This window comes from Genypterus blacodes, unplaced genomic scaffold (genome assembly GCF_046128005.1).
Source record: "Genypterus blacodes isolate CSIRO-AG114 ecotype Tasmania unplaced genomic scaffold, CSIRO-AGI_Gbla_v1 ptg000037l_1, whole genome shotgun sequence".
In the NCBI taxonomy this organism is placed as follows: Eukaryota; Metazoa; Chordata; class Actinopteri; order Ophidiiformes; family Ophidiidae; genus Genypterus; species Genypterus blacodes.
Window position 1 is genome coordinate 2,629,221 of NW_027466850.1, and position 288,358 is coordinate 2,917,578.

At 42.5% G+C, this 288,358-nt stretch overlaps 15 protein-coding genes, 1 long non-coding RNA gene and 1 other non-coding gene across 46 annotated transcripts in view; 10 read left to right on the top strand and 7 right to left on the bottom strand.

Moving 5' to 3' along the window:
- Positions 1-592: 592 nt before the first annotated feature.
- Positions 593-112,844, bottom strand: ephb2b (eph receptor B2b). 2 transcript variants are annotated; one of them, XM_076147379.1, is made up of 16 exons: positions 112,709-112,844; positions 70,921-71,000; positions 60,685-61,369; positions 35,651-35,806; positions 33,140-33,475; positions 18,776-18,900; positions 17,314-17,476; positions 15,951-16,059; positions 15,251-15,318; positions 13,391-13,513; positions 12,994-13,241; positions 10,015-10,230; positions 9,420-9,569; positions 7,963-8,156; positions 6,959-7,114; positions 593-5,092 (listed from the first exon to the last, which is right to left on the bottom strand). In XM_076147379.1, the coding sequence occupies exons 1-16, from the start codon at positions 112,761-112,763 to the stop codon at positions 4,984-4,986; spliced, it is 2,973 nt and encodes a 990-aa protein (XP_076003494.1). In that variant the 5' UTR covers positions 112,764-112,844; the 3' UTR covers positions 593-4,983. The 2 variants fall into 2 exon arrangements, with proteins under 2 accessions (XP_076003494.1, XP_076003495.1); XM_076147380.1 differs by lacking the exon at positions 112,709-112,844 and adding an exon at positions 62,830-62,838 and having other exon boundaries at positions 70,945-70,992.
- A 28,464-nt stretch (positions 112,845-141,308) lies between these two features.
- Positions 141,309-147,302, top strand: lactbl1b (lactamase, beta-like 1b). 2 transcript variants are annotated; one of them, XM_076147453.1, is made up of 6 exons: positions 141,309-141,432; positions 143,736-143,842; positions 143,977-144,134; positions 145,639-145,886; positions 146,054-146,159; positions 146,324-147,302. In XM_076147453.1, exons 1-6 carry the CDS (start codon positions 141,309-141,311, stop codon positions 147,300-147,302), a joined length of 1,722 nt encoding a protein of 573 aa, XP_076003568.1. The 2 variants fall into 2 exon arrangements, with proteins under 2 accessions (XP_076003568.1, XP_076003569.1); XM_076147454.1 differs by having other exon boundaries at positions 141,309-141,414; positions 143,739-143,842.
- A 1,749-nt stretch (positions 147,303-149,051) lies between these two features.
- Positions 149,052-151,431, bottom strand: nmur3 (neuromedin U receptor 3). The gene is made up of 2 exons (XM_076147094.1): positions 150,615-151,431; positions 149,052-149,476 (listed from the first exon to the last, which is right to left on the bottom strand). Exons 1-2 carry the CDS (start codon positions 151,429-151,431, stop codon positions 149,052-149,054), a joined length of 1,242 nt encoding a protein of 413 aa, XP_076003209.1.
- Positions 151,432-161,222: 9,791 nt separating this feature from the next.
- On the top strand, positions 161,223-161,859 carry LOC142996396 (guanylin-like). The gene is made up of 3 exons (XM_076147374.1): positions 161,223-161,297; positions 161,489-161,681; positions 161,801-161,859. Exons 1-3 carry the CDS (start codon positions 161,223-161,225, stop codon positions 161,857-161,859), a joined length of 327 nt encoding a protein of 108 aa, XP_076003489.1.
- Positions 161,860-164,958: 3,099 nt separating this feature from the next.
- On the top strand, positions 164,959-166,263 carry LOC142996381 (guanylin-like). Its single transcript, XM_076147359.1, has 3 exons — positions 164,959-165,094; positions 165,410-165,605; positions 165,985-166,263. The coding sequence occupies exons 1-3, from the start codon at positions 165,017-165,019 to the stop codon at positions 166,053-166,055; spliced, it is 345 nt and encodes a 114-aa protein (XP_076003474.1). The 5' UTR covers positions 164,959-165,016; the 3' UTR covers positions 166,056-166,263.
- A 447-nt stretch (positions 166,264-166,710) lies between these two features.
- Positions 166,711-166,782, top strand: trnap-agg (transfer RNA proline (anticodon AGG)). The gene has a single exon. It is a non-coding gene; the product is annotated as a tRNA-Pro (tRNA).
- A 7,622-nt stretch (positions 166,783-174,404) lies between these two features.
- Positions 174,405-183,682, bottom strand: alpl (alkaline phosphatase, biomineralization associated). 2 transcript variants are annotated; one of them, XM_076147215.1, is made up of 12 exons: positions 183,382-183,682; positions 180,914-181,070; positions 180,337-180,456; positions 179,360-179,475; positions 179,005-179,179; positions 178,171-178,346; positions 177,889-178,029; positions 177,707-177,776; positions 177,440-177,574; positions 176,321-176,512; positions 176,068-176,187; positions 174,405-175,400 (listed from the first exon to the last, which is right to left on the bottom strand). In XM_076147215.1, exons 2-12 carry the CDS (start codon positions 180,984-180,986, stop codon positions 175,135-175,137), a joined length of 1,584 nt encoding a protein of 527 aa, XP_076003330.1. In that variant the 5' UTR covers positions 180,987-181,070; positions 183,382-183,682; the 3' UTR covers positions 174,405-175,134. The 2 variants fall into 2 exon arrangements, with proteins under 2 accessions (XP_076003330.1, XP_076003332.1); XM_076147217.1 differs by lacking the exon at positions 183,382-183,682 and adding an exon at positions 182,130-182,457.
- A 9,119-nt stretch (positions 183,683-192,801) lies between these two features.
- LOC142996425 (uncharacterized) lies at positions 192,802-193,472 on the bottom strand. Of its 2 annotated transcripts, XR_012961758.1 has the most exons (3): positions 193,145-193,472; positions 192,963-193,062; positions 192,802-192,854 (listed from the first exon to the last, which is right to left on the bottom strand). It is a non-coding gene; the product is annotated as an uncharacterized LOC142996425 (long non-coding RNA). The 2 variants fall into 2 exon arrangements; XR_012961757.1 differs by lacking the exon at positions 192,802-192,854 and having other exon boundaries at positions 192,897-193,062.
- Positions 193,473-194,164: 692 nt separating this feature from the next.
- ece1 (endothelin converting enzyme 1) lies at positions 194,165-209,677 on the top strand. 8 transcript variants are annotated; one of them, XM_076147188.1, is made up of 19 exons: positions 194,165-194,275; positions 199,823-199,909; positions 201,009-201,150; positions 201,965-202,177; positions 202,268-202,392; positions 202,503-202,649; positions 203,318-203,383; positions 203,629-203,817; positions 204,009-204,151; positions 204,464-204,578; positions 206,249-206,359; positions 206,455-206,553; positions 206,709-206,786; positions 206,916-207,019; positions 207,315-207,425; positions 207,558-207,625; positions 207,713-207,903; positions 208,354-208,449; positions 208,704-209,677. In XM_076147188.1, the coding sequence occupies exons 2-19, from the start codon at positions 199,823-199,825 to the stop codon at positions 208,878-208,880; spliced, it is 2,262 nt and encodes a 753-aa protein (XP_076003303.1). In that variant the 5' UTR covers positions 194,165-194,275; the 3' UTR covers positions 208,881-209,677. The 8 variants fall into 8 exon arrangements, with proteins under 8 accessions (XP_076003303.1, XP_076003305.1, XP_076003304.1 ...); XM_076147190.1 differs by having other exon boundaries at positions 194,169-194,275; positions 201,012-201,150; XM_076147189.1 differs by lacking the exon at positions 194,165-194,275 and adding an exon at positions 199,329-199,505.
- A 1,349-nt stretch (positions 209,678-211,026) lies between these two features.
- On the top strand, positions 211,027-246,454 carry eif4g3a (eukaryotic translation initiation factor 4 gamma, 3a). 14 transcript variants are annotated; one of them, XM_076147048.1, is made up of 37 exons: positions 211,027-211,157; positions 211,483-211,641; positions 218,887-218,959; positions 221,051-221,218; positions 222,028-222,120; positions 222,711-222,743; positions 226,262-226,282; positions 226,832-226,885; positions 228,318-228,497; positions 228,699-228,840; positions 228,983-229,143; positions 229,271-229,405; positions 231,344-231,710; positions 232,162-232,938; positions 234,042-234,130; positions 234,737-235,025; positions 235,722-235,846; positions 236,970-237,089; positions 237,306-237,497; positions 237,655-237,852; positions 238,236-238,382; positions 238,472-238,708; positions 239,451-239,555; positions 240,929-241,067; positions 241,393-241,496; positions 242,266-242,356; positions 242,597-242,720; positions 243,070-243,290; positions 243,402-243,514; positions 243,617-243,789; positions 243,929-244,054; positions 244,229-244,310; positions 244,429-244,527; positions 244,682-244,828; positions 244,936-245,017; positions 245,132-245,278; positions 245,453-246,454. In XM_076147048.1, the coding sequence occupies exons 1-37, from the start codon at positions 211,126-211,128 to the stop codon at positions 245,632-245,634; spliced, it is 5,727 nt and encodes a 1,908-aa protein (XP_076003163.1). In that variant the 5' UTR covers positions 211,027-211,125; the 3' UTR covers positions 245,635-246,454. The 14 variants fall into 14 exon arrangements, with proteins under 14 accessions (XP_076003163.1, XP_076003168.1, XP_076003162.1 ...); XM_076147053.1 differs by having other exon boundaries at positions 228,699-228,810; positions 231,341-231,710; XM_076147047.1 differs by having other exon boundaries at positions 211,028-211,157; positions 231,341-231,710.
- Positions 246,455-247,265: 811 nt separating this feature from the next.
- On the top strand, positions 247,266-256,840 carry LOC142996195 (eukaryotic translation initiation factor 4 gamma 3-like). Its single transcript, XM_076147096.1, has 19 exons — positions 247,266-247,395; positions 248,360-248,488; positions 250,486-250,610; positions 251,013-251,132; positions 251,475-251,636; positions 251,736-251,933; positions 252,383-252,529; positions 252,616-252,852; positions 253,209-253,313; positions 253,640-253,778; positions 254,090-254,193; positions 254,802-254,892; positions 255,084-255,201; positions 255,288-255,508; positions 255,622-255,734; positions 255,836-256,008; positions 256,173-256,298; positions 256,471-256,552; positions 256,715-256,840. The coding sequence occupies exons 1-19, from the start codon at positions 247,266-247,268 to the stop codon at positions 256,838-256,840; spliced, it is 2,646 nt and encodes an 881-aa protein (XP_076003211.1).
- A 1,097-nt stretch (positions 256,841-257,937) lies between these two features.
- hp1bp3 (heterochromatin protein 1, binding protein 3) lies at positions 257,938-264,334 on the top strand. Of its 2 annotated transcripts, XM_076147201.1 has the most exons (13): positions 257,938-258,029; positions 258,472-258,561; positions 259,100-259,289; positions 259,571-259,633; positions 260,451-260,607; positions 260,714-260,854; positions 260,946-261,002; positions 261,117-261,265; positions 261,502-261,592; positions 261,822-261,981; positions 262,106-262,217; positions 262,536-262,694; positions 262,800-264,334. In XM_076147201.1, the coding sequence occupies exons 2-13, from the start codon at positions 258,486-258,488 to the stop codon at positions 263,332-263,334; spliced, it is 1,890 nt and encodes a 629-aa protein (XP_076003316.1). In that variant the 5' UTR covers positions 257,938-258,029; positions 258,472-258,485; the 3' UTR covers positions 263,335-264,334. The 2 variants fall into 2 exon arrangements, with proteins under 2 accessions (XP_076003316.1, XP_076003317.1); XM_076147202.1 differs by lacking the exon at positions 259,571-259,633.
- A 598-nt stretch (positions 264,335-264,932) lies between these two features.
- Positions 264,933-269,017, top strand: sh2d5 (SH2 domain containing 5). Of its 2 annotated transcripts, none has more exons than XM_076147204.1 (10): positions 264,933-265,240; positions 265,759-265,822; positions 265,907-265,987; positions 266,077-266,151; positions 266,234-266,380; positions 266,467-266,667; positions 266,850-267,024; positions 267,453-267,558; positions 267,635-267,794; positions 268,099-269,017. In XM_076147204.1, the coding sequence occupies exons 2-10, from the start codon at positions 265,772-265,774 to the stop codon at positions 268,297-268,299; spliced, it is 1,197 nt and encodes a 398-aa protein (XP_076003319.1). In that variant the 5' UTR covers positions 264,933-265,240; positions 265,759-265,771; the 3' UTR covers positions 268,300-269,017. The 2 variants fall into 2 exon arrangements, with proteins under 2 accessions (XP_076003319.1, XP_076003318.1); XM_076147203.1 differs by having other exon boundaries at positions 264,938-265,240; positions 266,847-267,024.
- A 796-nt stretch (positions 269,018-269,813) lies between these two features.
- On the top strand, positions 269,814-274,907 carry kif17 (kinesin family member 17). Its single transcript, XM_076147317.1, is given in 14 exon segments — positions 269,814-270,044; positions 270,303-270,449; positions 270,615-270,716; positions 270,905-271,094; positions 271,189-271,641; positions 271,981-272,075; positions 272,171-272,384; positions 272,525-272,620; positions 272,731-272,872; positions 273,094-273,325; positions 273,436-273,697; positions 273,795-273,871; positions 273,943-274,063; positions 274,366-274,907. Coding segments are annotated over 14 exon segments (2,553 nt in total). The 3' UTR covers positions 274,557-274,907.
- Positions 274,908-276,137: 1,230 nt separating this feature from the next.
- LOC142996341 (specifically androgen-regulated gene protein) lies at positions 276,138-280,062 on the bottom strand. Of its 2 annotated transcripts, none has more exons than XM_076147309.1 (4): positions 280,001-280,062; positions 278,273-278,423; positions 277,919-278,114; positions 276,138-277,816 (listed from the first exon to the last, which is right to left on the bottom strand). In XM_076147309.1, the coding sequence occupies exons 2-4, from the start codon at positions 278,375-278,377 to the stop codon at positions 276,663-276,665; spliced, it is 1,455 nt and encodes a 484-aa protein (XP_076003424.1). In that variant the 5' UTR covers positions 278,378-278,423; positions 280,001-280,062; the 3' UTR covers positions 276,138-276,662. The 2 variants fall into 2 exon arrangements, with proteins under 2 accessions (XP_076003424.1, XP_076003423.1); XM_076147308.1 differs by having other exon boundaries at positions 279,947-280,031.
- Positions 280,063-280,502: 440 nt separating this feature from the next.
- yod1 (YOD1 deubiquitinase) lies at positions 280,503-285,110 on the bottom strand. The gene is made up of 3 exons (XM_076147372.1): positions 285,036-285,110; positions 284,012-284,220; positions 280,503-283,879 (listed from the first exon to the last, which is right to left on the bottom strand). Exons 2-3 carry the CDS (start codon positions 284,217-284,219, stop codon positions 283,182-283,184), a joined length of 906 nt encoding a protein of 301 aa, XP_076003487.1. The 5' UTR covers position 284,220; positions 285,036-285,110; the 3' UTR covers positions 280,503-283,181.
- A 1,735-nt stretch (positions 285,111-286,845) lies between these two features.
- The window catches only part of pfkfb2b (6-phosphofructo-2-kinase/fructose-2,6-biphosphatase 2b), an 8,100-nt gene continuing 6,587 nt past the window's right edge, over positions 286,846-288,358 (bottom strand). For all 3 annotated transcript variants that reach the window (XM_076147426.1, XM_076147425.1, XM_076147424.1), the window contains one exon: positions 286,846-287,855. In XM_076147426.1, coding sequence (XP_076003541.1) covers positions 287,790-287,855 — 66 coding nt within the window. In that variant the 3' untranslated portion in view covers positions 286,846-287,789. The remainder of the gene's footprint in view (positions 287,856-288,358) is intronic.

Here is a 288,358-nt window from a genome sequence, read left to right on the forward strand (position 1 = left end):
TTCAGTGAGGCCCTCTCCATTCTGGTTAACACACACACAGCACAGGCGTGCTCAGGTCCTGCGATTAGAGCTTGTAATTATGTTTCCATTGCAGGACTCACCGAATGGCTGAATGAAGATCTAATCAGCGGGGGCAAGGTTCTTGGTGGATTACACGGAAATTATTCTCTGATTAAATTCAACAGAATCTGGGTCTACTCTTTGGTCCACACAGCATCCTTCATGTCCAACCCCAAAATGGAACACTAGACATCCCACAAAGCTACACATTTACAAATCCTGTTTCCATTTCAATTTTGGAACTTATTTCTTTATCAACCCACAGCAAAATCCATATCAAGCAAGAATAAAAATAATTTTGCTTTATTTTAGGGTTTCTTTTATTCAACTATACTCTATACGCACAATCATCGTTTCAACAATAACCAACATTTTTCTACCTGACCACAACCTTTAATATACTCAAATCAATCATTTCTGAATAATTCAGTTGTTGAATCTTAATCATACAAATTGAGAATGCTCAACAATAAACCAACTACTAAAAACGACTCAACACTGTGATAACAGATCTTATTTTTTTATTGGGGAGAGTAAAGTTGGGCTTTCCATTTTTAGAAAATAAACCAATGACAATATTACAAATAATGAAATTGTTACATCATTCACAGGGTTACAGTCAATATACATTTATACAGAAATCCAGGATGTCCCACATGAGTCACAGTGGTCTGAACCGGTACTGGTCTGTTGTGTGGGGCTTCAACGAGCCTGGGGAACACATGGCAACCCCCCGCCTGTGCTAACCAACAGCCAGAGTGGTGGTGGGGGGGTGACATAGGGGAGCACTGAGTCATAGTAGAACGTGGGCGGAAGGTGTTACTAATGTTTGTCCAACAGTGGGAGAGAGACAAGCTTGATGTGAGCAGCAGGTGGCGTTTGTCCATCAACGGCCTGCTGAAGCGTCCTGGAGGGCGGCAGGAGCTCCGCCCGCTGCCACGTTCAGTCTCTGAGGACCCGTCGCGTCAATACCCAAAAATGTAAATCCAACACTGGGAAACTACATCTGACCACCACAGCAGTAGAGGGCGCTCTGGTGCTTCACGACTCAGCCGTTAACAGGATCCATTTTCTGTGCGTGCTGCCTGTCATGAAAGAAGGCAGACCTCTGCTCTGACCGTGCTGCACTTGGGCGGCATTCAAAAGCAACCCAGTGGGTAAAAACCTGGCACGGCTCATGTTTTCGCACACGATCGTGTAACTGGAACACTGAGACTTAACAGTTTTCCTCCTTCCTTCAAAAATTGGCACACAGTGAGGGTTGGGTTGTCTGCGCTCTAAGTGCACAGAATGGTTTTGCATTGCTCCACCAATGTAAGGAGAGAGAGAGTATGTTTCGCCGATCATTCCAGTAGGCATACATTGTGTGAAACCATACTCATGACCACTTCCACTTATAGAGGAAAAACTTATCTCAGAAGTTTTGGAACCGCATATCTTGGAATTTGTGTGCATGGCATATTTTTCCTGTTGAAATACAATACGTACGTTTCTGCCAATACACTGAAATCAATAATACCACAGATGCAGAGATAAATAAAAACCAGTCGTCTCAGGGAAGGGAAACGAAACCGGTCTGAAAAATGTGGAACTGATTTAAAGTAAAGTGGATCAAAGTTTTTGTTACATACAAATCCTGAATTTATCATAGAGGTTTCCCCGACGATCCAATAGAAGAAATAAGAAATTCAGTGAGCTTTAACTTAGGCAATATAGGAACAATCACCACTGACAAATATTAATTCAGTAATAAAAGCTCGGGCTTTGGTGTATGAACCGATACTTATCCATACATTTTGACAGATTTTTAGATCAAAAGATGCATAAAGATGCGGCGCTCCACATTCAAGCAAAAGGGTTTTTCAGCGGAAGTCTTTGAGATTATAACTGGGGGAAGAAGGAAGTATTGCAACATAAAATCAACTGCATCACCAATATCTATAAGTCAGTACGTCGGTCCACCTTTGACTCACAGTTCAAGGATAATTGCTTGATTAATAAGTCTTGGTTGCTTCCAAAGACATCTGAATGGCGTGTAAAGGGAGAGCAAAGACATTACAGTGTCGAGCACAAACACCCACCATGCATTGACATCAGCGTGATTTCTTCAGCAAAATGAAGTGCTTTTCCTGACTCAATGGAATATTTGTTGCACCATCTGAAGACGCACAGTCTCAGTCTTATTAAATAAGAGTGATGATGCTGTAAATGCAAAGGAAGACAGTCTCAGCACTGCTAAAAACAAACTGTGTGCTGGCATCAGTGGCATTTAGGTCACAGCATCACTTCTCACTCTCTTCTCAGCTGTGACTAACAGCTCACAATCCTCCTGCTGGAGTCTCATATGTTATAAAGCCTCCACTGAAATATTCATTCTGACATGTCGTGCTGCAGATGAAAATAACTAAGCAGAAAAGGGCCTTTCTAGAAGAGAGAGATTAAAAATGCCTGCACCCCTGTTATGTGGACAGCCAGTGATATTAAAAGTTGGATGCTAGAGGGACGCTCACATAATTCACAGTTTCTCTCTAAGCCTTTCTGTAATGACACAGCAAAAAAATCAGGTTAGAACCTGCAGAATCAAATGTAAATGAAAGTGGAAGCATTCTGTTTTGAGGAACGATTCCTCACAGTCAGCAGCATGCAGCATCATCACACACACACACACATACAGGAAAATCAGACACAACTGCTCCGTCGATGGTGTCAGTTCGCCAACCACTGTTGATGCTTCAGAACTGCTAAGACAACTGCTGAAAGCTGACTGTGGAGATCAGTGGGAGCGGCGGACATGAGGCTGACAGGCGTGTGATCAAGGAGGGAGAGAGAAGAGAATAAGTGCCTGGGCCTGAGCCACTGTGATCAGGGTGTGGCACCCCCACTGTGACTGGACACATCTGACCGATGGATCACAGCTGGACACATGTCTGGCTGTCAAAAGCCCGGGAGGACTCTGATATTATTTACTGGCTGAATCCATGAACTCCTGATTTGCTATCTCAAGAGACTAACTGAGCTAAAGGAGTTTGCTTTCACCGCACGACCTCCATCTTTCTCTCAAACACCCTCACACCAGCTTACTGTTGAAGACACAGACAATGGCGGACAGCTCTGTACTCGGCAGACAGTATTTTCACAAGATACCCTACAATAAATGCATATACTGCCCAGAAAATTAAATTTAAAAACCCATCACAGGGAAATGCATTGTGGTCTGTTTATGTACATTGTTTTGTGCACCAACATAGCTCATGTTTCAGAAAGTACAGATGGAAGATCCAGAGTGACATCAGACTCAGTGCTGAAAAAAGCATAAAAGCAATAATAATAATAATTCAACAATATCAATAACTGCAATAATATAATACATTGCATTTTCAGTTTGGAGTCCAAAAATGCCTGATTGTAAAGTTTGTAAAATAACTGTGTGTATGGTATCAAAACTTTTCAACAGGAAACTTGGAAGAAAAACAGTGAATATAATGCAACCACATTATACTCTGTGAAATGTGTCAAATGCAAACAGAGTTGTAGAAACGGCAGCAAATCAAAGCACTGTGAAATGAATCACTCACACAGCATGCTATCAAACACCAATCCTAGTTCTTTAGGAGCGACCACTGTGTGCACGTCATATGCTTGTGCAACATACTGTATGCATGCATGTGCATACCCACACACACACACACACACACACAGACACTGCAGAGAAAAAACATGAGGAAGAATGTTACAATGTGACACATGTGCACTCTGAAGACGAGATGTAAAACCTGTTTCTTTTTGTTTGAATCTTTTAAGGAAGTACTTTTTACTGTTTTTTTTAAACACTCACAACCAGCTTTCGCACAATATGAAAGGAAATTGATGATGACAACTTAAGTCCTTCATGTAGTTCACCCAGTCGTCAATTAATCTATTTCTGCAACTGATCAGCGTCATCGTGCTGCGTCGTGTCGAGTGCATGTGATATGTACAGGATCACGGCTGGGTTGCAAAGAGGAAAGAGTTCCATTTGGCAGGTTGTGAATATTTCACAGTGGGAAAACACTTTTTCATGTTGACTGTAGTGAGAGGAAGCATGGTGAGAGGGAATCTTTGTCACAAAATTTCACACAATATAGAAAATTACTTGCTATGAGAAAAAAAAAAAGTGTTTTTTTTTTTAATTGTTTTGATTTGACTGTGTAAATCTTCAGTCTGAAAGTATTTCTGACATCAGTTTATGCCAAACGTCCATTTCATGGTTTTTTCTTTTCTTTTCTCTTCAGGGGCAACAGTTCGGAGTGCAAATCAGGTCCCTCAGTCTCCTCTGCACTTTGCCTTTCACGAGGCAACAGCGAACCCTGTTTCATTGCGATATCCGACGACGACAAAGGCGATCCATCCACACGGTGTTGAGGACGGCCTCGTCTCCTCGGCTTCTCCTTGTTTTCTTTTTTTGCCCTTTTAAAGGGTAGCTTGCCTACTCAGTTCATCTAGTGTACAACCTTAGTCTATAAATTTAGATTTACCTTTTCTCTGTTTTTTCTTCCTTTAAAAAAATTCTTTACAAAATTTCCAAAACAAACAAAACCGAAAAATAAATGTTCAACATCAAATGAAAATTGGTGGAAGATTGACTCGTGTGTTGCTGGTCACTTCTAAGCTCCCCTGCTCTCGGCTCCAGAGGTGAGTCGGCTGTGTGTCCTCTGACACCTCATTACATGGACTTGTTTTCGGCAGCTCTCCAGAGCTGATCCCAACAATGAAGGGCTAGCCAGGGTGAGGGGAGAGAGGGGGAGAGAGACATCGAGAGGGGGAACAGGGGATGAATGGTAGCCTGGTGGGAAGACCAGACACACTGTCACACAAAAAAAACACCCACTCCATCCTCGGCACCCAGAGCCCTGCATCCCAACCGCATTTTCCCTCTGCTCCGGGTCAAACCTCTACCGACTGGATCTGGTTCATCTGCGCCCGCATCATCTGGACGCTGTTGAGGATCTTCTTTTGATGGCCTGCTAACGTCACACCCACCCTCAGGATGTCCCTGTGATAAGACACAGAAGCAAACTGTCATGCTGAGGTTACCGCAAAAACAACCACGCTCAGAGTTTTCAAGGTTTCTCCCTCGGTGTCTGTCTGCTTGTCTGTCTAACCACGCCTGTCCAATGAGGAAAAACACATGATGGCCTGGCAAAATGCGTGGAATTTGGGATGAGTATGTTTTTTCTTTTTTTAGTGTTGCATTATTATGTAGCATATCTTATCCGCTCTCTGTTGTGTTGGAACTTTGGGTGCAAATTAGCTCAATTAGATGATGCCGGCACATTAACAGTCACACAAATGTCAGTGAGGATGTTTGCAGACACACTTTTACAATATTTGTCTGTACAAAAATTAAAGCACAAGAGTAAACCACAATTATGGATGTAAGTCATCTATTGTGTGAGTTTGTTGCCTAATCAATTTACTCTTGTGATGAGGCTAAAAGAGGAAAAGCGTGAGTTGAATGCTTCTGCCTGTTGTAAGTCAGTAAACAGTGTTTGCATGCTTGAGTAAATTTATGCAATTTTCAATCAAATAAGGTGTTGACATGACATTTGAGAAACTTTACTTATCGCCTTTACCGGAGGAAAATCACAGCATTAACATTCATACAAGTGTGTGTTAATGTTTTTACTGTCAACAAAGGACAGAAGGGAACACCTGGGGTCCAGTACCAGGATTAATAAATTGTGCTGATAGATAATATAAATAAAACTTTTAAATATTTCTTAGTTGAGGATGGTGAGGATCTCTTGCCCTGCTGGAGTGCAGAAGTCCTCTCATCCAATCAGAAACTTACAGATCAAGGTTTCGATATTCCCTCCTCTAAAAACACGGGTGCGAGCAGTTATCCTGGATAATTGGATCTAGCTTTTCTAATCAAGTTCTCACATGCAGTTGAAGAACCAAAATCCATCTGGATGTCAGCCCGATTAGGAGATCTAGCTTAACTCAATTGATCTCGTATTTGTTAAGCAACATACAGAGACAACCCCCCAGGGTGTTCAAAGCTCACAGCACAGCAAGTCACACTTTCTCCAACAACGACTCAAGTAGGATTTGAAACGTAAAGGAAACAATGAGGCATCCCTGACAAAGAAGTTATTGTAGCCATTTTGCAGAGAAACAGCTGTGTGTTTGTCTTTCTTTGGGGATAGAAGTTGGATATCAGTGCGCATTTCAGTGTCAACTCCCTGACAATTGTGGCAAAGCCTTCCCATCTCTTACTCTGACAAGAAATGAATAAGAAAGGAGGATTACTCATCCACAACAGCTCTGATCCAAGTCTTATTGATATAACATTCATCGCACAAGTTGTGCTGATACATGCAGCTTGCCAGAATAAATAAGTTCCAGGGTATTTTCAGGCCAAAGCAGCAATGAGTGTCAGAGTCAGGTCCAGACTTTGCCACATCCAGAAGACAGCTAAATGTTTTCTTTGTTTTATTCCAAGGCTTTAAACTCTCTGTGGATTAATCTCTTACTGTTTCTTAAGTCTTATATTTGATTGCGTAGGTGGGCGCACGTTTCCTGACTTTTCTCTCTGAATGTGGCAAAGCCCAACACATGTTTGAATCCTTAAACTGAAGTTAAAGGGGGAAACCTGGTACACACATGCTGCACAATAAAGAGCCTTGTAACGGCTTTAAACTATTATGCCCACAGCTCAGCCTTGCCACTGCTACATTACGATCTGCTAATTGCATGCAGCGCAGGCAGAGTCAGGTTTACGACGGGCCAGAGGTGGAGTCTGGAGCTCATACAGGTTTTAGGGATATATGACGCTCCTCCGCACCATCAAACCCGTCTCCCGTCTCTTTCCCTCGTGCTTATCAGACCCAGAGCGGCAGGAATCATCGGCACTTACTCCATGGTCATCTGAGACACCACATCAAAGGTGGTGAAGTCGGCATTGGCAAAGTTGTCTTTGTACTGGCCCATCTTGATAGCATCCAGCCACTCGTCCACGGTACTGAAGCTGGAGAAGTCTGGGATGCTGCGGTCCAAGAGAGGGAGATGAACCCTGGAAAAGAAAAACACACTAAAGTCATCCACTGTGCATGCTGCTAATAAAAAAGTGGCAAGTTTAACATCATAGCCAGTCCAGACCACCTGTGTATGATTCAAATAGAACTTATTACATTACGAGACAGAACTTTGAGAATCCCACTAGCCTTATCCATGAACCAATACTTTCCAAACTGATCTCTCATAAAGTGTACTTTCCAAATGAAGTGATAGGCTTCAGGGAGCCAATATATCCCCTCAGTGTCTGTGGAAAATCTGGCCCCGGGCTCTGCACTCCACCACAAATGAAAGTACAGACTGGGCTAATGGAAATCAGTAAACCCTGTCTCTCAGAGGAAACTAACACCCAGAGCAGAAATGCTTCAAAATGTTTTGTTTTGAGAATTGCACAACTCCTTTATAATCCAGGATTCGCCTAAAGCATTCATGGGAAGGATTTGATCTATCAAACCAACAGGCTTTCATTTACATAACCGCTCGGCGCCAGGAGAAACAAGAGACACTGTGTTCGGCAAAAGTCAACTGTACCATGGAAGTGGCACTATACCAAGGACCGTGAGTTTCCTGTTGGAGAGGGGACAGCTTTACATCCAGGGAAAATCACACGCGTTATATTGTTCAAGATGTTATCCACATCAATGTGAAATCACGGAGAAACCTGAGGCAAGTCTTGTGGGATCCCTACTCAGACGATTGGTGAGATCCACCACACAGCGGTGAAACACACACATTAACGCTTATACAGGGGACGATAGACAGAAAGGGATTGAAGAGGTTTGGTTTTTACATGATATTTCATTACACTGACAAAGCCCATAAATCACAGTGATCAAAGCCACTCACCCTGAAGATAACGGGGTCATGGCCTTCAGGGTGTTGGGATTGCGGATCATCTTGTCAAGGTTGTTGACGATCTGGCTGAACTTGGGCCGGTTGTTGCGTTCTTTCTGCCAGCAGTCCAACATGAGCTGGTGCAGAGCGCTGGGGCAATCCATGGGTGGGGGCAACCGATAGTCCTGCTCTATGGCGTTGATGACCTGCAGAGGGAGACACAGATCTCTTAGGGGCTGCTGTGAGGCGACAAGGAGGAAAGCAGAGAGGGCAGCTCATCCTCCCAGGTTGTATAAGCGGGGAATAAAAAGGAGATTTTGAATAATACCTTCATTCAAATGATACCGACGAGAGCGACTTTAGACTCGAAGCAAATACTGGGACTGATTTGGACTTTATGTGTTTCTTTTTATGTCTGTTTTAACAACTGCTCCCTTGTCTGTTGAATACATAACAGAGCATCTGCTGCTCACCATGTGGCGATGCAACTGCTCTAGGCATTACTGCGCTTCCCTGCCCAAGTGAAAAATACAGTCAAAGCAGTTAAATGATGTTTATTGCTGAAAAATAAATACTAAAATTATTGAAGATGTAAAGTTGTGCACAAATCACTGCATTACACCCGTATGGAAAAAAGACTTCCATGACAAAATAATAACCGGACCTGGCATTGGTGCACACTCACCGCTTGATTCATTAAAGTCTTATTCCAGTAGCTTCACATCTCCACTTACACTGTGCCAGCGGTGACCTCATGTCTGGCCTTTGCAAAGTATTTAATGCTCCCTCCATAAAACCATCCTTAAGATATGCTGACTTGGGCCAGCGAGTGCCCAGTGATGTTGTTGGAGGAGGAAGACACAGAGGTGGTGCATGGTTACCAGCGTGGAACAACCCAGAGGACACTTGTGACGAGGACACACAATTCCCTGCTCATTATCGGGGCCATTAAAGAAACTCCATTCAGACCCAGATTAATCTCATTCATGAGACCTCCAGACGAGGACCCCGATGAGCAGAAACACTATCTGGAGCTACTAATAAGATAACCGGTGAGGTCCTGAGTCCCTCTTAGCACATTAGTGTTCTCACTTTCAATTTGAAACTATTTTCATTATCTCTCTCCCCATAATTTGCTCTCTCCTCCACTACCCAGAGGGAGCTAGGAAATGGAGGCTCCAGTCAAGAGCAGAAATTGTCCGCTGAGCACCGCCATGCATTTCAAATGATCTGATTATATCTCTGTGGTAATCATGGGGAGATTTTCATATCAAACCCATGTGTGAAAGCCTCTGTTTAGCTGAGGGAATGCAAATACAATGACACAATATGGCTCTGAGACGTTTGAGGCTGTAATGAAATTCAGAAGGGAAATATAATAAGACTTTGTTTCTAAAGTAAGTTGTGTGAGGGCAAACGGGATACAAACAAAACTAGTTAGAAAATGACTCAAACGTTTAAATACATACATCTTGATTTGTCATGTCCCAGTAAGGCCTCTCTCCATAAGACATGACTTCCCACATGACGATTCCGTAGCTCCACACATCACTCGCAGAGGTGAACTTCCTGTACTGGATAGCCTCGGGTGCCGTCCATCGGATAGGGATCTTCCCTCCCTGCGAAACACAAAGGCCACAACCTCAGCGATGGAAGCGAGTCTGAAACCCGACCGTCACAGTGTCCTGGCTCCGGAGAGAGACGTCGTTCATAGCAACAATACTGATAGTAATCCAAACTGGGAGGTGGATATAACAAAACCCCTGGGAGTCAAATGTGGTACATGAAATACTGGACAAAATGAGGTGGAGGAAGAAGGGAAGAACAGGTGAAGGGGGTTGATATGTGGCTTGATAGGGAGAGTCATGCAAGAGTGCCCAGCAGTGTATACATCAGACCTGGGTTCATACAACGCTCTGTTCTCAACAAGCACCCAATGAAACCATTCACCGGTGTCTCAACCAGGGCAGTTCACCCAACCGCTGTTTGATCCATATGTTTGCCGACTGTCTGTGTGTGTCTGATCGTATGTCACGGGGAATACAAGAGTTCAAAGCTTCTTACCAGAGCGCTGGTGTAGGTAGGATCTGATGTATCATCCTCCAGGAAGCGTGAAAGGCCGAAGTCTGACACCTTGCACACCAGGTTGCTGTTCACCAGGATGTTTCGGGCAGCGAGGTCGCGGTGCACGTAGTTCATGTCGGCGAGGTATTTCATTCCTGAGGCGATGCCGCGGAGCATTCCGACCAGCTGGATGACCGTAAACTGCCCGTCGTTTTGCTGTGAAGAAGACGTATTGTGTTACGATCCCTAAGGGTGTCGTTATTCCCAAACACAGGGTGCTCACATATACTCTGGGTGCCCTGACAATATGTGACTCTGAGCAACAATTCAATAATCTAATTTCAGTCAAATGTCCACAAAACACAATGAAGTCAAGCAGTTTTAAGTGTGTTAATTTGGCATTGCCTCGACCCATAAATCTTCATCACAATACTCCTTTGTGCTGTGAGTTGTCAACATGTACAGTTCTAATTAAAATGCTCCAATATTTAGAAACTGGTGTAATTCTCTGCAGCAAAATGTAAGACTACAATTAATTAGTCAGAGTTTAGGCAAACCAAATTTTTAAAAAATATATTAAAAAGAAAAACAAACAGAACCAGAGGCGCTGTCTGTTTATAACACAGTGAACATGAACAAAGTATTCAATTAAACCATTTGTATTCACACTGGACTCATTTCAGTTGATATATTATTAAATTAAACTGTGATTGGCCTTGTTAAGAATCCAAACCAGATGAGGCTAAAGTAAACTAAAATTACTTTGAAGTATTATTCCCTCTCCTTACTCCCTACAGGAACCCTCGTGGAGAGCCTGGGGTTTGGCTCAACTGGGCCTGGTTAAGCTGAGTCTGACTCTCTGTCTACAGCTGTTCCCCTCCACTGTTTGGTGAGGGCTTTACCCCATGCCCGGGGAGTGTCTGGAGAAGCTTTGCAGCTGTGCGTCCAACTGTGCACACCTGCACTTTCACCACCACCCACCACGACGCCGAGAGAACACAGAAGATTCCAGAGAGGGTGTGTGTGTGTGTGTGAGTGTACAGACAAAAAGAGGGGGAATGGGAGGGGCAGGCGAGCAGGGCCTGATAGTGGTTGTACTATCCATACGTAGCCATCCGCTATATTAGCATGCTGGAGGAGCAGCCATGCGGAATGTTTCCCTTCCACTTTGCTCCTTATTAGCAAACGCGATGCCTCTCACGTCAAGCCTCTGCTCCTGCTGTACCACAGCAATTAAGCAGAATGCATTATCCATGAGGCTAAAGCCTTTCTCACGGATACACACTGCAGCTAATCTGTGTATATTTTAAACACAGCGTCTGCAAAAGTCTTTGGATTCAGGCTTGCAGGGAGAGGAATCTTTGCTGGCGTACTGTTGTATGTAAATGTGCTTCTGATATACTTATAAGAAAGCCTTAATTCACTTTACTTTCCATGCTTATGGTTGGTTCCGGATACCACTATGGCTGCGATCGATCTAACCGTCCTAACCCCCCGCTTTCCCCCTGTAGGTTTTCTCTGCAGGAGCAGCAGGGGAGCCGATTTCAGCAGGAGGCTCACCGCAGACTGCACTGACCATTTTAAATAAGCAACCACCTCAGAGAAGACGCGAGCCTCCGAGGGCTTAGACAATGTCAGCAACTGTTGTAACAAGCTGTCACTGGAAGGTGCCGCAGAGGCTCCTCGCTGTTTTGAATACAACATGCTGTCAAATATGTTTAGTAAACACCTACATATAGACAAACCACCATCACCGAGGAATCCAATTCAAAAAGCGCTGATGCTTGGTGTTGCTGAGGTCGAGTGCAGGATGTAAATAACGACGCTGAACCCAAAGCAGCGGAACAACGTTCTGACAGGAGCTTACATATTTTCCACCTTGAGGACGGCTTTGATCTATCACACGTTCACAGCCACACACTTTTACTGTTAGTTAGTATTAAACTCGTAAACAAAAACACAATTCTTGAGGCAGAGACTGTTTTAACACAGTAACGCTGATTGTGTTCTCCACACTGTTATTGCTGTTATTACTGAATAAACAATTTACTGTGACCACTAAAAAGATGCATCCCCAAGGCTAAACACTGCAATGCAATAATAGTAAATAATATAAACCTTCTTCCCATTTTTATTGAACTGTAAACTCTTCATCTAAAGCATCAGTCAAAGATGAGTTTTTAATAGTAACGGCTATAAACACAACATTAAAACATGCTGACATTTTCTATTATGATTATTTAAAAAACATGCAAAATGCAGATTTTCACATGAGTCGTCAGCTAATTATAAATGTCAGAATACTTCCAAATTATATGGTCACATAATTATAGATTGGGCACTAAAGGGACATACTGTATGTGTATATGCTGTATAATTATGTATTGTATATCTCCTATTTAAATAAATCCAGTCCAGTCTGCTTTTGCTCATTTAAAAAATGCTAAGAGAGCAATTAGAGAGGAAGAACACTAAAAAAGCTGTCATATCAAGCAAAACATGTTTTTATTCTGCTGACATCCAATGACAGACGGTGTGAGAATGTGCGAGGGCGACATAACCTCATCTTTAAACATCTTGACGTCTCATTTTAAGTCTAGCAAAGTATGTGAATTATTAATGTGGGTTGTAAATGGAGGACTGTAATGATTGGCTCCCTGTAATTTCCTTTCCTTCTGTGGTTAGATTATAAAAATTAAAATCCCATGAACTTGGGAACGCTGCATATTTGTGTCAGGCGCCCTGGGAAAATTGCCGCGTGATAATCAGTAGCAGATTCACGTCGAGGTGTGTGAAGAACATTTCCACAGCAAACATCAAAGTGCATCGTAACTCCTGGGCTCAGCGTCTCTCTGGTGACCCTGGTTAGTCTTTAATCCATCACAGTGATCAAGAGATTGCGTGAGTAAATGTGCATACGTACTTTTGTTGTAGTAAACAGACAGAACACAGACAACACAAAAATGTAGAGCTTCTTACTCTGAGGAAGGAATCCAGAGATCCGTTCTCCATGAATTCAGTGACGATCATAACAGGGCTGCTCTTGGTAACCACGCCCTCCAGGTGAATGACGTTAGGATGGTCAAACTGGCCCATGATGCTGGCCTCACTGAGGAAGTCCCGCCTTTGCTTCTCTGTGTATCCAGACTTGAGGGTTTTTATGGCCACAAACATCTCTCTTTTGCCTGGGAGCTTTAGGTTCCCGCTGCACACTTCTCCAAACTCTCCTGCAAAGTGAGTCAAATGGAAAAACCAACAGTTCAGTGGGTAAAAGTCACCAGTTTTGCCGCATCCATCTGTATTTAGAGATCAAGTAACAAAAAGCTATTCTACAGTCCTCTCTTCCATTCATATTTCAGTCTGATTTTCCCATTACCTGCACCAATGACCTGCTCAATCTTCACACAGGATATATCAATCTCCTTGGCAAACTCTCTCACAGCCTCGTTGGGGTCCTCATATGTGAAGGGATCAATATAAATCTTCATTCCTGGAGTCACTTGGAAAAGGGAAAGAGCAGCTATAATATTTGATTCTTATTGTCGTGCCTGCACTCCTTCAGGCTTGACAATCAAAAGCATTCAGATAAATTAATAATACCCCCCCCCCCTGCTGCATTAACATATAATGGCAATTTATAATTTATATTTTATGACATTTGAGCATCCAATGAAGGTTAAAGTAGAACATGAAGGCGGTAGAATAGTTTCAATGGTGGTTATAACTTCTGGCTTCAGTGTGAGCTATTCAGTGAGCAGGGACATGGGACTTTCACTCCTCTTAGCTGTGATAACACGTATATATATATATATATATATATATATATATACAGTATATATCATCTCCTGTAAGTCATAGGGCCATTAACACTCTGGAGAAAACCTGGGCTCTATATCAGAGTTGCTCAGCTCCCCTCCAAGAAATAAATTGGCTCTCCTAAGCCCTTACGCCAGGTAAATTGGCTTAAGGTGGCCTTAAAGTGTTCAGGGACTTAAGTGTCCTGAGTTTGAAATCCGATTACCCGTCTCTCACTTCCACATCAGGCCTGAGGCTATTTGAATCGATACTGCACCCATGCCTGGGTCGCTGCAGAGCTCGGGGTGCATGCACAGGGCTTTAAAACCTGGCATACTAAGCTGAAGTAGTGTGTGGTAGAGATGAACAGATGGAAAGGATCTTGCCAGGCAACCATCCATTAATAAAAACCCCACAATCTCTTCCCAAACTGAAGCAGTGAAAAGACCACCCTCCACTAATGGCAAAGACCACCGAAAACAAGGGCAGAAACCTGAACTGTGACTGGTGCGAGGACAGAATGCACACAGGACACGTTGGCTGCACTTGTTAATAGCTGTGAAATGCCCTCGCCTCCCTCTGGCACGCGGTTCACTCAATCAGCGCCACAAAGAAACGACTCCTTTGTACGGCTTAAACCATGATTTGGTCGTATTGAGGAAGCTGTTGCATTCGGAGTGCGATTAACATAAAAAGGGTGAAGCGGTGCAATAATTAAGCAATCAAATAAACAAATTATGATGGAGTCACAACTTAAGATGGAAAGAGATGATTGCTTTTCCACCGAGGCAGCAGCCGGGATTAGCTGCAGCGTTTCAGAAAGAGATTCGGTGAAATTACTTCTCACCTCGTACTCTCAAATTTATCTCTGCGTTATTGTCGTTTAAACCGTACGCCACCGAGACGTAGTGCGGAAAACGATTGAGAAATCCAGTTTATCCAACAGGCCTTTTGAATTATTAACAATGGCAAATGACTCATACTGCATTAGCATGCTAATGGCTTTAGCGTGAGTGAGGCCTGACCTATTTCCACAACAATGGATTTAGTTGACTATGTAATGTGATGATGCACAGAACACACATCAGAACACTGTGTATGATGTGGTAAACCCAAGCTCCAAGTGAGCAGAGTCAAACAACAGACAAGATTAGTGGGGGATGGGCCGACGAATCGAAGCGGCGCTGTGCTGGGCTGTAGCCAAGGACACCAGCATGCAAGGTGGTAGCCATGGAGACAGGTGTGTGAGGCAGCGGAGGGTTGAACGATAGCCATAGAGATGACTCTGGGAGCTGGTAGTTATGGAGACAGGTGTGTGTCTGTGTGTGTGTGTGTGTGTGTGTGTGTGTGTGTGTGTGTGTGTGTGTGTGTGTGTGTGTGTGTGTGTGTGTGTGGTACAATCAGGATGATACACACAAGCTGGGATGGCTGGTTTACTCACTGTGGCCGCTGGTGTAATGCTGCAGCTTGTCTGTGTACTCTGTATCAGCCCTGTCAAAGCCACGCCTCCTGGGGGAAAGACAAAGAACTGTAGCTCTGGTTCAAAGAGTGTGTGTGTGTGTGTGTGTGTGTGGAGGGGGGATCAAACAGCCCAACTCTGCCTACAACAGACAGACTAGAACATCAGACATCAGGTGACAAGGTGTTGCTTGTCTGTCTTGTGTACGACTTTCACACCGTCTGCATATTTCTTGTTCAACTGAGCGCATTCTGCCAGTCAGCATCGTATATAATACATCCTTTTGTTGTTGTTTGTTGCCACTCAGTGGGCAGTCTAGGTTACGGTCCAGTGGTTACATTTCTTTTGTGAGAAGCTTCCAGGTGGCAGCTCTGTCCTAACCAAACCTAATTCTTGATCTTCATATCATCGGAGCAAAACCGCTCATCGGGGTAAAATCTCACAAACTAAGGAGCAGACAAGATGCTTTGTTGGATAAAAAAGCCAGTTTGGCAGGACATTACAAATAAGTATATCCATTAAGTAGAAACACACACATCACAGGGTATCACATGTAATACTCTCTGACAATAAAACAATTATCATGCTGTGGGAAAACCACAGTGACTAAACAGATGTGCAAACGTTTTATTGAAAAGATGCTCAGAGGAAGTTTAAAAGGACGGGGAAAGGACTGACTCACCGGTTACACACGATAATTATGACCACCACAGCAATGAGGAAGACCAGGCCGGCTGCTGCTGAGCCGATGATGAGAGGTAACTTCTCCTGGATGCTGGTATTGTACTCCTCTGTAAGGGAAATACACACACACACACACACACATACATACATAGAGCATGTTAACCCCGTGCCATGTGTGTGCGTCACAAACATATGGGTGGACATCTGAGCCGATACATATGGAGGGAGCAAAGGGTGACAGACAGACATACGGCTGGATGAACCAATGAGCATCTTGGCATGTTGGATGGCTGCGTGGAGCATTTTCCATAGCCATAGTCATCTGGCAGGAAGTGTGTGAAGTGAGGGCGGATCATGTTTGGGTGAGACGCAGCCTGATTGAGTGGGAATCCAGTTACTGAACAGATCAAGATATGTCACTTTAGCCCTGCAACTGAGCCAGAATTCTAGCCAGACTTGTTATATAATGTCTGTTTAAGGCGTATCTAAGAGATGATTTGTGCTTTGGAATATTTTACGGGTTATTCATTTATTTAGATACGATTTTGTGGCGTATTTATTGACAGGCCTGATGGATGGACTCACCTTCAAGTCATTACTGAGCTCACTTTCACAAATAACTCTGAGGTCTGAGGAGTTGTTGGTACAGAACGTTCCCATAAGTTTGTAATGCCTTTTGCAGCAGGTCAGGCGTGGGTTTGTTTGAGGCACCGTGGGCAAACTAACTTCTAAACAGCTCAAATATCCTCATTTCACTCAGTATTTACAAGATCCAGTCAGTTCGATATATCTTTAGCAGTGGGATTTGTGCGTCTGGCAGCATCAAGGATGTTTGTATGGGAGTACAGGCTAATGATGGCCCTGGGCACTGGAGGCTGAAGGAAATGAGATGTTCAGAGGGGAAAACCCAGGCCTTGGCTCCAACATTAACCTACATGACTGATGTTTACTGAATTCTCCCTCTCCTGCCAGTAAAGTCCTGGTATAAAGATAAGATAACTTTAACCTCATCCTTTACTTCAAAGAGTTATGGTGACAAGTTACAAACTGTGAACATCTCTCTGGTCTTGCAGGGCATTTTTGTAAGATAAACAAGAAGCTAACTTTAAGTATTTAAATGTTAAAAGGTTAAATAATAGAGTTATAATGCGGGAGATGAACCCTCACACTGGAAATGACATTTCAAGCGACTCTAATTCACTATGGTTATACATTGTGTGGTTTTGGAAACTTACGACACGGCTCCCTCTCATTCTCAAGACCGTCTTTATCTATGTAACGGTACACGTTGTCTTCATCGGCCATGCATGAGAGGTGATAACAGCTCTGTGTGCTTTTGTGCATATTGGCAGAGTTCTCACCCTCGGTCATGGTCTGGAAGTACAGCTTGCCACTGTAGCGTCCAAACCCGGCAACGGTGCGGGCTCGGACCTGGAAGACGTAGATGCTCCCCGGCTTGAGGCCACGGATGACCACTGTGTTGGTCTGGCTCCTGATGGTGGTGGAGTTATATTCCGATTGGTCCTGGGAGAAGAGAATCATTTTAAATTTGCGCACATTAGTAATTACAGTCCAATTGCAGAGACTAACAATTATGAACTGCCGTGTGACTAAAATACACGTTAGATCCAACTGTACATTTACTGAGATTAGATTTGTTTTTCATTTCTTTAGGGAAAAGATCTTAAAGCGAGAGAACACAATCAAATGCTACTTAGGTTTATAAAAAGGGAAATATCTCATCTGGATCACAAACAACAGTATTGCTTTACATGCTGAGTCTAAATCTAGCTGTGAATGTTGAATGAAGCAGCACAAATGGAACATAAACGTAGTTATAGCGGAGCTGGGAGCTGCCTCTGCATTTATTTTACACTGTAAGTATATTAGCATAACAAAGTCCACAGTAGCTACAATAAAGCAAGTCTGGAAAAGGTGGTAACACAAAAGAATGAAGAAGAAGGTTTGGTACAGCTTCAGGGTTGAAAGAGGAAGGAAACATTCCAGCAAGGCTTTTTAAGAAGGTAGAGTTAATGGCAGTTTTAGGTCAGGCAGCTTTTGTGAGCCGTGTCTTCTGACGATCAGAGCTGCGTTTCATCGCCAGACTGACGGGGGAGAGACTCTTTTAGACGCTCCTTCAACCCAGCGCTCGGCGTACACTTCTGAGCCGTAGCAGGGGTCGAGACAATTGTTTTGACAGTTCTCTGCAGCGGTGTCACAGGCGGGATTTAAACTCAAAAGTAGAATGACACAGCATGGAGACGAGAGCTCGGCAAACACTTTGAATATGTCTGTGTGTACGTGGGCATGCGTGGCGATGCGTGTCAGCGTGTCTAAATGCATGTAAGTGTTCGGTGTGAGGAGGAATCTATCTGTCTTTTGTGACTGGTAGCGTTCTTGTGAGAAAGTATGCTGATTCGGAAGAGTTTTGCCCCTTGAATACTATTTTTACAGCAGTCAGCTCACCATTGTTTCAACCACAAATCTCGGCGCATCAATCCCCAGCGACTCAAGTGCAGGGCTGAACGCGGTTTCCTTTCCTTGTGACTGACCGTGATTGTAATTGAAACAGAATGAGCAGAAGTTCTAAGCAATGTTCAGAAGCTGGATCTACATGCCTCAGAGGGTTTGTTGTTATGCAAACGACCGTGAGGAGAATTGCTGAATATAAATGCACAACAACAAAAGCCGTCGCTTCTCGCTCTTTGCATACACCTTATTTAGACGGACAGGGGAGAGAGACCGCAGTGGCGTTTATCTTTGTGTGGATCAGCCAGCGGAAAGAGCTGCGAAGGGGAGAATGTGTTAGTGTGTCGGCGGTACCTTTTCGTAGTACTGCAGCTCATAGTCCAGGATGACCCCGTTAGGCTGGTCAGGCTGGGACCAGGAGAGGGTGATGCTGTCCACAGTGCGGCTGACCTGGTGCATTATAGACACGGTGGATGGAGCTGCAGACAGGAAGAAGAGGAAGACATGTTAAAGTGTGAGGCAAAATAATCAGTCACAACTACAAAGTCACGCGCAGAGATTTTTACAGCATCTTTAAAACGCCGAGCTGTGCGAAGGTGTGATACGCAAAGCCATAAAATCTAGGTAATATACTGCACTGTCCTTTAGAGACTCTCAAGACCAGACATGCAGAGGAAGTTGGCAAGTCGCAGCACTTTTTTAAACCGCAAGAGCAGCCTCCTGGGACTTTCCAGTATCAACTCTGATTCTGCCGTGCTGGATTTATGCTCGTCACAGTGTTGACAGGAGACCACCTCCTTCAGATAAATCATTCCAAAGTCACCAGAGCTGGGAGCATCTCTCCCTGGGAATGCCCGAGTAAGGCCACTTTGTTGGCAGCATAAACAAAGTAAAAACGGCATAATTAAGCGAGCCGCAAGTATGCAACATATCATTGTTTGTCTACAGCAGTTTTCAGTCCCTCACATTCTAATTTGGTCAATGTTTATGCACGTTGCCTTGTGGACGACAGCTTGAAGGAGCGTACTGCTAGTTTTGCATGCTACGGACTGTGTGTACTTTACATTACGGCATTCAAGGATGAACCAAGCTTCCGAGCCTTAAGATGACACCGAGCAGACAGAAGCTGACAGATTCAAACGGTCACTGTATCCTTCAACTTTTACCTTTAGACAAATTCACTTATGAATGCAATGCAGTGTTCTTGAGCAGACCTGACAGTTGAGCTCCAGCTTCATGAAATATAATAATATAATAAAATACATAATTAGTTTTACTCATTTGAAAAGGCAAAATATTGTCAGACATTACATTTACAGATCATAAATTGGGAACAAATTAAATGATTCCACCCTGTTTTTTTAATTTGTCTCGTCTGATTTATTTGTTTTTTTTGTCTTTTCTATTTAACTTTTTACACTGAATAGTAGATAAAGTGATTTGTTGCAGCATGGGTGGGCTACTTTAGTCTAGCATAAAGCAGTTACTGACAACTTTCTCTTTATTACTACTAAAAGGTCAGAGGGGTGTGATCACCAAGTTCTACACCCGTTAAGATTAGTTCAGGGTGCTGTGGGTCGGTGTAAAGCTAAGAGAGGCTAAAGATTTAAAAGAAAACTCAGACTGGGGGGCCTGGCAAGTCCTACAAGGCCGGCTCCATGTCTCTATATGTGTGAGAGTGTGTGAAGGGGCAGGGTGGTGAGGGGTGGGAGGTGCTGAGCAAGATTTATGGACAGCAAGCCCTGCACTCATCCCCTACAGCCACACACACACACACACACACATACACACACACAAGGCAGCGCAGAGGCTCCCCGGAGTCCCTGCAATAAAGACAGAAGCTTCTCTGTTGGCAAGCATTCTCTGCCGAAAATCCACCGACTTTTCAAAACGACGACAACCACGCCTGTTATCATCAAACACTCTGAAGCTGCATGTGTGCTGCAAAAAGAGGAATTCAAGGAAGAACATTTTTTATTTTTAGGCAATCTTATTTTTTTCTTTTCTGAGGAGAGAAACAAGCAGCATATGTACTTGTTTATGCTTTTATTTTAGAGGTAACTGGTTTGGAATCTTTTTAGTTTCTTCTTTTGTGGGAATCAGAATTCTTACAAATGTGAATTACAAATGTGTGTCAGTATCTTCATACAAAACACAATAAGGCAGACCGCATAAAAAAAATGACACTTTGTTCTGAAATGTTCTTCCATAACTCATGTGTCATGAGGCCTTTTTGGTTTGAGTCCATCACACTTGATGATGCAAGAGGCTTTCAAAAATGGCAAGACTGTAAATGAACATCTAATTTCAAACATTTTAAGTTAAAAGTTCTACCGGGTATGTGAAGTTAAACTGCATTTCAATGAATTCACTGATTTTAAGCTTAGCTAGTGTTTTATATTGAACAATAAGATTATAATGCTACTTTTACTGTAGTTTTGCCTAAGACATTTATTTATTTTTATAACTTCACACAAGAAATCAAGTTAATTTTAAAGTAAATTGTTTTGATCAGATTGTTTATAATAACCTGTTCAACTAATTTAAGTTGCCGTGCATGTAAAGATGTGTTTCCACCTCTGAGTCAGGATGTAAATGTGTTCCATTAGAAGGTGAGTATAAATGTGTGTATCAACAACCCTTTTCACACCGAGCCACACATGAAGCGTCCCTTTTATGCCCTTATTCATTCTCAGCAGATAATCAGTCATGCCTTATACCCTGACCACCACAGAAGCGTCTGTCTCAGGCCACAAATCACAATGTCCCATATCAACAGTGATATGATCAAGAGACTAAGCATGTCCTCATGTGCTTCTGCCCTGACATATAAAAATGACAACAGATGATAAATTGAGGCTCTGTGTTTAATCTCGCCAAAGCACTTACAGTACAACATGATGGCCAGCGGTTGTGAGATTGTACAGTGAACGTACATCATGTCTCTTTCCTGGAGCTGGATGTACAATAATGTATACAGCGTTCAGTCAGGACGGACGTCTGAGGAATCTCCTCCACCTCAGTGTGCCCGCAGTTTGTTTGCAGTCACAAGATGACAGCCTAATAAGGCAAACAGTTACTCTAAGGGGAACTCACGAGTATCCCCTTACGGATGTACATATATTCAAGACTGCCACATGGCCTTTGCCTGCATAGCTTTTCCATTAAACACACAGCGCAGCCATGCCTGGTAACCTGATACGGGTGTATAGAAACAAAGGCGGCTCATGTATTCATGTACAGAGGATGGACACATGCCAACATGAAAAGCTGTTGTAGGAGAACACTGTGGTTTGAGGACTTGATTCCAGACAGCAGGGTGGTAGTTGCCACGTCTGAGCTGAAGGAACTGATAAGAGGTGATGGAACTCAGCTGGAATTAAAGAGCAACAAGTTTTGGAACATTCCCGTTACAGAGAAAATAGTAATCCAATTATATTGTGTGTTATGAGTCAATTCAGTACACACATTTCAACAGAGCTGACTTTCAACCAATTGTCTACGGAATGTAGCGGTACGCCAAGTCAACATTTCATTGTTTTGCACAAAGGCCTACAGCACTGATCCACATATGAAAGTCATTTTCATACATCTAATTCATCCCCTCCAAGTCCACAAGTATACCTACAATTCGTTTTTCCCCAACTTAATCTATCATTTAAAGAGTTGAGTACATACTTGGTTTTCATTGTGTCAACATTGCTCGCCGCGTTATGTCACTAAAAACCATTTTTATTTGTTGAAGGCAATTCTCTTTGTTGTTACAATGATCATTTTTAAATAAGGTGGATTGCATGTTATTAGAGACGGTTAGAATTAAAGATTTGGGAACTTTTCCTAATCGTCTCAGACTGATGCTGGCCTCTAAGCCAAATCGTCAAAAACTACGTCAAGGCTGATCAATTTCTTTGAAGTGAGGGAGCTCCATTTTCACTAAATTGTTTATTTATAAGTTTCCCCTATGAACGCGCGATTCATCTGCTTAAAACGAATGAAGCACTTATAATGATAAAGGCTTCGGTTGTTAGGTTTGTATAAATAAATCAGACCGTTGATTCTCTCTAGATGAATATTGTGAGTTCCCTTTGCCCAGACAAGCAGTGAGACAGATGACAGAGGAGATTCCCGGGCATGATAATCACTGTAACTTTATCAAAAAGGAAATAAGATCATTTATGTCCAAATCAGAGGTTGGATGCATTCATGATTTATCTGAAACACCAGCTGCTCTATTCTCCCTTGTAGAGAATTTGCTCTAGACTATCACAATGATCCGTGTAGGAGTGCTTTCACAACAATCTCATTGGAAACAGATCATGCAAATATTTCCCCCGCCTCAGAGGTGATTAGAGAGTCAGATAAATTACAGTATAAATAGTAAATAATGCTGAGCTCTGGGGGTTCATTTGAAACTTGTAAGGTTGTACACTGCACTGTCTAAATGTGAGAGAATGGACGACCCAGCTGTTGCCAGAGAATTAGGTTTCAGACCCCACATTATTACTCAGCCTGGGAGCTGATATGAAACACGGCGCTTTGGAGTCCAGGCTAGCGCAACGCTCTGGCCTTGGCCCAGCAGAATCATAATAAAGGCTCTGTTTTGCTCCACAACTTTAATAGAAGTTTTAGTGTTATGTCAGAACACCTACTGACTTCCTAAATCAATTAAAGGTGAAGTTTACAGGTTTATTTCTCTTCAATCTTAAAACCAAGCCAATTTAATGGGGCATGCGTCTACATGCAGGCGCGAGGCTCTCATCCATCCAGGGTCACGTTGCCTTGCCAGTAAATATAGAAGTTTCTGTTGTTTACTTTTCTTCTTCTTCATTATTTCACTCTGCCATCTCTGCAATTCCCCTTTCCCAGAAACGATCGCCTCCTTTCAGGCCAACACACTGATTTGTCTCAGAACACAATGGTTATCTTCATTATGTAGGGGAGCAAGAGTGACAGCGTTGTGGTCTTAGGCAGCTGACAGCATTGATGGGTGCCCATGGCTGCAACGCCCTCGTTGGACAGACCTCCAGGACTACAAGGCTCCTGTGGAGCGCCAGGCCTTTGGAGACAAAATGACGACAACATCAAGCGGATCAAAGGAATACTTTTGATTTTACTGACAACAACAGACAGTCCCATTGTTTAAGCGTCTCATGTCTTTATAAACAAAGCAGCATGGGGAGAAACTGAGACGTATAAATCTCATACATTCGCTGACACAAACTGTATTACATGCGGAGAGGAAATATGTTTTCTCTGCATCTTTCTTCCATTCCAATGTGCTCTGCGTCTGTGACCACGTGGCTCTCATTTGATTAAGCATTACACTGCAGAGAGCAAAGCTATGATTTTGGGAATACGGGGGAGGTAGCGAGAACAGGTCATGCCTTGTAAATCCCTTTTCCTTTTCCTTGTAAAAAACGAGTTTCCCCTCAGCACAACTTCTCCCAAAGGACCAAAACCAGCTGGTGTTCTACCATGCAGCCTCCCAAACGGGCTGTCACTGCTCCACTCTTACCGACTGTCGTCCTTTTACAAGCATCAAATCGAGCAGTCTTAAAGGGAGAGGCCCATATTTGCATGTACTTTTAGCACACTGGCAACTTGCCCTGTTTCTCCAGCTGCAATGGATTGTGGGTTTTACGCCTCTGAAGATTTTCCAGCGCAGTAAAGCTACAAAAGTGAGATTTTAGTTCATCAAGCTTTAAACCATCTGCGCTGGAAAAGATTGGGGGGCCTTAATACACTCATATACACACCATAGGCTAATTTAGAATAGGCACTCAAGGGGCTTGAAGAGTTTTCAGATGACTGCAGGGTTTAGCGTTTAAATCTAAGCCCACCCAGTAAACCTGGAGACTGAGGAGATTCAATCCAGATAAAGATGAGCGGAGACGATACTGTGAAGGAAATAAGGGGCCGTAGGTTTAGCAGCCGCTGCACTAACCCTCATACTGTAAACACAATCAATCATCTGTCAGCATATCTACATGCGCATTAAAACATCTAATGCAATTAAGGCGATAAATCAATCTTATTGCGGTGTCATGGAAATGCCAGGATCAGATTAAAATGGGCATAGTTCAGCGTCGGTGTTCTGTGAGTAACGGACCTGGATTGTGAGTCACGCAAGCGAAAAAATGTTGCCTAAGCATTCCACGCGTGTGTTCTCTCACCTTGCATACTTCCTGTCATGAGCCAATTCATCACTGAGTCATTTATACTTAGCAAATGGCAGAATTCTATTTATTCCATCCATGTTCTTTCTTTTGCTGTAATTGCAGTGTGAGTGCGTGTAAACATTGGGAGCGCTGAGTATTTTATTTGAGCCTAACAATGGTGCTGACTGACTTCCAATAATGAACCCAAACCAAATGTCTTCTCAGTGGCTTGACTGACTGGAACAAGATCACGCACAATACGGGAGACACATGGCATCTATGACACATCATAACAAGGCACAGACATTCAGGGACCCACAGCAGTTTATCCAATAGTCCATCTATCAAAGTAATCGTCTTTTTTCTGACTTGCAAGATCAACAAGATCAATCATTGTTTTGGCTCTATTTTGTTTGTTTGTTTCTGTTTTCCTTTTTTCCTTCCACTCTCTATATAAAACAATCTATAAAATGTCTCATAACAGAATGCTCATTGTTATGTCAGACGCTTTCTTCAATAAAACATTCATCGAAACAAAACACAAGATCAACCAAATGCCTTACAAACATGTAATGGCCCGTGGTTTACCTACGACAATGAAACCTCCAGATCTTGTGTTTTTTTTCACATTATCAGATCCCAAAGCAAGAGTTTCATAGTGGAGTGCTTTGTCTGGCTTGAAGCTGTATGTGAGGCTGCTTCAGGCAATCTGTGGGACACCACTTTATCACACAGTTATGAGTGCAGCAAACACTAGCACAATGAGTTGCAGATGTCTGCCGATGACTTTGATGTTTGTTTTTTTGTGAATAACGAGCAGAATTATCCAACTTTTCCCTCATGCAGTCGGTCGGCTCTGTCTGGATGTGAACTCTAAGGTGACCTGTGTGTGTGCATGCTTCATCACCTACATGTCCTCATACGTGTACACAACAAAGTAAATGGCTGTACACAAAGATACAATCATCAAAATGTAGTTCCTAGTTTAAGAAAGGGGCCCAGCTCTCCCCTGTTTATTTATTTAGTATTATTTTATGACTGGATTTATTGTATCCCACTTTACATTCACTGCTTCTACAGTAGTTTTTCATTTTCACAATAGGCAATATGATTGTGGGCCGGGCCAAAGTGGCCATCAGCTCTATGGTGACTGTGTAATGTGATGCCAAATCACAACAAAGAGCCGTATGGTTCTTTAAAATCTTCTTTTCATGCAGCTGACTTTAAACAAAACGCTTTATATCGGTGAAACGTCGTGTCCCCTGTTTCCCCACAGCATCTCTCCCACAGGGACCAAACCCTGCCAATACATCCATTTTGTTCAACACTGAACCTTTTTAAAGAGAGTCTAACAAAACAGATCTATTGTGGCCCGTTAGTTACTTATGGTTGATTTGGACTGCACACACAGCAGTTTTAGCTGTCGGCCACAGGGACGAGGCGTCGGGATGGTGACTCACACAGCTGGGGTGGAAACTGGACTCTGTTTGATCGGCATGCTGCAATTCTGCATTTAACCAACATCCGAGCTGACATCTGTTTGGAGGAAACGGCCGCAAAGCAGAGTGCATGTCAACATGGTACAGATTTGGAAAGGCCAGTGCGGCCTCTAACCTTCCGCTCTGGTTTGGTCAGTGGCATGAAAGTGAATTTATTTTGTTTTATCCAGTTAATTACTTCCTTACTACATGTAGAAATTAGAACGTGGACATGACCAGAACAGGGTCGTATGTCACTGTGGAATGAGACAGGAGACCACAGAAGTCTAAAATGTCAAATCTGGAGAATGTTGTGACACTACATGACCACTGCACCAGTATTTATCCACAGATATGTCACTCCACTCTGCCCTGCACATTCACATGTATCCGTTGACCCTGTACATCCGTTTTATACTATACTCTAAACATAGATGCATGTGTTCTAGTGCTTAATGTTGAAACACTGCTTATCTGCACAGCGTGAGCTTGCTGCAACGAACGCCACACAATAGCAAGGATTATAAAAGATCAGCTGTGCTTATAAAGTTCCTGACCCCAATTTACACATAAAACCTTCCAGAGGATCATGAAGCAGAAGCAGATCGCATGATCCGCCAGATCTCGGAATCCAGGCTACATTAAAAATGACGTATTAGTGACACGTGAATGAGAGGGAGGAAGCAGTGTGTCCTGTTCAAACCAGAAACTCCAGACAGTGGCAGGGCAGTCGCTCAGATAATAACAGCTCAATTCTGCAGCAGCCTCAAAAAGGATTCTTCATTTATGTGTCAACACAAGAATCGTAGAGCCAACTTCAGATGGTTTGGCAGGCGGAAGACAACAAAAGGGAGCGCGGAGGTCCGGCGTGTTTGTGTGTCATCCATGCATATCACTGATTTCAGCATGAAGGGATGTTTCAAAAATGATGGAGCAATTTCCAAACATGTTCAGACATCATAAATAAAGGAAAAGAAATGGAAGTAATATAACAAATGCACATTTTACAGCATCTTACTGCTATGTTATAAATAAATACTGCGTCTATCCTGAGTTCATAGGGTTCATCAAGCAGCGGATAAACGCTTGGCCGAGAGCACACACACACACACACTCCCTCACTATCTGTCTCTAACTATCATGACACATAGACAAGCTTTGAATAATTACATTAATTTAAGATTTCTAAATCAAAGGCTGATTATTGTGACCTATTCCCAAATCAAAGTTTATTCATATGAAGTTCAAACCTCATTTTATTTGAATAAATTCAAAAGTACAGTGGTGATTTGGTCATGACCTTTTTTTTTTTATAATCATTGTCACCGTGATCTGAGCTGTGACAAAAGCACAATAAATGACTGCATTAACACACACTTATTTATTCACCAACTGTAAGCTTAATGCACTGGCAAATTAATAGAATATTCAAATCAGATTCCTCTTTGCAGCCCGCGAGGCCACAGGGTCCCGGTGTTTGAACCCAGATTTAAATGCATTCATGCATGTGAAGCCTTTACTGGTCTTTCCTCTGGCTCAGACTCAAACCTGCAGCTCACATCCTAAAGGAATAAAGCCATATATCTTAAACGAAGTAAATGAATGGCCAATGAATGATTTATGAACAGGATCATCAATTACTTAACTAATTTTGACAACCCCATGTGCTAATTCTCATCTGGGAAGTCTTAATTAAATTCATATCGCATGCATAGGTTATTTAAAGTCATCTGATGAACCTGACTGTCACCCCTGCAGGCGACGTACTGCACACACTCCTGCTCGGTGAGTCTCCCTCTCCACAGTAGCGCCTCCTCTGAATCCCTCTTTGTTAACATGCCGCTCGGTATCGCCAGCATCATGAACATCCTGTATGTATGGCGAGCTGGCTGTCGACCAAGGAGTCTTATCTTGAGGCCGTGTCAGTGTTGAGCTCCAGGTGCATCCAGAGGCCTCGTGTCTGTCTGCCTGGCTAGCTGACCTGCACTGACACACACCATATGCGCCCTGCTCAACACCTTCTGTCACTGTCACACTGTAAGGCCACATATGCTGAAGGTCCCCGTCCGACTCCTCTGCATCTATGCCTCTCTCCCTGAAGTGTTTGAAAAGCGGAAATAGATTTTAAATGCTGAACAATTGCCTGAAATATTAAAGCCTGAAGGCCTGAAGGAGGACAAATATTCCAATGTGTCCATGTATGTACTATTTTTGAAATGTCTAATTTGTGCCTCCACTCTACCAAGACGCAACACACACACACACACACACACACACACACACACACACACACACACACACACACACACACACACACACACACACACACACACACACACACACACACACACACACACACACACACACACACACACACACACAGTTGAAACTCCAGTATTAATAAATTACTACAATAATTTAAAGGTGATTCAAATGATTTTTCCGTCTATTGATAGCTGGAGTCTACAGTTTAGTTCGCCTGTACATATTATAATATGCTGTGTTTCCAGATGAAATGAAGGCAGCAGGAAAGGAACAAGCTGACCTCTCATCAGATAAGATTGCTGATAAATAAGTTAGTTATCTAGATGTCATTGTTGTGAATTAAGCTGCATGGAAGCTTTCTCAACTGGTTACACTGGACTCAAGTCAACAATGTTGTAGCCACATTGGGCTGGCTGGTGCATGGACACATTCTGGCAGTCGTCTCTGGCTGAGCACCAGTGCGTTTCACACCATGGCCCAGTGGAGCAGCAAAATCTCTGGTAGCCTGGTTACAGTGGGCCTGGGCAATTTGGACAATAATTAAGCCATAAATCTTACCCAGACCATATGAAAGTGCTGCACCTGATTATACCGACCCCCTCTGAGTAATGCGGTTCACTTCCACAGTCAGCCACTTCACCTGATAAGAAACCAATTCAGTCCCCCTGCTTCTGGATAACATTAGCAACAGAGTCACCGGCTCACCTTGAGTTAATGAAATGCATAAACAAATATGTCCTCTAGAATCTAATATGGGAAACCTCTATAAAAATGCACCATGGCGTACACGCCGGGTATAAGGAGCTCTGATTTATCTGCTGTGCAATACTGGGATTCTCCTGCGGAATACTAATAGTTTGCATTCACGTCGGGGATAATCTCCCTTGTGTACGGAAAAACTGATGATACCACAGCTCTACAGTATAATTCTGACAAATAACTGGAGGTCACGCTCTTTGTTGGCTATTACTTGCGTATCTCCCCATAATTTAAAGTAACGATTGAGTCTGTGTAAGGTATGTGCACATCAATTATTTTGTGAGACAGAAACAGTCATTGATTGTCGGCCATAAAAGACTCAATTGTCTCTAGGCTAGCATGAGTGACGTATCGCTGACTGCAAATTCCGCCCTAAGCATCCTTAATCAGAACCATGCTGTTCAAATGTCCTCTTATTGATAGCTTCAACACAGGCTTGGAAGTGCTGACCTGAAATCAAGCACCCACTGACATGTGTGCTCAGGATGTGAGATACTGTGTGTGTGTGTGTGTGTGTGTGTGTGTGTGTGTGTTATGGCTATACACCCATGCTCTTTGGCGCAACTGGGAAGCCGAGTTCACAAACCCTCTCTCAGCTGTCATCGGGTCCTGATGAAACTCAATGGCAGGGCTGTGGTGTCTGCAATAGATTTCAGTTCATTTATTATGGAAAGTTGGTCCTTTGAGGTGAAGGATGGATATTGGGCATAAAAGCAGAAGGGCAGAGAGGGAATTGGTGTGAGAGTCTAAATGTGTGTCTTGAGATGATGAGCCACACAAGCCATGATGGATCGAACCCTACAAACAAAAACCAAAATAACCTTATCTCCTGCTGCTGCTGTTATCGGCCTGAGCTTTGCTACAATTAGGGCAAGGAGACGAATATCAAGGAGAGCAGATTGCCTCCTTCACAAATGTGCAAAGGCAGTGAATGATTGCCTGTCATCAATCACTATGGGGAGATAAAAGGATGAGGAGAAAAGGCTTGCATTGTGTTTTCACCCATTGTCTCCCCTATAGACCCTCGTAGCCTTCTGTCCACACATTTTACTTCTTTAAGACCGAAGCATCGGTAAAGGACCGCTTTGTTCAATAAGCCGCGTTAACAGTAGACCTCATAGGATAAACAAGGTGTGTAAATAACTCCTGTTTGGTATTGGCACTTCTTTGGCATTGTGAGAAGCCACCTCTGCATGGGTTTCTTCAATATGAGGGCTCGGCTCAAGCTGTGATTATGAAACGTGTCATGAATACCTGGAGAACAGTGGAAACCTATAATTCAGGTTTTTTATAATTCCTATAATTCCCCTTTTTCTCCCTTTCTCACAGTAAGGAGAGTATTATGTGCACATAAATGTAATTTCTACAATTGAGACTGACGCATTGGCTGTCTCACTTCTTACTTCAGTAGAAGTAGTCAAAGAAACAAACTCCCAATAAAAGTTTTATATTTAAATAATACCGGGATAGTGACAGTCAAAGATAGTTTCAGTTAAATTTACTCTGCTGTTATCGTAAAGCAGTCATGGTGAAATACTGAATGTAAACAAGAAAGCACTCCAGATAGCAGTGTAGTAAAAGTATATTTCCCTCTGAAACATAATGAGCTGAGTTTATTCCAGATATAAATAAGTATATATGTGTGTGTGTGTGTGTGTGTGTGTGAGAACGCTGTCTCACACTTGTAAGATCCACTTAAATCACTCACACAGAGCAGCACTTTCATTTCCTCCCTTTCTCACTTCCTCCAATAATTAAATGACACTCAAATCCGAGCATTTTATAGGGGCAGCAAAGCCACAATAGATGACTTACTTGTGTGACACATTGTTAGAAAAAAGAACTGGATGTGCATTTCAAGGCAACTGCATATTCCACACAATAAAGAGGTTTGGAGAATTAGTCGTAATGCCTATAAAAGAGGCTCAAATTCCGCTCCTTTGTGTGGCATTACAGTATTTAATCAACCGCAGCAATTTGCAGGGCAATCACAGCCTTTATCACAGAGAAACTGTCGCCAACCACCTACAGAGTGGGAGGATAAGCCCTGTGGGTAATAGTGTGGTGGGTCCTGGATTTGGGTTGCGGAAAGTGAGAGGTTTTCCTCACATCTCGCCCCGCTCGCATCCCCTGCCCCCCCCACCCTTCACATCAACAAGTCGTGGCGAAGGACGGCAGGCGTCCGCACAGGAACAGAGAGATACTTTCACGCCAGTCACTTTCAATTTACTTATTTCTAGCTTGCATGAAACACTGCAACATTCAGCCCCCTGCCAGCTTCCTCAGGGACTGATTATTGCACACAAACACACGCAAAATTTCATATATGCTCTTCTTTGTGCTTCCCCCCCTCGTGGTCTCTCTTATTCTCAGTGGAAGAGGGAGGCACAGACCTGCTTGGGGTAATTCGGGGCGACATGATGTTTATGTAACCTCCAAGCCTCACAAACCAGATGCAATTATGGACTCCTGGTCTCTGTGACCCCCCCACCCCCGCATCCCTGGAGTCCAACATTGCAGAACTGCATTCCTGTATCCCAGGGGTGAGCTTGGTCTTGAGGGGTGATGGGGGAAGGTGGGAGGGCGGAGTGCAGTGAGCAAGAGTTGAGTTCTTTTCACAGCTCCCTCTGACAGGAGCTCTCCCTGCCTAATCCAAAGTGACATGCACTTCAGTGGAGAGGACGCAGAACCCCCCCCCCCCCATTTCCGCCAGGACCCCTCAGCAGCAGAAGCAGAGGCAGCAAAGGTTGGGGGGGGCAGACTTATTGTGGCCCAGTGAGAAAGAGTGGGGCAGGGGCCTCATTACAACGCTTAACTGCACTCAGCGGCCCTCATTAACCCACCACACCAGTGACTCAAATCAAAACAGACAATAAAAAGAGGTCGCTGTTTCAATAAAGGCCCCCATTTTAGTCTGACTGAGAGTTTCAGCGTAGTAACTTTACTTTTATGACGCTTTCCTACAGACTTCCTTCAACACTGAAATCTGCAGCAACGGGTCAATTTAAGTGAAGGAACCCCCTCTTATATTTGCACACGTTTCCTGTTTAATGGCAAACCTGCAGACGTCTGAACATCTGGGAATTTCACGTGAAAATAATGAGAGGGAGAGTAAAGAGTTAAAGAACGAATACGTCCTATTTAATAAAAGCTATGACACATTGCTCATGGAGGACTGCAGAGACGGATGATGAGAGATGACAGGCATGGACGAATAGTGCCAATGGGATGCAAAGCCAGCGCAACGATAAAGCCCAGTCTGAACCCCCCCACCCCCACCCTCGCCCCCACCCCCGCCCCCGCACTCCTCAGTACTTAGGGGAGCAAAGCTTGGCACGCCAAATGATGCGTTTCATAGAGACAATTAAAGAGCAAATCAGTGCTCCCGAGTCTGTGACATAATTATAGACACAGCCGACTTCAACCGCAATCACACAGTGGAAAACATGCAAGGGTCCAACAGTTGGAGAAAGTGATTGAAGGAGATTTTGAGGTAAAATTTTTTGAAGATCCTAAAGATTAAAAAGTTACCGTAATCACCGAAGGGCACCTGTTTTTAATTTGGCCTCATAACAGACTGGAAAAATACCAGCCTTTTGCTAATCTTTAAATAAGTAGAAGGTATAGAAATATCTAATGTGGTTTTACAAGCTTAGATGTAAGAAATATAGCCAAGTGGGTGGATAAGAATAGAACTTGATACATTAGGGCAGTAATCACTGAACGGTAGATGAAGTGGAGACAGCAGGAGGTGGGGGGACGGGGGGGGGGGGGGACCCTAGTCCTAGTCTGAAAAACATGGTGATGAGGTCATTGGGAAGGCCATCATATTCTGTCTGTCACATCATCAACGGTACTCTCGCTCCCTTTTTAGAACCCTTCATCTGCATACATCACCATACAAGAGCGCACAGAAGCTGACTTAGTGAATGTCTCCCCACTGTGCATTATGTTCTGATGGAGAGGAGGGGAGAGGAGAGGAGAGGAGAGGAGAGGAGAGGAGAGGAGAGGAGAGGAGGGAATATACAGTGTCGGAAAAGACAGATGGGCTCACTTACCAGCCTGGTTAGTGGTAATGTTGACCGATGAGTACTGAGGGGAGTAGGGGCTCTGATCTGACACCCCGTTGACAGCCTGCACCTCAAACGTGTACTGCGTGTGGGCCAACAGGTCGCTGATGTAGACCCGGGGTTCTGTCAGACCCAGCTGACGGGGCACAAACTGTACGTTGTCCCCGCAGCGGGTGCAGCCTCCCCGGCCGCCGCCGCAGCTCTTGCAGATGATGTTGAAGACTACATCCTCACGGCCTCCAGAATCCCTTGGAGACATCCACTCCAGCATCACGGAGGTCTCATTCACGCTTGAGATAACATTCTGTGGGGCTGAAGGGACCGCTGGGGAAACACATGGGAAATATAAGTGATTGATAAAAGATTTACAGATTTCATTTTGGAAAAAGGCGTCCTGATAAAGTCGCTGAATGTGTGCCCACATATTTTTTTGCCCACATTGTGGACAAACATAATTGTTCAGTGGCTCTATCTTGGATTTCCTAAGTCTACCTGCGTCAATCAATGTTGGCTCCACCCAAAGGACTAGACTAGATTTTCTGCCATTTAGAAACAGTTTTGTAATCTCTCCCTACAATTTTGGGTCATCTGGTCAACGCCAGACAAAAGATTTACCTTTGATCTTTGATACTCTTACTGTTTTGCTGCAGTATAATTGGTTGGCAAAGTTGATTGGACAGGACTCATTCTTCCAAAGTGCTATACATCATGTCTGCATCGGTATCTTGTAAACACACTTGGGGGTTTTATCAGCAGCGGACAGGCATCACAGGTCATCATGCTCTTTGTAATATCCTGTTTAATGTCATCACTGACAGGCGGAACCCAGTTGCGGTTGATCAATAAAGGACACACATGCTGTTTCCACCCTCCTCAGAAGGAATTGATTGGTTGTATATGGCTGAAAAGCGGTGCGTGTCATTTGTAATATTTCAACAAATGTGGATCTTCATCAAAAATGCTTTCAGTGTAAGATATGTGGCTGAAATGTGGAGCGGAGTGTGTGTAATGTGGTTTATTAAGCTGGGTAATTGTTTCGTCTCAGTGTGGTCAGTAAGTGGGACTCAGCCTGAGACGAAAAGTCTGGTAGTGTAGGAAGCCCATTTTCACACACACACACTCATTTTACATGGCCTTTGTCCGCTTTGCTATGTCCTCTTTCTCCTGGTGTGTGTCATATAGAGTTACTACAGCGGGGAGAGAAACATACTGTGTCTCCTATTGAGCCGGTCTTAGCAGCTAGGCATTATGGGGTGGAAACTTTCCACATGTTGGAGTGACAGTCCAAACAAACAAACAATGAGAACTGTTTATCTTTTACCACCATGTGTCCTTAATTACGGAAGACGTCCCCTCTAGGACTAATGAGATAAACAAGAAAATTCCACTCCGCCCACAACCTCCTAAATCTAAATCGATCATTTCGTATTTAAGCTTCTTTTTAATTGGTGGCAATTAACAGATCTCCGGGTCTGGAAGGAGGCCCATTGAAGTGCCCTTCTGGGTCTCTCTCATACACGGAAACATAACTCCTCCTTGGCAACTCCTTCCTGGGGAGGAGGACTAATATCCCCCCCATTAGCTGGCGGGCGGCTCTGCTGGGCCCGTTCCCCCGCTTTAATCAGGCCGGGGCCCGCTGCGCTTAATACTGGTGACGTGACGCTGCTGCTCTCTCATTCACAACAGCTGCTCGACTCCCAGAGCCAGGCTTATGCAAATCTCCTTTGTTGGAGACCATCAAATCTTTTTGCTCCTCTCTTCCTTTCAGCAGGCAGTGTGTGAGAGAGAGGGCGAGGAAAAACACTACAAAACGATGAAAGGCCCTCACTTTTTTTTTCCCTCTCTCACCCCCTGAGTTTTGTTTTAGTTCGACCACACTCTCTGCACTGATTCTATTTCTCATACACACAGACACACTCTGCCTCTCTCTCCCTTCCCATCTCCCAGTTCATTTCTTTCTATAGTGTCATTTCCCTCACACTTCACCCCTCCCTTCCTCAGTTTTCTCTTTCTTTGCTCTTTCTCTCTCTCTCTCTCTCTCTCTCAACCTCAGTGTCAGCCTCAAATTCAAATTCAAATCTAAACAGCTTCATTGGCATGACAAGGGAGAGTCTCGCCTGCTCTCTTTCTCCGTGCCTGCCCCTCCACAAAGCTATGCGACCTGGCCCAGTAACCTCTGGTCCAGCCTGGAGTAAGAGCTGTGTGATGTTGAGCAGGGGCAGCTAAGTCCTGTGTGTTGGGTCAGATCTGTGGACAGCCACACTATGGGCATGTCAGCGTCGTGCTCATGTGAGAGACAGCTCTGACAGGGTTTCCCTGTTTGGATTTACACAGACTACCACTGTCCTTTGATCCTGAGGCTCTTCACCCTGAGAGTGTGAAATATGTGTGTGCGTGTGTGTGTCAAAGAGTTGTCAGGGATGTTTCCGTGAAAGCACAAATGCGTGCGAGACGCTGAAAAGATCAGACTTATCAACAATAGTATCATAATGTACATACTTGTGCAGGGCATCTGGAGGGGATCCGAGTCGGTGCGATAGTATCCGTTACGGCAGACACAGTTAATGGCGCCTTCACTGGTTGTGCGGCTGTTGATTGGACACTGTATGCAGGCCTCATCGCCTTGGGTCGGCTTGAAGAAGGCCGACGGACAAGCTGAAAAGAAGAGGAGAGTAAAGATGAGAATCACAACTATTAAATTCACACAGAGAATTAAAGCTGACACGTTACATTATGTTGGTAGGACTTCAGAAAGAGAAGTGAATGGTTTTAATTAATTATTTGATTTAATTTATATTAGATTAGAAGAAGGACTACATGGTCAGGATGAAAAAAGTGAGTTTCCAGTAATAAAGGGCAACACAATCATCCTCCAGATTTAGAAAAGTCTTAGAAAATAACTGTCTAACATTCTGGACATAATATCAACATCTTATATTGTATCACATATATCACATATGGCCATGCAGGTGGTAAAGGGTCGGTGGTAAACACAGGCAGTGCAGTTTAAATGCTGTATTCTGTATACCTACACTTAACATTCATTATCAATTTAAAAGGAAGAAAATGTTTGCGATTGTGGACCTTTCTATACTTCAATGTTACATGTTGCATTGAAAAACCATGACTCTATCAATTATCAAGTGACCAGATATCAAAAACACAAACCACAAGTCAAACATACAGAATAGCTACACAACAGGGAAACACAACATATAAACACGCTGCACAATCCGGCTCAGCCTCGCATGTGAGGCGACGCTCAGCAAATACGGCAACATGGTAATAAGTCATAAGTTTGATCTGAATTATTCACTGAGCTCCAGCTCCGGTTGCCAGAACATCTCCAAAGTGCCCTGGTTTCTGTTAAGAGCCCTTTTAAGGCCCCCGCTCGGAAAAAACCTGGGCGGAAGCTTCCATCCACGACAGGCCGAGCCGAACACACACTAAAGCTGCCGTGAAAGTGTGTTTGTTCTTCTGCGTGTGTGTGTGTGTGTGTGTGTGTGTGTGTGTGTGGAGGGGGGAAATCTATTTGTACACTGGCATACGCATCAGTCATTAAGGTGTTAAACTTAGCTGTCTGTGAAATCCCCTTATCTTCCCTAGAGTCACATTCCAGCTGAACCATCTTGACTATGAAATCACCTCTTTTCCAGCATCTGTGCCATGTCAAGACTGTTCTTTTTTTTCTTTTTTTTTTTACTTATACACAGCTGAGTTTAGTTTGGCTTCAGGTAATCAGCATCCAGCTCTCACTTCCCCCCACTGATGAAGGAGGAACAGAGTGTTGTGGAGGCTGGTGTACGAACGGGAGCACGAAGAATTCACACTCGAGAGGCACCGCATTTCCAAACAGTGTCCTGTGTGTGTGTGTGTGTGTGTGTGTGTGTGTGTGTGTGTGAGACCCCTCGGCTCCATCCGTGTTGTGTTTCTTTACTTGCATAGTAAGAAGCTAAACATCCTGGTTCTTTTACTTATATTTCTCACATTTGTCACAACGCTGACAAGATTATTTTTTGCAATTGCCGCCGTGGCCTTGTGATTCCAATGTGTGCCCATGTTTGCTGCTGTGCTTTCAATTTCCCTCAATGTCAGGAACATGTTTTCACATTTCCTATCTATTCTTAACAGCTTTCTATGTACAGTAATCCCTGCAATTTCCTACATTGTCAAGTAAGAAAAATACATCCAGTTTTGGCATTCGGGGTTTTCTATGAACAATTTCAGCCGGACTGTGGCATCTGGAATATGGAAACGTCTGCATCTGCTACTCTTGTTCAAATGAGGTCAGCTCAGAAGGCAGAATGAGCGCAGGTCCGCACAGACACATCTCTGTACTCACGGACCCTTCCAGCCATGGATGAATGTTCTTTTCCTCCTTTGCTACTGAAAGCAGACTGGGTTCTGTATTGATTATACTCCATCACACTGCATAATATCACAACAATATTGTAAATATTGTGCATTCTGTGTATATGGAGTACATTCATAGAGCATTAAGAAACATGACCTAGCACCAGCACAGAGTATTTACACCTCCTATGAATAGAATATTGCACCTGTGTACAATATATATATATTCGGAGGATGGCACTAGTTTCCTCAATTAATTTAGTTTCTGGCCTTATTTTTTCCATCTTATAGTTGCTCCTGGGTTATGTATTTACTTGAGTGTCCTTATCTGACTTTTGCTAGTTTTGCGGCTGTTGTAACAAAGCAGCTTTCCACTTGAATGAATGAAGAACACATTTAGAGGAACTGCGAGAAACACCAAAGAGGTTGTTTTCAGTAAATGCTTGTGAAATGTAAATACAAAAAGGATGGATTGGATTTTTGTGCACATGTGTGCTGGGAAATGGGAAACAGTTTTCACAGTTGCTTCTATTTAAACACAACACAAATGTATACCTAACCAGTTTGTAACGCAAACATCAGCAGTGGGAAGTGTTATTCTAATATGAAACTGCAGGAAATCTAAAGAGCTCCTCACTAAATATTAGCCTTGACATGTTTTTCTTTACACATGATTGATGGGGGAAAAGGTTCTGGGTACAGGGGCGAAACATGAGGCCTGGACATTCACGCTGCCAGTCAACACAGCCTGTGAATGAGGCCCAGGCAACAGCGATGTGGGCAATTGGGACCAAAGCTCACTCGCATCACAGTGAAGTCTATGGGAGCACAACGCTCCGAGGAGGAGCACCAAAGGAAGCAACATAAAGGAGCAGTGAAGGGGGGAAGGAGAGAGGAGTCGTGAAGAGATGGAAACAAAGAGAGTGGAGGGGAGGGGCTTATGATGAAGAGGAATGGCTGTGAGGTTTGGAGCCAAGGCATACATGTGTGAATGAATGTGCCGTAACAGTACGCAGACTGGGCATCACAATCACCGCACTAATTTAAAATTTTGTGGAATAAAATGAGAGAATAAAACTGATCAGCGTGCGATGATGTCTCGCTGCCACTGTAGCTGGAGGTTGGCTGTACGTTGGCACACTGGTGGGTGAGGAGCCTGAACTGGACTGAGCCACCAAGCGTCCACAGACACTGTTTACTGGCTAAATCTGTCCCATCTGTTAAGTTTATTTAGCCAAAACAATGAATTGTGAAAATACAGTATATGTTCAGTGCATCTGTTATGGTACAAGGATAGATAATGTTTTAGTCCATATCTCAGAAACCTAAGATGTAAACTCAAATTTACCTTGTTCAACTTATACTTATATAAATAAATCCTTAAATGCCTAAAAGGTTTTTATTATTAACACTTCAGTTTAGAAATGACTGAAATCATCAATTCCTAAAATTATTTAAAGGGTAATTTAGTGAATATCCACTGAGCCAAACACAAAGCTGGGTGTTTGATTCCTAGGTAAAGGACACAACATGTTTACAGCCGCCTGTCGACACACCTGTTACACATAAAAACAAATGACTGGGTTAGTGTTTGTTTGGACGACACCTGTTGTTTCACCGTCTATGCTGTTGACATCTCAGGCCTGATTTTCCCTGCCAATTCAAATGGAGTGGGCTTTTTGGTCGGGGGTCTTATAAACACACAATGAATTGTCCAATTTTCATTAAGTGTGCACAGCAGTGCTGTGCTACAGCAAGCCGGCAGTCGATCAGTGTTTTTTGCTCATGAAAGCAGTGCTGAGGTTTAAAAATGGAAATCCAAACAGGAAAACACACAGAAATCTGTCAAATATGCAAAAAGACTGACGCATTGCTGCTTAGCAAAGTCGACTCAGCTGGTATCTAGGCAGGCTAAATCAGCACACGCACATGAATCCGTGAAAACTGTTCTGGCATGATTGCGTTCTCTACCATGGTTATTATTTTGAGGAAATATTTGGGGAATTTCCACTTTATACCCGGACAGCAGATTTTAAGAGTTGCAAACTTGTCAGATGTCAGAAGTAGACATGCAGGGAAGGAGAGAACATTGATTAAAAATCTGTTCAGAGCTTTGATTCCTCTCTTCCTGCCATATCGCTGCTGTTGAGCTGTTTGATCATCATCCTGACAGTACTGCTCAACATGCAAGAGCTAAAATCTGTTATTTCATCTTCTTTTCCAACGTCAGATAGGTGTCTGCCAAGAAGAGTAAAATACGGCGGGAATAGTTCCTGATAAGGTTTTTTCTATTCTACTGTGCTGGGTGATATAATCAGCTCACTGTCAGATGTTTGGGGATCTGGAACATGAATCCTGGACGTGGGACAAACAATGAAGCGATACGTGTTGAAAAGATAAAGTACACAGAAAAGTTTTAAGGGATTTTACAAACACCTTAGTCTAACGGTGTCAGAAGGGACAGATCACCTCAAACTGGTTCCAGGCACTCCACATGCCTATTTGGTCATTTTGGTTCCAAACCAGCCTGAATGTTGTAAAGACCAAGTACTTGAAAACTTAAATATCTAAGTCCTAAATCTCAATTGGGATAAAATGTCGCTCACGCCGACATTCCAAACCCTCAGCCCTTGTCTGTGTTTATGACATTTAATAGCCTACAGTGACATTCAGGTTTTAATTAAGGGTCTTTGGTAGACTCACTGAATAAAAACAGTCCTGTGAGAGGAGTGTGTAAGGGTGCTAGTCAGGTTTTACAGCAGGTAATTTGCTGGTTGTTTCAAAGGTTTCCTGAATATTATAGCTGGAGAGATTTATAGCCCAGAAGAGAGGAGACCTGCAGCTAAAACCGTCTGAATCCACCAAAATGTATGTGTGTGTGTGTGTGTGTGTGTGTGCGTGCAAGGGTGTGTGTATGCAATATGTCTACAAGAAAGAAAGAGAGAAAGGAACAAAGAGATGGGGAAAGTGGGCGTTGTGTGCAGACTCAATGATGATGTGGCCGTCCACATTTCTTGAAACACTGAACAGCTTTTAAACCTGGTTCCTCAGGTCAAGTCACATACACACACACACAAACAGACACAAACACACACACACACGGAGGCCACACAAAGACTGGCATGGGCGATGAGGTGTGCAATCGCAACCACACAATCAAATTGATGACAGGTAATCCAGCTGAAGGCCCACCTACAGACGATAAGGGGGAAAAACACCCATCTAGTCTCCCTCACACCCACCTCCTCCCTTCCTCAGCACCCAACAGACAGGCTCTTTGTCCAACTGTCTGGGTCATCACAGCCCCACCTTCCCCGTTTTCTCCTCTCCCTCTTTTCAGGATCAAATCCACCCTCCAAAACTGCATTTAATGAATCCACCATTGAAGAAGAGACAGGCGAGAGAGAGAGAAAGAGAGAGAGAGAGAGAGAGAGAGAGAGAGAGAGAGAGAGAGAGAGAGAGAAAGAGACAGGCGAGGTGTTTATTTGATGTCCACGGTGTGAAAAAAAACAAAACAAAAAAAACAGAGGGGTAAAAAAACAATCTGAGGTGCTACGTTTTGTGAGCACAGCTGGAAAAAGTGCTGAAAGCGGTAAAAACGGCCAGTCAGAGGGATTCTGTGTGTGAGTGGCTGAGGGCATCCCATTGTTACCAGAGGCCACCATAGAGTGAGTGTGCGTGTAGGACAAGCTCACTTTTGCTCTGCTGCCAAACGCAAAACATCTTCAATTAATCACTGCATGGACAGATGAGCTCGAATCCATTAATAAGGGCTTTTCATAAAGATGTTTACAAGATTACCACAGCTCCCCGGAGAGGACGAAACAAGATTAGGAAAACCTGTTTGCTTATTTCTACGGTCCTGCGACCACAACTACACACGGACACCACAAGCCTCTGAACTGATCGCATCTGAGTGGAGTGTAATGTTGTGAAAAGACAGTGACGGCCTCAAATTAACCAGAGGAGAGCAGCCGTGAGCGAGGACACACCAGCTTGTCCCCCCCCCTCTGTCTTAACTCTTCCACGGGGAACACTAGCTCGCTCTGTTTGCAACACAAGGTCTGCGCAATTCAATTAGGAACGTAGTCCTCCTCGCTGTCTAATTCAATCAGGCTCGTGTGAAAGCTATTAGACAACTGGCATTTGCTTCACCCCACACACACACGGGCACACAAATGAGATATTCATTTCTCCCTCTAGGTTTCCATGTCTGGTGCAATTAACAGGTCTGGGACTGTGTGTGGCTCGTCACACTGTAAGGCGGGACGGTGCCAGTGTGTGAGGGTGACCACTGATGACCTACATGACGCAGATCAGACCACCATCATGCTGAGGGACAGCACAGGGACTCTTCACTGGGTTCAGTTCTAAAGAAACTCCACTCTGAAGTTCAATCAATTGCCATTAACCCCACTTTTCCTCATGTATTTTTGTGAGAGCCAGTTGTTCCACATGTGGTATTCATGCATCTTCTGCCTTCAGACTGACTCAGCTCTGTGTCTCTGCTAAACGGGCTGCACCTGTTGTTTATAAACAATCGACAGCCTCAAAGGATTTTAACTTTAGCTGTCACTCAAACTGCTTGTAACTTCAGAAAGGCCTTCACACTTCAATCTTTCATGCACGTCTTGAGGATTCGGCAAAACAGCACATTTTTTTTAGAAAATGCATTTGTAGTTTTTTTTCAGTTTGTTGCAGTGTGGGTTTTGTTTATGCTGACCAGGCAGCAAATCATGAAGTTGTGTCGGCATTATGACTTCCTCAAACCATTACGTAGTGTAAATATGAGGGTTGATTGATATATTTTGAACCCAGCAGTCAGAGTTGTTATTTAATATTTAAAATCTCATTCCAACACATTTCTGCCAACAAAGCAGTAAAGACCATGCAAACAAAGATCATTATTTTTTGCAGAAATATTGAAGCCCTTGCTCACGTAGTTATGTATTATCCTTCCAATCAACCTTAATACAAGCAGAATTAACAATTTTCCTGTATGGTGGCAGCACTACACACAGATCTCCCAGAAATCATTTATCTCTAATGGTCTTGTGTGTTTCTGAATGGCATAAAGGAAGATATGGGTGTGATTAAGACGAGACACTCTGTCCTCCTTCTTGCTCTATACTACATCTCCTCTGCAGTTGTCAGAGACCCCAGATCCCCAATCCTCCCAGCAGGCTCCTATGAGACAGATTAGGGGCCAAAGTGAGAAGCAGATTAGCTGGAAATGTGGGACACCTGGGAAATGAGCTGTGAAGGCACAGGATCTTCAAAAGGATCCCAGTAAGGCACACACACAAACAGATACACAATCTACACACACACGGGAAACACAGATGCACCTTGCACACGTGCAGGCACAGAGCACACACTGCAAACATGCATAGCACATTTGATCTAAACCTCACACACACGCACACACACCTCGGTTAACTCCACCTCCTCTTCGTACACATACTGTACATCCACACGTAAATAAGCAGAGCCCATAATGAGGGAAGCTGCAAATAACACAATCTGGTCACTGCCCAGAGGACATCGTCAGCTCAGAAGGCTTTAACTATGGTATGTATTGTATATGTGGCACATACACGCGGCTCAACATCTCAGGGTTCAGCATGTACAAGGACAAAGCATGATGTGCAGCACTGTAGGAGCAGCTACAAATATTCCTCAAGGGAAATATTAATAGACATGTAAGAAGTGGTGTAAATTAATTTCCCTCAACTGACCTCTGCTCCTCTTATTGCCTAATGATAGTAAAAATAGCACCAAAGCACAGATACCCTGAAAGATTTACTCTTTTTAATCTTCTATGACTTACTTTTTACTCTCTGGTTTACTCTTACTGCTCTCTTTGGTGATAAAATTGTTTAATTTCTGTTCATATCTGTTTTTTGTATTTTACAAATCTTTAATAACCACATTTCAGGGATCCTCGCCAAAGACGTGTTCATGTCAAAACACAACATTGGCTGATCTTCTTATCTAACTTGAACACACTCAAATATCAGTATTGGCCCCGCAGGCAAACATGATCACCGTACACAATCAGGCTACACTCTACTGGGAAGAGGAATAATCCTGATATTGTAAATAATTCAATTAATAAACAATTCAAATTATGCAGCGGCAGCACATACTATATTTTTGAAAAGCAAACTACTGTAAAGCTTGCCTTTATTTATTACACACACAGTATATGGCACTTCAGCAGCGGTGTTGTGGCGCACATGCGGGCACCATCCTACACACTCCTCCAACACTGTGTGTGGAGATCGTGCGTCACTCCCATGTGGCAAACGTTATTCTCCTGATTCAAACAACACTCCCACAGCGCTCCTCTGTTCACAACCACAAAGCTCTCATGTTGATCATCAGGTCATAAATACCAAAGGGGAAAAAAAAAAATCAGTGAAAACTATCTTAACCACAGTATTTCCATACTGTCTGATAACTACCATCTGTCAATAGAGGAAGAAACAGAGATGAAAGGGGAGAATGACTGGAGCCACGCAGGCAGCACAGTAATGTCTGGAATTTTCACTGCACGCCGTTTTTTTCTTCTCCTTTCCCGCTTTTTCAGGATAAGGAATAAATATGGAGTGGAGAAATTACAGGCATCTGAGCCAACACACATACACGCAGGGTAAGAATATGGGGGGGGGGGGAATAAGGCGGAAAGGGTCATTTCATGCAGGCAGATCACTTGACAGCTTGCTCTCCAGAGGATGTAGAGGTCCAATCAGGTTGCTGGTGGAGCCCATCGGCACACAGGGCTGCAGATGGCTGGGGTGTGGCATTAGGCAGGCCCCCGTGTAGGCATTAATCTCCATTTAACATCACTTGTCAACGTTTTGAATCCACATCCCATTAGAACTACCTACATGGTGTTCCATTATTATTTCATGGTTGCCAGATCTGGAACAATGTCACTAGATTTGTGTGGTCCTCCACATCAGACGAGCGGAGGGAGGGATAATTATTTACAGTGAAATTATGTGGAAATTTGGGAGTTACAGGAATAGGATAATCAGATTTTGGAGGCGTTTCAACACTTCACATTCGTTTTGCTCCATTATCCAGTACAATTCAGAATTTGTTTCATTGTGGCTTTAATGGAGGAAGCCTGGGTTAGGGTCTGGGTTAACAGGGTTGGGTAACAACCTGAACTATCTAATGGATAACCTCCCACAGCCACCCAGCACTGACCCTCACCCAAACACAGAGACCTCCTTTCTTTGTGAGAGTTCATACTGTTGCCGAAAGTGTCCCAAAGAAAGACGCTCTGGCCTTAGTTAACATTGCATGCAACCTCAAACCGGGCACCCAAAACTTTCACTGTCATCTGATAGCAAGCCTCAGTTACTGTGCTGCTAGTGTTACAGTCGTCCCGATGGTGGGAAAAAAAGAGAAACCTTTCCCTTCTTGTAGCGCTGGCTTGAATGGGTGTAGACTGTTTAGAATTTGAGACACAAGAACCAGGTAGGAAATGAAGAGGCTTAGGAGAGATCGGATGTCAGAATGTTAAGCTATCATTGTTGAGGCAAACAAAAGGATGTGAACAGCCTCCACCCACCTTCACCGTCATCCTCATGAGAACAGGTCACCTGCTGTACCACAGGATGCACCCAATAACACGCCGTGCCTTGCGGGGCCCACACCCACCCATTGGTTTTGTGTAGTGCAGTAGGTAGAATGGAGAATTGCTGCCTTGTAAAACGTCAAGACTTTCTTCCTGGGAACATGTAGACTTCTGCAACATCCTGTACACCACAGCTCTCTGACCTACAGTATGAGTCATAGGTTTATTTTTTGTAGACATTTGCCGCTCTACTGTGTTCAGAGTATGTACTCTTCTAGACACACGATCGATGTGTCTGAACTCTATGAGTTTTGATTGGGACCGTCAGAGCTCTGGCCTCCTAAACACCCAAATGTGCCCTTTTCTCAAGGACAGCTAGTTGCTACGGCAACAGGATCCATTGCCATGTAAGGCAGCCTCCCAGCTCTGTTCCGCAGGCTGCACCCAGACCTTACAGCCCAGATCACCACCTCAGACTGCTGATGGCAGTGGAAGGAGGTGGAGGTAGAGGGAATAAATGGAGGCGGAGAAGGTGAAGAAAGCAGGGAAGCGGGACAAATGGCTGATAAATGACCCCAATGACCCCCTGGAGACAAACAGCATGTTCATAGAGAATCCACATGATTGTCTTGGCAGAGATAAAGAACACTACAGATTACACTGCCCAGGCTGTGAAACAAACAAGCTGATGTTCTGGAGCCTTCAGGTATTCGTAGAGTATTATCATTTTTATGCTGCTTTCAATCCTCCCTATCTGCCGCTGTGCCTTCTACACCACACAATAGCCTGGGTAGCTGGCATCATGGCCGACATAGGTGCGAGGCATGTAGGGAGAGGAGGGGTGATAGTGACGGCAGCGCTGGGGTCTTTTGTGCCTCCAGGCAGATGTAGGAAATAGCTGACAGAGGCAATCACTATTCTGTGTGTCTGTGTTTGTAAATGACAGCACAGAGAGAGAAAGAGGGGCGAGAGGGGAAGGAGGGGCTTCACCAGAATTCAAACAAAGGCAGCGAACAGCAAGCAGCAGCGCCGAGCGCAGTGACAGAGGCTCCCTAAGGTGCAGTCGAGCTGACGGACAGGTGGCATAAAGGGGCTGCGTGTTGTCCAGTCAGTGGGGACAAGGGGGGGTGTCACAGGGGAAGGGAGAGATGGAAGGAAGGAGGGGGGGGTGCAAGGAGCAGCTGAATCCTGTCACTGTCCCAGTGTAACCCGCCAATGGACACACACACACACACAAATACACACGGACACCTCAAACAAAAGAAAAAAGATATAAACATTCGCCTGAGCTGGACTGTGGGTATCGTGTTCTGAGGCTGAATTTTATACTCCAACCATCGTTCCCTTGAGTCTATTTATTAGAGATTATATCAATTCTTCTGACCACAAGCATTTAATGAGGCAACAGGGAGTCTGAGTGAATTCTATTCCATCTAATCAGCAACAGATAAAGAAAAAAAGCAACAACAGCTGTCTCTTTCCTAGTTTGCACGCATGTGTGCATCCAGACAGACACACACACATGCACAAACACATATGACAGAGGTTTACCACTAAAACTGTCATGCTTTGATACGCATCACATACACGCCATTAAAATGAAAAAGGCTCATTCAACAGCCCGTTTTATAACGTCATGCTCGCGGCGCGGCCAAGTAGAGAAAATATCTTAATAATCTATCCTGACACACTTTGGCTTTTTGTGAAAATAATCAAATAGGAATTTATTTCATTGCATTATCTGTTTGAAATGTGGGTAAACTGCTCTGAGTACAGTGTGGAGGCAGCGGTACATTCCCCAATCATGCTTGCTTGTAAATAAAAAGCTTGTAAACATCCACGCCCAAGATTTAAACCACCAAAACCGGATTTCACCTGATATCAAGACTCAAATAACACTGTGACTCAAACACAAACACATGTGCACACACGCACACACAACACACCCAAAACCACTTCCCTTACTCCAATACACCTGCGTCTGAAAAGGCTGGTATTGTTGGGAGGAAATTCATTTGAAGGCTTTAATGGGCCCTATTTAGAGGTGGAATACATTAAATACCCCAATCATGGCCGCTGAGTGAGGTGGTGGCCTCAGCAAATTTACACTGAGTGAAAGGATCGACTAATTAGCCTTTAAATATGTCATTGATTCATCTACAACAAGGGAACCCTGAGCTACGCATCCGCTCTCTCTGCGTCTTCCCCTATATGACTACATCCTTAACCCTGATAAAGGAGGGACTTGGCTGGCTGGTCTCCCTTCCATTTGTCCTAATCAATGGAAGCTGTTCAGCCCAGACCCAGGGGGTCAGTGAAATTAAGTACCCAGCACACACAGAGTGGGATTGGGCCTGTGCTGGGGCAGGGGGGAGATAGGCAAGTCCTGCGTTACCTTGGTAACTCCACCGCTGCTGTTTCCCCAGCATGGGCCTTCTTGTCCTACTATTCTTTCCCTGTTTGGATGGTTTGCCCCAAAAGTTCTGCTAGTAGGGCAGCTCCAAAACAAAACATTAAGGAAAGTAAAAACATTTGTGCTATGTGATGGTGAAGATTATAGCAGCACCACATGTTTAGAACCTGCAGAGACTGTGTGGCTTGCCTCTTCTCCTAACATACTGTATGTAATTCGATTTAAAGTAAGATATGTATTTGTTTTTATATGCACAGCAATAATGTAAATATGTATATCACTGCACTCAAACATTTAAACAAACTGCACCTGCATTCCAATTAATGGTCTTGCCATACACAGCATGGAGACATTTGAGGAAATGTTTTCCTTTTCTACCATCTCTTGTCTTTCAAAAGGAACAAGAGATAGCTTGTGTTTAAAAATATTCTTTCACCAAGATGTGTCAGAAAAGAAACATTTCCATAGAGTGAAGGTGAGAGGTTGTCAGTAAATGACAGGAAGGTATCCAAAGATGTCTCTATCCCCCCATTATTTGGCATGGTCTATATATCAACCCTCCACAGCTAGACAGGATTAGTTGTATGACTAAAATGCACATGAGTCACACATGTCAAGCCCACAGGCATACAGGTTATAATGCAACCCACCGAGCCTCAAGGCAAAGTCATTCCCTTGGCACCGCTCGGCACATTCCAATCTTACATATCTGACATATACATACATGCAGGCACATATCTCTTCCCTGACATGTATGCTTAGGTGCTGAAAAGTCATTGTAGAAATATAATGTGAAGAGAAGATTCAATTCCCTGGGAGTTGGTCACTGTTTTCCCTTGTCAATGTTGTAGGGGAAGGAGCGGCTATGCAGAAGTGAACCATGGTACCCTCAACAGACACATATACTGTATTTACCTACACACATGGAATCACTTCTAAAACAGGGTCCGTGTCCAAAAATGGTGACCAAATCTGAATGAAGTTGTTAAGCGATCCAGGCAGCTTGGAATGATTGAGGTCCTGCCACAAGAGCAGGGGGAGATTAGTCTTGGGTTCGTGGAGTCAGCAGGATTACCACAAGAAGTCTACTGGGAGTCACAACAGACTAAATCCCAATCCAGCGCAGATCTGGGTGAAATGCCTCCCTGCATGTGCGTGATTTGTAATCAATTTAAGGAGCTACCATTCAGTAAAATTATAGCCAGAGTGCCTGCTACTCCAAAAAAATACAATCAACTATTGACAAATTGTATTTCAATGAGGTCTGACTCAGTTTGGGAGTTTAAAGAAGGGTCACAAATACTTCAAGGCAGTTTGGATGAGGGAAAGTGAAAGGCATCCATCCAAGACCAGCAATTTGTGGACTTCTGCCAACCACCTTCACATTAAACATAAGCAGTTGAGTCAAGAATAAGGAAATTGCTACTTGCACTCCGGAGTGGTGATTTTTATGAGCTCTTTCTTTAGACTGCATTAACAGTCTTTATTGAGTGTGGCAAACTTAAGACTGTAAAAGTCCATTTTCGTTGCATGATAAGAAGAATCTGCTCCCTCACTGCTTGTACTGCTCTGCTTCACATCCACCGTCGGCATGACTGTAGGTGAGATTAACATCTTACACCATCTAAATGTTATGCAGACCAGATATTTGATTAGAGGCAATAACATATTAAGTTCAGATAAAGATATTTTCTTCTGCTCTACCCTTGGGTCGCTTTTCACTTGAGGGAACCACCAGGGGCCTCCTAAGAGGTCAAATACCTTCTTATCAGCACACTAACAGGTTCTGGCTCGACAAGCTCAATTAGCCAGCGCTTAGTGCGATGTATGAGGAGCCCACGTTCACAGCACGAGGCCCATATCAACAGAACCAGGCAGATGACAGACAAGCTGCGCCCACAAAGGCCTGATTGTGGTAGTCAGTGAAAGGTCGGTGAATGGGTAAAGAGGAAGGAAAGACTCGTTCTCAGGGGTATTGTGATATGGATGATAGTAATCTACTGGCCAAATGAGAATGCCACTGTAGAAAGTCTTTTAGAATAAATTACCGCCATTGAGGTCAAAATCCTGGAATGAGCATAATGGACGCCAGTGTAGATTAAATGAGTTTTAAATGAAAGATGGTTTTATTGAAATTAATGAGGATATCCTGTAACATGATACGCATGTTGGCTTTGTTTAAAAAAATATTTATGTTCAAACACTTGCAACAAGGCACAGACTGCACCTTAATATTAATTGACAAAGCCAAACAGCTTGTGGCAGCCCTTTGACAGGCAGCTGTGTTTTTAGAAGAGCAAAATGACATCTAGTGCAATGTTTAGGCACACAACTCTCTACTGTGTTCACACAGCAGCGACAACACGCCTGGTTCTCGGCTGTCTAGAATAGCAAAAACACATCTTGTTGATGCCCCTGCAAGACTATACTGACAGATAACGAAGTGTGTTGGAGCCATGATTTCAATCATGGCCATTCATTCAGTAATGGGAAGCATGCCTGCTGGCATGCTGTAGAGACAGACGGAATTTGAACCATCCTTTGCCAAGCTTTCATTGGCCTTTTTCCTCATTCCTACCATTTATTATCATTGAAGTACAACACTGTGAATGATCCATACTCAATCATAGTGGTTGCAGTTCCAGTTGATTCTGGTAATCTCACAAATTTGCACTGTGTTGAGATAAAACATCTCCTGAGTGTCTTGAGAGCACACACAATCAATGCAGAGATAAAATTTTCATAAAATGCAGGCTTAATATGCACTCAGAGAAGAATACATGTGCAGTCATGTTGCCAAGAGACCATCACGTATTCATTAAAGGAATTAGATGCTAGCTGCAAACAGCCTGTGCGACAGAACCAAGGTATGTTTTGTCTCCCCCTGCTCAGAATATGTAGCACTGTCTACTTCCTGCCATTGCCTGAAGACAAAGAGCGCACAAGAAACGACTTCACTCCACGCAATCTGTTGAAATAGGTCATTATGGTACAGGCATGCTGTGAATGTACCATGTCCCCAAATCAATGCGTGAATGATATATTTAGTAAGAAGGTCATGAGGAGGAGTTATTAATGCTGTACTAGGAATGACTGACATCAATGTATCGGTGGAGTGCTGGAGTTGAGCCTGCTTAGCTGAGATGAAGATGACTCCAAAATGTTTTCGCTGGTGAGAGTTCGTCTCCCTCCAGGCAGCTGGAAATGTCACATTCTGTTCAGTGTCAATGTCACAGGATTGCCCTACACGGTGCAACACTTGGACTTTCCTTATGAAATATTTGTGCAAGTCAATAACAGTCCAGTGGATTCATACTGTATATGAGCCTAGACCCAGTGTCAGTGTATGGACAGGGGAGAGAAACATTAGGTGGGTAAGACCATGTAAAGCTTTGGATGTTGTGAGTACAAGATTGTATGACAGGTATGTCATAGGTAGTTGAGTCCAAGGTCTGAGGATGAGTCTAATGTGGGATGGGTGTTTGTTATGTGTGAGGACTCGAGAGCTGAACCCTGAATATGTTGCATGTTTTTGGAGTTAGTTTATGACAGGGACAACAGAGAAGTGGACAAAAGCCATCAAGCAGTTCCATCATAGCTGCTGGTGTCTGGTGCTAGTCTGATCCAGATCTGCCTCAAACTAATTCTTCTCTTGAGGGACCCTGCTAACAAATAGACAATAAACACTAAACAAGCACTACCACAGAAATTGCTTCAACAAAAATACACCTGGGTTATTTTAAAAATCCATAATTTAGGTAACAAAGAACATTTATTAGGCTAAACCAATCCATTTCATAGCTCAATGTAAGAGAAACATAGTCCCTCGCCAAGGACATCACATCATATAGCATGGTTAAGAGAGACTCCACCACAGGCCCCTTCTGTATCATGTTCTCCTCCTCCAAACTCTTCCTCTCCCTCCTGTCTCACTTGTTTTCTGTCTCTTGTTTGAACTGTATGTGTCTCCACTGAGCTGACAAGTCCTGTCTTTTTGGTTTAGCCAAAGCCCTTAGCATCGTCATGACTTTAAAAAGCTGAGACAAGGGGAGGGAGAATCAAACCAACCTCATTAATAACTGTGACTAATGTATTCCAGACTGTTCTTTAAGCCTGTTACTTCACAGAATAGACATGCCCGTCCTGTGAGGGAAGGCAGCGGTGGCCCTGGAGTGTCGAGACGGTGTCATACAGAGTCCGTTGGCAGGGTGGAATGAAAACACCCCGCACGTGAAAATGCGCCGATTTCTCCCCTACCTTCACTGCACAAACAACTCCACAGAGACCACACAGCCTTGAGATGACCACAATAAACTAGAACACTGGTCCCAGCGAGGAGCCAGCATTTCCCAGGCATCTATATGCTGCGAGGCCAATCCAGGCTTTGTAGTAAACACTGGAGGGTGGTTAATGTTCTGGCCTAGAGGAGTTCTGTACGTGGTTTTCTGTATAGCCTAAGCTGGTTGTGTCTCACTATTGCATTTCCTGTACTCCTAGAAGACTTTAATGCTTTGAGGTTCTTGCAGGGCAGAGAGCGTTTGCTGAATGGTTCAACTAAATAGAAAATCACATGCTTATGTGTTATGGTCAGTGCACTTCTCTACTCTCAAAGCAGCAGAAATCAATCTTAACACTACATTACTACAAAAGAGAACACGCTACATAGGCTTTTGAAAATCCCTTATCTCTGTCGGGTTGGCTTTAAGTATTGAAATAAAGCAAGAAAAGCAAGATGGCACTTTGAGATATCAGCCTTTCTATTTCTGCGAGTGAACCGTCTAAATGAACATAAAATACACATTGTAAATCTCATAACAGTACAAATCACCCAGTACTTGTAGGCTCTAAACTTACACAGAATTAAGAGCCGGTGCTTCAGTCTAATAAATAATATCAAGCAGTAATTACTGTCTAATTATTTTTTAAGGTGGTCACATTAAAACATTACAATCTCCCCACGCTGTACTTTAAGTCACGCTGTGAGGTGCACAGGAAGCAATTGGGATTTTTTTCCACACAAGGCAAAACAGAACCTTCTTCTCATTAGCTCTATATTTCTCTCTCACCTCCTTCTTTCACATATGAATTCCGTATAAACAGAGAATCCCTAAAGGCTTCACAATATAAACTGTGGAAAAACAGCACTAATCACAACTCAAAGGCCTACACAGAGCTGAGGAGGGACGACGAGGAGGATCGAGGGAACACGAGGAGATTATTCTACACCACAGGTACAGAGTGTGCTGTTGGATATATGCTAAATGGCTAAATAAGGATTAACCTGCTGGATTATTCGCCGCCTTTCATCTTTCAAAGTGGTTAAAAAAACATGTATCCTTTAGATGAACCCAGTTCTTTACATGCGTTGTATGAATAAAAAAAAGAAAGCATGTCGAACTGTAACTTTCAGCCTAAAGCTCAAGATTTCCACAGGGAAGAGGAACAGCTCATTACATTGAGTAATTTATTTGCTTAGTAGCAGCCCAAGGGGATGTAAAAAAAAAAGTTTTAACATCCAGAAAATTCTGTAACTAGTCCACTTACAAAGCCAAGCTGTCCCCTGCAGCAATGGAAACCCCCCCCCCCCGACCAGCCTTCAACAATTAAATCAGGCCACTAGAGCCAAGATTGTCTTCCTGCCCAGCATCAAGTACACTCATCCTCAACAATTACAGAATTAATTGAGTGCTGCAATAAACAAGAAGTGTTAAGAAGTGAGAATATTAAATACTCCAAACAATACGACGGGAAACTGAGAGAGGCAGAGAAATATGTATCTGTTTTTATATTGTTGAATATTAGTGCACGACTCAGTGTGTATACTTTCATTAATTTGATAAGTAATGATCTTCTATGATCAGGCTGAAACCATTTAATGATGGAATGTCTCATATTATACAACATAGGTGGGACAAAGTTTTTGTTTCAGTTATAAAGCTTTTGACTTGAAAAGACTTAAATCCAAGGTGTCAAAGTGGAAGCTGAGTCTTTGTTGAAAGAGTCAAGTTGAATTTCAAGTCAGCAAATTCAAGTCCAAGTAATGCAACTTGAACCCACACCGCTGCTATAATCAATACCATGTAAGTCATACATCTGTTAAACAAAATATTATTTACCTATAGTCACTCATCAGTGAGGAACACACAGGCAGTAACCTGGCAAAGCAAACAGCAGTGGCTCTCTCCAGAGATAGAGGAGTGCTTAGGTTTGCACTGAGGGAGCTTTACAGGCATGTGTTCCATTTCAAACTCAAACACCACTCGGAAACCTCCTGGGGAGGATGATGACAGAAACCTTTGCTATGCCAGTCCAACGTTTCGGTTGACATTAGCCTGTGATTTTTCTAAACATTTCAGAATTAAATCCCAATGAAAATAAACCTTAATATAAACTGCTTGATTTGGTTGTTGTTTTTTGTTCCAACACTGTGGAGGCCCCAGTGGGTAGATAAGCCTGTGCTGACAGGATCACCTCATAGGGATTCACCGAGGTTAGCAGGGAAGCTGCCCTTCAATCCAAGGATACTTTGGGTTTGTTTTTCCTGCTTTGGTCTCTAGACATCAGAATTAACTGTTGTTGAAGTCGCTACTTGAGTTTGTCTTTGAAAAGCTGAATATGTTTTCAGAATCTAAATCACTTTGATTACCAAATAATTGAGTTTGTCTCAGTGACACTGACAGAGGGTTTAACAATGGACTGAAATGCACGGTATCTTCTCAATGACAATGTAAAATGATAAGTTTGCACAGCCATATATTCCACTCACCCCAGAGGAGATCCTGCAGTATATATCCATATAATGATGTCACCCAATTTTCACTCAAACTGTATTTCCCCATGCATCAAAACATTGTATCCTGATCTGAGAGGACACTATTCGCCATGGCTTGAAACTGTTCATTATGCGCGTGAGTTCCTCAAAGGAAGTCCAAATTCAGCGGGGCTCTTCATGTGTCCTTCTTAATATCTCTCTGTCCCACAGCCTTTCTATTTTGATACATCTCTACCCTCCCATCAACCTCACCCACACAGCCGTTTAATCTGCAAGCATCTGAAGTTTAACAAGGGAGCCATCTTTGTTGGACGGTGATGTTACTTATTTTAGATCCATTATTGAACTGGAGCATATTCTCCATACGGGATGAAATGCATATCCTCTTCTTCACCAAGGCACTAAGTCAAAGTGAAGGCCATGGGAGACTGCAGTCATAAGCTATTGCATAAACTGCTTTCATCAGAATTCTTCTCAAAAAACTAACTGTCAAACAATTCAAATTGAACAGGAAGACCATGAACAGCGAGGCCTTTATATAAGCGCCGCAGATCTTTGCCATCTCTACTCTTTTAGATATTGTTCATGGACAAATGTACAGGTTGTACACGTGCAACATCTCTAAGCACCTTTATGAAAGTAGTAACTATATCCTCCATTGCAATACTATGTTGCTCCATGAGATTGGATGACAATTCTGCGTGAAAGACAATACAACTTCTACCCTTGAGGTATTTAGTGAAAGACCAAAGGGGTCAACTGTGTGGGAACAACTGTGCTGTTCTGACACAGCCCACCAATGTCAAAACGGATAAGCTTACTCTCGGCTATCGCTTTTAGAATAGCTTTAATGTAGGTCAACACCGTACAAAATAATACAGCACAATATTCTTTCAATGTTGACCGAGTTCTAATACATCAGTGGAAAACAAGGTCGCTGATACTCAGGGGGGATTGTTGTCTTTAAGAGTGCGTCCACCTGTTTCTCATCTCTAATCTGGACATATGCTTGATCCATCAGTGTCTCCTGCTCTTAGCTGGGAAAGTAACTTGAATTATCTAACAGGACACAAGTGGAGGATATCTGAGAGAGAGTGCACGCAGAAGCAGGCATGTTTTGACATCGACTTGGCCTGGTTCCTGATTGCAAAAAAATAAAACTGGCATATGGAACGCTCTCTATAGTCTACACAACGTTGTGATTTCTTTACTGCTGGGATGGATTGTCCAAGGCGAACGTGTCAGATGTGTCAGATCGTATGTTAGTCACTGAGCAAAAGCACCACAAAACTGTCTGTGGCCATTTTGCTCTTTGCTGTAGCTGGGTAGGCATCACAACAAAGAACCAGGCCCTCCTGCAGAATCTTCACAATGATGACCAATAAAGTGAAGAAATAAAGGCTGAAGTTATCAGAGGGGATACTATTTGAATTTGAGGTTCCATAGATGATGAGCAGACTGACGGGCTCTGGACTTGGACCATGTAGAGAAGAAAAGGACGTGCATATGGAAAAGATTTACAAGCTTAACTGGCCGTGATCTTTGAGTTCAGTGAGATCCGCAGGCATCTCAGGTCCTGTTATCACATCCGCATGTGATGGATTTGCTGTGAAGATGACAAAGTGCATGTGTGTGGGTGTATAATGCTCACACGCGTGTGCATGACTGCATATGGTTGCATATGGTCGTACTCGTACATATACTGTATTCAACATGTGATCTTGTGCTTTCACCATAAAGCAACACATATAAATGCTGAGTTTAATTTGTAGCTTTCACTGACATCAGACTCTTCCTCCCCTCATATCAGGCTCTTCCCCTTCCCTCTCCCTTTCACCCTCACTCTCTAATTTCAGCTTTCTCCTTCTGTCCTGCTGCTTGCATGTGTGCAGCGTGCAGGAACTGACACAGACGGAGAGAAAGAGACAGCCAGACAGAAAGGAAAGCACCTGGCCACGCTGAACTCCCGTCACAGCAGGGAGGAGGGAATAAAAGCTCCTGAGTGTCCCCCTGGGCCTCTGTGGACAGGCTGACGTGTCTTAAAGATCCTGTTCACCTCCTGCTGGCACCGCCTGTGTTTAGCACAGATCAACAAGGCTGCTTTTATCAAACACTACACAACCTTTATTGAGTCTGGATGTAGAAATGAAGTCGCTTAGCCCATGATACCATCCGACAGGCAAATGTTAGAGAAACAAACGTCTGTTGAGGTGGTAATTTGTATTCCTTAAGCTTAACGGGTGGCTTTTCTTTTGACTCCATATTAGGTGGATATATATTGTGTAGGGCATCTTTTGGTCTTTCGTTTCCTCTCTCTCCCTTTCTCTCTCTGTTACTGCAGTACGGTGCAAACCTTTGCGTCTCTTTGTTTGCACATGCAATGCTGCAAAAGCCTTAAGGCAGAGTGTTTGTTTTGTTTTGCTTTGTGTCTTGTGCCAGCGCGGAGAACAGTCATTCAGCCATCAGCCTGGCTGTTCCCCCACGTGCACTGTTAGTCAATTAGAGCTGCCATTAAAGACAGAGGCACCCAGGGAAATAAAGGGAGCAGGGTGGATTTGTCTTCGCTATGCTGATTTCCACCCTTAAACCCTCTCCAGATGAAGAGACTGCAATAATTGGGATTCTGACAGTGGGTTAGGGGGGGGGGACTCATTTCCTGGCTTCACCTCCTCCCCTTCCCATGTAATCATGTCTACCCAATCATGTCTTCCCAACACCTACACCTTTGCACTCCATCCCCACTAACTCTCTTTATGTACAACTACCTTTGGCTGAGGAATAACTGAAGCTCCCCTGCTTAATCTAATTGCTCCGGGCATGCAATTCCAGGAGCATTGCTTCCAAACAGCTCCACGCTCCACTGATGCAGACCTCACCATGAGAATGATACACGCTAACACAAGCACTGTGTTCTCAATTCTCTACCATGTGACCTAAAAAAAGAGTGTATGGTTCACGTGATTCACAGTATACAGTGGAGCCGGTTGTGCACATGTAACGGTATGTCATGTCAAATATCAATGACAAATTCTGGGGAAATGGGCGATTCTCTCTGTTGTGTGGTTCTGTTGATGCGGTTGAAATTACTTTTGCAAGGTCGCTGCAAATCTATACAAAGTTATTCCGTTTCTATAATCATACCCTCATCCATAGGGAGGAAGAGTCGCTGAATGGTTTGAGTGTGAAAATGATGGAAATCAATGCAATGGAATTTGTAGTCATTAGATCTCAAGATGGACAATTATGAGGGAGAGATTTTCCTCGTGCTTGATGATTCTCTTTGCATTAATTGATATCACTAAGTATGTGAATTAGATCAATACCTTAGAATAGCACGCCTGCCTACAAGTACATTGTATGCATGTGTGAGATTGTGTTCATCTTAAGATTCCAATGAAGGAGTTATGGGTTGGATTTTAATGAGAAATTGTAAAACTGTAACAAAACAGGCAGGGAATGACCAAATACTGGAACCGTACCAACATTGGATTGATTTATTTCCCATTGGAATGTGTCTATCAGTGGGGAAACTTCTCTATGCAGGATTCTCAAGTTCTGTTGTCTCACAGGTGACACTATAATTGCTTTCACTGTCTCATTTTCACACCCTGATTTCCCCTGCACATGGAGCGGAAGGGCGTATAGAAAATGTAACGGTTCCACTTCTTTATCCACTGCCATGTGTAATACGCAGACTCCTCTCCCTGTAAACGAGAGCCGCGGGGTGATCCAAACTATGTTGCTTACTTTACGACGCCTGTCTTTCCACCTTAAATACAGCCATTAACCAAAACAAGCCCGATACATAAATCAAACTTACTATCAACCTAACAGATTGTCTCCATCTGAATCTTTAACGCCGCACAATACGAGCCACACTCCCACAGTTGGGATGCTTCACCTCACAAAAGTTTTGGGTTAGATGATCAGATTACAGTGAAAAAACACACATGGGCATTGTTAAGGGAGTTTGCATTTCCACCCATGAACATGGCTTTCATTGTGCCCCGCTGAAGAGAATGCTTTTCATTCTGGAGAGAACGGCAAGGGCAAACAGGACCCCATGTGTCTCTGTGGTGCACCATCTCCTCAAGGCTCTGAAGAGAAATCAGATCTCTCTCTTTAGGGCCGTCTCCACTCAAAGGCCCCGGTGTGGTTCCTTCACTCCCAGCACTTCTTAGAGAGGAAACTTAATCTCGCTTGTAAGACAATCGCATGGAGAGAAGCCTCGGCAATTTGATGTAAGCGACCCCCTTCAACCGTCAATATTTTGACAGATTTCATGTTAGCATAATAATTTGCGGGATCCTTGCCAAGGATTTAATTGTTACATGGATAATTACACGTTTAGTTGCAGAGATGTTGGAACAAAGCGTTGCGTTATTAATATTACGGCACAAATAGTCTCTTTCATCTTGGCTGCTTTGTGCCGTCTCTGCGGCTCCATAATCCCGCTATGAAAGTAGATATCTTACAAACCCCTCAACAGGGACCTCTAGCAAATCAATTCATTACTCCATAATATCGGCAGGCCAAGGCGCATCTTTTATAGATCAATTCATTATCCAACTTCTGGCAGTAGAAGAGAGACTGACCACAGTTGTGAGCCCTGATATCAACTGTCACTATTTAGTGAAGACAACTTAAGTGCAGACCCTCTGGTGGCAGACTTCCATCATAAAGGGCTTCTGAACAATGCACAAACCACAGAACCTTAACCGTTTTATATGTAATGGTTTTATTTCCTTTATTGGTAAGATAGATATTTCCCTGTTTTGTTTGCAGTGTTTCTCATAATTATTGCATGGTGCCATAAAATCCCTCCGTCTCCATAGCGTTCTGTGGCCGCAGCAGCTTCACTCTCAGATAATGCATCCTCCTCATAAAGGATTAATAGTCCACTTACTGTGTCTATGTGATCACAGAAGACTTAGTGACACAGCTGGCGTGCATGTGTGTGTGTGTGTGAGCGAGCCTCAGCAGCGCACTGCCTTTACTAAACCAGCAGGGGTGATGCAGAGTTGCTTCTTCTCCAGGTGGACTAACAAGGTTAGAACAAATGAATGGGCCATTAACAGAATGTGAACTGTTGCATTTTTAATATGTGAAACACTCATCTCCAGCACTGGGACAAATGTATCCACATGTTTTCCTTGTTGAGTGGACAGTATTTCATTGTTTAATCCTGCTTAACACAATGCGTGCAGCAAATGACGTGTAGGTCAAAACACAAGCCCATGTGTGTAATTATAGGAGGCTGTCGATTCAGATTGCTGAATCATCAGCATCATTTTGGCCTGCATCCCTTCTGAAGAAACCACTGCCTGTTCTCATTAGCAGTCATTGAACAGGCCTGACAATTTTTTGCCCGACCATCCCTTGTTTACCCTCACAGCACAGACACAGTGAGATATGTGGTAATTACAGGCGGGTATAGGAGATGCAGCAACGCGTCGATACCAAGCACAGGTGGGTGTTTTGTTGTGCTGGGCTGAAACAGCACGGTTCCAGTCTGCAGGCTACGCGCCAACACGCTGTGTGCACTGATCAGAATCTCTAAGCACGTTGACCAAATACCACCTGCCAGAGCGCGGATAGGGCATGGCACAGGTAAATGTTGGGTACATTGATGTTCCGTGCAGCCAAATCGATTTGGCTATGTGGGATTTCATTTGAGGCAAATCAAAGGACAGGAAACGCAATTCTGAAAACATCCTCTTTGTCCTCCTGGCTGGAAGAATACATTCTACTGACAAACTATTGGCTTTGAAATTGTTCTTATTATCTGTGCATTTCTGTCAAGCATCAGTGTACATGATCATGCATGGAGCTGAGCTGTTTTGCAGAGAAACTGGAATGTTTTGAAAGGTAACGTTTCCATATTTCATTTCATATTAAAATAAGGAAAAGGTAAAATGACTGAATACCAAACACATATTTTACTCCAAAAGTGCATTGAATGGAAATCCTTTAGTGTGTATTCTTTGTGTGAAAGCATTGAAGTGTGATGCTACATGTGCTACACTGACCTATGACAGATGAGCAATAAACAATGTGAACAAGCCTCTGTGATTTGTGACCAAACACCTGGGATGAGACACTTCCATCATTTTTTATGGCGGCTTATAGAAAATAAACATCGAGGAGTGACAGAGAGTACGGTGATGGCTTCAGCTGGATGATCTATATGCAGAACACATGTGCCATCATCATGCTTAAAGACCACCATACATCAACCTCTTAGCTGTCAGTTCAGTGGGTTTAAAAGGATCCTTGAAAGAGCCTGGAGTGCAGAGTGCTGCCACACACGTAAAGGTAGGATGGGTTAGTATTTGAATTACTCCATTACTACTAAATCCTTAGGCTTCACACTTAGACAAAGACGTGACAAAAACCGAACATACCTCTACAGACGGTTCCATTTTCCACAGCCTCGTTCCCAGCCTTGCACATGCAGCGGCCGATGGGTACCATCCACTCTCCGTCCCCGTTGCAGTAGAGCTTGATGGGCACGTCCACCTCCTCTGCGTTAGGGATGCAGACGCCCCTGGCCGCCACCAGGGAGGTGCTCTCTGCTCCCGACAGCGTCTCCTGGAACAGCGCCCCGTTGGTGATGATACGAGGGCACTTCCGGTAGAAGACCCTCACAGCTATGAGGGACATGCAGCCGCCGTAGTCCTGGAAGGCCAGGTAGAAGCCGTTTCGTGACACGGGTCCGAAGCTCCGAACCTCAGTGTTGATTTTCATCACTCGGCCCCCCAAGTCCACCTGGGAGAAGCTCTCGTCCGCAGCGATGGTATCCACCTTGATCCAGGGGTTCTCCATCCAGGGTGGTGACGTTCTGGTGGCCGTGTCAGAATCGGACTCGTAGTAATACAGGTTAAACGTCTCTTTACAGGAGCCCGGCACATTGGGGATGCTACTGCAGTCCCTCACTGAGAACTTCATCTCCACGTGGATCCTCTGCGCGCCGCGACGCCGGATGTATTTTGTCCGTACCCAGTTGTTCTGATTGTTGTCGAACACATTGCAGACCTGGTAGGTGCGGATGGTGTTCATGTTCTCATCGTAACCGCTCACCTCCTCCCACTGTTGGCGAAGAACAGACACAAACAGGGAGTCAACATCATTTTCAATTTCTTTTCATAAATGAATACTTTGACATCTTTTTGACAAGGAGTTTAGACAACATCCTCCAAAAAACGTTTGGTAAATTGGGCCAAGTTGCTTGATTCCTCCAGTTAATCACATTTCAGCTGTAATGCAGTAAGAAGTCTGGCTGCTTCCTATAAATATAACACCCCTCCTAATACTCATTTTAAAGCATTAATACGTATGTTTTCATGCACACCAATACTATGATTAGCGGAAATAATCAGCTTAATGCAATATTTTGATTAGATTGATTACGTGGCTCAAAGAAATATGATTTCTCTAATAACCCACTTTAAATGGATGCATGCGGCTGGTGTGAGGAACAAATGAGATCTTCCCGTCCCAGCATGTTCCCCCTCTTTCTTGTGGTAATACTGGTGTGGTATTCGTGTTATGCTACTCTGAAACTCACTCCAATTAAAATAATAACATGCCAGTGTTGGTGCAATTTCAATAGTCTTAAATATAAACTTAAATCGTGTTCATAAAAGAATGTTCGGCGAGCGGACTCACAGATGTGGGAGAACTCTTGTCAACTGTAAAATGCATTTAACCGTGAATAGCAATAAAAGGGCTTTATTCAAAATAGACATAAATCTTTCGAAAACACAGTATTTTCATGTTGGGATGTTGAAGAAATATAAACCTGCTTTGCCCAGCAGGACACCTTTGATGTTCTGCCTCTCCTATTTCCTGTCCTCTCATTTAGGAAATCGTTAACATGCTGTAATGCTTTAAGAGAAACTGGAGCTGTGACGTTAAGTCCCTTAAACGGAGCGGCTCTGGTTTATGTGATAGTGTGTCCTACTTTTTATAGGACACATTCATAGCACAAAGTGTGATTGGTTATTGACGTGGTAGTGACAGGTCCTTTCACTACTGTGAGGGAGGTGGATACAGTAGAACACTGATTAGGGAACATTCATGTCATGATCACACACCAATGAAACTGATTATCCTATTCCACCAAACAGAAAGGACACATTTTCACTTTAGGTTCTCCGGTTACTTCTTTTTTCTACTTCAAAGTTTGACTACTGCACGAAAACTCAATTAATCTCTCTTTCAGGCTTCAGCTGCGACATCTGTGCTTTTCCTGTCCACTTGGTTGCGGATTTTAAAATACCATCCGCTCAAACCACCAAGGCTCAGAACCTTGACCTCGACATTTCAACCCAAGAAAGTTCAGTTCTCAGCCCCAGGAGCGGTGCAGTGTGAGGGGCATCAGCTGCACCCTGCGCCGCCTCAACCCCTCTACCTCCTCGCTTCACTCTCCACTTCACAGCTGATATAATTTCCCAAATTAGTGCCCACTTAGTGAGGATTTTGACAGATTTTGACGGGTTGGGAGAAGAAAGTCACCCCTCTCGTTACAGGCCGGCAATCTATCAAACACTTTCTGACTAATTAGAACAGCTTTAGTTGGTAATTCCCATGTCCCCATTAATCAGTACTTGTGATGCTTGAGTTGACCAACACCCAACACAAAGCTTAGGGAGAGCCAAACCAAAAACAGTGCTCCACACAGAGAAGGACCTGATGTTCAACTACAAAGAACATAAAGAATGTGAAGTGTTGTAAAAATCTCAAATCTAACCCTGTTTATCTGAATCACACATATTACTATTGTGTAAATGAACCCGCTGTCACAGAAAACATGTGACAGCGGGTTTGGCGCTCCTAGTTGGACATGGTGATGCCAGGTCATGAGCAACGATTGACCTTCCCACCTCGTGCAGAGCAGCGGGGGGGCCGTGGGCCGGCTGAAGAGCAGAATGGATTGTGACGTCCCTTGTAGAGCACACAGAGCATTGCTCAATCAAACTATAATCACATGAATGTGCAGACAGGTGGGGGTTGTTGCTAATGAGGGATGCAGGCAGGGGAAACTGCAGGGGAAAGTGTGAGGCAAAGCTTTCGGGGGAGGGATGGTCGAGTTAGGCTAAAATGGGCCTCAAACAAAATGTGTTTTGATGGAGGGCCCCTTTTTGTCCTGTCATGGCCTCTTTGCCCCACTTTCATCACAACCAGTGGAGGGAAGCAAATGGGGCATAATAAGAGCCTAACGATCAAGTGCAGAGTGTGAAATTAGAAGAAACGTCTTCATTTTCACAGCTTTCCCCCGCTGGCTTTTCCCTGAGGGTGCTGTGGAAAGGTGGTCATGTGTTTTCAGTGCAGAAGGTGAAGATAACACTGGTGCTGAAGGTCAACAGGGATTAGTGGGATGTCATGATTCAACCTGAGATGAGGAGGGAAAAATAAAAGCTGTAGCTTCAGAGATCTTGCTACGTTAAGCAAAATGTTTATGGATATGGGAGTCAAGAGAAAGTGTATAAAGAGCTACTTTACCACACCGCCACAAAAAAAGCATAATGTGGTAATAAGGTAAACGAGCATTTAATAAGACCAAAATGATCAAAAGCAAGTTCCCTAAGGCACAGCAAATAAATCAGGTTCTTATTTGAATTCATTAAATATTTTGAGGTAATATATCAGAGTTAAAAGACACAAACAGCACCGCAAGGTGAGCAAAAGCAAAGAGGTTTTCTTGAAACACTGGATATCTTTCCTTCTAGAAAGAAACGCCACAAACGCCAAGAAAGTGAAACCAAGTGCGACGCTTTGGGGCTGTAAATAATGTTAGGCAACCAGCTGGAAGTTCCAAACAGACTAAACCAACACAATGAATCAACCCCATGTATGACTCCATCACCTCAAGTATGCAAATGACTTCCAATTATCCAAATAGATCACAAATGTGTTATGTGATGGCACCAAAAACTTAAGAGTTGGATAATGATTCCCACGTAGTTGCACTTCTGATCAGAACAGTGAGTCTGTGTTGGTACGGCTGCACGCCAGCTGTTTAGATAAAGTTAAATACTTTCAGATCAAACATAATGCGCAACTGCCTCCTCACTGTTGCCAACACCACTTTCTGTACTTCTATTTCAAGATAAAACAGATTCATCATGATTCTAACTGTTGTGTCGCCAATTTAGACTTTCCTAATAAGACACCTGCCTGGTATCCAGTAATTGCGTGCTATAGATCTTATAGTTTGCCTGTGCAGTGAACCTAAAGTTAGTATAGATTGTAGTGGTCAAACTCTAGCAAGGGGCAGTGGAGGCTACTATATGTCAACTGCTCCTCTTTCTTCTGGAGTTATACGAGGTGTTACAGTTCAGTGACGCTCTCTGGGAATGAGCTTCAGAATCAATAACTCACTCCCACTGCAGGAGAGAGAAAAGTTCAGCTGACCTGCAGTCCATACATCTCCCCGACACTCCGTCTCTGCTGTGTGTGAAGAGCCAAGCATGACGCACTGTCAGGCCTGAATTATAGACCAGAGTTACCACCAACATCTGAGACAATTCACCAAAGTCAGCCTTTGGAGCGATTCACCGATCAAGACGATTACATTCTGGCCTTAAGTTACCTATTTCATATTTACAACTTGTGCTTTTGAGTTGACACTTTGGCCTCCGGACGCGTACTTGAGCTTATCCAAGTTCCTTGTAGATCTCTGGGACTTTCTTGATGCAGTTAAAAAAAAAAAGCCACAGCATCAAGATGTTGCAAGTTTTGAAGAAAAGGGAAAACCATGTGAACAGAACTGAAACCCTCCATTGCTTCTGTCGTTGTTTTTATGTGTGGCGGTGAAGTTTTTCAAATGATGTGGCTCTTACACTTGATTTAAATGATCTTCACGGTTCTTGAAGCGTGGTGGGAAGACGAGCGAGGAGCTTGTTGAAGGAAGAATATAGTTATAACTATGGATTGTTCCAAGGAAAATAGTTCAGCCTCAGAACGCAGCTACTGAGTGAGAATGCACGGGTTCAGTCATCTCAAGTCATCTCAAGTGTATTGTTCAAACCAAAATTACAGTTGCAGTCCCATAGAACTAAACCACACCCACACTGAGTCAAATTAAAGCAAGCATTAAAACAACAACATAAATCGTGGAACTGCAGTGACAACAACAACTCCCACAGAAAAAAGAGAGAGAAGGATAGAGAATACAGCAACATTTGCCAGAAATGTGCACATGGGCCTTGACCTCACAGTGCTCTGAAGGTGTGTTCAGACAGAAAACAAACACTCCCAAAGTAAATGGAAAAATGCAACTACATGCAAAGTGGAGTTGAAACAATAGTGCAACTCAAGAGAAAATGTTTTTCTCATCTCAAACAGACTCACCTCACACAGACAGACACATACTGCAAACACTAGAAGGAACTTGTTTGTAAGACTGCAAAAACGGGCCAGAAGTGAAGTGTGCAGGAATAAAGCCGGGCATGAATTGGCTTCAGTCTAAACGCACCTTTACAAAGCAGCCACTCACAAAGGCTGCGAAGCAACAGAACCCATCTGAAGATGGTCAACAAGTGCCTGGGCTGTGAAATGTTGAGCACAACTCAACTCTTCATGGTCCCTCTTCATCAGCAGCTCCTCAGAGTTTTAATAAACAGAACAAAATCTCTGCCAGGCACTTTCAATTCTTTGATTGCTACTAACAGGACTGTAGCTACTAAACTGAGCAATAATGAGCAGCTCAAAGACTTAATGGCATTTTTGTAGATCAAAAACTTCCATAATGCAGTTTTGGATATTTACCATTGTTAATGTTTGTTAAAGCTTTATTGCAGCCCAACCATTTAATTATTCATACAAGCAGGTGATTTTATTGAAGGCAGCGGCACAGCAGTGGGAAACCTGCATATTCATTGTCAAAGCTACACAAGATAACTACATATAAGTACCATACACAAAGGGTCAGAATAGTGACCTAGCAATCACGGTCAAACTGTCCAAACCTTCAACGCTTCATCGCTTTGACATAACATGAACTATGCATTCATCACATGTTGTCATTACAGCGTGGGCAAATTAACTGGAGCTGGCTTTACATTCCATATTGCCATTCTATCACTGACAAAAGTAAATAAATTATTCACACAAAAGCAGCGAGAGAGCCCAGTGGAAAACTCCCGGGGCACAGTTGTCCCATTTGCAGTTGTGGGAAATCTGTCAGAGCAAGAGTGCCGTCCCTGGAGGGACAGCGGACAAATGACACCTACTCTCTGCATTCAATTACCAAGAGCGAGGCAAAGGGAGCCAAATCCTACAGCTCCGGCTTCACAGAGACCAGAGACGCACATACACAGACATAAGTAGAACTGTCTGTGGCAGTCAACTTCAATTACCATTGTCCACTCCTAATACATAACATGTGAAACTAGACAAACAAGCTTCCTATTGCCTCTTTACCCCAATTCCACAAATCTACATGTGGATTATGTTTGCATTTTTCCTTCTATAACTCCTAAGATATAATTTCACAGACTTTAATTGTGAATCATAGCAAATTAGTGGTCACTTCAATCTCACTGTACAATGAAATATGTCGAACAAATTGTTGGAAAAAAGCTAAAAGACTATATGAAAAAGTCTTCCATCTCGGTCAGCCACAGATGCCCACAATTACACATAAACAACCTCAATCTTATTCCGTAGGAATTCAAAAACAATGCAGGATCTTTGTGAAATCAGAAGGAACTCATTTCTTTCCCAAACTTCTTGCGAACTGCTCTGCACATGTCTTCCTGCAGCTCAGATCTGCGGCGTGTCCCTAAGTGAAACTACTTCCATACCGGAGCAGCACATTACAACACATCCACAGTGAGATCCTGAGCCTCCGCGCTCTCCGCCTATGCTGCAGGCCTCACTTAGCCACTGTGGGTGCGTGTGCTCCTTGGGCCATAGGTCAACTAGGAAATGATAGTTGTTGTCAGTGAGTTGTCATAGCAATGAGCAGGTCAGGAGGTCTGACCTGACGTTCACCATTCTCTCAGCTCCACTTATAAAGAGCACACTGACCACTTCACCCACTCTGCCGGCTGCCTGTACCTAACTCTGTGCTACTCAACACATTCACAAGAACCTGGAGTAAATTAACCTGAAGCTCTTTGAGCAGAAGAACACCTACTCTGTTTGAAGAACACGCAAAGTGAATCAAAACTGTATAGAAACTTGCCTTTGTGTACACACCATCTGTAGTTACACATCATCTTCACCATAATGTGCTTTTCGTTTTAATGCTTATGTAAACTACCTTCTCACCTTGTGACGGTTCTAGAGACAGAATGGAGGCATTAACCTTCTCCTGGCTAATGTCATTTGTTTTGTCTGGTATTTTTCAATGAACATATCTTTCACTGGCCGCCTCCAACGACAGGTTTGCACACATTAATGTACTAAGACGAAAAAAAAGGGAGGTGAGCCAAGAACGTTTGTCTGAAATGTGAGAGCAGAGGAGGTTAGAGCAGTCACACAGAAGCTTCTCCCTTATATTAACCTCTGCTCTCGCACTGATAAATACATGAACTACTGATTACTAATTACCAGGGTGGGAAATGGTCAAATCAGGGTAAAATAATAAATAATAATATTCTGAAATCCCCTGTGTAACTGACTGTAATGTAATACACATTTATGAATGAACTCATTGTTTTAATGAAGGACTAATGATGAACACTTGATACTCTGATATAAGGGTTGTTTTGAGTTATGACTCTGTCGTTACCTAGCTATGTGTTTTCTGGCTCCGATCATGACAACATGAATCATTCATTCCTGAGTGAAACAGACAGATGTCATGAGTCAGACAGTACAGAATATCAGCCAAGTCTATGTTGACAGGCCCCTGAGGTGTTTTTTAAAAAAATAACGCCTTTATTCAATTTAAAAACAAGTGTCTCGCTATATTTTGGATTGGAATGTTTCTATTTGAATTCTTTCACAAATTTTAGATCAGCGAGTTCAAAAGGTTCTTCCATGACTGATACATGAACTGATTTCCTGGCAGGCAATCATCTATTGACTGCTCATATTTCTACATAGTTCTACAAAATTTTAAAATTAGGACATCAAAATTGAAATGTGCCATTTGTAAATTGTATTGCCACATTGGTCTTTTCAGAGACAAAGCCCAAAAAGGAATCAGCAAGAAAATGATGACTTTTACAAAAATGTCTCAAGACACATTTTCTCCTCACGCAGTTAACCATAAACCAGACTCATTTATTGTTTCCAGGTTTGGCTTAATAAAAGTAAAACATCACAAAAATGTCTTTGGATTATTTGATGTCTTAATAACTGGCTTGTTATTGAGTTGTCCAGAGACATGTTGTGTCTGTGCGATAGTGTGATTACATGTCCTGACAGCAGCAGCGTCTCTGTGTGGGTGAGGCTTTTGTTTTACCACCAGGATCTCAGAGCACAATGTATTCCCAAAATCTGCCCCAGGACAAATTCAAGTTTAGTAAATATGACACTGGGTTCTCAATGTTCTAGACGTCTCTTCCAAGCATAATGAAGACGTCTCTCTTCTATGGCATAGGAACAACATAGCTTTGGCTGACATTTTACAGAATTAAAAGAGAAAACAGCCTGACTATACACAGAGTGGATGTTAAAGTTGATTTATACATGTTGAACTATGATATTGTTCCACACAAATGACTTAGTTACTCACTGTAGTGGGCTGATTTTCAACAGCGTTTCAAGGAATTTCTTAAAATAATAATTTGACAGGTGATGTTCAAATGTTCCATGAAACCGAAGACAGATGACATCACCTACCATAAAATCTTTTGACTAAACATCGTGCCGTTGCTTGTTTGCGTTTCCATTGTATGGCAAAGTATTACATGACAAGTTAGGATATATTTCATGAAGCTCTAAGGTGCAGCCAAAGCCAACTGCTGGTGCGGCGCTGCGCTGAATGTCACTGATCCAGCCGGCTAAGTCGTGAAGCCGTGCATATGTGCGTGTAAGACAATAGCTTCTGTAAAGCACCTCTCGCTGTGATATAGAGAGCGAGAGTGAGCTCTGTTTCTACACCTGTTGCCCTGGGCCATGAGGGACCAGCTATCTCCATCTCTCTCGCTCTTCTGTTTCCAACGGCCAGTGCCTTTGACGAGCTCTGCCGTATCATAAAAAACTGTGGTGCCCGCGTCGATAAGGCCAAACCGGTACCTGACTAAATCCAGGGGGGCTTAAGAACTTGTTGGCATTTCAGAGAGAGACGCGACAGAAATCCTAATGGGGGTTTTTCACAAAGCGCTGGCTGAAATGTCCTCATAGGTAAACCCCTCAGTCAAAACAAACGTGACGATATTTACAAGAGAAAAGCAACTGCCGAAATAAGCTGCACACCATATGTTAACAGAGGTGATTCTCCATGATGATGATTATTATGATGATGATGATGAGGGTCTTGGTAGTTATTATTCAGAGACTGAACAGCCGAGTCTGCGCTTTATTTTCTCTTTCATCCGTGACCTTTTCATTCTGTATGCCTGATACATACTGATCATGAAATATGACTTGTGCGCATGTTTTGCTGGATCTAAGATTTTGTAGTGATGAAATGAAGATGTGACGTAAGCTGCCTGGTGTGTGTGTGTATGTGTGTGCAGACTGAATGCAGAGCTGGGGAAGAGAGAGGAGGAAACCGAGCGACTTTGTGCTTTGGTATTGATTGTCGGAGTAAGCAGGGAGGAGACAACATGCCCTCAGGTTGGAGAGGCGAAGTTGTCGTAAATTACTGCTGAGCAACTTTGAAGTTGTATCGTGGCACTTTTGAATTCCAAATCTCTGACTTTTTTTGGTGTCTTTTTTACGAACTGGAGTATAATTCAAACCATCTTCAATACAAACCACAGAAGCATAAATAATTGAATAAAATCTGGGGCGGTTTTTTGAAACGCACCAGCAAATAAGTCTACAACATTTTTTCTCTCTTTGGGACCCGTTCTAAGAAGTCTAGATCTTGTGGTGGGGAGAGAAGTGAAGGAGACTGAGACTCTGGTTTTGGCCGGCTTACAGTGGGCCTGGCTCGCATGTGGCCGAGAGGAACCAATGCACTGGCAAACCATGTGGAAACACTGTGCATCAAACATTGCCGGAGCCCCATCGCTCACACGGCGTCATGTCTTACATATGAACACGTTTACCTTTATGACGAGCTTTCATGTGCTAAATGCCTGCTATCAATCAATAGGTTAACAAGAGGTTAAAATGTAAAGTGCTAGGATCACTTTTGGAGGTAAGGTCCAAGAAAAAATGACTCATGACTGCACGTTCTCCTTCAAACATCTGCTACTGGAGAGGTTTAGAGCCAAAAATGTCACATAGTTAAGTTAAATGCATTTCTGTGTGGCTTTGCAGGTTGAGTTTTTCTTTCTTTCTTTGTCGGCGGAAAAGATTTGGCTCTCTCTGGGGAGCAGGCGGACCCATGAGTTGACCTCTGACCTTAGAGTGAGAAACCAAAACACCAAAGAGGAATAAATCTATCACAGAACACTGAGCTAATTTACACATTAGCTCCACTTTAAAGCTGACCTAAGGGGCGGACCACACGTGTTATATAATGATCAATTATTTAACGACACGTTCGTTGTCGGAAGGGGAGCACTTACACTGTTGTCGCTCGTCCCCGACACAGGGTAGACGGTCCAGCCCAGTTCCGCTGTGGCTGTGGTGGAGTCCATGAGCGTCTCTGTGGAAAGAAACAGGGGAAAAAAAGGTGGTCAGATATTATCCAGACAACAGGAGAATGTCGCTGCTGTCGGATGGAAACCACCAAACTACCACAGAAGTATTTTGAGGATGAAGGGTTGCTTATATTCTCAATGATGCCTGCATATTCGGCATGATACTGAGGGTTGTTATAATAGAGGAAAAGCGGAATTTTCTACAGCCTGGTAACAATATATTATCTTACCCATCAACTCGTTTGCTACATATTGCACATGTCTTGTTTGTACACAGTATAGATAGATAGATAGATTGCCGTTGGTCGTATCTGCACAGGTATTGCTGCCAACAATGAAGGCCGGAAAATTGAGAAAATCTAAATGATCAGATATAGATCAGTAGTTGTGACTCCAAACCAGGTCAGGCCTGTGTCCTGGCCCTGTGCTACCACAGCTGCTTCATAATGGATCAGTCACGTCGCACTCAGCAGATCTATGCCATCAACCGTATGACTTCATGGGCAGGCTGGGAAGGCAAATCTCCACGGTATGGCAGAGGGGCCAACCTACATACCACGGATTAACTGGTGGAAAGAAACACCTCTAGTAATTGGGGTCAAAGAGAATATGCCTCCTGTTTGACATGGGGTCCTCTGTGGCGAACATTCCACCACCATGGCCAACCATGACCAACTGTCCGTCATACACTCATTGGACCATTTCTGTTGTTGATTTTTTCCCCTCGATTTCCCTACGATCGCTATCCGTGTCCCTACAACCCCTTTTACATCCCTGACTCTTGCTTCCTCGTCGCCTCTGTCGTTCTCTAATGAATTTCCCCTGCTGATTAGGCCTGTTTCAGTCTCGTTCTCTGGTGTCGAGCTGCAGCAGATGGAGAGAACATTCATCAGGTTCGAGGCGTCAGCTGCCACACAAGGATTTAGAAAGCTGCTTGATAAACACAGCAGCTCCACTCACCATAACTCACACACATGAAGCATAATGGTATTCATGAGACCCATTCTATTTAGGGAATCATTTGCCAAAGCAACATAACCTCCATACATTATAATCGTTTTGATCCTTTGTGTAAATTTCCTCATCTGGCACGCCACAAGTGGGTGCTACAAGTACCACTGGTTGTGCACATACCACAATTTGAAGTTGACTGTAGGAAGCTGAAGATGTGAACCAAAGCTTCAGTACATCCGTGTGGATTTTGTTTAACCCTCCCTGCATTCCCAGTTTGTACCATCGCACTGTTTCATAACCCTGGATTTCCTCAGATTTATATCCCAGCAAAAGCCACGGCTTTTAATTAACAGGCTCCACATGCTCTGCTTCATTTCAAGGCCTTCTGCTGAATTTGGGCTTCTTACCAGTATGAACTACACATAATACAAGACTCCACATCCTATTCAGTTATCACAAAGGCCAAATCGCATAATTAGACAGATGAGACTGCATTTGTGCAGCTATTGATAACCTTGTGTGTGACTCTGAGCTCAGCAGCCTACATGGGTGTTAGGCAGTGAAATGGTAATTATCCCCCATAATGATAACGATAATTAGCAGAGAAGTAAAGTGAGAATAATGAACCCCCTCGGTGTTTGGAGCAGAGAGTGAATTTCCACAAGAATGTTAAGGCAGACTGGGTGACACTTCAGCCCCCATCTCTCTCTGTCTCTTTACCTTGATTCACTGCACATTCACTCCGATTTATTTTCATTTTTCTCACCGGTTCTTTTTGCTAGTGAATCTTTCTGAATTCCCCTTACTCGCCTATTTTTTATTCTTCTATCACACATACCTCTTCTTTTCCATTGGTGGAAGAAATATTGAAGTCATTAACTGAAGTAAAAACAGAAATTTGGACATCATTTTCCTCTCAACCCATCCACATGAGAGTCAATTCTCTGTTAACCCAAATTCTTGGGATAGAAACCATCCCACCATCAAGCTAAAATGATTACTTTCTGATTGTATCTCATTAAATTTGGAACATGCAGTGATGTACTAAAGAAGCTCAATGTTTCACTCTGACACGGCACAGAAACTAAAAATGCTCAAAGTACAATGACCCAGAAAATAACATGTGGCACTAGAGTAAATGTACTAAACTCTCTCACTCTCTCTCGCCCCCTGTGTCGTCCTCACTCATGCACGGCGCTGCTATCAGTGGCCTGCATGCTGGACTAGTAAAACCTCACCCTAAAAGACTGATCACTTTTCTTCCCCCTGCTGTCCGCACTTCTATACCGGCAGCCGCACCAATTCATTACCTCCCGCCAAGCCGAGCAGCACATACCTCACCGCTGTCACACACTGCGTGCATCTCAGCGAGGACCCCAGCAGAGATGGAACATGGCTGCTCGGCAAGACACTTCCACTGCCATTAATCAGGCGGTGGACACGGGATGCAGGGGCGCTCGCCTGAATACAACTGCACCAATCACTTATTTTGATTTTGCTCATGTGCGCTTGTTTACTGTGTGAACATTTGAATTTCAGCACTCGTGGGGCCTGCAGCGGTTTGCTGGGTTTGAGTGTGCAGGCATCAGGCGCTCACACTGGCCACACCAATTTGTGGGCTGGTTGCTGTCAGGCTGCATTTACACGTACTGTAAATAAAGAGGTGCAGGTCTGAGTGGGCTTTTACAGTAATTTAAGGTTCTCACAAAAAATATGAGGGTTTTTTTGACTACGGCTGGGAATTATTAAATGAAACGTGCATGTACAGTGGCTTTTACAACACCAATTATAGTACAGACAAGTCAGTCAAGAAATAAGTTTGAGCTGACTCCAGCTGACTGATGTGCAACTCAGTTTGTGGTTAAAGGATTTGAAAATATAACAATGTTTTGTTTGAACACCTAAACAGACAAATAACTTTTCCATGTGAGAGTGTGTTTTAAGGCCCAACAAACCATAGGAATGAAGCAGTTGCCTTGAATGTGTCTTTGAAAAACACAAAAGTACAAAACTTCATCAACTACAGGAAATATGAAGGAAATCTGAACTTTGCAAGAAACGGACATTTTTGTTTATTATTTTGAACTTGATACCATCTACTGAGGGAGCCATGAATATGCAATGAGCCCTGGGAGTTGAAGAAATGCCGACTAGGCTGAGACGCTTCCTTTAACACTTCCTGACACCAAGGAAGGAGTTAAGTGTTGATGGGAGGAAAGCTCTCCACTGAGAGGCCGTCTGAAGTGACAGTCGCTGGGTGGAGGGTGAGGGTGGGGGGGAGCATTCCTCTCCTCTAAGAGTGGGTCAATGCTGCAGCTCAGCTTTCTTAAGAAAGTAACAGCATTGATTGAAGCAAAGAAAAGCTGTTCACAGGTTCGCAGAAAAGACATTTCAGATCAAATAACTGCAGAAAGTAAGAAAAGACTTCAAATTCATATCTGTGAATACAAATGTACTGCATCCCACTGTATTCTGGAGTCATCACATGGCAGCAATACTTCATATTTTGGAAGCAAATCCACCCTGTTGCAATATACAGAGCTGTATATGCTGCATGTGAAATCATTCCCTGTGAGTAAAATATATTCATGCATTCACTTCCTGTTCATGAGGCGCATGTGTGTACACGGTTGTTATATGCCTGTTTTCTTCCTGCCTGTCCCGAGGTGTATAGTCAACACAGGGGCGCTAGTTAGTTTCAGCCTGAGACTGACCACTACTGTTCTCAGTCCTGAGGCTTTGAGAGACGGATGGCCAATTAGATAGTAGACTTAGACAGAATCCTGCTATCCGAGTGATGGATGGAAGCTTAACAACTTGTTAGAATGTTCACACCTTCTCCCCACACAGCAACACGTGTAACTTTCCAAACAGATCCACAGTTCTTTATCTTTTTTAGCAGGCAGGAGATCCAATCACGGCTTTACTTTACTCAACCAGAAAGGCACGAAATTCCCCAAATTCCTTTGCATGGTTTTGCATCACTATCGAGCATTATGTTGCAAATAAATTACTGGCAGTTCAAACCGGTATCAAAGAGAATAAAACAACCCTGTAACAGACTATATTTAGTATAATGATGGGTTTTTTGGAGAAGAAACTGACCTCCAAAACACAGTGTGAAGCTGCTCGCAGGCATGAGGCCTTTTCATCTTTCTCACCAGCGGAACTGCAGCTTTGGCTCTCCTTCAACATTACATTTCACCGTGGACATAAACTGCACATGGTGCTTTCCAATGCTGTGATAATTCCGGGTTACAGCCTTAACCATCACTACAGCGTTTTCATTCATGCCGTGTAAAAGTCAAATTAACCACCATCGAAGTGCACTTATTCATTTCCTTCAATTTCACTGTACACCTGGAACGGCTGCATTTAATTGCAAATGTGGGAAGATTGCAGTGTGCGGCGCAGTTGTAGAGTAACATGAGCAAGCTGATCATTAGGCTAAAAACAGAACTCTATAGTGGACCCAGCAAGGAAATCTGCCTAGATTAAGGGGGCGAAGCAATGGTAGTCCCCCGAGGGAGCCAGTGCAAGTGCAGAGACATGATTCATCGCTGTAACGACGGACAGGGCTACTGTATGGCATGCTGGAAAGAAAAACAGTCTGTTTCATTTAGAGGGGAGAAGTGGATGGAGCCTCTAGTCCAGAGTAACCCAGCTCAACTTATCTGTCAGCACAAGCTGGGCCCATTAAGGTAGAGCTCCTGCCACTGTCACATAACAGCATATCCCTGTGTGGTAAATGAATTCTTAATCCCACATTTACAATGAAACAGGGGCTTTGTGGACAAAATGGCACCGGCCCAAACCCCAGAAGCATGGCTTTTCTCTCTGTTTTCAATAGGCAAAGACAGCTTGGCATTGGGCCCTGGGTATCCAGTGCACTTTACCGTGTGTCACTGGTGAGACATCACTTTGTCAGGGTGATTTATGGGCAGTGGATATTATTGTTGGGTCGTGAAACGGCAGATTTCGGAGTTGGAGATGATGATGTAGGTGCTCGGGGAACGATGAGGTGGGGCTGAACTCTGAGGCTTTTGATTGGTGAGTTTTTCAAGGCAAGGGAAGATGAGAGAGGAAGCTGGGTAGTTGATTTTGGCAGAGGGCGACGCTGTGTGAAATATGGTACCACACACACACACTCACACACAGAGAAAATGCACGGACACTACACCAGTCTCCGAGCAGTACGTGTTGACAGAATGATACAGCATGGTGCTCCCAGGGGCCTGTGGTAAGGATGTACGACAAGTAATCCCTACACAGACGAGCTGTGTTATCATTCAGTCTAACGTAACATGTCAGCAAGGCCAGGGAGCAACGGGCAAAAACAAGCCTCACAAAAAAAAAAATACAGTTTGAAATATGAGTGAAATACTGAGTCGGGTCTCAAGGACACAATAAGTTGATGTATTGTAGATACTTTGGAGAGAAAGCAGAGCAATTTCCTTTATTGTCCACGAGATGAAGATTTATAACTAGAAGGGCACTCATTAGCTCATACCACCAACAAGGCCAAACATGCCAAGACAGATTGACTCTTGTTCTGACCTAAAGAGAAAGAAACAGCCATTATAAAGATATTTGTCTGGATCAGTCAGAACAGTTCAGCTGCACATTAATGATGGCTGCATTCTGCCCTGTTTGTTACACTACAGCAGATCCATTAATGTGGCTCCATGTTGAAACACGTAAGTTTGTGCAGCAGACCCATCTCCTTATCTGGATTCAAAATACCAATTGATAGTCCATCATGGGATGAATATGCCCCAATTGGTTCAGAACCTTTTGAGGAATCCTAACAACTAAACAGAAATACAGAACCTCATATATGACCAATAACAGTTCTCACCATTAATTGGCGATTGGCTGATTGGCTGAGCTGGGGGCTGCACTTTAGTAATAACACCACACTCTTAACAAAAATAATGATAATAATTAACAGCTCTGTAAATTTTAATGACACAATTTAACCTGCGAACTAATAGCGAGAACGCGTTTTCACCAATCCACCGTTTCATGGAGGCTTTAATTACTTTTCCCACAGTAACAGTCGATGATGACACCCTGTGCGGGTGCCGATCATTTCTAAGTAAAGACAGAGCTTTTCTCCACACGTGTCAGGATACCTTATTGCTATTAGTCTAGTGCCGTTTCACAAGCCATTAAGCTGTAGTTAGTTGTGATTGACACCGTAATTCATGGCGCTCGGGTGTTTCATCAGAGAGACATCAATCTAACGAGTAAGCGGAGAGAGCCAACAGTCACCTGGGCAATCACCAGCTGTGTAAAATAAACCCCGGCTAATAATATAGCGGTGCAGATTTATGAGTATTCTTTCCATATTTCTCGTCTTGACAGAGAATCCAGTGAGACATTGTTTAATAGATCGGCACAATTCAAACTCTTCAGTGGAAAATTCTGTAAAAGTGAGTTCCTGCCGTTTAATAAGCAGCAGCTGAAGAGGAAAGGCACGATTCAAAAAAGAGGCCATGCAAGTGACACGCTTCCATCCATCCCATCGCTTCGCTTCAGCTGTGAGCGATGTGACGCTCGTCTGCTGTTACCGGTGGAAATACCTGCAGCAAAGTTAGGCAGGGATGAGCGAATCACGTTTCATCAAAGTGACAGTGTTTCACGTACCCATACTAATTGGCTTGATGGAAATAATCATGGGATGCGCCCCAACGCCAGGCCTACAAGCCATTAGTTAAAAGTGGATGATTAAAAAATGTGCACAACTCATGCGAGGACGTGGAGGAATCTTGATTTCATGCATGTGTGGTCCCTGTTCATAGGGGAGTTTGTTCCCTCCATCTTTCCCTCTCTCGTCGTTTCTCCTTCTTTTCTTAGAATCTCCCTCTCCTTCTCTGCGATTAGGGCTCAGCAGGTATTAACAGTGCTATAGGCCCTGTAGGACCTTGCATAGATCGAGAAGACAAGTTGTCCCCTGCAGCTTAGGAACACTGGAAGTACGGGAGCAAAGGGACCCGTTTCACCTCCTTACGTGTCCTACATGAGATCATCCCTCTCAAACTCATTGGATCGGCTATTTCCATGCCGGTGAGTTTGATAGGCGGCGTTGAGATATTGTAGCTTAGGCGAGGAGATGATACGACACATTCTTTGAATAATAAAACAGCCTGATAGACGCAGCCTTGCAGTAAAGTGAAGCTCATGTTGGTATTTATGTGCGCGCACTCTTAGGACCTCTTTTTATTGTGACGGCCGTGTCCTTGTTTGGCTGATAAAAACATTCAGCCTCTATCTGATATCTGGTCGTTCCACATCCTCCCACATCAACCACTGTGTGCAAAGACCCGTCGTTAAAGTCTGACAAACAAATCTCCTTTATGGCCTATTCTACATCCCTGTAAAGAACCCTTTAAAAGATGCTGTAAATTCTTGCACAGAGGCCCAGGATCCTTATCATCTGGAGTTTGGAGATACGGTTGACCGGCTGACCTGAGACGACTGCTGAGACGCGCCATGGCAGAGCTGAGCTGCGGCCAGATACCGTGCAATGTCACAAGCAGGGCAGAGGCTGAATTACACAAACAGCACAATATGTTCATCAGGGCTTCTGTCAGAATGTGAACCCTGACCTGCTGATGGACTCAGTGAGTGGACAGCATCCTGCAGCTTCACCCATCCTCTGCAGACCAAAGGCTCCTAAATAAGACACGTTTCGGCTGTGTGGGGGAAACGTCTTTAAAACGTTAGCATTTCAAGCTACAAGCTACTCATGATTTCAAGTAGTTAAGCTGTAGCCAAGCTTCTCTTTTAATAAAACTGTTAACTACAACAGAAAAAAAGTAAATACAGGAAATAAACATTTTTTTTCAGTGTATTCAATAACGACTACAATGTGATTTTGTTTAAGTGATTGGACTCCTGGGAATACGGAAAACAGTCTTTCTGCAATTTAATTATCAGTGTGGACTACAGCTGCCATCAGACTCAGAGTGAGGTAACAGGGAAGAATGCTGCATGCTGGGATATGTTCACTGTGGGTTTAAGTGTCCAGTGTGTGTGTGTGTGTGTGTGTGTGTGTGGAATAAAGTTCAGCATCAGTTCTGACAGGGCCCCTCATTGACTCCCCCTAACACGATGAGCAGCTGAGTGGCTTTTACCAAACTACTCAGCAACTTGTGGGGAAAAAAAGTGTAAGTCACTTGAAAAGCTATGTTGTTTTGAAAAAAAGCCGAGCAGCTATTTATCATGACAAGTTCATACTCAACACGGCTCTGCAGACCTACAGTTTGGAACTAAATGAAGAACTTTGCCAGAGAGAGAGAGAGCCAGTGTCTGTGGATGGTAAGGAAGATGAGATGGTCGACGTTACTGTGTTGTTTCATGAAGGTCAATATGTTGTGAGAATGTCACCGTACAACCATCCAGCTTAAACTGTAAACCAGAGGCATCCAGGCAGAACTTGTCCTGCCTGTCAGAAACCAGATGTTGTCCCACAGCTCACTGCTCTACTGCTCTAGATATTCAGGTAAATATGCTTGTCTGTGTGTTCTACGCGTTTCTGCTGCATAGGTGTGTGTGTGTGTACTAATGATAAAACATGAACGATACTATGTTTAATAATGGGAAACTCACCTGTCCTGTATGAATTAAACTCTTTACGTTGTTGCTTTCGGTGGGTTAGGGACAACAACAATGTGAAAAGGACTAACTTCTGTGATAGAGAATGTTTAAACCATATGTATCTCCTGCTCTTAAATGCCTGTTCAGTTGCCAAAGCATCTGCTTGGGAAAAGTGATGATAGGCTTTTGTGAAACATGCCTGCAGCGAGGGCATTTCTGCTGACTTTTAAAAACCATTAAAAGCATATTACAACATAAGATAAAGTACTCAGCGAAGCTATATGTGGAAAAGAACAAGAGAGCAGAAACTGGCTTTACCCACCAACTCTCCAATAACCATGGATCCAAAAAGATAAGAATCAATACAGCTGTTCATTCATCATCAGTATGGCCCGATGTAGGTTGTAGCCTGAAAAGTAGACATTTCAGTATCCAGGATACCTTTAAGACTTTAACAAACTAAAGATTTGCCAACATCCTGCTGCTAAAATGACAGCTGAAAGTGCCGCAGCATGTGCTTGATGGTGAATCTGCATGTCGTGCGTAGACTGTAGCTTTCATGCTTTCCTGAGGTTTGGTTTGTGTGTAAAGTACTAGAGCAGAAAGTAAAGAATGCCTCCGTCGTCCTTGTGTTTAGTGATGAATGTGACTCATCTGGAGCTGTAAATGCTTCACCAAATGTAAATAAATGAGAAGCTTCTCATTACTATGAAACTGTGCACGTTTCTCCCAGGCCAAATCATGATTACAAGCAATCAAGGATGCAAACAAGGATCCCGCACAGAATGTGCAACAAAATGCCATGGAAAGCATCAGTATGCAGAAAACTGAGCAACCGATACAACCAAGCAATCTGGAGACGCACAACAAAATCATCTTTTGATTAGGCTCAGGAATTCTTCTGCACTTTCTCCTCTCAGTGATAAACGCTGTACGCCACCAAACAGACAGACAGACAGACAGACAGACAGACAGACAGACAGACAGACACCAGTTTCAAGGAAAAATGAATTAAACAGACATTAATTTATTTCCTTTTCTGTTATTTTGCTTTTTTACTTTGACATACTGTATCAGACCGGTGCACATTGATGCTATTCTGGCACCACAAAGAGTTAATCTAAAATCAAATTTAAAAAGATTTGATAGAAATATGAACTAAAAAGCTGCTGCTGTCTCTGCGGCTCTTTGAAGCTCAGGTAATACTCCTACCATATCACTGCTTACAATGAATTCTCTCCATCACACAGTTAACTGAGATAAGATCAAAAGTCAATGTGGGCGGCTGTAAAGCATTCCAGATGTTTGGAGGCACACCTGCAGTACGTCCTGACGGCGTCTGTGCTCATCTTTTAAACGATTCCCCCCAGACTGTCGGCAGACCGGCAGATACAACACTCTTGGAATGCATACCAATAAATTCTATTATCCCTGGCAATGCTAGCACAAAAACACACTTTAGACAGAAGAAATAATTGCAGCCCGGGTTAAGAAACTGACAAGACTTAATAACTCAAATTAGCCATTCAGCCATATCTCTTTCTTTGCAGAGAAAACATCTATCCACATCTATTTAGCTGACAGCCAATAGCTTTCTGTAGTGTTTCCAGGTAAAACATTTCCTGCTTGTCTGTCATGCAAGGGAATTTGAACAGTATCATTATGTGTGTGTGTGGGTGTGTGTGGGTGTGTGTGCGTGTGTGTCAATGCGTCACAGGTCAAAGACAAGGAGTTGATCTATCGCCAGTCGATGCCGCCTGTCTGCCAAGAAAGACATCAGATCATTGTTTCTCTGTCTGGGCAGATATCTCAGAGCCGCCCCTCCACACACACACACACACACACACATACACACACAGACAGCCTGCTAGTTAATCAATGGCCCAGTGTACTTAGCCTACATATTTTCTCACTTCTATGTTACTTTGTGTTGGGGGCAGACTAGCACTTCAGACAAGAGGACTTAAATTATGTATGGACGTTAAAAAGCGATGAGGCAGGTGTGGAAGAGGAAAAATGCTCTACACGGTTTAGCAATCGCCAATAAACTACGAGCAATATGGATGATAGGGTGTCATCTCAGGCGAGGGAGGAACGATGTGAGGGGGTATTAATGGCTGCTGTGTTTTACAGCACCTGTGCTCATGTAGGAATGGAGAAATATTTAGTCTGTGTTGTGTTGCTAAGTAGAGAGTAATACTCATATCTGTCCTTGCCTCCCTCCTGTCTTCCTCTTTCCTGCCTCTCGCCACACTTCCTCTCACCTCCTACACCCCCGTCTCCAGTCCAGCTCTTACATATCCTCGCTTCCTCCCTGCCTCCCCCCTGACAACGCTGCGTCACATCTGCGAGACGCCTCGCTCGCCTCGTCTCCCAGTCCGTACACTCCCTGACCCGGGGAGGAGAGGGAGGAGGAGGAGGCGAGTGTACCTCCTAACAGCCGTGACCATTTAACCATCACCACCACCGTCCTTCCCAAATGGGGACCACACATTTAACAGACGAGTGAAGAGGGGGGGGTGGGGGGGGGTGTAGCATCATGTCGGATTCCAGGCCTGTGCGCTCTCGCTCCCTCTGGCTTTGGAAGAGTTACGGCGGGTCACGACCCCCCGGGGGTCTATAAGGCAAAGCATGGAGGCGGTGGAAAGGCAGCACCTCGGCCATGTGCCTGCCTGCTGCACTGCCGGGACCATTACTGCAGCCAATCAAACAGACACGCAGCAACAACAGACCTCAGAATAACCCAAATATCACTTACAGTGCAGGAACCCCTAAAGCCCCAGCAATCAACATCCGCTTAATCACAACTGTAGAGCTGAGTGGACATTGTGTACCATTAAGGCACCTTTAAGACCCTCTGTTTGTAAAACTAACACAGAGTGGGAGCACAGAGGAGATATCAGATACCAGCCGGGCACAGGCAGAGAGCTAATGGTTTCATGGGAGCGACTGTGAGTGACAACAGGACAGGAGAGTGAAGGAGAGAGAGAGAAGATGGAGGACAGCGGCTCAGTCGACTCTGTTTATGTGAGGAAAGAACCCGCAGACTCATTTCCAGGACCCTCGTCTGTCCTCAGAGTGTAGTTCGTGCAGTGTGCGCCCTTCATAGCCAGGGATCATTAAAATGTTTATTTCTTGAAATGTTTTTTTGAAATAAGCCAAAGTGAGGCCACAATCGGGAAACAATACAGTTTTGATTACACAAACATCTGAATTAAATGTGTTAGTGTAATTTAAAGTGACAATGATGGAATTCATACAACATATAGTTTGAGAATTCACGTTTGTGACTCTATTCTAACAGAAGTAACAAAAGTAGATAGTTAAGTCCCTTTATTCAATTAATTTCCATATTTTAAGTGTTTTGCAGGCGTGTTTGGTGTCGGTTTTGACGATCTTGTGATAGGTTGTTTTTGTTTGTGAATATGTGATTTGCACTGTTTTGAAAAGACAAACTTTTTATTATCAAAATATATTATGTTGTGGAATCAAAAGCTTTATTTGAAGTGTGCAGGGGAAAAAACTGGCTTTTCTACCTTTAATAAAAGTGACAACAGCCTGAGTTACTGTGTACAAAACAAAAACACAACGATAAAATGTCATATTAAATTATACCCTATAATTAACTGGAGTAGTTGTTTATCAAAATCTAAACACTTTTACAAGCAGACTGGTCTATGCTTTATAGATAAACTTTAAGACTCCAGGGTGTTTATTTATTTATTTCCCTTAATGGATATTATGTCGCTTTCAATTGACTTTAGGAAAGTCGACTCTATAATATAAAATAAAACACTGAAAAATATATTTATCTGTCATATTCTCAAAATCACACATATAAAAAGTACAAAGTTCAGAAATGATAATGGGATCAGAGGAAGTGGATTGGTTTTTCTTGCTCAAGGGCGCTTCAGTAGGAGTGGAGGGTGAAGTATTAGAACATGTTACGACGAGATATTCTAAAATTATGAGGCGGAGAAGGACAAAAGGTGCAAGAATGTGATCAGACAGAATAACTGTTTGAGTTTTAATTCACCCTGACATCTGACCTTTACTCAGAATGTGGCTTCATAACAGCAAACCCTACGTCAGCTCTGACTGCCTTTAAAGCGTTTACACACACGCACAGTTTGTGTGTCTGCCATTTTCCGCCCACAAACAACTGCCTTGTTTGCAAGCTATCACACACACCAGGTAAACACACACTCTTGCTTGGACAGGGTACAGGGTGTTGTTCTTGTTTGTTTGGTCCTTTTTTATCCAGGCAAGCTACCAGCAGGATACTGTTACAAGGATAAGAGCAAGTTGTTGGCTAGATAAAACTCTCAAACAACCCTGGATGAACACTGTTTGCCAGTATATTCTGTCTCTCTATCTCTCTCTGTCTCTCTCTCCCATACACACACACACACACATCGCTGGCAAATAAGTGTCTGCAATTACACCAGATGTTGCAAAGTCAGGGCAACATGCCTTGGCCCCTCTGTCATGTGGCATTATGCTTGGAATGGGACGTGAAGGCCAGACTTAGCCATTGGCCTGTAAACACGGATAAATGTTTGCATTACGACCTGCAAGGTAAACAAACAGAGTCTGGGCTCAAGTTAAGTCCAGAGATGCTTTGTGGTTCTGTTGTGGAATGCAAAGTGGTTCTCCGTCTTAAAGCAGCAGCTCTCAATCTGTTTGTTTTGCAGCCATTACAGTCACTTAGCCTGACAGAGCGCTTTGTTTCCCTTATCTCCTGAACAGCTACAACACATAAGTGTTTTCAGCATCAGTGCGACCTTAGGTTTAACTCTTATCACCGTGTTTGCTCATGACACAGATCAAAGACGGATTGCTTTGGAGCGGGCTGTCGTAAAACGGGACCAAAGCTCAGTGTGTGAGGGACTTTATGGTTTCATTCCGATAGAGGAAAGACAAAAGGCATTTTTCAGCACCCAGGGCCACCTCAGACAGGTGAGCACATGACAAAGACGTCTAAACTGCACTGGTGGAGTCTAATCAAGGCAGGCGGAAGGAGGAGGAAGAGAATGTTTGTCTGGTTGATTGATGTGCCTGGCTTGGCTCAAAGTCGGAACTGAGACAGCAGAAGCCTGGTCACCATACCAGAGCAAATTGCTTGTTGCTATGGTAACTGGTCAGCCAGGGCGCTGAGGTGTGATGGCCAGAATGTCATCAACTCCTAAGGGACGAGTCTCAACCCCAAAATCAAGATAACGTTATCTAGAGGAGCAAGAGGATATTTGTGAATGAACATGAAAATGAGGAAGGAGATCAACCTGTGGAGCTACAGAGTCACAGTGTGTCTCACTGTGTTCCAGGTACTCAGGGCTCTACAGCACCATGAAGAAGATTAAGTTCCAATCTACACATTACCATCTGGAATGCATTTCAGTCAGCATTAAGAGCTAAATCCAAGGTTGCTACACCTGGTTTAGTTTTGGCTCTAACGTAAAACCTAAAATCAAATCTCAGTCTGGCATTCAGATGAAATAATTCTCTAACACTGGATTTATCCCGATCCCAGAGCTTAGGCATGTCATTAAAATCATCTGGACTTGATTATTTCCCCTTGTTTGTCAGCAAAAAAATGCTTTTTAAATGGGCTTTCTTAATCTGTTGAACAATTGAAGTCATTCCATAAGAGTTTTAGTCAAAATACCAACGTGGCAATTTACAATTTAGACCCACAAATCCTTGGTAATAAACTTGATAATGAAAGAGAGAAAGTAGTAAAGAGAAGAGGAAAGTTTAGAAGGCCTTTTTTGAAACAGAATCACTTTGTGCCTTTCACTTTGAAAACGTTTTATAGGGAGCTTACAAAGCGCCTTGATAGAAAAGCGTCAACAGGTGGCAAAGAGCAACACTGAAGACGAGCACAAAAGAGAACATCTCAATGGTAATGTTGCCAGGAGAGTCTTGAAATCAAAAGAGAGAGGACAGATGTGCGGACTAAGAGGAAGAAAATAGGCGGGGAGGGGGTGATCGACTGCTATACGGACGACTACATAGATGGATAGACGCAGAGACAAAGAGATTTAGAAAACGATTGCGCCAACAGACACAGAGGGGCTGATTCACACGCGTGGTGAGCGGGGAACTGGCCTGGGAACGACTCGGGCCAACATGTCGATTGGCATGCAAATCAGGCCTGTGTGTGGATGCAGGCGAGGGCTGGGGGGAGAGGGTGTGTGTGTGGGGGGCTTGGCGGGCAGTCGTTTGCCAGCATTCACCTCCTATCAATATCAGGTCCAATTAATGAGGAGCTAGAGGGGTGGGAAGGGAGAGGGCAGAGGACACTGAGGGAGCAACGGCCAGGTGTCGGAGGAGCCACAGAATGGGAATAAAGAGGGCGAGGGCAGTGATCCGCGAGGAATTCCAGCCGAGCGGCAACAAGAGTAATGAGGGGGTGGCGGCTAGTGCTGCACTGCAACAAAAATGGCCATTTCAAAGCTGCACTGGGCCACATTTTTGTACCACCCATCTGATCAGGCTTACCCACAAACTAGGGTGGCAATACAAAAGACCATCCGGATTGTTCTTACTCGTCTAGAACAAGAATTCCGGAGGTACATATGAACACGACAACAAACTGCAAGTCCTCCTTTGGTACAAGTGATCACTGATTAGCAAATGCTGGGTTAGTAAATGTGCTACGACAGCATCTTATATGATATCAGTCTACTAAATTATTAACGTTCTGTGAAAGTGAGTTGTGCTGACTGAACAAGTTGCTCACTGAAAATGGTTTTGTTAAGGGAAAAGGGGATTTGAGGGGCTTATGTGAGCATCAAGCAAAAACTTTAGATGATAAAAGAGTGAAATATTCTTTCTTGTTCCTTGTACAAGTAAGAATTTAAAATAAATCTTCAGACTCATTATAAGTCTACTAGTCTTGATAAAGTCTTCATGTTTTCTGTTATGCTGAGGGAAGAAATACAAGAAGAGGATAAAAGACAGGAAGTAACACTTTGTTGTTTGTGCGTGTGTGTGTGAGGGCCTTTAATGTTTTGCACAGAGGTTTAAAGGCTAAAATCATGTTTAGAACTTGAATAAAGTTCCTCCCCCCAGAGGAAAAGGTCCCTGTATGGATGACAGAGGGTCGTGTTCTTTTAGGCGTTTGTGCGGTGGAGGTTGTGTTTTATTGTCCGTCTTGCCTGTTGTGCATGTGGGTGGTCATGCATGTATGTGCACATTAAGAGTTATGGGAGGAGTGTGTATATGTGTGTGCATAGCTGAATGCATTCGTAAGTGTGTGTGTGTGTGTGCGTATGGGTACAAGTTAATGTGTACGCCTGTTTAGATTTGCGTGTGTGTGTGTTGGCACAATAGTGAGGCATTAGTGCAGAGAGTGGTTTAACATGTGTGTGAGAGAGAATGGTGGGCCCAGGGGACCAGGGCTGGGGGTAAGGGTGTGTGTGTGTGTATGTGTGCCTGTGTGAGTATGTGTATGTGCCCCCATGTTGTCCCCCCCTTCCCTCGATCCACGACTGGCCAGGTCATGTGACCGCTGGTTCTCACAGAGGCGCTGGGCAATCGGAAACAAGAGGGCAGCGTGTTAGGGTCGCATGTTTGTTTCATTGTTTGTCTGGGGTGCCTCATCGCAGAATGCTGGCAAATCAATCCTGAAACATCAGCATCAACACAGAGGCACGAACTGGGCTGGATGAGGCAGAATAGAGGCAGCACTATGCCAGCTCGTCTCTGGGAACTGACTCAACAGTGATGAAGAGTATTTCTCTCTCATTTATCTATCTGGGTTCCTCCTCTGTCTCTGGTTTCTCATTTGTCTGTCTGAAAAAAAAGGAAAAAGGAAAGAATGTCTCTCTCGCTCTCCCGCTTACTCAACACTTCTCATTTTTCTCAAGGGTCGGGTGTAGATCCACAAACGGCTAAAGGTACAACATGTCAAACTTCAAGTGGGAGCGAAGGAAGCCTAAGTGTTAATTTGATATCCTCCAGTTACATCGCTGGTGCCTGGCCCGGGCTGCCGCATTCCTTCCAAGGATGGAGACAGCAAGAGAACAGAGAACATTAAGATATGTAACACAGTACCCGGGGCAGCATTAAACCGCTGTGATGCCGGTTATTAAAGCTAAATGTTAACCAGGCAAATAGACTGGGAACGCATTACGAGTTAAAAAGCCATCAGTTGTTGAACGGGAGTTGGAGCTCGACACTCTGGGCTGACTTGTCTTTAGAGGCCCTAGAATGTTTCTTGTACACCAGAACCTCCCTTTCTTCTGCAGTCCAAACTCCACAATCCTCCTGCATTTTCACGTATACTGAGGCTTTAATATCAGTCACTTATCCAGTCCACTGCAGCTGTTCTGGGATAATTGAGTGCTTGAAGGTGATAGTAGTTAAGGAACAATGTCACTGATTCACTAGAAGACAAGCAGCCACACAGGGAACCAAATTACAGATATGGAGATAGTGGGGGCATGTCGGAAATGGGCTCACTGAATGAAGCATGAAGACTGTGGCTTTCTCCATATTTCAGAGGCCATGGAATAATGAAACCTTTGCTGCCATTGGTTTGGCTGCTTCAGTCGTCTTTCATACTGTCAATCACCACAGGCTAAAGATACCGGCGAGCCGTCCAGATAGCCCCGGAGTCCCCAATCCAGGCTCCTGATTTCTCTGGAGAGCGGTTGGGTTGTGTTGATGGTTATCACAAGGTCAACTTCAACCATCAGCTAAATTAAACTAAATAAATAGGCGGATTCTGGCACGGCTCTTTTGGAAATAAACGCTGTGAGAAAACCACAAGACACAAAGGTCGCCTTGATTTCCAGACAGCTCAATGATTCCCCAGAGTGGGGACTGGGCCTGGCGAGGACAGTGCCGGGAGGGGGCAGTGGGAGAGACTGTGTGTGTGTCTGACAAGTCTGCAGTGGCACCGGGTGCCTCTCTCTCCCCGGCGACCTGAGAGAGTGTTAGGGCCTTCGCTGAATATCCAGCACTATCCACCGCATTCAGGCGAGGGCGTAAAGGTTAATTGAACCTCTGTGCTGTGCCTTCCTCTGTGTAATTTACTGTGATTAATGCGTGGAGGTTACTGTCAGACTCATTTACTAATTGTCCAATGCAGTACGTAATTAACCACATCTGTAAAAATTAGTCTGGAACTGTATGGGCCATGTGTGGACAACTATGTGCCAATTACTCAGAACAGACATACAAATCTCTTGTAACAACATGGGCCTGACACAAAGATTGCATACTTCACAGATTCTGATGAGCTCTAGAGAGAAAGTGGAAAATGTCTCTGCTTGTTTGATCTCGCTCTGATTTATTCTGAAGTTTTGAAGATGGAGCTACAGAGCATAAACGCTTTTTCACCCAGAAACAGAGTTGCTCGTCGCACAGAAGAATTCAGAGAATTAGCACTTCATCACTCAGAAAGAAGTTTTCCACCTAAAACTACTGGCGTACAAAAATCGACATCAAGAAAAAGTTGAAGTCACAGAGATCATAGTGTTCTCTCATGATGTGTTCCTGACTAACAATGTGATATCCACAGTAAACTTTTCAAGTTATTTTTTCTCTCAGCCACTGGCTGTCTGGAACTGCTCACTGTGTCAATTATTTCTCGGGATCTTTTTCACCAGACTGTCAGCTAGCTCTTGCACACACGTCTCAAAAGGTAGAACGCCCTGAACGTGGGGAAAAGTTCTGCTCGTCTTATTTTTTGCTTTGCAGTAGTGTTACTTCTTTACACAGAGCTAGAGTTGAAATATTTTTTTTAGGTTACTTTTTTTGAAATAAGTACCACAGATTACATTTATAACACCAGTGGAATACTTTTTTTGTTGGATAAGATGCAAATGAATATCACAAATTACACATATAATGCTACAGTGTGTAAGCCTCAGCTCTTGACTGGCTTAAAATTTCATGGAGGCGTATTTGTTTGATGATATAGCTGGTCAAATTCCCCTGACAACATGCTACCACAGCTTATCTCTATGGGAGTGTGTGCACGCATTAATTTTTCTGTGTTTTCTCTCTGCTGGGGTGTGTTGCTGCATACACCCAGCACATTTTGCCACCACCAGCACTGTGACCTTGTGTCCCTTGTGTGTGTGTACTCTGCGAGCATGGTGCCTGGCCTATTCCATTTCTCTTTCCCCATAATGGGTGTATAGACATATATATATATATGTCTTAATCTTGGATTACTTGGCCAGAGGAGGGATTTCTGTCAGGCTGGAGGAGGCAGAAAAGCCATTACAATGCATAGACACTGAGTGAGGAAGTCATTACAGGACATGACGTCTCCTACTCAGGCCCTAGTAACAGAAGGATACAAGTATGATGACATGAAGACAGCGTTTAGGCAAATTAGACGACTATGAGGTATATTTTCTGCTTTCACTGCATGGAAGTATTTAGAATTCTCCCTTAAAATTGTTAAGGACAATGTTGGCTCTCATTACAGAAAACAGCAGGCAAATTTCAAATAAATACACAAACTAATGATTACATTTACATCAATTAAAATATCACTTTAGCCTTTTAGCTTTAACAAGGATTCCAATGTCATGTTTAAACAACAGTCACTGTATTTTCTAAAGGCATCATTTAAGAATAATTACAGCAAAGTCAAAGTTGTCTACCATTAATTGTTATTTATGAGGGTGATTACAATTTCAGAAAGTTGTCGGTTACTTTGAAATGCCCGCTGACCTTGGCAGCGGGACAGAACACAGTAATGCATTCACACCTTTGGCAGATTTTATGTAAACCAAAAAGGAAATGGAATATTTTATTAGAGGTGTTTTCACGTCAAGGTCAAATAGCTGCAAGTTTGTTTTTTTCTGAGACTCTCTAATTCTATTTTCTTTGTGGACAATCCTGTTACAATACACACCAACACTGAAAATGTGTCCCTTTAACACTTAATGAGATAAAATCAGCTATGTGACAAAAGGTATTAAAAGGTAAAAATGTACAGTCAGCAATATTCTGTGTGTGATTGTCATTAATAAACAGCCTGATGAGCTGAAGTGCATCTGTGGTCAGCTCCTGAGGGAGTGCAGAGGGGGACGAGGGATTGTGGGTTCTAATTAATTTACTGCTAGATTACACTGGATAATGCCCGTATCATTACAAAATTAGGTTGACAGCGGTCTTGGTGTAGATAGTGCAGGGTATGTGTCAATACAAGTGTCAGTGTGTATTTGTGTGTATGTTTGCAGAAGCTATTATGGCCCTTGAGAAGTGGGAAATGATGTTGTCATTACACACAAGCAGATGCACACATGGGCAAAAAGCCCACTGCATAAATTACTGCAACAAAGTGCTTCAGTGTTATGTTGAAGACTTTGTCTGTATGCAGAGGGAAAATGTTACACTTGAACAAAAATGTAATTGAGTCTCAGGAAACTATGAGAAATCCACTAACAATGCTGCCAGCTTCAAAATTAAAAACGTCTAATTTTGCATTTCTAAAAATTACAGCAATCAATTTTCAGCATTTTCAGCATTACACATACAGTAACTGTCATTCCAGGCTATGACTTGTAGTGATTGTTGAAGTTGATTCAAAATTCTGTCAACGAATTGGCATCAATGTATCCATAGAAATGTAACAAACAGCATAATGAGAGACCCTCGTAGGCTCAATGTATCCAAAACAGTATTTGTAGTATGGCTAAATAATACCACCATGACATAATTTTAGTCAAACATCACAAGGCACCAAAAGCTGATTCCAGATTGTCACCATTACAAAATGGATACTTGTACGTGTACTAAAAAATGTTAGACATACAAATGTTTGTCAGAGAACACAAGAGGGTTAGCAGAGCCTGTATCATTGTTAGAGTTTAAACTGTGTCTGTTTTTAGGTTCAGTGAAGCAGAAATATGCTCTAAGGGATTCACTCCTGGTGAAAATCTGCACTTGGCTCATTCTGGCAGCATCACAAGCCTGCCCCTGCTGTTCCAATGTGGACAAACGGTTTCAAGAGGAGCCTCGTGAAAACTTGAAAGCATCCTCTGCATTCTGTCTTTCTCTGCCCGTTCCCCGTCTTTGGATTTGCTCTTGCACAAGCGCAGTCAAAATGTAAAAATGTTTGACCATTCCACAGGCGTTCTCCCTCTGCTCAAACTTTTCGGTTGCCCCTTTGTCCGATTAATACCTTCATGTCTTTCAGAGTTTGCTCCCCCCAGCCCCGACCCCACATCGCCGTCCCAGACAAGCCTTAGTCCTCATTATACACAGCTTCCACTCTAGTTCCCAAGATTAGGCAAATGAGCTCCCAAGCGCAGTCAATAGACAGCAACCTGGACCCCACTCCCCTTTCAAACTCAAGCCCAACATTCATAAGCGACACCACCAAGGAACTGAGAAGTAATATTCTTGTTCCTCCTATCAAAATAATAGTTTGATTGGGTAGAAGCCAAAATATTGCACAAGGAGATCGATTTTTTTCCCCTATTTTCCCACTGAGAAACGTTCAGAATGAGCTTTCCAACTAATAACAATAGCACATTCTTGAGCAGTGGAGCAGTGGACTTCACAGAGCACAAAACGGAGGCTCTTCAAGAAAACACATCAATGCAACACAAACATAATTCAGTTCCAATTGAGTCGCTTCCTGTCATTTCAAAAGCATCATGCTACTTCATTATCGCCAACTTTAGTCCCGCACCTGGCACAAGGAAAAAGGCAGGACTTATTAACATCGAGAGAGTTTTGATAACTGCACCACCATGGAAATACAAGTTTATTATTTATGATACCCGTAACATTAAACACTGCCAACTGTAAATTGTGAACAGTGGAATTCACAAATTGGAAACTTGAATTAAGAAATGTATAGGTTCAATATTCACTCAAATCCTCCCTGCAGTTTTTGGCAGATATCCAGATGTGGTATACGCAGATACCAATTAGGAAATACTGGCCAACATATGGGTCTCGCTCTGGTAGGAATGAATTAAAAAGCAATATCTCGAACCATCACTGCCACAGGAATGTGAACACCAGTGGGCCGTACCATCTGAAGGCAGGGGAAGAAATGCACATTGTATCAGTCATCTACCAATATTGTTATACAGCGAGCTAGATTGGAAAATACCAATTTGAATGACAGCGAGTCAAAACGAAAATCATATGGTGCGATAGGATTGACCGCAGTGCTCAGTTCTATTACTGTGGCGTAGATTGAACACTTTGCAATTTACTCGCCGAACACAATAAATATATTTGCAGGAAAAATCCAACCCCTTCTTATCGAATAATGAAATCTCCCATGTCTCAGTTTGGACCAAATCACTCAACACCACAACCTGGTTCCTGGACACAGTGTGGAATTAAACATCAGCCCTTCGTGAAGCTGATTAGTACTTCCCGTCTCCTACAGCTCTCTGGGTTATCCAGCGGTCTTAACCTCCTCCCACCTCTCATTCCCACCAGGCAGAATAAGAACACAGAGGTCAGCTGAGGGAGGGTCAAAGATCAGGACACACACCCATATGGATTACATACACAACATCTCTATCTGGCCAAACAAAGGAACCTAATATACCTAAAATTAATAAATAATAACGCCTGTTCAGCATCTCTGAGCTGCTTTGATGGTTTGTACCCTATATGCTTTATTCATTATTCCACCTTTGTTCAGTCCCGACACAGTTCCAGGACACACTATTACCAATCTGCTACTTTTCCCAACAATGTCACTGTCAGCAGATACTGGTCTCGTAACCAATATCCTCCATCTCTCTGGCATTAACCTCAGTGTACATTCCTTCCCTGATGTCACATGAGGAGGACCAGGGAGAAAATTGCTGTTCACAGACACACGGAGCTCAATCCTTGCTCCTAATTTATTCTGTTGGTGTGAGCTAATCAGGAAAAAAAAATCCACTCTGCCTAATGACTTTATGAAACCATTAAAGCAGAGTTAGAAGAGAGGATGGATTGCTGTGTGCAAGCTGTCCAATAAATCTACAGGCTGGGTGCATTTGTTTGGCTTATATTTGTCAAGTTTCATCTTTGTACACTAAAACATGACATATGTTTGGCAGGTTGGAACATCGCTTATATCAACTTCACTACTGCTTAATCCGGCAAGACTGCAGCCCTCTCAGACTTGGATAGAAGTGTGAATCCTAAGAAGGCGGCCAAGATAATAACAATTCATCATACACAGGTATGGGTCCGCGCTGGAAGGCGGCCAAAACAGCACTTTGAAAAGAGGAAAGACACCTTTGCCTTTTAACAGAGCCGTAAATCCCATTGATTGGAGTTAAATGCTTTCATTCCGTGGATACTGGCTATTACACCGAGCCACGTGTAAAAAGGGGGAGAGATCATTCAGGAACACCAAGGTACTCAACTAATGTTCATTTTAGATGAAGTCAATATTAGACTAAATGTATAGATCAGTGGTGCAGGTCAGATGTTTTAGAAAAGGCTGAATACAGGCAACCGTGCCTATGCATATTTTTAAGCCACAGGGGAAAGTGATAGAAGAGCCCAACATATGTCATCATGGCTCTCTTTCATACTTGCTCTATGGTTAGATACAGTCAAGTCCATTCACTGCCTTCTCTCTATAAAGGAAATATCACGTGTCACTCACCACAAACATGCACAGAACAATTTGTGTCTTCTTTGCAGTGAAGGAGTACAAACAATGTTGCGTTGGCTTGCTAACCTCAGCCTGTGAGACACCAGCAGCAGCAGCATTCTCCTGCTGGCTGCTGCCTTCCCTGTGTTTGAAAGGTAGGAGAGAACAAAAAGACGTTTCACTGGTTCTTTGATCATTTGTGCTATTTTTATCCTCCGTTTCTTGAAGCGATTCTCCTGCCACAGCTTTAACCTTTGTAAAACACAGTTTTTTTATTGCTTTTAGGAATCTTGACACCTGAAATCTTTGCTTCATCAAAGTCATGCTAGCAAATATAGTATATTGCTGACAAGAAGCACTCCAAACACATGAACTAACTGTGATGCACGATGACAGACAAAAGCTCTAAGCCCACCTGCTGGGTGAAGATCCACCGCAAATACACAACTTGCAGACTTGCAGACAGATCTTGCAATGGAAACGGCAAGACAAAACAATGATTTCATATGCACCCAAGGTTAAAGACAAGTGGATACACGTTTGGCAGCCATATTATTTAAATACACCTGTGCTACCAATATAACGCCCCTGCTATAAATCCTACCTTTGTGAAGCTCAAAGTGTTCAGTTTAGTTAACCTTGTGTCAGAGGTGTTGATTGATTAAACTTTGTGGTAATTATTGTGGTGTAGGTTCAGGCATTTCTAATATTATAAGGGATCGTCAACAAATTAGTGTATAAGCAGTCAAAGGCCAGAATGTTCATGAAAATGTCCTGGAAATATAAGTCTCTCTTTTACATGTTGGCATAGCTGGGAGATATTTATTCGCTGAAGCGTGTCATTATTGTGCTCTGAAAAAAGGATGAGCTTAATAATGTAGCTGTACAGATATACAGAGCAGACCGGCTAAACATCCCCAAGGCTCTGCGGCATCAGAATTTACATGACAATTCCCAAAACTACATTTTCTATCAATGCCGGCTATTCATGATAACTGCGTAAGATCAAAACAACACCGTTTCAGAATACGAGGGAGATTGATGTTTGTGATAAGTCCTGATAAAATGATGTATCACTGCCTGGGCTGTTTGACTGTCTTCATCATGTGTGCGTGTTTGTGTAATCCTATGACCTGGATGAGCCACACGTGCATTTGTTGCCAGTTACAACAGTTTTACCAAAGATTTAATGTGCATATAAACACACAACATTAATTCTGGTTGATACGCATCCTTTCATCACACCTACCAGAAAAAAGTCAGGTACTAACAACTTCAATAGTACTTCATTCACTGGTTCGTCACTGTGGAAATCTGTTTTATACATCTATTAAACAATCGCACTTAAGTGGGGTCAGGGCTCCTCTTTTCTCCAGTCTCGTTTAATGGCCATGTTTATCTCACAATAAAGACATAAAATGAAATCAAAGACCTTGGGTTTAGAGAGAGCAACAGAGTGGGAGCAGGGAGAGGGATGGGCGGGGGAGAGAGAGAGAGAGAGAGCTGTATTCATATCTGTGAAACCAGGCTGAATGAGCAATTATTCCGAAACAGCATGACTGGCTTCAATTTTTATATGGATAACACTGTAATTCACATGGATTCCACATGAATCTGTCATTCCTGGACTTTCAGGGGAGGAGTGATTTTTTTTTTGACAGTTAAATTGGGTTGGCAGGAATGTAAATCAAGAGTGTTGCCGTGTTGGCGCCCATTACATGAGTTTGAACAGATTTACATGTGTTCCCTTAATTGCTAACATTTGTGGCTCTTCTGGGAAAATATACAATTATGAAGAGCCTAATGTTTCAAAGAACAAACCCTTTGCCATTTAAGGATTTTATTATCGTTTTGCTATTTGTACTTTCATGAAGACCTACATGAACAACAAATAATCTCTGGTGTGTGTGTGTGTGTGTGTGTGTGTGTGTGTGTGTGTGTGTGTGTGTGTGTGTGTGTGTGTGTGTGTGTGTGTGTGTGTGTGTGTGTGTATGATTGATGGGGTAGTTCACCTATATTTGATTGTTCCCCTGATTAGATGTATGAGCGACTAGGTGTCAGCATGCCTGGTTAATTAGCTGAACGAACTGAAGACGGACTCTATCTCCACGCAGCTTTCAGCCCTGCGGCACAACCGAGCCGCCATAGCTACTCTCAGTATCTGCTCTCAGTAAAGAATAGTACCAGGCTCTCCGGTGGACATTATGGCTTACGGAGCAAATCTCTGCAGTTAATCTGTACATTTTAGTCGTGGAATCATAAATGTGCCAGTGTATGTGTGCATGTCTGCTCCCAAGTAGTGCATAATTTGAGGCAGCGATTAAGCAGAGTGGGCCAAATCCCCCGCCGATCTGCTTGTAGTTGACATGAAAGCAACTCTGCCCTGGAAAACAAGGGCAGCGTTCCTTATGTTAACCCAAGCAGACATGTTGCTTTCTGGAGAAAAGGGAATAAATGGAACATCTAGAACATTCTAAGAAGAAATTAGAGGGCTTTTTATCTACCCTAGTGGGTTATGTATTATTGCTGGAGGATATCACAAGCCTCAAAATATTCTATCTATCCTCACTTCTTCATTGAATCCCTGACGGCAACTAAAAATGCTAAAGCGCAGATTCGTGCCATGAAAGGTGCTGAATGTTGAACCTTGCTCAGCTGTTTCGTACATCTGTTTACCTCTCCAAACTGATCATGACAGAATGTGATGAACCTTTACCTCAAATCCCCTCATAACTGTACGGCCAACATCCACTTCTAGAGTCCAGAAATGATCTAACACGATCTAACCCAGTGGAGCTCATCTCCTGGTGCTTGTCGCCATTTTGCATTAAAACAAGAAAGGGAAGAGAATTACCTTCTAATTTCTGCATTCCTAACTCTTAATGAGGAGATTAGATATGATTTATCTTTTTGTGGGTCTTGTAACAATCATCGTTGTGTGTCTTTGTAACGTATTGCTCGGATTCCATCCTGCCAAGCACGGCTTGCACAATCGGCACATTAAACACTCCTGCTGACAAGGAAAAGGCAGTAAATTGTATTCGGTTCAGGATCTCGCTGTCCAACAAAAATATTGGATTATTGTTTGCACTAAGTCCCTCGGCCTTCACAGACCTGAATCTTGTTCATGCAATCTGCTTGGATCCCCCAGCTAGGGAGCTAAAGGGAACTAATGACTCATGCTCTATTGATGGATCGGCAGCGTACGTGTGTGCGTGTGTATGCTATGGGCGTGGGGGAGGGGTTGAGGTTTAACCCCTCACTGTCAGATTGACTCAGCCGGGATAGAGGACAACATGGATCTGTCAAGGTGGGTTAATTCAGTCAGGAAACACGCGTGTGTACCAGGCCCGCTACCTAGAGTACATACTGGAGCATATGCTGCTTGCACGAGCGAGAGATCCTCTGTGCATATGGCCCTTTGCTGAAAATCACATATCACTCCTACTCAGCCGTGTAAACTCCTGTTGAAAGTGGTTGAGGAGGCCGTAAAGCCAGGCATAAGTATGGGACAATGAGTGCCGGCGCCAGCGTGATTTGAATTACAAATTTCAGAGGATCACAGCGGAAAGGAAGAAGAAAATGTGAACAAAGGAATTTCTAGTGATACAGTAGAGCCCTGGCATATTAAGGTCTGCTAACTCATCGAAACCTTTTTCTTGGCAAAATAGACAAATAAACACTAACAACACAACAATCATGAGAAATTATACGTATCAGTTTGTGTAAAATGGATGTGGCTTGTCAGGGTGTGCAGTAATTTGGTGTTAAGCTGGTTTTGGTATGTAGTAGTGGGAGTAAAGTGAGGGGAGTGATAGTCGAGCTCAATTTGGGCTCAGTTATCAAGCAAATCTTGGGGGTGGGAAAGCAGCTATCTTCAATTAGAATGGTGACAACATGTGGGTCATGATCATTAATGAAAGGCTTTCTTTATTGCAGCCCTTTCTGCTTGATAACATCCTAGCTGATAACAGAAAACATGAGGGAATAATCATTGTCCATAATGGGATGGGTTCGACTGTGCCAGTGTCCTCCACAGATAAATATAAAGGCATTTTTGTCTGCACAAAGGCAGATCCTCCACATACTGTTCTCAGAATTTATGATAATTACTGAAATCGGAGCAAACCACAAAAGAAAGAGTCGATAATCCTAATACAGCCTTCGCTGCTGAGATTCTATGAATGAACTCTTGCTGACTATTCATCCATTTTGTAAGAAGCTGTTTGGCTGAATCAAAGCCACAGCTATGAGACGCCTGCCAAAGGCCCGGCTCTCATTTGAAAGTGATTATAGAGCGAAAAAACGAAGGGAAAATTGTTATCTTTAAGTGTTCTCCCGAACGGAGAGCTCAAATCACCAGCGGCTCCATCTGAGGGCCGGACAGTGACGTTAACACAAAGTCTAGACAGAGCGTTAAGAGTTTTAATTGCAACTGGGTGATTAAGGCTCAGTTGATTAATGTCATCGACGCTCTTTTGGTGTAAGTATCATCTGCTTCAGCCACCTACCATAGAGTGCTTCAAGGGCAATTACATTTGTATGGGTTTCATGAAAGAATATTACACATGCATGTGCAATAATATTTTCTTTTCTTCAACGAGGTGTACATCTATCAAAACATGGAGTAAATTGTGTTTTCAGACAACAGCTTGCTTGTGAAGTGATCGTTCACTGGAGTGTAGCATCCAGGTCTCCCTGCATGGGACTCTTTCTTTGAGGGAGCCATAATTGTTGTGAGACACTGTCACGACTGAAGACTTCTGCCGCTATTACCTACAGTGATTTCCCCAGTTTCAGTGTTACAAAATTAGTTTACCATTAAAAAAGGAACAAGCGCTGAAGGTAGATTATCCCATCGCCAAGGTTCCACAGGTTAATATCCAGGCATGATTAGATACTGATGCTTGATTCAAGGTATGCACTTCAAAATAAAGTCAATATATCCGTGACAAGCACCCACTCACTCCTTTTAGAAATCCAGTATATAGAGCAAGACGATGCGATATTAGGGAAAACTACAATACAGCAAAGTTCAGTGTAATAATCTCTTTCACATAAATGTAATACTATAAGCTTCACAATGGTGACAGTTATTACAGAGCTGCTGCATTGGATTGCGTGTGTGCACAGATGTTGCGGCCACCTGCTGTTAAGTGATTTACATCCTACACAAACAGTCATCTTTTTCCATGTATCTCTCTCTTTTTGGAGCTCAACAATTATATATTTAGTCATTATTTGCACATTGACAATTCCCCTGATGGATCTCTGTAATGCTGCTAGTCATGGTCACTAAAAAATATGTGGCCCAGCTGCAAAGTTACACTGTAATGGATGTACAGTATGTTCACGAAATCCAACCGCAGTGTTCATCTGATGCAACCTTGCACCTTCCCCACCGTGAGTCCCTGAGGAGCACTTCACTGTGTCAATGATGTTAAATATCCCTAGCGTTCTGCAGCTCCCCTGCCTCTGTCTACACTTTTGAAGAAGACAGCGGCAGCCCCACGGCTAGAAAAAACAATCGAGTTAAGTGAACAAGGGGCTCTCTCTCTCTCTCTTTCTCTCGCTCTCTCTCTCTCCTATAATCAAAAAATACTGTTGAGATGCCCTTAAGCAAGACATGGATCTCTTAACTGTTTCAATCCTGCTGCTCGGTGGTCACCGGTACAAGCTGCAGTTTCGCAGGGGGACTTAAGCAACCGAATGTTTCACTGTGTCCACCTCTTACAGGCTTCGTCATTGTGCAACTACTGCACATTTCTCTAAAAAAGCGAATGTGTACTCGGGAGCGTCAAGTGTGCTCTCAGTTGGACCCGAGAGCAAAGCTGGGATCTGGGCTGAGGCTGCAGTGGGAGGTCGGGACTAAATCGGGATTAAAGCCAGGCAGAAGGAATGGGGTTTGGACTCTGCAGAGAGGGATGTGGTTAAGACGGGGGCTAAGGCCAAAGAAGGCTGGGAACAACAACATGAACTATTCGCAACAAGTTATTTAACCGTGCATTAAGCTTTTAAGTCTATGTTTTGTGTAACTGTGCAACGGAAGAATTAATTTCTGTTTTAATGTACTTGCCAATTTAGTTCAGTAGATTATGAGAGCGTTATTGAAGTAAGCAACATAAGAACAATGGAACAACTAAGCAGGCATATAAATGTAATATTTTCTGACAAAATCTGTCATTCAATTAAATCGGAAATGTCTGCCAGTGGAAAAGTTGTCAAGGCTCCATAGATGTTCCACATGTCTGTACAAAGAACTTAAGAGGGACATTATTCATTCAGTGACGTTTGAAACCTTTAAAAATCCGCCAGATTCAACATTTTATATGTTTTCTTTAGCCTAAGTAATCGTGCTAAAGAGCTTCTCGGCGCGCTATGCCAAGTAGAAGGATGCTTTCCGACAGCCCATTAGCCACCTCAATTAGACCTGCTGGTTCTCGCCTCCTCCTCGCTCCCCGTGTCGGACTTAACTCTTCCTCTGCGCAGCTGTACACAGCGTCTGACACACGCTGAAGTGAGAAAAAAAAAAAAACTCACACCATTCAACCGACACATCTGGTGCTGCCCGCCTGACGCCTTCACAAACCGGCACATATGTTTCCTTATGGCCACAGGCACAATCATGTCTCTCCTGACAACTGAGAAAAAAGCCCCTTAAATCATTTGGTACTGGTGAAGTCCTAATCCAGAGACAGAGTGACAGGTAATGCATTTCTCTGAAGACTTGTGTTTCCACGCCGGCTCTGTGGCTGTTAATGTTTTGAATTAGCACGGGTATGACAGATGGCGGATGGTCCGAGAAGGAATAAGCGGCTGAAGCTGTTTTTATTGAACGGAGCCGGGGACAAAGGGAATAAAGATGGCAGCCAACGTGATGTTTTGAAACGGGGCATGAGAGTGTGTGAGAGCGGGCTGTTGAGAAGTGCCCTCCAGCCTCCTAACGTAAGTGCACAGGACAATGAGTGAGAGTCCAGCACACTTCTTTTGTCAGATGAAGGATTAGGTGCTGGGGCCAGTTTAGCATGAGTGAAAGGCAAAAATGTGAGCTTCCTTTTGCCTCTTGAGTGAGGCAGTAATCACTTTCTGGAATGTATAACACGATTCTTGTGTCAATGACCATTTGGTGATGAATAATAATTAGACTACATTCATCTATCTAATGGGATGCTCCTGTTTTTAAATGAGGCAGTAGAAAAATGCACAAACAGTACACGTGTTTATTAAATGTTTGATCAAGTGTCCTAATAGCTGGACAACCTGTTTCACTGTTTAATTCATATTCACATTGTTCTTCTTCCATGATGATGATGATGAAGCTGTATGTATTAGTTAATGATATTAGTATTGGTACTGAACAAAAGAAACCTTAAAGTGTATCAGAACATCCTGCTATAACTTACACAATATATTTTTTGTCTATGTCTTTCTCGTCCACGCTGGATATTAGCCTTCAAAGGCAGCAGTAACAGTGTGATGCTCAAAGCCGTCTTTGCCATGACCTCGTGTTCACACCTCCCAGACTCTAATCCAGCTCCAAGCCTCTGGTTCCCACGTTAATGCGAAACTTCAAAAAAAGTCAGACAAAACAACCCTGCAGGTGTTGGGTCTGACAAGGTGTAGACGTAAATGTGCATGTATGTATGTGTGTGTGTGTGTGTGTGTGTATATGTGTGTGTGTGTGTTTGTGTGCTTGCCAGTGAAACAAATAGACCGAAAAGGGGAGACAGAAAATGAGCATGCAAGTATTTGTAAGGGAAAAAGAATGAAAGGCCAAAAATCTGTCTGCACTGGAGAACCATCAAGCACTTTGGGTCTCTATTTCCATTTCTCTTCCCTACTGTAGGCTCTATGAGCAAAGGAACCCCTATTTTGCATAATGTGATGCATTGCTGGTTCTCCTGCCGGGACAAAAAGTTAAGTCACATAATAAAATGAACCAAGGCAATTTCGTTTTCTTCAGCGAGCTAAAATTAAGTTACAGTACCGCTGCAATCGCCTGGCATTTCGTGTTAAAACAGCTGAACGCTGTACGCCAAAGGGACTTAAGGAACAGGCATGTAAATCCTTGTATTCCCTCTCTCGCCATGCATTCCTCCAGGCTGGCAGCAGGGGTATGCTGAGTGACTGAGCGGGGATGTGTGTACAGTACATGTGCGTGTGCGTGTGTTTGCCAGCATGTACCATATGTGTAGCGTACTTGTGAAGTCTGTTCATGTGGATGTGCGTGTGTTCATGTGTGTGTGTGTGACACACTGTGTGTCAGCGGAGGAGTGAGATCCAACTCCATCGGTTCCACACTATCCCCCCTTTCACACAGATGAGAGCAGCCAATCCCAAACGTGATATTTCAATCAGTCCGATATGCGAGCTCCCTGACAGCTCGTCCAGTACACGCCTGCAGTGTGACTGCCTGACCGCTACTATGGGTCAAACCATTCCAAACGCAAAGCAGCTTGGAAGGTGCTCAGTAGAGGTGTGATCTGACCGGTGGGACAGTGAGAACAATATGGTACAAACTGTTCCCATTGGAGGTCATCGAGTGCCACAAATGTTATGTATTGTAGGCGACTGAACGATACGCAATGGTGCAGTATTGTGCAGTGCAGTTTTCTCTGTTCAGCCAGAGCAACTGGGGATAAAGACCAGTGAAATGGAGTCAAATTATCACTGATTATTAAAGAGGATGTGGTATAATTTCCTTTAATTTTATGTGTAATATTGTTTTTAAGTTTCCACCGAAATATTTCTTCCTGTGATTGTCGGGGGAGTCCGAGCTTGCAGCGTGTCACGACTGCCTGACATGCAAATGAGTGTCGTGACACTTTCAAGGCAAATGCCAACATGGCTGCTTGATGCAAATTGACCTTGACAACACATTAAATCTGCCACTGTGTTTTATGAATTCACCCCCAGTGTGCTTCGGTCCATTAAAAGCATTCTAAAAGTTACAAATAGACCCTAAATGAAAATAGGTCTAAGTGTGTTGTTACGCCTTCACAGTACAGTACAGTTCTTTCTATAAGTACACAGCAATTTGATCCTCACCTAATAGATTTTTTAATGAATTGAAGTATAATAAAGCTTGCAATCAATGACGTGAGGGTTTGAATTTTTTTGCAGGACATAATATCAAAGATGAATAGAAAGACAACAAGCCATTGACAAAACACAAATGATGGATTTACTTGCGTAGGCAGGTGAAAGAAAAGAGGAATCTGTGCCTCGCCCATGCCTGAGTGTGTTATCTGCAGATGAAAAACCTATTTGGACTGTATGAATAATAATATTTTACATGTTTAACCCTATCATATGACATTCATTTCATTTAATGGTCTCAGCTGGGTCCCTGCATTGATTTTGCAGGCACAGCAGGTCTCCAGAGATTCTCTATGGATTTTCCAGCTGCCCTCCCAAATGATCCACAGTTCTTTCTACTCAAAACAGCCTGGAAAACACATATCATTTCACCGTCTCCTCATGTACCCAGCTCCTGTTTTGGTCAGCCACTTTACCTCAAGTCTGTATTTTGACTCCAGACATTGTTTTATTGACGCCACTAGACCTATATTGGCCTTTCTTCTGCAGCTCTACAATCGTGCGCGTGTGTTTAGGAGGCACAACTTCCTGCTAGAAATATTTCAAAGCATTGGAATTAGGATAAACTAACAATGAATTGTTAGCATGAACAAGAGCTGGCCTGAACGAGCGTTCTTACAAGTGTGAGTGCGGCAGATGCTGGTCGCTCCCCACACAAAATCCACTTCAAAGCAAGTGATTATGTAAATTCAGGTAGGCTCTACCCCAAAATGGAGCACTGATCATCAGCTAGACTGAATAAGAAACAACTGCAATGAAGCATCAACTGAAATGGCTCTATGAACACACTGGGCTCTAATCCCCGCTAAATCCAGGATATTGATTTTGGCTTTATCGGCTGACGTAGACTGATGAGAGTAGCGTGAGGTCAGCGTAAAACCGAAAAAAGCTCAGTCCTACATACAATCCAAATTATTGCTCCCTTTGAAAGGGCATAAATCCTCCAGCCAAAATCACTGTAAAGCTCACAGCACCACCTGCCATCCCCGTGCTAATCTGAAATCTCTTGTATGTTTACCAGGGCTAAGTCTGTTGACAATGAGCCCCCTGACCTACTGCGGTTCTAGGTAATTGGACTACAGTCAATTAAACACTTGGAAGCGACTTTACCCTGTTGTTGTGGTGACCCTTGCCTTTGAAGATCCCTCACCTCTTGACCCTCCTGCACTTTATTTCTCACACTCACTTTGGTTTATTAGATTCGCCCTCCAAATATTACATGGAAAGTAGAGCAAAGTCCTACATCTCCAACAAAAGGGTTCTGCTACTGACTAAATGCTATTTTGGGAAAACACAAGAGGAGCCCTGTGCTCTCTAAAACCAGACAAGTCACAGCCAAAGGCCAAACCAGTTAATTGCATTGCCTTAATTCCCTATTCTCAAAGCTTATGCAATTAGTTGTGAATAGAAATCTCAACTATCTCAACTACTATAGCCAAGTAAAAGTAATTGTATCACTTTTGATGATGGTATAGTGCAGGATAAGAAGCCAGAAAATAGCACAAGGCTCATGGTTATGTCATAAATAAACAACCCTTAGACGATAATCTGGAGGAGAAAGCTTGATCTATCTCTATTGTGGCTGCTGGACCGGGCCGGGTCACCAACACAAGACAGCCCTCATTCGTTATGGAACACCAGAGGCTGCCGGCCCTGTGCAATAATCAGATAAAACATGTCTGCTTGCTGGCAGCACCTCAGCTGTGGCGCTCTCTCTGTCCGAGAGAGACCGATAGACCTGTTAGGATCTGACAGCAGGAGACCAGGCCTTTTGTCTTAATGTGGCTGAGCGAGGCAGAGCTAGTGAGCCAGAGCCAGAAGGGAAAACAGGAGAGACAACGAATGTGGTGGTGCGTCTAGTGTGTTAACGCGAGAGGACATAATGCACACAGCGCTGAGCATGTAACAGCCTCAAAAATAGAAAGCGGCCATTGGTGGCGTGGACTATGAAGCGAGCCTCCAATGAGCATTAAGTGAGGAGAGGGAGGGGGGAGGTCCGGCTGTTGACATGGGCCGCGGTGGACAGACGGTGGGGGCTAGAGCGAAAGAAAGAAGGGGGAAAAAAAGAGCCGGGGGACAGAGATGGACAAAAAACAAAAGGCAGATGTCACGTGGGTCCAGAGTCGCTGATAGATGTGATGTGCAGCGCGACGTGCAGGCAGCGGTTCAGGTGGAAAAGCCTTCCCTTTGTGATGCAGATGACAACGCAATCAGCCCCTTTTTGTCTCGGCCGATGGGCTCTGCTCCCGGGGACATTGAGAGCCAGACACTAATCCGGTGGGTTTGTGTTCTCTGGGCATGCTCATAAAGGCAGTGTCACAGTACCTGGGGTGTGTGTGGACGGGGGTCTCTGAAACAAGGTCTGACCTCTCTCAGGGTACACATTGCCTCCTCCTCTTCCTCCTTCTGTATCCTGGCTCGGTTTTGCTCGGTTCGCTGGATTGAATATTCTAATAAGCGCCATGTTGCTTATGTGTGCGACTCAACACTCGCGTGGACGGTGTGTGACAGGAACACGGGTCATGTTCGTCTCAATTATCATTTTCAGACCACACAAGTTCCAATATACAAAGGACAAATACTGATTTTTCATAATGGCGGAGGCGGTCACATTAAACAGTGCTGCACAAAGAATTCAGACTCCAAATTAGGGCCAGATATTACCGGACCATTTTGATTGTGAGTGCTTAGACTGTTATGAATAATGTCTGGAAATACATCTCAGTGTGCCCCTATGGGCTCCAATCCCGACGGGTTTGGATGAATCAGGCTCTACCTAATAAATATGACTTACCAAGAGACTACGCTTGGCCAATTAACATTAGCTAATTAAGATAGCAGGATATCAGAACACCCTTGATCTAGATTTCTGTGTGAATTATCTGAGAGGTTATACAGAGGTAAAAACAAGTTTCTTATACCTACTAATTCAAGCTAGTTTCCATCAGTCAGCAAGAAACACACGGCAGATATGCATACGCTGCTCCACAGAGGTCCAGCAGGCCCGCTGGCCAGGAACTCTGCTTTAATTGCAAAGTTACACTGACTTGAATTAATTTATAGCATCTGTCTCGAAAGTCAAATTTGATTAGGTAATCTACATGACAGACGCTTTCTGTAACAGTTTAGAAATGAAATGAACAACATGCTGTGCAATATTCAGTGAGATTCTATCTTATCGTCGTCCTTATCGTAAATTGTTAGGATTAAGAGTTAAACACGCACCGGGAAAAGGTTATAACAGCCGCAGTCATAGTATTTCACTTTTGGACCTTGTGGTTTTCACAAGTGCACACTGAAACAATTATAGCCCTTGAGTAGAACAGCGCACCTATCCTTAAAGCCATGCAAGAAAAACACAACTCAAGACCCATAATTCACATGATCCACGCTAAATAATACATCGCTACGTAATGCATCTGTTCACCATTCATTGAACACAGTAACGCCACTGTTATATAATAACTCGGCTTAGGAGAAATTCTCTTTGCCTGTTTTGAAAGTGATATACTCCATTCTAAACAGAGACGGGGATGTGAACAACAGAGGAAGACGTCTCCAAGCTCCATCCTTAGATCAATGATGCTGCAGATAAAAAAAAATAATAAGAGTTTACCACCGTTATTGTTGGATTTAGAAATAATTTTGTGTAGCTCAGATGCCGCGTTGATAAAAAAAATAAAACATGATGAGAAGCACTCACAAAAAAATATTCAAATCTCTTTCTGTGTATTTTTCTAGAGCTGCCAATTTTACTCAGTAAATTCCACCCATCAGCACATCAAAAGGATAAAGAAAATACAAAAAAAGTATTAAATGCAGGCATGCTTTGACCTGACAAGAACAAACCTAACATGGAAAAGCGTAGATACATCTGATTCTGTGTGTGTGTGTGTGTGTGTGTGTGTGTGTGTGTGTGTGTGTGTGTGTGTGTGTGTGTGTGTTGGCAGACTAAGATGCCCTTTCTGAGTGTCCCATGCCCAGAGTAACAGGCCCACGCTTGTGAAAGATTTCCTCTCCATTGTCAATCCACAATCATACATACCAGTGCAAGCATAAAGTGAATTTAACTGTTTATCAGCCAGATCCTGTAAAAGTATACAGTTACTTATTGGCACAATGCATTCTTAGTACAGAACAAAGAGACACTGATGAGATACACACTTTTCCTGGATTTATAACAAACTTAGTTTCACATAAAAGATGTCTCTGATTTATCTCTGCCCTTCCGGGTCGGGTGCAGTCAACTGGCAAGTGGCTCCAAATCCAACAAAATTAAATACAAAACTGCTTCACAATCTTTCTACAAACACGCAACACATGTGCAAAGCTTCACGGCCACACAACACTTTAAAACGCCATGCCAGCTTTAACATGAGCTGTGTAGAGAACACATCAGGAGTCTGCACCAGGCTCACAACTCTCTGCTGGTGATTTTTGCTATTTTTCTCTGATCTGAAGTCCTTTTGTTTCAGTTATTTAATAAGGTGCTTCCTCTAGTATTCCTGCTGTCTGGCACGAGACGAATTTACCTCAAACTGAGAGGGACTTTGGTGCATGTCATATTGTTTTCAATCATCACTTACACACTGGCAGAGTGTTGCTGCACATTAAACCACCTGTTGACTCCAAAAATATTGAGATTATCTGATAACATCAAAAAGCAGCTCTATCTGAGCAGCTGCTCCTTGAAAACTAAGCTGGCCTGATCACAGACCAAAGACATGGAAGATAACAGAGTACATTTTCTTAATTTAGGATATGAAAATATTTGCTTTTCACTATTGTGAACCAGAGAAATGCTATACATGTGCCAGTAGAAATATTATATATATCACATGCTCATATTTTAGACCTAAAACGGCAGCCTGTGGATGTTGCACAGTGTGATCCCGAGTCTACTCGCGGCTTGACTCCTAAAGCGGGTATTCAGGAGATCATATTATAGTTTGAAACTGTATAATATAGGTCTACCAAGGCCTCCACTGAGTTTATCATTTTACGCTTCAGCTCTCAGCTATTCAGAGCCATGTAAGAAAATCTGACTAAAAGTTTGCAGATATATGTGGCAGTTATGCAGCGGCAGCAATCTGGACCATATCCGCGAACACTTAGACAATGTGACAGTGACACAACTGTTGTCTCCATCTTGCTTATTAATTTTCTAACCTTGCTGCTCTCAATCCTTTCTGGGTCCGTACAAAACAGTTATTACAGTACCGAACTCCTTGAATGTCAATACATCCACCAGATGTGCTCTGCAAGCATAAATTCAATTTTAGCAGCACCTCTAGAGAGGATATGCAAGGAGTGGAACAACTGATAATGGAACACAGCATTCAGACTCGAAAGGCTGAACGCATGGCAACAGGGCCGGTCCATTGTTCCATAAAGTCACTCCCAGTCCATTTTAAAAATAGCCGACTATAAAGCTGTCGAAATCAATAATTCCTTCTTTCATGTCGTAACATTTAACGTATAAAGGCGATAAGTATTACAGGTCTAATTTGCTGTACATGTCCATAATAAAGGGCAGCAGCTTCCATTCAGTGTCTGGTGATCATGCTATGCAGATTGTTCCATCTATCTCAGCTATGATACTCCTGCCCTAATCTCAACCTAAAGGTAGCCATAGATGTCTCCGAAACGTGACACCCCCCCCCCCCCCTCTTCAAGTAAAACAACTGGTACCAGCACTAATTGAAATTTTGCATGCAAAGTGACAATGCCCGGGCCCTCGGCAGCATGGATTAGGGTTTGAATAGAGACAGATTCTTTGTGAAAGCCTACTGTGGCGGTTGACGTTCAGGCCGGCTCCCTGCATCTGCTCATTGGGCGCACTGAGAAAACACTGGATTGTATACGGTCGCTCGTTTTACCTTCATCTAATCACATTTCAGAGCCCGCCTCCGCCCGTCTTTTGTAACTCTTCCACAAAACATAATGCTTCCATGTTACACTCGCACGTCCACTCCTTACAAAACAATTCCGGTCCGCAAACAGCTACTGAATTTACATATGAAAGCATCTTTAACTAACTTGGCAGCATTTTCAAAACATTAACAACCATACTGTGCCTTGAACTGTCAAGCTGCTTTACACTGGGTGAGAAAATGATTAAGTACCGCAAAGGGCATTCAAAAGACAAATATACTGTATGTTATATATATATAATTTGCTAAATTAAACCCAGAGATGAACAACGTAAAACTTTAGCTGGGTTAGGAGTTTGCCAACTTCACATTCTGGTGAGCATGCTGCAGTGCACAGCAGAGGGTTGAAGGAATGCAGCGCGTATTGAAATGCAATCAAATCTGTGAGGCTTTTTTTTTTTAAAGACTCCACGCTGTGATCTCATTCTGTCCCACTTCAACTGTGGTTTCGCTCCCGTTATATTTCCTTCAAAGCAAAATAGAGAAAATGCTCTATCAAAGTGAGCTTTCAACGCCCTGACCACAACAACGACTCACACACGGCTGGAGGAGGCTGTTGTTCCGTCGTAGTAACAACCCTCGTCCCGGAAAAAACTTTACAGTGTTTCTACCGCGATGTAACAGGGTAGAAATCTGAAAGACCCAATCTGTCCGGTAAATCTCATCCACTCTGAAAAATACACGCCGTGATTGAACTGAAGTGAATTTTACGGCTGAGCTGAATCAACGTATAGCATCAGGCTGTTGTTTGTGCGTGTGTGTGTGTGTTTCAATGACAGTGACTGGGTAAACTAATGAAGGGATAAATCCACAATGTCTTTTCATAGACATGTTTGACATAGTTTGGCTAATTTCCTTGGCAGTTCTACCTCCATTAATTTTCTAAAGGAGCTCGTCTGTTGCTGTTAGCTAAACCAATGAGACACGGAATCAGTGGCAGTTTACATGATCACCCGTCAACAGTTTAGAGTTGTTTAGCATTAGGTGGCACAAATAAAGTGCTTTTGAAGGATGGATTTGCCATTAACAGTTACCAACTAGGATGAGTTCGGCAGAAAAGGTCAGAGGTCAAAGCCAAATGCCGATATTTCGCGGTAGATGTATACTTTTCTATAAAGACTGTAAAGATGTTACACAATAGACGAGACTAGTCATCACTTGGACACAACTCAGCTTTCCACAAGTTTGTTGCATGTTTAATCCTACGCTATAATCCACTGCAGTGTGTTCTGTGCCCACTCACTGATTCATTTTCATTTATTTATTTTACAAAGACAATGCACAATAGAGATTCCAGCAGATAGAACTAAAATCTCTTTTTCATCTGTGCTCCCTGGGCGGGGCTGTTGGCGCACAGTAAGATAGTCAAAAAGATTAATAGAAACAAATAAACGTCCGTCAATGACGAGCGCCATTTGGAGCCGGACTAATGACAGATATGATAGACGTCCACTTTACAAAATAGGCAAAGTTAATGCGACCGTATAAAACAAGTTCAAGCCCGAAAACCTAATTTGAGTGGGACTCACACACACACACACACACATTTGTTACTTTGTTTAAGACAAAGAAGGGAGGACATGTCGTACCATGGAACTACACGTGTCAAAACGATTCATTGAAGGGTTCTGTTGCATGCTGGGAGTTTTTTTCGTTGTTTTTTTTTCGGATTAGAGCTGCCGTGACCTCTTTTTCAACCATTTCTTATACGTAAAGCCATCCTCGCAACGTCATTGGACAGCTGACTAGGATAATGCACAGGGTAAAATGGAGGGGGGGGGTCTGTTGCGGGTTGGCGACGGAACTAGTCGGTTTGCAAAATACAAACCATACTTCTATTGTAATGAAAACAAAACAAACAAATTTACCTCAAACACCAAGCGGTTGAATACATTGAAATACAAAAAGTTGAAATCGAGTTTGAATGGAACTCTAAATTGTGATTTTGCTGCCGTTTGGGCATTTTTCACATCGTGTGGTTCCATGGTTCCTGAACAGTAAGACACAGGATGAAGATGGAATGAAAAACCAAATAATTATGGAAATAGCCATAATGACTAAGCCATAACGATAAAGCTTATTCAGCGGAAAACCGGGGTAATAAAAGTACCATCCATTAATGCTATCAGTTTAAAAAACACACATTATTATAAGTTACTATTATAATCTACATACTGTGCCAATGTGGACTGTCTAAATATTATTTAATTCTACCTCAAATCTATTTAAAATGAATCGCACAGCTTCTCGATTTCTTGTTTGTCTGGAATATTAATCTTCATTGCGAATATACACAAGTGTGATCAATGCTTGGTTGGTCCACATCAGTCATTACTGGGAGCAAACTCACCCTTCCAGTTAACTGTCCATATCTAGGACCTAATTATAAAGTGCAACGGCTCTGCACTCAGCATTTTTCACAACTATCTAAACAAAGTGGCCTTTTATTGTCTTTACCAGAGGGTGAATCCGGTTGCATTCTTGCATGTGTTTTTAGCTCCACCTGTAATTATGAGGCTGGACCACAGGACGAAGATGACACGTTAGTTTGGTGACAACATCTTCAAAATAGACCTGGAGCGATGGATCGAAAAGGGCTGACACCGACTCGCTGTCCTGTCAGAGGCCAAACGGAGTCCAGACACTCAAAATCAAACGCAATAGAATGTAATCCACTAGGAGTTAAAACCCTGGGAGGCAAAGATAGTGATGTTTCTAATCCCATAACAGATTTTGAAAGATAAAATGCACATTTGACAATGAACAAAGCTTGAAATTCCTACAGTGACGTAAAAGACCTGCGTAGTGAGAGACTTTTAGTTGCTGACACTGTAAACTCACTATACTTTCACTTCTGAACATAACAGATATATAATATGAATACAATAAAGTTAATAAAGTGATTTTTCTGACATCCAACCTGTTTCATTGTGCGTTAAGCCAAGCTGCCATGATGCCCATCAGTGCTTTAACACCCTATGCGTTTCCCAAACCCCTTCCTAGCACCTGAACGTAACATTTCATTAATTTTGTTCCATGTTTTGCACGATGAGTTGACTCTTAAATCTAATAAAAGTGTTAACCGAGCCCGTCCTCCCTGGCTTTTTTTGCATTATTATGACAAACTGCTTGACAACTGAGACAAAACCGGCGACACACCTCCACACACACACACCCAGGCTGAGTGAAACCTGCCTGCCTGAGCTTCATCCAAACCGGTGAAGCTATTTAAACAAAATTACGTTTTAATACCCCAGTTGCGCCAAACAGCATCCGTATACCTGCGGGGATGCGGGAGGGAGCTTGTTTATTTACGCATCCCATCATCATCATCATCCCTCACTCACACTGCTCCCGGGAACATTTCAACACTGCAAACGCCATTTTTCCGTATATTAAAGGTAAAACGTGGAGGCTGGTGATTTAAAATAAAACGTGAAAGGGGAAATCAAAGGTGCATTCATGCGCTTTGTCAACAACTCGGAGCCGGCTGGAGGATGCGGCTTTACGCGCTCGGGTAGAAACACAGGCTTACCTTCAACAGCTATTACGGCCGGTATGATCCATAATATCCATAGAATATCCATCATTGTTCTTTAAAAGGCCCAGACATTCAAATAAAACACGTCCTGAAAGCCATTGACAGCAGGAGCAGCGAGGGGACAGACGGTCCTTCACCGCCGATAGAGAGATCCCACATAACACAGCGATGCAACTCCAATCTAAACCAAGTTTGGACGAGACCAATAAACGCAGACAGAGGGGAGCACGGCGCGGCACGGGAACTCAGACACGCATTCCAGAGCTGCAGGAGGAGAACAGAAACATACCAGTGAGTGATTATTACAGTTTTTATACGTATAGTTTCTGAAAAGAGGTGTGAAATGTTAGTATTCTTAACGGAGCTGTTTTCCAGCAGCGGCGTGCATCCCTTTGAAAGACCTTACCAATTTGTGCCGCTGTCAATCACGCACATAAAGAGCGAACACGCCGCCTTTACCTTGTGATAATTAAGGATGTTTTTGGAGCATGTGTGGCTCTGTGGAGCAACATGTTCGCCCCCACACGCCTCTCTAAAGGGAATACTGGTTGTGGTTTTAACACTTTAGGTATAAAGTTGCCGGGGAGGGAAACTATGAACCTCCCATCATCATTTACAAGACTTTTGCTACTTTTAACAGGTGAAAAACAAGGGAGAGCAAGTGAAGTAAGTTTTGTTTTCTGTTCTTGCTTCTTAACATTCTTTAATTTAATTGGTTGTAAACTTTTAGATTCACGTTTCTAGCAAGGTGATGCAGGAAAACTGATGTAAAAGTGTGTACAGTGTGTATTGTTCTGAGCTTTGTTGCTAAGTTTGGTATTTTGTTCTGTCTCAACAAAAAAATATACGTCAAGTTATTTATTTGTATTTGTTTATGTAACAAATGAATGCAGATATATAGATTCTGTATTTCTTTGTATAGCCTTTATTAGATATCGATAAGGAGTTAATTATTAATTTTTATTATCATGCATGAAGAATTTAGTCACTTATACAACTACAAATCTAGTTCTAATATTACACAAGTTAATGTCATGTAGTTTATGTTGGGATATGTAAGCTAGAACAAAAAAAAAATCTAAAAATACACAAGAACCAACACAAAATTGGCAAAAATGTAAACACCTCATATCAGTAAATTCAAAATATTATATTGTCACCTCTTTGCACAAAGCGTCACATTTATGGCTGTAGACTCGTAATACCATAAACAGAAGTATGTGAGACCTGTAGTCTGTGTCTGTCTAGACTGGAGGCCATTAAGCCTATAACCTGTAGGACCTGGACATGGTTATGGCACCTTAGACCTGCTGTAAATTTAAAAGTAGCACTGAAATTATGACACAGAATTGCAAATCGTTCTCAGAAGGACAATAGTATGTAGTATGTGCAGTCTGGAGAACTGCTGAGGTGGCGTTTACTCACTTCAAATTGCCACTAGGTTATTCAATAGAACTGTACTATGTTAACATTGAGAATAGAATGACTTAGCAAGAAAAGATGAAAGTCTGGATGTTGTTTCTTATGCAATGCGCTAAAGATTTTTACCACAGGCGGGGAAGACCTTTCATTAAAATAAACTGATGTCTAACAGAAATCAGTCAATATTTGATATGTTATTGATTTTTCCTTGCACAGTAAACAATGCTGACATCTGCATGCGTGCTGCACCATGATGCATCCTCATTAATTTGATGAGTCGGCCCAGAGGTGTATCGGGAGTGTCTTCAGATATTTGATTTATTCAGCTTTGTGGAGCTAAAGCCAGAGCAGCGAGAAATCATTTCTGCGTCGGGGATCATGTGATTCATAGGCTGAGTTGTCACATAGACCTGAACAGGAGTTATTTTCCTACAACAGAGCCAAGTAACCAATGCCAATGTGAAAAGTTACTTCCTCCGGCATTTAAAAGTTCCTTTCCTGCACACAAATCATCCTGAAACCCTAATCATCTGATGTGTTGTTGGCTCATACTTTATAACTTCAAACATGTCACAATTAATCTTTTGAAATTATTAAAATTGAGCTGTGTTTGCATTAAGTTGATTCTAACTGGCACCACAGAGTTTGGCAGCAGCAATGCTGGCAATGATTTCGTAGCGATCGATAAAAATGCTCTAAATGAAATAAAGATATACATTAGTAATCACAACACATTGAACTTTAATTACTTTTCTGCTGTCTAAATGGGATTATGCTTTTCTCCAGCAGTTCCACGTCACCAAGACATCTGGATTGATTCTCCGTCTGGTGCATTAGGCGTGGCCATATTTTTGAAATTCCCTTAAAGCAGTATAAAACTGATTTCCTGCTCCATTAGCCGGTAGTGAAATACTAGTGTCTGTGCACGGACTCAGCCACAATGGGAGAAGAAGAAATTGCAGCGTAGTCTTTGACAGACTTGGAGACAGATGCCATAGGGATCAGCTACAAACGGACTCGGAGAAAAGATAGATTTACAGAGAAATATGCGATGAGAAAAGCACTAATATGCTCAAAAATTTTTAGGTTTGTTTTGTAGAGGGACTAACGATAAGGAACTGTTTCAAAATTCTACATTCTACAGTCTGTCATTAAAATACCAGTGTGAATCGGGATTTAGACAAGGAACAGACTGTTCAGAGGGATGGGGAATATGGCCTCTGTGCTGAAGGCTGGAAACCAAGAATTCCGCATAATTTATTTGTCATCGAACATGCTTTACTCATTATATGTGGCGACGCTTGAGCTGTGCAGTAGGACCCTCGAGGGTTAAACGGGCCAAGGTGATTTATATGCCCCCACTGAGTTTGACTGTATTGATTCCAGGTCAGTTGACTGGCTGACTTCAGATCATGTTCAGGTGACTTCAACACAGATGGAGCAAGATGGCGAGGCACTGAGCAGGCAGCTTTCCACCACTCTAATCGCTTCCATACAAGCTCAGGACCGACTGGAGCTTGAAAAGCAGTGAAATATGTTGGAGAAATTGTATTAATATGCGTCTAATATTGCCCACGGAGGGGTTTCTTCCACGCTATGACTGCCGAGTAATAAAATATATATAATACAAAACAGAGGGTATAAATCCTCCCATGACTCTGAAATCCAACTCAAGCAAACTCTGCTGTAGCTCAGCAGAGCAGCAACACACAAGGAAATCAAAGCTACACTATTTTGCAGTAGAATGGGCAAAAGCAATGTACTTTAAAAACAGAATGTACTCTGCAACAAGTGCAACAAATTACCCTTTTAAATGAGCTCCTACGACTGCACACTGTTGCTCAGAGGAGAAATAGCTTTAAGATCAGATGTGCTTTAGTGTGCAGAGCTCTCCTGTAATCAATGAAGACATTATATTAAGACGTCGTTTAGTTCTGATGCACTTTGTGCCTCCTGTTGCTAAACTGCACTGCAGCACTTATGCACTCAAGCTTTTTATGTGATTGTGTTAGATGTTCACTTCATTAAAAGATGTTATAGATTGTTTTTTTCTTAATGGAACTTTATTTGTTCAAGCTCAATTTTTTATATTCAGCAAAAATACACATTAAGCAAACTGATATTATATATGAAATGAAATAATTGATAGGTTATTTAATTACACTAAGCTGTCATTTACTGCTTGAAATGTTTACAAATGAAATGTTTACTGCCATCTTTTCTCTTTGCTTTATAACATTTATTCACATATACTTATATATAATGTAAATGTGATTTATAGCGATACAACTAGACACTTAAACCACGTAGGTATGTAAACATATATGGTGGCAATCGAGGATATTTTGGATTTAAATAATGAATTAAAAACATTATACTACATTATTAAAAAACAAAACTTGTTCCTGGATTCAAAACATCTTAAATATAGCCTTTCATAATTGTAGTATCAGCCTGCTGAGTGCATGATATTCTCAGAAGCTTCTCTCGGCATATAAATCCATACTGTTATTGTAAATATTAAAGTATAACAGTTATAATAAAGGATTGAGACGATATCTACTGTCCTGAAAATGTTTGTTACTGACGTTTCACAAAGGCGCATCAAAGTCAATTTCTAATATTCTCGCAATGTTTGAACGCCATGTTTGTTACGAAATTGAATAATGTATTAGTGAATGCTGCACAAACACACTGTAAACTGCTTTCATATTTTATTCTTTTGTTTTCTGCATTATTCTACAAATCCAATCTATGTAAACTATAGAGTGATTCACCCGCAGCTCATTTACAGACGTTTTCCAACTGACTAATGCCCGTCACACACAGTAAAGTGATCAATTTGAATGTTTTTCAGTATCAGCACAACGTGACGCTACACATCCTCTCTCCAAAGCCATGGAATGTGCCTTTGCTTCAACACTGCCACCTAGAGTTTAGCTGCGGAACCATCTTACTTCCCTCTGCAGTGTTACTGTTGAAGACACTGGAAGCATTTTAAATCAAAGCAAACTTGTGTAGCTTTGATAATAATGAATACCAGATAAATTATTACTTTTGCTATGTTTTCACTAAAAACTATTGTCTTTGTTTAGACACAGATTAAATTAAACAATAAAATTAAACATTGCTTCACAAAACAAGAATATATATGATTTTGTTCACCCTTTTATGTAAATCGTTTACATTTTCAGTTAACATTTGCTGATCTGGTTTCATAAATCTGTTTCACATTTTTAACACATTAAATAAGCGTATAACATTAATTGGTGTAAACTTGTTTACTACAGCTTTGTTTAAATTGATGCAGATGAGAGATTAGACTTCCCTGTATTGTCATGTTGGATCTGATGGCTGGTCACTGAACCCATCGTCTCCATTATTTGGCATGCAGGTGCTAATTATGAGAGTACACATGAATCCCTGTACTTCTTATCCTTTGGAATATTTAGCTTGAAGTCAAACCCGTTGCAAAAGGCCCCTCTGGGCTGGAATCGATTTCACCCTGAGCCGTAAAGGGCTTACGGTGAAGTATTGCACCCAGTCGACATCAGCAGCCGGATAAGGGCGAGGAAACAAAATGGCCTGCAATCTATAAAAGTTAGTGTGTGATCCCTGACCCTGAGCTGAGAAAGAGCTATGGACTCCTCTAATCTACAGAGACCTTTAGCGTGAGGATTAACCTCAGTGCAGAACACGTTTTCACAGGCTGGACTGAACCCTGACACGTACAGGAACCAAGCTGAACCGGGGTAATCCTGGTTCTTCAGATCTTTATTTATTTATTTGTCTGAGCAGAAAAGGAAAACATGGCTATCTGCGTTCATGGGCTGTTTTGAAAGGGAAATATTTATTCAACTGAGCCAAGAAGAGGTGAGCTCACCGCTTATCTTTCATGAATAGTCACTCAAGACACACATACGCACGCACGCTCACACACACACACGCGCACCACGCTCACCACCTTCCCAGCGTATTGGTTTACCTCCTGCCAAAAATTTAATTCAATCCCACTAAGTTGCTCCGGCTTTAATTAAATAGACCAAGAGCCTTGGCAGGATTCAATTTACTTTCTTATTAGGTGAACTTTACAGACACTGCAGAACTTTCACCAGCACACTGCCAGGACCTGACTAGGGGATGCTACATGTGAACCCCCCTTCTTTCCCCTCCTCCTCTGTAAACACGCATCACAAAATATTTAAGTGAGTGAAGTCAAGGTTTTTATCTGCGTTGGTGTTCTTAAAAGAAATGTGCTGGAGTGTGTGTGTGTATGTGTGTGTGCGCCTGACAGAAGCCAGACAACACGTTTCATCATCACAATAAATCTGAGTACTATTGCCATAAAGCACAGGCCCAGTAAAAGCAATTCAGCTGACAGTCACAACAAAATGAATGCCTTGATAAAATGGCAGTCATCAATCATGGCTTCAGTTTTTGATGCTAACATCCCCTCTAAGCCCTCGACTAATTGATATGAACCATTCACATAAATTAAATCTGTATTATAGCTTCATGCTGTGTGTTGCCGCTGTGGTTTGCGTTTCTGCACCAAAGGCAAAACACATTCTGAGCTCCAGGCTACATGGGTGCATCTCATTCCTCTACCTTGTGAGTGGTTTTGTTAAATGGATCCATTGTAATGTCCTATCCGCGGTTTAGTTTCATAATGTATACAACAAGAAACAACAGAAAAAAACAGGGTTCTCAAACAGTGGTATGTGTACCGTTAGTGGTACTTGGGTGTAAACCAGAATTTTGTCAAATCTGTGGGAATCCTGTTATTGTGACAAATTATTCTCAAGGTTTTAGGTTTTTATAATTTTCTTTAAATTAATTTTTTTGTTGAAAACCACTCAACCCACGTGCGCTCTACATGTTTCCATTCTATGTCACTGTTGGTGCACATGTTCACAGGAGCTTTGTCAGATTTTGTAAGTAGCAGCCCTCAGGTGGTAAGAGGATTTTTTTTTCTGCTTTGCTCAGAATTGGACTTGGTTCAAAAAGTTTGAAAACTGCTTCTCTGAAACATTTAAAAAAAATAATTATGTGTGTTCTACATCTTCTGGGTTTTGTCTTTCTTGCGGAAATGGAGAACATTATGTCCCTCCTCCTTATCTCTCTTCTTCTCTCCCTCTCTGCATCGTGCCTGGAGGCCATCTCGGAGCAACAGATGGAGGTACACAACAGGATATTTCCACTAAGCGGCTTTTTCTTTCTTTGCCTGTCACTCTGGACTTTTTGTGTGGGCACAGACTCTTTCATCATGGCCCAGCTCCACTGGCTTACTTGGACCTGGCGTAGAAACGTTGGTTAAGCCTTTTGAAACTCTCCACTAACCATGTTGACCTGCTCAACAAACAGAAATCCCTGATCAGGTCCGCTGTGAATACTGTTAACACAAGCAACCAGGTGGGATTAGAAAGTCCATGCAGTGTTTGGAATCTGAACTTTAAACCTTTCCGTCAGAACTCTGAGGTATGTGCCAGCTCTGTGTGTGTGCGAATGGCCCAGTGTCAAGTTTGCTCACCTGCAGAGCTGCTAATACTCCTCTTACAGGCTGTGTGCACTCGCAATTTGGATTTCATTAGTAGTGACTTGAGTTTAAGGCGCTTTCATAAAGCTAGAGATGCACTCTTACTGTAATATTACAGCTGTCACCAGAGTTGATTCAGTTCCTTACTTAAAATTCAGAAAAACAAGTAGAAATGTGTGCAATGCTCCTTTTGTTTTGCCAACTGTGAGCTTTACATTTTTCTGATGCTTTTCTCATCACTGTTATTACTGATCAATACTATTACTTGATAAGCTTTGGATAAAAGCTTTTGTAAATTGATGAAATTGTAAGATATTTAAATAAGATATGTAATGCTGCTATAAGATATTTAAGATGACAAATAGCTTTTTTTGTCAGAATAATACTTTTTAAATCCAAAAGGTGTTAAAATCTTGAATATTTTGTATATATTTGATTATACTATGGTCGCATTCCTTTTTTAGTGTTTTTATCTAATTTGTACACATCATATTGGTTGGACTGCTGTTCATTATTATTTGGTTGTGCAATGATAACAAAGTTTGTCTCTTGTTATTTTGATGTATTGCTTGTAGACCTGTAAGTGCATTATTATATTATTTATAATTATTATTTAATGGCACAGCTTGAAGTGTATTTATGGCCGTTAAAATGAGTATGAAAGTTAAAGCAATCAACTGTGTGATTTTTATATGCCGAGTGTTAGTTTTCCCTGATAGAATCATTAGTTCCTTCATTCTGCAGTCATGTTGTGTAAGTGAGCTTTTATGAGGTCTGGTCTATAAAGGTGTTTCACACATGCACGGTTCAACAAAGATGTCATAAAAACACAGTCTTTTAATGACTTAACGGACTGGAGCTGTAAATGCCATAAACGTTGTGACTTTACTTACGGTAACAGTTGTATGGGCTCTTTGTTGTATTTCCTTTTTCTTCAAACTTAACTGGAGAGAGAAGAGAGGAATAAATTCTACAGAAGGATTCAATTATATTTTGTTCCAGTGTCCATTGTAATATATTCACCATGAACATGTGATACTTTTTCCTTATCATTTATCAAACTTGCATCGTTTTTATCCCGTTGCCATCTCTCGATTTTGACTTAGTAAACAGTATGAGAAGTACTTTGTGGTCGTCTATGGTTTGCGCTGCATTTTAACACAAGTTTTAATATTCACTCCATACAAAACAGATTTATTTTTGACTTGTCGGGTTTGCATGGCACAAATTATAATGGTTATTAAAATTCAGAGGTGAACCATTCCCCTGTCAGATCATTTTGCACAAAGCCATAAAGTTCCATTTCAGCATGAACACACATGGCAACGTTCCCAACCCAGCGGCTTGTGGCCACAATATTTCAGGCTTTCAGAAATTTCTATCGCCACCAATATGAATTTGACCGGAGGCTCGGAGGTCCTGAGATGACACTAATGTAGAAAACAGGAGGCTTTGTAATGTAGCACAGATCGTAGGTAAATAATTGTTAAACTCAAAAAAATCTAATAATACAGGCCAAATGCTGTTTAAAAATAGACTTTGACAGATCGTGAAATCGGTCATTTGTTTGATTTAACATGCACTTTACATTTTACAGATGACGGCGAAATCCAAGTATGACAGCATTATGAAAGCAGAGAGCAACTCAGTGCAGCTTGTGTGCGAGAGGAATGGCAGCCTTGTGCGTTGGAGTCTATGCATATACACACATACATGACAGCAGGCACGCAAGCGCCCATGTGTGAGCATGTGCAGAACTGCGTGCGTGGAGAGAGAGAGCAGAGGGAGCTGAAACTAAAAGTGAGGAAATAGAGCAGAAGAATATGGGACTGGCACAAAGAAATCCTGGATAATTCTGCCTTGAGATGTAAGAGAGCTGCAAAGAGCAGAGTGGAGCATCCAGGGGTCGTTCCCATGGAAACCTTTGCCCAAGGAGATGGCTGACCCTCCCACCTTACACAAGCGGAGCACAGATTGTAGGTCACATATGGCACCAGCGATCCAATCAGGCCTAATCTGGCTTGACTTGTGGGTCATAAATTATACTGGAAAGCTGGTTTACACTGAGGCTTATCTCATCAGTATGCTGAAGTGTATGATAATGGCGGCCTTTATGGCAACATGATGGACTGACCGATTAAATGTGTATGTCAACAAATGGATGTTGTGTCTGTCGGTGAGGTCCAAACACGTTGCAAATGCTCAGAGATATGATACCCAAGAGGACCATCAGAATGATGAAATGGTTACAGGCTAAAATATTCAGTGTATTCCTCATACAATCAATTATAATAATATACTGCACTTTTGCAATCTACATTTATTTTACTTAATCATTGCAGGATAATAAGCGCAATGTCATAGAATACAGTATTCATTTAATGCACATTTGTCAGTGTTTGTTGTTTATTACAGACATTCAATGTATGTTGGAAAACAACTACTACTACTTTACCTATTGTAGTTCTCAGATCCCAGTGTACAAGTATGATATCTATATGCTCACTATATTACTTGATAGGTGTTGACGTATGGCTGGAGAGACAGAACACTAGTCTCATTGAATACATATACTTCTATGATGCTTTTATTAATTTCATCAAATGAAATGACAAACCACAATACAATAATGGACAAAGATATTTATCCATTATTCTTTCAACGATTTTTACCATTCCTCTAATTTGGGGGATTTCTTTCCTTATATTATATTGTGGGGCACCCAGTAGCCTAGGAAAGTGTACAATGGGATCCAACCAAGAAATGTGCAAAAACCTCATTCTCAACTCTACTTCCCTCAAAATGAAAACAGATTTTAATGCAGAATATTCTTTTTGAAGACGGTGTAACTTTATAATTCCAAACCCATGCAGAGAAACTCCAGGGGAAAGTGGTAAATCCAGGATGTGAGATTTAGAAGCCGGCGGCCGTGCAAGTGAAAAACAGATATGATTTGAATATATTTCTGGAGGGGGTGTGCAGAAAGACGAGCCCTGAGTTTTATGTGTAGTTTGTAAAGGGATTGCAGACATAGATGCCTTAATAAAGGCGCCTACTTTCTTGTGTTCAGAAAGCTGTTAAATCCTATTTGAGGTCACGTCAGCTTCACGGTCTGGATCAACTACATTCTTGAGAATCGGTTATGAATTAATAAAACTCATCTTATTTATATGCAAAAAGCCTTAATTTCAGTGGGCACGACACCAAGACAGAATAAAGCAGAATTTCCTATAATCGCAAACAGAGCAGATTCATCATGGCGTGCACTCTGGACTGCTGCACAAAGATAAAAACACTGAATTAAATCTTGGTGTCATAACAAACAGTGCTGGAGGAAATGGGTCTTTTTTTGTAAAAAGCTCTGGCTTCTCAGGGAGATATAAATTTTTTATACCATAGGAGTGAATTTTAAATAGCACAGTATTAGTGCTCCAAACAGGAAACATTTCAGTGTGGAACATACGCCTGCAGATTGTTAATGCTAACATACTGCATGTATTTCCCTGGCGTTGAGCATAAACAAAGCGATGCTCTGTGCAGGAGGGATGGATAACACCAGCTCCTGCACTCTTCCTGTCTCTCCTCGCTCTGTGGTTAGCGATTTCATGAGTGAGCTGGTAATAATCACGGGTGACTGGATTCTCACCTTCAGCTGGGATCTATACGTGAAGGGGCAGCTAGACTTGTGAGGGTCGCCTCGGCCATATGGGAACGCCTGTGGTCTGAAGTGAAGTCAGAGGAATCACTGCGTCTGCTTCTCATAGCTTTATCCGCTTTTTAATCGCCTTTTTAAGGTTTGGAGAGTAACAGGTTAAATATAAAAAATGTCCCAGTTATTATTTTAGGGTAGTAGGAAATCAGACTGAGGATAGTTTTGAGAGATCTAATCTTAGAGACAGTCTGAAATTGTGAGATTAGAAAATTAATAACAATAATTTTACACAGCTTGAAATATCAGAGGAAAGTACTTTCAGCTGCGCCCAGAATAAAACTTCATTTCAACATTCTGTACATAGTCTGTCTCTCTGGTGGCACAGTGATTCAGAGGTCATTTAATATAGTCCAATCATATTGCAGCATTTAATTGAGGATTGTATTTTGAAAGTAATTCAATCATTATGCTACTGATCTTCTTCAGTGCCAGGATAAAACTTCACTTCAACACTCCAAAAACACTTTAGCTTCACTGGACCACAAGACCAAAACTACAATATACTCTGCATGAAGCTTTACACCCAGTCAGACGGACTCAAACGCAACATATTTGCCTCAAAGAGAGTTACTCATAGATTACTCACCCAACAGTCAAAGCCGAAAAAATACATACTGTATATTTATCAAAACAACTCAGCTGGCTGCCTGCACCCACACCAAAACACACGATAATCATACTTTATATTATATAGAGTGAAACTATCACTCTGGCTATGTTCTATTATGATTTTTATTTAAAGAGTGACAGAGACATTCATTCCAAAATGAGTAATTAAAGACACTAACCAAAGTCCAGATTTCAGCCGACATACTTGTTCCCATTATGTACTGTGTCTGGCATTAAGTTTGCTATTTGTTTTAAATGACCTTATTATTATTTGTATATTATCTAAAATGAATTGTTTGTACAATCTCATTTGTGCTTTATTATCATACTACTTGCCATGATGCAGCTGAGTTGGTCAAAAAACTAATAGTCAATTCTGTTTCCAGTTTTGAAAATACTACGCATAATTAATAGTCATATTGTAAACATTATAAAACATTTTTAATACAGCAGCAGTCCTAACCTTATGACCAGCAGCCATCAGTGTCAGTCATAATACTGCAACCCAGACAGTGTTTAACCCTCGTGTTGCCCTCAGGAACTATGCAGCTGTATCTTTAAAATGTCTTCAAGGTTCACCAAGCTTGATGGAACTTCATGTTACAGTCAAGTGCACCCAGCGTGAGTGATCAGGCCTCTTTTTTTCTTCCTGAATCATGCAATGCAATGTTCAACCTCTCATACCGCCTGTTTTGGGAACGCAACCCTCCCTCTTTGAACGGACGAGAGGTACGACTGGAAGGAGAAGGAAAAAGGTGACAAGGGCGAGACTCTGACACTAATGCAATTTGAAATGGCCTGTAATGCCCCGTTTCTAAATTGGAAAAATTGACCTTCTGCGGCGAGGTGATATAAGGGCTCCACTCTGAAACGTTTCAGGGGCTAAGTGGAGGCTTCAGAGCAGTCTGCAGCGAAGCCTGGAGGCCAAGCAAATATTTCATGAGTAATTTAATATCTGGAACATGAGAGCGTGCCCCACTCAGGATGCTGGCCCAGAAATAGACAGTGATTTGGCGAGAAGGAGAGACAGAGTGAGGAGGCAGGGTTAATGAAAAGACAGGAGTAGTTAATGCAGTACAACAACTTTTCTCCAAGCCTGCATGAGCGATTCAAACACTTCCACCTTCAAAGAGAGTTTCCTTTGCAGAGTCCAACGCTAGATCAGCATTAATTCTTAGTCTGGCTGTCTGGGAATTAACTTGTCTGGCCGAAGAAACAGTCTCCACCTTATTTTTTGTATGATAATTTGGAGTCTGATAGCTATGCGTAGTATTTAACTCCACTAAACACTAATTGTATGTATTTACGATATGTATATAACCCAAAATGATCTGTCTGAATCCAAAGTGCTGGGAAAGAGAATAAACAGATGGATAGTTGGATGCAGATTGTGTAATATTTGCCCAAAGTTCTGCTATGGGATATGCTCACTGGCAGGAGCTCATCCATGCCCACAGCTAACCCCCGTCTCCAAAATGACACTGACGACACTGCAAGCGAGGGATGTAAAATTTTAGAACAAAATATAACAGTAATTAAAGTGCTCTGTCAAGCTGCTTTCACCGGCATTAGGTCTTTTGCTCCTCATGTCATCCCCGCAGGCCCGATTGGTGTTGTTGACATCAGACGAATTCACACATACACAACTAATTAGAGCAGTATCTGTTTGTAATTTCACTAAATCCTCACAAGCACTTCCACAAAATGAGCAAATTAGCAGCTGAATGCTTGCAAATCTTTCCAGTCACCATTTTTTTCTAGTTCTAGCACAAAACACTCCAGAGCCAAAGCCCGAAGTCAAACAAAATCATTCCTCAATAATCCAAGTTCTTTGTATATACCTTGTTAAGTTTGATCTCTTCACCCCCTTCAAGTTGCTTTCTTAGAAAAAGTTGGTTATTGCCCAAACAAACTCCCACAAACATCACCACAAATTCTGACAAAAATCACACAAAAATGCTGCAAATAGTTTGACAAGGTAATTGCATTTTTTAAGGCCACAGCAAAGTCAATATTTTGAAGGTCCTGTCTGTTGTGCCTTCAGGGTCGTTTGCTGTAAAGCTTCACATACCAACAACGGTGGCACACAAGAACTTGCTGTGTACAATTTACAAACTCAAAGCAAAGGAATTCACAGAGACGTTGAATTAAAGGTTTCAGCTGATGGGCCCTTGATATGGATATCTAATATGATAATCACTATGTTTATGTGTTCAGGGGACTCACTGTTTGTAATGAGGTAATTTATCTGGTAGATTGTAAGGCGTAAGCAGCACACACACACAGGCATCATTGTGCCAGAGTGCTGCGCTGTGACTCTGCTGCTTTCGGGGCCATTTCTCACAGAAACATGCGGGTAAGAGGGTAATGAAGTTTGCTGGTGGCTTCAGCCGAGACGTTGAGGAGGGTCACACAACGCTGATTACTGTCAAGTGGGTTGCAACCGTGGTCATCATCTGTTATTGCTGCCAGACAAACACACCGTCTCACTGACGCACACACCAATACACACACACCACACAGTCATGCATTATTGAGGGAAAAGATGTTCCCAAGACAGAGCAAAGGAACATGTCAATACCTTGTTGAGAATGGTGACAAGTATACAAACACACTGGGTGTTGAAATGAGTGTAACACAATATGATTTTGTGAAATAAAGTTAGTGTGTTTAAAGTAGATTGTGAAATAAAGCTATTTTGAGCCACAAATGTTAGTTTGCTTAATTGCTGTGGGATTGACTCATTGCATAAATAGAATGTTTGACATACTGTTTGTTGTGAAATATTCCATGCCGACATATTTTGGAAAACATCAAGCGTTGAAACAACTGTATAATAAACTTTAATGAATACATTTCCCAAAACGCAACTTTACCTAAATGATATCATGTTGATTATTCACGCTCTGTTTGGTATTACAATAATAGGGGGATGATTTAGATGATTTAATGCCACAATTGAATTGTAAAGGCATTACAAATGTATTGAGTTTTGACAATGTTATTAATTTGGTAGCCTATATTTCAACATTATTTCAGGAACAAGGTTGTATGCAGGGTAATCAGAGCTATAATGGGATTGACATGGGAAATGTATTGTATTACTGCTATATTAGCGTTCTTAATGTATTCGCAGGGAATTGCTTTTGACCTCATTAGTAGAGTTTAATTGTAAATAGAACATCTACGCACTTGTCTTGAAGAAGCCCCAGGTTACAAAGTGTTTAGACAAATTAGAACTCTTCTGCGGTTGCTATGTAGCTTCTCAACCAACGACTCTGTTCGACTGATGTCTTTCTCCCCCTCATGAAGATGCCGTGAAGCTGCTGACACTAAAATCGATGTCTGTCAACACATTGCCATTCCTCATTCCACAGGGGATATGGAAGGCTGTGTTTGGTGTGAAGCTGGGCAGATGAGAAAATATCTCTGATGCACAGAAGGGGAGGATGGAAAAGCTGAAACAGGAGCAAGAGATTTCACAGCTCTTCTTGCACTCACATCTCTTGGTCTCTATTGAAGCTTTTAAAGTTAACATTCAAAAATGAGGTGACAGGTTTTAAGTTTCAATATTTACACAGCCTGAGAGATTGAAAACATTTCTGAATGGTTTCTGTACCTGAACCTATGCAGGGCAATAAGGAAATTTGATTGTATTTCAACAGGGAATGGCTAAAAAAATAAAATGGGAAGCATTTTGAAATATGTGAAAAATGCTGAAACTCCTAAAAGAATAAAGCCTGAAGGCATGAAATGATGTCTGAATGGTTTCTGTACCTGAAAGAATAAAGAAGTTACAGGCAGTTTCAGTGAGTGCTTAAGCTCAAATCCTTTGAGGCTTCAGCTTGTTTGTAAACAACAGGTGCAGCCAATTAAGCAGAGACAGAAAGCTGAATCAGTCTGAGGGCAGAAAATGCCTGAAACCCACATGTGGAACAACTGACTCTCACACAGAAACTGCAACTGCTATCTGAAAATAAAGACCTAAATGTATCTTCTCTGCTGAAAATGTAACATTAGGCCATATGGGGGGAACATACAAGAAAACAGAAGAACAATACCTGTGATCACAGCAACACAAATGTACTTGCAGCATGTTTATGGGTTGTGGCATTGTGTGATATGTGAGAAGTGTGTGTTTCTCCACCACTGAGCCTTACCATAAGAGCCACACTGGGGTCAGGCCCAGTTTGCTCCCCTGGACTCCGAGATGTAAGCCGAGGCACGGAAGAGTCGATGCTCCCGTCCCCCGAGGCTCTGCTGCCTGCTAAATCTGTGTCACACTATACAAACCCAATACATCTCTGCAGTGCAAAATCATTACAGTTGGTGGAGGCAATCAATGGGCCACCAACATTTATTAAGCTGTGTGAATGACAAGAATGAAACTGTGATGGGACATTGAGTGACCTCCCTGCAATCTTTGATCTGGTACATAAACTGCATCGAGTCCGTAAGAAGTGTCCAAAGGTGGAAACATATTGTGACAGGAACACAATTATTCATCTATTCATTTTTAAATATCAAGCATTATTGTGTTTTGACCTTACTTTCAGCAGGAAATGCCAAATATACATCAACAGTGAATCAAATGTGTTCCTGCTATGGGCAACTGTACCTAACACTACCAATCCCACTGAGAATCAACAGCCAACTCTGCAGCCCTTTGCAGTTCCAAGATCCCAATTTAAAGAATTAATTTTAGAGGAGAACCACAGTAAACAAGGGACATGTAGAAAGTTAAATATCTATCGAGGCCAAAGCAGTACAGATATCTTTTAATCCCCGATTTAATTTGCCAACTGAGAGAAAAAGTGTGAATATATTTCTGTAATTAGTGTACAAAAACAAGTACAAAAAGGACTCCACTGACAATGTTGGTAACAGGAGGGATCATGTAGAAATAAACTTTATTTGCATGAGCAGCACTTATTGCATGTTAAACACAAATAATTATACAAACAGTGTGACCGGCCAAACAAGCACTGAGGCATAAACAAGCAAAGGCAACAGATGGAATTTCCCCCAGTGCAACAACATCCAATGAAACGCACATCAAGCCTGCAATTAGTTGGTTGTACTTACATACTACACACACTCACGCACGCACGCACACACACGCATTGTTTATGCTTTATGAGTGATACTGAGGGCCATTTGCTGACCTACATAGGCTGCAGTGTTTGAGCAGCTCTTATTGGCTCTGCTGTGGCCAGATGCCCTTCTCTATGCACTGGAGTGAAAATAGGTCAGAGGTCAGGAGAAAACCAATGAAAAGGCAGTTTCGCACAATCAACAATGAGAACAAAGAACAAACAGCCTGGGTCGCTTATATGTGCCATGTTTGCAATTGGCTCAAACAGAGATTGGCCACACGTTAGACACCACAGGTGCCAAGCTGATGCTCCGATCCATATGCAGGAGACTGTGCCTGCCATGGGGGAGGGGCAAGGCATCCAAATGTTCATTAGTAAGAAATCCGAAGGACTGGCTATGAATGGATTCTTAAGGTCTTATTATAGACTCAACGTTACACATTATGCTGTGCTTGTGGGGTAAATCATCACTACAGCTCTGGTGAGGGCCAACAGTCGATTCGAGGCCAATTTCAATAAGACCAATATATTTCAAGTCAAGACAACAAAGTATACAACATGATAGTATTTTCTTCACCCTCTAGTCCACCTCATCTATAGCTACCGCAGTTATTTCCTGTATTTCCCAAAATAAGATAAGACTGGAAGCTAAAATGTGATAAACAGAATTTTTGTTACAAAGTTACAAACAAGAGAGTGAGGATTGAACTGCATATTTGTGGGGCCAACATATCTACAAAGTTGTAAGATTTAGCTATTTTGCATTCTGCTCTGCTGAGACCATGGCTGGTAGGAAAATGTGTTACGGTATCTCGGTGGTTTCGTCTCTACGTTTTTGCAACATTCAGCAATCAATCAGAGTAAAGAAAGTCCTTCGAATTCAGAGTTCAAATGCTCAAGTGCTCAAGAGTGTATTTTCATTTTATAATAGCTCTGAAAAATACCATAATTATTGTATAACCATGCTGACCTTCAATGTGAGTGAATGTGAGCAGATAGTTTACATAGTTTGTGGGCAACAAAAAAAAAACAGAAGTAAAACTTTTAGCGTCTGTCTGATGCTGTAATGGAGCGTCACGTGTCAGTGTTTGCTGTCAGTTCACTGTAACGATCCTCATGCTAAACGTCCTTTAGCAGTTCTCCCATGTGTTGCAGTCACGTGAATGTTCTGGCAATCGGTACCAGTCAATTTTCCAGTTTCCCCCTCTAATGATCCTGGCTTGACATCCTGGCAGGCAGCACGTACGCATGTTTGTTGCCATCCACAGAACATCACAAACTGAGACGCTGCTCCCTGCCTTCCCCCTGGGGATCTGACTTGATTGCAGTTTTGTGTCAGGGATGGAAAATCTTGTGGGTTTTGTGTTGGTGGCAACTGTTGGCATGCAGACAGAGACTTGGCACACAAATACCAAATACTAAAAGAAAAAGGCGGCAAGCCAAGACACAACATAACCCACCAGTGTTATTTATTTTAATAGTGTTTTCCTCTTTAGTGGAAAACAGATGACGGATGACAGCGTACAACGGAAGATTACCAACATATCTGTAACACACCACACATGCACGTTTTGTATCACCTATTGTGCATTTTGTATAGAGGTATATTCTTCTTATTTTCTTGTCTGAATGGTATCAGCACTTTGCAAATCAGTGATATGCAGGATGGGCTTCTTTAGTCACATGAACTTTGATTGATCTGGTGCTTTGACCTGATTTGGAGGAACTCAAAAGCCTGAGAGGAGTTTTGCTGCCATCTTGTGGAGATTCATCATTATGCTTGGTTAGGATTTATATTTTCTCCTCATGACAAAGATTGTATGCTTTTTTTCATCCACTTTACAGATTTGATTTGACTCTCAAGTGGATTCAAATCTGTTTAATCTCACACCATGCCATTTATGATATAAGACATTGGAATTTCCTGCAAACAGAGGGTATGGGAACTCTAAATACTCTACTGCAAGGTTATGCTGGAAGAAAACTTGCTTCTTTCTCAAACTATGTTCCCCAACTGTCATCCTTCATGTCACACAGCCAGGTCAATCAATGTGTGGACTGAGGACCACCAGATCAAGACCCTGACATTGCCTGCCCAATCTCCACACCTGAACCCCATTGAGAACCTCTGGAATGTGATCAAGAGAAAGATGGACAGTCACACGCCATCAAACAACACCCAGCTGCTTGAATCTAAGCACTGGGAGGCATAAAGTCACCCAACAACAACGTGACAGAATGGTTGAGAAACATCAGCAAGCTGTGACTGAAAATCTGGGTTATTCCACCAACTATTGTTTTATGAACTCTTCCTAAGATAAAACATCAGTATTGCATTGTTTAAAAATGAATATGAACTTGTTCCTTGGAGGACAACAAAGCACAAAACTTAGATCAGTCAGTTTAAATAAACCATGACAAAGTTTAAGTAGATGAATCTTCACTAGTTCTGACATTTACAGAAGTCAGAGTTACTTCTGCCAGGAATGTTAGTTAAAGTTTCCTCATTACAAGTGGAAATTAAAATGAATCAGGGGACATCTGACTGAGATCCATCTGATCCCCCTAATACAACTTGTCATGTATACATTGTCCACTAGAGAGCAGTATTACCAATAAAAACAGAGTATATACTGTGACAGACTGGGCCTCTGCTCTGGTACAGCTGCAACATGATGCATGAATCAAATATCAAAGAATAATACTAATGCTGTCTTTGATCCTCTCATCAAATAAAACTATCATTCTTTCCCTCATTAAATTGATTTTTCTATATCACCACCAAGGTCAAATCTGTGTAATGCATTTCATTAATGCTCTTGACAACTGTCCCGGAATGTTGATGGAAAAACAAAGGATTGGATTTTCCATTTCTACTTTTAGCCTGCTAATGCTAAAGGCTGAGGATTACTTTTACAACATGATGGAAAAAGGTCTTAATACTGCACATTATAGTGTTTAAGGAAGTCCAAATTAATTAAACGGAGAACAGGTTGACATTACATGAAGTATGCCAGACCAGTGACTGATTACAAGAACACAGATCAGATCCTTTTTATTTTATTTTATCACTTTATTTTGCATTTCAGGCAGTCCAGGACAGGGGTGTGTGAATGCGGGGTTGTATGAATGTGGGGTTGTATGAATGTGGGGTTGGGTGGGGTTTCGGGGCGGGATGCAATCTCTTTGTTTTTTTTTCATTTCCTGTTTGTCTCTCCCCTTTCTCTCTCTCTGTCTCTCTCTCTCTCTATCACAACCTATGATGCAATTTGTTCTAACCTACATTGCTGTTTGACATCATCCTGTAAGTTCTGTATGTACCCTATGACTTCATTGCAAATCTAGCCCACTTGTATTTTTCCTCAGGGTCTTTGATCTAAATGAAGGGCCGCCTATACATCTGAGTGTATATATATATTATCATTAGACCTATCTGTACTGTGTGATTATTCAAATGCTTGTTTGTCACATTGATAACTATTTGGTGTGCTCTCTCTTATTTGTTTAACGTATAAGTATAGGAGTAATCAATATTTAGCTACCTAGCCTCTGGTAACACATGAGTAAGTGTCACACACACACGTTGTGTGCTATCAGTGCGTGTAATGATTCGACTCATGTATTTCATTGGTACTATAGCTCAGGGCCAGTCCTTGTTATAATGTGTTATTTTAGTAGAGACAACAGAAAACTATGGCAATTCTCAAGAGAATAACACTTATTTCACACCTAAAATACTTTCCCCAGATACCTTGTGTTTATTTTTTTACCCTTTTACTTGATTTAACAATTCAAACAAAAGCCTGTATTTGATCTGATCAAAATCACCACCACCATCCTCCCTCTGATCCTTCATCTTTGTTCAAACTCTGTGCTATGTGATCAATGCCTGTGTAATGCACACAACCTATCCATCCTCCAGATAAGGTATTAGTGTGATAAGGGGATTGTGTATCCCTCGTTTCATAGTGATGATTTAATATGTCAGAAGTTGTGTAATCAAAGTGCAAGTGAGCGCAGCAGCTATGCATTAATTCTCATCCACCAGACCAGGTTTATGCAATAAGCCCTTTGCACTAAAGCAAGTTGGCTGCATATTCATTCCCTCACCATTGCTGCTGAATATGGTAGAGAGCATTTCATTACTTTGAAATTGTAAAAAAAAAAAAGAGTAACGCTAGTTCATGCTTACATACATGGAAAGATTTTCCCCAGAACAAGCATGTCAGCTGGCCACTTGCATTCGCTCTTTGCATTACTGTTGTCACGGACAACAGGGCGGTCTGAGCTCTTATCTGGCTTCATCGCCTAGATTGTATTAAAATGCAAGTCGAGGTTTTCCATGTTCCTACTCATCATGAAATGAGAACATTGTAGATAAACAGGTCAGATTTATTCTATAAATTCAAAACAGAGCCCGGAGTCACGGCAGCGGCACAGAGGTCTAGCTCAGGCATTTCTACACTGAGTCAGATTCCCAGTTGGATGGTGTGTGTTCCAAGAAACAGCTCCAACATCAAGAAGAGAAATATTAGGAGAAGATTTCTTAAATGTCGTTGCCAGAAACCAGATAGTATAGTCTGAAACATCAAATATATTTAGATCCTCTCTATTCTATTCTCGTGTGCCCTAATGTGCCCTATAATCCTCATCCATGCACTGTGGAGTTGTTTCCAGGCAGCAACAAAGCAAATTTCAAAAGAGCAGTCAGTGAACTTTTAATGAGTGAGCTCTGCAAACACATTATACGAGTACACAATCAGAAAACTGCGAGGACCCACACTGCACACACTGAAAGAACACCCATTTTTGTGCCACGGCAGATGTGGCCAATGGCTGTGGTGGTTAATCCAGCAGTCCTGGGTTTGATACAAGCAGGATTTAACATCACCATGATGATATCAACATCTGGCCGCACACAGTTTCGAGCTCCCGAGCATAGACGGAAATATTTTTATGTTTATTTTTATGCCAACTAACAAAGAGGGGGAAATCAATTATAGGTATATTACCTGAGGTAAGTGTTCAAGGAATTAATCAATGCTAGATGTCTCATGGCCTTGAAAGGGGGACAATCGAGTCCCCATGGGTTATGTAACATGTTTTTGTCTGGACGCTTTGTGCATGTGGGTTATGATGTTTACAAATTCCCTGCTTTAGTGGAAAGATGGATTCATTATCATTTATATTCTTGCTAATTGTCTTACATTCAGGTATTGTCAATGATTGTTTGACCAATAGGGTGGTAATACATTACATAAACATAGGGTTTAAATGAGGATCGATGACTTAATCTCACATGTACAATTATAGGTAAACAGGAAAGAATTCTCTAGTTTATCACTGACTTTAATTTCTCTGTTGCACGTTGAGAGGAGGAGCTGCTAATGAGTCAAACCTGAGAGGGAAACAGGTTGGAATGAACTCCTACTGTTATTATATTGTGAGTGACAGCATTTTATTAGCAGTGAAAATGAGCTGCAGAAGTAGAAAGTCTCTCAAAGAAGGTGATGACACAAACACATCAGAATGAGCACGTTCTATTGCTTTTATATTGTGTCTAACAATAGGTTTCCCTTGACATTTAACAACACCAAAGCTTAAATGAGAGAGAAGAATACCAAAACAAGCGCTATCCATGCCATCAAGAGCTTCATCGTTATATATTGACACTCGGATATTAAGATCACCTACATGTCGCAAAAAGGAAATGAGTATAAGTGAGAAAATCAAATGAAAATAGAGTAAGAGTGAGTAAATAGTAGACATGCAGCTCAGGCAATCAGTTCAGGTAAATCCTTCACTAAAGTCATTTCAGTATGTCAAAGTAGGTAAAGTTCAGATGCAGCTGTGGTTGGTTTGTTGTTCCATCTTACATTTTCTCCTGTCACATGATCGTGATGAGTCTGTGTTTAGTCTGTAGTTGCCATGATATATATCGCTTGTTACCTATATTCATTAATTGCGTGAGTGGCTCTGGTAAATGATTTAAATGCAGACTACGTGCGTTTCTATGGAGAGCTGTCACTCGTCACCACATGGCAGGTCACAGCGTCCATCTAAACATGTAAACTTCAGAGCAAACCACTGCCATTTGTCACAATAAGGAACCTTATTAATGTTACCCGTTAAAGCCAATAAATCACAAGGTTTAGTTTTGTCTCAAATACTTCTTCCACATTACTTGTTGCCATGATTACATAATTTAGAGTCGCATTATAGAGCACAAGCTATGCTAGTAGCAGCTTACCAGTGTCGCTCGGGACAGGATGTCACATGATTTGTGACATCATGGTGACATTTTTAGTAAATGCAGATAAGCACTGTTAGTCTCCATCAAACTCTATCAAACGCCAGCAGGCAGAGGCTCAATGATCAACGAATTTAATCCCAATGGTTTCAACATGACAACAATTACATAGGTAATTAAACCATCTGATGTTCTGAATACTGTATAGATAAATCACGGCATTGTTAGAGTCTTTTAAAGCAGCACGAGGCCCCTAGCATCGTCTTGTTGCAATTTCATCCATTTAATCTGCATTTCTGTTGGTATGACTTGTTATTGGTTGCAAACACGCTTTTTTTGCAAAGCTCTAATACAGTCTCCACTGCAGAGAGTCCCAATAGACGAGTGTTGTCATGAAGCAATCTGACCATTGCAGAAAAATACAGCAAAAACACAAATCAGAGGGACATTACCCGCAAAGACATCCATCAAAAAGTTACTGTCAGTTTTAAGTTAATGGAAGTTAACATCCATTAATCAGCTCACCATTTTTTTATATATTCATGAAAAGTTTACTTCTTGAACTTTAGGCAGCGGAGTGTGACTCAAGTCTAGCTCATTAGTTCTGTCACGATCACGAATGCTCACAAACAGGAACGCATGAAAAATGTGTTTACAAGAGACACCGACTATTAATAACACTCACTGCCTGAATTTGAAAACGTGAAATTAATTTCCCACAACCACGCTGCTCTCATTTCACACTCTATGACGCACTGATTGTAACTTTCACTTCTTGAGCCTGTTTACTCTCAAGACTAATAGCAATGCTAATACAGCCTGGTCAGCATTTCCCAGCCTGCACTGTAAGCAGCAGTAAAGTCTGCCTCATTTCCCCCAGCACAGGGTTTGGCACCGTGCTGACAGTCAGATGGAATTTGTGACAACCCGGTTGACCATGGAACGCCACCTGCCTACATAAAACAACCAAGTTTAATAATGGAGTGGAGTTCAACTTGAGCTAGATTACTCTATGAATTCATTTCTAAAAAATACCATCAACAACAATGAATAACATCAATATTACAGTTGTTGGGAGAAAGGCTGCTCTCCCAACCCAGGGTAGGAAATAACCAGGGGCAACGGTCAAACTGATCATTGTCATTCAGGCAGGCAACAAAAGATCATGACGAAGAACCTCATCACCAAAACGTAGCAATAATGTCAAATGTTTGCTGGACTGCGTAGAGACAGTAGTTGCCACCGTTAAAATTCCTTAGATATTGTCATCATTAGAGGAAGACACAGCCAATCACATGTCAGAAACACTGGCTGAGGGCTCAATGTAACACAGCTGGAATATTACGCCAAGCCATTCATCGACAGGAGCCAAAATGTGGTCTTCCCAATGTCGTGTCAAACAATAACACTGATTGTTTGTGTTTCAATGAAAAGCCACACACGCTGCTGTTCTGCAAATGCTTGTATTCCTAAACAATGAAAACAAATGGGCCGAAAAGCAAATGCCAGTCCAATTATTTTCTACAGACTGTGGGATTCTTTCCTTTTTTACTTTAAACAGCCACCTACTGTATATATTTGCAATGACTGTGATTTCTTTACTTCTTTCCCTAAAGCCAGCTCTTCTTAAACTTTTGTGCAAGTCCTATTGGAACTAAGTCCTATTGGAACTTTTGGCGATTCCATGATAACATAATACATCATCTAAAACCTCTATTCACATTCACTCAGCAGAGCTCAACCCACCATTTTCCTTCCGATGTGGTGTGACCGATGATTCCTGGTTCCTCCTACCAATTTCTAGTAGTGAACTCTGGTGAAGTGATAGTAATTGTTGTAATGGCAGGAGAGCAGGAAGTAGTGTAGGGTGGGAACTTTATAACATAACACACGGCCGAGTAAGCAATTACTTTATTTGCTTTTATATGATGGGAAAAGCCTTGGACGTCAACAGAGTGCTTCCAAGAATGAAGAACAGAATGGGCGGGGGGTCATGATAGTTTACCTGTGGCTTACCTGTGAAAGGTAGTTAACTCAAACTTTTCTAATCAGTAATTGTAATGTTAATTGTAAGACTTATGGTCAAAGGAGAACCTCGCTTGGTATGAGAACATGCGTGTGAGAGATGACATACTCTTGCTATTTTTTCAGCATATAAAGTATTTATAAAAATAACCCTGGCAACAGATGGCTGTCTGTTTGTGTTTGTGGTTTAACCTGATGTCGTGCAGTGTTGGGCTAATGCAACACGTACTCAGACAGCTTGTATAATGTGGTGATGCTCCGACCAGGAAAACATGCTTCAAAGAAAAGGATTTTGGCTGCTGCTGCTGCCATCAGCTCTCCTACCTCTACCTAATTCAGCTTCTCTGGATGTGAGTCAGCACAACAAGAGGCACGGAAACCTATTTCATCTCTGCTGAGGAGAATGAGCCTGTGAATACTTGGATAAAATGAGGGAGCCAGCATCTCACCCAGCTGCTTTGAGGAAGTGTTTTGTTTCCATAGCTATGTGGAATTACTGCAATTACAGTCCAGTTCTAGCAGGTGAAGGGGTACTTAAGTATTTACATTCATGGCTGAGAGACAAGACTAATGGCTGATTCAAATTGGCCTGTGCCTAATTTCTCTGAGCACTCAAAAGAACCTAAGGCATAACAGAGAAAATGAAGCAATAAACGCAATGTAGAGAATTCTAGTACCGTAAATAATATTAAATCCCTTACCAATCACATTTATTTTCTAAACGTTTCCACCAAGCACCATTAATCTGACAGAGTAGTCAGACTGTGGATATTAACATAAAAAAGTTCACAGGGAGTTTATGAATGTTAACCCAGAGACAGTGTCGGTGTGAAGCCACATTTGAATAAACAACTAACTAACTATTTATCTACGCAACATTTATAAAGGGGGGGTTGGGGCACTGATGCTTTTTGGAATTTGTGCAGGACCTGTAACTTTCTGTTTTTCCTCCAGTCAGAGTCGGAAATAATGGGGAAGGCTGGAAGCAAAGTCCCCAGGGACGCCTCAGTGGATGGAGTTCAACCACAGGTAAATGCATCCTTCTCCCGCACATTCACTGACCTGCCATTATACACACACCGTAAATAAAACATTTAACATAGCTGTGATTGTTGCAACTGTGGTGGCGAAATTGAGATGGAGTGTGTACGTGTGCTTATGAAGCCCTAATGTGTGTCCCAACTCCAGCAAAATGGACCTGCTGTGATCTACAGCTATCATTAGGTTACGCAACCAACATCAGCTCCTTTAAAACACCATAACCATCACAGATCATTGCAATGATTAATATCTTGTAATTAATGAAAAGCACTGGATGTATGCTGTGATGACAGGATGTTTAGCTAAAGTATGGTTTATGATAAGCCATCCAATAGGAGATTCAGGATTATACTGCTGAATAGTCAAGGTAGCTTAGCAACTGCACAACTTGCTTTAATATGTCAGGGGGAAAACCTGTTTTGCATCATCTGAAGAATCTATGCATCAAAAGCTACAAAGCTGAAGTCTTTTCAAGGTAACCAAGCACGCTGCCTAAAGTACATTCTGATCATATTTGCTCACCCGGTAGCAGCTTCGGAGGAATATCAGGTGAATTGATTGAAGCAAAGGTTTGCAATGTTGAGCAATTACCCTGAAAACCGTTCTGTTGGAGGCTCCAGGTTGAAGCCGCCAAGTTATGTCCTCATGCACTGCTGTATTACAGGGGAAAAACATTTATGTTTTGATTTTGTGGGTACGATGGGGGAGAAGGCAAAACCACTGCAGTAATAATGTTTTGAAATGTGGAGCTGTCCCAAGTCTCTGTTGGCGCATGTCCACATTCTCAGCTTCCATGTCCGTTGGCTCTATCTGATATTGTTGCCAAATTTGTTAGTATTAAACATTCATGTCGCTCCTGTTGTAATGATTGTTTTCCCAATAGACAGGCATTTTGATTTCAAACATATTGCCACAAGCAGAGGCCCAATTGAAATAGAACCAGATCTCAAATGATCAGTGTCCTGTGCTGTCTGTAGTGATGTGGTACCTCTCCTGACCGGTCCCTGCCAACTACACACTGATATTTAAGCTTCTGTTCCTATCAAAGCGTTTAGAAAAGTTTATTGTCGTGCAGCACTGGAGTTGGACCTTAGCTCAACCATTTACACTGTCGATCTCAAATTCTATTCAAGCTGTGTACAGGCTCCTTAAATTCTTCTCCTAAATCCATTTTTATGTTCACTTAGCCTTCTTGTGTTTTCAGTTAATGTCTAATATGGAGTTGCTTAGTCATGCTTTTATCTCTCTCCTACCTAAATAAAACCTAAATGGAACACTTTGAAATTCATTGCTTTTAACCACATGGAATATAAATCCAAATATTACTCCCATCTTAGTCTGTGCTGACTTGTTGTACCTTTTTAGCATTGGGAAGCTCCCTAATATATCACCGACACACTCCATTCCCATGCCGTGCGCTGTGCTCTTAGGTTTCTGTGATCAGGGATTACCAGGCATGACCGTGCTTTTAATTCTGCCGCTCCAAGACTATGGCAGGCGCTCATCCCCCCGCTCTGAGATCAGCTGATTCTCTGGTCTCTTTTAAAAGGGCAGTGAAAAACTGTGAGGTAGACTATATATAGACTTTTATGATTGTATATTTTTTTGATATCTTATTCCTGCTCACTTTCTTAATTTTGTCCTTCATATCTATCGTGTTTGGTTGCTATATCATTCTTTGTCAGGCACTTTTCCATCCAATCCAATCAATTCCAAAATTACCCTTGTCCTCACTGGAAAGATGTTTATACAATGGTTTCTGGGAAATACAAGGTTGGTTAGGATACAGCACCTGTGTCCTCAGAATGTTTGTCCATTTCCCATTTCTAGTAGAGAAAAATTGTTTGTCTTTTTTCTTTGTTGAGATTGTGTTTTGCTTTCTGATGTTACTAAACCCTTCTTTGAACACAACCCTGTCCTCAGTTGGCCGATTGTTCACTAATGGTGGCCATTTTACTGAATTTACAATCTTATTTTATTCAATTTTAGAGCCAATTTGTGTTTTATTCTATTTAAAGTCTCTTTACAAGATTTGTATTGAACGTGTTTATAAGAGCTGCCAGTTAGCAAAGGAATGAATTTATATGAAGTCCTCTCTGAGTTTTTCAAATGTGTGTATTTCAGCTGTGGGCTCGTGCTCTGAATAAGGTGGCTTCATCTGAACTTGTCTGTGTTGACTGACTGGGTGCCATCTTTGTCAGCTATGCTGGGCTCTGCTGAAGTGAATTGATTCACAGGGATTACAGATTAGGATTTCCCCGCCTGCTCGGATGGGCTTTGGCACGGCAAATCTAGGGATTATGATGTCAACAGCCTGTGGTTGAAGGAGAGGAAATTGGAATTGTGAGTTTGTGAGCACCAATGGCCCAAGATTACAAAACAGTCGGTGAGAAAAGGGAGTCCATGTCTGTGCCTTTCTCCTGCTCAGGAAAACCACCATGGAACACCGGTCACTGTATTGTGGGTCTGGGAATCACACAGTAAAACTAATGCTGAGTGAATGTTGAGGATGTTGATTGAGTGATAAGAAGATTGCTGTCCCATTTGTAATCCAGTTCAGCCCGCTTGTGCCTGTGAAGCAGTAATCAGGTGGTGAGTACTCTTAATAGCTATTGGGATCACTTTATAATAATCAAGGTGATGGGGATTTCTGGCTTCAATTTCTACTGATATGAGCAGATGTTATCAAAGGGAATCTCAGTGGAAAGACTTTGGGAAACGGTGAAAACAGAATGTTCTCATGTTGAATGCTTAACAAAATGTAGCTTCCTTACGCTGACACACTGTACATTTGTTGTGATTGTGCCTCTGTGCTTGTGTGTCTGTTTATATTTCAGCCAGCATCGAGTGTGGCTGCTTCTCCTTCTACTGCTAAACTAGAGGGACTCAGTAAAGAAAAGAGAATGAACGTGAAATGGACACAACTGGGCTTGGTCTTCTTTCTTTTGTTGTCACTTGTGATGACAGGATGCTTCTTATGGCAATACCAGCTGCCAAAAGCACTACCAGGTAAGATCAACACTGATGGTGATACTTTGTGTGAGGAAGGCTGTTGCTGTTGGGTAAAAACCTTCTTGGACCTATGCAGCTTTGATCTACTCTGTATAGTTTTGATTTTGTCCAGCTGGCTTTTGCAGGACTATAATTATTCACCTTAAAAGTTAAAATCTAAAATAAGAGCTAGGACTGAAATTGGATTTAACACTTGAAAACCATTTGTGACTGGAATTCAAGTCATCTGCTGTGAGACTGCATTACTCTGCATCTTGATCGTGTTTTAGATTTCAAAAACATTGACACCCCTCCATGATTTGGCCACCTTATATGAGCTCCTTTAACCCCATATGCACTTAAAGGTCTTAAGATTAGTCAACATAAGGCTTTTCTGTTGGGATTGCGTGCATTTAGCAGCCTTGTGACTGAGGTCAACCGAGTCACATTTAAAAATATCTTTAAAACATCTTTGCAGAGATTATCATCTTTATAACTTTGCATAAGTATCTTTAAAGTATTATTTAAAGTGCTTTCATACTTATTTAAATTATTGAAGCAGATTTACTGGTTTTACAATGTGCTTTATAAAATATTTTTGGGGAAAACTGTCTTATGTAACAAAAACAACAGCTTTGGAAGGAAAATGTTCACATAAGGTCTTGAATCCAAGTATTGTTTATGGCTTCGTGCATTTGCTAATGTATGAGTATTTTAATATTTGGCACCAGTGTTACATTCTGCGTAGTGGGTAGCATAATGCATCAAAGAGGTTTTCCCACTGATTGGCCAAATACAAGCCAATGCAGAAGTCTCTTGCCAATAACGGAGAAGGAGGAAAGAACCCTTCTGCAAGTGAACAAAACCTGTGAATCATCAATGTTTAGTTAGGAGTAGGGTTATGTAGCCTGAACTTAGACCTCTACAGTCAAAAGCGGGGTATAACATGTTGGTGTCAAGAGACAGAAATCTGACCAATCACAAAAACAAATAGAGCAGTAGATGGATAAGGATATGAAGCATTAGTGGACACTTGGCTCGATCTTACTAAGACATTCATCAGCTAAAGCTCTGAGGTTATGAAAGCACTGTAAATGAACAACTAGATCACCATCACTGCAAGTCAGTAACTCAATTTCACCATTAGGACACAATTTATCATTTGTTTTAATTGTAATATTTCTTCATCTTGTTTCCGTAAGATACAAAGGTATAGGCAAACCACTTTGTCTCAGTCAGATGATAATCTCTAAAATGAGCAATGATTCTCCATCTCCACTGCACGACTGTGGAATCCAATTACTGCAGGTTCTTCCTGTGACTAGGAAATGGATTACATTTCTAAACACAGTCACTCACAGTGCTTACGGAGGACTGGAGCTGTGTGCATTTAGTCCAACAGATTGCGTAAACACACAACGGTCTGTTTCAACGCGAGATCATCTATTCACGTTATTAAAAAGGAGGAACACATGGTACAGGTTTAATAATCCGGCTGTATAGAATCAGGTATGTGTCTGATCACAATAAGGCTGATTCTTCATGATTTCCTTTGTCCATAGCTGAGAGCTGTGTACTAGTTCAACACTAGGAGTGTCTTTTCCTGTGGCTGAGAGTGTGATCAACAAACCCACAGATGGAATGAATTCAAATTCCGCCATTCAGGAGCAATTCACTTTAAGATTAAGAATCATTATGAAGTGAGAATGTTCACGCTCGAACCAAACAAAGGTCAAAGGTCTTGGCTGCGTTTGCTGTCCTTCTCTTGCCAAAAGATCATCTGCTTGTCAAAACGGTGTAACAGCATACGACAGATTTTGCAGATTTTTTGTGGTGCCACTTAATTATAGAGGCTCTATCAGAACCATCTGTGCCAATTAAATAGATTTTTCTTTCATACATATAGTCCAGATATCAGGCCTCTACATGACAAGGTAAAAGCAGGTGATGATAATAGACAGAGCAGCTCCCCTTCCATTCAGAATATTCAATATGCATTGATGCATCTTTTTATAGGACAACATCCTAAGCTTGACAAATAAAAAGGTAAATGAGAAATATTGAAGGAGCCCTATTCATCCAGAAGTCACAGTGGGGGGAAGATGCTGTTCATCATCTTATTAGATCCTTTAAGATTGACATGGCTCATGCAGAAGCAGAGAGAGTTAATGAAGGCCCCAGCTACCCTGGAAAACATGTTGTGCTGGACTTTGTGTCATGGTATCAATACATTATTCTATCAAATATGAAGTGGGAATTTCAGTAGGCTGTCCTCTTGTGCTCCCTTGGCTCTTTGTCTCTCTTTCTTTACGGTTTTCTCGTTTTCCCTCCATCTCCAGAAGAAGGGATGGGTCATGATGTCAAATCAGAGAGGATGTGTCCTCGTTTCCCCGAGCCTCTCCAACTACAACATCCCATCCCCAGTTTGAAAGAAGCCCTGGGAAAGGTGAGAGAACGTCTGTGACCACATTCAAATACTGTATATGTTCTTGTGTCCATCAGGCCCACTGAGGTCCTACCAGACAGCTAACAAAACTGGGGACGTGTTTTTGCATTTGCTGCTCTTTCTGTGTCTATCAGGTGGACGTTTTGCTTCGGCAGAGCATCAACCCCGTCAGTCTTCCTTCCCTGTCAGCCATTGTGATCTTGAATGACACTATTTTGTGGACCGGCAACTTTGGGATGAGGAACGGCACCGACCCTCTCTCAAGTCCACCCAATGAGTACACCATCTACAGGTCAGGACAACTTTGCTTTTGTTTTTACTTCATACTTTGGAGACATGTTTGGAGCTATGAGGGGTGATTTATTACTTCTGAGCCTGACACAAGAACATGGGTGAAGGAAGTACAATTTTCTTGGGATTGAATTTTGTTTACATGGGAGATGTTCCAGTGGAGCTTTCATTCCGTGTCAGAATTTTTATCTCTTCCTAGACATTACCTCATTACCTCACATTACCTCTGTCCAAATCCTCTACACAGGGCACACAGTCTAATCAATAAAGCAATTGAGCTCTCACTCACACAGCCAAAGCTGGACCTCATACTGACCCCGAGTCATGCAATTAACACACGAGAAGCCACAAGTTATAGTCATAAAAGTCTGTACCACCTCTGTGAACCACCTCATCCAACAATTCATTCAAATATAAAACATTATGTGTTTCTCTAGAATTTCTTAACTCATTTCTAGTCCTGGAGGAAAAACCTACTAACCTGTGATTATGGAATGGTAATACGGTTTGAAGGTGAAATACAGGCACAGATTGAACTGATGTGGAACATTTATTTTCAAATCAGATACAAATAAAATCATGTCTCAATAGGAAACAATAACAATAACACAAAATGAGCATTAGGCCTCCTCTCCCTGGATAATAACAAATAAAGTCACACCAACCTGGGCGCCCAATGGCCTCCTCCTTACTTTGATGTTGTTTAGAGTCAGTATTGATATTTATAATAGAAATTGATATTTACCAGCTTTATTTACACTCAGTGGCCCTTCAACTTTGTCATCAGTGTTCTTCTGTACACAATGTCATCATTTATCTCTCATTCTCTCTGACACACAGATCTAAGTTGTCGCTATAGAACATTTCTGTCTGTCTTCCGTCATGTGTGTAGCATTAAGTGTACTACATTTCTTTAAGAGTGCATTATGTTTTATCAAGAGTTGTGTGGTAACGTGCGGAGATTGATTGACAGGCTAAAGCACCCGTTTGTTTCGTTGTGCTTTACCTTCTCATGAACGTCGGGGTGGCTCGTCTGCAAATGTCGCTTCAGGTTCGTCGTATTTTTGCAGTTTATTTTCTGTCCACGCGGTTTGAAAATGGTCTTTTTTTCTTCCACGTCCAATGCAAAGAGTATCCAAATGTCACTAGAACGTTTCTCCCGACAAACGTTGCAATTTTGGTGGTAACGCTGGTGGTCTACTTCCCGGGAAGATTCGAGTTGGAATCGCATGACTACAAACACACTTCTGATTGGATACACTTCATCTGCTTCGTTGTTTTTTCTGATTGGCTCATTTCTCAATTCGTCCCTCCCGAACATTGCCGTCTTGTTTTTATTCGTCGACGAAAATGTCAATAGATTTCGTCATAGTTTTCGTCATTCTTTTTTTATTTAGTGAGTTTTAATTGTTGAAATAAGATACAAATGTAGGTCTTGTGATGTGATTCTTTATAAATAGTGTCCTAACAATTGGATGTCATTCCTCTGTTGTTTGTCTTCTCAGAATTGCCAGCCTGTCCAAGATTTTCCCAACTCTGATGCTCTACAAACTGTGGGAGGATGGGAAGATCGGCTCCTTGGACGACCCTCTGGAGAAGTATGTGGAGAACTTCACCATCAAGAACCCGCTGGGAAAGATGCGAGACTCTGAGCTGAAGTATGTGACAGATGGGCTGATATTTCTGGACAGTGGTGAGGTCCCAATACGCTCGTCCTCAGTCACCCTGCGCAGGATGGCCAGCCAACTCTCAGGTAGCTGAACTGTAGCTCAATCCCTGAAAGTGTGTTTCTGTTTTTCCCGCAAGCCAAAAGCATACAGAGAGAATTTGAGAATCAATTTGACATCAATTGTATTTGATTAAATTCATTTATTTTCCTATTTTTCACACTGTGTTATTATTATTTTGGGCCAATCAAAGGCCTTCCCAGGAGACTCAGAGCGACAAATCTGCTCTGGAAAGGAAAAACACAATCTGCAGTCAATCTACTGCAAGATGACGTCCTCATCGCAGACCCGGGAACCAAGTACGATTCGTTCTGCTGTGCAATTATGATCATGCAAAATCAGTTAATATAAAAATGACATGCTACAGTCTTCAGTCAGTGTTGTTTGTTTTCACCCACATGATGAAATCAGGAGTAAAGAATGTGTCACAGTTGTACAAACAATATTGCTCTCCATCCCTCAGATGTCACTACAGCAACCTCGCCTTCTCCCTGCTGGCTCATGTGATGGCTGAGCGGGTGGCCAGCGTTAAATACCAGCGCTGGATCACGGAGAACATCCTGGACCGACTCGGGATGGAAGACACTGGATTCGACATCACGCCCGGGCTGCAGACCCAGATGGCTGTGGGCGTGTATTCCAATGGAAAACCAGCCCCTCTGTATGACCTAGGCTGGTATCGGCCTTCAGGTCAGATGTTCTCCACCGCGGCAGACATGGCCAAGCTCGCCATGATGCTGCTGGGTGCTTATCATCGCAAGATCCTGGAGCCAGACTCCTTGAAGATCATGCTGACGCCGCTGTTCAAGTGCGACAAGGATTACTTTGCTAACCGTACTGGGACCCCATGGGAAGTGAATGATTATATGGGCTATGAGGTGGTGCGCAAAGATGGCGATCTGGATGGTTACTCCGCCACATTCTCTCTGGTTCCCAGGCTGAAGCTGGGCCTGGTGGTGCTCATGGCCGGCAGCAGGTCTCAGGGCCAAGATGTTGTCAACAAGGCCTACAGCCACATCATTCCAGCCATAGAGAAATCCTTCAGGGAGGCAAAGAAGGTCCTCTCTGCTCCCCCAAATCCAGATCCTTACCTTGGCGTTTTCACCTATAGTAATATCACCTTCTATGAGATCAAAGTTGGGCCAGATGGAGTTCTGATCATGCAGCAGTTTGGGCCTCAGATTGAGGAGCTGATCCCAGAGAAGTACAGAACTATTAAACTCAACTACCTGGTTGAGCGTGTGTTCAGGGTGGTGTTTCAAAAGGAGTACCCTTGTGTTTTGCAGGTCGGTACCGCCTCCGTGTCCCTAGAAGCCCAAGATGGACAATTATTTAACTTCTATGTGTTTGACAAGCGAGGACTGTCGCCCGGTTTCGACGCACCAGGGCTGAATACATATAATGTGGTGAGAATCGCTCGCAGACCGTCATTCTCTAACTGAACTGGACAAACAGTGCGGAGGAGACGTGAATCACATACAAACTAATGTTGTGAATAATGAAAAGCCAGATAAAAACAGACCACTGACAGAGATAACAGTATGTAAAGTATCTGGGCAGAAAATGACATGTTTCTCTGATGGACATGGTGTTGTAAATGACTGTCCTTTTCATAAGATTGCATCATTATGGCTCTATACTAAACATTTCACATGGTTGTAAGCTTATGTTTCTCTCTTTGCCGTCTGTCCTTGAATTATGAGAGAGAACAGAAAGCCAGCTGTTAGTCAGACTTATGCTGTGGTTATCAACATAGCTATTTCCATATATTTTACACCTTTGGATGTGATCAGCTCATGCATACAAGAAAAGCCCATTTACCTATTTATCTTTTTTACAAATGTTTTATTTGTGGCAGATAAAACTGTGATATCGTCATGACAAAACTGAATAAACAAATATTACTATTTTTCTACAGTGTTTGAACAGCATTTTATACAGTGTAGCAAAACCTGTAAGTAAAGACTGAAAGAGCACACTCTTGATATTCTGGCATCTAAATAATGCACAGTGTGTCCCCCTGTGTCCCTAATCTCTAAAAATGGATTCCAAGTCACTCTGATTGCCAACACCAACACCAACAATACTAATCATATACTGGGCCTCATTGTCATATGAACTGTAATCACAGTTTTGTATAGTTCATTTCTTACAGTATTGGGAAGGGAATGAATGACATGGTGTCTTTGTGTGAACGCAAATCACACAAAGACACCATACCATTCCTTCCCTTATTGTAAACATTGTATTTTATAGTTCAAGGCTAAACAATATGTTCATTTTCCATTTCCATCACACCCCCGGCAAGACAATACTGTAAGAAATGAACTATACAAAACTGTCATTACAGTTCATATGGCAATGAGGCCCAGTATATGATTCATGTTGGTGTTGGCAATCAGAGCAGAGAATCTACATAGCAGAGAATCAACTGTTGACAGTTGTCATCAGTTGATTCTCTGCTTTTGTTGTGCCAAAAGGATAAATTACGAAATACCAACACAATCAACCAGTCTACGCACCATTTTAATCATAATGCTGACAAAACATTTCATTTTATTGTGCATTCACATTTCAAAAGATACAACAACCAAAAGTAGCCCAGCTCAAAAAAACAGCTATGTCTGCTCTCTTACATTCAACATTGTGCGATAGCCGGAGGTCATTGCAGTTTTCACTATCACAGTCACAGTAAACAAGAGTTTACTCTACAAATAATGTACAAACAAACCATGACAGCCATCAAGTGTAGATTGGATGGCTGTGAGCAAAACAAGAGGCAGAAACAGCATTGAAAAAGCCCACAGTTAAGCAGTATATTTTTTGCTTCTACAGAAACAAAGCATGTGTTAGTACAACAACAACAACAACAACAACAATGAATCAAAGGTACACACAGTGCACACTAAACCCTCAAAAGTGATTATTTCAGGTCAATCAGATTTGATTGTCCTCTGTATGAGTCACAGTATGACTGTTCTTCTTAAGCTTATTTACACTATCTTATTTACAGTATAAGACAGCAGGTTGAACATGCAGGCACTGTTGAACAATCATCATCCATACTAAGGAACCTAATCGAACGGACTTGACTCAGTGCCGCTGCATTTCTGTGTAAATTAAATTACATGTAATAAGCTAAACATGCGTCTGCATGAGCTGCTTGTTAGCTTGTTCAAATTAAATCCAAGTTAAAATACAGAGGTTTTGCAGTCAGATTCTTTACAAGAACAGGTAAGGATAGGAGTGTCTAGGCTCACACTAGGAGACAGCAAAGGGACAACAGAATTGGCGTCCTGACCTTTGACCTGAACTCTGGAATTTGAGACATGAGGAGCTAGTAAAATGTTAGGGAGGGACGGGGAGTCTCTAACAGAGAAGTTGTCCTCCGTCTGGGAACACATAAGGTCTCTGAAACACTCCCGAAATCGCGTGGAGAGCAGGCTGTAGATGATGGGATTGACTGCAGAGCTGAGGTAGAAGAAGACACCTGAAACGATGTGGACACACTCATAAATGCTGTGCATCAAGTTGGTCCACTGACGGATGGAGCTCCACAGCAGTCGTTCGATGTGAAAGGGGGCCCAGCACACGCCAAACACTGCCACCAGGATGGCTGAAGAAACAGAGAAGATGGGTCGGGTCAGACCTGTTGTTAACATGCAAGAACCGGCACAATGAGTGAGATTACAAGGACATTTGGTCATTTTGTTCTGGTTCTATTACTGTATTGTTGTTGAATCTTAGCTGCTCTCATCCACACAGTTTCCATTTAGATTTAAATTCTTATTTTCCAAAGAACTTGTAGGTTTTAGGAATCCAATGATCAATGAGAGCAAATTGTGCTCAAAAACTTCAGCCTTGATTCACTGATTCAGAATTACAGGAGGCTTTACCCTGAGAGAGACGCATAGAAGAATTGAATGTAGAATTGAAAAGCAGCCAGCATTATGTTGGAATGAATCTTTGCAGATAGCAGATTATTTATAACATTATGGTGGAAGAAAAGCAAAGTTGGAATGAGCTCAAAGTGTTTATCCAAGATTTCGGTTCCAGTCATCGGTGTGTCCGGTGCTCTGTAACGATTCACATGTCAGACAGAAGGCATTCCACAGAATACAAATGATCCAAACCAAGACTGCTTTTGCAGTCTCTCGTTACATTATTTGTGATTCCCTCATATTTGGTCTTTAGAGCGTGTTTACACATGGATAACAAAAATAACAACATGCCTGCTTTCAAACAGGCAGCCTTCTACAGGTCCAGGCCATCTCTCTCACAGTATGATTAATGTTTGGCTCATTTTGTGCTCCATGTAATCATGCTTACATGATTGCCTTTGCACTGATTACTGATTTACACGCAGTGTATTTCCTTCTTCATATTGAAATCAAGGAAAATCACAGAAGATAAAATTAACCTTTAGAGGCGAAAGTGGTGAGAGTTGTTTTTTGACGAGTGATGCAAACATTGTGACGCAGACAGAGTGCACCAGTGATGAAAACCTGTCACCTGGGAGCAGCGCAGCAGAGCAGCACTCACACCAGCAGTGATTTTGGACTCAGATCTGGGGATTTTGCAGCACATTAGCAATGTTTGTCTGTGGCTGAGCATAATCTCCCAGTCTGAGCTCAAGGATCTATTCTATGTAATCTCTGCAAAGAACAAAGGTGTAGAAATGACGACAGGGGAAGCACAAGCTACGGCTCGCTGCTGCAACAAGCTGTCACAAAGAAAAATTGGCAGACACTCACAGAGCATCTTGGTGACCTGTCTCCTGCGTCTGTTCTCTGTGTGCATCGTCTTCCGGGTTATGGTACTGCGGTTTCCAAAGTTTCGACAGGAGTGCTGCCTTTCTCTGCTCAAATGAAGACCCATTACAAGATACAGCACACTAATCACCATCATGGGCACAAAAAAGAAGCAAACCGTGGTGATCTGCATGACGAGGTTGTAGATCCAAAGAGGTTTGAGCACCGTGCATATAGCAGACTCCTCCATTCTCTCTGGTAGGTAATAGATACCGTGCAGTGAGGTGTTGGGGATGGCACAGATCATAGACACCAGCCAAATAATGCCGATGACACGCTTGGCATGCTGATTAGTTGAGAGATACCGTGTTTTGAGAGGATGCACCACAGCGATGTATCTCTCCACACTCAGTGCAGTGACATTTAGGATGGAGGCGAAACAGATGGTCTCAAAGAGGAAGGTCTTGAAGTAGCATCCGCCCTCACCAAAGGGGAATGGGTAGTTCTGCCACAGATCATACACTTCCAAGGGCATCCCGAACAAAAGCACGAGAAGGTCAGACGCAGCCAGGCTCACCAGGTAAAGATTGGTGGGGTTACGCATCTTCTTATGTTTGGCTATGACTGCGCACGTGAGCAGATTGCCAGACAAGCCAGTGAGGAAGATGAGAAGATAAGCACTGGTTACAGGGAGGAAGAAGGGAGATCGCTTTGGACCCAAGATTTCAAAGAGGTTGACTTCGTTGGATTTGTCACTGGTGAAATTCCCGGTGGTGTTCAGCACAGTGGCTTCCAGTAAGTTTGAAGAGGAGTTCTCCATTTCAGAGGAAGAATGGACAACTGCAATGAAAAGAGGAAGATGAGTTAACATGTGCAAGCAAATGAGGGTTAATTTGATGTGATTTTCATTTCAGCTTTGCATGTGATTGTATTTGAGGAACAGGGATGGTCGTGTGGAGCTGCACTCAGGGTTCTTCTTCCTAATCGATCCAATATTCTCCTATAGTCTCCTATATTTTCCTTCCAGCTCAAAAAATTCAGAGGTGTGTAAACTTCTCAACATACAATGAGGAAATATCTTCCAAATGGTCTTAAAGAACAATAGATTGTTTCCTGCTAAATATGATAACAGAGTCTGAATTGCACATTGTGTCTGTTAATGTCCTTGGCAGCACAAACCATAAATACAGTGGTTTTGCTCGGGAGATTCTGTGCAAGTGCAGTTTTGTGAAGGGTGTGTGTGTATTTTGCATATGCGATTTGCCTGTGAACATAATGAGACATAATGCAGTTCATTGCCAAGATTGCGGCAATATAAACAGCAAGAACATTGATTGGTTTATCATAGATTTGCCAAGAGAAATCTAATTGTGTTGATTTCTGAAAGTAAAAACAACAACTAATATCCTACTTTTGTGCTAAATAAAGATTCTTGATGACAACAAAAAAAAACGTTTTTTTTTAGTACAGATAATGAAAGAAGATTTCAGTGCCAACAGAAATGTAATCTGCTCTCTCTGGGCTAAAGCATTTTGCTTTACTGCAACACTAATTTGGTCCGAATCAATTCCATCAAATGGTGGCTGTTGAGGTTAATTGACAACACACACACACACACACCAACACACACACACACACATACAGCATAAATGCGTGCGTCCAAGGTTAATTATGCAGTCAATTCATTCATTCATCTCTTTGCAAATCCAAGGTTATCAAACTAATGATGTGTGAGATGGACTGTGGAATTATAGTTCTAACCTCAATGATTGGAATCAAAGCCAGTGAGACTTCATAGTGAGACAATATAGCATATATTATCTTTTATGTCTTAGTTCAAAACATTATTATCCATTTACTAATCCTGTAAATTGTCAAATACAGATTATAGGTTTGGCATGAATGGTAAATATCTTGAATTATATGCATTTCATGAATGTATTGCAATAATATATAACACTAGCAAATTAACATTTAATTAAAAGCTTCACATGCAAAATAGTGTAGAAATGTGTGTAGACCAACAACAACTTGTTGAAAAAATGTTTATACAGAAAAACAGCTCACCTTAGCATTGCTCGTCTGCAACGTTCTTCTTATGTGACGCTCCCTTTAGGATCATGGTTGGAAATAAGGAAAGGTGACTTAACACAGAGTATGAGGTCGCCAACTGTTAGGGAATGTCTGAAAGTTCTTGTCTGCAGAGAGATGTTGAGACACACAGAGGAGGATGAGAACTGTGCTGCAAGTGCATCCCCTTCAAGAGAGATAGAGGGAGAGCAAGGGAGAGGGAGAGAGAGGGAGAGAGTGAGAGGGAGGGAGGGAGGGGAGAGAGAGAGGGAGAGAGAGAAAGAAAGACAGGGAGAGAGGGAAAAAAAGAGGGGGAGAGAGAGAGAGAACGTGAGAGAGGGATAAAGAGAGAGGGGAGGGAGGGGGAGAAAGAGAGAGGGAGCGAGAGGGAGAAAGAGAGAGAGGGAGAGAGAGGGACAGAGAGTGCGGAAGAGAGAGAGAACGTGAGAGAGAGGAAGGAGAGAGAGGGGGAGAGGGGGAGAAAGAGAGAGGGAGAAAGAGAGAGGGAGAGAGGGAGAGGGAGAGAGAGGGAGATGGAGGGAGAGACAGCGAGAGTCGTAAAATGAAATGAAAAGGAAATTCCAGTGATAGGTCCATCTTCACACAAATCTTGTGAAAATGTACTGAAAGTAAATAAACTGTCACTTTGTCTGCAGGGATATTAAAGCAAAAGTAAATAATAAATAATAATAGTCACTAGAATGCTGTGGTCTGCTACCTTCATCCATTTTCAAATCCTTTTTCAAAATTTCTTTTCATCGCAAAAATAATATTTGAGCTAGATTACTCTGAATGCTGCTTCACAGAGTAAATATGGAAAATAAACAAATGCAGCCCAGAATGTTTTATGAAGCACAAAAAGCAATATGTCTTGTCTCGTGGAGAAAGACGCTGTCATCATGTTCAAGTTTAAGGTTTCAACACTGAAGATTTCTATTATGGTGCATTTGACGACACCATGTGGTTAAAATGGATTATGGCTTAAACATAACAGACATTTGGCCACTAATACCCAACATGCACCTGATATCAAACAAAACGTATTGCATTACCTTGACATTGGTGGTAATTATCAAAATATAAATGGGTTAAGATGGATAATGGTGTCAACACCGCTCTAATTGATATTCATTGACATTGAACCCACTGTATTCACTCCTAACACAGTCTTGCATCATTGCTTTGGGACAGCGAAGGTTACATGAGCAGGTTCAATCAATACAGAATCCCTCAATCATGAATAAAATGCTGGACAGATTCTCAAATCTGAAATGAAATCTGACCAAATCTCCCCAACGAACATGAACATGTTAGATGCTAGCATGTTAGCGCTCTGTCAACACAACTGCTGTCCACTGTGAATTGATGAACAGCTGTGGATCTATAGTTATTCACCCCATATGACCCATTCACTTCAAATCCACTCAAAGTTCTTGGAGCATGTTCACTGTTTTATGTGACAAATACATTGCATCTTTTTTTTTATTGTTTAGACCCCAATCCTCTGTAAAAACTGGCATAGCGGCTCCAGGCATGAAATAATAATTGCCTCTCTTTGAAGTAATCAATCACTGTCTGCTGTTAATTGGTTGTTTTTGTCACAAACCTTTCATGGAGGTGTTTGTTATCCAGCTTTAATTAAAAAACCAAAACATGCCAGAGTTACTGAAAGCACAGGTTACACACAGGCAACATTTTACTGTGACATCCAAGGCTGGAGGCAGCTGTTGTGTTGTCATTTTATTCCATTTAGTTTTGACTTAGTAATTAACAGAACACTGTGAAGCCCCCACATCCCTCCTAACCACGATTAACACACACATAGGGTCAGAAAACACAAGTAAGAAGAAATTGCTTGTTTGACTTAAATTGTTTGCTGTGGAATGTCAGAGCAGGCGGAGTGAAGTAGGGAAGGTGGTTTGGTTGTAATTAAATTAACAAGTTTCAATTCATTCTGAGTAATAGACTCCAATAAGTTATTATGACTGCTGACTGATCTCCTGACACATTGTGCACCACTTGAAAATAAAGAAAATCTGTTTCTTTATTTTTTATAAATCTGTTTAATCTGTTAAAAGCAAAATGAAAGACACAAACGAGGCCAAAGAAAGATGATTGAAACTAATTTACTCGTCTATTTTCGGGAATAGACCGCTGTCCATTCAGGAAAAAAACTTAATAAATGCTCTTTCCAATTAGCCAACAGAGGGCACAGTTAGTTCAGGTTGTGAAGTGGCTCTCTTCACCATACACACACACACACACACACATACATATACACCCTCAGAGCAGTTTGATAGGGATGGTGCCGCGTTTGCCGCACTTTGTTGAAACAGGTGGCCGGACACGAGGCTTTGATGCCTCCTACATCAAAGCAATGATGTATCAACATTCTGTGTGTCTCGGAAGTTTTGAATGAATGTTTTTCTTGTAGGCAACACAAGTTAGTTCTTCATGAATAAAGCAATAACACTTCTGAGTGTTGGAATGCAAAGATCAAAGCACTGAAGAGGATAATGTGGTACCTGATCAGATTATGTATTTAAGTCTGAGCTGCATTTGTCACTCAGAAGCGCTCCTGCTAATGTTGCATTCTTTGATACGACAGTTCTAGAACTTCTTCGCAGAACACAAACTTTATAATGTGTTGTAATGTGCGATATAGAGTCGTCTATCAGTTGGATTCCAGGAATGTGTGAAGTGATGTGGCTCTTGTTTTAAAAGTTTGATCAACAAATGGAAATAACAGCATTCCCTGGACCTGCACTTAATGAGACCTGTGCATCAACTTTAAATTCTAAACTGCGTCAGAAAGCATCAATAAAGTAAAAGACGTCATTCATGTAGCAGTTATCATGACAACAGGGCTGTTCATCTTGCATAATGTGTCTTTCAGGGTCATCTTCAGGTTCCTCTTATCTTTATCATTTGAGCAGGTTTCACTGTGCTGACATGGCTTTTTGTTTTCACATGTGGCATTGCAAGGTGTATAAATGTACACCACAAACAAATTCAGGAAGATTGTGCTCTTTACTTTGAGGCGATCATTTACAGTGACTGCCTAAATATGAAATATGATCTATGCACAGAACTATATGACATAAAGACTTGTTCTCTCCCAGTGGAGATTGCATGATAATGTACAGTTTATGCAAAGCAGCGGATACATGTCTTTGATATCATGACCTCAATTTAAGGCTTAAGCAATTGTAGTGTAATTTCGTTCTTCAAGGCCAAAAATCTCAAGTACAGTTTCCTCTGTGAGCTGGATTTTATTTCATAGTGTGTCAATGTTAACTGGGTCAACAAAACACACAATGACATCTGCAATGCAATCAAATCAACCATTAACTGACTGGGATGAGCTTTTATAGGCTTTTATTATGACATAAGTCATCAACTAAAATTTGGATGCGTAGCCTCATCCTGGTTTCTCAGACAGGCGCTGGTTGAAGCATTTCACGCTTCATTGTTCAGAAGATGTCAAGATAAATTAAGGAAGTTACACCTACTGCATGTTTAGTGATGGGGAAATGAATGAAAACATGGCTTTTTCTTAGCTGCTGTTTGCATCAGAAATAAATTGTTTAAACATTATAATACAATCTTAATGATAATGATGATGTCATGTTAGGTTGTACTCAAAATGTGGTACAAATAACACAGGTGACAGTTGAAGCGCCCCCTGGTGTTATGAAAGAAGATGTGAATAAATAAATGATTTGAAAATGTGGAAAATGGTCCAAACTGATTCAGAACCACTGGCCTTAGACAGATTCAGGTCATACACTCCTGGGTTGGTCCTGAATTATTGTTTTTTTTTTATTGTTGTCTCTCAGAGATTTTATGTGAATTCCACCCTGATCATTTTATGTTTGGCATATATTACTGTAACACATTTTTTTTACTTCCTGTTGTAGATAAGATAACATCACATCAAACAATAAGATCTGCAGGTTTGTGTGGAAATCACATTCACTCAGGCAACAACACAAGCACGCTACCATCACCTGAGCAGAGTGAGTGAGTATGTTCTTGATTTTGACACATTTAATTTTCTATTTAAAAATCCCCTTTTGTTATCTGTACACATACATCTGTATCACTACTCAGATGCGTGAGTTGTGCAAATCTTCTTATGGAAGTCCTTGTGTGTTTTCTTCTTTTCATTCCATGTGATTCATCTCCAGATGTGATGTATCAACTATATCACCTATGATTCATGTTTTTCCTGAACCTTGTGAAACGACCATCCTCATCACTGATTAGAGAAATCCTGTATCCCTGTGTCCCGGTAGCACAGCGATCACAGCAGGGTCTCTTGTCACAGTGCAGCTGAAAATATGATGGGAAAAGTAGCAGCAAATAGAAGTATAACTGATACCATGTCCTCCTGCTGAAAGAACACCGATTTATTGGTCAGGAATCAACAGTCGGAGCATAAATCTAACCACTGATAAATCTCTCAAAATTAGAGATCTGCAGGGAACGTTTATCTCAATTTACAGCTGTTGACTTCAACCAACACTGACCCCACCCCCGACACCAAAAAAAGGCTCACAACTTTTTGAAATAATGCTGTGTCCGTCACGCAGAAGTAAAAAAAATCCATAAACATTGATTAATCATTAATGAATGGCAGTTACAAACAACAACACTAACAATGATCTTACATAAGCACCAATCAATAATTGTAGTGAAGTGTATGAAAGTGAAAAGGGCCTTTAAAACTGATTCTGATCAGCATTATTTTTATTGCACTCATAGATTAGAAGAAACGTTGTGCTCATAAAATAGTGAAGACACAACAAGATAAAGGTAAAAAGAGACAAAACACTACAAATGATTACAATGTATTGAAAAATATACACCACACACAATATACAGTATTTATCACAATTGTTAGTAATAATTGGTAGGTACAGTGTTTGATAAATACCATGTAGGCTGATACCTGTCTCACTAACAGCAGTCTATTATTAGGATTAATGAACTACAGTATAGATGGTTGACGACTTATATCTGTCCCTAGTTGTTTTTAAACTTTCTTCAGATCTTTGATAACAAATGACATGTAATGGTAGTCATGGTGATCCTCTATGTGAGCTGTGGAAGGTTTCTCGGGCTATTCCGATTTGTTTGTTTCTTTTTCTATTTTATTTGTGTTACTATAGAGACAAATACTGTTAAAGGTGTTATCTCCTGTTGTAGATATGAAGGTCCCTTTATCGGCCATAACATAAGCCTGTTTGAGATGGAGCATTCTTCCAGTTTACAGCTTTGAACACAGGCTCAGATAAGGACACATGTGGGACACATACGCAAACATCATCGCATCTGTTTCCCCTGATATTCTTCAATTCTGTGTTCCTGACAATAAATGTGTTAATATGTTATAGTTTCAACCATGATGTCATCGTATCATAATGTCTACTCTTGGATGAAAGCCTTGTATCGCCAATAGATGACTTTTCTCTAAGAATTCTTTCAATTCATCTAAATAATAACACGCAATCCTTTGATTTCTAACGGTGGAGGTATTTACAGAGATGTTTGGTCTGCGAGTAGAACTGCAAGAATGTTATCTGATAAACAGCAACAACCCTTTAAGTGTTTATGTGGGCGGCAGTAGCTCAGTCCGCTGGGCCAGACAGCTGAGAACCGGAGGGTCGCCGGTTCAAGTCCCCCGTGTGGACCAAGTCAGCAGACTGGTAGCTGGTGAGTTGCCAGTCTGCCTCCAGAGCACTGCCGAGGTGCACGTGAGCAAGGTACCGGACCCCCAACTGCTCCACAGGCGCTGAAGAATGGTTGCTCTGCACCCCCTCTGTAGTGCATGTGTTTGTGTGTGTGATATGTAGGGGGTGCAAGACAAAATTTCAATTGTGTGTGATTGCTGTCAATTGCATGCAAAATTACTTAAATGAACTATATTAAAAAAAAAAAAATCTCTTAAGGAAGTGAAGAACAAGATCAATATGCTGTCTGAAAGAAGGAATTTGTATTTGTTTGTTGAAATCATATCTCAATGTCACTCACTTCCTCCTGTAATAAATTATTATACATGTGCTGGTCACTGAGTTCATCGGACAGGAAGTTAAGTGTGAGTCACACGGTGTTAGAAATAAAGCTTTCCCTTCCTTTTGTAGAATCCCTGATCCAACTTCTACTGAACTACAGGATATTCAGAGGGTAGAAATATGTTGGAGTCAGAAGGATTCAGGTCGACTCCCTGATGAAGACTCACTGAGACGCTGATTACCAACCTGCACACTCGACTGTATGGTATTTGGGATGTTTGGGCTCAGATGTTTGGGATGTTTGGGCTCAGATGTTTGGGATGTTTGGGCTCAGATAAATCTCTCTATCCAGCTCAATCAGGCTGATGATTTACTTCCAGCCTACATGGTCGTCATTAGTCTCACCTGTCTGAATAATCGCCCTTTCCCATGACTTTGAAATTCTCATTCACGTCAGGAAATTGATTATTTTTGTTGAATCATTAAGTCAACACCAGCAAAACTCCCAAGGGGGGCTTTGCTCATCAACAACAATAATGGCTTACAGATAAAATATAAGACACAATAATTCAGCAAAAACACAAGAAAAAAGCAAAAGATGAATAACAAAAACCCAAACCAATAACAAAATAATAATAATAATAATAATAAAAGGAGTCCTGGAGGAGGAAAGATGCTTGTTGCAACACCACACAAACAAACAACACGTTCCCCAATTGTTATCCAAAATTCCCTCAATGATGGTGGGTGGCTAAGGTGGTTACCCTAGTAAATATCATTAACTGTGACACACTTATAGGAGCGATTGTGTCCAGTCAGTAACATCTCTAACCAACATTCCAACAATGAATGATTATTTTTACATGCAAACTCTGAGCTGAACATTTCCCACACTTGTTTTAGTCATCATGTAGCACCTCGCCCTCGCCCCCACATTCCCGCCTCAAAGTTGGATGGAGCCTTTACTCCGCCATTCAAAGGTTAAAGTTACACGGCAATCTATGAGTGTAAGCCACACTGATAAGAAATATTTATGGCCATGTTGTAATTAATTAGGATTTCAGGAGAATCGCAAGTCTGACGGGAATTTTGTGTTTCACGTTTCATTTCTGAGTGAAATGACCGCAGCACCTCTGAGAGTTCAGCCTTTTCTGTCTCTGCACCGTGAGTCTACTCCATCTTCTTCTGTTATGTGTGAAGAATTGAGGTTAATGTGCTTATTTAAAACCTCACAGATGTGTCACCGGCCTGCCGCACCTTCACACTGCGGTGTCTGTCTGTGCACTTGGTGCTGCTCACAGCTGAAGTGGATTGATTTAGTTGTGTTCTGCTATCCATGAAGGGCGGAGTCAAAGAGTGATTAGATAACTGTGTAAATATTGGAAGGTCATGGATTTGACCCCAGTGGCAACGTGTCGGAGTGTTTTTGACCCAATCAATGAAGCTGAATATGCTTAGCAGAAATACACAATCGTTTTTTATCTTGTGTGGTCCCTGACTTTGTTTATTCTTTTTTTAAACAATTATTTGCTGTGTTTGCATTCTATAATTTCCAGTAAAGTTTCCAAATACAACATATCATATAGTGTATATATATATATATATATATATATATATATATATATATATATATATATATATATATATATATATATATATATATATATATATATATATATATATTATCAGGTGTTAACAGCAGCATATATATCTTACATTTTACATGTGTGCCTCCCTGGACAAGCTTGAACTGATTTTATTTTTCTGCTGTCAGTATTTTTGAAAGTTCCCTTTGATTCCATTATTCACTCCCTCGACTGTACAGGCAACGCTTACAGAACGTGTGCACATGTTTATGGTTGAGTTACGTTGTGAAGTACTGCTGGGTGTGTTTTCAATGATAAGATGATAAAAAAAACATGACGGGCACTTGGTAGAAGTAAATAGTAGTACTCTTGCCTTCGATGTATCTGTATGTGATAATAAATATAACTGAAATCCTAATCATAGTCATTCTTCTATGGTGATTAACTCCAAAATAACAAAGAAATCTACAAAATGTGGGAGATCCTACTGAACAAGTTTGATCCTGACCTGGCAAACATGTTGTTGGCACAGGTTTGGTTACTCTGACTTCCTAACAATGAGCTGATGTGGCCTTGTGAGTCTCAGGTAACTGTTTGTCCACCAAGAGCTATGATCAATTCTTCAAGGGACAATAGGCAAGCGAACCTCCCAGGGATCCATAAAAACATTCAGACAGCCACTGAGGTCAAACTAAGATTTATGAATTTTGCTTTACAACCTTGTAATACTCCTTCAGTACTCATTAACCCATGAGAAAAAAAAAAACATTGCTCTCATTCGTGGCCCCGGTGACCACATGACTGAAGGACTGCAGGGCAGAACTGCTTATAAGGAAGCACAGGAACGGAGTGGAAGTAGACACCGAGCTGAGCACCTGCCGATCAGACATCAACAAGAGATAAAGAGAAAACAACACAACCTGCCGTCAACAGTCACCATGAAGTTCATGCTGTCCACCGTGACTCTCCTGGTCCTGGCTCTCAGCCGGGCCTCTGAGGCCGTGAAGGTCCACGTAAGTGCATCCCTCAACACCTTTGAGTGCTGCTAATTTCTTCATGATGAACATTTTTTGCATATCAATTCAGCCATTAACCACAGCTGTTGACTGTTAGCTCACTTCTATGACGTATGTTTGTATCGTTAAGTTATGCTATAGGTTATGGATTCGTAATACTATGTAGTAACATCTGTCTTTTCCCTTAGGAGGGTGGACTTTCCTTCTCCATGGAAGCTGTCAAGAAGCTTCAAGAGCTGACAGACAACAACAGCATGACAGGAAACCAGAGCCCTCGTCTCCAGGCGGGCGCCGGATCCGTCTGTGACGACCCCATGCTCCCACAGCAGTTCCTGCCCCTGTGTGAGCAGAAAGGAGCATCTGCTTCTCTTGCTAGACTAGGTAAGGTCATTACATACTGCAGAGATAGAAAATAGAGACTAGGAAGCTGGTCTTTGTTCCAGGACAACCACTTCCAGGCAAAATATCTCTAACTCCATTCTGTTTACTGTTTACTTCAGCAATGGTTCCCTTGGACGTCTGTGAGATCTGTGCCTTTGCCGCCTGCACCGGTTGCTAAACGACTCCAGAGAACCCTGAAGGAAACACAACAACACCTTGCTGACCTTGAGACTTGTGATTTTTTTCTTTCCTCCCCTCAAAATAGTTTCAGTTTCAGAACCTTTCTGGATTGTTGCCTTGTATGACGAGACGATGACAAAACCTGTTCACCTCATAGTCACTTGGCCCAAAAACAAAAGAAAATGTTTTAACAAATTGAAGCATGTTTTACTCCAAACTGTTACTTTGTAGGATATTTCCACTTGTTTTTCTGCAGACACTCCTACATTTTATATTTAGAATAATTTTGTTTGTTACATTTCTATCTTTTCAAGCCTTGTATACATATTTAAAGAGGATTCTTTATTCATTTTTCATTTTTGTTAATGTTTTCAATAAAAAGCTGTCACTATCAGAGCAAGCATACATTGTGATCCTTTACACAAAAGCTTAACAGATTATTGTTATTATTGTGTGTGTGTGTGTGTGTGTGTGTGTGTGTGTGTGTGTGTGTGTGTGTGTGTGTGTGTGTGTGTGTGTGTGTGTGTGTGTGTGTGTGTGTGTGTGTGTCTTCTGGGAGTTCAGGGAAAACCAAAAGACAACTGCAGATGATATAAAGTTGCATGTAGGTTTAGGCTGGGGCTCGTTTGATTAGATTTCGTCTTTCTAGAGCTGTTGTTTATAACGTTGCAGTTTCAAAAGCCAAGAGAGGGCGAACATTGATTTGATCTGAGTAACTGTAAGAACATGATTGCATTGAGAGAATTACATCTGCAGGCCTGTCAGGAGGTATATTAGGGTGTGATCAGCATACAGATGGAAACAGTTACCATAACAAAGAAAAGTGTTGGCCCTGGAAACGACCCCAGAAATGACTTGAGGCACTCCAACCTTATATTTTGTCAGTTTTGTAATGTTGTTATGAACTTTTCTCTTTAGTGGGGGAAACTTCTTTCTTAAACATCCTCATATAAATACAACATAAAGTCAAGCACAGCTAAATGGACTCACAAAAGTTTGAAACGTGCCAAAAAAAAGCCATTTGTGCTCATTTTTCTTTTACCTACAAAGTGAATAATATCAGATATGTCTGTAGGAAACCTTGGTTATGCACGTTGTTACACATCTGTTTTTATTGTGCATTATTTATTTTCAAACTACCGAGTAAGCATCATGAATTATTAACTCTACTATCTGCAGGAGCCTGAACTGCTGTCGATGTAGATTCGCTGTAGATTCAGATTTTGTCCAATATTCTGTTCAATATTATGAATAATTGATTCTTTCTATCTTTCTTCTCATCACAAGTAAATGAACCTCTTTTTTAAATCCACTGCACTGCAGAAGTCTCAGCTTCCCCCCGACACCTGCATCATGCTGAAGGCCGTGACCCTGAGGGCAAATCATTATTTAATGATACAAACGTACAGTATGGACGCATGCATGCACACATAAATACATGCATAATATACTGTATGTCCTTGCAAATACAAATAAAGCTAATTTTGGTACATATTTTGCTCGAGGAAAATAAATCCATTCAATTCAATTCAGTCAGTCAAACTTCATGCTGCTTGTGTTTCGTTAACTTGTCCACAATCAGGCTGGGAACCATGGCGACTTAGTCACAGTCTGTCACAGCAATGCTGACAGATGACACAACATCCCATCATAAACAGATTTCAGTGTTCTTATTTTCATTTAGGGCTCCATTGTGAAATTTGAAAACTTTAATGTGCTAATTGATACCAGTGACAGCTGGTAGTCTGAATGTTTGATCTGAGCAATCAATTCCTCCCTGATGAGTGTGAAGAACTCACAAGCTGATGAAAACTGATCATTTCAGACGCTGTCTCTTAATGATAATAAGTATTATTTTAGTTATTATTATTATAAGAAGAAGAAGATAAAAGAAGAAGAGGATATTGCACTCAAACCACAATGTTTCTATGTGTGTGGCTTAAAATGTTGAAACAATAAATCACTGAAATATAAAATCAAATATCCAGACCAGTGGAGTATCAGGATGATAATGACATTAAGCCCTCAGTATTCAGATATATAGACATCATGTTAAAGTCTAAACGTAATGTCACATGTGATAGAAACAATATAGCATTAATTAAGAAATAATACCATAAAAAGAGACAAAAGTGTTCAAATGTCACCATCTCCTCTTTCCTACATAACTGAATTTAAAAACGTATGTAATCAATACTAAATATAAATCAACGAATTTGATTTTCATTGATTTTCAAAACAATTTGATTAGTTACTATACTGTGTTTCATTAAGAACTGTGTGCTGCTATCTGCGTGTTTATGTGTGTTTTGTGGGTAAATGAACATATATGTAACAATATATTCCCAGTGAAGACTAAAATCAGCCTTGAATTATAGCAGGATTTCCAAAGTTCCCTCTTGAAATGGATCAGGATAGTGAATGCAGGTTTAAGTAGGCCGACTTTTTACCTGCAACAATATCTGAGTTCACACGGTCAGACAGGAACTCCAGACTGTGACTCACAGTGACATCAAAGATTTCACATTTTCTTATCTTTGGTGTAGCTTGCGTCAATTCAACTGTCTCAGTTTATAGTTACTTCTTTTATTTTAATGTTTGAGGTTTAATTGGATCGAATGCCGTGATGCTTAACACTTTTAGGACCATAACATTTAGTATAACGTGCATCTTACTCCCTGCAATCCATCTAAATGTGTTTGTTTGTTAACCATTTGGAAAACGTCGTCATTTGGAAATATCACATCATGAAAAGTAACGTAAAGGGAGCGGCTCTATACGTAAGGACGTGTCCTTATCAGACAGGTCCATGACGGATATCTGTGGGAGAGGCAGACAAAGAGATTTATTTGGGGACTTTTGAGGAAATTGGTGTGTTGTCTGAAATCCAAAATCAACAATGACATATCCCACTGACGGAGGTGGGATACGAACAGAGATAGAGGTTATAAACAAATGTGGTTATCATTAACAGGGTTGCTTCCCTGAGTCCCTGTACTCCCCCACACTGTACCTCCCCCCACCCCTGCCAGCTGCCTGGGTTCATAAATCATTCACTATCTAACCAGTGGCCCTATAAGAGGCAGAGCAGAAGTTCCATTGCCACAGAACAAACACTCTGAACCCTCTGAAGCTCCAGACGCGTTTGACCCAACATGAACATGAGGCTGCTGAGTGTCGTCCTGGTGTTGGTGATGTGTTTGTACACAGGATGCCACAGCGTGCAGGTTAGGGTGAGTATCAACTCGTCTTAGAAACTGTGTTGGTGACATCGTTGACACGCTTTTATCTTTGGAGTCATTGGGGCAAATGCTTGGAGTTGTTTGTGTTGTTTTATATGGACGCTTCTGTTGCAGTTAAACCCGTCTAACATCATTTCAGACAAGCATTATTCAATCTGGCCGTCAGTGCTGTAATGAAAGTGGTCCACAAGACAAGTCTCCAAACGAGTCTCTCCAAATGAGTCACTCAGGCCTCTCGCCGCAGTCAAGTGTCTTCATCTTCACCATGCATACTGAACGCTCCTGTGTATGTGGCTTGGCTCTCAGGTTGGAGACAGGAGTTTCCCCTTGAAGGCGGTGAAGCAGCTGAAGTCGCTGTTGGATTTGGATTCAGATGGTCACACTCCTAACCCTCGTCTGGCTGGGACGAGCGTGAGAGTTGTTTGCGACGATCCGGTCCTGCCTCAGGTCTTTCGGCCCGTGTGCCAGGGAAGAGGAGCAGCCATGACCTTCTCCAGATTAGGTAAGATTTTAGTTAGAGTTTATATTCCATTTAAGGAGAAGTTGAGGCGTCTTGGCTTTTGTCAAATTCATACAGAAAGCAAAGAGTAAACTGGTAACAGGAGGACCTCAGTTTAAGAGAGCCATCACGCTAATGTGCAACAGCTGTTAACCACAGTTACACCCCAGATTATATAAATTGGATTCCTAGAGAGAGTCCAGTGTTTACATTCAGTGTGCACATCCTGAAATCCACAAAAGGCTCTGATATGCTCCTATCAGATAAGAGGACATGGTCTGAGAGCTCTTAAACTCAAGGTTCAATATGTCAGATACATTGTCATTATGAAGAGGTGTTCTCAGGTCAGATGAATATTTATGTGACATCTTTCACGTTTCAGCGTCCATCATCTCAGCATCGCATACTTGTGAAATATGTGCCAACCCCTCCTGCTGGGGTTGCACAGAATAACGCCGCCATGCACGCTGCAGGACAACCAAATTGAAAGTGCACTCCTTCTTTTCTGAGAGTCTCAGCAGGCGCCATCACCATATTCCCTTTCATGTAATCAAGATCCAAAGGCCTGAGCAAACTACTTCCTGTCACGTAGAAAACAAGTGTGATGTGTTCAAAGGCCGAATGGTCAAGTTACTGGTTTTTAAAAGTTACTTCTGTATAATAAAAGACATTTCTGCTTTGTTTCCTTAAAGGCAATCTTGTGTTTTGAACACACGCACACACACACACACACACACACACACACACACACACTTGTTTTGACGCATTACCTGGAGCCTCTATCAAATGTATCGTTTCGACAAACACACAACAACAAACATACAACAAGTGTACGCCGCCATCTAGTGGCATTTCTTTGACACGACTCCACCCCAGAAAATCCCTCAGACAATGAAATGAACTTTTAACAACTCGTAACCGAAAAGCATTTCCAAGACAAATCATGGAAAACGATTTGTTGTCCAGGTGTAATGTTGACCACGTGTCATTTCGCGCCACGTCAAGTAACGACTTAAGGGAATGTAACCACTTAAAATCGCACATGCTAAACACGGCAGCCGTTATTATCGGTTGGCTTTTGTACCATTACTTTCTGCATCGTGGACGTGGCTCGTTGGTCTAGGGGTATGATTCTCGCTTAGGGTGCGAGAGGTCCCGGGTTCAAATCCCGGACGAGCCCTCAGATATCCTTTTAATCAATCAATATATTGTTAATCTCACTTTCACCGTGTGTTAGGAAACCTTTGCACAGCGTATAAAACTCTGTATAAAGTCTACTTAGTGTAATCAGTATTCACGATGCATGAAGACAGTATTCTTTATTGCCGCCAGAGGGCAGTGCAGCTTGACATTACAGTCCCTTAAAGCTCAATCAATTCAACTTCTCTGTACAAACACTGATCACACAACACACATATCAATTAACATGAACACTAACATCACTAAATTACCAAACTGAACTTACTTAACGGCACTCCCATGAGCCTTTGCTCTCAGGCCGCTACAAATCATCATCAAAAGGCCGCGATCAATTTGATTGCGATTCGACAGCAAACTAGGGCTCGACTAATTTGAGGATGCCGGACGGGGACCGCTCTTATCCCCCTATCCGCAGCCGTGGTCTGGAATGAGCTGCAGCGGCGTTTCTGTGCATGTGCAATGCTGTAAAATGATTAATTTATGAAGTGATTTTCAATTTCAAATACCAGCGGCCCACAAGGATTCCTTCTGATCAGCCACTCTTGGCCATGGTGTTGCATTTAAATGAACAGATTAGTAGTAGCAGTAGTAGTAGTAGTAGTAGTACTGGCTGGATCTTGCTTATCAACGTCAGCTCGTCATTCAATAGAATCCTGCCACAACAGCTGGTGGCTAAGCTGCAGGTGCTGGATGTGTGTGGACACTGGCATCTGTAATTGGATCCTGGACATCCTCACACAGAGAACTGCAGACTGTCAGAATCGGCAGCAACACATCAAACCCCATCACAGGGAAGTTAAGACTGTATTACAAGTCAAGTAATACCAGATGGTCCAAAGGGTTAAATACTAGACATCAGGCAGCCATTCATACTTGCATAATGAGTCATAAAAAGCTATCAGCATTGATGATACAGAGACTGGCCTCACTGCTAATGGCCATGTAACAAGGCAAAGGCTGCAAATGTTGTGTTTTAATTGCGAGCATTATCAGCTGTTAGGGGGGGGGGGGGGGGGATATTCGGTTCACCAATCAGGTTAATTGGACATTAACGATATTGAGCAAGTAATTCTCTTTTGTACTCGTTTAATGAATATGGCCGTCAGGGGAGATGTGCACAAATATGCCGTGCAGCACTGTGAACAGAGACGTAAAAGCCGCTGATCCGGACGGTGACACGAGTGATTAATGGAAAGCGGCGATGTAGAGGGAGAACAGGGCTGAGTGGTGTTCCGGCCCCGTCAGTCCCTCTGGAATTTCACCGTTTTATCACTTCATAAGGCAAATCAAACTTCAGTCATGATGAGAGCGGCTTCACCCTGGTGCTCTGTGTGGATGAAGTCGATCAGTCGGATCATTCACCAGGCCCAAGAGAATAAGACCCAGAAAATGTCATCGATTAAAAAGATTTTGTCTTCTTTGACTTGATCCTGCTCAGAGGCCCTGAGGGATTGTCACAGTAAAGCTGGATGAGACCAAAAGGTCACTTCATTTACACCACTGAGCTGCAACCAACAGTGTGTTCATGTGTGTGTTAACAACCATACGGAACAAAGTGAGGAAATCTACCATACAGAATAGAACGGGTGTGTTTTCTGTTCTAATTCTGATTTATTTGGCGTGTAAACTCAATATAAACTGCATATTGACAGAGTAGCCTTTGCTCTCAAATGTATTCAGTTGTGCATCTCCAGGCTTCATTATTCAGACAGTGATTTAACCAAGATTAATGAAAAACAAGGTGGAGGCAAAGTGGGATTCTGTCCAGTGAGTTTATTCCTCATAAAGGGAAACTTCATCCCGTCTCACCGCCTTTACACCATGAGAGACAGTGTCCACATCATTACACACCTTTATGAACTTTGTAGTCATTCCAGTGACTTAACAAGTACTGTAGCACAAAGCAGAAGTGTTGTTGCTATGGTTACCTGTGGTTTAATCAGAATTGCATTCCAGACAAATGTACTCTTGGGGAATTGACTGGAAAGCTGGTGAATTCTGCCTTACAGGAACTCCAGTCGGCTTTATGAATGTTAATGTTTTGCAAAATACCTTTGAACCACGAATACATGGACAGCACATGGACCCGTGCTCTCTGGTTCTGATTCATTAAAGGATAACTTTGGGGCTTGTCAAAACACACAGACACGCAAAGCTGTTTTACTGCCATGAGGATCACATTTGACACGCAGCTGCTGAAGGGGGAGGTGAAGGGTGAAGGGTGAAAGGAGACGACAGAGAGATTAGTGCTGCTTTGATTCAAAGCTCTGTTCTCATAAGAATCTAGTCTAAATCCTGTCAACAACAAACAAAGGAGTAAGCAATTCAACTGTCCTTCATTTTCTACTATTTTCAAAGAAATCATTCTTCTGTATTACATTACATTACGGTCATTTAGCAGACGCTTTTATCCAAAGCGACTTACAATAAGTGCGTTCAACAAAGGCAGATAAAAGAAGATAAAAGATGTATGTTCCTGTCCTCGTCTTCCTGTCCTACTTACACTGTGCTGTTGTGGCTGTACAAACCAACATTGCTAAACAGGGTTGAAAGCCTTCATGCACGGAAAAGGATGTTGTGTAAGCTGAATGATACATTTCTCACTTCAACAGAAACGGTTTGTTCATGCAATAAAGTAACTGTTAGCCGCTGTGCAATTTCTGTTCTTCCCATGGCTCAATTCTGAAGCGCAGCATTTAAAAACAGATAGCTGGGGGGAATTAAATCCATCGTCCTCATCCTCAGGACTGCTGTGCTTTCATCTGTTATGAATCCCATCACGCATTCTTCGTCTGAATAGTAATAATGATTTTCTGTTCAATGTTGAGTTCATCAAGTTTATCCGTGTTATTTCCTGTTTCTGAAAGCTGTTTGCAATATCCTCCACATTTTTCAGTACAATGTCACCGCAACCTTGGAGCTGAAAGAGAAGAGCGAGGCTGGAATGTAAAGGTGCACCCAGCTGAGGCTCCTGAGGGAACTAGGGGTCAGAGGTCAGGTATATATGAAGGCAGTATATCAGTCACCAATGGTGACGAAAGGAGCCGTCACCGTCACTGGAAGAATGGGCTTAGAACTGGCATCCTCATGGCTGCTTTTAAGTTCAACTTTATTACTGTGCCAAAAGAAGTTAAGTTTGAGTTAAAAAAGACAAAACCAACAGCAGACATAAGATAAAGGACAGAAACAACAGAATGAAGTACAAGAAGGAGATAACCTCCTCACTCCTGCTGTGCCAAGTCACGTGACGTGCTTTGTTGGTAACCAAAGACAACTGGAACTTTAAGAAATAATAAAAATGTTAAAGTAGAAGCACCAACATCGATCAAGCTCATCAATAGTTACATGCATCAAACAGACATCGCTGAAACCCTGGAGCTGTCAGCTTTGCCTCCTTAGTGTGATTAGGTAAGGCTGAATAATTGAAAGATGTGCTGGGATTCAGAGCTTCAAATGGATCAAAGGGCTGGAGCTCGTGCCACAGATCGGAGAGACTCCCTGATACAAGAGATTGATTGATATAAAATATCACTCAGAGTTAAAGTGGCCAAATCAAAGGGAATAAGGACGAGAGAGAGAGAGAGCGAGAGCGAGAGCGAGAGAGAGAGAGAAACGAGAGAGAGAAATGATAAGCTAGACGTCTCCACACACTGCTGTGAATGATTGAAGTGATGTTTACCGTATAGAGTCAGTGGTGGGTGTGATGGTTCGATGACACAGTCGGCACGTTTCATTGTCAAACATGTACAGCATAGGAGCTGCATATATTCTCATGTTGTGGAAGAAAATATACTATATTCATGACAATATTATAGTATTGGGATGCAAGTGAACCTTGTGTTCTTGGCAATCATTTAACCCTTATGCCCTCCTCAAATTTACTAACGTTGGACACCCTCGTGGCAAAAAAAGCCACCCACATAAAAACTGCTATAAAATCATCATACATCGATATTTTTCTACTTTTTTTTCATAAATCTCTTAAGCAACTTCTTAGCTGCTCAAAACTACCAAACATTCAATAATTTTCAGGATTTTAACCCTTTAAATGCCCGTTTAAGTATTTGAAGGATGTCATTATTTATAGTAGAAAAAAATATTGATGTATGAGGATTTACTATTATGCAACTGTTCAGAATTAGAATTAGAAAGGAAGTACACAGTTTGTTCTTAGCCTTGAGTGTTTTACCAGAATCGTTCATCCATCATCAGCGATGAAGCAACATTATGTCTTGGTAGGTCACTAAGGAAGACAGGGCCAACAATAGAACAATAGAAAGGCCCCCACCCAGAAACTCTGATATAAAATGAAGTTGGCTCTAGGAAGAGCAGATACGCAGCCTCAACCGTCTCCGCAAATTGATATAAAGAATTATTCTATAATGTGTGGGAGAGAAACCTTCCTCTGGGCAGGATGTACTTTGGTTCTACCATTCCGTTTCGTTATCTGTTGTTGTTGTTAGGCAGTGCTTCTCAATTGTTTTCTGTCGAGCCCCCCCCCTAGGAAGAAGAAAACATTTTGCGCCCTGCACCCTCCGCCAAGACGATAAATAGTATAATTTGTCTATAAAATTGTTACAAGTACACCTCTGCCCACAGCCCTCTGCCCTAAGAGTGGATACTGCTTTGGAGTGAAAGAGCTGATCTTGTCTGTGAGTTGAGGGATGTGTTGATCTTTCACCGGCACGTTTTCGCTGACAAACTTAAGCGGCTTATCAGCGTGTTGGGGTGTGATGTGTTTAAGTGATGCCTTAAGTTATTTGGCTTCGTGCTGTCCGCTGCCAACATTTTTGGACACAGTAAACACGCCGATCTTTCCTCGTCTCCCACCGTAGTCACAGTGAAGCCAAGCGCTACATCTGCTTCGACATACACACAAAAAGTTAGGGATATTTGGCTTTCGGGTGAAATTTCAGGATGAACCTAAAATGCACTTTAACTTTTACAGGTGAACTTAATGTGACCTTCTCTAAACTTTTGAATGCTCATGTCCAACTGTTCAATGTTTCAGTACTTTTTGCACAACTTGCTGTTCTCTAACAAGGAGCTTAACTGTAAAATTCACAACATGTGTTTGATCCATGAATCGACCAATAAAGTCCTGGTTCAATCAGAATTGGTATTTAAACAGTCCTCCTCATCATGCTGTTCACATTTTGACATCATGAGACCAAGACGACACCTAACAACTGATCAACAGTACCTTGCCATTGCGAGGCTTCAAACAGGATGGTCTCAGACGGAAGTGGCCACTGAGGTTAGAGTGTCACAGCGCCATGGGCAGGTTGCAACAGAGATACAGAGAGACTGGAAGAGTCACAGAAAGGCATAGAAGTGGACGTCCTTTGGCCACATCCCACACTGATGACCGCTTCATTGTGAACAGTGGCATTCAACATCCGGTTCCGCAGGGCACTGTACCTCAGTGGCCACTTCTGTCTGAGAACATCCTGCTTGAAGCCTTGCAATGGCGAGTTACTGTTGATCAGTTGTTAGGTGTCACCTTGGTCTCATGATGTCAAAATGTGAACAGCATGATGAGGAGGATTGTTTAAATACCAATTCTGATTGAACCAGGACATTTATTGGTCAATTCATGGATCAAACACATTTTACCGTTAAGCTCCTTGTTAGAGAACAGCAAGTTGTACAAAAAGTACTGAAACATTGAACAGGAGAGCACAACATATTAAACACATACCAAACAAAAATGAAAATAACAAATTGTGCTGATTTTTTTTAAACAAAATGATCAAGTCAGGATTAATGGATACAATGACCCAGACCCGTTTTGCACTGCGAAACTTTTCGAGGCGGGGTTTGAAGCATGATACTGCAACTCTCAGCTCCTGCTCAATGTTTAGCTGGGATCTGTACTTTGAAGAATGCCCACAGCCCTCTGCCCTAAGAGTGGATACTGCTTTGGAGTGAAAGAGCTGATCTTGTCTGTGAGTTGAGGGAGGTGTTTATCTTTCACCGGCACGTTTTCGCCGACAAACTTAAGCGGCTTATCAGCGTGTTGGGGTGTGATGTGTTTAAGTGATGCCTTAATCTATTTGGCTTCATGCTGTCCGCTATCAACATTTTTGGACCCAGTAAGAGTACATGTAAACCAAGATAGCCATGACACGCCTGTTACACTGACACATGGGAACAGGGAAATGTGTTAGATACTGTACGAGTTCTGTCCTCTATATACACACACTGCTACTCAGTTTAGAATTAAACATGTGCATCCCTGAATATATAGACTCACTAAGAGCCAGTCGGTGCCTCAGGAGACTTTATGTCTGGTGAGGTCACTGCAGGTATTTCTATCGATGTGACTCAATCTAAGACATGAGAACATTGAGGTGACTGTTGTGCCACCGATTGACTCAGACAAAACACTTTCCTGTGCAGGTGCGGCATATCTCCACCAACCCAAACATGACTCAAGCTCAGACAAAAACATTTCTTTATAAAGGGTTGTTTACTAGGGAAGGCAGTCAAATGCTACAGCTGGAGCAGGGAAGACGAGGAGATGCCAATGTCACCCAAGAGACGACACCAAACAAATACAAAGTGCTGCACCTGTGGAAAGTCCATGCCGCCATGTACTTACCCAAATGAAAGAAAAAAGAAAAATAGTTTGGTTCAATATAAAGGAAGGCGGCAGGTAGGCAGAGAGCTCGATTTCCAAGAGGTATTTATTTAGAGCGCTCTCCATTCCATATGTAACTGATGCAAAATAAAAGTCAAGGACAAGAACTCAGTAATTCAAACAGCAACCTGCATAAGAGCACAAGACTGCACTAATCAAGAATGCATCACATGATATCTATCAGCTTTTTCAGCCCATTAAAAATTCCAGGCCTTGAAAAAAAAAAAACCTTATGTGGCAGACCTGCAGTAGGTGAACACAAGTGGATAAACGTGTTTTTTGCACATCAAACCTATTTCTTTAAGGCCCCAAAATGAAAACACAACTCACAAATATGCTGCCATTTGGCGACTTCACACTATTAATCAAGCAAACGTCAGAAAGCCCAGAGAAGTAGAGCCAAAGTAAATTTCACACAAGCTGTAATGCGTCACTGGAATCTAGTGGAGTGCAAGGGGTCGGACTCAATGCGTAAAGTAATCCATAGAGAAAACAAGCACAAGAGTTTACATTATACACAGATGGAACAAGACACACAACGGACATCAGGAATAACAACAAGGGTGCTGAGAACTCAGAACAGATGCAAATAATAATAGATGGAAATTAAATTACAAGGTACTCACATCAGGGCCAGGACCTGGACCTGGACCCAGACCAGGTCACAGACTAACACAAACCATCTCAGATAGGAAACAAAAACACAATCTGACAGAAGACAAAGGCAAACAGGCCAGGATGTATAAACTGGAGGGACCAATGAGGAAATGAGGTTCAGCCGTGTGACGACGGGGAGAGGAGAGCGACTGATTGGATGACTGAGTGTCATGTGACAGCAGGTGTGGGACACAAGAACAAAAGAGGGAGGAGCAAACAGAACACATGACCGAAAACACACGATCATAACAGTGACCATTCATATAGCAACAAAACTAACCACAAGATCATCAGGAAACAGATTATTATCAGAAGACAATTTACTTTATTGGTTGATTTCACAAGATTTCACTTCTCTTACTGGCCACAATTGTAGGTGGCTGAAGAAATACAAATACTGTCACCACTGACTTTGACCAATTTATGTTTTATACATTCAGTTGTCTCAGCTTTTAGGATGAAATTCCTTCTCTTGTTTTTCTGAACACAGAATGTGTAATGTGTCCCTGAAGTTCTTTTATCTACCTATGTTGAACGCACTTATTGGAAGTCGCTTTGGATAAAAGCGTCTGCTAAATGTACGTAATGTAATGTAATGTAATGTAATGTAATAATAGTTACATTGGAGATTGGATGCATGCCTATGAGGTCAAAGCTGTGTAATGAAAAAAAGGGTCAGACACTTTCAAAGCCAATCTATCTACTGAAATGTGGGGGTTTACGTTACACAAAGAGATAAAAACATTAGCATAAAACCACCTCACTTTAATAAAAAATATTCAAACAAAAAAAGGCAGTCTCTAATTTCACATTTATAACTGCAAATTTAACCAATTTCCAGTGTCGTGGTATTACCATTTGTCATTATTTGCCTGGATAGACTAAGAGAGTTCTATTAATTGCAAATTATAAATGACAGTGCCCTAACAATGGTGTCGGGATTAAATTTGTGTCACTAGTTACAAAACAGGCTGTGGCATTAAGAGGAAGAATGGGGGAGGAGGATGTGGTTTTTGTTTTTGTTTTTGTAGATCAGCACAGAAATCTGGTGACTGAGACGAGGGCCAGGATGCCAGAGAGGGCCGGGTGTAAACCGAGTGTCCCACTGCTTGACTTACAGTGTTCTCTGTTCTGGCCAATGCAGGCTGCGTATGCCATGACATGGGGGATATAATTCTGCTCATGGACGCCATGCAAAAGGTGAGCCAGGGGACCTTTAGCAAATACAGCCACATCCTCTCCTCCATGAGTCTCCATGCTGAGTGGCACTGCTGCCTGGGCCTGGTAGTTGTTGTCCTCTGAAAGGGAGAAACAGTGAAAATATGGTCAACAAAGATTTAGTTTACAAGATAAAACTAACTAAACAAAGCCAAAGTTGGCAATAGAAAACCACAATGGACTAAAATCCAGTAAACAATGATTATGCAACCAATTCATGTAAAAGATGTAAAAGCTAGTCTCCAAACCCAGTGTGAGCAACTGATATCGCAGTTTGAAAAGAAGACTGGATACGTGGGGATGAGCTATTGAGGGTTGTTATCCACACTGGGTCTAATGATGAAGGAATGGTGAAGGAAAAGATCCAGATTCTCCCTCCCTGGAGAAACTGAATGACTGTCAATCGCCTCATATATTCAACTCAGGCCCCATTCCAGCATCGGGGAAAGGATGTGAATCTTTTAGACTGACTCCTTGTCCTGAATACATGACCGACATCTGCCTGCCTCATATTGACAATTTCAATATCCTTTGTTACTAGTAAGGCCGCTTTACACCAGGCGGGGTTCATCCAAACGTTACTACTTGGAGGCAACCTACGTCATGCTCTCGGAATGCCATACCCAAACAGGAATGTATGCATTAACGCGAAAGACAGCTGGAAGCACAGCTGGAAGCACAGCACAAAGGATCATCAAAATTTGGATCCCTGTATCTGGCAGTGTAAATGTAAATGATTTAACTTACGGTAGTCTATAGTGGAAACGTTCTCTCTTCCACCATTAAGCAATTTGTAACCTGGTCCATTCCCATATAGGATGGAGGTGAACGGCTTCTCATCAACATCACTCATCATTGGGGCCAAACCTGAGGATCGGAGACAAAGCAGAAGGCCTTCATCATCAGAACCAAACCAGAAAATTAAACTTAACTGAATTTAAAGCACGAAAAGGGACACACAATATGGGCATAATTTCATCATGTTATCATCATCACATACCAAAAATTGTGTTCCCTCTTTGTGTGTAGCCTCCAAAGCTGAACACATGAGAATGGTCAGCAGTAACTAGGGTCAGGGTATCATGGGTGCTGGTCATGAGGTCGGCCCGTCCGACGGCGCGGTCCATCTCCACTGCCTCATGCAGAGCTTGTTTGGCTTTGCCCTCATGGTGTCCGTGATCAATACGTCCACCTGCCACACAAACACCTCCAGTTAGCTGGTAATATGTGATACACACTAGCTCTGATAACCACATGATGACATGTAGATTTTTGCCAGAACCTCCACAGTCATTGACGCACTACGCACAGTATTTTAAACTCTGACCTTCATTTTGAAATTATTTCGGGCTTAGTAACCTTGAAGTTTACTTTAATTTGATCGACGATGTTATTTTGTTGAATCAGTAAGTTGTAGCCTGTAACTCAGCGCTAATCATCACCACTGCTCAAAGATCCATTCAATGACCTCACGCAACCTTGCTGCTTCCAGAAACCATGCCTTAGCGTTTGGTAGTTTCCACCCAAAGTAACTCATTAAAAGCAATTCTGGATGGACGCCAGATAAACTGAGAAAATCCACTGATGATCCCTTCTGTCCTGCTGCTCCCCCCTACCGCTCTGAAGCGAAACGTCATCACTGGGCTAGCCGTGAGAAAACTACCGACCATGCTGTGTCTTGGGACAGCCAACAACCACTGAATCACGGTCAGCAATCCCTTAGTTACCCTGGGTTATCTGAGGACATCACTACAGCAATACAGTTTACGAGGTCCTCCTTGCTGCTCGGGTGCTGCGGATCTCATCTAAGAGTTGGTTAGTTACAAACACCTCACCTCCGAACATTCCGTACTTTCGTACTGACCTCCCTAATGCCTATTATTATAAAGAACTACAGGTTTTCAGCAGTTCGTTGGCCTGAGGGAACTGTAACACCCATAATCACTGTTGTGTGCGTTGTGTGCGTTGTGTTTGACTAACTATCGCTAAATGTGAACTGTACGTAACAGTTCCCACTAATATACAAAGTTGTCTTAAAGAATGGACCTGCCATTTAAATTCCACTACATCGAATCTGTCTCATCTCATCTCTATCCAATTTCAAACTCAACAAATTTGCCTTCCACAAGCAGGTAAAATCCTCTGGGGTTCCTCTTCAGGATATTAACAGCCACTGCCACCATCTCTGTCAGTGAGGGATCATTTTCCGTGTTCCTCTCCAACTCGTATGTCAGATCTCCAGGTTCAAAGAGTCCTGGGTTCACAGGAAGTATACAAGGAGAGATTGGATATCAAAATCATCAAAATAGGCCTGCAGCAGATACATGAATAACTGTATGCCTGTTCATTTAATCTTGAATCTGACGTTTGAAGTGCAGAAACTCACCAAGTACATAATCCACGTTGTTAGGATTTAGTGATAAGAGCTGCTGCCTGTTCCATACATAATGGCTATTCTGCAAGGAAAAGGAAAGGCCATAATATAGCATGTACATTGTATGTTTTTATGAGATGAGAGGAAGTGAAGACTGGCAGGAGTAAAGAGAGGGATGAGAAGGAGAAACTCACCTTATCCTTCATTCTGTCAGTCCACTCCTGCACCAAGTTCCTTCCATCTTTGCGGGTGCCGCTGTGCTTTGCAATTCCAGGGTACTCCACATCTGACGTGTTTTTCGGGAACATATACTTCCTCCCTCCACCCATAACAACCTGCACAGCCACAGAACAGAGTGCAAACTTCAGTCTAGGTCCTATCTTTTACAGGACCAAATCGGAAAATGTGCTGGACTGAGCAAAAATGCACTAAAATGTAAACTATAAACTGATTACACTTCAATGAATTTGACTTACATCTATATTGGGAATGTTCTCAAAGAGCTGTCTGGCAATATCCTTGCATCCAGCTTGTAATGCCTCACTTGGCATCTCGTTATCAGAGTACCAGTCTCTGTCGGCACAGTGTGCATAAGCAGCGCTGGGAGTTGCGTGGTTCACACGAGTTGTTGTCACTATCCCCACCGACTTGCCTGCAGTCAGCACAGACACGGATAATCGTCAGAGTGGGCAAAGAATTACAACTTTCACTGCATGGTTTTCAGTTTCATCTAAATGATTGGTCAAGTAGTAAAAACATTCAAGGTGAAATACAATAGTTTGAAAAGCTTTTCTTCCTGACACACTCCCTCTCCTCTCTTGACCCTCACACCAACCACTTATCTTTGCACATTCTCTTACACAATTCCCTTTTAAACAGATTGCATAAAGGCAGAGCACATGCTTAACCTAAGTCACTGGTGGGCCTCACAGATGTAGAGAGAGTTATTTGTTCACATAAAAACTGGCACCAGACTTTGAACACAATAGGTCCTGCCTGTGGTGGAAATTCTGTTAAAAAAAGGTTCAAGGTCTATGGAGAGTCTTTCATGGTCTTTTACTCATCACACCTGCAAGCATGGATGCATAACAGCAAACAGGGTGTCAGTCTAAATAGCTGCAATGGACAAAATACCTCCCGCTCTCTCTCTGTCTGTACTTTGTACACACAATCACAGGAGCAGGGTTTCCTCCCAGATAGTCAGATGGTTCCTTATCACATGCATTTGTTATGTGACCTATGTGATTATGATTACACAACATTGGGATTTTATCTTGTGCTATCTGTATACATATAAAATGTCACTCTACCTGCATCTTTGGCCCATTTGAGGATGGACGTGACCTCGTTGCCTTGTGTGGTGTTACACTGGGATCGGACAGCTGCTGCACTCAATCCCACCGTTCCCTCATTGGCCTTGACCCCACAGAGGTATGCTGTGGCTGTGCCAGCACTGTCTGCCACCTGTGCATTTGTATTGTATGTCTGCAGAAACATTTGTGCAGAAATTTGAGATAATTTCACAATATTGTTCTTTTGATGAAGAAAAAGGTTTTACAAACACATTGTTCGGTGTGATGTTACTTTAGCGTGAAACACGAGTCAAAGAACTAGTCATGAAGCCATTAATGAACACAGTCAGATCAATACTGGTTGAAATCAGACCTTGGCCAACGACACAAAAGGGAACTTGTCCATCTCCAGCAGAGACTCCTCCCCACTCGATCCACTTAACTGACCCTTTAATATCCGAGCAGCTGTGACTGTGGCAATGCCCATCCCTGTAAAGACACAAGGTTGGTCAAATGTTAGGATCAGTTTGTCAGGGGATACGTTAACGCATCCTATGATCCATTTGTCCCATAGTAACTAACTCAGAACGGGATGATCGCTCTTTGCCTTCTATCTGTGAGCCAAAAGATTTCATTTGTGACTAGCAGATGTACCTGTTCATCATAATGAGAAGATAGGTCAGTCACATATATTGTAAAGATTTAACATTAGCCAGACCTTGAAGAGGTAAGTGTGTTTCATTTTGTTGTTTATCTTTCAGGAATACATTCAATTGGAGACAATTACAGGAAAACACAACATCAAGTGACAGATGCACACCCATCATATGAAGAAGTGTAATCATATAGTATGATCATATTGTGTAACATATGGTACATAGTCCCCTGGTGATCCTTTTTAGTACCGCTACATCAACAGGATTTTTTTTTCAGGCTGTAAATCCAGCAAAAACATCTGAGAAACAATGGAAGGGTAAAGTAAATAATTTCTTGTTTTGCTTACTGTTAAACAAAGATTTATAAACACGATTCATGTTATTCTCTAATACACGTGCAACACTGCACAAGAATGTCATGTTGACCTAGTAGTACAATCACAAAAGGCCCATTGGAGGATAACGTTATGGCATGAGCAATGAGGAACCAGACACAAACAGAATCCTGGTAATGTGACGGCAGCACAGTTGGTTTGATTTTCAATTCATCCACTTCTTATGTCTTGGTGAAATCTTGGATAATGATCAGCAATCAAGGCTCTTTATCAACAGTTTGAATATCTGATGGGGATCTTACAGAATGACATCATACAGGATGATTTCCGAATTTCACAGAACAAATCAGTGTTCTTACCGTCTCCCAGGAATAGGATGAGGTTCTTGGCTTTATTCGTATTGAGCTTCTCCAGTGTCAGAGCATTCTTCAAGGTACGCTGGGCCCAAGCCCGCCAAAACTTGGGATCTTTCTCTTGCTCTGTGTATACCAGTAAACATGTCTGGTTAGAGGAATCAGCTACACATACAAGTTTGGGAATTCTCATGAATTAGGGGAACTATTAAGAGGGGGAGACAGATTCATATTTAACTCACAGATTATGCATGGACATCTACATGTTAATAATTAACCGGGTTATGTTAAAGGTTCAGCTAACCCCCACCCAGTGTGGCAAACATATGCTGTATAATTGTACAGTGGAGTCAATACTTGTCAAGGAGAATATTAAAGAATACATTTATGTAAATTTCATGGCACAGCCAAACTATTTATACTAACATAGATCTTGAAATGTTTGGGCACCAATAAATAAAGCTTCCAAACATTTCCCAACAACATAGAATGCTTTCTCCATGTATGGGACACCTCTTGGATTACGTCAGCAGGACAATTGTTATTTCTGTTGCAGCGACTGAGTAGCAGGAAAGCAATTTACCAGGGAATTGTGGTTTCCCGAAGGTGCTGATGACCAGATAGGAGCAAACAATGAGCAGAGTCATCATCTTCATGTTGACGTCTCTCTGTGGTTGCAACGTTACAGCCAAAACATGCAACTTTGCAGGGTTGAGGGAGACCGTCCAGTCACTTCACAGCTATGAATTAGAAACACACACACTTGTCATCAAGAGCACACTCCCTCATTACATAATCAATATTTGCTGGTCCATCCAAAGTGCTAACACATGTACTTACTGTACATCATGCACCACCTTGACCATATGTTTACATATTTAATGTGCACAATTTGTATAACTGCTCAGTGCCTACTAGAACCACAGCTTTGCTCCATTGACCATTAGGAATCTCTAATGGAGTAGTTCTTCAAAGCGTAATAGGAAATGGACAGTAGTTATGGAAGTTGCAATAATACTAGTTCCCTTCTCCGAAGTAGGGTTTCCAAATAAAGAAGCGAGTCACAATTAAGATTCACTTCATTAAAACTGTGGAGGGCAGATATTTATTTGTTCTGAACTTTGTTTCACTCTGCTGGGGCTGAGGAGAATGGTGAAGATGATCTGGAGATCTTTTTGTGACCACAAGTACTCACAGCCAGGGGACCCCTACCTAGTCAGGCTTTCGTCTATAATTACCCATAGCCTTATAGTACCCAAGTACTTATAGTCAAGGTCACTTTAATGGGATAGAGCAGCATAGCACTGAAAGGTTTAGAGGCCATTATAAAGCTGATTAAGACAACTGACTGACTGACTGGACACCTCCACCCAAGCTAAATATGTATTGTTATCATTATCATATCATCATATCTTACGGACATATGATTCCTTTGTTTTGGTACCAAACCTGAAAACAGATCAAGATACAATTCCCATTCAATTTAATGTTAAAATGATTTTTAAAAAAAAAGGAAGGGGGATTATGTGAACATTTTCCAGGCTGCCCTCATCTGATTAGTGAACCAAGTGCTGCAGCATCTACAAAACCTCCCCTCTACAGCAACTTGTAAATTAGAAATTGCCACAATAAACCTCATTTGTTAACGGGGATATCCTCCTGAAGTAATTACTCGCTTACTGAAAGGTAATATTTACCTAAAAAGACGCCTGGACCAGTTAACATTTTATAAACAGAATGGATTTGTCTGCCATCTTCCCTTTACAGCTTCCAACAATCACCCTGTAAATATACTGTACCTCCAAAACCGACCAGGAAAAAACTCAAAGCAAATCATTTGTATGAATCCTTCGCTCCAGCAGACCAAGCGGTGGTCTCAGAAGCTCAGGGGGCCACCGAGGGGCAACACCCCGGCCAGTCTGCAGGTGAAGTAGCAGAGCACAGCCAGCACAACCACCAGCAGGATGCCAGTCAGGACGGTGGTTAGTATCACATTGGTTACTACATCAGTCATGCCTTAAAGCTTTAGGGTGATCAAAATAAGTCCAAACCCCATCTGGATGTGGAGGAAATGACCAGCGAGCAGCCTCACCCTCTCACGCTCTCACTCCCTCAGCTCTGTTCAGCTCCCTCAGCTCTCTGACTGAGCTGTGAAATTTAAGCTGCTACACACAGACACATGAATGCATCCCTGTAGCTGCTTCCACCCATAGATAGATAGAGCCACTAGCAATGCTTCAACACATTCAACCAAAACTATTTACTTACTTACTTATCAATTTTCACAGGATCAGCTCTAAGACGATGATGATGGAAAGATGATGCAGGAGACTCTTTAAGATTGTTATCCTCTACTCATTTCCTCCTCTCTGCTCACTTTGGCAAGCACACTCGGTCCTCTTGCCAGTTTGAAACAGGCAACTTGATTTGCTTCTCACAGCAGGCTGGCTGATCCAACCACTTGTATGCCCACAGAATAATGAACACCTAAACTGCTACTAAACACAGACTTGTTGACTTGTTGTTGAGTGAAGTTATAATTTACGATTTTACGAGCTAAACACGTGAAAGAGACATAATTGATTCTATGGCTATTAGCAGTTTACATCAAAGCGGCCAAAACTTCTTCATGACAAAACCCCGCCAAATGGATCGCAGTAAAATGTGATTCGGAGCAGAATTACGTCACAAAGGAAGATCACATACAACGGAGTCATAAACCAACGGAGACGTTTTAATGCAAGATCACATCCGAGATCAATGAAACGAACCAACAACCTGCAGCGGCGCAGACCCGAGATCCTAACGGTCCAAATGCTGGAGACGGAAAAGCTCGATGCCGGTTCAACAGTTGAACAAAGTCCCATTTAAATACCAGAGTGATGCTTTCAGAATGAGAAGAAATTCGGAGGCAAATCCAGAGGGGATGCTGAGAGGGAAGACAAAACGAGCGCACCCCGTGTGTCCACAGTTCAGTTCACACACACTCCTCCGTCGATCAATCCGCTATCTGTATTAAACAAGCAAAAAGTTCATTCTACTTTGACTTACAGAAAGAGTCGTTCAGTTCTAAATCTGCATCCGGAGCGTTGAAAACTTGGGTCTTGGAAACGAGCTTCCCCTCCTCCAGCGTGGGTCTGCGGCCGCGGGGGGATGAGAGTGACGGCGGCTCGCTGCTCACTGGGGGAACGCGGACAGTGAGCTCCGCCTCCAGGACACCCGCGGCCCTGAAGAAGCGGCGTCGTAACCACCCAGCCAGCCAGTGTGTGTGTGTGTGTGTGTGTGTGTGTGTGTGTGTGTGTGTGTGTGTGTGTGTGTGTGTGTGTGTGTGTGTGTGTGTGCGCGCGCGCGCGTGTATGCGTGTGCGTGCAGGTGTGTGCTGTGTTGGATTTATAGCATCTGTCAGGAAAAGTGAGGGAATGTTTACACACGAAGAATGATCAAGGCAGGACAGGATGTGCTTCCTGACTGTATCCAGGAGTAATTAGCAGTGATACAGGTCATTCAGTTGTAAGTCCTGTCCGGCAACAAGTGTCACGTACCCTCTTCTGGTGGACTCCAGCATCAGCTTGGGCCTGGAGGTTGAAGTCTTGCACCACCTGGAGGCGAACCCTCAGCCTCTGGCAATAGTCCATCTCTGTTTCCCCTCAAATCTCTGGTTCAGATGGAGCTCCGAACACCAAAGTCACTGAAGTGTGTCTGAAGCTAAACATGAGGGCAGCAGGCACTGGCTGGACTCTTGCACTGCAGTCCAGCATGACCACAGGACCAGGGGCAGGTGACAGTCTGAGTCTCGCTGGTCTAGGCATCTCTGAAGACCTGAGACTCATCTGAAAATTCAGATGAAAGTTGCTGCAAGGAGGAGACGGAGGTAGAGATGATGTCGTCAGTCACCACCAAAGCAAGTAGACGATGTAACCGCCCTGTCAGCGACCAGTCCGACTGGACCACCCCACCTGACTGTGTATGGTTGGAACATTAAGTCCCTTTGATTTCTGCTTTCACAAAAAAACAATTTAATCTGTAAGTGTCCCTACTCATCTTGGTGCAAAGATCAACAAAATCAGTGTGTTCAACATAAACGGAGCTGCTGTGCCGCATGGTGCCGTTCGGGGATTCAAACTAATCTCTTATGATCAAAATTCTTCTACTGTTTGCAGAAGCTCTTCCACTTGTCTGAAATGTTTCAAACATTAGCTCTTGATGCATCCGGTTTGTCTTGTTTTCGGTTTTCATCAAAGTATCATACACACTGTAAAATAGATAATGGCACCCACTCATTTTGTACAAACCTCACAGTGACTTTAAGGACCAACTTTGCCACTTTGTTTACTTGTCTGTTGTATTTCTGCTATAAGCTGTCAACACTATAGATGAAGAAACTGGCTTTGTAACTACTGTGCAGTGGGTCCAGGCAGCATGTGCCACAAGTGCCACGTCACTCATCTGGGCTTCAGTTCTATAACATGTCTTATCTAACTTACTGAACAATCTTTTTTTTATTTTAAATTAGTTTGACAATTATAGTATAATTTTATATATCAACTTGCGGAGACGGTTAAGGCTGCGTATCTCTTTAATCAATCACACATGAGAGCTATATCACACGTCACAGTGAATGCAAGCACCGGGCTCTTCCTAGAGCCAACATAATTTTATATCAAAGAGTTACAGGGTGGGGGCCTTTCTGTAGTTCTATTGTTGGCCCTGGCTATCTTAGTGACCATGTCAAGGTGACCGGGCAAGACATAATGTTGCTCCCTCGCTGATGATGGATGAACGATTCTGGTAAAACATTCAAGGTTAAAAACAAATTGAGTACTTCCTTTCTAATATTGAACAGTTACATAATATTAAATGATTGCCAAGAACACAAGGTTAACTTGCTAAACTTGATATACATATTTTAGGTGGAACCAAACAACCAGTGACGGGCAAAAACTAGCATCAATATGCTCGGAAATTTCCCTCACGACCTCCTTGCCTCTCAACTTAATCATGGGCGATCACGCTTTTGCGCTGGTCGTAGTTCCATAACAATACATACAAGAAATAGGTTATAGATGGAATGTAAGCCTGGCAGATCTTGTCAAGTCAGCATTTTGCCTGTGGTGCGCAGTTGTGTGTAGATCAAAAATATAAACCAACAATGTAGAACTGAAATATGAATTGCTTAACTGTGATTATTGAGTAAATGAATTACATATTTAACTGAAAATAATATCAAAATGAGATTTGCATAAACTTCAACACACTCAAGACTTCATCCTACAGGAATATTGTAGTTCCTGCATTTACCAATACAGATGCAAACACTATGAGTAACAAATGCATGTCAATATGCTGATACAGAGTATACATATATCAACCCAATACTGATACAGGAAGTGCAAAGTTCATATATGGTGATATAAATGTCCTCATGCATGGCAATTATCAATCTAATAAGAAAATAAACATAATATTGGTTGGCGCCACACGTTTCTCAAACTCAGCAGCAGCATACACACACACACACACACACACACACAGCTGAGGCTACACTGATGACAAGATGATGTGAACATTGTCAGTGCACAGCCTGGAGAGAGAAAGCTGCTGTCTGACCTCCCTGACGACAGAACCCAAACTGTATTTGTATTCTGCCATGATAAGCCATATGATTGCTACACTTACCTTCCACGTATTGCAGACAACATGACACATGTTGCCTCCCACCACAAAAGCAAACACTCAAATTCCTGAGAGATGGAACTGGAGGTCTTGGATGAACACGCGAGGTTGGCAGGCTATGTTGGTGGAAACATTGACACCGCTACCATCTGTATTGGTGGAGGTTGTTTTACGGACAATGGCAGTGTGGTTTTAACGATGCTGATTCAGCTATGCAGACTGGCATAACGCAATAGAGTATACAGGAATGGTGACTAAATGATTAAAATGAGAGAGAATAGAGAAGCGAGAACATTGACACATTGACATACTTTTGCCACAAACCAATGTAAGACTGGCACACAGTTTCCTAGGATCCTCCGCTGACTAGAGAAAGAAATGTGTGACCGCATCCACAACTTGGTTCATTGCCCCCTCCCCCAGAGGTCAGGGGACTGAGACCACGTTCCTTCACCATTTGTCTGTTAATTATCCCTCCATGTGACCAGATGTGTGGGGTGTTATCCAATAATAATACATTATTGGACCGCATTCCGTTCTGGGGTTAAGGCATCGTACTTGGCCTTAACATACACTGGAGGCGGACGTCTTTTTCTGCTTTGCTTCCTCCATACCGACCCGAGCTCGGAGATGTCAGTTGATGGCCTACTCGTGCCCTATGTCCAGAATTTCTGTGGCTGCTGTCCAACGTTGTGGAAAGAGTCACAGAACTCGGTGAGAGGGGGCGAGAGCTACGCATAGACCGTAATTTCCATGCCAGGCAGCGACAGGAAAATGGTTTTGGCTTTGAGTGGAATTTGAATCGGTTCTTAATCTCTCTTTCAGCCAAATGAAAGTGAAGGCTTTAGGTTGTCACTATAAAAATGCAAATTTAAACAGACTCGCCAATTTGTGGAGGATGAAAACAGAATTTCCAAATAATTTTCAACTTGCTTCAGTGGAGCATCACATTGGGGTCACCAACTGTAAGAATGAAAAAAGGTCACATCCAAACGTACTTATTATTCAGAACAGAGACGGTTAACTTGCTAAACTTGATATACATATTTTAGGTGGAACCAAACAACCAGTGACGGGCAAAAACTAGCATCAATATGCTCGGAAATTTCCCTGACGACCTCCTTGCCTCTCAACTTAATCATGGGCGATCACGCTTTTGCGCTGGTCGTAGTTCCATAACAATACATACAAAAAATAGGTTATAGATGGAATGTAAGCCTGGCAGATCTTGTCAAGTCAGCATTTTGCCTGAGGTGCGCAGTTGTGTGTAGATCAAAAATATAAACCAACAATGTAGAACTGAAATATGAATTGCTTAACTGTGATTATTGAGTAAATGAATTACATATTTAACTGAAAATAATATCAAAATGAGATTTGCATAAACTTCAACACACTCAAGACTTCATCCTACAGGAATATTGTAGTTCCTGCATTTACCAATACAGATGCAAACACTATGAGTAACAAATGCATGTCAATATGCTGATACAGAGTATACATATATCAACCCAATGCTGATACAGGAAGTGCAAAGTTCATATATGGTGATATAAATGTCCTCATGCATGGCAATTATCAATCTAATAAGAAAATAAACATAATATTGGTTGGCGCCACACGTTTCTCAAACTCAGCAGCAGCATACACACACACACACACAGCTGAGGCTACACTGATGACAAGATGATGTGAACATTGTCAGTGCACAGCCTGGAGAGAGAAAGCTGCTGTCTGACCTCCCTGACGACAGAACCCAAACTGTATTTGTATTCTGCCATGATAAGCCATATGATTGCTACACTTACCTTCCACGTATTGCAGACAACATGACACATGTTGCCTCCCACCACAAAACCAAACACTCAAATTCCTGAGAGATGGAACTGGAGGTCTTGGATGAACACGCGAGGTTGGCAGGCTATGTTGGTGGAAACATTGACACCGCTACCATCTGTATTGGTGGAGGTTGTTTTACGGACAATGGCAGTGTGGTTTTAACGATGCTGATTCAGCTATGCAGACTGGCATAACGCAATAGAGTATACAGGAATGGTGACTAAATGATTAAAATGAGAGAGAATAGAGAAGCGAGAACATTGACACATTGACATACTTTTGCCACAAACCAATGTAAGACTGGCACACAGTTTCCTAGGATCCTCCGCTGACTAGAGAAAGAAATGTGTGACCGCATCCACAACTTGGTTCATTGCCCCCTCCCCCAGAGGTCAGGGGACTGAGACCACGTTCCTTCACCATTTGTCTGTTAATTATCCCTCCATGTGACCAGATGTGTGGGGTGTTATCCAATAATAATACATTATTGGACCGCATTCCGTTCTGGGGTTAAAGCATCGTACTTGGCCTTAACATACACTGGAGGCGGACGTCTTTTTCTGCTTTGCTTCCTCCATACCGACCCGAGCTCGGAGATGTCAGTTGATGGCCTACTCGTGCCCTATGTCCAGAATTTCGGTGGCTGCTGTCCAACGTTGTGGAAAGAGTCACAGAACTCGGTGAGAGGGGGCGAGAGCTACGCATAAACCGTAATTTCCATGCCAGGCAGCGACAGGAAAATGGTTTTGGCTTTGAGTGGAATTTGAATCGGTTCTTAATCTCTCTTTCAGCCAAATGAAAGTGAAGGCTTTAGGTTGTCACTATAAAAATGCAAATTTAAACAGACTCGCCAATTTGTGGAGGATGAAAACAGATTTTCCAAATAATTTTCAACTTGCTTCAGTGGAGCATCACATTGGGGTCACCAACTGTAAGAATGAAAAAAGGTCACATCCAAACATACTTATTATTCAGAACAGAGACGGTTAACTTGCTAAACTTGATATACATATTTTAGGTGGAACCAAACAACCAGTGACGGGCAAAAACTAGCATCAATATGCTCGGAAATTTCCCTCACGACCTCCTTGCCTCTCAACTTAATCATGGGCGATCACGCTTTTGCGCTGGTCGTAGTTCCATAACAATACATACAAAAAATAGGTTATAAATGGAATGTAAGCCTGGCAGATCTTGTCAAGTCAGCGTTTTGCCTGAGGTGCGCAGTTGTGTGTAGATCAAAAATATAAACCAACAATGTAGAACTGAAATATGAATTGCTTAACTGTGATTATTGAGTAAATGAATTACATATTTAACTGAAAATAATATCAAAATGAGATTTGCATAAACTTCAACACACTCAAGACTTCATCCTACAGGAATATTGTAGTTCCGGCATTTACCAACACAGATGCAAACACTATGAGTAACAATTGGATGTCAATATGCTGATACAGAGTATACATATATCAACCCAATACTGATACAGGAAGTGCAAAGTTCATATATGGTGATATAAATGTCCTCATGCATGGCAATTATCAATCTAATAAGAAAATAAACATAATATTGGTTGGCGCCACACGTTTCTCAAACTCAGCAGCAGCATACACACACACACACACACACACAGCTGAGGCTACACTGATGACAAGATGATGTGAACATTGTCAGTGCACAGCCTGGAGAGAGAAAGCTGCTGTCTGACCTCCCTGACGACAGAACCCAAACTGTATTTGTATTCTGCCATGATAAGCCATATGATTGCTACACTTACCTTCCACGTATTGCAGACAACATGACACATGTTGCCTCCCACCACAAAAGCAAACACTCAAATTCCTGAGAGATGGAACTGGAGGTCTTGGATGAACACGCAAGGTTGGCAGGCTATGTTGGTGGAAACATTGACACCGCTACCATCTGTATTGGTGGAGGTTGTTTTACGGACAATGGCAGTGTGGTTTTAACGATGCTGATTCAGCTATGCAGACTGGCATAACGCAATAGAGTATACAGGAATGGTGACTAAATGATTAAAATGAGAGAGAATAGAGAAGCGAGAACATTGACACATTGACATACTTTTGCCACAAACCACTGTAAGACTGGCACACAGTTTCCTAGGATCCTCCGCTGACTAGAGCAACTTAAAGCATCGTACTTGGCCTTAACATACACTGGAGGCGGACGTCTTTTTCTGCTTTGCTTCCTCCATACCGACCCGAGCTCGGAGATGTCAGTTGATGGCCTACTCGTGCCCTATGTCCAGAATTTCTGTGGCTGCTGTCCAACGTTGTGGAAAGAGTCACAGAACTCGGTGAGAGGGGGCGAGAGCTACGCATAGACCGTAATTTCCATACCAGGCAGCGACAGGAAAATGGTTTTGGCTTTGAGTGGAATTTGAATCGGTTCTTAATCTCTCTTTCAGCCAAATGAAAGTGAAGGCTTTAGGTTGTCACTATAAAAATGCAAATTTAAACAGACTCGCCAATTTGTGGAGGATGAAAACAGAATTTCCAAATAATTTTCAACTTGCTTCAGTGGAGCATCACATTGGGGTCACCAACTGTAAGAATGAAAAAAGGTCACATCCAAACATACTCATTATTCAGAACAGAGACGGTTAACTATGTTTTATCTGACTCCATTATTAATAAGAATGACACTGTGATTTACTGCACAATAGAAGCTTCATGAATGCCGAATCATTTCTTAACATGAGCTGACATTAAACAGTAAAATTACCCGCTGACCAGAGAAGGAAATGTGCGACTGCATCCTCAACTTGGGTCATTGCCCCCTTCCCCCAGAGTTGAGGAGACTGAGACCACGTTCCTTCACCATTTCCAATTATCCCTCCATGTGACTAGATGTGTAGGGTGTTATCTGAGAACAGTATTGGACCACAGGCAGCATTCCTTTCTGGGCTTAAAGCATCAGTTTGTGTCAGTGTGTTAAAAAAAGTAAAATCTCCTTGACTGACGTACAAACTAAATATAAGAGTGCTTTAGGAATGTGAGTGGGAGTCTTCAGACCCTGAAGTGCAGGCATTTGCAAAATTACCATGCGCCAGAGAGACTTGGCCCCAGAAAAGCTTTTGTTTGGCATCGTACTGAGTGTGCTACAAAGCTGTTGAGGGTGAGAAAATACAGTATTATGACTTCAGAGTACATGACAATCGCGCAAAAGCTATGTGAGCCGTCACCGCCAATTTACTTTCTGTGATTTTGAATCCATTGAAAACTATTTTGTTTTGGTAAAATACTCTGCGCTGCCCTCTCAAGGTTTATACCAGCAGGTGCCCTCATGCAGATACAACAACAGACTAATGTTTCCTCAGAACAGTAACTATATCAGAAGAGTAACTGTAACCTAAACAGACCTGTATGATGTTAGACAATTTCAGGCAGTGTGGTGTTTGTGTCCAAGAAAGGAGACTGGCTTCCAAAGTTGGGTCCCTTTCTAGGCACCTAAATGACCAAATTAATGGGGATACCGGAGAGGATGGATGGAGAAGGATTATTCTAACATTCCCTCACAATTCTTCCACAGCTTTTTACCCCAACAACACAATAGCAACTTTAAGAGCAAAACTACACTTAAAGAGGGCTGTATGAAATAGGTGCATTTTCCAGACAGTAGCTCCATCCATCCCAGACCCCATGTGGAGATCACTCGAAATAATACAGACTGAGCGCTCAGTCCAACCAAGACTGAGAGCAGAACACACTCGTCCAACACCCACACACTGTCAGTCTGGAGCTGGTCACTGTCACATCTTGGGTAAGATTTGCAAAAAGTGTTACTTCCTTTAAATGTTTAATTCAAGAACCTACAATTCTCTGTCCAAGATCCTATGAGCGGTCTAAATTATACATATCAGAATAATATGACAGTTGTGAATTACTAATCATGTAGTTCATGTTTGGCTCTTACACTGTCAATCCAATTACACTTTTACAAATACATTTCAAGAAAAACCTTTGCACCATAGTCTAACTGTGAATCTGGCACAGTGGAGCCTCCAGAAATGTTTCAGTGGCCAGATGGGGCCTCTGAAAATCTTGAGGCGGCCCAGCAAAACCAAAAGTAACCTCCTGTCATTTTGTCAGTGCCTCGCCTCTAAACCACACAACATAGCATGTCATAATGTAAACCTTGCCTTTCACTCTGGCGGGTACCCTTATGTTGCGAATCCCTCCTAAAACTCTTCTCTGCCTCTCTCCCGCTATCTCTGTTACTTTAAACAGCTCAGCCGAAGTATTAAACTCCTCCACCATTGCCACCTCTGCTTCTTGCATCCTCTGTCAACCTGTCCATCAGCATTACATTAAAGAAAGGCCTCAGAGCCGGTCACACTGCCCTCGTACGTATCCTGCACCATTCTTACAAACTTCTCCGCTACTCCTGGCTTCCTTGTAGAGGACCACACCTCCTATGCTTTCTCTCTTTCTCTATGCAACTTCCTCTGACCTTTTCTGTACCTCTCGCTGAACATTCTCAAAGCAAACATCTCGCCTGTAGTGCTCTTTCCTGGCATGAAACCCTACTGCTGCTCCATAAACATCACCTCCTCTTCACTCAGCTTCCCACAACCTCATGCTGTGGCTGAGCAACTTTATACCTCTGTGGTTATGACAGCTCTGCACATCACCCTTATTCTTGAACATCTGTACCAGTACACTTCTTTCCCACTCCACGCCATACACCTTTAGCCTTCGTCACCTCTCTCCTCACCTCACACAGCATCTCTATATACTCCAGTCTAATTCCTTTGTCTCTCTAAATATACCACTTCTTCTTCATCAACCTTCTCCTCTGTATACTTTCCCAATAGCAAATGACATAAGACATAAGACAAAAACTATCTCTAAGAAAAAAGTCATTTTAGGATTTAAGAGATTTAAGATAGTTTATTTAAGTCATTTTGCATGCAACTGACAGCAAATACAGACAATTGAAATTTGTCTTGCACCCCCTACATATCACACACACAAACACATGCACTACAGAGGGGGTGCAGGGCAGCCATTCTTCGGCACCCGTGGAGCAGTTGGGGGTTCGGTGCCTTGCTCATGTGCACCTCAGCAGTGCTCTGGAGGCAAACTGGCAACTCACTAGCTACCAGTCTGCTTACTTGGTCCACACGGGGGACTTGAACCGGCGACCCTCCGGTTCCCAGCTGTCCGGCCCAGCGGACTGAGCTACTGCCGTCTAGTAAAGATGGTCAAAAACCAAAACTCAATACCTTCAGTATATTAATTAATCTGAAATAATTTAAAACAGATGATTGTACCTTTATTGATATGGAGTAACCCATCCAAAATGTAGTCAGTCTAATTTAAAGCACAGACTACTTGCAGTTGACAGTGGTGTCCTGTAGATGTCACAGTAAGCCCAGCGCATTCTGCTCAACTAGCGTTGACAAATTTACATTAAGCTACCACGTTCTTTGAGAAATGCATCTTTCTGTCCCACAACAATCAGCATAGCTACATTACAGACTGAAAGCAGAATAAAGTGTTGAACGTTACGTTTTTGAACCCACGTTGGTCTCACAAAGCCAAAATGAGGAAAGTCCGTCCTTATTTGTTCTATTTATGCTCTACGGATACAAACCTAACTGATCCACTGTTCGATTGAAGCATATGATGGTCAGCTTTATGCCGGAAATCAATATTTGCAGAGCAAAAGCAGAAGCATCAAAATCAACTCAGAGGATTCACTGTACCTACTTCCGTCTTCGGTTTAAAGGCATTAAAAACATTTGGCCCACATTACATTTCTTTCTTACGTGGTACGCGAGTGTTTTCTAATCATACCTATAGTTTATTTGCGTGCTTTAGCTACTTTGTAAAGACTTGAATAGCCTGTTGTATAACAACACAGGAAGAGGGAAAAGAGCTGCCCAATTTCAAGCCAGTTTCTTTTCAACCAAAAGTTTTCACTTAACGAGTTCCATTGGTTATTGAATTCAGGAAACAATACATTTGTATTTCCTATCCACCCTCTAATGTTAAGACGTGTCAACAACTAACTTTCATATAACGCAGATAAAACAACCATTTTAGCAGCATCTAACAAAGATCTCCCGTCGAACAGAGACGTAACGTCAACGATTGCTGCATTGCATTCAGCCGTGCCGTTTTCGGGACAGCTATATTGCATTAACCTCCTCACCACCACAGTTTAATATAATGAAACATTACAAAGATAAACATAATTAAGTCCTTTTTTTGCAGTCTTCTTTAATTCTAGCGCTCTTACTTTTTCGTACGCATGCGCAGTTTGACTTGTGCGTTGCGAAGTAGTTTGAACCGGTGGGGAACTATCTTGGCAGAGGAGCGCGGTCCTTTCAGTAATTCTAGCCAGGGCTGACAGTTTTGTCTCCGGTCATTGGGCACCGGAGTCACCGCCTGGCAGCACGGTAAGAACGCGTCCCCCCCTCTACCTTACTGACTTAGATCCGCTGGGGAAAAAGCTACTGTCAAACGTTACAACTGTCCAATTCATGACAACCAATCTGCGCTTGAACCCACGATGTTTTGACTTTGACGTTTACGGTCTTGTTTTTTTTGTCGTTAATAAGAACTCAAATTCGTGTGTTTGTTGTGTCTTTACACTTCAGTGAGTTTACTGTACACGTGAGATTTAACATGGAGCTCTTTAGTACGTTTTATGAAAAGGAAGATGTTGCTTTTGCTCATCAGTAAAGCAGCAGAGGTTATTGTTCTATATAGTTATTTCATATATCATTTTTCAATTCAAACAACCCGCCGTCAGTTCCTCTTTTGGTTGCAGTTTTTGTGCCTTGGATGTTTCCCATGTCAGCTTGTGTTTACATGTTAAGTTATTTTCAGGGAGTCACACCAACCTCGAGTTACCTACCACCTGTAACATCTCAGTCAATTTTAGGGGATGAATCTGCTCTCATGATCCAGGCTCTGAGTGTATTGTTTGTTTATCTTGGAGGACATTAATCAAATCTCTTAAGTAAATCCAATCTCCGAAAAGAGATAACGGATGTAAAATCTCAACAAATGGTGTGTAAACTTGGCAAGTATACACCAAACTGCATTAGAGTGGTTAATGTTGTTGGTTATATGGCATCGGGGAAGAAAACAAGAGAGAAATTAAACAGATGTTTTGGACATGAGACAAAGTTTGTTCCAAAACACATGTTGCATCACTTAAAGTTGTGAAATTGGCTTAAAGTGCCTCTCTCTTCCCGTATCATTGAATTTCCCAGTTTCCCTGAATGCCATTAGGTATCTTGCCAGAATGAACAGGCATGAAACCAAGCCATTGGTTTAATAATGTGATATGGCTCCGCATTGTAACCAAGTTTGATTTACACTGCTGTTACTCATTACCATAACTGTGGCAGTGAGAGTACTTCAGGGCCCATAACAACAACACTAACAGGTAATCTGGGGTTATCTTTCTGAATATCTTATTGTAGGCAAGACTCCCATGTGCCACTACTTAAGTCCTGATTTCATTCTCAAACCGTTCTCTTCAGTACGCATGAGAGACACGACAATACAATATTTAGAAGTAATTGGATATACATGGTATATTTACTGTTCTGCATATCAGCAACATGGAGCCGTTTCCACGTATAACTTTGGCTGTTTGGAGAACATAGAGCCGAGAGTATGAAATATGACCGGAGTGAAATGGGTGATCTCTGTGCACACTGCCAGAAACGTGCACGGAAGAATGACCTGTGCTCGTCTGTCAACATGGACTGTGAACATTCTCCGAGCCGCAGGCTGTATACAAATAACCACGTGAGAGCAAAGCCTATATGCAAACACACTCTAACAGACAAGAGTACACACTCAGGGCTAAAAATAACCCCAGTGTGATCTGATTCTAGTAATACACCCTCAGGAAATTGGATTGCCTGGGAAGGTAGCCTTTTTTGCATTTTATTATCAGGGTGTTTTCTGCAAAGGAAACATCTCTGAACTCTGGAGAACGACATATCCTGCGGGCTTGACGTCTGAGGTCAGGAGCTGCAGCCTGAGACAACTCTTCCTTTATCTGTGACCTTCATGCCGCCAGCTCAAGAGACAGAGCAACGTTAAGTCTGTGTGAGGAGCTGGCTCATGACTACATGCATGGCTGCTCTACATGACTCATCATCTAAATCTACTTGTGTTTTCCCCATTTGGTGTGTCATGATACAGATAACCTGTTTACACAAGTACAGACACAGCACAGGGACAACATGAGACACATACAGTGCTAAGCTGAATTTCCGTTTCACTTCACAACCGGTAGTAGCAATTGATATTGTACTTAAAGGTCAAGTATACAGATTTACATGTCCCCAATTTGTAAGGGGCTGTTTTCAAATCTTTGTTATCTAAAAACATATTGATCAGTTTCTCTCTCCTGTTGTGGAAATGCTGTGCACACAGAATGAAAACAGATTGTTTTAGGGAGTGTCTGTTTAAGCTCATTCCTAAAAAGCCCACTCTTTTCTGATTGGCCAGCTTCATCAGGTCTGAGCTCACAACACCCACGGACTGCAGAAGACAAATTCTGGTAAAAGTACTTGCTCACAGGCATCATACTTGAGTGTGTTTACCAGTGTGTAGGCTGATGTATTTAGATATGCGACAAGTCGAGGTAAACATGAAGAAAATGATCAAAACTAAATAAATTGAGGCAATTGTCTATTTCCTAAACTCATTACATAATAGTATGTGTCTCGTGATAATGTTAGAGACAGTTTGTATTGTGCTTGTTTAATCTTGTCCCCGCAGGTGTGGAAGTGTGTTAACTTTTGGCACTGTGCTATTTGTGGAATGTGGTCCTAACCAGTGTCATCTCTGCTGGGATTCACCAAAGGGTTAACCAATTTCAAGGCTGAGGAAGAATTCCGTCTGTTGTTGTGTCTTTTGTTGACCGGTCACAAGCAAAGGCACGCCAGTTGTAATGAAAATCAGATTTCCGACTTTCGCCCATTGAAACCATTAGGCAGGATGTAGCGTCTGATTGGTGAGAATTTCTATCAGAGTAGCAGATCAGTCGACTTCTTACCACAGCTTCCTTATTTGCTTGATGTGAACGACCTTTGACTTGTTCTAACAGAGCACATTTCAGTCCCATACTTGACACTTCGCTCAGCTTGTTAGTCCCAGTGTTTTCAGTGTAAAGTCTGTAATTGCATCTCTTTTGTGGCCTGAGACCACATCTGGGCACAGAACCCGGCGGTTTTACCACAGTATGCTGATTGACTGAGGTACTCTTAAACAGAAGTGAAATTTGCTGCCGCAGACCCACATGAAACAGAAACACAGCTTTAAGGCAGCTGCAGCCCGCCCCCCTCACCCTCACCCGCCCTCCCCCCATCTTGTCTTAGCTTAATTTCTTCACTTTTCATATTGTGTTTCACTGTTGTCATTTTTCTCCTCAGAAATAATACGTCAAATATTTAAGCCTCAAATATGCGCAGCTTTCTATCCCAAACACAAACACACTCCAGTTATTCTTGGAGGAGTGCCTCTGTGTCAAAAATAATCGGCGTGTTTGCGGGATCCGTGACGAAGTACTGACGCACATTTGTGGTTCGCGACCTCACACTAAGACTGTGGTGTCGCACGTTTCCAAGAATCACACTGATCTCTTCTCTGTACGAGTGTCTCTGATGGAAGACATCTTCGCACTCTCGTGGACAGATTAGAGAGCTCACTGCAAAGTATCCAGGACGGACCTTGACTTATTAGAATGAGACCTGAATCAAATTGGATATCCAAATGCTGGTTGTGGTTGGTTAGTGTGTAGGCCCCAGGTTTCAGCATTGTACGCCCGCATAGACGGATGGAATTCATGACCGCTGGTGTCGGATGCAAATGATTGATCGCATCGGTTGTATTTTGTAACATTTTAGGATATTAGTCATCAAACGTCCTACACATGAAAGGGGAGACGAAATGTGTCACTTTGCCTCTGGTACTCAGGCAACATGTGCAACTGGTGTGACGTGCATGTAACAGGAAAGTGTTGAAATGAATGTGTGCTGAGGAATGCGAGTGTGCGGAAACAACACAGATTGCTGCAGTGAACGGCACCAAGTGTGACTCTCTGATTCTTTTTTTCAGTGGTAACAAAGTAAACATGACCTCTTGCGATGAATACAACAATCAAAGTATTCAGCTACTGTAGATAGATAAATGTGGTGTCTGGGGAACCATGATTTCTAGTGTGCAGGCTGGCTTTGTAGTGTGTTAGTCTTTGTGTTGTGTGTTTGTGTTTGTTTGCTCCCATGAGCAATATAGTTTTGTTTTTGCCGTGTTATAATTTGCATGCTTCTGAATGGTCGTCTCTCTCTCTCTCCTTTTTTTTACCTGGACCAAATAAGAGGGAAATAAGTGTGTGTTATTTCTCTGGATTCATGTCTGCACTTGCCACTAATGCTTTGTGAGAGAGTTAAACTTTTAAACCCTTGACCCATAATGGATTTTTAAGACATATACCAATATTCACTGGAGTTTCTGCACATATGCACATACTGATATAATAAGCCAATATCGAGTCGGGCTTTAATTGCTGTTGCTCTCTCTCTGGAACGCCTGGAAGAAGATGATTTTTCCTCAATGGCAGGTTTACTTGAAAGCGACAAGTAAAATAAAGAGATTATCTGCAGCTGTTCTGTTTAGGAGAAACCGCCTGTGTCAAGTAAACATTTGTAATGGACCACAGAGTTTGTCTTGTATGCAGTGGATCACAGGAGAATATGAACGCCAGAGCAAGACAGTAAAACGCCAAAAAAGGAGAGCATTGATTAAACTAATAGAACTCAAAAGCCTTTGCTAATGGTTTGTTTTATATAGGTTTAAAATATTTCTTTTTGTACTACTAACTTTTGAAATATACTGAGGACTTGGTGCTCTTTTCAGAGTTATTGCTGTAGTATCTGATTGTATGGACAGTCAATCTTGAGTGCTTTGCCTGACAGACAGATGAGGTTAATCATTGCCCTCCTCTTCAGTCAATCTGGATTGGAAGAAAGTAAACAAACGTCTTTAGTGTATGTAGCTGTAGCACATATCACAAATGTCAACGGACTAATGATTTCTTATATATGTGTTAAGTGTATTTTCTATATCAAATATATATAATATATGTATATTGGGGATGTTGTTTGATGGAATTTTATATTATACACAGACTTCATTCCATGTGGAGGATGGCATGTAACTGACATATTTGTAGGCTGTGTGGGTGAGGGGTTAATGGTTGAAGAAACAATCGACTGTCGTGCCTATCAGGTAACAGTAACCCCAGGCAACAGCTACAAGCATTTAGTGGGAGGAGGATGTTGTATGTGCTCCTCCCCCTGGTGTAACTCTCCTATAGTGAGCACAGCGGGTGTGAACTACAATAGGAAAGGTTCCCTCCCAAAATCTAAGTGAAGCCATAGGAGGGAATGCAGACGCGCACACACTCACGTAATCTCTCAGTCAGTGCTCCTTCCTGTTTTTCATTAGTTCCGTCTCCTCCCGTGTCGTGTCTGCATTGACTGGGCCGAGAAGGAAATCCAAAACTTGCCAAAGTATTTGCTTGCCAAAGAAGAGCTACAAATAAAGAGGAAGGGAGGAGCCATCAGTAGCTCCTACAAGGATTTAGGTTTTGTTGGCACTGTGAGTTTTGTCCCTGGGTTATCTGACAGACGCCATGGGGGCTGTGAGAGGTGCTGTGTTGGAAAGGAGCAGCCCCGCTGTGCTTTTTAACAAAGATCATTGGCAAAATGTTTGACATTCAGCTAAGCGTATGAGTGTGAGTTCAAACAAGATTCTTACCGATGGATTTTCAAAGGAAACAATACCCTGAGATCTCAGAGTTGGCTGAGAAGTAGACGTCACACACTACCCTCTCTCACACACATCAGTGGGAGGGGAGAGGAGCCTCAAGGATCATGGAAACACTGAGGGAGTCCTTTCTGCATTTGACTTTTCAGATGTCATCGTATAAGAGAGCCACGTTGGATGATGAGGACCTTGGGGACTCTACCGGTGACGACATCTACCCGTCGTCACCCATGCAGGTAAAACACCATGTACTAACCACGACCGTGAAACCTTTGTGTGGAGTCACCAGTGTTGGTATGTACACACAAAGAAGCTCAAACATACCTACACACATAAACACACCTTCAGTAGGTCAGTGTCTCTTTAGTTGATGGGAAACTTCTCAGCCCCAAAACAAGTCTGTCATTTGTGAATGGCAGATCTTGTTGCAGTTGTTGTTGGTATCAAAGTAAAGTTCCACATAGAAGTCAGCTCTCATCTTAAAACCTTAATTCCCCTGTTGTTTCAGAGTTTAGAATCTGTTAATGTGAACATAAGGATACACACATAGATTTGAATGTCTTTTATGAACAGTTTAAGCCATTTATTCTACTGCTGAACCTGAAATGACATTCTTCATTTGAATACTGGCGTTATTCCTCTATCATCAGGTTGCCGTGGTTTTCAGTGTGATTAAGTGTGGTGGTTGGAGATGGTGAAAAGATCCAGACTGCAGACTTGGCAGTGGGATTTTCTCAATTACATGAAAAAGCACAGTTTAGGTCCAAGCCAAACCACCATGCTGAGCTCCATTGGATTAAGAATCCACTGTGGCTTTGGAATTACTGTCGCATTTCATTTGACTTCTGACCTCTCAGCTGAGCTAATGGGAGTTAATCGTATTCTCATACGCGGCTGGGTTAATTGTTTCCACAAAATAGGTTTAAGATTTGGCATTGATTCACTCAAGCCAGAGCCCTGACTGTGGCCTGTCAAAGGACAGTCAGAAGCGTCTCTCTTCCAACGTTGAATCTTTTACTCTCCGGTTAACAAAGAAGGTGCACGGCATTTACTCCTGTTCCCTTCCTGTTTGTCAGAAGTTTGTGTCATTAGTATGTATTTGTTTGATAGATTTTAGCAGCGTTGACACCGATATGTAAACCATATAAGCAGCAGCTATGGCTCATCAAACTCCCGTGAACCAGTTTTACTCTCAAATTTTTCATACTGTACTGAACTTTGTAGTGTGTTTATGTGTGTGTATATCTGGATTTAAAGCTAATTTATCAGTAATTTATTGATAAACCTCTCTATGTTCAATGAATTCTAATTTGGTTTTGTGTGTGTGCGTGTGAGGAGGTGACTCTCCTTCGTGGCCGCGGTCCAACATGTTGGCCGGAGAGGACACAGAGAGAGAGGAGGATGTTCTACCTAGTGTGTATCTTGTCTGTTGGCCTATTCATATCTCTCATCACTTCTGGGATCTTCTACAAACAGTGTGAGTTGGAAACGCTCTGCAATGTCAATTCCATTAAATATAACAACAGTATGCATGAACCAGACAGATGATGTGACACATATTGCTTTTATATATTTTATCCCCGAACAAAATGATGAAATATAAACTACAGGGTTCTATGTTGTAAAGACACATTTCCAACACTGAAGCAACACCTTCAGCTGAATGGTCAAAGACAAGTCTGCTGCTCTCCCCTGAATCGAGTACCTTATTGAAAAGCCTCTTGGATTTATGGTGACATCCAAGTGAATGCTCATCAGTGTTGGTTTCCTCAAATTTGCAAAGGGAAAATAAATGCCCTTTTCCTCCCATTCACCACCCAATGGAAAATTACACATTGAAATAATGGAAGGAACAATAATGAATTTTCCTCCGGGTACACAGTTGCTGCTGGCCTTCGTCACTATTTAATGTCTTGCCTACATACAGGATGAGGTTGAAAGCTTTTCCTTACGTCAGCAATTTTAGCGGATTTGTCTCCCAGAAATGTATAAATAAAAGAAATGCATATCGTATCCTCGTCATTTGGTGCTTAATACTTTCTCCGAAGATGCGGTCGTCAAGAAACAATGTTTCTAATTATTTATGTAATTTTACAGGTAGCTATATTCCCTGGCTGTTAGCTTGGCCATTTCCTCTTAGAAAATAATACTTTCCAGATGGTCTGAAAATCCTCATGCATGTTTACCCAGCAAAGTCCTTTGAAAGGCATGAAGTTATTCTGCTTCTCTCATTAGAATGGTGAGTTTCTATATATGAATCACGTTCTTACTTCTCCTCCTTTCATCCGCAGCTCACCCTGGTTTGTGCCTGACAGAGCCATGCATTACTGTGGCCAGCACCGTCATGCAAGCCCTGGACCGATCCGTAGACCCCTGCCAAGACTTTTACAACTTTGCCTGTGGGGGCTGGGTGAAAACCAACCCCCTTCCTGATGGCAAATCCCGCTGGGGGCCATTCAGCAACCTCTGGGAGCACAACATGCTTGTAATGAAACATTTATTAGGTGAGGCTCTCTGTTTAAACAGTTCAGCGACCTCAGACGCCTTAAGACACAGAGAATTGACAGAATTTATCTTACTTTTTGTTTTGGTAGAAAACACAACAATGAAAGGTCTGAGTAAGGCTGAGGAAAAGGCCCAGCGATATTATCAGGCCTGCATGAACGAGGCCAAGATTGAGGAATTAGGAGCTCAGCCACTACAGCAACTAATCAATCAGGTATGTTCATATTGTTAATGTGATAAATCTTGCATATGTATCATTGTAAGCCATCTTCATTTCTCCCTTAAATGCACTTGTGTGTGAATGTATGCTTGTGACTGTTCCAGACAGGGGGATGGGCCATGACCGAAGACTGGAACAAGGACAACTTCCACGAAGTGTTGCGTACAGTTTCAGCCGACTTTCGTGCCTGGCCTTTCTTCACTGTGTTTGTGAGCACCGACTCTAAAAACTCCAGCAGTAATATTATCCAGGTGAGATACGGAGATATGAATATGGGTCACTTATACAGGCGTTATGTGCTTGTACAATTACATTTATAGTAATAGTTATCGTTTATAGTTTATAGCAGTATTGAAATTGAAATGTTAACAACCTGTACTCCAACAAGAAGGCAAGAAGACTCCAGACTCCGCTCCGGTCTTTAGCCAACAGGGAAATAACGCATAACAGCCGTATTACCTTTAAATTTCATAGGGTTAGTGTAAGGTTAGAGGTAGTTGTACTGTATATCCTGGACTTAGAGCTATACAGCCATATTCATAGAAAACAGACAGAAGAGTGTGAGACATTCAGAGGTCAAGTAATATCAGTTGACCAATCAGATCCTTCTTGTTGGCAGATGTGTGGACCAAGAACATGACAACATTCATCAGACACTCCCTACTATAACAATGAGGGGAATTATACAGGAAATATGTTACATTTCGTATTTACCTCAAAGTTACTGCTTTTATAAATATATTTTACAGCTTTCATGAGGCCATAGCTAAGGATGATGATGTGTTTTTGCCAAGCTGCTTTTATCTTTCTTGCCATCAACGCAGGAATGCAAACAAAGGAATATGTGTGAGCTTTAAAGTAAAACTGTATGATCTGTAAGTATGAACTGAATGTTATAGTATGTTGTTCTTTACTCCAGGTTGACCAGTCCAGTTTGGGTTTTCCTTCACGGGATTACTACCTTAACAAGACGGCAAACGAAAAGGTAATGTAGGCCAAACTTCAGGATAATGAAGTCAAATCAGAAATTGATGAAACTGGGTTAGCATTGGCAAATTCCCAAAGGCTTGTTCCAGATATTACCCAGTTAAAGATAATTGAAAAGTATTAAAAGAGAGATATTTTAGCTTCAGGGGGAAAATGCCCATATATGGCATAATTGCATAGTTTCGAATTACTTTCTTAGTTGTTGTTCCCTCAAACCCTTTGCTGTCTATGTGGAATGTGTAGTATCTGACAGCATACCTCGACTTCCTGGTGGAGTTGGGGGTCCTTCTGGGGGGCTCTCCGGAGACGTCTCGAGCATTGATGGAGGAGATCGTGGACTTTGAAACCACCCTGGCCAACATCACAGTCCCTCAGGAGGAGAGAAGGGACGAGGAGCTCATCTATCACAAGATGAAGGCCAAAGACCTGGCAGTGAGCATACCCTGGTTTTGACTGTAGCAGGCACATGTTCTACAAATCACCATCATCGTTGAGTTGTAGTTCTGTTATGTGAAATCGTAAATACAAATGTAAATCTTGATACTGTTTGCTGCACAGGAACAATATTTGTATTTGTGTTTCAATTCTTTCTCCACGTCTGTTTTTTATCTGTGCTTTTGTAGAGTTTGGCTCCGGCAATTGAGTGGAAGCAGTACCTCACTGAAGTGTTTGCTCCTGTGCCGCTCAATGACTCTGAGCCCGTGGTTGTTTATGCCAAGGAATATCTCCAGAAAGTTTCTGACCTCATTCTTAAGACAAATAAAAGGTGAGATACTTCAATAGTTTTCCATTGTGCCTGTGAATACATGTCGTGTGTTGTTTTCTGTTTTAGCACCATAACCCAACGTCATTACAGGATTATTCAGACATTTTGTGAAAAGATGAGGCTTCTTGTTTTTTAAGTTTAGCTTTGTGCACGTGTTCCCTCTGATCTTGGGTGATGCAACAAACATTTTTAAAAAGGAAGAGGGGGAGGGAACAGAAACAGTGCAGAACTTGTATTTGAACATTTATACAGCTACAATACAGTTTGCATTCACGTAATAACAAACTCAAATCTAAAATATTTTCTTTGCAGTCTACTCAACAACTACATGATACTTAAAGTGGTGAGGAAGATGGTGTCCATTTTGGACCAAAGGTTCCAGGATGCTGAGCAGCGCTTCCTTGAGGTCATGTATGGAACCAAGAAGGTGAGAAATGGAGACTTTCAGAAAATAAAACAGTTTAAATAAGTGTGAAATCATAGAATTGTAATTTGTCGGTGGAGTTGGTGCTGCCTGAGGTTAATGAGATGGTTGTAAGAGGTTCTTACAATTGCAGAAATGTGACAATAAGCTAGAGTTTGTGCATGCTGGCTGCGGCTGTAGAAGAAAAGAACTTGAGCATAACTGTTTGACTGTGGAGGCTCCAGTGACCCCCAGCCCTTATCTGTTCAAGATCCTGTTCCCTCGTCCTTGTTTTCCACTGAGGTCAAGCTGTAATAACAAACCGTGTGTGTGTGTGTGTGTGTGTGTGTGTGTGTGTGTGTGTGTGTGTGTGTGTGTGTGTGTGTGTGTGTGTGTGTGTGTGTGTGTGTGTGTGTGTGTGTGTGTGTGTGTGTGTGTGTGTGTGTGTGTGTGTGTGTGTGTGTGTGTGTGTGTGTGTGTGTGTGTGTGTGTGTGTGTGTGTGTGTGTGTGTGTGTGTGTGTGTGCGCTTACATTTCTTTTCCAGAACATACATTTTTCCTCACATTAGCCTTGTTTCCTCTTTATCTATGTGTTTGCATCCAGCTACGTTTGTCTTGGCCCCCCTTTAACCTGATCATGAAGTTGCCCATGTAGATCGTATTTTAGCTGTAATTATCCTTTCTGTATTTAATCCTGCAAGGATTCTGTTAAGACAAAGAGCAGTACATTTTCTTTTGGCCTTTGATTTAGTCATATATTAGAAATTCAACCATCTCTGAAATCAGTAATACATTTTTGGCAGTACTGCATAATCATCATCAATAATCATTTTCACAGCATTATTAAGCAATACGAATGTGGTAAAATGTTTAAGAATGGAATACAGACGAAGAGGAACAATGTACTGGGATGCCACTCGTATCCTTCACACATTTCCTTTACACATTTCCTCTTTGTTGATCCTCAGTTGTCTCTATTTGCAGTGCCTGAGTTTTGAGTGTAAAGAGTCCTCCCTCCTATGGTAGAAGAAAGTTGGGTGTCCTGTTGTTGCCATTTTGCTAGTCTAAAGAAAACAGGCCTCAGCCCTTTTAGTGGGAACACAATGTCCACTGAGAGATAAATGTTCAGCTCCGCCTCAGAGGCACTCTGGGGTCACGTTTTCTTATAAAGAACATTTTCTGGCATAGGTAAATATGCTAAATATAGGACTCACACATTTAACTTTTCACTGTTTTAAACTTTTACTTGTAAAACTAAACAAATAATGATGTAGTGAAACAGAAAGGGTTGTGAGCACGGAGACCAACATGACAATGAGTCACAGAAAAAAATGCCTTGAATTTTTCATATGGGTTTTCATCAAGATTTTATGTCAGTCTACATTACAGCTACATTCGATATATATTTAATTAGAGTGTCTCTATTCAGTGTTTATGCAGTTGCACCCAAAACACAACATATTCACAGTGGTTTTCAGTTGGAGGTACTGTTCATTGTTGTTCACATCATAACCCAAAAAGCCTGTGGTGGCTAAAAATCCAATAATTAATAATAATAATAATAATTATAATAATAATAATAATAATAACTACAAATGCATTTCCTGAAGAAAATGCACTGTGATTGCAAATGCTAAAACATGAGCTAAATGCTGTACATCCTAAGCTAATGATGTGTTTATTTTGCGTTCCAGACCTGCACCCCACGTTGGAAGCTGTGTGTCAGTGACACAGATAGCGCCCTGGGCTTTGCTCTTGGAGCCATGTTTGTCAAAGCCACCTTTGCTGAGGACAGCAAGGCTATTGTAAGTGTTTTAAAGTCTGTCACTCATAATGCCTGCTCCTACTGTTTGCTTATGAACTGGTTGACTTTCTGTTTTTATTATCATTTATGCCTCAGGCTGAAAATATGGTTGCAGAAATCAAATGGGCATTTGAGGACAGCCTGAAATACGTCAGTTGGATGGACCCGGAAACAAAAGCAGCAGCAAAAGAAAAGGTGACAACTTCAGTTTAGTATTTCTTTCCTTAAGAGTGACTGAGTGAGTTATTAAGGATAACTTGCTGAAGGCAATTCACTGAAGTTTTCAATGTTGTTGGTTGTGAGACGCAGCACTGCCACCTGGTGTGAGAGTCTGTCATTTTGTTTCACAGGCGGACGCGATATACAACATGGTCGGATTTCCAGAATTCATCATGAATGCCACAAAGCTCGACAAAGTATTTAACGATGTAGGTAAATGTGTCACTGGAATATATTTGTCAATTGCTCACTCACAAAATGACGAGATGATGTTTCAGTTTCCATTAATTAAAACCCTTAAGCCCATTCTGCTCTCTGCTTTGATTCTTGTCTTCCAGTTTGAGGTTGTTTCGGAGCTTTACTTCCAAAATGTGATGCAGTACTACAACTTTTCAGCCAGAGTGACTGCTGACCAGCTGAGGAAAACCCCCAACAGAAATCAGTGAGTTGTTCTTCATTCATCCCCACTGTCCTACTTGCCTGATAGGGTTTGTCATTGTGCTGACACAATGGAATACTGCTGCCATCGTGATGCTTTCACAGGCAACCTACATCTCTCTGGAGCACTGACCCTTGTCTCTAATTATACTGGGAGGTCGAGGCAGAATAGACTTCCCATGCCCTCCAAACTGATCTGCCATTTGCCTGGCACAGCATCAAATTAAATCACTGCTGCGTAGTTGTTGTGACCTTGATTTTCACCATGCTTAGTGACTCTGTGTTCCTTGTTTTCGCAGATGGAGCATGACTCCCCCAACTGTGAATGCATATTATAACCCCACCAAAAATGAGATGGTTTTACCAGCAGGAATTCTTCAAGCTCCGTTCTACAGCCGTTCCTGGCCTAAGTACGTCTTCTATGAAGGATTTTCCCAAGAGCTTCAAGTTCAATTTTATTATCAAGCTTTTGCTGTGCCATAATGTTTCAGCTTAACTAGATGCATACTTATAAATGTGTGACATTTATTTGTGTTTGACAGAGCTCTTAACTTTGGTGGCATTGGTGTAGTCATGGGCCACGAGTTAACTCATGCATTCGATGACCAAGGTTGGTGAATAGCTTAATTTAATTTCACATTTAATAGTATTGTAAATAAAGTTACAGTCTGACACCCTGACTGATACATTTTTAAAGGGAGAGAATATGACAAGGATGGAAATCTGCGCTCTTGGTGGAAGAACTCTTCTGTGGAAGCTTTCAAGAGGCAGACTCGGTGCATGGTAGAGCAGTATGGGAATTACAGCATCAACAAGGAGCCCCTGAATGGAAAACACACACTCGGAGAGAACATTGCCGACAATGGTGGACTGAAGGCAGCCTACAAGGTCAGATGTCAGATAGGGAGCATAGCTTGTCACTTCATTTATGTAGCATGTTTGGATTGTTTTAATGTGGGGGGACACTCGCTTTCTGTTTGTAGATAGATGCTGGCAGATCTGAGATTAATCCACTGCATGAGCTTGTTTGGGGATGTGTTGGGTCAGATGCATTGTGACCTGAAAGATACAGGTTGTGGAAACATAACAGGTGCTTCTGAGTAACCTTGTCAGACTCTGGTTACTTCCTCACATGTACACATTCTTTCCGTCTAATGAAAGGTCATATGGTATGGAGCTGATGAGCAAATCATATGGAAGTAAAAGATACTTTAGGTGGCGCTTGCTAACTAGGGGAAACTAACTGTGCAGAGGGGGGCTTTGTGGTTTGCCCGATTTTCTGTATCTGTATATGCTTATATGCAATTGCTTGTAACCAGATCATGTGTTGCTTTCAAGGCTTACGTGAACTGGATCAGAAAGAATGGTGAAGAGGCCACACTGCCTGCCCTCGGAATGACAAACCGTCAGCTGTTTTTTGTAGGATTTGCCCAGGTTTGTATCACATTTATCAATTCTTTCTTCTAATATAGTAATGGTTGTCTACACACTACTGCTGTTTTAGATTTTGTATTGTTCTTAGGTGAAATATCATTCTAAAAACACGGAAAAACAAATAAAAAATGTGGCTACTAATTTAAATTAACACCTGGATTAAAAATAATAATACTAACTAGCACAATTATAAAAACAAAAAATCTGAAAATGTTTTTAAAAGCACATTCTTTGCCATCTTTGTCGTTTTGCAGGTGTGGTGCTCCGTTAGGACACCTGAAAGCTCACATGAGGGCGTAATCACAGATCCTCACAGTCCATCAAGATTTAGAGTTATCGGCACCATCTCCAATTCACGTGAATTCTCAGAGCACTTTGGCTGCAAAGCAGATGCTCCCATGAACCCCAAACACAAGTGTGATCTTTGGTGATGCCTTATTGTGCAAAACGCAGTTATTGAGTGGGACTGAATGGACATTGGGAAAAATACATCGGGATGCTGACAAAGTCTCTCTGGGTGGAGAATGTAAGACTGTAAACCACTGAAAATCCTGCCTTGCCACTTAATGCTTCTCAGGTTCCGTTCCAGGACACATTGTGCCTGCTCTGTATGGAGGATTTCACCCTTCTGTCTTTCTCCACGTGTTTAAGGAAACTGCATCCCACAATTGTGTACTTAAATGTAAATACAAACTGCTTGTTCTTTTTTTTTACACTGGAAACCAAATTAATGGTTACAAAATGGAGGAACCACTCACTCAAAATTTGTAAACTGCTTGTTTGTCACAAAGTGGTAAACAAGCACGTGGCTTTTTACCTTTATTGCAATTTTTTATGGTTGCTGGTTGTTATATGAGCCTGGAAAACGCAAAAGTACATTTCAAACATGCATACTGTTAAAGCCACGTATTGTCATTTGGGAGATATTTTTTAATACTACAACTATATTGTGTCTTTGAACCATAGAAACATTTTATTTTAAACTCATCTTGATATGATCCCTGTCTTCGCGAATGAACTATTTTTATCTGACAGTAAATGTTGAATTTCTGTAACATACAACACACACAAATAAGAAATGGGATTAAGGTTTTAAGAGGTTCACTGCAATAAATTTTAACATTCAGTACTTGTAGGCTAAGCTGTGACGTATATTTGTCATACATCTTTTTATGAATAAGAGTTTGTCACAAATTATTTTATATAGTAAAACATATTTTAAAACATCTGTCTTTGTCTCATGGCCCCAGTTTATTGATTGTAGTGCCTGAAAGATTGAAGTGTGAAAGGATGAACATTTTTGAATGGTTTCTGTAGCAGAAAGTATGAAGAAGGTAGAAGTATAAAGGCCCTGAAAGAAAATGTGGGAATGGCTGAAAGAAACTTTAAAATGGGAAGCATTTTAAACTGAGAAATGACTGAAGTGTTTCTGTACTTGAATGAATGAAGAAGTTACAAGCAGTTTGTGCGACAGGTCAAATCCTTTGAAGCTGCCGACTGTTTAGAAAACAATAGGTGCTGCCAATTACGCAGGAAGAAAGAGCAAAAAGTTAGTTAGTTTAACAAATTACATATTCTGATGTATGATTCTGATCCATGTATGTGTTATGGTGTGTCAAATTGCCAAATTAAAGTAGACATTAATTGAACCCCCCACCCCAGCATTCCCCATAATGACATCATGCATATGTCACCGTTGTTAATGAAAAAACGGATAGGACAACCCTTACACCCCCCTAAATATATCAGGATGTCACTGTTGACACATGAAGAGACAGAGGGTGAAGTGGGTGAAATCGGGGAAGATGATAAGAGCAAGAAAAAGAAGAAGTGATACTGGTGGCAAGAAGCCGCACCATAATAGAAATGTTGAGCTTCCCTTCACCTTTGTCAGGAGGCAGCTCCTTTGGCGGCAACCACTAACAAAGGTCAGGGGTCAAAAGAAGAACAAGTTGGCATCTATCTTCCTTAACCTGTGTACGCTGACAGCCATGTGGCCCTCCTCAGCCTTCTGTAGGGGAAAGAGAGCCAGCAGCATGACGGTATTAACTGGAAGTGATGAGAAAGCGCAGTCCGGGCCCTTCGAACGCTTTGCTCCGGTATAACTCAATTGGCGAGAGAAATAGTAGTGAATCTGATAGAAACATTTGCATTAATTTAGGAAAGATGCAAGGCAACAAAAAGAACGGTAGATGTCGCTAATGACGCACATTCGTCATTAATGTCATACTGGCGCAGCCAAGTAGCACGAACTATACCGGGTTAAGAGCCGAATACAAGTTAAATGTACTCGTAAACCGTCAGAAATATACCTGGAATTTTGATAGCGCAATAGTTTTTAGTTAATGTTCTTTCATTATTATTATTATAATTATTACTATTATTATTTATTTATTTTTACCTATTACACTGTTTTAATATTTGCCAATAACACATCTATATAATTTTAACATTAATTTCCTCAACTATGCTGAGACGTTGACTTAACTGAACAAACAAAAACATTTCGGAAATATTGTGAAATTCTAAATAATTCGTGTAATGGCTTCACTTGGTGGAACTATCAAGCCGAGCCTATACGTAACTAGCCGGGAATTGCCGAATCATCTGTCCTGCCCGGACTGCTGGAAACGGCCGCAACGCCATGTTGACGAAGTCTCCCATCTCTGAAAAAAAATGATAGAAAACACACTTGCCGAGAAGAAAAGGTAAAACGCCAAAGGAGGGTGAAGATTGCGGAATTTATTTCTTTTGAAAGGAACGAACCGAGCCGGATCCACGGAGGTACCGGACGGGCAAGGGAGGCAAAACCTCCCACCGTCCCCATGAACAGCGCCGCTGATCCGAACAGCGACTTTCCATGAAAAAAAGACATTTGTGTTGCTATTCGAGCTTCGGTATCCCAGTTCGTTAAAGGGATTCGGGGCCTGCTTCAAGATTCTACAACGTCTGCTCGATGTATGCAAGCTAGGCACTGTTTGTATCAGTATTTATTAAGGTATTGTTTTCATTTGTTCATGTTTTTGCGATGAGTTTGCCACCGAAAGTGGTCCCAAAAACCGCCACTGTCGCAGTTAGCGGACCTGGAAGTGGCCCCTCTCCGTCGATCCAACTGCGGGCTACCCAGACCCCCGTGTCTCTGCCGCCCGGAGCCCAAACAGCTCCTCAGGCTGTGGCTGGTCTGCCACCTCAGTATCCTTTGATGGGTGACACGGAAACGCCTTGTGGTTTGATGCATTTAATCTCCATTTTGACTGTAAAATATACATGTGTGTGATTAGTGAACGGTGATTGAGGTCGGATGCGGGATGATGGTTCGTATGTGGACAGCGGGGAGGGGAGGGGACAATTAGCTAGCTAACTAGGCTAACGTTAGCTCGCGAAGCCGGCTGCATAAAGCTAACGGAAATGTCAGCTCGGAAATTGGAAGCTAACACTACGACTCCGATTTCAAACACAAATGTGACAACATACATTTAACATTCGGTGGCTGCCATGGCATGAATTGCTTATATCAATTGGAAGGACATTATTTAGTTTGGGAACGCGTTATTAACCGGCGAGCTATCAGGCTTTACAACCCGGTTACCGGCTTTGTTCTGTCTTTACCAGCCGGCTACATTGACGCTAGCTCCCCCGGCTAACTAGTGCTCAAGTCTCTGAAGGGAACGTCACAGAATAAGTTTCACCCACTTCAGGTTCAGGGTGGTGATTCGTGGCCTAATCTCCAACATAATAATAGCGACTTGGAGGTTTCATAGTTTCACATTACCCGAGTAGGGCTATCTTTTCTAAACGGGGTGCTTGTGTGCACCTTGCCGGGCCTGCTAGTGCCTGATCCGGGATGACAGTCATGATAGTTAGCGCCACAGTTTCATGACAGCTGGTGACGTTTGCTCTGGGCAATGTTAAGCACAGGTAGTGAGACAAATGAGCACCTCGTTATAAATAATGGTGGACCAATGGCATTTTAGAGAGACTGCGACTTATTTGTATCGTGTGTGTTTTAAAATATTGTCTGTAGTTTTACTGTATCGACCTGCCTTAAATGCACTTTTACCTGTTTTTTTAAAGACACCTTTGTCTGTTTGACAAATGCACAAATGCAGCCATTGAGAGTTGTGTAGAGATGTATTCCGGTTCGTCATCTTTACTGAAACATTGTTCAATGGCACTTTTTAAACTAACACTCGTATCATGACCCAGGTTTAGGTGGAGAGGAGTCACAGCCGTTATGTCACCCCCTGTTTTATTTACAGCATGGTGGCAGGGGTGTGAGAGAGGATCAGGTTGACACGGCCTGTCTGCCAGCGGTAGTGAGATGTGTCTTTGTGATCCGACAGCCACTGTTGTTGCCCTGTAGCTTCAGGGTTTGATGTCTCAACCAAACCCGGTTTCCTTCCACCCACGGCCACAGTCCTGTGCATTGTACATCTCTGTGAGGGGCATTTAGTATGGGGGTATTGCAGGGGAGGGTGTGAGTCGTCTCGTTTGCACTGTGTTGTGCTTCGTTTTTCAAATCGTTGTCTTCAAGTTGGATGAGGGAATCAAATGGACAATGGTCTCTTTTACTTGCTGTGCCGTGAACATGTTTTATATAGCTGTTTGGGATTTTTAAGCAATCTATATTCTTATCCCTCTTAGTGATCAGTTAATGTTGGTTCCCTCCTTCCCTACCTGTCACTAGGACTTGGACAGAGTTGTGGCATACATCACATTAGATAGATAGCGAGTAGTCGCAGTTATAACACAGCAACATCAACTGTTATTAACGGTATAGCTTCTTCTTCTTTTTGATTGTCTGTGGTCATCTCTAAACCGTAGTTTCAGATCTTTTTCATCACAGCCAATTAAATGGCGTATATGTTGGCCCTTTTTGTATGCATATAGCTATGACTAATGTAGCTACACCTGTAAATATTTTCCATGAAACTTCAATTCAAATGTACTTAAATGTATAATGTACGTTTGCCATAGCTGTAAAATCTACAAAGATATGTTCCAGAATGATTTGTGACTGGACATTACCGTGAGCGTTGAAGTGAACGTGCAAGTTTTTAGAGAAAAAACAACTCACTAATCATCTCATGCACTATCCAGTGAGTTCACACAACTTTTCATGTCACGGACCCACAAATACTTGAGCATAAAACTTGCATTTGCTAAGCTTTGGAAACAAGAACCCTTATTTTCTTGGATGGGTTTTCCCACACAGGGATGTTTCTGTGTATCTGATGGTATGAGGTTTTAAGAAACACAGGGTTTGAGAGAGCCAAGATGGTGTGGCATGAATGTGTGCAGTGAAGGAGGGCAGTTTGTTTCCTTTCCTGGTTGCTAGAGAAACGGCTCGGCGCATGCGTCTGCTGCTGCACTTGCCAGACAATGGTGCTGCTTAGCATTCAGAGCAAGAGGCCAAGGTGGTGCTTCCCACCATCTGCCAACAAAGACCCAGGTCAGGCAGCCTGCTTCAATCCCCCCTCCTTCTGTTCCTTCTGCCCCCATAGCTCACATCACCCCACCATTGCCCCAGCAGGGAACTGAGGTCCCCTCATCTCACTAGCAGCCCAACCAACCCCTGGGTCTCCACTTTTGAAAAACGCATGACTGCAGTGGCAAATGAAAAGCAGTGGAGTTGAACGTAGCCTCTCTGCCTGGCATGCAGACACTTTCAATACACAGACAGCTAGTTAATGTACTCAGCTGGCAGGTCACACTGTGCAGTGGTCCCATATTTAGGGACAGGTGTGTGTGCAGTGCGCGTGTTGAGATATTCTCATGAGCAAACTCACTGTTCTAAATAAACTGCTGAGTTGTTATGAGCATGCAGGACTGTTTGCTGAGAGGGAATGGCCTATTGAATAAGACATCCTGTGCACTGTCATTGTCTTTAGGTCTTTATATCTCCATTGACAATTCCACAGCATTATTATACGGATGTATATTCAATTTTAAAATGCACCTGTGTACATTACACAGTTTCTGCTACATTCTGACAACTATGAACTGTTCCTAGAATACCGGTTATTAATTTTGAATTGGATAATTGATCCCCAGCACCAGCAATGCTGTCTAGCAGCAGCAAATGGAGTTGAGGATGTTCATGACCGCAGGTATGAGAGTATGATCGTGTCTGAGCCGTTTTAAAAATGGCAAATTCCCTCATATTAGCGCTGGTAAGCAGATAAAATGAGCTGCTAGCATAACTTGCAGAAAATGCAATTACAAAGCACAGAAAATGACAGAATTGCACATTGTGTTCAGAAATGTTAGATTTGAACATCCTATTGTAATTGTAATTATAAGTTATTTCATTAACCAATCATCAAACTATCTTAACTGTGTGTTTGTAGATTGATTGAGTTCCTTCTACACTGTTGTCTTTCACTGAGTGGTCCAATGGAGTCAGTAGTGAAAATCATTGCTCAAGAAATCAAATCTGCTTACTTGTGCGAGGTAGAAAAGTTTTAATAATTCACATTCACATAACAAGTGAGTGAGCAGTGTTTCAGGAGCTCCGTGCGCTCTCACTGCGGGCGTCTCTGCGTCGATCCTCTGCACTCTGAGGGTTTGGAAGCAGAGTGAGGAACGCATGACGCATCACTACAGGTTTTAACTTAGACAACCTACAAGTTATCAATAAAAACAGTAAATCAGTTTTAAATGTGATTTAGATGTGGTTATTAAATTTGCTCCTTTGAATTTAAATTATTTGAGCCACAGGAATTATACTGACAATACATACTATTAATATGGAGTTGTTGGTGAGCGAGTGTTCATTCTGACATAAACACACGTACAGTTACACTGTTGGTGTAGCTGTTTGTTCGGCCGTAGAGGCTCTGTGTTAGTGATTCTAGCCGTTCCACAATCAGTCAACATCTCTCTGAAATCTGCCTTCATTCACTGCCTGTCCATTGGTGTCGCCAGATCGTCCTGTCTCCAGTATGTGTTGGAATGTATACAGTGTGTACCGGTCAACAGGCTCTCTAGTAGAAGCACAGAATGGAACCAGGAACCTTCCAATCCCTTGACAACCACTCCACCATCCTCTAGCAGTCGTTGCACAGTTAACATACACCCACATCCACAGAGTAATTGTGCCTGTGTTTATGTCAGAATGTCTGTATTTCAACACAGCACCTGCTCCACTTCATAGTCGATCCATTTATTTATCCACAACATTTAAATGTAGTGTTTCACTGCTCATCACCCAGAGCGCAAATGATTCTGATGAAAGGATTCTGAGTGAAAATGGCCACAGAGCATGAACATGTTTGAACATAATGAAGCCGTGTGCTTCGTTGTCGATTAATATCAACAAATTTATATTTATTGAATATCATCAAAGGATGGAAAATAATTGTGATGAATTCTTTTTGTCCATATCGCCCTGTAGTGAATGGGCACAATTAACAACCGCAGGCAGCCAGTTAGAGCTTTGTGAATTCTGTTTATCCAACTGTGTTTTAAGAGAGAGGGGCTGTGTGTGGGTGGTTGGTTGGCCAGCAGGGAGAGAGAGGAGGGGGGGGGGTGTTTCAGCACCATCTGGGCTGTCTCAACTCACTTCCTGTGCCACCATGCCAAACCCAGTGCGATGTGATTTCCAGGTAGTGTGGGTCGCTGAGAAGAGAGATGGAGCGCTCATTGTCTGCCTCTCACCTTCTATTCTTGGATCGTTAAGGGATGTGCTTCAGTCAGTGATGGGGTGTTGAAGGATTACGGTTGTAGAGCTTGTAATTCTTCCAGTCACACCCTGCTTTTTTGTTAATCTGTCTTTCACTGCCTTTCTCCCCCCCTCACACTCGAGGCTTAAATGGTTTTACAGTAAGCTAATGATGAAGCAGAAGCCATGAGCGCTTTTTCCTCTTTATTGAGTTTTAAAGGTCACCTTGGGGTCAAGGGACAAGGAGGAAGGGCTGTAGGTACTTTATGAGCTCCTCACAGAGCTAGTCAGCACAGAATTATAGGCTTGGAGGGATTACCTCTTGAACCACAACCCCCATTTTGCAGTCTTGTATTAACTCAAAAATTAAATCAAAAAACTATCAAATTTACACTGCAACAACTTGCTCTTGCGTTTGTGTAGATGTGGCTGTACAGCGTAGAACTTGGATCACTGTCTTCACATTCCCTCCCTGGTTGTATAGCTGACCCCCAAATATCCCTCATGCTCCATTTCATTATATGTCCTTCCAATATCGAGCATCATTCATGGTCAAATGAAAACTCCCCGTGTCCAGTTAGGTAGCTGTTGAAGGCCATTTCTTTCAGCATGTAAAAATGTCTTCATTTTACACTGACAGTCTCATTTCCTGAAGCTGTTTCCCTGTAAGTCTCTCAAGAGGACGTTGTCCTTCCCCTCTTTCCTCAAGCAGAACATTCATGATCAAAGCAGCAGCAGCTTAATGCTTAGTTAGTGCCGTCAGCCACTTTGGTGATCTGTGAGGTGGAGCCTGACTGCAGAGTGTCTGCATCCATCTGGATACCTGTGTATCCGTATGCAGGGCTCAACAAAATGCCACTGGTTCATAGGTTGTTGTTGTTGATAAACAAGGTCACCTGTTCAGTGGAACATTTGTACATCCAGCAATCACGCTTGAAATTGCAACATAATGCAACTGAAGTAGCTTCATTGAATCAAAGGTCATATACAACTTAGCCTGTGATGCTACTAACAGCCTTTCAATGTGGATGACCTCTGATTTCCTGATGAACTAGTTCCTGTCGGCCCAGCTGATTGAACCTTGCTCTCACCTGTCTCTCACTCCTCCCCTCCCTCTGATAGATATATTTTATCACAGTTCTCAGCACAGTTGTTCCTGCCAAGCAGTGACGACTTAGTCCAGACATACGGATCAGGTTGCTTCCGTGTCTACATTTACATGAACACAAGAAACCAGGTTACAGGGAGAAATCAGTTTAAGGCAGGAAACCAGTGCCCCCTGCTATACGATAAATAATGTACCACCCCCCTGTGTGGTGCTGTATGACAGCAGCTTGCTTGTGGAGAGCTTTGGTACTCAGCTTATTTGACACAGGAGTTGATAAAGTCAAACAGCAGTACTCGCTCTGTCCTGGGTCTTTGTCATGTACGTGTAAAAGCTCTGTGAGAAACTTGGTTACGCTAATTCTCCATTTGAGTGCTCATCAGAAGGTGGATTATGCCCAATACAGAACAGTGTTAAATGGGTTTCTGTTGATCTCTCATTGAAGGAACAGCTTGTCTATTATGGTTAAGATGACAAAACTAGATTGTGTAAGTGCATGTCAACACAGTTCGGTCTCTCCACCCAATGCTGTCTCTGTCCACTTTGTCTTTCTTCACCCAATAGACCTGAGGGTAATTCTATGGATGTTTTGCTTGACAGATTATGTGCAAATTGGTGAAAATAATGTTGTTTTCTGTTTCATGACACTGCAAGCATAGAAACATATTTTATCGTGCTTATCTGTGCTCAGACTGTGTGATGAGACCGAGACTCCAATTGCTCTTAATTGCTATGTGCTTGCACGGATACTGCATATGTCGAAGTTTGTCTAAATTCCCAGGCGGTGAAACAGATAATGCCTCCTGCTGTGGTTTGGCTTTTTAAAGCTCAGTCCTCCTTTAAACTGATTCTTTTTTTTCTCTTTATCTCCGTCTCTCCCTCCTGTGTTGTTGGTGAAGAGCGAGGTGTCGGCAGGGTGCCAAGAGAGATGACGGCCCCTGCAGGCAAAAGCGGAGTGAGGGAGGGTTTAGAGGAAATGGGAGTGATCTGGGGGAAAGGAAGAAATCCAGACATTCAGTTTCCCGCAAACCATGTGACCAGTTGCGTGTGAGCTTATCAAACAAACTGCCTGAGCAGGTTAACAACCGCTGGGTTTCCTTTTCTCTTTGTCGCTTGTACACACTCCACCTCGTCTCCTCACACATCTGAGAGCTAATCAGTTGCCGTTTGTACTCATGGTATTGTTGGAGGACTGAACATTTGTCTATTCTTCCAATTATGTATCGTTTCCTTTTTCAGAGTCCAGAGTGGTCCTAGAAATCCATGTCAGGTTTTCACTGCAGCACAAGTGCAGAACAGTGAAGGTACATGGTGTTCTCTCAGAGTTGGGGCTTTTGGGGTGGAGGGAGGAAGGACTCGGGGCTGTATCCTTAAAATCAAACTGAGCGAGGAGACATGGTTTGAGGAAAGATTTGCTCTATTGGAATCAGATGGATGTAAACTTGAGCAATTTTACCCGAGTTGTGACAATGTTTGCTAAGGGGAATAAACCCTGGTCATGTGGTTTGGCCTCAAATACTTTTTCACTTAGACTTATCCATTGTATTTACACAAAACATGACAGGAATCTCACCTGTTGAGCTCATGCCACTCCACACGCACCTGGCACAAAACCTGTTTATGCTCTGCAGTTTCTTTCCTGTGTGTTCCTTACAACATTACTTTCCAGAATCCCACGGGTTCAGCCATCACTAGATGACCGAATCTTCCCCACACAGCCTGGAGTTGCAGCAGTTTACAGCGTGAGTCACTACACTGACACCTTGTTTTTCTCAACTATGCAAACTGTACACACTCTCCAATATGACATGCAGAAACAGAAAATGAATATACACACATGTACGACACATACTTTTGATATGCGCAATCATGGCAGTGTTCAGTGAGGGTTCCTACATGGGGTCATGTTTGAAAACCATGTATCGTTCAAGGGAAAATGCCTGTAAGGCTGTGTTGTGAACAAAAGCGGTAAAATTACAGGGAAGTGCACATACTGTTGCCCATCTGTTGCCCCATCTTCTCCGGTATTGTGATGGCATGTGTGAAAAAGGTTCCTGTAGAATACTGAAAATCACCAGTGGTGCCTGAAAGGTTACAGCAGAAATTTACAGAGAACTATGTTTGAAAAGGCCTCAAGTAATCACATCTTTCTCACTTTGCTGCTGTAGTGTAACATAAGCCAAGTTGTCAACAACTCTATCCTGGTCTCATAATGTAACACGCCCTACAGGTGACATTTGTCTGGCTGCACTGAAGTGTTTTGAATTTTGGGTATGTGGCATGCTGATATCACATGCAAACATCAGCTTAGTTCAGTTTAGCATAGCTCAAGACTGGTGTTTATATCTTCATGATAGAGGAATAGATTTGCTGAACGATCTGGGTTGTTCGTCCACAGATAACGTTTTATAAATTAGTTGTGCTAACCCATCGTGAATTTAAGTGATAAAGACATTGACATGCTGAATAAATAGACTAACAATCACATAATATAGGTCTGTTTCTTTGAATAATCGTACACTACTTTCAATGGCATTATGTTATGTAGTATACAGTTTGTGAGATTTGAAAACATAATTTATTGCATGTCAATGTACTGACTCTGGAGTTCTGTTGCAACAAATCGCATTTACCCAGAGTGCAGGCATTTGCGAGGGGGGAAGCCTTGGTAGAAGCTGCGGAGTGGGAATGTATTTGGCACCACATTTCCCTTTGTTCATCGTCGCACACCCTATAAGTGAATGTAATCTTCTGTTATGTGGAGATTGTGACTCTTATTTGAATGATTTTCTCGCTACAAAACACATCTGAGAAACGAGACGCAGAGGAATATGCCAACATCCTCTTCATTTTGGTACTGTAGTGCTCTATCGTGGAAATGTAAGGGTAATGTGTTTTGTTTTATTTTAGCTATGTGGTGCTTTTACTTTATGTTTGAGTCTTACAGCCGTATAAGTAACCTGAGAATTGCCACTGTGTTAATTTGATTATATTTCCAGTAAAGATGTTACAATTTCCATTACATGTAAGTTCATTTTAGGACAATGATCTCAGTGTTGGAAGTAAAAGAAGCCAGTGGCAAAGCACAAATTGATCAGCTTTGTGGTGGATGGTGTTTTCTCCGCTCCCTCTTTTCCTCGTCTCCTCATGTACACTTCCTATACAGGCGTTTGCTATCCCTCCCTCATCACGTCAGCCTTTATGTCCTCAGAATCCCTCACTCTGTTTGTCCTCAGAATCCCTCACTCAGGCTCCTCCCCTGGCAACAGCAGCTAGATTAGCTGCTTTATCCTAGGTTAGGCCGAGGGAAGTGGGCCACGCAGAGAAGATGGAGTGCTACAGTGAGGATTGATATTGGAGAAGATGTTGAGAAAATAGCCTAAAGGGCCTGGCAGATTAAAAAGGTTACAGTTTAGATCAGTGCGGATAGTTGTCCTAAGAAGATTTTGCAGCTCTTCAGGTTTTTTGTCGATTTAAAAAGGCCCATGTGGGTAATGGTAGGTGCCGAGTGTCCCATGCTATCTCGCTCCCTGCAGTATTCTGTGTGTAGCGTGTGAAGCCTGCTGCAGCAGCTGCAGTTGTGCCAGGCCTCAGCCGCAGCAGCACAGGCACACCCAGGCCAGCACTGACACTTAGCCAGCCATAGCATGCTTCAACACACATGCACATCTTCACCTCTGCACTCACAAAGGGGCTAATCCCTGCGATTTAGCGCTTCATTTACATTCTTCAGCAGGAGAGGAGACTAACGGCCCCACCTCCCTCCCCATACACACAACTTAGTACTGTATCGTATTATGTACCCATCTAACTAACTGCATTATGTCATACAGGTACCAAGGCACGCTGGCCCTCCTTACACTGCCCACGATATCACAAAGGGACTCCCTAACTTGGCACTCACCCCGCCTGGTCATGCCCACTCACCGGCGCTCTCTCAGGTATCAATACCCACAGCTTCCCCATATCGCTACCCGAAGGGCTGGGAGGCAGGAGGAGGGGTGAGTTTGCCAGTGTTCCTCCGTCATCCTCTTTGCATCCTTTTTTGCATTTGTTCTTTCTGTTTTATCTGAGTGTCTTTTCTGCTCTGTAATATTGGTTCGTTGGTTCAATGTAAATAAAGCTTAATGTAAATATAATCAACCAAATTGGCTCACATTTCTAAATGACTTCTAAATGACAAATAAACAAATTGAATTTAATCCAAATCTGCCATAGCGTGAGAGGTTACATGTGTGAGAAAGTAGGATTATTAACACAGTATTATGTTAAATTATAATTTAACATAATACTGTGAAATATTCATACTATTCATTTTGCCCACATCACCCACCAACTGCTTTCATTTTCATTTTCTTTCACTTGTGTTTCAGATGTCGTCTGTTTCTGTTCAAAAATCATGAGTGTGTGTGCATGAGTGTATTGTTTTAGCGAAAATGAGATTTATGTGTCATTAAATGAGTATATACATCTGTTATACGTTGCTTGTGTATCATAAGGTGACATTTACAGTCACATTAATCTGACCTGCGTGTAAGTGTTTCCTTCTTTGCCCATACTTATTGTTGGATCTATAAAAGTATGACAGCAATGGATGGGGGCAACAAAAGTCACAGGAGTGGTAGGGAAGAGGAAGAACTAAATTGTGACGTGGGAAGCGACGTCAATCAGCCCATCCTAATCCTCCATCCTACATCCATTGTTCCCTTTGTTGAGTGTCATTTCCTTGTTCCTTGTCTGTTTCTAACCAACCTTCTCCCGCTCTGTCTGTCTGTCTGTCTGTCTGTCTTTCTATGTCTTCTATTGACAGTCACCATACAACCCTGGACAGAACGCTGGCTCCGCCCCTCTAGTGTATTCTCCTCAGACACAGCCAATGAATCCACAGCCACAGAGCCGCCCGGTGAGTGTTCCAGTCCTGCCGAACTGTGGATTGGCCTCAGTCTGCCATTAGAAAGAAGTCTTCCATTGCTGGCTGTAGATCTTTAACTGGGACTATAGGCAACAAACATCTCCTCGTCTCATGTTCTCTCTCTATCTGCCATCATATGTGTAAACTGTCTATCTTCTCCATCACATGGAGTTACAGTACATGTGGCCTGAGGGAAGCCATTTGAAAATCGGTTACATCAGAATCTGTAGTTATTTTGAAAGAAAGTGTTTTTTACCATGACATGCCTGTTCAGAAATGGCACAAGTGAAGTTTGCCATATTAGACACAAGAAATGATTTGGCATCCTACTCCACAGCATGCATAACATTAGACGTATAAGCAAGCTATTAGCAATCACACCTTGATTTGGTCTTTGTGCTCCAGCGTCGTGTGTCCTGAAAGCTTTGTTGCTCTCTGGTTTTGTGTTGTATTTTCAAGCAACCCCCTGCCATCGCTCATCTTATCAATGTGTCTCTGTTGTTATCTTTTTTCGCCTCCCTTCCTGCTTTGCCATCACTGCTTCAATCTCCTTGCTGGACCTCCCCTCTCTATCCATCCAGTTTGCCACGGGCCCTCGACCAACCCACCATCAGGTAATTTACCCCTGCTGAATGCCCTTTTTCACCTCCCTCTTATGCGTCATCGTCATCAAAGCAGTTCGGCTGTACCTGCTGGCAAAGCACAGCTAATATGGCATCTGCTGTACCTTAAACACCTGTTAGATTTGAAGGCTTAAATGTGGTCTTTAATTCTTTGTATACTCCATCAAGGTATCCAGTCAGTGACACAGAATACTTGGCTGTTTTATTGGCTGATACCAGAAAACAGAAAAAGAAACTCTATCCCATATGATGGTAAAGGTTTCCCTTTATAGGGCCATGGTTCCATTTGTTTCCTGTACTTTTGGGAAAAGGACATTTGGGAATGTAATTAACACATGGAATCCTTTAAAGAGAGAAGTAAGCATACCATTAGTCTGTTACCAGGTCAGCTATAGTCAAGTGAAAAGCCATGAACAGATTGTGTCTACACTGGTGCAGATATTTGACAGTGTACACGGCTGGCATATGTATAGATCTTTAGCCCTGTCAGGTAGTTGACACTTTGTAAATGAATATCATTAAGTTATGAAGGGCACGTTAATGCTTTCATCTTTGGTGTTATGGTGTTTGTGATGCCATTTGTATTACCGTCTCAAAGCTAAGATGTGGCGACATGTCCATGTGACTTCCTGTTATCCTTCTGTCTGCTGATCTCTACTGTAAATAACTGCAGCTGCCCACTTATAATACTGATGCGTCATGTACAACTCTGGTACGCAACATGTGACCCGAGTAATTTGTTGTCTAATTTTCTCACCTTCTGGATTGTTCTACGTGGTTCTACATTTATAACGGCCTATAAATAGTACGGTGTCAAAGTGTGTCAGCCGTGTTTGCTGGCACTAGTTTGTACACAGTTTGTGTGTGTGCTCTGGTTGTCACAAACTGGCGCTGGTCTCTCTTGGGCCGCCACGGAAGTGAAGTCGGAAAGCAGATGAAGCTGAACAGTGGCCTTTTATGCCAATAGAGAAAACGAGCATTGTCCCCGTGAAACGCCCTCATTCACTGTAAAGGGTACATGGAGATCAGAAAGTTTGATCATTTGGCTCAAAACATAAGTCTGTTTTCAAACAAGCTTGAGCATTTTTGCATTCCTTTTATCTCAATTCATGACTGCCACTGACATCTTTGGATTTGTGTTCGTGCGTGTGTGAACAACAAGGTCAAAGCCAGTGGAAATTACTCTTTGCTACTAAACAATTGTTGTTCCTCCAAAGAATTGGGACTTTTCAGTGTTAATTCCCACTGCAGGAGCATCAATGAATGGCTGTGAGAGAACACAGGCTGAGGAAGGTAGAGGCCAACTTGCTCGTTCTCTTGACCCTGATCTGTAATGGTTACTGTGAAAGCCATCCTGACAGGGAATTGCCACCTGACAAAGGAGAAAGGAAGCTCATAATTTCTAGTATGGTGAGGAAAACCTTGGCAGGAAGATCCTTTGGCCCCTGTTTGTCTCGGCAGCTATCTCACACTCAGTCACCCTGTCCATCATCTGCACCACCTTCACTTCCACCTTCCTCTTGCCGTTCTTGAGAGTTTGATCAGGACCTTTTTATTTTATAGTCAGAACTCCACAGGCCTTAAAAACTCTTTGAGTCTTTGAAGTTGTCTTCTAGAACTAAGTCAGCTAAAAAGAAGACTTTATCTTCTCTGGGGAACACAGTCAAGCACATGTTGTCGGTGTCTCCAATATCCTATATCCTTGTTCAGAGAGGTGTATATAGTACTTTGAGAGGGTTCGCTTTATCACCACATCCATTTTGGAGGTCAGCAATCACATCATTACAGAGGTAAAAGTCGTAATTGTATAAGATAAGATTCTGTTATATATTCCTTGAAAGAGTGGAAATATCAAGTTTTGTAACTTGTACAACTCACCCATTCCTTAGTATACTGTATGATACTTTTTTATTTTTAGCATTGCGGCCTTTACTTTCACAGCAAAGCACGACTATGTAGGTTGATTCACATTAGTAAAGCAAGAATTTGGGTCACTCCACCACCAAAATCCACTTTCTTCCTCGCAAAGAAACACAGCTGCAGTGTCACAGGTCAGCACTTCAGTTTCTTCACATTTCACGTAATATCAGACTAAATGGTGATGATGATGATGATGATTAAGGGCAGAGAAATGCAGATAAAGGAGAATGGTGGTTCAGGCAGGGGGGATTTTGTTCAAATCAGGTGAAAGTTCAGAGTCGGTGTGAAATTAGTTTGTTACTAAATAATGTTAATTTTCTTCATTGAAGTGAATAAATATAGAGGTCATGTTTATGTCATAGTAATGCCCCATGTAGAAGAGTACAGTGATGTTACTGATTCTCCTTCGAGAGCAAGAATAGTTTATTTTATTTGAATAGTGTTTGCTCTGTAATGTGAATTGAATTAGATGTTTGATGTTGCTGGAGAAAAAAGACTTTGCAAGAAAGAAACAGTTTGTGGGTAGGAACTGAAACCAAAACTGGATCTCGTAGATGACTGCAATGTTGTTCTGTGGTGTAGCTGTGATGTACTTGAAAACCGCAATCTTGTCTGTCTGTGAATGGCAATAAGGGGAAATCAGTCTGTGACAGCACTGTCATATAAAGAAGTCCAATGCATGCAGTAGACCTGTATCAACAATGTTTCTTCTACGTGAGAAAGGGCAGGGATGAGTTATGCAGGCTACCAGAGCAGTGAAATGACACCAGAAGGGTATTTCTAACTCTAACTGGCTTGCAGCCTGCAACACTCTACTTCAATTGCTCAGTCATGTCCATGGGTGAGAGCCAGGTCCATCGTGACTGGAAAATGCCAAGTTGGCAAACCAAGGGGTTGCCTGCCACCTGCCAAGTTTAATAGCATGTCAGATGTTATGATATATGCCTGGTGAATCTTAGTCCTGTGACAAGCAGGGAAAAACCTCTGCAGGCATAAATGTGTCATCAACTTGTCATCCTTCTGCACCGGCTGTGGTTTGTAACGGCATTCAAATTGAATTTTCTTGCTGTCTTTGGTTTCGAGTTTGCTGCTCTGGCCATTAGTGGACTTGTCTCATACTGAGATTCAGGAGCACTACTTGGGATTGAGGACTAAGATTTCCTCATGATTCTCTTTCACCATTGTTAACCTTTATCTGCAACAGTGCAGATAAAGGTTAGCTTTATCTGTGCAGTCTGCAGGGGCCTTTATGCCGTCTTCCCACACATAGATACACAGAGGCAGGAAGCCTTTTGCCCCTAATTTTCATATACGGCTCCAACTCGGCACTTGTTGTGTAATTTTTATTCTTTTAGCCACCTGCATATGTGTTAAATGTCCAACTAAAATGACTGGAATCCTGTACCTTGTATCTGTGTGGCTGCATGTGTGAATAATGCCAAGAAAAAAGGTTCTTCATGTAGATAACAGTAATGTAGTCGTTCACTTCATGATGTGTCGAATGTTGGCATGCTTATTGTGTATTGGGGCTTCAGTTCACCAGTGCAGTCTCCTATTGGTTTCTCTCTTTTCTGCCTTCACTACTCAAGGGAGGATTCAGGCCCATCCAGGTAATATTTACCTCTATGTAAACCTTTTCCCGCAGATCTGCATGGCATGATGAGGATCACCCTCGAAGGATCCCATCCATTGTAATTGTAGTTCTTGTAGAACCTACATCTTCACTACAGTGTATGCTCGGTGGAGAGAGTTTTTCTTATCAAGTCCATTTCATTTGTATCTCGTCCTGTCTTTTTACCCACAGAGGATCATTACTCGGACTTTACCTTTCACCTCATAATTTGGTCATTTCTCGGCCATTCATTGCTCATCATTAACAGGCTTGCAAAGTTTGAATGTGCATGTGGAATGAAATCATCTCCTCCTTACTTTCTCTACGATGCAAAATGTTTGTTTTTTTTCTGATATTTTGTATGCCAGAGCCGTGTGTCACTGAAAATGTTGAATGTTAAAAGTTATGTTGTGGATGTCCATCACCTTTTTTGTTGCATTGAAGAGTTGTTTTATATTGTGACATACATATTTCCCATTAAGTCAGATTTTCTTCTGATCCTGTCTGTGGGTAACTGGTAATGAATATTTTCCTGCTTGTTTACCAGATTTCCAAAGGCCTATTTACTTTAGAGCCATTGAACCTGACTTATCATGCAAAGGTGATTTCCCTCTGGAGTGTTATGATGATTTTACAGCATTGTTTTCTTTTTGCTCTCCTTCAGTGTAGCATACTGTGTGGTTTGGTGTTCTAGCTTGAGCCTTAGTTGTTTGAAAGTCAGTCATAAACTGGTAGTGGTCCGTCTTCTGGCCCTGCCCAAAGAAACATTCCACAACTATGTATACAACTGCGTAAAATTAAATTTGCTCACCAAGCACACAGCCTGTGAAGAACTAAGATATGAATGAGACATTTGCTCTCCAGCAGTCATAGTAGCTGCAGACATCATGAGTACATTTTCTGCTTTCTGTCCTTGGATGTTCATACTGCTGCCTTGTTGATATGCATGCTGCAACAACATGGGCACAAAAAGATGGAACCATTCAGAAGTCCAGTTGTTGGCCAATCTAAGACCTCTCACAGGAAAAACAAGAAACAAGTAATGACAGATTTGTTCATTGGCTTCCCCTTTAAATTTGGGGCACTCTGCAGGATCAGCAATTTGGCCCGTCTCTACCAGCAGAGTTGGCCTGAACTGAATGTAGAATTAAAAGTTGAAGGGAAGTTCAGGTGGTGGTCACAGGAGCAAGATCAGCTTTTGCCCTGGGGCCTAGTCGAGTGTCATTCATCGTCTAGGCTCTGCCCAGAACTCCTAAAGCAACTCTCCATATCCTCCAAGGAGGGAAACTCGAGCAGTCCTGATCCATCTATGACTTCTCAGTGTAAAAGGCAGATTATTATTCAGTTTCTTGTCTCAACTCCTGAGTTTCTTCTTAGCAATACATACATTAATACATCACTGCAGAAGGGTGGGATCCCTGGAGTCCCTGGCTACTTGCAGCATGCTGGTCTTGTTACCTAACTCATCGAAGAGACTCGAGAATGCAAGGGGAGCCCAGGTTTTCTAGTGGTGGAACACACAAGCTGGTTGAAGCTGTTCTACACAGGCACCAGGTTCCCAGCACGATCATGAATCAAAATGGCACCTGCTAGAGAATGACATCATTACAGGTTGCACGTTCTCCATTATCCTTTTTGCCTTTACTATGAATATAGTGGTCAAATAGGCAGAAGGAGAATGCAGAGGCCATTTGACCAATTCAGGTGTGCAACAGCCCCTTATAAAGGCCTTCAGGCCCCACTGGATCTATCAGTATAACATACTTCTGATCTGGTCTCTGCAGAAACAGTGATCAGAGTTACCGGAGAGTCCTGTTTTTTTCATTTTAGGCTACTGATAATAATAATTCAATTTCTCCATAATTGAGAAATGAGTAGGTAAAATGGAAACAAGACAACAACTGAATTACTCAACACCTTTGGATTTTGGATAATGCATGGCAATATTTTCAGTTTGCACATGCTAAAATGATATTGCTGCCCGCGGAGTAGCATCTCATGTCTTCTCTCCTCTTTCTTCCTCTCATGTTTAGTTTTTCCAGAGGACCCAGATGCAGACTGCTAGACAAACCATCCCTACAAATACGCCTTCCATACGGCCTGGCTCACAGAACCCCACTGCAGCCGTCTACCCTACTAATCAGCCAATCATGATGACCATGGCACCCATGCCATTCCCTTCCCCACAGGCTGCTCAGTACTACATCCCACAGGTGAGACAGCCGCTCCTCTGCTAGGCATTGGAGATGAGAATGAAGAGTAAACACAGCTGGTACTGGTTAGATAGAATTGATAAATGACAAAATACAAGAGAAAGGTGGCGCATCATCTTACCAAGCAGCACATTCAATTGTCCATATATATGTGTATGTATGTCATGTAAATATGTGCCTGCCTCTCTCTTGTACATGCAGTATCGTCATACTTCACCGTACGTGGGACCTCCTCAGCAGTATTCTGTTCAGCCTCCAGGGTCTGGCACATTCTATCCTGGTCCAGGACCAGGGGAGTACCCTGCCCCATATCGTGAGTTCCCGCAACAGAAACAATTCTATGGTATATTCTGAATATTTTTTTCACCTCAAAGCACCATAAAGACACATTACCAACTTGCCCTCTGTGCTCCCAAATCAGAGGGTTGTAAGTTTGCTTGACTAAAAATGTGTTTTTTTCTCTCTCGTGTTTCTTTTTCATTTAGATCCCCTCAGGTACCATCCACCTGTCTCACCCTCTGTTCCCGCTCCAGTCCCCACAGCTGGACCCCCCTACTACCAAGGACAGACTGTGTACCCCCCCTCACCCCCCATCATAGTGCCTACACCACAGCAACCTCCACCAGCCAAACGTGAGAAGAAAACAGTAAGTATCTCAGTAGTTGCTGTCGTGGCATGACATGAACTATGCAACTTACACAAGTTAAATATGGCATATGTAGGGCTGCTCGGAGACTGAGGCGCTTTAGTGAGGTATGTTTTTTGCGCCATTGTCCGCCCAGATCCGTATCCGTGACCCCACTCAGGGTGGCAGGGATATCACTGAGGAGATCATGTCAGGGGGTTCAGGGAGCAGGAATTCAACGCCCCCTGTCGGACGCCCTTCCTCTACCCCAACCCCTCCACAGGTATGACACACACACACTCACAGCCACCATTCACCTGGTTCCATGACAGTAGTGAAGCTTTGAGAGCAGGTGATTGGAACAGATGTTTAGCTGGTTGTTGCTTGCATGTTGCTTGGTGTCATTTTCCTGTTGTCATCCCTTTCGTATGTGACTATAGGCCAGATTTACTTAGCATGATGGAAATTACCATCCTGGCCGCAAATCCCTGCGCCAGCCCATTTTTTCAGTTGTGCGGGGGACTGATTATGTAAATGAACAGCCACAGCGAGTTCAGTTGAATGCACTGCAGCCAATCAAGATGGCTGCAGCCTGGGTTACCTGGGTTATCCTGGTTATCCTGGTTATCCTGGTGACCCCCCGCTCTTTCGTTCTCACTCTCTTTCTCTGATAAGCAGCAGCAGCAGCAGATCGATTGATTGATTGATTGATTCAGAAACAGTCTCCTTTTGCAGAAATGCTCTTCCAAGCTAATCTTGCTCCTCCTAAGAATAATAGCTCCTATCCTTACAATCTACGACAGCTAAGAAGTTAACACCTGCTTTTCAAAGACAGTAAACTACGACACAATAACCTTTGCCTCAACATTGCCCTGCCATGATAAATCTGCCGTAGCGAACCGTATACAATTCTAATTCTCTCCTCCCATTTTTGTAGCTTACATCACAGAGCCCAAACATGCACATTTTACAGATGCAGCTTTTCTCTCAGCGCAGCCCCCCGGTCCCTTAGTAAATCTGGCCCAAAGTATGTAGCAGCTAGACAGGACACATGTATCTTTTGTTATTTATTTTTGTTCTTGTATCCCTTTGCATGCAGACTGTGCTTCTCTAATAAGCTCTATTTCCCCATTTTGACGATTTGTTTCCTTAAACGCAAACGTGCATTTGATAAATATTGCCTGGCTATCTGCAGGACATGAGGGGCTGGCTGCTTGGTTGATCTCGCAAGTTTGGGACTCTTCAAGTTGCAGTCCACAGTTTAACTAATGTAACAAGTTTAGTCCACAGTGCCATAATAATCCAGCATGACATGAGAGACATTTGACCACTTGCAGATGGAGCCATTACTTGTTGAAACCACTTTACCCTTAATCTTTTCAGATAAGATGCAACAAACTCACTGTAACCTTGTGAAATGTCTCTATCTTACTCCTGCTTCCTTTTTATTCCTGTTTCTATTCATTCACTATCTGGCACAGTAGATTGCATATTTATTGTCTACTGTACGCACCCACTCCTTCCACAGAATCCTCTCTCCAGATTTGCCTACTTACTTTTCGTGAATTTGATGCATTAGAAAATAATTGGCACTCTGTGTGTAGCAATAATCAAGCTAATTGAGACTCGGGAGTGTTGCTGTTATTTGAAAGCATCCTCCTAACATTCCAGGTGTAAAGTGCCGTAAGGTGCCCTGGTCAGATAGATAGATTAAGAAACCTGCAGGACCAGTGTTGCAAACCACTGTGTCAAAGCCATTGTCAAGTTTCCATTAAATGAAAAGAGCCAAGCCCAGATATAAGACATCATTCCTGGATTCTGGAGAGGGACGTTGTTGTGACTTCTTCCTCCCTGTGTTCTCTGTGAATGTTAACAGTGTCTTTCCTCTCTTTCTGTCTTTTTGTGCCCCATCTTCTTTTCTTTATATATCTGTCCCTTTTATCTATCATTGTGCATTATTCTGACCCTTTCCCCTCATCCGTTTGCTTCTCCTCTCCTCTCATCGTATCCTCACTGGTTCTCATTCTCCATCTTCTCCACCATTGCTGTCTTACTCTCCCCACACCCCACTGGTCCTCTTTTTTCCGCTTGAACCCGTGTTTGGCTCATTTGTGTGTGTGCTTGTCTACGTCTCCGTGCCTGTCTGTGGGGTTTTCTGTGTTGCTAGTTTTTATGGCCGCACCCTCATTATCCTCACATTTTCTACCTCAAATCGCAGCAGCTGAGCAGCAGCCAGACTCCAGAGCCGCCGCCGCAGCAGCAGCAGCATCAGTCGCAGCAGCAGCAGCATCATCAGTCGCAGCAGCAGCAGCAGCAGCAGCATCAGTCGCAGCAGCAGCAGCATCAGTCGCAGTCGCAGCAACAGCAGCAGCAGCCGCCGCCACAGCAGCAGAAGCAGCCGCAGCAGCCACAGCCTCAGCCGCAGCCGCAGCCACAGCCTCAGCCGCAGCCGCAGCCTCAGCCTCAGCCACAGCAAGCCCATCCCGGAGGCTACACATTGGAGCTCCCACAGCTCCCACAACCACCACAGCTTCAGCAGCCCCAGCAGCCCTTGTCATCTGGGGCATCAGACACCAAACCAGGGACAGGTCTGCCCCAGCATTTGTTTTCCCTCTATTTAAATACATTCATTTCTCCTAGCTAGTAGGATCAGCTCAATTTTAATAGATACTTTGCAGTTAGGCTGAGTGATACAGTTCAATTTTATTTAACCTATAAATGGCATTGCAACGTCCACACTGAGGCTTATCTTGCCTTTGCAATTAGCTGGAATATTTCATCAGCATTTCTTGGAAACCTTTTGAAAGTTACCATAGTCTTAGTTTATTTGTAAGATTCAGACTCCTGTCACCCGCATTAGAAAGAATTACTTAAGTTTTGCCTACACAGCAACAAGTTGTTGATGCTGTTTTGGATGATGAGGCTACAGGAGAAGAAAGTAGAGTTGCCTCGCACAACAATTGCTTAAGAAACGTCTTTCTGATGCTGTTTTACAGATTGAATTCTGAATGAGTTTATGTCTACGCTTCTTCCTGATAGATGATAAGCCAAAATTGGAGCCAGTTGTCCAGAAGTCTTCCTCACCTGGGCTTGTACAGCCTGAAGCCCCTGTGGAGAGACTGGAGCCCAGCCCTCCTCTAACTGAGCTCTCTATCATTGAACCAGAGCTTCCCTCCCCTCCTCCCCAAATCGCTCCTGTCTCTGTCACACTTCCAATGGCCAGCACCAGTGAACGTCCCTCAGCCAGGGAACTCACTGTGTCAGCCTCTTCTCTCTCCTCCTCAATCGGGGAGCTTAAACCAATCTTGGCAACACCTCTGACGCAGACTTCCAAAGCAGAAAAGCCACTGTTGGACACCCCGCACACTCTGGCTGCCTCACCAGTGCCAGCTCCCAAGGCGTTGAATGGCCTTGCTGACATCGGGGCTGACCAGGACACTGTAGGTCGTGAGCCTTCTCCTCCTTCCCCAGCTGCACTCCAGCCGCAGGCCTCTGCTTCTTCTTACAGAGAGGCCTCCTCTGAGACTTTGCCCTCTGACTTGAGGCCAGAGGTGCCCATCGCTGCTTCCCTCACCCCAATGGCACCTGTAGCTGTGGTGCCAGTCACTCTGACCTCAAGCCCCACCCCAGCTTTGCCGGCTATGCCCCCACCTGGCCTTCCGCCTCTAGTGCAGGCCACAACAGAGGCCGACGAGCCTAGCAAGTCATTAGACACTAAAGAACTTGCATCCAGAGTGGGGCCAGAGTTGCATGGCATCATGGGTGACAGCAAATCAGATTCCCAACAAGTACTCGCAAGGAAAAGTCCCAGTACAGGTATGTGTTGCTCGTTATTACATGTGAATCCAATACCACTTATGTGCAAGAATTCTTCAATTTGATTGGCTAGCCTAAAGGATTTGGGATATTCTATGAGGTCAGGAACTTGTTACACGTGTTCTGCAGTTACAACAACATGAAATGACCCTACTTTGAATCTGAGTGTTATGTGACTGTCTATACAGAACACTGCAAATAATCTATTGAGCAAACACTCTATTGACACAGCAGGAAGGTCAAATAGAAGAAACTGCTGATCTCAGTATAGTCACAGTTCCCCTGCATCCTGGAAAACCCGGAGAAGTGTTGACTAGTTTTACAGTCGCGGGAAATGCAAGGAAAGGGATTTCCAGCAGAGTCAAGCCCAGCGTGGACTTCTAGCACTATTGTTTTGTAATAATGGAGGCACCAATTGTCCATTATATTGATGTTTTTTAATGACAAGGTGTCAACTGTAAGGCTACTTTATTTGGTCTCCTTTTCTGTGCAACGTGAAATCTATAGTTAAATAGAAATATATTGTAGACTGCGGTTTTATGATGAGTGAAGACAAACTCATAATTGAGATAGATGAAGGAACAGGCATAGGGGCAGATGCGGTCAAATAGGAAGTACAGCCATATTGAGACAAGGCACCCCAAGTCAATATTTACTCTGGGAGAAATGTGTGATCCTCCTGGAAAGTAATGACTCATGAGAAGAGGGCAAACCCTTTCTAACCACACATATCTGTTTCTGTGCTGTCAAACTGTATTTACAAAATAATATTTAATGGTTATTGTAACTTGATCAGAATATCATGTGACTGTACTTGATGATATCAGGATCATTTAGTGGTTGCAAAGTGTACAAAGTTACCATGAAAGCATTATAGTAATTTCCTGGTATCCATCATGATAGTAACCATATTTGCCAGGACTGTTTGGCTGTTGGATTTAAGTACAGAGGAACGGAGGAAGCTTGTTCGTGTTGTAGAAAGTGTGTTTTGCTGCCATCATTGCTTTCCAAATAGAAACAGCCGTTTTGTACTCGTTGTGGTTGTGTTTGAAGCAGAGTGGATGTGGTTGGTTGCATGTCCTCACACTTGTATCTTCCTGCAGTAAATCAGACTGCTTCTGCCATACCAAAGACCTGGAGTAAACCAAATGATGGAAGCTCTGCTGGAGATGCAGCTCAAAGGGAGAATGAGGTACTGAATGAATGAGGGGTCATTTTTCAAAAACCTTTGGTCAATGGTTAAACTCTCTGCTATTAATCATTTGTTTTGAAATATCCTGCCGACGAACAATCAGCAAACAGAGAGGTTAGTTTACTGTACATGATGAGGCTCTGAATATAGTGGGTTCAGTAAAATCAAGTGGTATTGCTAAAATTACACCATAAAGGCTGATTCACTGTTTACCAGTTATGACACCCACAACAGTTACACTATTGACTCTGTTTTCTGGATTTTATTAATAGTCTTCTGCAACAACTTCCTGCCTCTGAATGACCCAATCTGTTATCCTTGGGTCCCTTTGCCGTCACCCGTTGTAATCCACAATTTACTTTTCCTGCCCCTCAGCACTTTTTCATTTGTCCATCCATGTCTGCACATGGCCGCTCGGCAGCTCTGTCACTGAGAATGTGATCTGTACTTGACCGGTGGGGCTGAAAATAAGTGCTGCCTGATTTTCCTTACAAAAAGATCAGAGACAGACACAGACAGCAAGCGTTAAACTCTGTCAATAATCATCCGGGACGTATTTCAGCACCTGAGAATCATGAATCTGAAGCTCAATCTGCTTTCCCTTAGGCTGAGCCGAGGCCAGTAGATCAGCCTGCTGGAGACCAGACCCTGCAATCAGCACCACTCAGCAGCTCCCCAGTACCCCTGCCGTCAGTCTTCACGTTAACCCCTGCTCCAGCTCCTGCCTCTAGCTCTGAGGCTGACAGGGAGCCTGACACCCCAGAGCAGAATGGAGAGACTGACTTGGAGCCCATGAGGAATGGGGCTGGCCACACCTCAGAGACTGAGAGCAGCGATAGTGGTGTCACCCCCGGGGACAAGGAGAACTCCACAGGGGCACCACAGGACATGCAAGGTCAGAGGAAACCTACATAGATGGATTTCAAGCTAAGACGAAAATATGTTTAAAAGAGGCCTTATTTGTTTGTCTTTACCTGATCCAGGGCTGAACAGTACATAGCATTTTTATTGTTATGCTATAAGTCACGTGTGTGATGTGCCTATCACAGAGCACTGCATTCTCATTTCTGAAATATACGACGTTAACAAAAGGTGGAACCATTGACATGCAGCTTTATTTCCCTACCGGCGCTGTTTGCCTGTGCGCCAGCTGTGAGCTGTGCTAAGCACTTACCTTTCTGATGAGAGGCAAGTTGAAGCCTGAGACAGATAATGTGATGCTGCTACATAATCCCAACGAGGCGTCAGAGATAACTGACTGTTTGCTTTGTATTTAACATAATGATCTCTTTGAGATTCATACAGTTTTTGTTGAACAACAACAACGACATGTTTACTTCTATGTTGGATGTAACTAAGCCATAATAGCCCTAACATGATCACAGTTTTCTTTAAATAAATATCAACATGCTAAGGTGAAGTGAGTGTTCAGTGAATTCAGATTTCATCTGCAGCTTCCACAGTGTGAAGTTGCCTTGTATCGTTTTAGTTTTGATGAAGGCGCTAGATGTGCACCGTGTCCTTGCAAGTCTTTTTTTTATGTGTATTAACACTGTCTTCTTTTGTCACAAAATCCTGATTTGGTGTCCAGACTTGGCCGATCCCTGTGGGAAGCGCCAGTATAACAGGGACTTCCTGTTGGGTTTCCAGTTCATGCCTGCATGCACACAGAAGCCTGAGGGGCTTCCACCTATCAGTGATGTGGTGCTGGATAAGGTAAGATAAGATGAGATAAGATAAAAGTTTATTATCCTGAGGGAAATTACTGTGCAAGTAAGGCACTGGAGTAATCAATCACTTTTCCAGTTATGCTTGAAAATATTCAGACCCCAAGACCAGGAGGGCTACACCGTACTTAAACCTCCGACTGTGGGTAAATCATTTGCTGAGGCTGGTAAATGTATCTGTGTTCTTGGCCTACTAATACTGACCAGCCACAGGAGGTTGATCTGTAAATACGCTGGTTAAAATGTATTCTTTCGTCCGCTAAGGCCAGTGGGAACCTTAAATGCTGCCAGGAGCTGTGCAATGTTTATGTTTGGCTCTATATATAGAAACGCATATGCAGTTTGTAGGACTCTTACGAACAGGACCTCTTTATGAAACATGCCCCTTCATTATTTGCTCAGAGCAAATAACCCAGTTTATCTGACATTGCCCTTCTTGGATCTGCTAGAACTTGTGAACTGGATCACTGATACACCGTAGAGATTTTTCTTCATCCCACTGATCCACATATACGTATGGGTGGAGCCTATGGCCTGCTGAAATGCTGTTTTGATTAAAATCGCATTGCTATTATGTCACACTTGGCAAAGTTAATAGAACATGCCCAACCCCCACCTCTGCAAAAAGGAGAAGCAGACGGGCGAACAGTTGATGAACAGTCCCAGAGTCTCGTTTTCTCGATGGGAGAAAGAGAACTCTCACTGGAAAAGAGCATAGAGGAAGTCAAGGACAGCTGAAAGACAAAGAGCAGGATTTGTCCTCCTCTCCTCCCCCACAACCGTTTCAGTCTCTCCTGTGTTCCTTTGCTCTACCCTCCACTTCCACATCTGGACTTCTCTCTGAACAGTCCACTTAATCAGTGGAGAGTCATTATTCCCCTGTACAGCAGAAGTAAAACATCAAACTAGTAACACTATATAGCCATCATACAATGTGTAACCTTTATGGGACCTCTGGTTTAGAAATGCACACACATTCACACACACTAGGCCGACTCCTTTTGCCCTTCTGGCAGTGTTATGGGGGAATCACTGCTCCCCCTGCTGTTCAACTAATTGTCTGTGCGTGTGTCTGTTTTATCGTGTATCATGTATTGTGTATCTCTGTGCAGATGAACCAAAACAAGCTGCCATCTCGAGCGGTAGAGCCCAGGGTGATTTCCAGAGGGCCGGATTTCACACCTGCCTTTGCCGACTTCGGCAGGCAAATGACCGGTGGACGAGGCGCTTCAGTGAGTCATGTAGCCACACTTTCATACTCATGCTGCCACAATCATTCATGTACTCACACCCCACTCCACACCTAACTGTCCAGTGTTTGCTGGGCAGTTTTTCCTCAGAACAAGGAAACTATCCGAATATTTCTGGAGTTTCACATTTGTCAAATTATGAAGCTTTATTATAATATTAAGATTAACAATAATGACTTATTGAAATGATGTGCACAGGTCTCCAGTGATGTACTTTTTCTGACACAGCTTATGAGCATGGGCACACGGCACGCTCGGCCTCCGCCCAGGAAAATCATCATGAATGTGTCAGTAAATGATGATGTTCAGCTTAAAAAGTCTGAGAATGCTTGGAAACCAGGCTTGAAGAGGGAAGGCCCCTCAGAGGATCCAGGAATACTGAATACACAGGTAAGACCTACGTACATACACACAAACATATAATTTTTAAAAGATTAACAGTATCCTGTTAGTTGGGCAGGATGTATGCAAAATAGAATACAAAAGCAATGATTCTTTCATCGATTACCTCATGGATTAATTTGCCTTTTACGACCAATCTGTTCAGGAGCTGTTCCGGAAGGTGCGTAGCATCCTGAACAAGCTGACGCCCCAGAAGTTCAACCAGCTGATGAAGCAGGTGACAGACCTGACCATCGACACAGAAGAGAGACTGAAAGGCGTCATAGACCTTGTGTTTGAAAAGGCCCTGGATGAGCCCAGCTTCTCAGTGGCCTATGGAAACATGTGCCGCTGCCTGGCCACGGTATGTATGTTCATGTGCTGCTCGAGAGTGGATGATGGTTTCACTTTGTTGGAGATTGTGTGAAGCATTTATTATTTAGTGACTGGAAGTGCAATTCCATCTTAACCTCAGGAAATATACTTTTTTAAATGTCAAATTTCTTCTCTAACACAAAACGGCAAAGCACATTTCCCTTCCAAGTGCAGTTTAGCAAGTGGTCCAATGAGCGCTGTTGTGAGGTTTTTCTAAAGGCAAATTAAGCGAATGCATGAGGGGTGTATTAATAAAAGAATCCAATTTGTCCACATTTTTCTCATCAAAATTTGATCAACTTCAGCTGCTTTATTCCATTGTTGAATCCAATCTGTTTTGTTACTCACTTAGTGTGTACTTATTGTGTACAGCTCAAGGTGCCTATGACAGACAAACCCGGCACCACAGTGAACTTTCGCAAGCTCCTGCTAAACCGCTGCCAGAAGGAGTTTGAGAAGGACAAGGTGGATGATGTTGTGTTTGAGAGGAAGCAGAAAGAGCTGGACTCTGCTGCAACAGTAAGTAACCAACCGATTACTCAATTGCGACACATTTGCATGTAATTTTTCTATTTTGCTCATTTTTCGTTTTTACTTGAACCCCATAGACGACAGAACGGGACCGTATGCAGGAAGAGCTGGAGGAGGCCAAGGACAAAGCCCGTCGACGATCCATCGGCAACATCAAGTTCATTGGTGAGCTCTTCAAACTCAAGATGCTGACCGAGGCCATCATGCATGACTGTGTGGTGAAGCTGTTGAAGAACCACGATCAGGAGTCCTTGGAGTGCCTTTGCCGGTTACTCACCACCATCGGAAAGGATCTTGACTTTGAGAAAGCAAAAGTAAGTTTCAGAAGAATGTTGACTGAATCTGCCAAAGTAGCTGCATTCACCAGGGCTGCATGATGATGACATCAGACTTCATTTGGTTTCTGAGGCAGAGTGTCTGTGCATGTACAGTATGTGGGTTATCAGGAAAAAGGGATATCCCTGCATTCCCTCAGTGGTCACTCCTGCTTTGTTCTCTTTAAATGGCTCTCCCATAGACATCAGAGTCGAACAGGCGGACACAGCTTGAGACCTCTGATGCCTGGAGAGACATAACTGAGACCTAACAGCCTCTCTGGTCTCTCTCTGCTCCAGTGTGATATGTCATTTGATCTTGATCATTCAGGAGCCACCTATCAAAACAAGCCTTCTGACTAAAGTGGATAGGCCCTCTTGACACTCTTCTTCTTTATTTGATACTCTACCTAAAAAGCGAATTGGAAAGACTATGACTTTTATGTCTATGAAAGCTGGCAAAGCTGGTTAGGAACTTTTCAACTTGTCATTCTTGTATAATGGGGTCATTTCCTGAACAATGCTTTGGATGCCATTGCAAAGGATTAGTGTGTGCTTTTTGTTGGCTATTATACTTTTTGTTCCATTACCTCCCAAATGTTCCATTCACTCGGTGACAGCTGTAATAAACTAAATGATTGGTCAGTCGAGTGGAATAATGTAAAAATCCCTGAAAACATGAATAATGGCCGAGTATTGCATCTTTGTCTCATTAAGTGTTTTTTTTCCCCACTCTTTTCAGCCTCGCATGGATCAATATTTTAATCAGATGGAAAAAATTGTCAAGGAGAGGAAGACGTCATCTCGGATACGATTTATGTTACAAGATGTTTTGGACCAAAGACTGGTGAGTGTGTGGTTAAAGCAATTGAATTGGGGTTTTGAAGGTGGTGGTTCTAAACCATGACCAGGGGTGCCACAATATTTGCACAGTGTCCCTGAAAAACAGATCCTACATTGCTTTGCAGGAGCTAGCTTCATGCCTAATGGTCAGCCTAATGTCTTGCTAGGTCCCACTGCTTTGAATAGAGCAGAGACCAACCCCTAATCTGTTATCCGTTTTCAGATGGAGCTTTTGGTTTTGGTATGAGAGCCGGTTGTTCCACATGTGTTTTTCTTCAGACTGACTCGGGGCTCTGCTCTCTTAATTGGCTGCACCTGTTGTTTACAAACAATATAAGGCTACAGTTCCCCTTCAGCATCTAAAATACCGTTGAACACAACCACACTCTGTACTCTTCATTATCCTGAAAAACATGTTTGTTCCACTATTAATCAATTAATTGAATTGGTAATTAGTAACAACATGGGCCAAGTGTAGCTTAGTTTAACAGCAACTTTTATTTGCAGAATAGAAAATATTGAAAGAAATTTGTATCCTCTTCAACTTCATCAAATCACATTTCTGCCACAAAGTTACTCCATTTGTCTGTTGGCTTTTTCAATTATAAAGATTAAAACATGCAGATGACAAAGATATTAAGAAATCATCAAAAATAATGACAAGTGCACATATTTGGCAAGAAACACTCCCACCAACGGCAAAGCTGAAACATGATATAGGCATAGATTCTGTTCAGATGTTTTGCCAAACTGCCAAAAGTGAACACACCTGTGGAAAGATTGATGCCAAAAACAAAAGGACATTTGGTAACAGAGGTGAGCGCCAAAGAGATGTGGGTGTATGTACATGTAGGCACATGTTTGATCCACTAATTTGTGACAAACACACAATGTACAGTATGTACCTCTTTCACAACTGTTTTTTTTATGAAAGTCAGTTATTCTACTCGTTGGTGCAGCTCATGTACACACAACAAAAATACAAACACAACAATTTTATTTATGCAGCCATTTTGCAGTTTCTCCTTTGTCAAAAGCCATGATCACTTTGCAGCTGTTCCTTATGATGTGGTTAATACAGAGTCACCCAAAAGTGTTATTTGTAGTTGTTTGTAAACATTATTTCCTGAATTGGAAATAGGCAAACAACTCAATACAGCCCAATACTAAAAACGCATAACTAAGCAGTGCCTTGACGTGGGCAGCAACATCTCAAATGACAACTCTGCTGTTTTGCACCTATGGTTCACCCTGACGACATTCAGAAGAGTCAATATGATATCGGCCCATAGTTAACTCTGTAAAGATGGAGAAATGTTACTGGTCCTTGATCCAAGCCTTTTCTAATGTGTCATTACGCTTCTCCTTTCCGTGCAGCACAACTGGGTGTCCAGGAGGGCCGACCAAGGTCCCAAAACAATCGAGCAGATCCACAAGGAGGCGAAGATTGAAGAGCAGGAGGAACAGAGGAAAGTGCAGCAGCAGCTGCTCTCCAAGGACACCAAGAGACGACCAGGTTAGCCACGCAGGCTAAATCCTCTTTAAGGCTTTGAGCCACGCATGAGCAACAGACCTACACTATGCAATCACATATCGATTTATTCAGACACGTAAACATCATAATCAGAGTAAGTCACCTTCATCTGCATTTTGCTAAAAGGGCAGTCTCTGCTCATACTCCTCATTAAGAAACTTACAACAACCTGAACATTTCAAGAACAACAGTATCTATGAGCATGTTTGGTGTGCATATAAAAGTAGTGAGTGATTAAATAGTTGTTTTCCCATTGAACGCTTTGAGCAATTTCCCATGATATGTATGTTTGTGCGTGCATGAGCAGACCCAAGAGAGCAACGAGTGCAGAGAGAGGAGACGTGGAACACTGTGCCCATGACCAAGAACAGCCGGACCATTGACCCCGCCAAGATCCCAAAGATCTCCAAGGTCAGACATTGTGCCCAGGCTGTCCCACCTATGACTTACTGTGTCTACAGAGTCTTTCAGTATATCAAAGGTTATGTTGACAAGAGGAAAGAAAAATAGTTGCATTTCCTCATGAAGAATTTGTTTCCCAATCTAGAATCCAGGTTGCTGTGGAAAGGTTTTGTTTCCGTCATTGCGTCATTTTGTGACAAATCCGTTGCTGCTTTGTAATTTCAGTTGAATAACATCACAAGGTCTGTGTTGTCATTTTAAGGGATCGGTTAGCAGAAGATGTTCTCCCTGTGCAAACATCAAGTCCTGACAAGTTCTAACATTTGACTGAACCTCATTGAGGGGTTTTCTAAGTGGGTCAGAAGCTCCTGTACTGTTTGTGCTCATCTTGGTATAAATGAATAAATCCTGTGATGTGTCATGATTTGGATGTACACACAAAGTGCCCCGGCCCCAAATGATCCACAGTCTGGTTTCCACAGCCAGAATATAAGTATAGGCCCCTGCTGGATTGATGAGACACATTTGATCCTTTTTATATTTTTGCTCCCCCTGCTGGACATTGTTATGCTCTCAGCTGTATTTTGCCTGATGGCTTTTCTAGTTTAAAAGTCATGTTTTGCGGCTATTACCCAATGAATCCTGGTACAGACTTTAGCTGTCTGCTGAGTTCTGAGATTCTTTCATCAACAGCAGATGTCGCTGACGGTCTCCTTTGTATTATGTCCCACAAAGCAGTAATACTGAAGGTTGTTCTCATAACATTTTCTTTCTGCAGCCTCAGATGGATGAGAAGATCCAGCTCGGCCCGCGGGCTCAGGTTACATGGGTGAAGGGCAGCAGTGGAGGAGCCAAGGCCAGTGACTCGGGTAAGTGTCACACAGTCCCTGTCACTTTTGAAACCACTATCACAGCCAAATGAACTGTATGACTAGCTTTTGTATTTTCTGCACCTGCCATATTAGTGTTACTTAAATAGTGGACATGTAGTGAATCATGTGCAACAACACTCAGGCAGACCTACACTGATGTGGGTGGTAATGACATGATCATTTATAAGCTGTCCCTTTATGATTGTGGTGAAAATGTGTTTTGTATTTTGTTTTCAGAACTGTCACGGACGACTGGCAGCAGTCTAAACCGCTTCTCTGCGTTACAATCTCCCCCTACATCTCAACCCTCCACCACAACTGCACAGAACTCAGACTTTGATTCCAGGAGAACTCTGGGAAGGTAAAAGAACACAACTAAGGTCCTTTTTCATATCTGGTTAGATCAACTGTGCCCAGCAAACAAACTTTGGACAGCCAATTCGGTTTGAATGAAAGAATTGATTTGATTCGAGTGCTTAAGTTTTACCGGGTCAACAAATAAATTTCAGTTTCCATTTTAAGTTATAGTTTACATTATGGTACTGAGCGTTGGTTTGGTCACTGCCTGTTCTGGTTACTCGGAAGCTCTGTTGTAGTTTTTAAGAGTTTAACTCAGTTAAGCTAATTCCTCTTGCATCCACAGTTGCATATTTTACTTCCTTTGCCGTTCTTGACTTCTTGATATTTTGTTTGCCTTTCCCTCCAACTAGTCGCAGCAGTACAGGCAGAGAACGCAGTGAGAAGCCATTGAGCTCTGCTGCGTCACCGCGGCCTGCGACTTTTATCAGGAGAGGCAGTTCCAAGGAGCTGCTGGACAGCCAAAGCCCAGAGGAGCTGCGCAGAGACAGGGAGCGAGACGGAGCTGAGCCCCGGAGGCCGAGCATCACTGTGGACAAAACAGAGCCAGAACCCAGCAGAGTCAGGGAGCCCGGTGAGGAATGACACACTGATCTGACGTATAGAGATGAAGAACAGGTTGTTTTCATGTGGAGAAATGACTCAGTCCACTGCTGTTTTGACTCTCACTGGTTTACATTGACAGTGAAACCTGAGCCTGTGGCCCAGATCCCAGACAAACCTGCCATCTCTGAGGAGCAGATGGAGAGGAAATCCAAGTCCATCATTGATGAGTTCCTCCACATAAATGATTACAAGGTACTGAGAAACAAAGCAATGTCAGCTTTAGAAAATCTGACTTCTGGGTTTTAGGTGTACATGTTTTAATTTCTACCTTTAACTTTTCTCTGTTTAATGCAGGAGGCCGTCCAATGTGTGAACGAGCTGGACTTGTCCTCTCTGCTCCACGTCTTTGTACGTGTTGGGGTGGAATCCACCCTGGAGCGCAGTCAGATAACCCGGGACTACATGGGCCAGCTCCTCTTCCAGCTGGTGCAGCAGGGAATCCTGCCTAAGCCCCAGTTCTTCAAAGGGTTAGTTCACCTACTTATGTGTGCAGTCTTACATAAAATAATGATGGTGTTCAGAGAGGGACGCTAACTTCTTGCGTACTGCAGTATGTACTGTAAGTCTTTGAAACTAATAATCTGCCCCGTCTTCCTGTTTCTTCAGGTTTGCAGAAACCCTGGAGCTTGCAGACGACATGGCCATTGACATTCCCCACATCTGGCTGTACCTGGCAGAGCTGCTCAGCCCTGTGCTGAAGGAAGGGGGCTTCTCTATGAGAGAGCTCTTTAGGTACTATTTACACATTTACCAGTGTGAGAGTCTCATACAGGCACACAGCCCAGATCATGAGTTTGTTCAAGACTTCCACTGCAGCGACTCTCTGCTCTCTCATTATGTGTGTTTGAAGAGTATTTGTTTCTCTGTGGCCACTCTTTGATTTATTTGTCTTTTATCTTTTCACAGTGAATTAGGCAAACCTTTGCTTCCTGTGGGAAGAGCTGGGATCTTAATTTCTGAAATACTGCACATACTATGCAAACAAACGGTAAGGAGCATTGATCGAAGATTTATCTGATTATCTATCTTCATCTTATTTCTCCCAGCACTTATGATATTGTCAAGGGGATTGTTGTCTGATGTCATTGTCTTTGTCGTCTCTCCAGAGCCATAGGACTGTGGGTGGGTTGTGGAGGGAATCTGGCCTGAACTTGTCTGACTTCCTACCAGAAGGAGAGGACACCCAGGATTTCATCACACAACAGGTTCTTAATGAAGGATTTTGCTATTTGGGAAACATTAATTGCATGTTAAGGAGAGAGGAATACTTTCTCCAACTAAGCTTTCTGTCCTTTCTCATAACCATACCATACTCTCTCTCCTCTCACTGCTTCTTTCCTGTCTTCTCGCCACAAACAGAAACTCCAGTTCACCGTGTTGGACAGCTCCAGCCCTGAGGCAGATCTGTCCAAACAGATGTTGTCTCCTGAGGAGTTGAGCCGCCAGCTGGAGAAACTCCTCTTAGAAGATTTGGCCACTGACGAGCAGATCTTTGACTGGGTAGAGGTATGGGAACAGATCCGTATGCACTTATCATGTTTTGTCCCAGGTAATGCGGGGTATCGTCTTGGCAACACATAACAAATGTGTTGTGTTTCTGTGCCTCTGTGCAGGCAACTCTAGATGAATCTCAGATGAGCTCGTCTCCGTTCCTGAGGGCTTTGATGACTGCTGTGTGTAAGGCAGCAGTGAAAGGTAAGGACTCCCCCCGCACCCGGACCGGACACTTCTCTCCTCATTTACACTGAGCTAACCCAGAACACAGCAGCTCATCACACACTCACTCTGCCTCCTGGTTTTACTGCACAGATGATAACGCCACCTGTCGAGTGGACACAGCCATCATCCAGGGGAGATTGCCTGTATTACTCAAGTACCTTAACTCAGACACTGAGCGACAGCTGCAAGCACTTTATGCACTTCAGGCGCTGATCGTCGCCCTCGATCAGCCTCCAAGTAAGTGCTGCGTCATTGTGTGCTGCGTCATTGTGCGCTCCTTCATATCAAAGCTTTGGTGGCCACATGAGATTTATTTTGTCTGTCATGTCATTTTCTAATGTCATAATAGCTTCATGAACATCTGTCAGAGCCCAGATTCCAGTTGCAGGTCTTTACTTTGTGTCTCTCCAGACCTTCTCCGGATGTTCTTTGACTGTCTGTATGACGAGGATGTCATCTCGGAGGACGCGTTCTACAAATGGGAGACGAGCAAAGACCCGGCGGAGCAGGAGGGCAAGGGCGTGGCACTGAAATCTGTCACGGCCTTCTTCACTTGGCTGCGAGAGGCGGAGGAGGAGTCGGAAGATAATTGACGAGCGCAGCGGGGCCTGGGAGACGGCGTAGATGAACTGCATCCTTACAGCAGAACAAACACAGCAAACATTCAGAAGGGTTGTGGGAAGGACGACATGTTTACAGCTGGAAATCTTTTCTGCGGTACGGTTCTGAAACATGCCGCCATTTTCAGTTTGGATTCCAACGGCGGAAGCACTAAATACCTGTATTATACATAGAAAATATTTTTGTTTTAAATTTGAACTTTTCTTTTGTTACTTTTTAAGAAAAGACTTAAAAGATGCATAGGTTCCGGACTCTTTAATTTATTATTTTTTTAAGGACTGCAAAAAACAAAACTTTATTTAACATTTGCAGATTGCTCACAACGAGACCATTGACAAACAAAAATAACTATTATTCATTATAACAACAAAATAATAATTATGAAACAAATAAGCTTCCCCGGATTCCACACTGTTTGGTTTAAAACAGGGTAAAACAAAGTTATTTTGGGATGAAGGGGAAGCAGGTAAATGGGGAGGGGGAGGGGAGGGAGGGAGGGGGGCTGCACAGGAACTATTGACGCAAAAACTTCCCTCAGCTTTGGCTTGGCTCCACCCACAGGATGATGTACATACACCTCTTGAGAGGTCGACGTATGCATTCAAAGAAACAGTGCAAATCAGTCCACAGAACTGTTAAAACAAATGAATACATCGAATTAAATGAGCAAGATGCAAGTTTAAAAAAGCAAATGGCCAGGGTTGCTGATCATGAAGTGCTTGTAAAACTTCACACCTACAGAGCAGATTAAAAGCTTGTAAATACATTAAAGACGAAAAAGTATTTAAAACACTGCTGATTCCGGTTGATTGTTCTTTTGTTAGCTGGCATTTGAGAATGTGTAAAAAATATCCATGTGGGCTGCCAGATTGATTTTGTAATCCCCAAACGTTTATGTGTAATAAACTGAGGAAAGTGAGTTTTTCCATGTTGGACCCACACTTTTCCATCCACGGATGAAGACCTTTGGGGGTGTTACCCGAGAGCCGGCTGGGCCGGCTGAGGGGTCCAGCCCAGGGGCCGCTAATCTGACCGTCAGGAATCATCATCATCTTCCTCGTCAGACCATTGTCTTTAACTGGTTGCTTCAGTTCACCAGATTTTGTCAGGTTTGTACAAGTTTCTTGGGTCTATTTGTAACAGCCTGTTAACAGTATGGTGTCCCACGTGTGTGTCGGCAGTAATTGGCACTAGTTTGTACACACAGCACATGCTCCGGTCTCTTGGGCCGCCTCGTAAGTCAGAAAGCCGATGAAGCTGAACAGTGGAAGTTTATACCAACTGCCCCTCTTCATTCACTGTAAAGAGAACATGGAGATCAGAAAACAAGTCTGTCTTCAAACAAGCTTTGTCCTTTTTTAACATCCTAACATTCCTGACATCTTTGTGTGTGAGAGAACAATGTAGAAGTATAGGTCATCCAGCTTTCCCTTGATGATGGAGATGCTCCTGAACTTGCTCGCTTTGATTTTCATCAGAGATAGTCGTAGAGTACGAGCCTTAGTCTTGGTGAGTGTTTTGAGGTCAACACTGTGCTCTGACAGGCAGCAGCCTCAGGCCAGGTCTTCTTCGCTGTCCTCCAACCACCCACCAACATGCCCCAATGATCACCTCCTATAGCCACAGTGAAGACTACTGGGGAGCTGCTGCACACAGTCTGGGAAACCTGGGACCCCTGCTTTTTGGATTGATGGGTCAATCAGATGGTTTCTTCACAGGAATTCTGACAACCTGTGAGCCACCACACTAAAGCTGTTTCTCTCAACATGCATATTGCTATCAATTGTTATGAGTCCAACAGTTGAGGTCTGTAAACTGCATACTCAATCAAAAAGAGGAATACCAACCAACATACAAAAAATAAACAAATAGAAGATGTGTATGTGTGTTAAGAGTTTGGGACAGGCAGCATGCAGCACACTTCTAATCAACTACTGCAATTCTAACTCTTGCCAGCAGATGCCAATGCTGGGCGGGAGGATTGGAAATGGTATGGAAAGTGTGGTGATTCAGGAGCTAGTGTCAAAATCTAAATACTTAAATAAACAAAAGTGATGTCATAGACATCAATGCGTAGTAGTACAGCAATGATGTCATCCAAACCAACAGCAACAGCAATGATGTCATATTGGCCTTACTAAATCTAGTTCGTCTTTGGGACTTACAACCCTGGTAAACATCAGAACTCTACAGGGGCACGACACAGGACATGCAAGGTCAGGAGAACCACACAGATGTATTGCTAGCATAGACAAATGTGGTACAAAGATGATTTTCCGTAAAGAGTGAAACACAAACTGTTTCCTAAACTCTGTTCAGAGGAAGCTGGACCTTCTAGTCTTTTGCCTTGTTGCTTAGGAGTGTTTGTCTTTACATGATTCTAGGGCTAAACTAAATAAGCGTTTCTTTTCTTTGAGCTTCCACAGTGTGAGGTTACTGTGTATCATTTTACAAACCCTGATTCCAAAGAAACTGCGTGTGTAAAATGCAAATGAAAAGCAGTCATTTGAAAATTCTGTTCAACTGTTGAAACTCATTGAAATCAGTACAAATCATTGCTTTCTGTTTTGGCATTTTACACACTGTCAACATTTGTGGAATTGCGGTTAGTAGGTTTGACGAAGGCACTGGATGTGTACATTGTGGTTGCATCATTTGTAAGTCTGAATTTTGTGCGTATTAACATTGTTTTGTCAGACTTGGCCAAGCTGAGTGAGAAGCATCGCTATGATAGGGACTTCCTGTTGGATTTCCAGTTCATGCCTGTATGTGTGGAGAAGCCTCAGGGACTCCCACCAATCAGTGATGTGGTGCTAGACAATGTGAGTAAGGCACTGGTGTGATCAATCACTTTTCCAGATAGTCATGTATGCCTGAAATAGTAAGACCCCCAAGACAAACTAGGCAATACTGTACTCAAACCTCCAGCAGTGAGTTATGGGTAATATGGAGCATATGGCCTGCTGAAATGCTGTTTTAATTAAAATCGTATTGCTATTATGTCACAATTGGCAAAGTTAATAGAACATGCCCAACCCAACCTCTGCAAAGAAGGAGAAGCAGACAGGCCAATACTTGATGTACAGTCCCAGAGTCTCAGGACAGCTGAAAGACAAAGAGCAGGATTTGTCCTCCTCTCTTCCCCACAACCATCTCATTCTCTCCTGTGTTCCTTTGCTCTACCCTCCACTGTCACATCTGGACCTGACCTCTCTGAACAGTCCACTAAATCAGTGGAGAGCACTTATTCCCTTACAGTAGAAGTACAAAGTTCAAACTGTTAACACAGTATAGCCATCATACAATGTGTAACCCTATGATATTGCAGCCTATGGAGTAGCGCCTCATGTCTTTTTCTGCTCTCTCTCTTTCCTCCTAATGTTAGTTTTTCCTGATGACTGCTAGACAAACCATCACTACAAACACACCTTCCATGTGGCCTGGCTCACAGAGCCCTACTGCAGCTGTCTACCCTGCTCAAAACAAGAACTCTACAGGGGCACCACAAGACATGCAAGGTCAGAAGAACTCTACACTGTGTAGTTCAAGCTAAAACAAAAATGTTTAAAGGACGTCTAATTTATCATCCTGATCTCCAATCATAAAACTTACTATCACTTTGATACACAAACTGTTTCCTCAACTCTGTTCAGAGGAAAGTGGACTTCCAGTCTTTTGTGAACTCTCATTCCTCAGGAGTCTTTGTCTTACCTGATCTAGGGCTGAACGATAGACGGCATTTTTATTTTTAAGAGTTAAAGAATTTCTTTGATGTGCCTATGACAGACGACTGCAATATAGTTTCTGAAATATATAGTGGAACCATTGACCTGCAGTTTTATCTCCCTGCGGCGCTGTTTGCTGGTCCACTAGCTGTGAGCTGTGCATCCGAACAAATTGCCCAGTAACTTCCAGAGAGTGAAGCAGAGGATAGATTCAGTTTTTTTTACTTTATTTACAAGGGAATTTGCCCATACAGTGACCATGGCTCCTTCGCCTCCACCTCAAGGCTCTACCTCACCAGAGGCAAAACCACAATTTCTTGATATGGGTACATTGAAGCAGGAATTACTGGACCATGAATTGAGAGAGATCATCCAAACAGCTGTAAAAGATGTTTGCCGGGTTCAGACCTTAGCCACAAGCTATGAAAACTCAACATGCTAATGACAACGCAGCCAATGAAGCTGAATCAGCCACACTCAGAGGTGCCATGGGGGGAAACAGAGGATTCGCTCTCTGCCCACACAGATGAGTTCAGTGATCTGAAGACCCAAATCAGACAGTTAGCCTCTGGGGTGTCTAAATTAGAAAATTAGTGTGAAAACCTTGACTCTGCAGGCAGCTTTCAGTGACATCAGGAAGGGGCTACATTTCACCCAACTATCTGAAATGGAAAATGATGTCATCTAGCAAACATTATGAGCAATGATGTCATCCAACAAACAGCAGTGATGTCATTTAAACTAGCAGGATCAATGGATATCAACTTAACTGACCGGTTTAATTCTCTGTTACTTTGGTTCCTTTTTCACCCGTCTCCACCTGTATGGCTCCATGTTACGCCTATCATTATTTTCTTTCCCCTTTTTTGTGTAAAGAAAAAAAAATTGAATAACTGCAGTCTCATTGTTTTGTCATCAGATGCTGCTTTCAATAAAAATATTTGGCAAAAAACTATTCTCTATTTGAATTTTAAACACTGTCTCAATGTTTTGGGAATTTAAGTTTGTAGATTGGACGAAGGCCCTGATTGTGTACATTGTGGTTGCATCGTATCATTTCTTTACTTTGTTTGTATTGAAACTCTTATCTCTTGTCAGACTTGGCCAAGCTGAGTGGGAAGCGTCGCTATGACAGGGACTTCCTGTTGGATTTCCAGTTCATGCCTGTATGTGTGGAGAAGCCTCAGGGACTCCCACCAATCAGTGATGTGGTGCTGGACAATGTGAGTAAGGCACTGGAGTAATCAATCACATTTCCAGATAGTCATGTATGCTTGACAAACGGGGCAATACTGTAGTTAAACCTCCAGTAGTGGACTATGGGTAATATATGGCCTGCTGAAATGCTGATGCTATCATTATTTTCACACACGGCAAAGTTAACAGAACATGCCCAACCCCCACCTCTCCATAAGGAGAAGCAGACAGGCGACAGTTGATGAACAGTCCCAGAGTCTCATTTTCTCAATGGGAGAAAGAGAACTCTCACTGGAAAAGACCATAGAGGAAGTCAAGGACAGCTGAAAGACAAAGAGCATTTGTCACTGCTCCCCCTGCTGTTCAGCTAAATGTGTGCGTGTGCGTGTGTGTTATGGTTTGGTAATGTACTGTGTATCTCTGTGCAGATTAATCAAAACAAGCTGCCATCTCGAGTGGTATTTTCCAGGGTGATTACTAGTGGACCTGATTTCACACCTGCATTTGCCGATCTAGGCAGGCAAATGACCGGTGGACGAGGCGCTGCAGTGAGTAACCAAGTCACACTTTCATACTCATGCTACCATCATTCACACACTCACACCCCATCGTACCCAGAACTGTCCAGTCGGGGATTCGATATAAAAAATCCCCAGTGTTTGCTGGTCAGTGTTTCCCCAGAACATGCAAACTATTAGGCTGTTTCTGTTTTACCTTTTTTGATAAAGCTTAATTTCCAGTGATTGAATGCAATCTGATTAAGCAAGTTGGAAAATGATATTATACTCTATACATCATTCTATATTTGTGTATAGAAACATGCACGCATACATATAAACTACAATAAAAATATGATACATTGACTTTTGACGGTTCTTCTTCTGGCACAGCTTATGAGCATGGGCACACGGCACGCTCGGCCTCTGCCCAGGAAAATCATCATGAATGTGTCAGTAAATGATGATGTTCAGCTTAAAAAGTCTGAGAATGCTTGGAAACCAGGCTTGAAGAGGGCAGGCCCCTCAGAGGATCCAGGAATACTGAATACACAGGTACGGCCTACGTACATACACACAAACACAACACTACAAAAGCAATGATTCATCGATTACCTCATGGATTAATTTGCCTTTTATGACCAATCTGTTCAGGAGCTGTTCCGGAAGGTGCGTAGCATCCTGAACAAGCTGACGCCCCAGAAGTTCAACCAGCTGATGAAGCAGGTGACAGACCTGACCATCGACACAGAAGAGAGACTGAAAGGCGTCATAGACCTTGTGTTTGAAAAGGCCCTGGATGAGCCCAGCTTCTCAGTGGCCTATGGAAACATGTGCCGCTGCCTGGCCATGGTATGTATGTTCATGTGCTGCTCAAGAGTGGACGAAGGTTTCACTTTGTTGGAGATTGTGTGAAGTTTTTATTATTTAGTGTGTACGTGGAATTCCATCTCAGGAAATATTCTTTTTAAACTGTCAAATTTCTTCTCTTAACACGGAGCGACAAACCACATGCTGCACTTTTCCGTCCTATGTGCAGTTTAGCAAGTTGTCCAGTGTGCTGCACTCTGCATAAAGAATACTTCCAACACTGCAAAACATTGTCGGAGCAGGCACAGCAGCAGCTATGTGCTTCATTGAAGGGATGGTGGATCATTGGATGTCTCTTGCCAAATAAGTGCACTCTACAAAATTAGCAATACAATGCAGAAGTAAATCCCACTTGTCCAGTCATCCATAAAACTTGAGCTGTTCCATGTAGCCGTTTTGTTACTCACCTAGTGTGTACTTTTTGTGTACAGCTCAAGGTGCCCAAGACAGACGAACCCAGCACCACAGTGAACTTTGGCATGGTCCTGCTAAACCGCTGCCAGAAGGAGTTTGAGAAGGAAAAGGTGGATGATGTTGTGTTTGAGATGAAGCAGAAAGAGCTGGACTCTGCTGGAGCAGTGCGTAACCAACCAATTACCTGATTGTAACTCTTTTTACTGCTGTAGTGAGGCAAGGAAAAAAAATGTATACTTGAACCCCATAGACGACAGAACGGGACCGTATGCAGGAAGAGCTGGAGGAGGCCAAGGACAAAGCGCGCAGACGATCCATTGGCAACATCAAGTTAATTGGTGAGCTCTACAAACTCAAGATGCTGGCAGAGACCATTATGCATGACTGTGTGGTGAAGCTGTTGAAGAACCACGATGAGGAGTCCTTGGAGTGCCTTTGCCGGTTGCTCACCACCATCGGAAAGGATCTTGACTTTGAGAAAGCTAAAGTAAGTTTCTGAACAAAGAAGAACTGCTGAAGGTTCTAGACACCATGGTGGTCCAACGGGCAGATGGTGTAGAAAGATAATAGTGGAAGAGGATCTGAGAGTACGGGAGGGTGTGTAGATGAAGGAGTTCAGAAAGATACACAGAGGCTGAGTCATCCACGTAGCAGTGAACACGGAATTTCCTAAAAATATGGAGGTATAAAGAGGTAGAGGGTAAATGATAAGTAAAAGGGGGCCCTAAACAAAGCTCTGGAACATCAGCAGTTACAGGGAGGAATTTTTTGAATCCCTGAAAATATGAATAATGGCTAATATTGCATTTGTGTGTCATTAAATGTTTTTTTCTCTCTTTGTAGCCTCGCATGGATCAATATTTTAATCAGATGCAAAGAATTGTCAAGGAGAGAAAGACATCATCTCGGATACGGTTTATGTTACAGGATGTTATGGACCAAAGATTGGTAAGTGCGTAGCAAACTCACTGCTCTCAGCTGTGTTGCTTTCAACTAATGTACAGAACACTCCTTCAACTTAGTTAGGGGGTACAGTTAGGGTTAGGGTTAGGGCTGGGAAGGTCTCGGTGTCTCTGGCTAGGTTAGGTTAGAAATTTGTTGAAATGCACCGATGGTTCACTCCGACAACATAACAATAATCAGATTAGTCAGATATATTGTGGGCTCATGTTTAACCTTGTTAATATCAAGAAATGTTACTGGTCCAGGATGTGAATTGTTTTCTTGATCTAAGCCTTTTCTAATGTGTCATTACGCTTCTCCTTTCCGTGCAGCACAACTGGGTGTCCAGGAGGGCCGACCAAGGTCCCAAAACAATCGAGCAGATCCACAAGGAGGCGGAGATTGAAGAGCAGGAGGAACAGAGGAAAGTGCAGCAGCAGCTGCTCTCCAAGGACACCAAGAGACGACCAGGTTAGCCACGCAGGCTAAATCCTCTTTAAGGCTTTGAGCCACGAATGAGCAACAGACCTACACTATGCAATCACATATCGATTTATTCAGACACGTAAACATCATAATCAGAGTAAGTCACCTTCATCTGCATTTTGTGAATGGGCAGTCTCTCCTCATACTCCTCATTAAGCAACTTGTGATGAACATTTGGAGAACAACAGTATTTACGTGCAGGTCTACCGTGCATGTAAAAGTGATTAAAGTTTAGTTGTTTTCCATTGAACACCTTGAGCAATATGTTTGTGCGTGCATGTGCATCTTTTGCTGAGCAGACCCAAGAGATCGATTGCAGAGAGAGGAGACGTGGAACACTGTGCCCATGACCAAGAACAGCCGGACCATTGACCCCGCCAAGATCCCAAAGATCTCCAAGGTCAGACATTGTGCCCCTGCTGTCCCACCTATGACTTACTGTGTCTATGGAGAGTCTTTCAGCTTTTCAATTCAACAATGTGGGTCAGAAGCTCCTGTACTGTTTGTGCTCATCTTGGTATAAATGAATAAATCCTGTCGTTCGTCATGATTTGGATGTATAGACAAAGTGCCCCGTCCCCAAATGATCCACAGTCTGGTTTCCACAGCCAAAATATAAATATAGGCCCCTGCTGGATTGATGAAACACGTTTGATCCTTTTTATATGTTTGCTCCCCCTGCTGGCGGGACAATGTCATCAACCGTATTCTGCCTGATGGCTTTTCTAATTTAAAAGTCAGGTTTTACGTCTAATACCCAATGAATCCTGGTACAGACTTAAGCTGTTTGCTGAGATCTGAGATTCTTCTGTCAGCGTGTTTTTGCCTGCAGTGTGATACATTTACCTGCAGTGATATGTGTCATCTCTCCATCTGCCAGACACTCTGGCAGCTCTGTCTGGCTCACGTCCTTCTTCTCTCTCTCTCTCCTGTTGGTTGCAGTCTTTGTATAATGTTCCACAAAGTAGGAATACTGAAGGTTGTTCTCATAACATTTTCTTTCTGCAGCCTCAGATGGATGAGAAGATCCAGCTCGGCCCGCGGGCTCAGGTCAGGTGGGTGAAGGGCAGCAGTGGAGGAGCCAAGGCCAGTGACTCCAGTAAGTGTCATACAACCACTGTCACTTTAGAAAATTGGGTGTGGTCACATGATGACATTTTAGTGGATATGAAGTGACTCAAGTGCAATTACTCACAGTAGATGTTGGTGGTTCTGACATGATAATTCACAGGCTGGTCCCTAATGATTTAGTTGATAATAGGCCAATGTGTATTGTTTTTAATTTTTCAGAACTGCCACGGATAACTGGCAGTAGTCTAAACCGTTACTCTGCATTACAATCTCCCCCTACATCTCAACCCTCCATCACATCTGCACAGACCTTTGAATCCAGGAGATCTCTGGGAAGGTAAAGGAACACGACTAAGGTCCTTTCCTTCCTTTGCTGTCCTTCACTTCTTGACAGATTGTTTGTTTGCATTTCCCCTCAACTAGTCGCAGCAGTACAGGCAGAGAACGTAGCGAGAAGCCATTGAGCTCTGCTGCGTCACTGCGGCCTGCGACTTTCATCAGGGGAGGCAGTTCTAAGGAGCTGCTGGACAGCCAAAGCCCAGAGGAGCTGTGCAGAGACAGGGAGCGAGACGGAGCTGAGCCCCGGAGGCCGAGCATCACTGTGGACAAAACAGAGCCAGAACCCAGCAGAGTCAGGGAGCCCGGTGAGGAATGACACACTGATCTGACGTATAGAGATGAAGAACAGGTTGTTTTCATGTGGAGAAATGACTCTCAGTCCACTGCTGTTTTGACTTTCACTGGTTTACATTGACAGTGAAACCTGAGCCTGTGGCCCAGATCCCAGACAAACCTGCCATCTCTGAGGAGCAGATGGAGAGGAAATCCAAGTCCATCATTGATGAGTTCCTCCACATAAATGATTACAAGGTACTGAGAAACAAAGCAATGCCAACTTTAGAAAATCTGACTTCTGGGTTTTAGGTGTACATGTTTTAATTTCTACTTTAACTTTTCTCTGTTTAATGCAGGAGGCCGTCCAATGTGTGAACGAGCTGGACTTGTCCTCTCTGCTCCACGTCTTTGTACGTGTTGGGGTGGAATCCACCCTGGAGCGCAGTCAGATAACCCGGGACTACATGGGCCAGCTCCTCTTCCAGCTGGTGCAGCAGGGAATCCTGCCTAAGCCCCAGTTCTTCAAAGGGTTAGTTCACCTACTTATGTGTGCAGAGTCTAAAGTGTACAGTGTAAAATAATGATGGTGTTCGGAGAGGGACGCTAACAGTATATACTTTATGTATAGTCTTTGGAAACTATTACATGATGTTTTTGTCTTCAATAATCTGCCCCGTCTTCCTGTTTCTTCAGGTTTGCAGAAACCCTGGAGCTTGCAGACGACATGGCCATTGACATTCCCCACATCTGGCTGTACCTGGCAGAGCTGCTCAGCCCTGTGCTGAAGGAAGGGGGCTTCTCTATGAGAGAGCTCTTTAGGTACTATTTACACATTTAGCAGTGTGAGAGTCTCATACAGGCACACAGCCCAGATCATGAGTTTGTTCAAGACTTCCACTGCAGTGACTCTCTGCTCTCTCATTATGTGTTTGAAGAGTATTTGTTTCTCTGCGGCCACTCTTTGATTTATTTGTCTTTTATCTTTTCACAGTGAATTAGGCAAACCTTTGCTTCCTGTGGGAAGAGCTGGGATCTTAATTTCTGAAATACTGCACATACTATGCAAACAAATGGTAACGTTTAAATGTTTGAACTTTGAAGAGCTCTGTTGCAATCAGTACATAGTATGCTCACACACCTAAAGCAGGAACACATTTTGTTGTGGCATAAATACGATTTATCTTCATCGTCCAGAGGAAATGTTGTCTGATGTCATTGTGTTGTCGTCTCTCCAGAGCCATAGGACTGTGGGTGTGCTGTGGAGGGAATCTGGCCTCAACTTGTCTGACTTCCTACCAGAAGGAGAGGACATCCAGGCTTTCATCTCACAACAGAAACTAGATGAAGAACTTTGTTGTTGATTTTTTTCCTTCTGTAAATAACTTATCCGCTGAGCCAATGCAAGGGCTTTTTAAAAAAATGTGCAATGTGTGTATAGCTTGGGTGACAATAAAGTTTGTCAGTCTAAATCCAAGTCTAGCATGCTCTCTGATTCTTGAATCCCTCTTCTACCTATTCCCACAACGACCCTGACTACAGTACGACTCCACAGAGGTTAAATCCTGTGAATCCTCACCAGTCTGTCTTGTCAGAGCTGAGGAAGCCTTTTGGAGGAGAGGTGAATCGTCTTCGAGCCTTTACTAGCAAGTCCCTTTGCCTAAAATCAACTTTCCTTGGCTAATCCCACATCGCTTCTGCTGCTTCACAAAGAAACAGCTACCTGATGACTTTCTGATGCTTACAAATGCTCAAAAGACCAGGTGCTTGATGGGATTTCATGATATGCACAAACTGTCGAGTACATGAGTGGGTTGAACTGATCTACTCTCATTTAATCTTGTATATGGTCACCTTGATCTTCGTTGTGAAGACTTTAATGCTTTGCTTTCCAGGCGTTGCTGATCAGTGCTTCTAATGCTTCACACCTACAGGAGCAGATTAAAAGACGTATTTAATACACTGCCGATTCCCTTGATTGTTCTTTTGTTAGCTGCCATTTGGGAATGTGTAAAGATATCCATGTTGATTGCAAGATTGATTTTCTTGTAACTTGACCTGAAATGGTTGCTACAGTTCATCTTTGTGTTTATATATGCAGTTTTTAAATGCTATTGTGTCTCTCACGCTTATGTTTACAGGTATCCTCTTTTGATTGCATTATTTAAAATGCATTGAAGCGCCACGTCTGAGCTCTTCCACTTGTAATGGACTGCAGCAAAAGAACATTTCCAGGATCGCAGGCACTCTAATGTTTGGCAGTCGGCACGTGATAGTGATTACACAGCCCAGATCATAATTCTTCTCCAATTTACCTCATAAAAACATGCTTTTACTGCATTAGAAGCCAAATACAACTGTACAAACGACTAATTGTGTCCAGTGTGTCTGTTTGAAACAAACAAAACATCTAATCAGTGGCACTCGCCGACGTTCACTGTGACGTCAGACGTAACCGGTGGCAAGTGGGCGGGGCACGCGAATAGAAATCTAAATAAAGGATCGTGCAGACATTTTGCCCAAAGTGAATTACTTATTTCCATCAAGTTTAAGGTAAGTTTTATCCGTATTGTAGCAAACAAACAGACATTAATATTTGCACGAAAAGCAAACCAGAGAGTTTCTTTCTGTGCAACTAAAATTACTTTTATGTGCTTCGTGCGACGCCATTACTGTGTGTATCGTTAGCTACCAAGTATCGCACAAAATGGCGAATTTGCCGAATTATTCCGAGGACTCTTCTGTTCTTAGGGACAGAAAGAGAAACCTCGCTGTCACACGCAGGCTCTCGCCGCCCCAAACTGAACCGTCGCTTGTCGGAAACACACGCACACCTTTCCCTGTGCTGTAGGGGGGGAACGGGCCTCAATGAATGAAACGGGGGGGTTCGGTGCTCTCGCCATTTTTGGGTTACGCACATACATGGAACAGGCAGCGGATGAGTGTAACATGTCCCGTGTTATGGTCACGCTGAGCTCCGTCTGATTCCACTCAGGTCAAGCAGCTGCGATGCCGATCCGCCGTGTACCAGCGCCTCCTGCCCCGGAGAAAGAGAAGGCGAGCGCCGCCGCAACAGCAGAGAAAGGTGAGGCTCGGTCCTCCATCACCCACATGGGAGGATCAATCACAACACGGGGGCGTCATGAGTGCAGCTGGGGCGTAATCAGCAAAAAGATGGAGCAGCAGAAAATGGCCCCGTTTAGGCTCACGGGGGTCGGTTAACTGTTGACACACTGTGGGATAAAAGACCAATCAGTCATTAGTTATGGCTCTAAACATCTGAACTACTCTGGGTGGGGACACTTGATTCCAATGCAGTGCCGGATAGAAATATTCACCATTTTGATCAAACACATCTTCTACATCCTTGGTTACCGTAGCAATATTTACCAGATAATAAAGGAACATTACTTCACATTTCTGACGTCAGTTGACCACCAACATTAACATGAATCCTTGGTTGAACTTTTATTGTGTCGGAACTAAATGTCTCTATCTGATGCTGTTTTAATAATGTATTAATGTTGTGATGCTTTAATCTGTAAACCATATAGATATCACACATTTGATGTAGTTGTTCTCTTTTAACGGATCGCATTTTCTCCTTCTGCCTTTGGCCTCAGAGCCCGACGCTGCTGCTGCTCCTGAGGAAACTTCCCCTTCTGCAGACGACGAGGCGCCGGCCGCATCTTCGGCCGCAGCGGCGGAGGTAGAGGAGGGTGAGGCCACAGGTGAGCCGGCGCCCACGGAGAATGGCGAGAAGGCAGAGGAAGGACCTGCAGAGAAGACGGCTGAGGAGGCCGAGAAGAAGGAGTGAGTGTCACCTCGTGGCTAATGTGTATAAATCTGTGAATCAACACTGCGATATTTCACTTTGATAGCACTTTGACCTGTTTGTTATGATCCTGACCTGTGCTGGATAACACCAGACTGCTCCACTCAGTGTTGCAGTGCTGCGTTTCCATAAGATGTCCCACAACTTCTGTTACATTACATTAGTAACGTTACATAATGTAGTTGGAGTCAAATAACTGTGGTGGTGATAAAGACGATTGTTCTCAAATTTCATTTTGTCTTTTCCGGCTGTGACAAAGTGACAAATGCAAGGACTGTGCCGCTGGACAGTGCACAACACACTGCTATGTTCTCCTGCCAAGGTGAGGATGTGATAAACGTCAGGGTGGTAACAATCAGGGCTGGGCAATAAAAGGCTAAACACATTCATCACCATAATCAATCCTTTGCCGATATTCGATATATATTTAACATCGATATTAATTGACGATCACCCACGCTGTTTCATGCATTCTCCGTACTGCAAGGGAAGCTGTTTGAGGCGGTGGGATAGATTGCTTGTGCTTCCAGATTTGGTAGGTACCTTCTTTGTGCATACTTTACAAAACGCCATAGTTTGCTCTCAACCCGTTGTCTTAAACTCAAACTATCTCCGCATAGCAGAGTTTGTCTTCTTTTTAGGTACTAAGTCTACATCTCTTGCACATCCAAGCAATTCACACTCTGGCTGTCGCACAATGAGTGTGTCGAACAATGAGTGTGTCAGTCTGATGCTCTCTTAACTCGGTCACGGTCACAGTTTTCCTTGTATGCAGTCGCCATCTTTTCAGAATATATTCTAGCATGCCACAGCTGGATCCGGTGACCTCATGCTTGGCCTCACACACACACACACACACATGCCGAGGAGCTCAGAGATCATTGGCAACACAGCGGTGAGTTAGAATAGCTGAGAAGTAGCCCAGCGCTGTCTTTACCAAACTGAATTGGCCGGTCAAAATCAATTTGCGATGATAACGATGTTGCTCAATTTCACATCGGCAACAAAGTTATCAGGAATATATATGCGGTAAATCTTTAATATGCTGCCAAGTTTTAGTAACAATCACAGTGAAATATCGCTTCTGTAGAAACGAGTCCATTCCTGAACTTCCTGTCTTTGACTCCTCTTTGTTACAGGTTGAAGGACGGCTACAAGTATGAGAAAGCCAAAGTCAAGAAAATAAAAAAGACGATTCCTGCGTGGGCGAGCATCACTTCAAACAAAAACATTCCGGTAGCAAAATATTCAGGCATGTGGTACAATCTGGATTGTATCATCTTCGAAGCCATCAAGGTGTGTACGGCAACACACTCCCTGTGAACACACTGTAGCCCTTCATCATCACATGTGGACACAAACACTGACAGTAAGACCCGACGTCCTCATTGTCTCTTTCCAGGCTAACGACAAGGCCGCGGTTACATACAGGTCTGTGATGAACTATCTGACAAAGAAATACCCCCGCCACGACCTCGACAGAAAGAGATTCTTCATTAAGAAGGCCATAAAGAAACATTTGGAGAAGGGCAACCTCCGACAGGTAAACTAAGGGGAGGGTTCCTTTGTGCTTTAGAATGTGTATGAACTATCTCAGGACCTTATCCTGTGGTTTGTGCTTCGTCTTCTCCCAGCTGAAGGGTAAAGGCCTCTCAGGGAGTTTTGTCATGGGAAGACAGTCCCCTAATAAGGTATGTGACAGCAGAGGGACATGAAGTAATGTAGCTGGAGCTTGAAAATGCTAATAACCCTTCGTCCTTTTACATTGATAAGCAGTGTGAGCTGTTTTGTTTTTCCTTTTTCAGATGGGGATGAAACCTACAGCAAAGATGGAACATCTGGCCGATGCCCTGCCGCTCATCATCACTCGACTTTGCGAACCCAAAGAGGCGTCGTTCTTTCTGATCAAGAAGTACCTGGAACAGCACTATCCCAGTCTCAACGTTGAGAACAGGTACAGTGTGTGTACATTCAGTGACACTGAAACAGAAATACTAATCATTGAAGTCACACAATTTAACTTTAGCTGCTAAAAATGTGGGTGTATTGCAGGACAATTTAATAAATTTAACGGAATATGTAATTACCCACACTTTTAATATCCCTGTTAATAGCCTGTTATCTGCATCCGTGCGCCTGTGTTATACAGACTCGGTGTGTTTCATAATTGACTGATTGATTGGTTCTCAGGCCAGAGGTCCTGAAGACAGCCCTGGGGAGGGCAGTAGAGAAAGGTCAGCTGGACCAAATCACTGGGAAAGGAGCCAGGGGGACGTTCCAGGTAAACATCCTGTAACTCAACACCTTTACTAACACAAGTGAGCATCCAATTTATGGATCCATAATGTAAACATGAAATAGAAAAAGAAATGGACACGATAAAAGCATCACCTGCTGTCGTTATTAAAAACAGCAGCAAAATATGAATAGGAAGAAATGGAGGCTTGTTAGCCAGAAGCCTAGACGGTAACATGTAGTTTGAGAGTGTTTCTTTCAATGGTTTGTCACAGCTGAAGAGGACGGGTAACCAAGTCCTGCTGAAGGGCGGGGCCATGGAGGACGCTATCTTAGCTGCAATCACAGCCATGAACGAACCCAAGACCTGCAGCATCACCACTCTACGCAAACACCTGCTAGATGTCAACAAGGACATTAAAGAGTACCTCTTAGGTGAGACTCAATCTAAACTCAACATCTGAACTTGAAAAACATATTTAAGAAATGTATTATATGTGTGAGCATCCAATATGGTATTTGCTTTTGCTTTGAAATAAAACTGATCTGTTTCCTTTAGTGGCCAGTTTGAAGAGGACCCTGACAAAGTGTAAAGTATTGGGCTGGATGGAGCAGATCACCGGCCACGGCTTCAGCGGGACCTACCAGCTCTCATTCCCCTACTACCCCAGGTATGCCAATGACAAGGTGCTAGCTACATGAGGAGGAGAAGGATGATGATGATACGTCTGTTTGGTCTCAAAGCTCCTCTTAATCATTTGTTCACATCACAGTTTGATGCCTTGAGTTGTCCTTGGTGACAAAGTGTTTGTGTTTTTCCATTGTTAGGTGACAAGTTCAGTTGGTTGCTTGTCTTAGAACAACTTCCAAACCAAATGTCTTGTCAAAAGTCCTTGACAAGGTGAACACTGGTGTACATAGCAGACAAACCTGCTGAGTGTCTACTTTGTGCGTTCTAAGACCTTTTCCTTGTTGCTTCTCCTGAATAGTCCTTCAATCCTTTACCCCGACAAATTTGATGGAAGTCTGAAGAAAAAGGAGGAACCCGTCAAGCGGAAAAGGATAGTTGAGTCTTCTGATGAGGAGGAATCTGAAGAGGAAGAGGAGGAGGAGGAAGAAGAAGAAGAAGCAGCTCCTTCTCGTAGAAGGTAGGTTTAAAGGATAAAGTTCAGCATAGTTTCAGTCTCCTGGTCAATCTCTACATTCATTGGAACCGTTTTGTTTACAACTGCTGCCTGTTCTTATTCTCATAGGAAAGGTCAGAAGAGGCCAATGTTAAGCCGTCCTGTATCAGGCCAGAAAGTACGAGGCAAACCCTCACCCAAGTCTCCAGCCAAGAAAGTGGCACCTTCAACCACAAAATCTGCATCCAAGGCGAGAAAACCAGCAGCTTCTAAGAAGGAATCACCTAAAGCCACACCTGTCAAGAGAGCAGCTCCTGCTAAAAAGCCCAAAACACCAGCTGTTAAAAAGATGACCAAAAGGGGGGGTAAACGGCCGGCGGCCAAAGGGTCATCCTCTGAGGAACCTGCAGCTGAGAAGGAGGCTCCAAAAAGTAGGTCCAAGCAACCTCAGCCAGAGGAAGAGCCAGCACCTAGAAGGGGGTCCAAACGATCCAAGACTGGCGAATCATCCCCCAAACAGCCCGCCCCCAAACAGCCCGCCCCCAAACAGCCCGCCCCCAAACAGCCCACCCCCAAACAGCCTGCCGCCAAACAACCTGCCGCCAAAAAGCAGGCGAACAGCAGCAAGCAGTCAACTCGTAAATCCAAGAGAGGGAAAAACTGAGTCCATAATCTCACACACAGAATAACACAGCACTTTGCTGCATTCTCTCAGTGCTCTCACTGGTTTTGTTAATGTTTTCTCTCTTTTTAAGGTAGCTTTTTTGTAGAATAGTTATCCTACCAGTTATCAACTTAACTGTACATTGAGAGTACCTGAGCTTTCTTTTTAAATCAACGTGTGTAGAAAAGCTCATCGTTGAGGTTAGAACAGATGTGACAAACTGCTGTGGTTGAGAATTTGATGTTCCCTTCAGTCACAACTCTCACGTTTCATCTCTGCAACATAGCAAGTTCCAACATATTGTACCTAGAGCCACATTGTGACTTTTTTTGTAATATATCTTCCTTATCCAGTCGTCTTTAGGTGTCGAGCACACATTCCTGATTTAAGAGGTGAGATCAGTGTTTTAGGAGGTGGAAAGACCGTTATCCGTTAAAATATGGGTTGGGAAGTTTAAAATTATTGTAATTATATGAAATGTTTTTTAAAACAAATATTTTAGGGCCCTTTTCCTGTGACAATGTTTTGGCCATATAGTAGTGCATCCAAACGATATTTGCTATCCATATCATTCATTAAATATCTGTATTTGTGTATTGGAAAATCGACTGCCTCTATAAAAGATTAGGCTGAAAGGTGACAAGTTCAGGATGCAAACGATGTGTAGGTTTTGATTGAAAACGTTATGTTGCTTTGCAAAAAACGTCGTCTGATGTGTGTCAACAAGCAAATACATTGGTCTTTTTTTTTTATTGCTTCACAGCTGTAATTCAATACCAAACTGTTAAGAACCATGTGTTGTGAATATGAAAAAGGATAATAGTTCATACATATCCTGCATGCTTGTATTCCTTGTGTTAAGCTTTTTTCCAAGTCATTAATAAAATGGCTATATTTGTAATCTGCTAGTTTGTTTATTGATATTTAATTCCGTGTACAGGATAAAGAGCCAGAGAACATTTACAACTATGAATTAAAAATGTCTAAGTTACTCAAAGAATACCTAGCTTCAAGAAACACTTTGTCATGAACAACAACTCACAAATCCCATCTGATCATTAACTCCCAATTAAGGCTCAATCTCTCTGTAATCAGATTTCACAGGTGACTGGTAGTCCACGAACAGAGGACATGAGAACAAAATGTATATGACTAACTGCATTTTAGACCATTAAGATGAAGCATGTTTTCAAATGTTTTACAATAAATAATTGTTATATTTTGGAATTTCTAGCTACAATACCAACAAACACATTGTGTAGTTATAGTATGATAGTTGTTTACACCAGCAAGAGCTGTCTTGAGTACATGTTAACAGAAACACGTAACACGATCTCCACTCTGATTGACCCCAAAGAGGAAGAGTCAGATTCATTATTCTGAATACATACTCTTAACTGCAGAGGATGAAATTACATTTTTACATACACATTTTACAGTGGGCCTGAACCAACCAATGTCAGAGGGATACTCCCCCATTCCATTCCTCCAGTGTGCTGTGGTGATGAGCGTGACTGTGTGTGAGTCAGCAGCAGAGCTCTCCTCTACACATGACGATCCCCTTAAATGTATATAAAAATGTGTCATGGCTGTCAGTGGGCCACAGCCCCCCTTGGCCAGAGAGCGAGAGGGTTGCGCAATAACCAGGAACGCGTAGCTGACGCAGGGAGAGGACAGAAAGAGGAACGGAGTGAAGCACTCCCCGTTAGGAAAAGTATTTATCCGTCGCCCCCTTTTCTTCATCCACCCCGCATTTTCTCCTTCGTCGAAGCCACGCCCCGAGTAGCACACCTGAAACGCTGAGGCGAAGTTTGACACAGGGGGACAACGTCCGCGTCGCGCCGGAGAGAGAGAGAGAGCGAACACCTGGGAAAGGGCGATGCGTCGGCGCTGGAGGCGAGGAAAAGTGAGTTTTCTCTCTACAAAGCTTTGTTACAGCGCGTCAAACAAGCCCACGTTCTCTGTTAAAAGCTGCGCTCTTTAAATAATTGACCAACCGCATGCGTTTCTCTTTTTTATTTGGTTTCCCCAATGTGTGTTTGTTCAGTGTTCAGTCGGGGCGCGTCGGGACAGATAGGCGTTTAAAGTTTTGTTCTCTGTCACCAAATCTTGCCAAAGTGTTTGACACAGAGCAAACACTCGGCCCGCACTGAAATCACAGCAGTCTGACATTTTCTTGTCTACATTTCATACACTAACATAGACTTCAGGTTCGTCTCTGAGGCTAAAATGTGAGTTAAGTATTTTTATTGACTGTTTTGACTCTCTCTGTAGCATTCCTATAGGATTTACCCGAGTATGACAAACAGCTGTCATAGACCCTGAACGCATCTCCATATAGTCTCCAGTTCCGTGTTGTGACTGCTGCTCCTGCCTTGCTTGTTCTCGGTTGATTATTAAAGTGATTAGTTTCGGTTCCCACAGATAAACAGGCAGCATGGTTGACACAGAAGTCAGTGAAGATGGCACAGTGACCCGCTCAGCAGAGGTAACAATCATTCACCTTTCTATTAACTGGAACTCTTTTGTGTTTGTGTCCTTCTCTGTTGACTAAACCTGTTTTCACTGTAAGTACGTGGGCTCGTTTCCTGTGGCCGACTGCTGTTTGGATGAACAGATTGAGCAATTACACACACAGCTGAAGTCCCTTAAAGTAAGTACAGAGGTTATGTGGGTATGTTGGTGTTCTAAAAGGCATGAAAGAATACTGGTCTACCTCACACTGTGGTTGCTTTCCATCAGACATGCAAGAGAGCGAGATCCGTGTCACTAAAGTTCTCAATCAAAGGTGTGAAGGTCTACAATGAGGATGAAACGGTAAGGAAACCAAGGAGGAGTTGGACTACATAAATTCTCTCCCTGTACAAACTCTTACTCATGTCCCCCTCCTGGTCTGCAGACCCTTCTGATGGCTCACGCCCTGCGTAGAGTCTCTCTCTCCTCTGCCCGACCCGTCGATGCCCAGTTTGCCTTTGTCTCCCACAACCCAGGCAACTCTGACGCCCAACTGTACTGCCATCTCTTCAAAGCTCGGCATGCCAGAGCAGTAAGACTCTTTGGTAGTAAACATTGGTAGATACTACATGCTGACTTTTTGTGGTCGACCCATTCAGTTGCCTTTCTCCCACCCAGGCTCAGTTCCTGAACCTGCTGCTGTGCCGCTGTTTCCAGCTCTCGTACTTACAGAAGCACCCCGATGAGGCTCAGGACGAGTCTGTCGGCGCTGTGCCCCATCGCAGCCCCTCACTGCTGAACCACGGCTTCCCTCTAAGTGTCAGCGCCCTGGTGTCCTTCAGGAGAGCTCCATTTCGTGGGTTGTGGCCCGGGACTAAGGTTGGTGGTTAAAGTTGGGATTTTACACTAACAGTAAGGTCTGTATGTATTTGGACAGTGACACAGATTTCTTTATTTTTGGCTGTATGTTGCGATCTGTGGCTAACAATGCCAACCAAATCAAAACATCTTCCAGTCTCATTTTGCCCTGCCAATTTAGACTTTTTTCCTGTGTGTAGAAGAATTCAAAGTCCTCTGATGAGCAGCAAAGCAGCCAGGAAGAAGTCTTTGCCTCGTCCCCGTCGCTGGTGCGCAAGAAAGCCATTCGCAATAAAGTCCTTCGCTCTGGGGCTTACCGCTCCTTCACCTTCACCCCACACAAACAACGCAGTGTTCAGGAGCGACTGAACTCACAAGGTGGGCCAAGTGTTCACAGAGCGCTTTCAAGAGTCAAAGAGTTGATTAGGTAACGCAAACCCCTCAGTGTTAGGTGATGGGCACTCACTCACTACTGTGGTGTCAATGGGAACAAAGTGTAGCGCACTGGATGGGCTGATTGTTAAGGGTTTTTATCCACAAACATCCAATAATTTATACATATTTAAGGGGCGTCTACAATGAACCTCAATCGCCTCCTCTGAAAACCTGAAACAATGAGCCATAGATATTGTGTCACTTGTATGGTATGTTTCCTAAAATCACTGTCGAGCTTCTCACATTGATGTTCATTTGACTCTTTGCTTCCTACATGTTGGAACATGATCTGTGGTTTTACGTGTCAGTTCAACTTGTGTGTAAACCTCCTGGGGTGAATTCACATTGATTTCTGTCATCACGTGAAACAGCAAAAGAGCCAGACCAAGCCGTAGCGAGGAGATCCCGTGCCCCCAGCTTGGCCGAGACAGAAGAAGCATTGGCTCATGCAGTCTGGTGTTGGAGTGGTATCGCAACGTCAGTGTCGCTGAATACACACAACCTCCCTTAGCCTCATGCTTCCTTTCCTAATGAAGTGTGTTCTGCATTGCAGTGACAGCAGCTATTCTCTGCTAGCTGATGATGTTCTTGGGTCTTACCTCCTGTGTCCTCATCCCAAGAAACGCAACTGTGGCTCTCTCATCATTCGCTTCCCCTCTGGCCTCGTTACCCACCTTGTTGAAAGCACCCGGAAGGGAAAATTCCTGTTGGAGGTGATTGTCTTGTTGGAGCTGTACATTACCATTTCCCTGTAATAGATAGATGTATATTCAGAATAACAAATACTTATTTTTCAACAAAGATTTCATAAAGTAGTTTCAAAAGTAGTGTGCATCATCTAAAACGACCTTTAGACCATCCAATGGGTAAAACACTGGCTAATGTATTCAACTTAAAATTTGTATGAGAGGGGTTGATCCACAGCATATTGGCAACCAACAAAGCACTACAACTGGTCAACTTAGTAATGTCGATATCTACTGCATATTATATTTATAAGTATGTTTCTTCTTGTAGAAATGCAAGACTGAGTTCAGCTCGATGGTAGAGCTGATTGAACACTACACAGAGTCCCAGGATGAGCTGCCGTGTGTGATGAGTGCTGCCCGGGTGAACCACTGCTATGAGTGGGAGGAAGATGCATGCAAACCACAGACTATAAAGACACACAAGAGCCTGAAGACGAGCAAACACAACAACAACAGCAGAAAGTATTGAGTCTAATGAACTGACACTGGAACATGTGGACTGCTACGTATTTGACATAAGTGACAACCATGACACCTTTTGTTCTTTATAATCTTTTGCACATATATCACCTCTTACCTTAAAATCACACTTGGTGTGTGGAGGCTTATTTAACTTTATAAATGATATACAGTACATGCACATTATTCTGAACAGTGTTGGCACTTATGTATTTACCAGGTACTGTTTGATAATAGGGAAAACTTTTTGTCATAGCTGAAATGTTTTTTCATTTGCTGGTTTTATTATTATAATATTTTAAACAGACTTTTTAAAACATGTTTTTTAAATGGGCCTTAAAAGCATTAAGGAACATAACATGGAGTGAAAGTAATCACTTGGTGTGTTTCCCTGATCTTTACTAAAGTAAAGGGCTAAGATCGTTCTGCTTACCTGATGGAACAGCTGTTCTTTGTTTTGTTTGTTTTGTGACAAATGTTCTGTTATATTTGATAAATGTTTGGTTTCTCAGACATTTTCAGCTATTTGTTTCTCTTTCTATGCAGCTCTTTCTATAGATGGATATTGGTTTAAGTATCTATACCCTTGAATTTAGGTTATATTAATATTTATAATGTGTATGATGGTCTCTTTTCTAGGTTGAAAGCTGTGTGACAGATTGATGACATACATCTGCTCTGAATGGCTTTATATCCACATTGTTTTAGATTAAACACTGTACAAAAGCGATACTGTAATGTTTCAGGATTTATGTCGGCACATTACTGATACACAAATATAGGGAAAGATGGCATTTTCATAATGTCTTAACTTTTTTAAAACTTTGCCCTTGAAAAACATATTGGTGAACATTTTATTAATCAATTTCAAGGCCACAAATTCAAACTTTACCTCGCTAAATTGATGAGTCTTGTCTTGTTAGAGGAAACTGCAAGTCATTTACAATGTATTAACGTCTGGAAACAAAGTAAAACAAATATATAAACTCAGTCTACGGTAACTCTAGGTTGTGTTAAAAACAAATCAACTTTACATTCTTAGTTTGACCCGCTATTATAATCAAACTAAACGGTTATATCATATTTCCGGTTGTTGGCTAAGCTCGACCTCACTAGCGTCCTCACCAAGATGGCCACCGTCCAGGAGCCTCGTCATCTGGTTACCAAGCAACCCCAGAACGCTGCGCGAGGGGAAGGAATGAAGAAGATAGCGAGAGAGTTTTCACGCCGTTTTTACAGCTGTAGTTTTTATCTTCTTTGAATATTTGACGCTTTTGCTTTTTTAACAGGTGTATAACATTAGAGGCCATGTTAGCAGAGCTCACCAGAAGTAATGTCACGTGAGTCGAACTTTACTGTTGACTTGTTGATTTATACTGCACAAGTGATTTACATTGGCTGTTGTTACACTTTCCACATCCTGTTTGCTGTGTAGATGTAGTAAGGAAGCACTGTGCCTCTTGTTTGATCTGTGACCTGCTGACCGAGCCGACAGTCGGGTAGCTCTGACCCGATCGGGGCAGGATGGGGTCCGAGGCGGTGAAGGTGGTGGTCAGATGCAGACCCATGAACGACAGGGAGAACGCTCTGGACTGTAAGATGGTGCTGTGCATGGACCTGCACCGCTGCCAGTGCTTTATAGAGAAGCCCGGGGTGTCTGACGAACCACCCAAACAGTTCACCTTTGATGGGACCTACTTCATCCAACAGACCACTGAAGAGATGTACAATGAGATCGCCTATCCTTTGGTTGAGGTGAGCGCAGAGAGATGGAGTTCTGTTTTGGTTTTGGTTGGTGCAAAACCCACAGAGGCAAACGGTAAGAAGTAGCATGTTGGTCACTGGACACCCTCAGTTAAATATCAGCAGCCTCCATTTCATCGCCAATGACTGCAGGCCTCATTATTTACTAAACAGTCTGCTGTCATTCACTTAAAGGGGGTCAGCAAAGTGTTAGTTGCTCAACAAAGCCTAATTGAGAAGGTCACTGATGGCACCTTTCCATGCTGACAGGGTGTCACTGAGGGATACAATGGCACCATCTTTGCCTACGGACAAACGGGAAGTGGGAAGTCATTCACCATGCAGGGGGTGTCTGAGCCTGCGGTGCAGAGAGGGGTCATACCACGAGCCTTTGAGCACATCTTTGAGAGCATTCAGGTAAACTTTGACCCAACACGGCTCCTTACAAGTACACAGAGGCGTGCACACCTGTACTGTAGAGACATTGCATCAGTTGGGGCAGTTTTGTCTCAGTGTCATGTTTGTGATCACACGGTGTGTGGGGTTGTGCAATGATTGTTCGCGCGCGTGTGTGTAAGACAGTGTGCAGAGAACACCAAATTCCTGGTGAGAGCTTCCTACTTGGAGATTTACAATGAAGAAATCAGAGACCTTTTGGGCAACGACACCAAGCAGAAGCTGGGGGTAAGAGTGTCTATTGTTTTAACGTCCTAATCACTAGAAGAGTAAAATTTCAAAGTAGAGTGCTTGTTCTGTGACAGTGAACACAATAGACGTCACCATGGAGACTTGGAAATGCAGGAGCTGTATGATACTTTCATCGTTGACATGCTTAAATAAAATGTTGTGTGTGTTCTGTGGTTGCTGCATAGCTGAAGGAGCATCCAGAGCGAGGTGTGTATGTGCGGGACCTCTCCATGCACACAGTCCACAATGTGGGCGAGTGTGAGCACATCATGGAGCAAGGCTGGAAAAACCGCTCGGTGGGCTACACACTGATGAACAAAGACTCGTCCCGCTCGCACTCCATCTTCACCATCCACCTGGAGATCTGCAACACTGGTAAACACATACACAATGGCAAAGATAGAATCAATCAAGTCTTCAAACCTTTGAAATGTATTGTTTTGTTCTTTCTGTCACTCTACACTCTCAGATGTGGAAGGTGAAGACCATCTGCGAGCCGGTAAACTTAACCTAGTGGACCTGGCAGGCAGCGAGCGTCAGTCTAAGACGGGGGCCACAGGCGAGCGTCTGCGTGAGGCCACCAAGATCAACCTGTCTCTGTCAGCCCTGGGCAACGTCATCTCCGCCCTGGTGGACGGACGCTCCAAGTACATCCCCTACAGGGACTCCAAGCTGACCAGGCTGCTGCAGGACTCTCTGGGTGGAAACACGCGCACGCTGATGATCGCCTGCCTCTCGCCTGCAGACAACAACTATGAGGAGAGTCTGAGCACTCTGCGCTATGCCAACCGGGCCAAGAGCATCCAGAACAGGCCGCGCATCAACGAGGACCCCAAGGATGCTCTGCTCCGGGAATACCAGGAGGAGATCAAGAAGCTACGGGCCCTCGTCTCAGGCCAGCTGGGCACCGCCAACCTCTCATGTGAGTGACGAGCATCCAGCAGCCACTGCCACATAGTTATATAACAGTCCTGTATGTAAGTAGGTACCACAAAATATTTGAAACACTAAAATAACATAAAAATAGACCTTTTATATACAATGTCAACCAAAAGTGAACCTCAACAGCTTCACCAAGGTAGAATTTATATTGGATTGTAGCAGTGTAACAAATAAAGTGGCCTTGTGTGTCTAGATCCAAACTAGCCTATTTAGTTATTAATTTATGTCTAATAATAAAAAAGTGTTATTAGAAGATTGATTTACTTGAATTTGCGATGTTTTTTATGATCCATCTTGTTGTTTTTTTATTATCCTGCAGCTCTGCTGGCTGATGAATTCTCTGACGCTTCCCCAGATGTCCGATCAAGGCCACATTCCAGCAGCGTCGAAGCCGAGCACGAGAAGATTAAAGAGGTATTTATAGACCCCGACTAAACCAATAAATCACTCCACATTTACTACATACACAGTATAAAAACAGTTTATGGTCTGCTTTGTAATGCATGCAGGAGTATGAGGAGAGACTTGCCAAGTTGCAGGCTGAATACACTGCAGAGCAGGAGTCCAAGGCCAAGCTGCAGGAGGACATTGCCACTCTGTGCAGCTCGTATGAATCCAGACTCTATAATCTGGAGAAGGCTCGAGCCAGCAGGGGGAGCTCTGTCCCAATGAACGGTAACAGAAACATGCCTGCCCCATAACCTGATACCTGACAGAAATCATGTATCTCTTTTATAACACAACAGTGTGAAAGTGTCATTTTGATGATCAGCTTTGTCATAAAAATGTGCCAGAAATGTGTTAAATATAATCTGAACTATAGCAGCTCCTCTAAAAGCCTCTGTCTCACTCTCTCATGCCAGAGAGCTCCAGCTGTATGACGCAGGTGGTTGAGGAAGAGTTCTGCCTCGTCACTGGTTCCAATCAAATTGCAACTGAGGAACTGTCCCTGACTAAGGTACTGACCATCATCTCCCACTGTATCTGTAAATGGCTCAGCAGCAGTAAATGTAGGAAGCAGTTTACTGAGATAAAATGAGCAATGCTTTTTTTGAAGACTTTCTCCTTCTGTTGCTGAGTCAGCCTGCAGAACCTCCTACAGCAGTCGGTGTTGAACAAGATCCAGAAACGCTGGAACAACCGGAGCCTGGGAGAGAGACACCTGGAGCCACAACAGCAGAGCCACTTGATCAGAAACATGCCCTGGAGAGGTCTGTGGCCTGTGGATGGATCTATCTGTACACATTCTGATATTGCCCAATCAATGTTTAAAGATAATTCTATTTTAGACACCTTGTTACATAACTGTGCACAGTACCACGGTGAGGAAGATGTACTGAAATGAAGGTTGCATCAATGAAAGATACAGTAATATTGTATTAATGGCCTGTTACATTTACACAGATGTTCTTATTATCCTTGTGCTCCCCAGGCTACAGCAGCTGGAACAAGAGGTGGTAGGAGGGGAACAGTCCAGGAACAAGGAGCTCCAGCAGAGGCAGCGGCAGAGGAAGAGGCTCGCTGATCAGAGGAAAGTCCAACTTATCCAGGCACTGTCATCAGAGGGCAGAGAGGACAGTGAGAATGTGCTGCTGAACGTTTATGACTCCATCCAGGAGGAGGTCCATGCCAAAAGTCAAATGCTGACCAAGATTCAGGGCAAGGTAGAATACAGTACATGTGGGAGGATGAGGATGATGACACTGCATGCTTTATGGCTGATTCAACTAATTTTGTTTTATATGCTGTGCGCTGCATTTACCCCATGTGACAGCTGAAAGCTGCCAAACTGGAAATCCGTGACCTGCAGGCAGAGTTTGAGGAGGAGAGAAACGATTACCTGGCAACCATCCGCAGGTTAGAGAGGGAGGGTCAGCTACTGCACAGCCTGCTGGAGCGCATGGCACTGCTGGTGCGCCGCGACTGCAACTACAGCAACCTTGACCGAGTCAAGAAAGAAGCTGTCTGGGATGAGGACAACGCCACCTGGAGGCTGCCTGATGTGGTGGTGCAGAAAACATCTCTGCCTTCAGGTGAAGCACATGAAAGCGATACACAAAACAGAGAAATCTAAATCTAAAAGTTGAAGACTATGCTCTATATATTCCGTTTTTTACGCATCATCTTTCTTTCTTATAGCTGTTGGTCTAAAGCTGTCAGCACACAGAAGAGGCTCAGTTGGTGATAGTGCAGAGTTTATGGTGTGTTCAGTTTTTGCATCATCTCTTACATAACACATCTTTACAGGCGCACTGATAAAGCACATGTCTGCTTTCAGCAGGTGGAAGAGGACAGATACAAGGAGATGTTGGACCGCAGTGACAGTGAGAATATCGCCAGCAGCTACTTCAAGTCAAAGAGAGCCAGTCAGCTCCTGGGAGGCGAAGCCACCAAGGGACACGGTGAGGCCAGGACACACAGACATGGCATGACTACTGATTTAAAAGAGCAGGAGAAGAGAAACCAAGTGCTTATCAGTGATTTATGAACTAATCTGTTGTTTCAGCTTGTCAGTGTTTCTGATTTCTCTCTAGATTAACTGTCACTTCTTTAAGGGCAGATAATTCCTTAAGCAACTGGCTCAGCATACACATTCGAAATTCTTCTAAATCGATAAACAAGGATACAGCAACCTGTACCAGTTTTGCAAGTATTTCTCCTCCTCTGCTGGTCTTACCAAACTGACACAGCTCTTCTCTTACAGTCATCCATTCTCCTCCTCTGCTTAACGCCACGGCCCACCTCACTCTGAGTGGCTCCAACATGAACCCAGCGGTCAGCTCGGACCCTGTTCTTCCACGACCCTTTCGGCTGGAATCGTTGGGAGCCCCGACGTCCAATTGTAAGGTGAAGCGGAAGAAAAGCAAATCTCACATCTTTCATGAAGCAAATTGAAGGGGCTGGATTCATATTTACTACCTACCTACCTACCTACCTACCTAACTACCTACTGTTACACCTGTCATCTGTTCTTCCACTCCAGAGATTGTATATCCTGTGAATAACTATACATTTAATAATTTTTGATAACTACAACTGCACACCAACAAGTTCAGGAAGTTCTTTACATCCTGTTCACAAAACATTTAGAATTTTTATTAATGAATTCCCCCTGTTGCTGCCCTATATTTGCATCCCTTTCCTGGGATTGTTTTCTTGATATGTATCTGCTATTAAGCTCCATCTACTCGAGCTTTTCATTTCTAATATTAAACTTTAATCTTAAGCTGCTGTAGAAAATGTAAACCTCTGCTTCTGAATTAAATTTGAAAAAAGGGTATTTGTCCAGCCGATATTGTTTTCATACCTGCTTGTGTACTTTTATGCCAGCAGTAATAAGAACTCAGCCAACATCTTGACTGTCACAAATGGGGCAGTGGGGGTTGTTGTCATGGCAACAGAGTGGTCGCTTGTTAGGTATGACCTTTGGGGTCAGCTTCTTATTTTCTGGCTGATATCTTGGATTTTGCTGTGACATTTTGTGAGCCTCATGAAGATAAGAGATCCACAATTTTGGCTCTCTTTCTTTAATTCCATTTTAGAATAATCCTGCAATGACCTCTATTCTTCACTGTAAGGTTTAACAATATGAGAAATGCAATCCACTGTGGGTGTTGTTCAACACGAAAGCGACATGTTTGCTGCCTTTTTTTGCAACTTTCTATCTCTATCATCTATCCTGATAAAATGAGCTCAATCCTTCCTTCAGCTCACTTTTCTCTCTGTATCATGTTTCCAATTTTAACTATGACCTGATTTCTTCATCCTTTGTTTAATATTACTTGACCGGCAGAGAGTCGTGTCAGTTTCAAAACTTGACACCATTTATTTGCACGGCTCTCTGCTCGCACAAACTAGTCATAGATACTGGCAGGTGAGCCTGGTGTCTCGCTAACACCACAGAGGGTAACTCGAGTCATCTCTGTACGAGACGGTACGCAACCACATAATAATGCAACGATTACATACCAAAATGCTGATTCGTTCAAATGGTTCATCGGGGCAGATTGTGAGCTTTTGTAAGCAGTGGATGTGAAAGAAAAAATGGAAAAGGAGAGGAAAGGACCGGATTGTTATGTCCACACAGAGGTGGGACTCAAGATAATCAGATAATGAAAAGACAGCTGAGTAGGCTTTCTCATCGCTAGACTTGCATGTAAGATGAGAAGCGGGACTGTATTGAATTCTGTAAGTGAAGTGCAGCATGAAGCAGAGGCAGAGCCACTGTACAGGGTCAGAATGTAAAAGCTCCTCACCTTGTGCCAAACCAGTTCTGTGACGAGTACAAAGGGACCAAATAAATAACAACCATGTGTTGTTCAGTAAAAAGAAAGGAGCGAGGGAAATGATTAACACAGACAACAGTTTCTTTTAAAGAACTATGATTCCAAATGTTGGCTGTATTTTATCATTTGCATTGAACTCGATTGTGAAAAGAGAAACATTTCAAAAGTAATGAGCAATATATTGGTTGTAATCAATTTCACTAATACTTTGTTTAGAGAATGAATGCAGTTTAACAGTTAGACCATCCAATCAAAATTTTAAAAAAAAAAGGTCACATTGTATTCTAAACAAAAGAGACAGTCATTAGAAAATAGGGAATAAATGTTTGATGATTTTAGAGTAGACTGTATGTTAGCTGCAGCAATTGATCTGCTGCTCTAAGGGTTTACTTAAGGCACATCGGTGAATTGTGATGTCATAACAAATATATTTGTTATAGTAAACACAGCAGAAGTTTCCTTCACATGGCACTATTACCATGTTGTTTCCAACATGTGTAGACTATCATGGATTTAGAGGTGTTTAAGTATGTTTTAAGATACTCTTGAGAGGGATGACAGAACAACAACTGGAGTAACTGCCCACATAGACCCACATATAAAATAGTGCCTTTGAAATAAACCTCAGTGATTATCTTATCAAGTGCCAAGTTCTTGCTTAATCTGTCTTTCAGCTGATGGATCAGTTTTTCCTGAACCCATCATGTTTCCTCTTTTAGTCTTTGAGCAGCCCAAGCTTCCTTAGCGCTTCTCTCCGGTCAGCTGTCATCCCGGGCACCAGCTTCACACTGTACCCTGTCGGGTTGGAGGGTTTGTAGGGTACAGGCTGAGCTGCGGTGGCAGTTTTCACTGGCTCAGCTGCTGCGATGGGTCTTTGTTCAGGACAGTATCCACTGTTTTTGCGGCTGTCAAAGGTAGCAGAACGCTCTAGATTGGTTGCTTTCACTGCATGGGTCTGGGCCAGATGTGATGCAGATTCAGTCTGTTTCTCACGCCTGGAGTAGTGGTGGAAGCTGGCGCTGCTCTGCAGAGGCCGGCTTTTTTGTTCTGTGGGAACTTGAGTATAAGAAAAGGACGGACTTTTTGATGGGTTAGAATGAGAGGGATCTCTTACAAATCTGTTGGGAAGTGGGTCGAAAGAGGTTGGAGTTTCAGGGGGTGGCAGAAGGGCTACAGCATCAATTTCTGGCTGTGTGTCTTTCAGGAGGCCCAGCTTCTGCAAAGCCTCTATTCTCACCTTCTGAGGATGTGCCACGTGTTTGTCACTGTGTGTAGAGTCTAAGGTTGTAGGCGTCTCATTTTGGATCTGAACACATATGCTGGGGAGGATCACTTTGGGTTTAGGTGCAACAGCTGGGGGTCTAGCCTTAGGTCTAGAAAGATTTGACGGAGATCGTGTCAGGTTTCCATCATTTGAGCGAATAACTTCCATTGTGGCAGTAGGACGCTTGGACGAATCTATTGTATGATCAATTGTAGGACATAAAGGCGTCTTCTTTGTGGATGCACTCCTCCGCAGGTGGACAAGAGCCTCATAGGATAGAGGTCCTCTCGGGGAAGAACCTTCAACTGTCCAAGCTGCAAAGTCCCTGGGTTTGGTGGGAGGAGGTATCACCACATCATTGACTCCTGTAGGTACTTGAGCAGCGCCATGTTTCTGGCGCTGTTGGAGACCCACATTGTTACTTGAAGAAGTGAACTGAGGCTTTGAGCAGGGTTTCTTTGTAGGAAAACCTGCCTGAGCACGAAGCACAGTACCAGAAGAGCCACTTGCCACAAGAAGCGGTGTAGGGACCAGGTAGCTTTGCGTGGGTTTGTTTTCAATGAAGGTGTCCCTGAGCGGCTCTTTTAAGGCATATTGGAGGGAGCCTGAAAGACACATACATGAGCATTCACATCATTAAAACACATCCTTGTCTTCATACAGTATTTCATTGTGTTCTGTAGAGTTAATACTGTGTCTGTCCTCACCGTTGAGCTTGCTTTTGCTCATGGAGACTGATAGATCAGCCATTTTGGTAGCAACGATGCCGGGGCTGGGCACTTGGTCAGGTTCATCATTGGACAGCCCACTATCCTCCTCAGTATCTAAAGACTCGATAGTCTCCTCCAAAAACATAAGGCAGGCCCTCTCCTCAGCAGATAGGTACTCAAAGCTATCATCACTCTGTCAAACATAAAAAAAACACTTTCACTTCTCACAACTATGTAAATGCTGAGACGGACGACTGTCTCAATTCAAACAATTGGCCAACATGTTTTTGTTATAACAAAATTGTTAGATAGGTAGTAGCAGATATCAATGGAGGAAGTGCTGTTACTTACAACTCCAGAATTGGCGCTGACGACGCTGTCACAGCTTCCGGCACTGTCCATACCAGTCATCGTCTCCAATCCAGTGCCACCTGGCCAGGTATCACTTTTGGGCATTCTAGTGCCCTGCTAATCCAAGGTTAGCGGCACAGATTGTGTTTCACTGTGAAAAGAGGGTTACAGTTATGTTGGTAGATTAAATGAATTCTAATTGTGTAAAACCTGCAAAAGCACTAGTAGAGACCTTTAAGTGCTGGGTTGTCATTTGGGAACAGGGAACTGCTCAGCTTCTCATGCAGATTTAATGTTATTATTATATCCTGACAATGTCCTCCTGTGTAACATTGTGCACACTGGCCTTCTTATGAGAGGACATCCTTGCTGGAGGAGAATGACAGGCTATCATCATGGTTCGGAGTGTTTCTGAGATACCAACTAGTCTTCTTTCTGCATGTGACTCAGATTACAGCACACATGCCTCTTCTAATCTTCCCCAACAGGATCAGGTTCAGAGGGAGTGGAAAGCAGCACCATGGTGTCCTACTGTAACAGTCTTGTATTAGGACAAATTGCTCTCTATGGACATTTAACCAAAAAGACAAATCATGCTCTTCTCGTGTGTAATTTAGACAGATAAATGTTAACCTACAGCATATCGGAACAAACAAATAGAGTACAATTACAATATTTTACTTTTAAATGTCAAATGTTGAAAAAGAGCTATGGGCTAAGTATAAAGGAATTCCTGTGTGATCCCAGTGGAGAGAAATACACGTTTGGAAAAGGAGAAGGTTGCCTGATGGGCCAAGTGAGACACAATAGTACTCCTGTTCCCTGTCATCCCTACACCTGTAAAGATGTAAAGCCCCGATCCCCTGGCAAATATGTAAAACCCCCTATCGACCTTGCTGCATTCAGGTCAGCGTGTGAATTTGAATACTAAAAACACTGCGATAACCTTTTGTATTGTTTTCATCTGACTCAATCTGGGCCCATCACATGCAAATACTGTAAGAGCAGCTGCACAGCAATTATGGAAGTAATTGAATCAGAGAAGAAGCTATTGCCTGCTGAGTTAGTTATTTTCCTAAAGTAACCTCAGACTACATATCAGGAGTTGGAAACGCTAAGTTGCCTGGAAGTAGAAACATTTATCAACACAGTAGCAACTACTGAAACCAGGTTTAAAAGGACAAAGGTGGAAGATTAATATCTGCTCCAATGACCCAGTTCCAGGTGCAACAACAACCACTGTTCCATTTTCAACTTTATTTTTACTTTTCGCTGGCCAATATTCAAAACTGTCAGATTATTCAGGGTCCAAATTTATGAAATATCTGTATATAAGTTCATATTTAACATGTGTTTTGGTCTTTACAAAACATGTTAAACTGTGTGTTTCTCCTCTGCCTGACAGATTCAAGTCTTCTCCAAATACTAACAAATGGCTTTAAAAACACACCAAAAACTAACAAATACCCTCGTTATGTTACAACACGCAGTTATTGAATATAATTATTTGGTGAAACGTCACTGAGTAGCAAAATAAATGAACTAATGCAGCGTAAATGATCACTGGCAGTTTTTATAAGCAGATTAGATGGATAGCATGTGAACAACGCGTTAATAGAAACAAAAACATGTAAAATTCACAATACACCAAACATAGCTGCTGCGTTTACGGACCTCTGAAGCGCTCCCCGGTTGTAAGCGTGTAGTTCAGGCCGTGGACAGACGTACCTGTGCGTGCAGCTCGTGCGGCTCCGTGCAGCTCGCGCTCGTCGTTCTCAGGTGAGGACACGCGGACTTTGCTGAGTCAAACCTGCGTTATGGGACTTTGGGCCTTAAGCCAATTACATCAGCGAGCCAATCAGCGCCCGGATCCGCCTGGAGCGTCACTAATTTGCTAATCGGCTACAGAATTTATCATAGTGTGTCAGTGTATATATGTATGTTATGATGGCTTCAGTCCTACTGCTTTCTGTACTGCTTTCTGAATTCTTTTATATACATAGTCATCTATAGCTCTTGATTATGAATTATATTTCAAATAGATAACTAGTAACGACTTACATGCATCAGGCTACTTTCCAAGTAATGGATTACTGTTTGAGCGCTACACTATTTAACATATTACTTGAGGAATAGTAGAATAGTTTGTGTTATAGATTACATTACATACATGCACAAGTGAGTAATAACACTTCAAAGTCAGCAGAGCAAATAGTCGACACACACCATCCTTGGTTATAACTTTTTATTATGACACAACAATGAAAAAAAATCAAGTAAACCCAGTTCTGTAGTGTTGTGTGCAACATTCAGTTATTGTCCTTAAAGATTTCTGAGAACTTGGAACAGATGTTGCAGAAGTTATGCCACCCAGGAGGGAAGCACAGCTCATCTCATGTATACAGCACAAGCTTCAGAAACCACTTACCCAGCAAAATATAGAGGGCAACATAAAATACCGAAAAGCTATTATTAACAGTTTAATATTAGCACTTTCATTTCAATTCGTTCATTCACAATCACTGTTAAAATCTAACTAGGAAACGGATTAAGGGTGTTAGCAATTCATAATCAAACACAGACACAATTTTGTCATTAGCTGGGAAAAGTCTTCCAGTCCAACCTTCATTTTTGGCAATCACTTCGCTGCAATATTGCCATAGTGATCTGCACTGATCACTGAAGAGCAAACAACTGAAATATTTGATAATTGGCTACTGTGAATGTACAATATCGTGCCCAATAAACTGGGCTCAGAGGGGAAAACAAATCCCAAATATCTGCACAGCCGCTTCTCCTCCCGTAACATTTCTGAGCTGAGATTTAACGGAAATAAGTACAAGCTCCACCCTTTTAGTGTGAGTATCAAAGGAATGAGCTACGAGATGATGCCTGACTTCACCTGAAACACGGAGGGAGGGGGGGCGGGGAAACATACAGTCCAGTGCCAGCATGTTAGGGTGGTTCACAGTTCTAACAACCCGTCTGAAGTTAATATCAAGGCTGTAGATATTAGAAGAGTGACAACTTTAAGGATAATAAACACTGTAGTTAATGTGGATTAGCAAAGCACATTGGAAGTACCTTAAGAGCAAAAATATTCCATCAACATGACTTATCTCTCTCTCACATACACATCCTTTCAGTCTTCTCACCTTTCAAGTCTTCAGTTACTTGTGTTCTGAAACAGGTCGTCACACTCCCATGTGTTTGTGAGATGTACAAGTTCTTAAAAGATCAGGATGTGCGATAGTGTGACACTTGACAATCATGCGTGAGGATTACAAATCAATGCCCTGAAAACTGCCAGGTCAGAGAAAAACAAAGACACAGATTTTTGTTAGAGTTAAGCACCTTTCTTTGTTAATTTGTCTTTTTGAAATTGCCAAATCAAATGTTTAAAAATGGATCCAATTATCAGATTAATTTGGCCCATTTTTAATTTTACTTTATATTTCAAATTGTGTCATCTTAATCTCAAACATCAGTCTCTTTGACTTTGTTTAACAAATGTAAACAAATGTAACTTATCCATCTTCACATTAATATGGCTGAACTGTACTCAGCAATTCAGACTTCTAACGTCAAACCAATGCATCTGTTTGCATATTGGAGAAGATTCTGAAATGCACCTGTCACAACACAACAACACGCTACACACACATGAATAACAGTCGACCTGGGGTGCTTTAGCTTAAGACAGAAGTGAATATGACCACATGAGAAACAGTTAAGAGTGTAGAGGAACGGAAACACCTGTACAATCCAACATGCCGTACATAATACCTTTGAAAAGCCCCTCCCCCCTAAAATGACAAATTGTGTGAAAGACAACGGGCGACCAAATCACAGTAACAATGGTCTGTCCCAAACACACTGGAAGCAACTAAGACACCCAGGAAATCAACACAAAATGATAAATGGTTAAATCCCTTGGGTTAATTAACCACAATTTGAATAAAATCAGTTATGACACTGTTTCAAACATGATTTAGATGCACCTGCAGTCATCACAAACATGATTTAAATGAACCAATAACATCACCGTTAAACCATGCAAACACACACGCACATAGCCAGACACACTACAGGTTGGCCGCCCCATAGTAGTGATGTGATGCTAACGATGCTAACGCTAACGTGCTCCTACTATCCTCTTTTCAAATATTGGCAAACATTGGACAATTCATTAGAGAAGCAAGATTATGTCAGAGTGATGGCAGTTCATAAATAAAAAAAGCTATTAAAAAAAAATACAAAATTCACGCAAATGATCCATGTAAAACCTTCAAAATGTTCAGTTTGTGCATGTGAGCATCTGAAACTGTTGACCTACAACAAACAATCAAACATGCAGTTTCATGTAGAACTATTTGAGTTAGATTGAACAAGTGTTTCCTTTTCCTGGTGTCCAAATGTGTGCAGACGGGTCTAACTGATGAGAGACATTTGTAAGAAATCTAAATATGAGAACTATACCAAAGTTGAGGCAATCACAGGAAAGAAAGCTGTAGTTTGGTTCACTCTCTTTCTTGAGCCGCAGTTCGCTCGCTTTAATGAAGTGGGAATCGTAACAGTTTAAAACAAACCTTAAGAGCAGTTTGCTAATTTTACACAATCCAACTCAACACACAGCTGAAACTCTTGGTGAGCGGGTTAAAATGACAGTGTGACCACACCGGAGCACTGCAGTAGTATTTCTGAGTTTAAGGACCGACAGCAGTTGAAAGTAATACTGAACCAGTTGGACTGAACTATTTGATGCTTTGCTGAAAATGCTGCTGGATGATGTGAGGTAGAGGATCACACAGGCAGACAGACAGAGTTGCCAGGTGTGTGGGGGGGGGTGGGGGGGGCACAGGGTTGGCTGTGGTTGCAGTTGTGAGAAGGAGAGAAGACTACCGACCTTTCATATTTCACCAAAGTTGGTGTGGCCCGTCTCCTTGGCGTGCTCCCGAGCTTCCTTTTGTCCCACCAGGCCCGTCTGGCAGACCATGCAGCGCAACGCAAAGCGATTCACGTCCGTAAACTGCCGCTTGCGTCGCGCCTCGTCTGCCAGCTCCAGGGCCTGGGCCAGGATCACGTCGTCTGTGGTGGAGAAGATAGTCTGGGGCGGGACGTCGGTTCCGGGCGTCTCTTTCTGGAGCGGGTCGTAGTGGATGCCGTCATAGATGAGCAGCACGCGTTTGTTGTAGCCGGCGTCCTCCCCGAAACGATCCACGCGTACCGTTTGAGTGTCCACCACACAGATCTCACACTGGTAGAATTTGGACAGTATGGAGACCTCGATGGCTCCGCCCCACGTGTCGTCACGTCTGATCCATGAGCAGTACTCCTCATTGGTCTTTCCCAGCACCGCCTCAGAGTACGCCGTGGGGTCACTCGACACGATCTGGGCAATGAGGCCTCGCATCTCGGGAGCACAGGCGGGGTCGTACACACCGCCTTCCACCACATAATACACACTGGTGAAGAGGCAGGAGTTGTCAGCTGGGACCACTCGCCGTGCCAGCACGGGTGAGGCTTGCAGCACAGGCATCTTAGTCACAGTGGAATGAGCCGGAGCCTTTGACTTGTGTTTGTCCTCCTCAACAATGAGCGTATCGCCTGTGTTGTCAAAGATAATTCATTCACTGAGGTCATTTGTGACACTGAGAGGTGATGTTATCCTGAGCTGAGCTGCATTTCAGCACATATCCTGACATATTCTGTCATCCTACTGAGAAAGTGATGACATACCTGATTTAATGGGGTAGTCCTTGAGGTGAGCGTCTCCATTTCGCAGATCCAGGCTGGATGGAGGATATCCAACCATGATCTTCTGCACGTCGCAGGCGATACCTGTCAGCTCCTCCACTTTGCTCTTCAGCTCTTGCACACAGGACTGATGGGTCAGGCCCTGCATTATATGGCTTCCATTTTTGGTCTTACAGCGAAGCCGCAGCATTCTGTTCATCAACATATACGAAGATAAATCTGAACAAAACTCATTTACAATAAAGGGTTTGATTAATAGTGAAGGTGGGGAGTTAGACAGAAGTAGTATTCGAACAGTTTCATCCTGACTACACGAGGCAGTGTGGAGCTGGACAGGGACACAACTCAGCCACCATTCAAAGAGATATTAAAGAAATATACATAATAGTGATGAAGAGCTTGTTGGAACCAAAGAAAGAGACGAAGACTGAACCTAATGTGTCAGATTTCATCCTCCACAATCTCTCCCGTTAAACTGACCAGCTAGGACTACTTACATGATCCATTACTGGTCATTTCAGGGTTAAACCTAAGTAAACATGATGATATTGTGTTGCGTAACAATCGAAGTGCTGATGAAGCGTGACAGCGGCGCCGCTTTGTTTGTCTTTGTTCTGCTAGTAGTTGACCGTTGACGGGCGAGCTAATTGCTAAGCCCGACAGGCTAAACGGCTAAACCGGCTTCCGAACCGGGAACATCTCGCAAACCAACGCGCCTCCGCTCGTTATTCTAAGGGACAATCGGTTGAGCTTGTTGTGTATTCAGGAAATGTGTGAAAGAACTCAACCCCGTGTTTACCCGCCGCTGAGAGACAGCAACAACATGAGCGCTATCTGTTAGCACCCAGACAAGTATCATAAGCTAACAGGACAGTAATGCTAACTCACCCAGGTTTGTCCGAACATGCGCCGCTCGTTCGGGTGAAGTTACTAAACATTGGTGTGTTTGTCGGTGGTTTGCGAGTAACAGTGAGGGCTTATTGTAGAAGTGATTTTGCGTCCTTACCTGGCGTTGACGGCAGCCTGCTAAAACAAATAACATCCAGAGTGTGAGTGTCTTTAGCGTCATCATGCGTGGACAGCGACGTCATCACGCCGCCTCGAGTGGGGCCAAACACGTTTACAGCTTTAAAACCGTCAACTTCTATGTTATATCTACTGTATATGTAAATATAAGTATATATGCCACTGTGAGAGAGAGAGAGAGAGAGAGAGAGAGAGAGAGAGAGAGAGAGAGAGAGAGAGAGAGAGAGAGAGAGAGAGAGAGAGAGAGAGAGAGAGAGAGAGAGAGAGAGAGAGAGAGAGAGAGAGAGAGAGAGAGAGAGAGAGAGGACTCCAAACCTTCCACAAACATTGTCCAGGGGTCCAGCAGTGTGTTTCATTTCATTAGCTGTTTTCCAAATATAACAGTGGGAGACATGGATGACATCTTGAATCATAATCACAGCTGACACACACACTCCTCTGAGAACACGTTGGAGAAGCGTAAAACAAGCTCCATTTTTGCTATCTGGCGATAAACCATTTACATCATAGCCTCCACCATCCACCATTATGGCCGCAGCATAACATTAAGGTTATGCTTCCTTTATAGTATGACAGCTCCATATCTGGCTGCAAATCATAGCAGCCGTTAAAGTCAGGGGTATAAAAAATGAGCAAGCTGGCATCTACCCTCCTTAACCTGTGTTCACTCTCGACCATGCAGCTCTACAAGCCTTCTTCAGAGGAAAGAGCCAGAGTTGTAGAAGCAGTTAGCCAAACACCACAAGTTTGGGGAAAAAAGTATTATTTATATAAGCTCTGTTCTTTTTGCTGTGTTCATGTTGGACTAATTTGGGGTAATTGTGATCTTCGATTAAAACAAGTTCTCAACACAAATTAGGAACACTTTATGCCACTTTGTTAGGAACGCCTGATGCTACTTAAATAGGGACACCTGGTATAAACTGGCCAGGGTCGTTCTTTTTGCTCACCTCGTTTTTCTTGTGTTCTTGTTCTTTTGTTCTTTTTGTTCACCTCCTTTTTCTCACGTTCTCCTATCGTTCATTATATTTTGCTCCTTGTTCTCGTTCTATTATTCCTTTTCGCTTGTGTTCTCCTTCTAACGTTCTTTTTCTTCACCTCATTTTTTATAGTGTTTTCGTTTTATCAATCCTTTTCTTCACCTCCTCTTTCTCCAGTTTCTATTATTATTATTATGAGTGAATGAGAAGCCGAGAAAAAGGAGGTGAAGGAAATGAACGAGAGAATAGGAAATCAAGTAAAAGGAGGTGAAGATGAAAGAACGAGAGAATAGGAATTCGACAAGGAGGTGAAGAAAAAGAACGAGAGCATAGGAAATCGAGAAAAAGGTGAAGAAAAAGAACGAGAGAATGGAAACTGGAGAAAAAGGAGGTGAAGAAAATGAAAGAGTATAGGAAATCGAGAAAAAGGAGGTGAAGAAAAAGAACGAGAGAATAGAAACTGGAGAAAAAGGAGGTGAAGAAAATGAACGAGAGAATAGGAAAACGAGAAAAAGGAGGTGAAGAAAAAGGCCGAGGGAATAGAAAAAGGAGAAAAAGAGAAAAAGGAGGTGAGGAAAAAGAACGAGAGAATAGAAAAAAAGAGGAAATGAGAAAGAGGGGGTGAAGAAAAAGAACGAGAATAGAAATTGTAGAAAAAAGGAGGTGTGGAAAACAAATCTGAGAATAGAGAATGAGTCGGTTGACAATTTTGCATTCAATTCTGGAGAATGGAATGTAGACACCCAAACACTGCAACTTCTGTTTATTGCAAACATTTCATTGTCTTCTAAGAAGGCACAAAACGCTTGCTTTGAGCAGGGCCATCCACATTTAACAGTCAGCCATTACACTGTACACAGCATAATTAACCTGTACCAGTCAGAAAACAGGATTTGATTAAGTTAAAGAATCTCAAGTGTCAGAAATGGCTGCTCATTAAATAATTAATCTGAAAGGTTGACCAGTACGCTACACTGATGTTGAATGGATCAAATATTCCTTCATTGTATGTTGGAGGTACATAGTAGTATACAGTACAGTAGTAGAGATACTATATGTGAATAGAGAAACAGATTACATTACTGTTAATTGTGACATATTGCAACAGCTCAAGGACAACATTCCAAATCACTAGGAAGTTGAAATAAGTAAGATATTACTAAATTATAATCAATACGTTAACTTTCTTAAGCCCTTGATCTTCCCTCAAATCTTCACAGACATGACAAAGATGTTTACATATACATAAATTGTACAGATTGTTCATTTGGTAGACAAGTGAACTGTATTATAAAAATATCTACTATTCCTTTGTAATGCCAAAACTTAGACATCTCTTCAGCTTTCTACAGTCCATGTACACAAGTCTTGGAGTCCTGAAAACGTGTCGCCATCATATTAATACATACCTCGATCATCATGGTATACAGACACATTCAGTAAGGCATTGCATCATTTACCAAGATAATTAAACTGATTTTTGTTGGCATACATGCAAACACATGTTTATGACAATAAGAAAGCTTCAAGCCCAGAGCCTCAACATGCAGGTTAAAGATGAGAGAAGAGCAAAATGTGACAATATGTCTTGGCTGCCACATTTACAAAACAAACAGCTTCATCAAACAAATCTGATTAATCTTTTATAAGCAAAAACAACTTCCATATCAATAAATGCTACTCTTCTATTTCTCACTGTCCCCAAGAGCTTTTTGCTCACAAGGTTCCCTGAAGACACTTCAATGTGGGATCAATCAGAAGCGGACACAGTCACTAGTTTCTTCTGGGCTGTCAAAGTCGATTCCTTCACACAGGCACTCCTGCAAGAAAACCAACAGTCACTGTGGAGTTGGGGTAGATTACAGACAGCCCATAAGACCAATGTTTCTATTTGAAAAAACGAGGTCATTGAAGCATAAAACAATAAAGTCATATTAGGCTCAAGTATTCATATGATTTTGGGCCATAAAGCTATTTGCTCTACAAAATGTCAGAATGTGATCAAAATACATTGCATTTGAAGAATTTTCACATGTTTGCACTGAGTTACTAATGCCTCAATTTTCACATACGTCTAGCTTTAACAAATAAGTACTGCTGGCAAATTCTTTTGAAGTTGCCACCACTTTTCATCAGAACCTACAGAAGAGTCGATGCATTCAAAGTGCTCTTGATAAGGGCGCTGTGATCACACCTGGCTGATAAGAGATTTTGCTCTCATTTCAAAGTGCAAAGGCAATAGGGGGGTCAGAAAATCTCAAAGACCAATTCATTAAATATTTGACATGGGATACAACGAGATGAGTGGAGGTATGGGATAGAG

Coding starts and splice junctions, on each gene's coding strand:
- ephb2b (XM_076147379.1), bottom strand. CDS start 112,763: ATGATGGATATTCTATGGATATTATGGATCATACCGGCCGTAATAGCT. Junction 61,370..70,920: donor CGGGGACGAGCGACAACAGT/GTAAGTGCTCCC, acceptor CTTCGCCAACAG/TGGGAGGAGGTGAGCGGTTA. Junction 33,476..35,650: donor CCTCCAGATGCCCTGCACAA/GTATGTACATTA, acceptor GTGTTTCCCCAG/CGGTCCCTTCAGCCCCACAG.
- lactbl1b (XM_076147453.1), top strand. CDS start 141,309: ATGAACGTGAAATGGACACAACTGGGCTTGGTCTTCTTTCTTTTGTTG. Junction 141,433..143,735: donor AGGTAAGATCAACACTGATG/GTGATACTTTGT, acceptor CTCCATCTCCAG/AAGAAGGGATGGGTCATGAT. Junction 146,160..146,323: donor ATCGCAGACCCGGGAACCAA/GTACGATTCGTT, acceptor TCCATCCCTCAG/ATGTCACTACAGCAACCTCG.
- nmur3 (XM_076147094.1), bottom strand. CDS start 151,431: ATGGAGAACTCCTCTTCAAACTTACTGGAAGCCACTGTGCTGAACACC. Junction 149,477..150,614: donor ACAGGTCACCAAGATGCTCT/GTGAGTGTCTGC, acceptor CTGTTTCTTCAG/CCATCCTGGTGGCAGTGTTT.
- LOC142996396 (XM_076147374.1), top strand. CDS start 161,223: ATGAAGTTCATGCTGTCCACCGTGACTCTCCTGGTCCTGGCTCTCAGC. Junction 161,298..161,488: donor CTGAGGCCGTGAAGGTCCAC/GTAAGTGCATCC, acceptor CTTTTCCCTTAG/GAGGGTGGACTTTCCTTCTC. Junction 161,682..161,800: donor TGCTTCTCTTGCTAGACTAG/GTAAGGTCATTA, acceptor TGTTTACTTCAG/CAATGGTTCCCTTGGACGTC.
- LOC142996381 (XM_076147359.1), top strand. CDS start 165,017: ATGAACATGAGGCTGCTGAGTGTCGTCCTGGTGTTGGTGATGTGTTTG. Junction 165,095..165,409: donor GCCACAGCGTGCAGGTTAGG/GTGAGTATCAAC, acceptor CTTGGCTCTCAG/GTTGGAGACAGGAGTTTCCC. Junction 165,606..165,984: donor CATGACCTTCTCCAGATTAG/GTAAGATTTTAG, acceptor TTCACGTTTCAG/CGTCCATCATCTCAGCATCG.
- alpl (XM_076147215.1), bottom strand. CDS start 180,986: ATGAAGATGATGACTCTGCTCATTGTTTGCTCCTATCTGGTCATCAGC. Junction 179,476..180,336: donor CATCCTATTCCTGGGAGACG/GTAAGAACACTG, acceptor GTGTCTTTACAG/GGATGGGCATTGCCACAGTC. Junction 178,347..179,004: donor CAAATGGGCCAAAGATGCAG/GTAGAGTGACAT, acceptor TGCTGACTGCAG/GCAAGTCGGTGGGGATAGTG.
- ece1 (XM_076147184.1), top strand. CDS start 199,781: ATGGAAACACTGAGGGAGTCCTTTCTGCATTTGACTTTTCAGATGTCA. Junction 199,910..201,008: donor ACCCGTCGTCACCCATGCAG/GTAAAACACCAT, acceptor TGTGCGTGTGAG/GAGGTGACTCTCCTTCGTGG. Junction 202,178..202,267: donor TGTAATGAAACATTTATTAG/GTGAGGCTCTCT, acceptor TTGTTTTGGTAG/AAAACACAACAATGAAAGGT.
- eif4g3a (XM_076147047.1), top strand. CDS start 211,126: ATGATAGAAAACACACTTGCCGAGAAGAAAAG. Junction 218,960..221,050: donor GAGTTGCAGCAGTTTACAGC/GTGAGTCACTAC, acceptor TATGTCATACAG/GTACCAAGGCACGCTGGCCC. Junction 237,498..237,654: donor CAGGAATACTGAATACACAG/GTAAGACCTACG, acceptor CAATCTGTTCAG/GAGCTGTTCCGGAAGGTGCG.
- LOC142996195 (XM_076147096.1), top strand. CDS start 247,266: ATGATCACCTCCTATAGCCACAGTGAAGACTACTGGGGAGCTGCTGCA. Junction 251,133..251,474: donor CCGGTGGACGAGGCGCTGCA/GTGAGTAACCAA, acceptor CTTCTGGCACAG/CTTATGAGCATGGGCACACG. Junction 252,530..252,615: donor AGCTGGACTCTGCTGGAGCA/GTGCGTAACCAA, acceptor TGAACCCCATAG/ACGACAGAACGGGACCGTAT.
- hp1bp3 (XM_076147201.1), top strand. CDS start 258,486: ATGCCGATCCGCCGTGTACCAGCGCCTCCTGCCCCGGAGAAAGAGAAG. Junction 261,266..261,501: donor AGTCTCAACGTTGAGAACAG/GTACAGTGTGTG, acceptor ATTGGTTCTCAG/GCCAGAGGTCCTGAAGACAG. Junction 261,982..262,105: donor CATTAAAGAGTACCTCTTAG/GTGAGACTCAAT, acceptor TGTTTCCTTTAG/TGGCCAGTTTGAAGAGGACC.
- sh2d5 (XM_076147203.1), top strand. CDS start 265,772: ATGGTTGACACAGAAGTCAGTGAAGATGGCACAGTGACCCGCTCAGCA. Junction 266,381..266,466: donor AAGCTCGGCATGCCAGAGCA/GTAAGACTCTTT, acceptor TCTCCCACCCAG/GCTCAGTTCCTGAACCTGCT. Junction 266,668..266,846: donor GGTTGTGGCCCGGGACTAAG/GTTGGTGGTTAA, acceptor TCCTGTGTGTAG/AAGAATTCAAAGTCCTCTGA.
- LOC142996341 (XM_076147309.1), bottom strand. CDS start 278,377: ATGCCCAAAAGTGATACCTGGCCAGGTGGCACTGGATTGGAGACGATG. Junction 278,115..278,272: donor TCAGCGCCAATTCTGGAGTT/GTAAGTAACAGC, acceptor TATGTTTGACAG/AGTGATGATAGCTTTGAGTA. Junction 277,817..277,918: donor GAGCAAAAGCAAGCTCAACG/GTGAGGACAGAC, acceptor TGTGTCTTTCAG/GCTCCCTCCAATATGCCTTA.
- yod1 (XM_076147372.1), bottom strand. CDS start 284,219: ATGCTGCGGCTTCGCTGTAAGACCAAAAATGGAAGCCATATAATGCAG. Junction 283,880..284,011: donor GGACTACCCCATTAAATCAG/GTATGTCATCAC, acceptor TTGACAACACAG/GCGATACGCTCATTGTTGAG.